The 288,358-nt window shown below is 45.9% G+C and overlaps 1 protein-coding gene across 6 annotated transcripts; it reads right to left on the bottom strand.

The window, feature by feature from the left end:
• Nucleotides 1–45,111: 45,111 nt before the first annotated feature.
• hivep2a (HIVEP zinc finger 2a) lies at nt 45,112–287,272 on the bottom strand. 6 transcript variants are annotated; one of them, XM_055639144.1, is made up of 10 exons: nt 263,184–263,361; nt 246,573–246,654; nt 197,497–197,589; nt 69,739–69,805; nt 63,111–68,055; nt 61,744–61,901; nt 53,070–53,245; nt 50,965–51,066; nt 48,383–49,317; nt 45,112–46,738 (listed from the first exon to the last, which is right to left on the bottom strand). In XM_055639144.1, the coding sequence occupies exons 5-10, from the start codon at nt 67,542–67,544 to the stop codon at nt 46,022–46,024; spliced, it is 6,522 nt and encodes a 2,173-aa protein (XP_055495119.1). In that variant the 5' UTR covers nt 67,545–68,055; nt 69,739–69,805; nt 197,497–197,589; nt 246,573–246,654; nt 263,184–263,361; the 3' UTR covers nt 45,112–46,021. The 6 variants fall into 6 exon arrangements, with proteins under 6 accessions (XP_055495119.1, XP_055495121.1, XP_055495124.1 ...); XM_055639146.1 differs by lacking the exons at nt 246,573–246,654; nt 263,184–263,361 and adding an exon at nt 287,025–287,272; XM_055639149.1 differs by lacking the exons at nt 246,573–246,654; nt 263,184–263,361 and adding an exon at nt 263,368–264,817.
• Nucleotides 287,273–288,358: the final 1,086 nt, after the last annotated feature.

Here is a 288,358-nt window from a genome sequence, read left to right as displayed (position 1 = left end):
TGCCAGTGGATATAGTGTATCTAGACTTTCAGAAAGCCTTTGCTAAGGTCCCGCACGGGAGACTGGTGACTAAAATTAGAGCACATGGTATTGGGGGTAGGGTGTTGACATGGATAGAAAATTGGTTGGCAGACCGGAAGCAAAGAGTAGGAGTGAACGGGTCCTTTTCAGAATCGCAGGCAGTGGCGAGTGGAGTGCCGCAAGGCTCGGTGTTGGGGCCGCAACCGTTTACCATATAAATGATTTTGAAGAGGGAATTAGGAGCAACACTAGCAAGTTTGCAGATGACATAAAGCTGGGTGGCAGTGTGAACTGTGAAGAGGATGTTAGGAAGTTGCAGGGTGACCTGGACAGGTTGAGTGAGTGGGCAGATGCGTGGCAGATGCAGTATAATATAGATAAATGCGAGGTTATCCACTTTGGTGGCAAAAACAAGGGGGCAGATTATTATCTCAATGGGGTTAGGTTAGGTAAGGGGGAGGTGCAGCGAGACCTGGGCATCCTTGTACACCGGTCACTGAAAGTTGGCTTACAGGTACAGCAGGCAGTGAAGAAAGCTAATGGAATATTGGCCTTCATAACAAGAGGATTTCAGTATTGGAGTAAAGAGGTTCTTCTGCAGTTGTATAGGGCTCTGATGAGACCACATCTGGAGAATTGTGTACAGTTTTGGTCTCCTAATTTGAGGAAGGACATCCTTGTGATTGAGGCAGTGCAGCGTAGTTTCACGAGATTGATCCCTGGGATGGCGGGACTGTCATATGAGGGAAGATTGAAAAGACTAGGCTTGTATTCACTGGAGTTTAGAAGGATAAGGGGGATCTTATAGAAACATATAAAATTATAAAAGGACTGGACAGGCTAGTTGCAGGAAAAATGTTCCCAATGTTGGGCGATTCCAGAACCAGGGGCCACAGTCTTGGAATAAAGGGGAGGTCATTTAAGACTGAGATGAGAAAAAACTTTTTCACCCAGAGAGTTGTGAATTTATGGAATTCCCTGCCACAGAGGGCAGTGGAGGCCAAGTCACTGGATGGATTTAAGAGAGAGTTAGATAGAGCTCTAGGGGCTAGTGGAGGCAAGGGATATGGGGCGAAGGCAGGCACGGGATATTGATAGGGGACGATCAACCTTGATCACTATGAATGCTGGCTCGAAGGGCCGAATGGCCTCCTCCTGCACCTATTTTCTATGTTTCTAACAATAGAGGATCGCATGATGGCGCAGTGGTAGAGTTACTGCCAGACAACGCCAGATACCCGGGTTCATTCCTAACTATGGATGCTGTATGTATGGAGTTTTCAATTTCTCCCTGCGACCACATGGGCTCCCCCCGGGTGCTCCGGTTTCCTCACACACTCAAAGTCGTGCAGGTTAAAGATTGAAAATTGTCCCTCGTGTGTAGGAAAGTGCTCGTGTATGGGATGACGCTGATCGGCGCAGACTCTATATAGACAACATACACTGCCTACCCTCATCAATCATCTTCGTCACCTCTTTAACTAGTGCCAAAATTTAAATCAATCAAATTTGTGTGAGGCAGAGCCTTGGAAGGACTTTAAATCTTCCTAAGTTAGATAAAAATGCTGGAGAAACTCAGCGGATGAGGCAGCATCTATGGAGCGAAGGAAATAGGCAATGTTTCGGGCCAAAACCCTTCTTCAGACTGATGTGAGGGGTGGGGTGGGGGGAGAAGAAAGGAAGTGGAGCCTGTGGCTCTTCCTAATAAGTCTGTGCTTTGTCAAATGAGAGTACATTTGTCCCTAAAAGTATTTGTAATGGCAAATTTCCGACTCTTCCAGTGTCCAACATTCCGTTGCCATAACACAGGTCGTAACTTCATATTTATTACCTATCTCCGTCTCCGTCTCCCTCCCTCTCTCCCTCTCTCTCTCTCCCTCTCCGTCTCCCTCCCACTCTCTCTCCCACTCTCTCTCCCACTCTCTCTCCCACTCCCTCTCCTTCTCCCACTCCCACCTTCGCTCTCTCTCTCCCCCTCTTCCCCTCTCTCCATCTACCTTCCCTCTCTAATACTCCCTCTCGCTCTGCCTATATATCTCTCTATTTCTCCTCTCCTCTCTCTCTCTCTCTCCTTTCCCTCCCTCTCCCCCTCTCTCTGTCACCATTCATCTCTGTCACCATCTGAGCACACTTCAGGAGAGAGGGATTGAGAAAGGCATTCACCAGACTCAACGTTAAATGGATGAAATAGTGAGGAGAAGATGCATTGGTTGTCATACATTCATGATTTTCCACGGTCAAGGGCTGGGGGAATTACTGACATACCTAAGGTGATTAAGGCATTGATTGGAACATTTAAGAAAAAAAATAGTTTCAGTAACGTGATAATCTTTGTCTCTATCCTTCTCTCTTTATAACCTTCCTCACCCGAATCTTGGCAGATAATACATTTGTAAAATGTTTGGTCTAAATGGCTGCAGTCTGTTGGCCATGAAGATAATGCCGGCGCTTTGATGGAAGGTGTTGACAACATGTGAGGTGATGACATATTCCAGCAAGTGCACGATGTAGGTGAAAGTTAATCTCACTTTCCCACCGAATGTCCTGAATACTTCCCCTGGCCGTTTGAAACATCCTTCTAATTATTGAATTATATTCAATAATTGAATATTGACATTGAACATTTTGAAGATATTTTTATAATTGGACATGAAAAATAAAATCATTAACCAAGAATACTTTGCTCCTTAATTTAAAACCAGTTCACTTATTTCATAATCGCAAGTAACTACTGCATCTGAATAGGAATTGATAGTAACACGTATTTCACGGGATATTGTTTAAATATATAACACTCCGTCAGTGAAATATTTTCTTTTTATTTATCCTTCCTTGTCGAGTCTGCTCCAACCTGCTTCTGTACAATGCAGTAAAACTACAATATTCCAGTTCAGTTCCACCACTGGGGCTCTGGTGGGACTGAGCTGATTTTATGGACAATCATAGAGAAACATAGAAACATAGAGATTAGGTGCAGGAATAGGCCATTCGGCCCTTCGAGCCTGCACCGCCATTCAATATGATCATGGCTGATCATCCAACTCAGTATCCCGTACCTGCCTTCTCTCCATACCCCCTGATCCCCTTAGCCACAAGGGCCACATCTAACTCCCTCTTAAATATAGCCAATGAACTGGCCTCAACTACCCTCTGTGGCAGAGAGTTCCAGAGATTCACCACTCTCTGCGTGAAAAATGTTTTTCTCATTTCGGTTCTAAAGGATTTCCTCTCTATTCTTAAGCTGTGACCCCTTGTCCTGGACTTCCCCAACATCGAGAACAATCTTCCTGCATCTAGCCTGTCCAACCCCTTAAGAATTTTGTAAGTTTCTATAAGATCCCCCCTCAATCTCCTAAATTCTAGAGAGTATAAACCAAGTCTATCCAGTCTTTCTTCATAAGACAGTCCTGACATCCCAGGAATCAGTCTGGTGAACCTTCTCTGCACTCCCTCTATGGCAATAATGTCCTTCCTCAGATTTGGAGACCAAAACTGTACGCAATTCTCCAGGTGTCGTCTCACCAAGACCCTGTACAACTGCAGTAGAACCTCCCTGCTACTATACTCAAATCCTTTTGCTATGAAAGCTAACATACCATTCGCTTTCTTCACTGCCTGCTCGAAAGTTATTTCTAGTGATACACCAACATAGATTTAAAGCACTTTTTTTCGACGTTGTGCATTATTTTAATAATATTTTCAGTGAACAAGGTGAAAGGTCCCGACCCGAAACGTCACCTATTCTTTTTCTCCAGAGATGCTGCCTGGCCTGCTGAGTTACTCCAGCATTTTGTGTCTATCTTCGGTGTAAACAGTTCCTTCCTACACCTCCAATTTTTCAAATATTTAGATATAAGATTTAGTTTAGTTTACCTTCATTTATTATTATTGTCACGTGTATGGAGATACCATGAAAAGCATTTTGTTGCGTGCTATCCAGTCAGCAAAAAGCACAATCGAAAGCTCCTTGAGTCAAGACATGGGACAGTATACCTACGACAGTGGCGTCTAAAGCTGAGCGAAGGCAAAACAGTGTCAACAGCATTCCATCTAAACAACAAGGAAGCTAAGCGAGAGTTAGCTGTTTTCGTTAACAACAGGCACTTGGGTTTCCAACAAACACCCAGTTACCTCAGTGTAAACATAGAAATTAGAAACATAGAAAATAGGTGCAGGAGTAGGCCATTCGGCCCTTCGAGCCTGCACCGCCATTCAATATGATCATAGCTGATCATCCAACTCAGTATCCTGTACCTGCTTTCTCTCCATAGCCCCTGATCCCTTTAACCACAAGAGCCACATCTAACTCCCTTTTAAATATAGCCAATGAACTGGCCTCAACTACCTTCTGTGGCAGAGAATTCCAGAGATTCACCACTCTCTGTGTGAAAAATGTTTTTCTCATCTCGGTCCTAAAGGATTTCCCCCTTATCCTTAAACTGGGACCCCTTGTTCTGGACGTCTCCAACATCGAGAACAATCTTCCTGCATCTAGCCTGTCCAACCCCATGACAGCTGGACAGGTCACTTAAATTTCGTCAACACCTGGCTGGCCTCAGCGACAAAGTCATGGCATGTAGCGGCCTCATCCGACGCCTGACAGGAACAAGTAGGGGAGCCAGTCCATCAACTCTTCACACCTCTGCCTTAGCTCTTGTGTATGCCCCAGCTGAGTACTGTGCACCCATATGGAGTAGTAGTAGACATACTAGCCTGGTAGACACGAGCCTGAACAGCACCTTGCGAACCATCACTGGGTGCCTTCAGTACTCCAGTCGAGCAGCTCCCTATACTTGCAGGCATTCCGCCTGCAGGGATCCGGAGGCAAGCAGCAACTCTGGCACTATTTCGTCGTGCCATGGACCCAGATCACCTCCTCCATCAGGCTATCAGCAGAGAGCAGAGGCCATCCCGACTGAAGTCCCGTCACCCCCTTGCTCCACATGGAAAACATCTCCTAGCATCCATCCAGCCAACTGAGACAAAAGCACCCTGGATAGTCCACCAAGTGGTCACAGGAGTGGAAGGCAACCTCATCTCCATTACACAGCTACATCTCTTCACCAGATAAAAGCTGTCCAGGATCTGACCTCCCCGGAGGAGCACGGGTGAAGCTCAACAGACTTGGTACTGGAGTTGGGCGTTTCAATGCAGCATGTGCAGATGGGGACTCTGCCAGAGCCCAGCCTGTGAATGCAGAACAGACAGTCAACCATGTCATCTCTGGGTGCCCGCTCTACCACCCACCAAATGGACCTAAGGGCCTGGCAGACATTGACGCAGAGACAACCACCTGGCTGCTCAACACCCAGCTTGAGATCTAACTATTCCTTTGGTTTATGTTTCATTTGCAAGAAGAAGAAGAAGAAGAAGAAGAAGAATATAGCTATATTTAAGAGGGAGATAGATGTGGTCCTTGTGGCTAAAGGGATCAGGGAGTATGGAGAGGCAGGTACAGGATATTGTGTTGGATGATCAGCCATGATCATATTGAATGGCGGTGCAGGCTCGAAGGGCCGAATGGCGTACTCCTGCACTTATTTTCTATGTTTCTATGTTTCTAAGAAGAAGAAGCAAAAAGACTATACATGATTACAATCCAGCCATCCACAGTGTACAGATACAGGATAAGTATAATGAGGGTATAAAGGGTATAAAGATGATGAGAGTTTTACTTTAATTTATTTGATTCATTGAATCTTCATTATTTTAGTGTTGTAATGCAATTGCTCTTCCATGAATAAAGCATTAAATAAACCATGAGATAAATGCAATAAATAAACCAGTTAGACTTGTCAATCTGATGGATTAATTCAGCCAGATGTAAATGAAGGATGGAATTTGTTTACGAGGAGTGCAGCCTGCTGATTATGGCTGTGTGTGAACTGATGGTGTGAGTCTGGAGCGTCATTATTAACTGCAGACTGAAGTGGAGTGTCTGCCTGTTAATAGCAGTGTGAGAATGAAACATTGTTGTGAAAAGAGTGAATAATTTGCTGAAAGGAAATAATTACGACTTCTGAGGCAGTTTGGGTGCTGTCCGAAAAATGGACCAAAGAGATTAGATTGGTGGGGTTGCAAAAAAGACTGCTTTTGACAGCAGATACAGATGTTGTCATCTATCTTGCAATACTTTCACCTCTGGATTACCTTGACAATAAGACCACCTATGTCGGGATGCTATTCATTGCTGACAGTTCAGCATTCAACATGATATTCCAAATACACTAATTCCTAAAGTCCTGGATCTTGGCATTGGGATCACTACCTGAAACTGGTTTCTGGACTTCCTGACCAGCAGTTCTTAGTCAGTGGGAATTGATCATATAATTTCCTCCACCCTGACCCCCAACACTGGGTTGTGTGCTCAGTCCTGTGCTTCTCCCTGTGTGGATGAATATGACACCAACTTGATCTTTAAGTTTCCTAGATACCATTATTCGATCAACAGCAATGATCTGGCAGAGTATAGGGAAGAGATTGGGTACCTAGTGTCATGGTGTCAAATCAACAACCTAGCTCTTAATGTCAGGAAGACGAAGAGTTGGTTGTTGACCGAAGGAATTGAGGGAATGAACAGAGCAGGTGAAGAGATTGTTGACAACTTCATGTTTCCAGGCATCCATATCATCAATAACTTAGCCTGGTCCCTTCACACTGATGTGAATCAATATAGCTATATATTCACACACTGATGTGATTCAATATGATCAATGTGGTGATCAATAAATGACAATAAACTAATCTAAGACTTTGCCTCCATCACAGTGAGGAAGTGCTTGGTGAACTCACTGTGGTGGATGTTTAATTTGTGTTTATTGTATGTTTTGTTATTATTGATTCTGTGTATGACTGCAGGCAACATAATTTCGTTCAGACCGAAAGGTCTGAATGACAATAAAGGATCTATCTATCTATCTATCTAATCTGAGTCTGAAAATACCTGTCCTGCTGATTAAGGTATTGTTGTGATTTTGCAAGGACTACTTTGTTATATCACAAGGGCTACTTTGTTTGCCCGTGTAGCAACATGTATATGTGGGAATGATGTAATATGGGCAGGGCACTCTGGTTCCAAATGGCCGTGAATAAACAAAGCCTTGCTTTATGCTCAGCTACAAACTCCTAAATACGTGTACTTGTGGTCATTCCAGAGTCATAACAATGGTATAACAGATACCGGACCGCGAAGTACAACAGGTATCACTGTAATTTTTGATAATCTTCTCCACTATTTTAGTATAATCTACAAACTTACAATGTGGCACAGAGGCGCAGGGATAGAGTTGCTGCCTCACAGCGCCAGAGACCCAGGTTCAATCCTGACCTTGGGTACTGTCTGTACAGAGTTTGCATATTCTCCCTGTGACCACATGGGCTTTCTTTGGTTGCTCTGGTTTCCTCCCACACTCCAAAGACGTGCAGATTTGTAGGTGGATTGGCCTCTGTAAATTGCCCTAGTGTGTAGGATAGAACTGGAGTAAGGGTGATTGTTGGTTGGCATGGACTCGGTGGGCCAAAGGGCCTGTTTTCCACGCTGCATCTCTATACTAATTTGTAATTTGAAAATCACAAATGGGAGGCTGTTGGAAATCTGAAGGGCAGCACGGTGGCACAGCGGAAGAGTTGCTGCCTTATAGTGCTTGCAGCGCCAGAGACCCAGGTTCGATCACGACTACAGATGGTGTCTGTATGGAGTTTGTGCATTCTCCCCTTCACCATGTGGGTTTTCTCCAAGGTCTTTGGTTTCCTCCCACATTCCAAAGACGTACAGGTTTGAAGGTACAATGGCTTGATATAAGTGTAAATTGTCCCTCGTGTGTGTAGGATAGTGTTAATGTGCTGGGATCGCTGGTTGGTGTGCTGAAGGGCCTGTTTCCATGCTATAGCTCTAAATTAAACTATAGAAGGGAAGGTGGGCTAAGGAATGTCTGATCAAATTTATCCTAGACTATTTTGCATTTTTGTTGGATTCTGATGTTAATGGTCTGTTGGCTCTGGAGTGGATTTGTATGGACTGGAGGTAATGCAGCATGAACCAGAGCTGGTGGAGTGAATGGACTGGAATTGATGGGGTGATGGGGTAATGGAGTGTGTAGACCGAAGCTGGAGGAGTGTGTGGATTGGAGTTAGAACTATTAGGTCATTAAGTAATATAGCAAGGGAACTAGCCCTTTAAACCAACTCATCCATGCCAGCCAAATACCCAACTAAACTAGTCCCATTTTCCCACATTGTCGATTAGTGTGTTGATACTAAATATATTTTACCACACAGATTATGCTTGCTGCACATTCTTTATGTCACTCATACTACTGGTCCACCCACGGGCTTATTAGTGAGATCTCTCTCTCTCCAGTTAGACTACCTGAATGCATGAAGCCGAAAGCACCTTGTGTTTCCTCCGCAGAGTTGCTAATAAAAGACTATGGATTCTAATCACTGTGTGTGAGTCTGATCATTTCCTACATGATGTCAGAAGTGGGATTTTAATGCTAAATTACCAGTCACACTGACTTGTGACGCCTCACAGTACGGTTTAGGAGCAGCTTGCCTCCGAGATGATGGTAACAGCAACAGGCCTGTTGCCTAAGCTTCGTGCACCATGGCAGACACAGAATAACGCTACGCCCAGATTGAAAAGGAGCTGCTAGCGGTCGTTTTTGCATGCAAGAAGTTTAATAACTTTATCTTTGGGAAAACGGACATGATTGAAACTGACCATCAACCCCTGATCAGCTTCTTGAACAAACCAATACACGCCTCTCCAGGATTCCTTCAACGGATGTTGCTACAGCTTCAGAAGTATGACATTTTTCTAACCTACAAACATGGCAAAGACATGCACCTGGCTGACACCCTCTCACGTGATCCTCGAAAGACCTGCGAGGGTTCATCCACAACAGATGACGTTTTGTGGTAATGACTGTTTCCTTTATTCCCTCGTCCTGCTTGGAGGACCTGGTAGCCCACACTGCTGCTGACAATACCTTACGATCGCTCTCCTCTGTCATTAAGCGTGGTTGACCTGACAAGCTACCACTTCCACAAATTCAATCTACCACTTCCAGTTCCAGTTCAGCCCTTCTTTGCCGTTCATAATGAACTAGTACCACAAAATGGCATTATTGTAAAGGGCCACATAGCTGTAGTTCCTGCCTCTCTACACAGCAAGTATTTTGATGCTGTCCATGCGGGACACCCAGGCGCCAAAGCAACTGTCCTGTGAGTAACAAAACATGTTTTACTGGCCTGGCATGATCGATTACATTCACGAGAAAGTGGAATCCTGTGCAGTGTGCAACAGTTTGGCACCATATCAACAAAAGCAACCACTTCTCTCACACCCGGTCCCTGCTCTCCCGTGACAACTGACATATTTGAGTGGCATGACAAACAATAACTGGTTCTTGTCGACTCGATTTGACATTGATCTTCTTAGTAGCTCCACTTCTCTTGGGACAGCTGGAATGCCATTTCTCTAACCTCGGAGCTCCTTGTCAACTACTATCTGATAATGGCAGTCAATTTACCAGCCAGTACTTCAAAGACTTCGCTACATGCTGGGGTTTTGGTCACATCACCAGCAGCCCTGAGTATCCTCAGTTGAATTGACTAGTTGAACGTGTGGTCAGGAGTGCCAATTAATGGAACGGCCCCACAGAGCACAATCAGATGTGTACCTGGACCTGCTTAACTTGCGCAACATCTCGCGCGACCCAATATTGGGTTCACCAGCTCAGCGTCTGATGTCAAGGTGGACCCGAACCACATTGCCTGTGGCGAAACAGGCATTGGTACCGCATGTGTTCCCACCATCAGAAGTCCAGTCCAGTCTACAACAAAAGCGCGACATTCAGAAAGGGTGGTATTACAAAACGAGCAGACCACTTCCTCCACTAGCCGAGGGACAGGTGGTGCGTCTGCAAACCGACAAAGGTCACGACCGCATCAGTCTAATTTCTGGAACAGCCTTCGAGCCACATTCATACTTGGTCAATGCCGATGGCGTCACCTACAGACGTAATAGGCAACATACCCTGCCTGTGAATGAGCCAGCACCACCTCCGTACTATCCTGACCCCACAAGTGTACTTCCATCCACATCCAGTGACATTGGCTCAACTGCACCAGCACGACAACCCGTTTCTGATCTGGTTACTTTGCCGATGGCCACACCGCCTCCACCTGTGCCAAAATCTCCTGTTTCGTTCCCAGGAATGCCGTTTTAATCTCCAACACCTATTTCACCACCGAGCGTGTCCCCGGTGACGGGAGGAGATGCAGGACTGTACCGTACGCGTGCTGGTCATGTTTGTAAGCTCACCATAAAGTACTCGGGCTATGTTTGAACTTCCTCCTATTTATTGCCACAAAGTATGTGTGCTTTATATAATCAGCAGTATACATTTGCATTTAATTCTTTGTAATACTCAGTAGTTTTGCATTTGCATTTAATTCTTTCAGAGGGAGGATGTAGATTAGTGTGTCGATACTACATATATGTTACCACACAGATTATGCTTGCTGCACATTCCTTATGTCACTCATACTACTGGTCCGCACTAAGGCTTATTAGTAATCTCTCTCTCTCCAGTTAGAATACCTGAATGCATGGAGATGAAAGCACCTTGTGTTTCTTCCGCAGAGTTGATAATAAAAGACTATGGATTCTAATCACTATGTGTGAGTCTGATCATTTCCTTGGCACATTAAGCTTACATTCATCCTATCCTTTCCTATCCGTCTTCCTATCCAACTCTCTTAAATGTATCTTTATTGTAATTGCTGCAATCACTTTCTCTGACAACTCAGTCTATAAATGCATCATCACCTAGATGAAAAAAAACAGCCCCTCACCTTCTTAATAAATCCTTCCCCTCTCACCTGAAATCTTTGCCCTCTAGTTCTTGATTCGCCTTCCCTGAGAAAAAGACTGTGTTCACTCACCCATATCTATTCTCCACGTGATATTACACAAATACGGACCACATCTATGCTCCTCGTGATATTATATTATATCTCTACAATATCACCCTTCATCCTCATGCGCGTTAAAGTTTAATGTCCTAGCCTGCCCAACATCTCACTGTAACTCAGGCCCTAGAGATCTGGCAACATTTTTGTTAATTATCTTTGCAGTCTTTCCATTAATTATATCTTTCCAATAGTAGAGTAACCAAATCTAAACACAATATTTGAAGTGCAGCCTCGCCAATATGTTGTATAACATAACATCCCAACTCCCAAACACAATGCCCTGACTGATGTAAACCAACATGCCAAATATTTTCTTCACACCTTTTCTACCTTAACTACACTTTTAGGGAATGTTGCACACACTCCTAGACTCCCCTGTTCTACAACATACTCTTCAGGATCACACATTCACTATGAATGTCCTCTCTTCCCAACAGACTTCCCAACATGTAAACCTTACACATATCTGAATTAAACTCCTTTTCCCATTCTTTGGCCCATTTGACCAGCCGATCAAGATAATGCTGTAATTTTTGATAACCTTCTTCACTATTTTAGCATCATCTAGAAACTTACTAATCATGCCTTGTATTTAAGAAGGAACTGCAGATGCTGGAAAATCGAAGGTACACAAAAATGCTGGAGAAACTCAGCGAGTGCAGCAGCATCAATGGAGCGAAGGAAATAGGCAACATTTCGGGCCGAAACCCTTCTTCAGACTGATCATGCCTTGTACATTGTCATCCAAATTGTTGACATAGATGACAAATTGCAATGGGCCCAGCACCGATCCCCGAGGCACCCAATTTATCACAGGCCTCCAGTCCGAAAACAACTTGCAACTATCATACTATGCTTTCTATCATTAAGCCAATTATGCATTTAATTGGCAAACTCTCCCTGATCCAATGTGATCTGGCCTTCCAGAGCAGCTTGCCATGTGGGACTGGTGAAAAGCCTTGCAACAGTCCAAAAAGACAATCTCCACCATCCTGCCCTCATTTGGCTTCTTGGTGACCTCTTCATGACTCATGAGACATGATTTCCCACGCCCAAACCAATGCTAGCCATCCCTAATGAGTCATTTTCTATCAAATGCTGGTAAATCCCATCCCACGAAACCCCACCGTATTAACTTGCTTATGACTGATATCAGGCGAGCTGGCCTGTCCTTTCTGCTATTACAACCTTCCTGCCTTCTGGCTAAAGATGAAGCAAGCATCTCTGCAAGGGCCTCCTCAATTAATGAGGAGTGGACTGGAGTTGATGACGTATTGTATGAAGCTGATGGTATGCAGATCAGATCTGATGGTAGATGGACTAGAGTTGAGGGCGTGTAGTAGAGCAAACTCTGCGAAGACTGAAGTTGGTGGAGAGTGATCTGGAGTTCATGAAGAGTTGCATGAAGCTGATGTATGTGGACTAGATCTAATGGTGTATGGACTGGAGTTAATGGTGTGAGGAGTAGAGCAAACAGTGCGCAGACTAAGAATGGTGGAGAGTGGACTGGAGCTAAGAGTGTGTGGACTGGAGCTAAGAGTCTGTGGACTGGAATTGATGGTGTGTGGGTAGGAGCTGGTGAAGAGTGGACTAGAGTTGGACTCGAGTAGTGGACAAGGAATGGATGTTGTGTGGTGTGGGATTTCGTTGTCTCAATGCATTTCGTTGTCTCTGTACTGTACACTGACAATGACAATTAAATTGAATCTGAATCTGAATCTGAAAAGCCTGAACCACTTAGGCAACTTTTTAGACAACTGCAGGTGACTCTGCATTTGCCACATAGTCGCCACATGTTTGTGCGTAGTTGCCGGGGAGTCGCCTTCATGGTCATGAGGAGTTCCCACATTCTGAGAACTAGTTGTGGCCCCATTATAGTCACCGCAAATTTTTAAACATGTTGAAAAATTAGCGGCGACCAAAATGAAGCCGCCGTGACAGAGTAGCGAGAATTCTCGTGCCGTAGGTGGGTCGCCAGGAGGTCCTAGTGGGTTGCCAAGAGGTCGAAGGTTCTTCTAGGTTGTAGCTGGTGCTGACCGGTGAATTTCATTGGTTCATTGGGGAAAAACCGTAAGCAGTAGTTTTCAGAACCAAGGACGACCGACCGGTAATGTTAAGGGCCTGTCCCACTTGGGCGACTTTTTAGGCGAGTGCAGGAGACTCTGCGCTTGCCACATGATCGCCACATGTTCGCTGGTGGTCTCTGGTGAGTCTCCTTCATGGTCGCGAGGAGTTCCCGCATTCTGGGAACGAGTCGCGGCCTCAGTATGGTCGCCACAAATTTTTCAACATGTTGAAAAACTTTCTGCGACCAAAACTTGGTCGCCATGGAGAAAATCGATATCTTTGTAATCGTAGGTGCAGTTGTAGTGGGGTCGCCATGTAGTTATAGGTAGTCGAGCTAGTCGTAGGTAGTTTTAGTTAATTGCCTTTGCTGACTGGGCATTTTCATTGGTTCATTGGGGGAAAAGAAAACGTAAGCACGAGTTTTCTGAACCAAGGAGAGGCGACCGGTAATGTTAAATGCCTGCCGAACTTCACAGCTGTGTATCTTTAGCTTCTTAAAAGTTGTCTGGCTTCAAAAGTTGTCCCAGTCTTCCCCCCTTCTCCCCCCTCTCCTCTCCCCCCCCCCCCCCCCCTCTTCCGCGACCCCCCCCTCTTTTAAAGGACTTATCGTACACTGTGCTTTAGCTGTCTCAATTACAGCGCCAACCTTCCTGTTCATTGTGGTGTGTGTCTGTATCACCTTGGCTTTGCACCGTGTGAATTTTACTCAGACAGCGCTCCCCGTGCTTGCCCTGTCACTGTGTGTGTGTGTGTGTGTGTGTGTGTGTGTGTGTGTGTGTGTGTGTGTGTGTGTGTGTGTGTGTGTGTGTGTGTGTGTGTGTGTGTGTGTGTGTGTGTGTGTCCCACTCTGATAGTTGCAGTTCCAGTTGCCGGCAGTCGCCTGAAAAATCGCCTAAGTGGGACAGACCAAGTGTTGGGTTTGTGGTTCTGGTGAAATTCCTTGTTGCATTACTGATGTCTGAGCTGCAGATGGTGCCCTGTGCACTTCTCATGGCTCATGGTACGGCACAGAAACACCAGAGAATAGCATAATTACTTGAATGTTTTTACACGTTAACAATATTTCCTCTGTATGAAGTACCATGGAAAGGGGAGAATGCATCATTGGATCATGAAGCTTTAGTCTTGTATTCTATTCATTGCCTGGTGAATATCAAATTTTGTTAACACAAATCCAGAACACCTTCCTTCCAGAATATGATTCAACTTGAGCAGATATTTATCTTCAGGTGCGTATCTCCTTCTGGAGAGCCACTCTGGTGATTAAGAAAATGGATTGCAGAACATTGTCTTAGTACTTAATAACAACTTAATGACAACAGGACATAGATCAGTTCGAGAAATGGGTGGAGCAATAGTAGACAGAGCTGAATCCAAATAAGTGTGAGGTGTTGCACCTGTGAGAGATCGAATGCAAGTGGAAAGTATACAGGAAATGCCAGGATACAGGACCACAAATGTACAGAGGGATCCTGAGGTACAAAAGACCACTATGTGTTGGAGTAACTCAGCACATCAGGCAGCATCTCTGGACAACATGGATAGGTGACGTTTCGGCTCAAGTAACTTTTTCAGGGTCTGAGGAACCACTTTGTGTCCTGTCGTGTAATATCCAGCATCTGCAATTCCTTGTTTCTACATTAGTTCCCGGGGTGCAAGTCCATACCTCCCTGAAAGTGGCAACAGAAATAGATAGGGTGGTAATGAAACATACTGCACATTTAGGATGATGTGAAATAAAACCGGGAAGTCAGCTTACAACTTCATAGAACCTCGCTTAGGCCACATTTGTAGTATTGCGTGCAGTTCTAATTACACAGCTACAGGAAGGACAAGACTAAATGGGACCTGTTGGGTCCCATGTTCACACCGGACTGAACATGGGACCCAACAGGTCTTTCATTAAGTCGAAGGGACTGCTTTCCAGAGGGCGAATATGGACATTGTGAGCCAAATGGATTATTGGGCTGGCAGCTCAGTCACTCAGGGCTGGTGGGCTGGCAGTTCACTCACTTGAAATTCCAAATTCAATTCTATAGCATTTCAAGCAGAGTGCAGGCCACCAAATTCAATTTCATAGCATTTAAAGCAGAGTGCAGGCCACCAAATTCAATTTCATAGCATTTCAAGCAGAGTGCAGGCCACCAAATTCAATTTCATAGCATTTCAAGCAGAGTGTCGGCCACCAAATTGACAAACAACTCATTGCATTGTCATTAAGGGCTAACAAATCATTTATTGCAAGTATATTGCAGACTCACAGTTCAGTTGATTCACAGCTTAGAATCACAGTCTTGGCCTCTCCCTCGCAATCTTCCAGAGTGACTGACTCAAGTCCAGACATCTGGGGTTTTATAGTCCTGCCCCCCCCCCCTCCCCCCCCCCCCGGAGAGCATCACCTTCATGGCGGTACTTTCATCGTGGTGATTGACAGGCGAGAAGACCAATCAGCTGATCTCAAGATTTTTTTAAACACTCATAACTGTTTTATTTTTCATCGATCAGAAAAATGCTCAGGACTGCCTCAGCCCTCAGCGGATGAGGACTGCGAGTAAGATGTCTAAAAATCACAGTGATATATGGTAGCGTTTTTTCTAAAATCAATATACAACGCAGACAAGAAGTGGTCAAGATGAGACTTTTAGTTATATAGATGTCATTAAGCTGGAAGGGGTACAGAAAAGACTCCTGAGGATATAAATGAGACTGGAGGGGCTGGGTTCTAAAGAATGGGTGGATAGGCTGGTACCTATTTCCCTAGACCATAGAAGGTTGAGGGGTGACCTTAAATCTTCAGTGCTGTGGATAAGGTGGATTGTCACAGTCATCATTCCAGGGTAGCAAAGTCTAAAACTAGAGGGACGATGGTTTGACAGACAATTGAATGGGGGCAACAGCTACAATGGGCCTTTGTCATCAGTTGAGGTTGGGACTGTGAAATGGCTCAAAAACCTGATGACTTGCAGCAGGTACTTTCGCAATGTTTAAGAAACACAGACAGGTACATGGATAATGTAGGTTTAATGGACTAAACGCAGTCAGGTGAGACTAGTGTGGATGGAGCATGTTGGTCTGCGTGGCAAGTTGGGCCAAATGGCCATTTCCATGCCGTATGACCCTATGACTATAACTCTAGAGGGCATAGGTTTAGTGTGAGAGGGGAAAGAATCAAAAATGATCCGAGGGGAACTTTTTCACACAGGATATAGTGGTTATGTGGAATGAGCTTCCAGAGGCAGTGACAGGGAAAATTATACCATTTAAAAGATATTGAGATAGGTACATGGATATGAAAACATTAGAAGAGTATGGGCCAAATGCAAGCAAATGGGATTAGCTCAGATAGACATCTTAGTTGGCATGGATGAGTTGGGCTGAAGGGGCTGTTACTATGCTATCCCACTCTATCGTTATGATGCTGGGAGTCTTAATGCTTCACATCTGAGACCCTTTGTCAAAGGCTATGGGAGCTGGCACAGAAGAAAAGATAAGAATTGGGGCAGATCAGCCATGATCATATTGAATGGTAGACACATTTGAGGGCTTCAGTGGCCTAGTCCTGGCCCTCTTTTTCAGATATTCATGGGGTTGACAACGGCCTGGTAAACTATTCAATTGAAAGGCAATTAGGGTAGTTGACTAACTTGTTGTCTTGCTAGAAAAAACAATACATTTTAAAAATCCTATTTGAGTGTACAGTCCCTCCCAGATCACCACGAGAATTAACACAATTGTGCAAATGTCTACACAAAGTAGTGCTCTGTTGTTTTGCACTGATCCTAGCACAAAACACAACCTGAAATTTGTAGATTTTGCTAATGCATGGTTGCCTTGCTTGCTGTTGCATTAGAACGCTTAACCTCTGCATGCATTTGCATTACAGAGCACCTTAGGGTGCCACGGAGTGAAGGAAAACCACAGGAGTGAAGAGCGTGCGTGCAGAGTTGCCCAGTCGGCCCTTCAACCCTGCCCCACCATTCAATATGTCCATGGCTCAGCTGCCCCAGGGGAACTGCCACTGAATAGGACTCTTCTTCTGTGCCAGATTCCCATAATCCTCAATACCTCAAACTCTCTTTTTTCTTTATGTCTCACATTCAAATATCAAATGATCTGACCACCGGCATCTTCAGAGGCAGAGAATTCCAGTGATTCAAGTGGAAGGAATTTTTACGTATTTCTAAATGACCGGCACCTTATCCTGCAATTACATCCTCTTGTTCACCAGTGAGAACATCTCAGCATCTACCCCAACAAGCACCTTAGGACCTTATAGGTTGGAATCAGGTCCCCATCTTTCTTCTCAGCTCCAAACAATACAAACTGGCTGGCCTCCCTTGATCGGACAACTCTCAACTCTGGAATTAGTCTGGACTTAATCTCCTCTGGACGGATGCTACTGCATCCATTTTTTGTGGGTAAGGAGATTATAACTGTGCAAACCTTGTGGGTCCGGACACCCCTTAATGATTGGTCCAACTTGTTCTACTCATCTGCCCTGTGTAGTCCTGAACCAACGTGAAATGCATGCTGACTGCGGACACAGAGGTCCCAATGTGCAACTGATCTGAAGAGAGAGGCTGCGATCAATGAGGGGAGCTCCAGTGAATCATTTTACACAAAAATGGTGGTAGCTGTGCGGAGGATAATGCTGACCCTTTAATTGTCTGACAAAACCTTCACCGAGTTCTCTTACTATCTCTGTGAATGAGGAGCAAAATTTGTAGGAGTCGGGCCAAGATTAATATCTTAGCACACTTTCCCAGTGGTTGAAACTCCCCACAGAAATGTGTAGGAAGGAACTGCAGAATCTGATTTAAATCGACGATAGACACTAAATATGCTGCAGTAACTCAGCGGGACAGGCAGCATCTCTGGAGAGAAGGAATGGGTGACGTTTCGGGTCAAAACCCTTCTTTAGTCTGAAGAAAGGTCTCAACCCAAAATGTTACCCATTCCCTCTCTCCAGAGATGCTACCTGTCTTGCTGAGATTCGAGCATTTTGATTCTATCTGTCTATCTCCTCACAAAAATGACTGTTCATGCGATCTAACCCATTGTTATGTGCAATTTATGCATTATCCTTAATATTTTTCCTGTCATTGGATCTGTCTAAACTTGTTCTCCAGATCCATTCTGAAACACAAAGGGAAAAGGGCTTAAGTATCATGGAAGATTTCAACCAGAAATATTGACAGTTCCTTTCCCCTCACAGAGGCTGATTGAACCACTGATTTCCTCCAGCAGTTTTTTTGTTTCAATACCATGGCAGTCCACCAAGCTACCTTTCAAAAATGATTGGGTTGGTTTAGTATTATTCTCATTTCAAATTGAGTCTTGTTTATTGTTATATGTACAAGTACGGTGAGGTACAGGTAATGTAAATCTTGCTTGCAGCAGCATCACGGACAGATAGACACAAACACATTACAAAATAAATTATACATAAATGTATATACTAAAAGTCTCAGTGTGTGTGTGTGTGTGTGTGTGTGTGTGTGTGTGTGTGTGTGTGTGTGTGTGTGTGTGTGTGTGTGTGTGTGTGTGTGTGTGTGTGTGTGTGTGTGTGTGTGTGTGTGTGTGTGTGTGTGTGTGTGTGTGTGTGTATTTTTTGTATCTTCTTCAAAATGCTACGTGCTAGCGCTTACATTTTTACATATGCGGTTGCATCTCCTAGACTGAGGAACAGCATCCCTCATCCCATCAGAACTGCCCCCTCCATCGACTCCTTTAAGTCGAGACTTAAAACTTATCTTTACTCTCAAGCTTTTCTTGACGTCCTCTGATGGAGGGCTATATGTATGTATTTATGTATGTACTTATTCTATGAACCAATGCTATATAACATTAGTACCTCACCAATTGTAAAGCACTTTGGCCAACGAACGCTGTTTTTTAAATGTGCTATATAAATAAACGTGACTTGACTTGACTTGAATTGTGCCTATCTTCAATGGTATTCATCTTTAGCCAGCTGATTTGCTGCAGTTCCTTCAGACTGCTTTTAACTAGTTGAATAATATTAAGACAATCTTCCCTACAGAGCATTACCCCTCTTCCAGCCTTCGCTTTCACTTAACCCAAATGCGCTCATCCATCAAGCTCAGGGGATGTAGATAGAACCCACTTCAACATCCATATGAAATGTTAAACCATTAGCTCTCTCAAGTGGACGCACAAGATCTGATTAACACCATTTGAAGAGTAGCAGGGGAGTTATCCCTGAGGTCCTGATGAATAATTACGCTCAACTACACAAACTAACTTTATTTCATTGTCGTCTGTGCAAGTTTGTTGTTGGAAATTGCTCTTGCCATTCCTGCGTTATATTAATTGCCCACAGATTGCGTTTGGGCATTCTGAGGTTATATACAGTAGTCATTACACGGGAACAGTCCTTTCAGTCCAACACATCCATGCCAATGAAGTTGCCTAACTAAGCTAATGTGACTTGTCTAAGTCAGGTCCACATCCCTCCAAACCTTTCCTGTCCATACAACAACATTTAAAATATATTTGAACAGGTATATAGATAGGAAAGGTTTAATGGGGTATGGGTCAAACTAGATATGCATCTTGATCGCCTATAGCCAAGATTGATCCTCTTATGAGTTGGTATATGGAACGAATTGCCAGGGGCAACAGAGAATGGATTCATTATGACATTTAAAAGTCACTTGCACAGGTACGTGGAATCATAAAGTTAAAGAGTCACAGAGCACAGAAACAGGCCCTTTAGCCCAGGGTAAAGGGCCTGTTTCTGTGTTCTGTGACTCTTTAACTTTATGATTCCACGTACCTGTGCAAGTGACTTTTAAATGTCATAATGAATCCATTCTCTGTTGCCCCTGGCAACTCGTTCCATATACCAACTCATAAGAGGATCAATCTTCCTTTCATAATCCCATATCACCTTACTGGGTAATACCTGCCCCGTGCTTCCATTAAACTGGGTTTAGGGTTCTGGCAACTTTTGGGGAACGTACGAAAAAACTGAAAGAACTCTCATTTACAAATTAACAACTCTCCAAATGGTCTCAACTTAGAGCAACTGGGAGTAATAGAGCTAGTCCATTCCTGTTCTTTGTGGTGTGGTTTCTAGCTGCTTGAAGCTTGAGGCCCTTTGGGGAAGAGAAATACTCGGATGCAAATAATTCTAGGAATGATAACAAGTAGCACTATTATATTTTATATTGATCAAACATGATAAAGTGCAAATATTCCTCCAGCTCTTTTTGGTTTGCAATAGGTAGACTGAAGGATAAGATACAGTGTGAAGAATATAGTTATTTTTTTGGAGATACAGCGACGATGGAGCCTTGGCGGCGGTGAAGCCTCGCGGCAGCGGCGATACCTCACGGGTTGACCCGTGGTTGATGGGGAATGAGAGCATGGAAGGTCACCGTGAGGGGGGAGGGGAAGAACAATGGACTGGAGTTTTACATGATCAAAGTGATAAAAATATTCGGGGTTTGCATAGGGGGGATAAGATACAGTGTGAAGAATATATAGGGAGAACACGACGATGGACAATGGCGGACCCGCGGCGCGGCGATACCTCACGGAGGAAGAACTGTTGGCGTGGGGGGGGGGGGGGGGGGGGGGACAATGGGGGGGGGGAGGAACTGTTAGATGGGGGGGGGCACAGAAGGTGGAGCCGGCGTGCTTTGTTACTTTGCCATTGCCTGTAGGTGGCTGCTATTGGTAAACATTGGGTATGCAGGCAAAGAATCTCACTGTGCCTAGTCACATGTCACAATGAAGTATTTCTACTCCTGTTCCTAAACAGGCTCTTCAGACCACAATTTTATAAACATTTATAAGATCAACTCTCAGCTGCCTACATTGAAGAGAGAATAAGCCAGCCATCCGTTCCGTATGTTCATGTCATAGGAGCAGAAGTAGGTCATTTGGCCCATCGAGTCTACACCGTCATTCAGTCATGGTGGTTCTATCTTTCCTTCTCAGCCCCATTCTCCTGCCTTCTCCCCATAACCCCTGACATCCTTACTAATCAAGAATCTATCAATCTCCGCCTTAAAAATACACAAAGACTTGGCCCCTACAGCCTCAATTCAATCCTGGTGAATCTCTTCTATTTTTCTTCCTCAGCATTCAATAATGTACTCATTGCTGTCTGGTGTTGCTGTAAAGTAGCTATAAAGGAAGCTGAGTAAACTACTTCTTTGCATTTCTTTCTGACTGGAGACAAACGTGGGTGAGGCCACACTTGCAGTATTGTGTGCAGTTCTGGTTGCCACAACATGGGAAGGTTGTGATTAAGTTAGAGGGTACAGAATAGATTTGCAAGGATGATGATGGGAATAGTGGGCTTGAGTAAATTAGTGATGCTGGCTCCTGGAACAAAGAAGTCTGATATCTGGCATGATAGAGATATATAAAATTACTAGACTAAGAGGGACCGGTTGGATCCCAGGTTCACACGGGAAGGCTGGTTCCCCAATGCAATATTCCACTTCTCCACCAATTCCAATATTGGTGGCCAGTGGGGGTTCTGGAGTGCTAGCATGGGTGTTGTGGGTCAAGTCAAGTCAAGCACAGTGAGTGCAGGGTCAACAATCCATTTCATGTCAAGTCAATCCATTTCAAGTCAAGTCAAGTCAAGCACAGGGCAGGCGGGGCCAGCCAAAAATACAATCCATTTGCTTTAATTTCAGGTGTGCTCAATCAAACCAAAGGCAAAGCAAAAGCAAAAGCACAGGGCAGGCCAAACAACTCATTTCATTTCATTAAGGGCTAACAAAGCATTTACTGCAAGCATATTAAGGGTTAACAAATCATCATTCATTGCAAGCACTTTGCTGGCTAACAAATCATTTATGCAAGCACATTAAGGGTTAACAAATCATCATTCATTGCAAGCACATTACTGGCTAACAAATCGTTTATTGCAAGCATGGTTAACCACATAAAGCGCATAAAGAGTAGACTCACAGTTCAGTAGACTCACAGCTGAATCACAGTTGTGGCCTCACCCTCATGATCTTTCAGAGTGACTGACTCACATCCAGGTATCTGGGGTTTTATAGTCCTGCCCTCCCCCCAGAAGAGGCATTACCTTCATCATGGTGATTGACAGGCGAGAGGACCAATCAGCTGATCTCAAGATTTTTTAAACACTCATAATTTTTTTATTTTTCAGCAATCGGAAAAATCCTCGGGGCTGCCTCCGCGGAGGAGGTCTGTGAGTAAGATGGCCAAAAATCATATCGATATAGGGTAGCGTTTTTTCTAAAATCAATATACAGCGCAGACAGGAAGTGGTCAAGATGAGACTTTTAATAATATAGATGAGTGACATAGTAGATATCCAGAGTTTCCCATATTAGGGCTGATTAAAAACTGGTTTAAAGACAATTTGAGGGATAAATTGTACATACAAAGAGTAGTTGAATTGAATTGAATTGAATTGAATTGAATCCTTTATTTGTCATTCAGACCTTTCGGTCTGAACGAAATGTCGTTGCCTGCAGCCAGACATGTAATAATAAACAACACACAATAAACACAAATTAACATCCACCACAGTGAGTTCACCAAGCACCTCCTCACTGTGATGGAGGCAAACGTCTTAGGGTTACTGTCTCTTCCCTCCTCGTCTCCCTCTGCGCTGAGGCGATACCCCACCGGGCGATGGTAAGTCAGTCCCGCAGTTCAAGCTCCGCGGCCCGGGGGTGGTCGAAGCTGCCGCCCTCCAGTCCAGCGGACGCAGCTGTTGCCACGGGAGCTCCGGAAAACAGGCATCAACCTGTGACCCGCGATCTCCCGATGATGTCATCCACTGGCCCGCGGCCGAGCCCCGGATTCAGGTCGCCGCCGCCTCAGCCACCGGAGCACCGTCTCCGCCCCGCATCGGGCTGCCCACACGGGAGCGCCTCAGCCCCGCACCGGGCCGCCCACATGGGAGTGCCTTCCAGCTGGGAGCCGGGCCGCCCACGCGGGAGCGCCTTCCAGCCCCGCACCGGGCCGCCCACACGGGACCGCCTTCCAGCCCCGCACCGGGCCGCCCACATGGAAGCGCCTTCCAGCCCCGCACGGGGCCGCCCACATGGGAGCGCCTTTCAGCCCCGCACCGGGCCGCCCACACGGGACCGCCTTCCAGCCCCGCACCGGGCCACCCACACGGGAGCACCTTCCAGCCGGGAGCTGGGCCACCCTCACAGGAGTGTCTCAGCCCCGCGCTGTCACCCTCAACACCTCACCAGAGCGTCGTGTCGTGCCGCTGCCCGAACGCCGCCGCAGCTTGAAGACGGCCAGCCTCGCGTTGGCAAGTCCTGGCTGCCTCTACCTCCGGATCCTCGAGGTTGGTCGCAGGTTGGAGTCCGCCAGCTCTGCCATTAGGCCTCAACTCAGACGGGGGGGGGGGGGGGAGAGAAGGGGGATATGACAAGAACGTCGCATTCCCCCGAAGGGAGAGACAGAAAGCCCTGTTTCACCCCCCCCCCCCCCCCACACATAACACAACCTAATAACCAAAAGTTTAACTGAACAAGACAAAAAAACAACACAAAAAATTAAAAACAGACAGACTGCAGGCAAGCCGCAGCCGTTTCACAGCGCCACCACTTCCGAATTGAATTCAATACTTTATTGTCACACGTGACAAGTCACAGGGAAATTCTTTGCTTGCATACATTTCCAAGGCAATTGGCATTAGAATACAATACAATAATTACTTTGTAATGCAAATAGACACCCCTAAAGGGCGCTTTCAAAATCAAGAATCCCCCACCTGTGCCAGTTCTCTCCTATGTTCTTCCCCCCTCCATCGTGGCGGTCCCGCCCACCCCGGGCCCTCCATTGTGCAATGTTCCGCCCCCCCCCCCCCATCACGGCGGTCCCCCACAAGTTGGGTCCTCCATTGTGCATTGTTCCCCCCCTCCCACTTTAAGGAGGTCCCCCCCATGCCAGGTCCTCCTTTGTTCCTTCCCTCTGCAGCGGCGTCCTCACTTCCACATGGTCCGTCCTCGTCCGTCGGTCAGCATAATCATCGGCCGCCGCACTGACCTCCCCACTGTTGCTGCCAGGTCAGTGTTGACATCTGGAATAAGCTGCCAGAGAAAGAGGTGGAGGCAGGAATAGTAACAACATTTGTCTGGGTAGGTAGGTGAATGAGCAGGACATAGGGGGATACGGAATTAATGCAGGTAAGAGGGCTTAGTGTAGATAGGCAAGATCGTCGGCCTAGTTGCAATGGGCTGAATGGCCTATTTTTATGCTGTGCTATATACCATAACTCATGCTCTGTGATTGGGAAGGAACGTGATGCCCTCCCTGGTCAAGTAGCTGCCCATGGCGAGATGTGGAGGGTGGCCCTTAGCCACAGGGGTCATGCTTGTGGCATCTATAGAACATTGTCCTCACACAGGTTACGCGTGTGGTGTGGGGATGGGGGGTTGTGTACCAGTTGGAACTTTTTCAAAGTTAAACAAGACTTGGAAACTCTCGCCATTCGAGTAAACTGACTTTGGATTCACTCGCAGGCCCAGTCATCTGATCTGCTTTATGATTTTTCCACTGAATTCCTTCCCCAGTTCTTGTAAAAACACTCTGAAGTAATTTATGCCTCAAGGGTAGGAATAATTAGCCCAGAATGTCCATTAAATGCTGCAGACATTAAAGTTTTCTTTTCTTGTTTTTAAATTCCCTGCAATAATCGTGAGAGGCGATTGTTTTAAAACATTCAATGCCACAGCCTTAATGAAGAGCAGGTTGGCATCACACAGAACGTTGCTTAATGGTGTCTCATCGGAGAAAACTTACATTGTCTGGAATCGGGATGAGGAATTATTCTGCATTTCTTCGTTTTTTTTATTAAGCCGAGGATTATTTATTTTTACAGTTTAAACTCTCTTTGTTTCCATGACGTTGATGCACATATGTTGCTGATTGTAGAAACAGACTTGTTGTAAATGTCTTTGGCATGAGATGTGGCCTAATCACTAGCAGGTCTTACATCCTCAGTCAGCACGCGCTCGGAAACCTGGATGATACTTTCTTCTGCTCTCGGCAGTGGAAACGTCCTAGATTAGACAGCAGAACATTCAGTTATACAACAGCCAGCACTCGCTGAGGCTAATACCACACAGGGCTACTCGACTGGCAACCCACCCATCCCTCAGGGCATCCTCTTACCCCCACCATCAGTGCACCAGAACCACCGTGTGTGTGTCATCTTTTCTTTGGATGTCGCCGATAAGGCCAGCATTTAATGCCCATCCTGAAAAGCAATTGAGAAGATGTTGTTGAGCCATCTTCTTGAACCACTGCTGTCCTTTGGATGAAGATGTTCCTCTTGGGAATGTAGTTCTGGGATTTAGGCCTGACAACGGAACAGCAATATATTTCCAACTCACACCAAGTTTATACTTGGAGGGGAGTCCCATTCACTCACTGCCCTTGCCCTTCCTGTTGGAGGAGATAATGAGTTTGCAGTATGCTGCTGGACTATCCAGGGCAGGTAACCACATTTTATTGTGTACACACTGCGGCCAATGTGCGCCAATGCATGAATATTTTATCATCACATGTGACAAGTCACGGTGAAATTCTTTGTTTGCATACCCAAGTTATGCAAATAGTCGCCCATAAAGGGCACTTACAAAGTTACAAAGTACCCCCGAGGCAGGTCCCCCTTTGTTCTCCCTTCCGCCCACTCACTCCTCATGGCAGTCCCTCCCCATGCCGGGTCCTCCATTGTTTTTCCTCCTCCATCACGGCGGTCCCCCCACAACGGGTCCTCCTTTGTTCCTTCCCCAGCAGCGGCATTCTCACTTCCACATGTCCCTCCTCATCCGTTGGTCAACCTCTCCTATCGCTGTTGGGTCCTCTCCAGACATCTCCGAGGCACCGACCTGGGCCCCAGCCGCGGGCTCCGCAGACCCAGACTCCGTCGACCGCAGGCTTCGTCGACTCGCAAGGTTCCACCTCTGACCCACGAGGCTCAGGCCCGCGAGGCTCCAACCTGCGAGATTCCAGCCTCGGCTTCTCCGTGGCCCTACGGAAGGCATCTGCCACAGTGGATCTCTGGAAGACGCCAATGGTAAAGGGAATGATTGTTTGGTGTGGTGGATGGTGTACTAATCGGGTAGATCGCAAGTGGAGAATATTCCATCACAAGAGACAGAGTTAACATGATAGAGGTTTATAAAATTATGAGAAACACAAATGGGATAGATAGCCAGTCTGTTTCTCATGTAGGGGTGTCTAAAACATAAGACGAGTGTGAGGAGGTTTAAAGGGGATTTCAACGGTAATTCTTTTCACACAAAGAGTAGTTGGTATTTGCAATGAGCTGCCAGAGGAGATGGTGGAGGCAGGAACATTAATGATATTTAAGAGGCATTGGTATTTGAATAAGGACATAGAGGGATATGGAATTGATGCGAGAAAATGGGGGTAAATACAGGAGGCAGGATGGTCAGCATAGGATCAATGGATGAAGGCTGAAGGGAATTGTACAGCATAGAATTGATGTACAATTCTATGACACTATGACTTCTGATTTGCATTTTGTAGATGGTTCTAGGAGGTCAGAAGGTGCATCACTTGTTGCATAATACCCATCCTCTGACCTCTGTAGCCCTAGTATTATACGTCTGGTCCAATTGAATGTCAAGTCAATGGTGACACCCAAAGTGTTAATGGTGGGAGTTGGGGATTGGGGTGGGGATATTTGGTAATAGCAATGCCATACAATATCATAGGTAATTGGTAGATTCTATGCTTTTGGAAATGGGCATTACCTGACATTTTTGTGTCATGAAAGTTGCTTGCAACCTAGCAGTCTCCGTCTGAATGTTGTTCAGGTTTTGCTGTGGGAGCTGCTGAGAAGTCGTGAACACAATTAGAGTCAAAGTTGTCATAGTGTGATACAGTGATATTGTGTGGAAACAGGCACTTTGGCCTAACTTGTCCACAACAGCCAACATGTCCCAGCCTACACAACCTCTGCCTATACTGTAGCTCAGACCCTCTAGCCCTGGCAACAGCCTTGTAAATTTTCTCGGTACCCTTTCCAGCTTGATAACATCTTTCCTATAACACAGTGTCCAGAATGGAACACAATACTCTAAACGTGGCCTCACCAACATCTTATACAACTGCAACATTACCTCCCAACTTCTAAACGATACTCTGGCTGATGAAGGCCAATGTGCCAAAAGCCTTTTTGAACACCCGATCTACCAGCAACTCCACCTTCTGGGAGCTATGCACCTGCACTCCTACATCCCTTCTGCTTTACAACACTCCCCAGAGCCCTACCATTCACTGTGTAGGCCCTGCCCATGTTAGACTTGAACATCGTGCAATCAATAGTCAATAGTCAATAGTCTATTTAATTGTCATTTGGACCCCTGGAGGTCCAAATAAAATGCTGTTTCTGCAGCCATACATTACACACAAATAGACCCCAGACACAACATAATTACATTTTACATAAACATCCATCACATAGTTGTGATGGAAGGCCAAAAAAACTTATCTCTCCACTCCACTCTCCCCCCCCCCCCCCGATATCAGAGTCAAAGTCAAAGCCCCCGGCTGGCGATGGCGATTGTCCCGCAGCCATTAAAGCCACGCCGGGTGGTGCGAGGTCGCACACCAGGTCTTGGTGTTGGAGCCCCCGGGGCAGTGGTGTTAGGCCCCGCTCCAGGAGCTCTTCAACCCCGCAACTCGGGCGGGAGAAGTCGCCGTTGCAGGAGCCCCGAAAAGCGGTCTCCCTCCAGGGATCCGCGGGCTCCCGGTGCCGCCGTCCGCAGACCCGCAGTAGCAGCCTGCCTTCGCATCAGCAGCAGCAGCAGCAGCAGCAGCGGCATCGGCAGCAGCAGCAGCAGCAGCAGCAGCAGCGGCAGCGGCAGCGCTCCTCCACCGCTCCACCCGCTCCGGTCTCGGCCAGCTCCGCGTCGGCACCAGAGTCCCCGGCTTCTTCCTGTTGGAGGCCGCTCCTCGTTGCGGCCCCAACGACAACTGAGACCCGACGAGAAAAGGTCGGGTCTCCAGTGCAGGGAGAGATTCAAAAGTTTCCCCCCCCCCTCCCACACACACACCCCAACATAAAATAACAAAAACTACATAAAAACACAGACAAAAAATAATAAAAACGCGGACAGGCTGCAGAGGCCGCTGCTGACCAGAGTCGCGCCGCCTACCGGATCATCCCCACTTCTGACTGTGTGGAGGATGGAAGCAGCTGAAGGGGGACACAGCGGTGCAGCTTTAGAGTTGCCACCTTACAATGCCAGGGACTTGGGTTTGAATGTCGGCGCACATGCATGGAAGCTAACCATTCAGGATGGTTCAGTAGTGTCATTGTTTGTGACCAGGCCCATCACTGTGGTGCCATCTGCAAAAATTATAGATGAAGTTAGAGCCAAAATGTGGCCGCAACACCGTGCGTGTATAGGGAGTGTAGTACATGACTAAGAACACATGCTAAAGCCACATACTGTAGTAGCTGGGGAACTTAAATTTGGGTAATTAAATAAACCTGGAGTTTCAAAGGAAAAGTTCTGGCGATAGTCAACATGAAACAACTAGGTTGTAGAAAAACCTAGATCACCAAGGTCCTCAGCAAAGGAAATCCACCATCTCAACCCAATCTGTCCTGTGTGCAACACCAGACCCACCAAGAGAGGCGACAGGCTTAACCGCTTCATGAGTCTGAAGGCAATTAGGGTTGGAAAATAAATGGCAGCATTGCCAGAGACATCCTGAGAATATATAAATCTGGAGACAGGAGATCCGCTTCCAGCATACCATCTGGAGTAATTGAATTCACCATGATTAGCAGTAATGACTGTGGAGCCATTTACAGTAACTGCTGGTACCACTGACTCCCTTTATTAATTATATCTGCTTTAATGTCTCCTTGTGTGGCACAGATTCAATGTTGTTTGTGTACTCGCACATGTGTGAAGCCATTGTTCACACACTATTCAGCTGTGTTCAAGGAAGAATTTGAGGCATTTGAAATAGAAATTAGAGCCTCGCTGAATGAGTCCTGAAACATTTGTGGGGTAGGTCATATCAAATCGAGAAGAAAATATGATTGTCATTGATGCATTGTAAGATAATTGAATTGAAGGTACAATGAATCGTTGTATTTATTGTATATATTATGTATAAAATATATTCCCTCGATGATATGGCTCCACTGGTTGTCCCGTTGTTCTGCAATGTATTATAAAATGAGAAATGCCTTATTCCTAAACAGTCCGATTCTTCTCTCCCCCATTACGGACATTGGACTTTGTCTCTGACCTGGAAGGACTGTCAACATATAATCCTCGAACATTTTCGCCAGCTCCACCAGGATCCCACCACTAGTCACATCTTCCCATCTCCACCACTTTCCGCTTTCTGCAGAGACTGTTCCCTCTGCAACTCCCTGGTTACCTCATCCCTTCCCAACCAAATCACCCTCTCTCCAAGTACCTTCCCCTGCAACCGCAGAAGATGCACACCTGTCTCTATATCTCCTCCCTCGACTGTCCAGGGACCCAGACAGTCCTTTCAGGTGAGGCAGAGGTTCACTTGCACCTCCTCCAACCTCATCTACTGTATCTGTTGCTCCAGGTGTGGACTTTTATACATCGGCGGGACCTAACATAGACTGGGAGATCATTTCGCTGAACGCCTTTGCTCAGTCTGCCTGGGTCTACATGTTCTCCCAGTTGCTAAACACTTTAACTCTCCCTCCCATTCCCATACTGACCTTTCTGTCCTGGGCCTCCTCCATTGTCAGTGAGGCCAAATGCAAATTGGAGGAACAGTACCTCATATTTTGCTTGGGCAGCTTACAACCCAGCAGTATGAATATTGATTTCTCTAACTTCAGCCTTTGCATCTGCTCTCTCTCCATCTTTCCCCCACCCTAGCCATTGTACTAGTTTCAAGGTCATCCTGCTGTGTTTTATTGTCTATCACTCGTGTTCATCTAGCCCACAGCTAACAATGGCCTGTTTCCTTTATCATCGTTACTATTTTGTACATCTTTCATTCATTTGTTCTATATCTCACCACTGTATATCACCGTCTATATCTTTCGTTTCACTTTCCCCTGACTCTCAGTCTGAAGAAGGGTCTCGACCCCAAAGGTCACCTATTTCTTTTCTCCAGAGATGCTGTCCGACCCACTGAGTTACTCCATCTTTTTGCGTCTATCACAGATGCAATATTAGCTTTAAAAAATTAGCTTAGATATAGCTTTGGAAAGACATGTAGTGAAGCAGGAGACCATTTGGCCCATTGTACCCATGCCTTCTCTTTGAAGGAATATTCCAATTAAATGTCCCACCTGTTAGCCAATGGAGCTACAAAAGTGTAGAGTTTTAAGGAGAGTAATTTTTAGTTCTGCTGAGTCGAAAGGACTGAGGAATTATAGGGCAATGCAGGCAAATAAATCTGCTTTGCGCAATCTGGGTCTTTATAATAAAGAATGGGAAGGCAAGGATAACCAGGGAACTCAGTTGGTAGATCAATTAGCCATTGGAAGTTGCCCTTGGTGTGTACTTGAGAGGTTGAATAGACAATAGGTGCAGGAGTAGGCCATTCAGCCCTTCAAGCCAGCACCACCATTCAATGTGATCATGGCTGATCGTCCACAATCAGTACCACGTTCCTGCTTATAGACAATAGACAATTCTCCCCGTTCCTGCCTTATAGACAATAGACATCAAGTATCCTTTATTGTCATTCAGACTTTTCATTCTGAACGAAATTTCGTACCTTGCAGTCATAACATAGAATAAAAACAACAAAACACCCAATAAACACAGATTAACATCCACCACAGTGAGTCCACCAGATCCTCCTCACTGTGATGGAAGGCAAAAGTTTTAAAGTCCTTGTCTCTTCCCTCCTTGTTCTCCCTCTGCGTTGAGGCGATCCAGGCTTCCGATGTTGTGACCCCGCCGGGTGATGGTAAGTAAGTCCCGCGGCTGAATCCGAGCTCCACGAACGGGCCAGTTCAAACTCCGCTCCAGTCCAGCGGATGAAGCTGTTGTTGCGGGAGCTCCGGAAAAACAGGCCACCATCCTGGGACCTGCGAGCTCCCAATGATGTCGTCCACTAGGCCTGCGGCCGAGCCTCCGAGGCTCCGAAGTCGGGTCGCCACCGCCTCAACTCCGCCACAGCCCCGAAGTCAGCCAACCTCGCGTTGGTAAGTCCTGACTGGCTCTGCCTCCGGAGCCTCGAGGTCGGTCCCAGTTGGAGGCTGCCAGCTCCGCGATTAGGCCTCAGCGCACACGGAGACGGAGACGGGGGATACGACAAGAAAATATCGCATCCCCCCCCCGAAGGAAGAGACTAGAACAAGTTTCTCACAATGGCGTCAAATTATAATGTCACTTCCCATGTTATTGACAAGGCATTATCTCACTTATGGAATGGTCTGGGTTTCAATTCCACCAATTCCTCTAAAAATCAGATCTGTTTTCTAACAGCCATCCAGCCCATGCCCTACACAATTTGGCCAGGAGGTGATAATCTAATCCATGTGAATCACAGGATCGCAGTGAATTTAAAACTAGATTTCTTTTTCACCTTTGTGTGCATATGCAAGTATGTACAATTCTGAAGCCTGACTACATTGGAAATGTTGACATTCATTTTGATGAGTGCTTCCAGTTAAGGCTCCCTTGAAATAGTGCCCTAGTGCACATTTGATTCGATTAGTCTTACAAAATGGCAAGCTGGACATGAAGGGAGAATGGCTTCCTATCTAGTTGTAAGATTCTGTATCCACTTGAGGGGACAGAGCTTGTCGATCAAGGAAAACTTGAATTACCAGCCCTATTAAGGTCATAAGGTCATGTGATAGGAGTAGAATTAGGCCATTCGGTACATCAAGTCTACTCCGCCATTCAATCAAGGCTGATCTATCTCTCCCTCCTAAACCCATTCTGCTGCCTCCCCATAATCTCTGACGCATGTACCAATCAAAAATCTATCTATCTCAGCCTTAAAAATATACACTGACGACCTCCACAGCCTTCTGTGGCAAAGACTTCCACAATTTCACCACACTCTGACTAAATAAATTTCTCCTCATCTCGTTCCTAAAATAACATCCTTTAATTCTGAGGCTATGATCTCGTCATAGAAACATTAGTGGAAATATCCTCTCCACATGCACTCTATCCAAGCCTTTCACAATTCTGTATGTTTCAATGAGGTCCCCCCTCATTATTCTAAACTTCAGTGAGTACAGGCCCAGTGCCGACAAACGCTCATCATAGGTTAACCTATTAATTCCTGGGATTATTCTTGTAATTAGGAGGTGAAGTTATATTATCATCAGTTTGTGGGTTCAAAACACCAGTAAAGAACCTAATATTCCACTTTGGTCGATGGTTCTGTTAGCTGCATGAGGGAGAGCTGAACACTGGATACTCAGTTTTTGTAGGAAGGAACTGCGGATGCTGGTTTAAACCATAGATGGACACAAAATGCTGCAGTAATTCAGCAGGCAAGCAGTATCTCTGGAGAAAAGGAATGGGTGACGTTTCTATTTGAGACCCTTTTTCAGAGAGTCAGGGGAAGGAGAAGATTCAGATATAAGGAAGTGTAAGGTGTAAGAACGAGACATCAAGGCATGGAGATCAAGCAAAATGTAGAATAGATCATTGTTAGCTAGGAGAAGGTAACAACAAAGCAGAGATAAATGTAATCAGGGACAGTCAGACTGGTTGGAGAACTGGGGAGGGATGGAGAGAGAGGGAAAGCAAGGGTTACTGGAAGTTAGAGAAGTCAATGTTCATACCACTGGGTTGTAAGATGCCCAAGCGAAACATGAGGTGCTGTTCCTCCAATTTGCACTGGGCCTCACTCTGACAATGGAGGAGGCCCAGGACATAAAGGTCAGTGTGGGGATGGGAAAGGGAGTTAAAGTGTTTAGCGAGATCGGGTAGGTTTAGGCCAACTGGGTGGTAGTGATCGCCAAGCCTGCACTTGGTCTCACCAATATGTAGGAGTCTACACCTGGAACAGTGGATAAAGTAGATGAGGTTGGAAGAGGTGTGAGTGAACCTATGCCTCACCTGAAAATACATAGAAACATAGAAACATACTGTTGGGGTCCTTGGACAGAGTAGAGGGAGGGGGAGAGTTTCCCCTGCAATCGCAGGAGATGCAACACCTGTCACTATACCTCATCTTCTCTTGCAGTCCAGAGGGTCTGAATCCTGAAATGCCAACTCCCTCCACAGATGCTGCCTGACTTGCTGAGCTCTTCCAGCAGTTTGTTTGTTTTATGCCCAGATTCCAGCATGTGCATTCTCTGTGTCATCATTAAAGGTTTGTTGCTCAAAACCTCAGACGGTTACTCTGAGCTGCAGTGGCGGGATTGGAACCCAGTCTTCTGTCATGCCAGTCCAGTACCTTAACCACTGTGCCACAACCAGCCGCTTATGTGAGCGTTTTGTTGCCGCCTCCGGAGAAATTGTTTGCAGACTCCGTCACTCTAGAGTGGTCCCAGCCTCTCTCCATGCCAATGAGCAAAAGTAAACTGAGACTGGAAGTTCTGTGCCTGCGACCGTGGCAGAGAACCAGAGCCCAGCCCCAAGCAGCCCAGCCCCAAGCAGCCCAGCCCCAAGCAGCCCAGCCCCGCACCAAGCAGCCCAGCCCAGCCCCAAGCATCCCAGCCCAGCCCCAAGCATCCCAGCCCCGCCCCAAGCAGCCCCCCAGCCCCACCCAACAGCCCACTACCCCTCTGGTCCCCCTCAAATGCCCTCTCCCCCACAGATGCCCCCCCTCTCCCCTGGCTCTTCCCCCGTTTTTTTGTCCGGGCCCACTCTCCCCCATGTGCCCTCCCCCCCCCCCACACACCCCTCTCTCCCCCACAAGCCCCCCCTGCCCACACAAAACACACCCCACCCACACATACCCACCCCATACCCCCCTGCCCCGGCAATCTCCCCCCATCAACCACAGCCCCCACAACCCTCCCCCCACAATACTCCTCCCCCTCCCCCACAGAAATTGTTTGCAGACCCCCAACCACCCACCCCCACAACAATCACCCCCACTGAGTCTAGTTAAGAGATAAATCTGGCCTGGAATATTTATGTCCATTCAGGAGGCAGCCCGGGCATCAGGTTAAAGTTTGCTACTTGCAGTGAGGCATCGGTCATCGGTTTCATAACAAGAGGAGTTGAGTATAGAAGCAAAGAGGTCCTTCTGCAGTTGTACAGTGCACTAGTGAGACCACACCTCGAGTATTGTGTGCAGTTTTGGTCCCCTAATTTGAGGAAGGCCAATCTTGCTATTGAGTGAGTGCAGCATAGGCTCACAAGGTTAATTCCCGGGATGGCGGGACTATCATATGCTGAGAGAATGGAGCGGCTGGGCTTGTACACTCTGGAATTTAGAAGGATGAGAGCGGATGTTATTGAAACATATAATATTATTGAGGGTTTGGACACGCTAGAGGCAGGAAACATGTTCCCGATGTTGGGGGAGTCCAGAACCAGGGGCCAGAGTTTAAGAATAAGGGGTAAGGCATTAAGAACGGAGATGAGGAAACACTTTTTCACACAGAGAGTGGTGAGTCTGTGGAATTCTCTGCCTCAGAGGGCAGTGAAGGCCGGTTCTCTCGATACTGTCAAGAGAGAGCTAGATAGGGCTCATAAAGATAGCGGAGTCAGGGGATGTGGGGAGAAGGCAGGAACGGGGTACTGATTAGGGACGATCAGCCATGATCACATTGAATGGCGGTGCTGGCTCAAAGGGCCAAATGGCCTACTCCTGCACCTATTGTCTATTGTCTATTCCACAGGCTGAGCTCCAGATCAAGATACAAGATACAAGATACATTTAATTGTCATTTGGACCCCTTGAGGTCCAAACGAAATGCCTTTTCTGCAGCCATACATTACAAACACATAGACCCAAGACACAACATAATTTACATAAACATCCATCACATTGCTGTGATGGAAGGCCAAAAAAACTTATCTCTCCACTGCACTCCCCCCCTCCCCAATGTCAGAGTCAAAGTCATAGCCCCTGGCTGGCGATGGCGATTGTCCCGCAGCCATTAAAGCCACGCCGGGTGGTGCGAGGTCGCACACCGGGTCTTGGTATTAGAGCCCCGGCGTGCGCTCGCAGAGTCCCGCGGCCATTCCAAGCCGCGCGGGGCAGTGATGTAGGCCCCGCTCCAGGAGCTCTTCAACCCCGCAACTCGGGCGGGGGAAGTCGCCGTTGCGAGAGCCCTGAAAAGCGGTCTCCCCTCCAGGGACCCGCGGGCTCCCGGTGCCGCCGTCCACAGACCTGCCGTTGAAGCCTCCGACTCTCCGGTCGGGCCGCAGCAGCAGCAGCAGCAGCAGCAGCAGCAGCGCTCCTCCACCGCTCCACCCGCTCCGGACTCGGCCAGCCCCGCGACGGTGACGGTGAGTCTTAGCACCAGAGTCCCCGGTCTCTTTCCTTTTGGCGGCCGCTCCTCGTTGCGGCCCCAACGACAACTAGAAAGGGCTCATGAAAGGTCGGGTCTCCCGTGCAGGGAGAGATTTAAAAAGTTCCCGCCCCCCCACACACACACCCCAGCAAAAAATAACAAAAACTACATAAAAACACAGACAGAAAATAATAAAACGCGGACAGACTGCAGAGGCCGCTGCTGACCAGAGTCGCGCTGCCCACCGCCGCCCACCATTACTATCTGTAATTTCTACTACAAACCCACTGACTGGCAATGACTAAAACAGCCGAATGGCCTACTACTGCACCTATTGTCTATTGTCTGCAACTGTGCTCCTGACTCTGGGATACATCTGTCAACTCCTGACTCAGGCAGCGGAACTACCCACAGGGTCACTGCCGATGAAGCCTGAGGCAGGAGTGTGGCTCTCCTGACATCACTTCTCTACGCCATTCCTTTGGTGCTGCCACACATTGACTTATTGTTCACTCGTTAGGCAGGGAATCGAGGGATGCGGAGATGGTGCTGTAAAATGCCCCTGGGGCAGATTAGCTAATGAATGACGTTACAGACATGCAGGGCTGCTCTTTTTTCTAACGCGCAGCCCGTTCCATTGCGTCATTCGTCTCGCAGGGATATTCAGTGACACTCCATTAAGCCAGAACCCGTGGGACCTCAGTGGTGCCAGACGAGCAGATTGTCCAAACTGTTGGATGTCACTACTATTAATAACCAAACACGCGTTTATTTCACTTTTGTAATGTTGCACTGAGGTGTAATACATTTTCCAATGAACCAACTGAGCTTAAAGGGAATGGGAAATGTACAAGCACTCTGGGTCCCATCTCCAGGACACTACATTGCCTGTCTTCCTGACATATGTTGTTTCGGATACCAACCTTGAGTCTAGCTGCACTCCTAGAGTGTTGGTATTGTGCACTCCTGGCTCCAGCTGTACACCCTGTTTTAGTCTGGACCCCCTGACTAATATACGGCTATAATGAGCGAGCCAGATGCAGACTGGTCAGGACTGCCAAGCAATCAGATGCCGCATTAGTGGAAATTTGTGTCTTTGAATCCTCCTGAGAATGGGAAAGTCATAGCATCATACAGCACAGAAATAGATCCTTGGTTCAACCCATCCATTGACCGAGATGCCCATCTTCTCTGACCCATGTCACTCTAAACCATGTAAAAACAAAGAAGAGCTGATGCTGGTTTGTACACAAAAGGACACAAATGTTGGAGTAACTCAACAGGTCAGGCAGCGTCTATGGAGCACATGGATATGTGATGTTTTGGGTCGAGACCCTACTTTTTCTTCAGAGCATGAAGAAGTTGTTGACCCAAAATACGACTCTGAAGAAGGAGGGTTTCGACTGGCAACATCACCTAACCATGTTTTCCAGAGATGCTGCCTGACCGGCTGAGTCACTCCAGCTCTTTGTGTCCCTTTTCACACTAAACTTTTCCTATCCATCTACCTGGTTAAATGTTATTATTTTACCTGCCTCAAACACTTCCTCTGGCTGCACATTTCATATAGTTACTATAAACAGATGGTTTGGTTAGTCTTTACAGACAAAAGATGTGTGAAATTGCTGGGTTAAGTACTGAGAGACTTCAGTAGTGGGATGGTGAGGAATCGAAGGAGTGGATTTGGGGCTCTTGGCATCAGAGCGAGAGAGGTTGAATGTCATAGTGCTACCTCATCTGTGTCCAGAGGGGCTTCCTCATTGGATTAAATAGTCAAAGATAGAAATTTGCACTCAAGATGCAGACACAGGTGCATCCAACTCCATTTATGCTGAAGTGCAACCCTGTGTAGGTCATACAACATTGGATTTTTACATTATCAGTTTGTTTTAAATTGAAAAATCTGGGAAGAAGAGTAATTGCAGGAAATTGTAACTTCAATGGGCACATGTTGGTCACTTGGCCCATTATATTTGAACCAGCATGATGTTTGTAGACACCAACCCCTTCCCGTGACAGATGGACTCTTCCTATGCTATTTTTATCAATTTTTACCAATTTCTCTTTTGAAAGCCACTGCTTCATTTTCCTTTAGAATCATTAAAAGTTTTCTCTGCTTCTGTTACCAAGTGCCTGAAATCTGTGCCATCAGTTCCTGACCCTCTTCCTTCTGCAAACAAGCTTTGAACATGTGGAATGTCAGAGGTTGAGGGGAGATCTGAAATTATGAGGATTGATTAAATTATGTGATTGGTTAGTATGGATGTTAGGGGTTAAATGGAGAAGGCAGGAAAATGGACCACATGGGCATAGCTTTAAGGTGAGATGGGCAAAGTTTAAAGGAAATATGTAGGCCAAGGTTTTTGCAAGATTGTGATATCTGGGATGCAATGCTAGGGGTGGTGGTTGAGTTAAATATGATAGTGGCATTTAAGAGGCTTTAGGTTAGGCATGTGGATATGCAGGGACTGGTGGGATGTGGATTACATGCAGGTAGAGGAGATTAGTTGTACCTGGCATAATGTTTGGAGTGGACATTGTGGGCTGAAGGGCCTGATCCTATGTTCTATGAACATCTCTACTCTGAAGAGACCAATCAAAGTTTCTACTGCCTTCAACATCCCTGAGACTATTTTGATTAATCTCCCCGCACCCTTTACAAGATGAAGGCAAGCTGCGAAAATTAGGTGCCTAAAGCTGGACACAATGCTCCAGCTAACCAAACATTTGACCTGATTTCACCTTGAGGATTCCTCATCAAGAAAATATGCAGAGCTTCAGCCTAATCGAATAGTGCAAGGCCTGGATAAAGTGAATGTGCAAAGGAAGTTTCGACAAGTGGGAGAGTCTAGGGCTCTCAGAATAAAAGGATGTATCTTTAGAAAGGAGATGAGAAATAATTTCTTTAGTCAGAAGGTAGTGAATCTGTGGAATTCATTGCAACAGACGGCTCTAGACGCCAAGTCAATGCATATTTTGAAGGTGGCGATTAACAGATTTTTGATTAGTAATGCCCCTGTCCCACCTAGGAAACCTGAACGGAAACCTCTGGAGACTTTGCGCCCCACCCAAGGTTTCCGTACGGTTCCCGGAGATTTTTGTCAGTCTCCCTACCTGCTTCCACTACGTGCAACCTCCGGCAACCACCTGCAACCTCCGGGAATCGCACGGAAACCTTGGGTGGGGCGCAAAGTCAACAGAGGTTTCCGTTCAGGTTTCCTAAGTGGGACAGGAGCATAAGTGTGTTAGGGGTTGTGGGGCAAAAGCAGGAGAATGGGATTGAGAGGGAAAGATAGATGGGAGCGCAGAGTAGACTTCATGGGCCGAATGGCCATATTCTGCTCCTAGAACTTATGAACATGAACTTATGACCTTGTCTGTAAACGCGTTTGGTGTGAATTATCTTCCCAATTATAGGATTCCACATACTGTTTTAACGTCCAGTTCCCTGCTTGCTAACGTCCTTTAAAGCTGAACAATTTGACCATGCTGAGAGATCCGATAGGTGTATGCAAAATGATCAGAGGGACAGATAGGGTGGATAGTCAGAACCTATTTCACAGGGTGTAAATGTCAAAGACTAGAAGGCATAACTTGAACACCAGAGGGGAAAAGTTTAAAAGAGATAAGCCAGCAAGTTTTTTTACAGAGCAGGTGCCTGGATGGCACTGCTGGTGGAATCAGATGCATCGTTTTATATAATTCTATCAGGTCTGTCAGGACACTCAATATAAACAAAATGACCCAGTTTTAAAGGATGTTCAGAAGTAGGAAACTGAATGTTAAAACAGCATGTGGAATTTAAGAAGTATCGACAATTAAGAAACTTTTGAATAGGAACATGGATATGCACGGAATGGAGAGATGTATAGGAGATATAGAGGACATATCGATATAGAGGAGTTTAGTTTAACTTGGCATCTTATTCAGAACAGACATTATAGGCTGAATGGTCTGACCCAATGCCATACTGTTCCATGCTCTCAATCCTTCCTCCGAAACACACATCATGCTTTCTCCCTGTTAAGAGTCATCAGCAATGTGTCTGCCCCTGTCCTTGTACTGATTATTGCTACTCAGAATTTGGTTTATATTTGCATTATGATCATGCAACATGGGAATAAGCCCTTCAGCCCATCTAGTCCACAGCAGTCATGCACCCATTTGCATTAATCCTTAACTAATCCAATTTTTTAGTCTTTCATATTCCCATTAACTCCTCCCAGATTCAGTATCTACACATTGGTGGTAATTTATGGTGGTCAATTAAACCCACCAACCCAAATGTCTTTGGAGCATCTCAGGGATTGGTGCTGGGTCTTTATTGTTTGTCATAAAGGCAAATAACTGGGATGGCAATGTCTGTCATCTGATAAGTTAGTTTGCTGAAGGCATGAAGATTGGTGGTGTTAGAGAGTGAGGATGGTTGCATAAGGACACAGGGGGACATAGATTAGCTGGAAAGTTAGGGATGACAGTGGCAGATGGTATCTCATACTGGCGGCAATTATACCGTGGACTGCAGGGACTGTACAAGTGTTGATGTACAGAGGGAGGTTGGTGTGCAGGTTTACATCTCTCTTCATTTGCTTGCCTTCATTAGCGAGGTATTGAATATGAGAGTTGAGGCATCATGCTGCATCTTTATGGGACGTTAATCAGGCCACAATAGGAATATTGTGCACAGTTCTGGTCACCGCACAATTGAAATAATGTAGCAGTGTGAGAAAAAGTACAGCAGAGATTCGCCAGGATGTTGCCTGGAATGGAGGGCTGTAGTATAAGGATTGTTTCCACTGGAGCACAGAAGGCTGAAGAAACCTTACTGACATATCTCAAATTTCGAGAGACGTGGTTAGTTGCCCTCTTTTTCCCAGGGCAGGTAAGTCTAAAATCAGGGGACATAGGTTTAAGGTGAGAAGGGTAATATTTAAAAGAGAATTGAAGGGAATGTTTTTCACATATAAAGTGATGTTATTATGGAACGATCTGCCAGAGGAGGTTGTAGAGGCAGGTACAATCATAGCATTTAAAAAACATTTGGATAAGTACATGGATAGGAATCAAGGGATATGCATCAAATTCAGGAAAATAGTATTATCATAGATAGTGGCTTGATGGGCCATAACATGGAGTAGCAACCGACAACCAGATTCATATCAAATCATATAAAGGCCAGAATGTGTACAGATTTATTTTCCAAAAATACATTATTGAACCAGATGTTTTTTTATAGCAATCTGGTAGTACCGTTTTTTATAATTTTATTACAGATTTCTTAAGCAAACTGAATTTAAATTCCAGAGCTGTACCAAAGAACACAAGAAATAGAGTGTAGACAAAAATACTGGAGAAACTCAGCGGGTGAGGCAGCATCTATGGAACGAAGGAACAGGTGACATTTCGGGTCGAGACCCTTCTTCAGACTGGGGTGGCGGGCGAGAAGAAGAAAGGAAGAGGCAGAGACAGTGGGCTGTGGGAGAGCTGGGAAGGGGAGGGGAAGAGGGAGAAAGCAGGGACTACCTGAAATTGGAGGTCAATGCTCATACCGCTGGGGTGTAAACTACCCAAGCAAAATATGAGGTGCCGCTCGTGCAATTTGCAGTGGGACTCACTCTGGCCATGGAGGAGGCCCAGGACAAAAAGGTCGGATTCGAAATGGGAGGGGGAGTTGAAGTGCTGAGCCACCGGGAGATCAGGTTGGTTAATGCGAACTGAGCGGAGGTGTTAGGCAAAGCGATCTCCAAGCCTGCGCTTGGTCTCACCGATGTAGAGCAGTTGACACCTAGGGCAGCGGATGCAATAGATGAGGTTGGAGGAGGTGCAGGTGAACCTCTTCCTCAACTGGAAAGACTGTTTGGGTCCTTGGATGGAGTCAAGGGGGGAGGTAAAGCGACAAGTATAGCATTTCCTGCGGTTGCAAGGGAAAGTACCAGGGGAGGGGGTGGCCTTCTTCTTGCGTATGATGTGCACAGCCTATAGTTGTAGGACAACTTGTTCTATTTGATCTTATTTGATTGTGCACACCGGGTTGATTGCATTCGTCGAAACAGGGTGGACCATGTGAAGGTTGCAATCTTCCACCCCGGAGGGGGTGGTTTCGGTGAGAATGGAAAAATTGACCAGGGAGTTATGGAGGGAGCAGTCTCTGCGGAAAGCCGAAAGGGGAGAAGGTGGGAAGATGTGGCCAATTGTGGGATCCCGTTGGAGATGGCGAAAATGTTTGAGGATTATCTGTTGTATGTGACGACTGGTAGGGTGGAAGGTGAGGACAAGGAGGACTCTGTCTTGTTACGAGTGAGGAGATGGGGTGTGAGAGCGGAGCTACGGGAAATAGAAGAGACCCTGGTGAGAGCCCCAACTATAGTCGAAGAGGTTCCTGTTCCCTAAAGAATGAGAACATCTCCGATGCCCTGGTTTGAACACCTTATCCTGGGTGCAGATGCAGCATAGACAGAGGAATTGGGAGTAGGGGATAAAGTCCTTGCAGGAAGCAGGGTGGGAAGAAGTGTAGTCCCGATAGCCATGGGTCAGTGGGTTTGTAATAGAAATTACAGAGTAATGGTGATCTGGAGCTCAGCCTGTGGAATAGACAATAGGTGCAGGAGCAGGCCATTTGGCCCTTCGAGCTAGCACCGCCATTCAATGTGATCATGGCTGATTGTCCCTAATCAGTACCCCATTCCTGCCTTCTTCCCATATCCCATGACTCCGCTATTTTTAAGTGCCCTATCTAGCTCTCTCTTGAAAGTATCCAGAGAACCTGCCTCCACCGCCCTCTGATTCAGAGAATTCCACAGACTCACCACTCTCTGTGAGAAAAAGAGTTTCCTCGTCTCTGTTCTAAATGGCTTACTCCTTATTCTTAAACTATGGCCCCTGGTTCTGGACTCCCCCAACATCGGGAACATGTTTCCTGCCTCTAGCATGTCCAAGCCCTTACCAATCTGATATGTTTCAATGAGAAAATCCCTCTCATCCTTCTAAACTCCAGAGGGTACAAGCCCAGCTGCTCCATTCTCTCAGCATATGACAATCCCGCCATCCCGGGAATTAACCTTGTAAACCTACGCTGCACTCCCTCAATAGCAAGAATGTCCTTCCTCAAATTAGGGGACCAAAACTGCACACAATACTCCAGGTGTGGTCTCACTAGGGCTCTGTACAACTGCAGAATGTTGAGCCATTTCAAGCCTTTCAAAGGGAACTGGATGGGTAGTCATCGAGGCAGCACGGAAAACTGGCCCAGTGAATCTACACTAACATTCACGCATCTCTGTTCACTGAACCTATGCAAATACTACTTTATTCAATTGGGAACTCAAATGTCACTGTACTTTAATTACATGTGACAATAAACTGACCTCGACCTTGAATTACCCCATCACACCTATTTTACCATTCACCTACACACAGCAAATGAATCTACCAATTTGTCAATCTGTGGGATGTGAGGGGAAACCGGAGCACCCAGAGAACCCCACATCGTCCCATAGAGAACGTGCAAATTCAATACTGACAGCAGCCGAACCTGATTCATTGGAGCTGTGATGCAGCAGCTCTACCAACGATGTCCCTTTATCCCCCTTAAAGTTATACTTCAAAGAGAATAGCTTGCAGTCGTTGGGAATTAGATGGGTGGGAGGTGATGAGGCTGGTGAGATTGCTCTGCTGGGAGTTGATATAGAATCGATGAGTCATGTAAAAGTTTAGTTTAGTTTATTGTCACGTGTACCAAGTTACAGTGAACAACTTTAGGTACAATGAAAAGCTCAGGTAAGTGGATAGGAAAGATTTGAAGAGATGACAGCAAATGGGACTAGCATAAATGGGCATCTAGTCAGCACAGATGAGTTGGGCCGAAGGGCATGTTCCATGGTGTATGACTCTTTAACACATTCTGTGCCATGCATCGATACCACAGGAAGATCGGATCGGTGATCATATCTTCTAGATTACACTTTGTTCCATATACTCTGAGGGCAGATCAATAATATGAGTCTTTTTCCTCTTCTTCCAGCCCTCATCACTTTGCTGCTGAAAAAGCCAAATATAGAAACAAGCAACCGCAGACACAGGTTTACAAAAAAGAGACGCAGAGTGCCAGAGAAACACAGCGGGGCAGGCAGCATCTCTGGAGAACATGGATAGGTGACGTTTTGGGTCGGGACTCTTTTCTTTCGATCAAAGGCCAAATTTAACCAGACACAAAACATGTTACCACTGCATATTTTATTTCCACTGAATGCCAAATACACACATTTTCCAAAAGGGTTCTCGCCCCACCCCCCACCCCAACCCCTCCCTCACAACCCCTTATATATTTCTTTTAAATGACAGTTCTGTGCTTTTATTCAAGCTTGTTGTTAAAGTCTCTACTGTACAGTAAAGTGTAATTACACAAAATGTGGCGACAGTGTCAGTTTATAAGTAATTACACAGAAATTGCACAGATATCTCACTTAAAATATACAATATGTACAAATGTTTGGAATGTATTCTTTTCTGTCTTTGCTAATATACCAAGCACATACACAAAAAAACATATTCACTTATGTTTAAAATATCTTTTAAAGTGATTTTTTTTGTCTTAAACCATTGTATTTAAAGCTCTAAAATGATGCACACAGCCCAGATACAATTTAATTAATGCTAAACAGTACTATATTTAAAAATCACTGATAATCTCATCATTTATAATGAATACAGCAACAGTCTGGATTAAAAATTTAATTCAAATGATTACATCATATGCAGTCATCAGTTTCAATATTTTTTAAGTGCATAATCACTATACGTCATTTTCTCGCAATATATATAAAAAATAGTAGGCATCACCATCTTTACCCCGACTTTAACAACTAAATTATGCCCTGGGAACACCAAACATTGTAAAAGGAACACATTTAATCATCTTGACATGTTCTAAGTAACATTGTTACAAAAAAAAAAAATCCTTGTAACTGTGCAAGGCAGGTAAACCAGGAGGGGGATATGACACATTAGGTGGGATCAGGGCTTTTAAGTCCTTCTTTATTCATTTTTAAGGATCTATTCATCAAGGCCAGCATTTTGTGCCCATCCCTAACTGCCCTTGGGAAGGTGGAGGGGAGGTGCCCTCTTGAGCCATTGTGGTCCTTCTGGTGAAGGTGCTCTCACAATGCTGTTGGGGAGAAAGTTCCTGGATTTAAATTGTAACAATGAATGTTTTTTCCAAGTCACTTTGAAATATAAAAGTCAGGATGGAATGTGACTTGGAACGTAATATATAGCTCCAGGATTTAGACCCAGCGAGGATAAAGGAGCAGCAATATATTCCCAAGGTTTGCTGCTTGGGAGTGGAAGCAGGGTGCTCTCATTACAGGCCAGGCACTTGCCAGTTTATTAACTGCCTTCCCGGGAGAGAAGGAGAGAGAGGGAGAGAGGGGGAGAGGGGGAGGGTGGGCACAGACCGGGGGGGGAGGGGGGAGGGGGGGGAGGGGGGGGGAGGAGAGAGAGGGGGAGGGAGGGAGGGGGGAGAGAGAGGGAGGGGGGGGGGGGGAGAGGGGGAGGGGGGGGGGGGGAGAGAGGGGGGAGGGGGGGGGGGGGGAGGGGGGGGGGGGGGGGGGGGAGGGGGAGGGGGGGGAGAGATATGAGAACACTGAATATAATTGTGTCCAGGTGCTACCCATCTGCTTCACATCTTCACAAGGATTAGATTCAGTTTTGGAGAGTTTTTTCCTCCCATTATCTCACCAGGTCTCAATATTTTAAAGGAAATTGGAAGGGTGTTTCAGACAACGTTTTGCAATGATTTAGACTGTCAAGTGATCGGGGCACTGATTTGATGGTAGTGCTCACATTTTAAGATCTCAGCAGCAAAATATTTACAGCGTACAAATCCCATGCTTCATGTAAGAGGTGCCTACACCAAAGGGGCAGGGGGAGCGGAAAATACATTTGCAATTTATAAAACAAAAATAATAAATATTAGTATCACAGAATCATTTGCTGTACACAAGAGTAGTTTCAATTGTATAAAAATACATTTTTAGTGCAACCTCACATGTGTAACGATATTCCAGCCCATTCACCTCCAACCCAGAAAAACAAACTTTTCAAATAAATCATTCACATCATTTAAGACAAAACCCCATCCACCCCAAACCCCACCAAGTGCTCTAAAGAGAAAAACAGTACAATTCTTAAGCAGGTACACAATGTTTAAAATATGTACAAATTCTCCCTTTCTGTCATTTTGCATACAGGAAAAGTACAAGCAGAAATAAAAGGCACAAAATATCTGCGACATTGAAGAAAAGTACGTAACAGGACGATAAAATTAAGCCTGCAAGTTAATTTTGGTCAGGGTTTTTTTTTTAAACAAACAAATAGAAAATATCTCCATATATTTGTGTACGTCGGATCCAGTCGTGGACGAAGTGAGGGACAGCTGGTGTGACCAACACCCCAGCCCCTGGCCTCACAGCTTCAACGTTGACCTTCAGATCATCTCCACATTGACAATGGTTCATGCAGTACACTTGGTGCTCTGGGTCATCGTGACCCATCACTGTTTCCGAGCCTTTCGTCCGCAGGTCCCTCTTCACTGGCATGCTGGCGAGGGAAGGAGGTCCCGCCATTGGCGCGGGCGGGGCGCGCTCCGCTGAAGTGCTCCGCGCCCGGCGGAAGGAGCGCACCTTTCTCTGGCTGGCAGAGCCGCTCGAAGGCCTTCGCCGCCTCGTCCGCCCGGGAACGGGCTGCAAACTCCCTGGCCGCGTCCACTCGGCTCTGGAGGGCATGGTCCTCGCACGCCTCGTCGCCCATCGCGCCTCCTTCCCTCGGCCTGAGGGACGACCCGGATCCCTCGAGGAAGTTGTGCCTCGGTGGCGAGACGGCCATAGGGGAAGGTACGGACACCTCCTCCGCCTTGGAGAAGATGTCCATCTCTTTGATGCTCTCTATGACGCAGTGGGTGGCTTCGTCGATGATGCTCTCCTCTCTCCGTCTACCCCGCAGAGGGAGTTGTGATGCTGGCAGGTTCCCGGGAAAGGCTGGGGGCCCCGACTGGACCATTTGGATGCCCCCGATGGGGATCATTTGGTAGGGGGCCCTCGCCTGCTGCTGGGAGTGCAGAGGCAAGTGTGTGAAAAGACAACCAGTCTGAGCCTCGGGCACGACTGAGTGGCTCGGATCTCCTTGGGCATTCTCACTGGGGTACCACGGCCAGGGTGTTGGCCTGCTGCTATCGTACGGGGTCAACCACGATTGTCTCTGCAGGTGAGGAAAAGATTAAAAATGGTACATTAAAAAAAACAAGCTCAGATACACTCAACCCCTAACAATTTGCTATTTGACCACTTGGAAATCTTGAAGATGGACCCAAAATGCTGGAGGGACCCCAGCGGGTCAGGCAGTATCTCTCAGGAAAAGGTGAAACCAGCATCTGCAGTTCCTCCCTACACACTTGACAGAAAAGATGTGCTTCCACCGGTGGGGTGCAGAGGATATTTGAGAAGATGTTGCTGGGACTAGAGTGTTGTGGCCTTGAGTCAAAAGTCAATGAGGTAGCTCTACTGTGTTTGGAGTGCAGGAGATTAAGGAGAGACATTATCGAGTGGGCGAATAGAAGGAACCTAGTTTGCTTAGCAGAATAGTCAGAAAACACGATATATAGAATTGAAGTAATTGGTGGAGGATTAAAGGGCAAATGGGGAAATCTGTAGTCTGTAAGATTATGAGAGGCACAGTTTCTTTCCCCATGGTCGGGCTATCTAATACAAGAGGACATAGGTTTAAGGTCAGTGTGAAGAGTTTTAAAAGGGCTTAAAGGTTTCATTTATTTTTACAGAGGGTGCCAGAGTAGGTGGTGGAATCGGATAAAGCCACTAAGTTTAAGATACATTTATATAGACACTTAAATAGACAAGGCATTGAAAGATACGGACCCAACGTGAGCAAATGGGATTAGTGTAGAGGGGCGTAAACGTCAGCGTGGACATGATGGGCCAAAGGTCCTGCTTCAACGCTGGACAGCTATATTCTACCGATTTGCAAGTCTTTGTGATGTGGGAAGAAACCAGAGCACATTGGAAACGCAGGCAGACATGATGAGGACATGCAAACTTCACAGAGGCAGAGCCAGACGTCAGGATTGAACCTAGGCTGCTGGAGCGCTGCCACTGAATTGTGTTTGAATTAACTGATAGACCAGGCACAGGCTCAGCGATGGTTCCGCTGAACACCTCCGCTCAGTCCGCCTGGGCCTAAGTGATCTCTCTGTTGCTAAACACTTTAACTACCCCTCCCATTTTCATACTGACCTTTCTGTACTGGGCCTCCTCCACTGTCAAGATGAGGCACAACGCAAATTGAAGGAACAGCATCTCATATTTTGTTTGGGCAACATACAACCCAGCGGTATGAATATTGTTTTCTCTAGCTTCAAGTAACCCTTGCTTTCCCTCTCTCTCCATCCCTCCCCCATCCTTGTTCTCCGACTAGTTTCACTGACCTCCTGATTACATTTTACTGACTATATGTCTCTGTGTCACCTTCCCCTCAGCTAACAATGATCCATTCTACATTTTCCTTGACCTTCATCCCCTTTGATCTCTCATTTTCACACCTTATCCTTCCATATCTTTACGTTTCCCTCTCCCCTGACTCTCAGTTTGTAGGGTCTAGACCCAAAATGTCACCCATTCCTTCTCTCCAGAGATGCTGCCTGTCCCGCCGAATTTTGCATTTTGTATCTAACTTTGATGTACACCAGCATCTGCAGTTCCTTCCTACACATTTCAACAAATGAAAGTTGCTTTTTCCACTATGTTACAAACATGAGGTCTTTCCATATAGATCATCCATCCTTACAAAGTGAATTTCTATTCAAGCAAAACCCATCATTGATTCACTCACCAGGTTCATTTCTGGATGCTGCATATACTGGCCCGTTACATATTCACTCTGGGATGAACCTCTCCGTGGCAATGTTGCTCTTATCATTGGCACGTGCCTCCTTTCTCTGTAATCCCTCCTGGGAGATAGTTCCCTTCTTGGGGAGTGGTCTTTAGCAGGGGAGACCTGCCTTGCTGAGGAAATCTCTCTCCTTGGAAGGAAGTGGCTGTGTGGGGAAGCATCTCTTTTTGGAGACCAATCACTCAGGTGGGTTTCCCTCTTTGGCGACCGGTGTCTTAAAGGCGATATCTCTCGTCTTGGAGACAGGTGGGGTCTGGGCGAGAGGTCTCGCCTGGGAGACAGGTACCTGCGAGAAGTTGGCGACGCATCCCTCCCTGGAGATCCCTCGTAGGCTGGTGAGGGTTGAGTACTTGAACCCGTATCTCCGGAGGGGGACATTTCTCTGGAACTATCCTCTCTCGAAGACCCGTCTTCAGTCTGCGAAGGCCACAAGCCAGCTGTGGCCGGTATATCCAGTCTATCTTTGTACTCCACTGATTCTATCAACCTATTGTGCAAATGCCTCTGATAATCTGTCAATGGAGACCCTGCATGAGTATAGCTGGGCGGGATGAGCTGAGTCACTTGAATCCTTGGTACCGTCACTAAGTAACTGATGAGGGAAGACTGGTTGCTTGAATGCGAAACATCATACGAAGAGGCTGAGGCAATACTAAAAGTGACAGAGTGTGGCTTCGAACTGTGGGCTAAGGGGCTGGTGCTTCGAGATCTCGTGGTCGGCGTACTGTCTCCTTGTCGGTCATCATCATCATCATCATCGTCGTCATCATCTTCGTCTCCCTCTTCCTCGGCCCCATCTGTGTCCTCGGGATCCGAGAACTGATGAAGGACCGGCACTTCATTCAGGGCATCTTTTTCCGTCTCATCCAGTATTCCTGAAAGGAAGAGGAGCAGAGTTTAATACCAATTACAACTTGCAAATTATTATAGAATCATGGAGTAATACAGCATGGAAACAGCCCTTCAGCCCACCGTCCACATCGACTCAAAGAGAAATAGGTTGGTGGGGGCGCTGTGAGACTGCTGCCCTGCCAGCAGCATGTTCGTCATTTCTACTTTTTTTGTTTTATTTAGTGTGTCTAAATGTGTGTTTTAATGTCTCTTGGTGTATCTTGTGTGCGGGGTGGTGAGGGGGGGGGGGGGGTTGAGAGTACTTGTAATTGTCTGAAGAAGCGTCTTGACCCGAAACGCCACCCACTCACTCCCCCAGAGCCGCTACCCATCCTGCTGAGCCACCCCAGCCCCCCGTGTCCACCTTCAACTCCAGAGCCAAACAAAAAACACAGAGTGCTGGAGGAACTCAGCAGGCCAGGTGGCACCTGTGGAGGGAATGGACCAGGAGCCTCCCCGGGCCAGGGCTCCCCCCCCCCATAGCAGGAAGGAACTGCAGATGCAGCCGTCCCCGCAAAACGCCAAATGGTTCCGGGAATGCCGAGGCGAGAGAGGTAGCGATAGTGCGAGAGAGAGTGAGCGAATGACAGAGAGACACAGCGAGAGAGGTAGCGAGAGTGCGAGAGAGAGTGAGAGAGAGAGAGAAGGGAGAGAGGGAGGGAGAGAGAGCGAGAGAGAGAAAGAATGAGACAGAGAGACCCCCAACCCAAGCACCGCGGCAGAGCAACGCCCACAAAAACAATCATCCAGATCTTGAAACCCAAAACACCAATAGATTTAATCTGTTACAATCCCCAGAGGTACAGCATGACCCCCCACATCCCTGCATTTTCCAAACAGCAAGATCCAAAGTCAACCCCACTGGGCCACCACCCCTCCATTGGCGAGTGGCATGGTAACGAAACCCGATCCCGGCCACTCCCACCTGCCCGCTGCACCTAGTTGTTACGATTATCTATGGTCGATATTGCATTGTTAAATACGGACTTTTAACAATGCAAAACCGTACATGCATATTCTTATCGCATTTCCATACAAAATACGGAGAATCTGTACTACTTGGCAGCTCTGCAAATGTATTTTAAATGTTATTATAGTTCTTGCCTCAACTACCTCCTCTGGCAGTTCATTCCATACAGCCACCACCCTTTGCATGAAAAAGATGCTCCTCTGGTTCTTGAGTCCCCTACTCTGGATAAAAGGCTCCATGTATTCAGTATCTTTTATCATCATGATCTCATACACCACAATGAGATCACCTCTCAACCTCCTGCGCTCTAAGGAATAAAGTCCAACCCTACCGAACCTCTCCCTGTAGCTCAGGCCCTCGTCCCGGCAACATCCTCATAAATCTTCTCTGCACTCTTTGCAGCTTAACAACATAATTCCTACAGCAGGGTGACCAAAACTGAACACAATATTCCTTATGCTGCCTAATCAACGTCTTGTACAACTGGAACATAACATCCCAACTTTTATATTCAGTATACTGACTGATGAAGGACAATGTACCAAAAGACTTCTTGACCACCCTATCTACCTATAACGCCACTTTCAGGGAATCATGTACTGGTACTACTAGATCCCTCAGTCAGGAGCAATGATGAAACGGGTTGCCACTCGTTACTTGCCTGTTTCCTCTGTGTCGGTGTTGTACATGCAGTTTATTGCAATTCCCAACTCCAAGCACTTCTTCGTGTGAGCCTTTGACTTCATATGCTTTGTCAGGTTTCCTAGACAGATGAATGAAAACCACAAAGGTAACTACCTTCAGATAATTAGTCTGTGAGAGCAGCGACGGTCAACAATCTGCCGGCTTCCTGCCATATCTGCAGCACTGTACATTTCGAGCTGATAAAAGGGTTGTGTACCCGTCATAAGTAAGAAACTTGGCAAAATCTTTATTCTTTTTATGGTAAACTCCCGTTTAATTGACTGATCCACAAATTTTTGTTTTGTTGATACTGTGGCCTGTTTTGTTTAAGAAAAGCCTTTTTGTAATAAAGCTGTCTGTGCAGACATTTCAGAGAAACTACGTGTACAATGAATTGCATTGAGGGAGCTGTCATTGCATTTTCCGTAGGCACGCAAGACAGCCTCTGCATCCATTTGGCACAAGGCAAAGTTCCACAAATAGCTATTTAAGGCTGGTTAAACTGTTCCTTTCCCCCTTTCTTGATAGTGCTCATTATGTGAAGGAATTTTGACTGTGTTTGTTGAAACAATAAAGGCTTCCCACTCATTTCTGAACTGTCCAACTCGATCATTAACATTCATCTAAATCAGCGAGGATGGAATTGGCTCAAAGGGAAGGCACTGTGGCAACCTCTCGGTGTTGCATTAGAGCGTACATATGAGACACTGGCCATTCCTGGGTTCTGAACACGCTACTTATGGACACACACAAAGATATGAGTGAGCTCCCTTAAAATTATTACATTCAAAGTCTGACATATGTACATTTGTGCTTCCTATTGATTGATTTTTACGTCTTTACTGACTGAGAAAATTGACCAGAACATCTACCCAAGAGCTGCTTGTATATAGGAGCAGGAATGATTAATATGGTCCATCCAAAATGGGTGACTTCAACTTGACCAGAGCTCTATATTTCTGCCTTTAATTGTTGACTCCTTACTGACCCAGTCTGTATCAGCCTGGAATAGATGGGCTGACTCCATTGGCCTGGCCCAGTCTATCCCAACCATTTAATGTGAATACTCTAGTCCAAAACCAAAGGGCGGCACAGTGGCAGATTTGCTGCTTTACAGCGCCAGAGACCAGTGTTCGATCCTGACTACGGGGATTGTCTGTAGAGTTTGTATGTTCTCCCCTTGACCGTGTGTGTTTTCTCTGGGTGCACCGGTTTCCTCTCACATTCCAAAGGTATGCAGGTTTATATGTTAATGGACTTTGGTAAAAATTGTAAAAATGTCCCGAGTATCTAGGATAATTCTAGTGTACGGGTGCCCCCGGTTGGCACGGACTCGATGGGCCGAAAGGCCTGTTTCCACACTGTATCTCTAAACTACACTAATTTAAACCAAACACACCAAAGTTTGGTCTCTCAAGTGAATTATATTGATACTGTGGCCTAAAAGGTGGAAATCTGAAATAAAATGAGAAAATGCTGAATATACCCAGCAGGTCAAGCTGCATATGTGGAGAGGGAAACAGAGGCTACAATGATTTTGCATCAAGATTCACTTCGGATAAATGGCCATCAAACATGGTCTGACAAAGGGTCCTGACACGAAGCGTCACCTATTTGTGTTCTCCAGATATGCTGCTTGACCCGCTTATTTACTCCAGCACTGTGCCCTTTTTTGTAAACCAGCATCCACATTTCCTTGTTGCTATATGTTCAATCTGCTTCTCCCCCAACAGATGCCTCTAGCCAGCTGAGCACTTGCAGTGTTTTCTGATCTTAGTCCATATCAGGTGGCCAATACATTGAAGATAAGCAGGACAATTTCTCCAAGCTCAAACTTCATTGATATATATTGTTTTATTATTGTTAGACTGCAGTTTGTGGGAGCTTGCTGTATGCATATTGCATCATTTCTCATGGCAGTGAATTCACTTCAAGAAATACCCCAACCACTTGGAATATGCTGAAAGGCATGCAAGAGGTTTTAGAAAGGCTAGCCTTTCTTTCAGCCTTTTATTTCTTTGTCTGTGACACAATACTCAACCATTGAACAATATCTTCACACACTCCGCATGCAAAGCTTACCTTTAGTTTTGAAAGCAAAGTTACAGAACTTGCACATGAAGGGTCGGAGATCTGTGTGTGTGCGAATATGCTTCTTCAGCATGCTTGGTTTCTTACACCGGATTCCACATTCCTCGCAGATATATTTCCCTCTTCCTCGCCCCCTCACATAAACATAATCTTCGTTGGATTTGTAGCTACAAAGACAAAAAGTTTTGCATGTGGAAATGACATTGCAAAAGTTGTACAGCTACACAAGAGTCTACTATTTATTATACATGCAATGTCAACAAGTCTTGTAACTGTGATTCACGTCACCATGGGGATCTATCAGTCCAGGTTCACCTCCAGCACGGAGGTGTGAACCACCTCAAAATACACTGCTGTTCCTCTCCGACAGCACCTCCAAACCCCAGCGGCCTCTACCACAAGGGATAAAGTTGGCAGGTGCTCAGAAATCCCATCACCAGCAGGTTTCACATCCAATTCACACAACATCCAGACTTTCATGCTTCGTCAGTGCTGGTTCTATCCTGGAATACTGCTTGCCAACACCACTATGGGAGCAACCACCAGCAGGACTGCAGCAATTCAAGAAACAGCTCGCCAGCACCTTCTCAAGGGCAATAAATCTAGATCAAGTCGGAAAGCGGGCAAAAGCATGGCAAATAGTATTTAACTCAGAAAATTATGAAATTATGCATTTTGGGAAGTTAAACCAGGGCAAGCCACATGCAATGAATGGCAGGCCCCGAGGGAGCATTAATGAACAGTGTGGCCTAATGGGACAAGTACATAGTTTCCCTGAGAATAACCACAAGGACAAAGAAGGCATATGGTATGGTTGCCTTCATTAGCTGTGACATTATGTATAGGAGTTGGGAAGTCATGTAACAGTTCAAGGTATTGTTGTTTAGGACAAATAGAGTATTGTGTGTAGTTCTGGACACCACGCTACAGGAAGGATATAATTAACTTGAGAAGGTGCAGAAAAGATTTGTAAAGATGTTGTGTAGATTGGTTTATGCATATATTTTGAATACTGATTAAAGATGATCTTGGATTTTAGATTGTATGACTCAGTTGTTTACATGGTGTCAGAAGTGGGATTCGAACCCATGCCTCCAATCGGAGACCAAACCATAACATCTTATGGAAAGTCTTGCAACTACTGCAAGAAAATGAACCAATTCTCTGCTGCCTGCAGGGCCCGTGGGAAGAGACTCTCTGGTTTAAAACCTAATCTACCATGTAAACAACTGAGTCATACAATCTAAAATCCAAGATCATCTTTAATCAGTATTCAAGCTATAGCTATACTGCAGATTGTTAGTTGTCAGAACATCATAACCGCTTCCAAGACTGAGCAATACAGGATAGATAGCTTGGTTGGCGAGGATGCAGTGGCCGAAGGGCTTGTTTCAGGGCTGTTTCAGATCTTCAACCCAAACCTGAGCCAGGAAATGGTTCCTGTGATGTTGAAGACATCCTGCCTGATTCCTGTACCTAAGAGGATGCGCCCCAGCTCCCCCAATGACTACAGACCAGTGGCTCAGACTTCACACATGAAGTCCCTGGAGAGGCTGGTGCTCACTGACCTGCGACCCTTGGTGAAACCTGACCAGGGCCCCCTGCAGTTTACCATCATCCACCTGCTGCATCGTTCCTATGCTCACCTGAATAAGCCGGAAAGCACTGTGATAGTCAGTGAGAGGAGGGAAGCTGAATACAGTCAATGACTTTGTTGAGTGGTGCGGGCTGAATAACTTGCAGCTCAACACGGTCAAGACTAAGGAGTTAATGGTGGACTTTAGGAGGCGATGAACACCCCTGACCCCCGTCTCCATATCACTGTACCTTAATTGGTGCATGTGACAATAAATGTAAATCTGAATCTGAATCTGATCAAGAAATTTTTAGGATTGTACACAGGGAAGCATTCCTCCAGCACTGTATGGGTTTCAGGATGACTCTCCTTCCCAGAAACTGCAACCACTAAGATTAGCCCCAACTGGGAATGAAACAGATTGGCTAAGTTCCTATCCTTTCTTGGCAAATGAAAACAGATACTCATCATTTCCATTTCAATTTAATTGTCAATAATATGTGAGCCCTTGGCAATGTTCAGTACCCACAGTAACCAAAACTATTTGTTACCTATAGCAACCAGTACCCTTCAATACCCAGTCTCCACTGCCAGCCATTGCACATTGCAAGCAGAGGCATTCTGTACCCTAAGCTACGTACCCGTCACAAGCCATAGCAACCAATGCCACTCCATACCCATAGCAACCCATCTTCTTCACTGCTCATAGAAACCAGTTCTCTTCACTGCCCCTAGCAACCATTTTCATTCAGTACCCATAGCAACCAGTGCCATTCAGTACCAATGGAATCACTATCATTTACTACCCATAGCAACCAGTGCCATTCAGTACCCATAGCAACCAGTGCCATTCAGTACCCGCAGCAATCAATGCCACTTAGTACCCCTGCAACCATTTTAATTCAATACCCATGGTAACCAATGCCATTCAACACGCATTGCAACTAGTCCCTTCACTGCCCATAGCAAACAGTACTACAGCAATCAATCTCTGCCACAGGCCATAGCAACCAGTGCCATCAAATACCCATGGTAACCAGATCAATACATAGCACCCAGTACCATTCCTTGCTCAGCTATGACTGCCAGCTGTTACACAGATAAACTACGGTCATTCATTACCCAGAGCAATTAGTCCCTTGCTGCCCACACCATCTAGTCCATGGCGCACGGATTTGAAAAGCCATTTCCTGCCACCATTTTGTAGAATCATTTGAATTTTTCACCTTTGTTAATGGTTAGAAAAATATTGATGATAGCTGTGGGGGAGAAAACATGATTGAATGACTGGCAAGAATCAATCAATCAAGTAAGAAAAAAGTCTGTCCACCTTGTGACTAGACAAGAGCAGGTAAGAAATGCTCATGCTTCACAACCAATGTCAAGTGTGGAGTGGGACAGTTAAACACTAATGGATTCATTGCTCAGGAATCCAGAAGAATAGCCTTAGCTATAGTTACAGTGAGCCCAGGTGTGGGGCAAGCTAAGTAGGTCATTATCCCAAGGGTGGCAAATTCTACTCTTTGCAACCTTGAGCAGAGCAGCTGATAATGCATACTCATCAAGCCTACTCTTGCTCATAGCAAGGAGTACTGTTCACAATTCTCAGTGTTTTCAGATTCCTATATGGTCTTCCCCTCTTAAGACCCCTGAGGTCTTCCAGTGCTGAATGAATGAATTAATACATTTATTGGCCAAGTATGTACACATACAAGGAATTTGCCTTGGTACTCCGCATATCCCTGAATATCAGCCCAAGTCCCTCCATAAACCCTTTGGGACTTGGGTTATAAACATAAACATTGTGACTTGGATAGGCTGGGTGAGTGGGCAAATGCATGGCAGATGCAGTATAATGTGGATAAATGTGAGGTTATCCACTTTGGGGGCAAAAACAGGAAAGCTGACTATTATCTAAATGGTGGCCGATTAGGAAAAGGGGAGATACAACGAGACCTGGGTATCATGGTACACCAGTCATTGAAAGTAGGCATGCAGGTGCAGCAGGCAGTAAAGAAAGCGAATGGTATGTTGGCATTCACAGCAAAAGGATTTGAGTATAGGAGCAGGGAGGTTCTGCTGCAGTTGTGCAGGGTCTTGGTGAGACCACACCTGGAGTATTGCGTACAGTTTCGGTCTCCAAATCTGAGGAAGGACATTATTGCCATAGAGGGAGTGCAGAGAAGGTTCACCAGACTGATTCCTGGGATGTCAGGACTTTCTTATGAAGAAAGACTGAATAGACTCGGATTGTACTCGCTAGAATTTAGGAGATTGAGGGGGGATCTTATAGAAGCGTACAAAATTCTTAAGGGATTGGACAGGCTAGATGCAAGAAGATTGTTCCCGATGTTGGGGAAGTCCAGGACAAGGGGTCACAGCTTAAGGATAGAGAGTAAATCCTTTAGAACCGAGATGAGAAAAACATTTTTCACGCCTGTAGTGGTGAATCTCTGGAACTCTCTGCCACAGAAGGTAGTTGAGGCCAGTTCATTGGCTATATTTGAGAGTGAGTTAGATGTGGCCCTTGTGGCTAGAGGGATCAGGGAGTATGGAGAGAAGGCAGGTACGGGATACTGAGTTGGATGATCAGCCATGATCATATTGAATGGCGGTGCAGGCTCGAAGGGCTGAATAGCCTACTCCTGCACCTATTTTCTATGTTTCTATGTAACCCCTCCACCTCCCACTACTGTTCCCATTTAAGAGAACCCACCTTTCTGATTAAACATTTAACTACTGGCCCAGTCTCCCATCGGGGTTTCTCCAATGTGTAGGAAGGAACTGCAGATGCTGGTTTACACTGAAGATAGACACAAAATGCTGGAGAAACTCAGCAGATCAAGCAGCATCTTCGGAGAAAAGGAAATTGTGATGTTTCGGATCAAGAGTTTGAAGAAGGGTCTCGACCCGAAACGTCACCTATTCCTTTTCTCCAGAGATGCTGCTTGACCTGCTGGGTATTCTCTAATATACCATTGAAATGCAGTGTGAAGTTTTAACTTTCGAAATGTAACTGTACATAGTTCCTCTGAAGCTATTGGGTCCATGTGCTGGATCTCAAAGCAATCCCACCAACCCCATTCTCCCACTTCATTCCGTCACCTATACTCACTCACAAGTACAATATCTCCCGCCAGATTCTACCACTCACCTACACATCAGAGGCAATTTACAACCAAACACCCAGCATACCTTTGCAATGTGGGAGCGAACCTGAGCACCCGGTGGAAAACTGCTGGGTCACAGGGAAGAACATCCAAACACCTTTAAGACCCCACTGGAGGAGAGGGTCGATCCCGGGTCTCTGGATCTCCAATGCTGCCGCTCTACATGCTGTATCTTTGACTTTTAAATTGACAATGTTTACTTCAAGAGAATAATATTCTGTGCTGTTTGAAAGTACCACCCAGCTTATCCCCATCCAGCACTTAGTCCTTAACCCCTCAAGTCTACACCCGTGAATTGTGTAAGTGTGGCCAGTATTTCTGTCTTGTCTACCTTCCAGGAAGTGAGCTCCAGATCCTCATTGGATGGTGAAAGCTTCCTCTTCTCTTCTTTCCCTTCAATCTCTTAACTTGCATCTCAACCCCATGTTGGTTTTTTCTTTCGCTTCTATGCTGGGAAGTAGATCTTTCCTATTTACTTGACCTCAGACCCTTAAAGTTTTATAAACCACCATTACATCTCACGGAACAGTGTGCAGATTTCACGGGGTGTGCAGGAGTCACAGAGTCACATCAGGGTGCAGGATTTAACTTGCTTGGTGCAAAGTCTCTGCTGAAGTCATTTACAGATTGGTCGTTAGTCATAGTGAAACAACTCTGTGTTCAGTAGTAAATAACAGTGCACTGTTTAACCTTCACTTGGTTATTCAGTTAAATCATCATTTCATGTCATAAAATGTGACTGAGATAACTGAGAATCTGTGGGCGTCAGAAGATCTTGTGCGCAAGCATACATACTATTTTGAGTCTGTATGCCTTTGTACATCTGTGTGTATCTACATGTCTCTGTGCACATGCACTGGTATGTAAGGTTCTGTAAGTCTGTGCATGTGTGTTAGTGTTTGATAGTGTGATCATACCAGTGTTTGCATTTTTGTGTTTGTGTTTGCACGTGTGTGTGCGCGCTTGTGTTTTTGCCCATGTTTGTGTGCATCTGTATGCATGTGTGCATATGTGCATGCATATACATATGTGCATTTCTGTGTGCGCATATATGCATTTGTATTTGTATACATGTGCATATGTATCTGTGAGCATGTGCCTGTGTGTGTGAGCATGTGCCTGTGTGTGTGAGCATGTGCCTGTGTGTGTGAGCATGTGCCTGTGTGTGTGAGCGTGTGCCTGTGTGTGTGAGCGTGTGCCTGTGTGTGTGTGAGCATGTGTGTGTGTGAGCGTGTGTGTGCGTGTGTGTGAGCGTGTGCCTGTGTGTGTATGTGTGTGTGTGTGCATGTGTGTGTGTGTGAGCATGTGCGTGTGTGTGTGAGCATGTGCGTGTGTGTGTGTGTGTGAGCATGTGCGTGTGTGTGTGAGCATGTGCATGTGTGTGTGTGAGCATGTGCGTGAGAGCATGTGCGTGTGTGAGCTTGTGCGTGTGTGAGCTTGTGCATGTGTGAGCATGTGCGTGTGAGCATGTGCGTGTGAGCATGTGCGTGTGTGAGCATGTGCGTGTGTGTGAACATGTGAACATGTGAGCGTGTGCGTGTGTGTGTGAACATGTGCGTGTGTGAGCATGTGCGTGTGTGTGTGAGCATGTGCATGTGTGTGTGAGCATGTGCGTGTGTGTGTGTGCATGTGTGAGCATGTGTGAGCATGTGCTTGCGTGTGTGAGCATGTGCGTGTGTGTGTGAGCATGTGCATGTGTGTGAGCATGTGCGTGTGAGCATGTGCAATTTTGTATATGGGGGTGAGTATGTGTGAAGGTATGTGTGAATATGTTTGTGTGCGTGTGTGTGTGAGCATGTGCGTGTGTGAGCATGTGCGTGTGTGTGTGAGCATGTGCGTGTGAGCATGTGCGTGTGAGCGTGTGCGCATGTGCGTGTGTGTGCGCATGTGCGTGTATGTGTGAGCATGTGCGTGTGAGCTTGTGCATGTGTGAGCATGTGCGTGTGTGTGTGAGCATGTGCGTGTGTGAGCATGTACGTGTGTGTGAGCTTGTGCATGTGTGAGCATGTGCGTGTGTGTGTGAGCATGTGCGTGTGTGTGTGAGCATGTGCGTGTGTGTGTGAGCATGTGCGTGTGTGTGAACATGTGCATGTGTGTGAGCATGTGCGTGTGTGTGTGAGCATGTGCGTGAGTGTGTGAGCATGTGCAATTTTGTGTATGGGGGTGAGTATGTGTGAAGGTATGTGTGAATATGTTTGAACGGCAAGATTGGAGCTCTGAAGCTGAGAAATGCAGTGAAACACGGCCCCAATCACACCACGTGAAGGAAATGATCAGTCTGCCTCACAGTGAAAGGAAAGCTAATTATAGCAACACATGTGGGCAGGCAAAATATCATGACCTAACATTTCACGTATGTCAACTGAAAGCCCAATGACTTCACGACTGCGTACATGATTTAACTGCTCGCCCCCAGTCAAAACCCTGCACCCAGCCAATCAACAATGCCTGCTATCCCGTCACTGCAGCCTCTGGAGAGGGCACACAATCTGCCACATCAGCTGAGGGAGCTCCATAGACAACAATGTGCAGACTTCACAGAGTGGATACTGAGGGGATAAAGGGATAAAGGAGAGATTCTCGTTAACCCCTCCGATACAGTAACACAGTGTGAAAAGGCGAGAAAGCAAATCATACCCAGTGTGGCATTAACACCTGACACTACAAACTACAGACTGTGACACTAAGTACTGACACACTACACATTGTGACACTGACCCCCTGACCATGTCACACCCTTCAATGCGACAGAGACTCCAGACCCTGGACACATCCCCAACTGTGACTCTGACCCCTCACACACCCCACACTATGTCACCCACACCTCTCCCACCCCACACTGTGACACTGACCTCCGATGTACCCCACACACCTACCCCTGTCCCCTCACACACTGCAACACCAAACCCATCACGTTTTTCCATGTGACACTGATTCTTTATCAATAACACATCTGCACCATGGCACTGACCCCTAAACATATTCGCACTGGGACAGACCCATGACACTGTGCAGAATGTGATATTGAGCCCTGACCCCGTCACACTCCAAACTGTGCCACTGACATTTGACCCTCCCCTCACTGTGTCATTGATCCCAGATAATCTCTCACCCTGACATTGACCCCTGATCACCATCACAACCTTCAATATAACCCTGTCTTGTTCCTAGTCTGTTCACCCAGGAATTCTCAGCCCGAGCATGACTCCTACTGTCAGCTGAAGCAACACAGGTTAGAGTATTAGTGATACAGCATGGAAAAAGGCCCTTCGGCCCAACTTGCCCTTACTGGCCAACATGTTCCAGCTACACTAGTCCTGCCTGCCCGTGCTTGGCCCATATCCCTCCAAACCTGTCCTATCAATGTACCTGCTTCACTGTTAAACACTGGGATAGTTCCTGCCTCAACTACCCCCTCTGGCAGCTTGTTCCATACCACCACCCTTTGTGTGAAAAAATTAGATTACCATTTAATCTTTTCCCCTTCACCTTAAACCTACGTCCTCGATTCACCTACTCTGGGCAAGAGGCTTTGTGCATCTACCCAATCTATTCCTCTCATGATTTTATGCACTGCTATAAGATCACCCCTCATCCTCATGCGCTCCAAGGAATAGAGTCCCAGCCTACTCTACTCAAGTTATTGAATCTTGGCTTGACAACATTGCTCTTCATCAAGAGCTGTAAACACCGGAAGATGGGGCATAGTTTTCTATAATGGTGCTGGGGCAGAGGAGACATGAGGGAATTTTGTTAGGCATTTATCAGGAGCTGGTTGCAATAGGGCCTCAATTCACACCAAAGCTGTAGTTTGTGACAGAAACATTGAATCTGAAAAGACGGTGCACAATTTAATAAAAAGCTTACAAGTTGTAAATATTTTCACATCCAAGACATTAGTTGCCTTGGGAAGGCTTACCCTCCATCGAAGATTTTAATCCTTGTGGGCTCAATCATTTTGGTTCCAAGGTCTTTTGTGACACTTGTATCCATCTTCTCCCTCTCCTTTTCCATACTTCCTGTTGTTTTTCTTCCAGTTCTGTCACTCTCTTGCTGGGAAGATTCGTACCATTTAATCTGCGGAAGACAGATGGTACTTTGTTATTTCTTTCTCTCAGCTGTGTTCAGATTTTAACCCTTCCCGGGTCAATGGGGCCCCCATTCTCTATGATTAGTCAGGATCAGAGTGAGGGATGAATTCTGCAGAGCCAGAGAACCTCTCAATGCAAGAGGCCAATCTGCCCTTTCTGCCTGTGCTTGCTCTTTCATCGAACTCACCATTACCTTTCCTACCACCCTCCATCACCTTCAGTTTCAGCCCTGGTAAACATACTAGAATTAAATTATCCAATTCCCTTGGAATATTCTTTTGTGAATCCGCTTTCACTGGTCTTTCAGGCAATATAATAAGACTTTGGCAACTCCCTACGTTAAAATTGTCCTCATTTCACTGTCACCTATCGCCACGATATGAGAGTAGATCGTCAATTCTGACTAGGCTACATTTGGAATATTATGTAAAGTTCTGGTTGCCTCAATGCAGGAAGGATGCAGAGGCTTTGGAGAGGGTACAGAAGCGATTTACCAGAATGTTGCCTAGATTCGAGGGCACTAGCTACGAGGAGAGGTTGGACAAATTTGAATTGTTTTCCGGGGTGTTGAACGCTGAGGGGAGACCTGGTAGAATTATGAGACATAAATGGGGTAGACAGTGAAAACCTTTCTCCCTGGGTGGAAATATCAGACAAGAGAGGGCATAGCTTTAAGATCAAAGGGGGAAACTTTAAAGATGTGCAGAGCGTTTTTTTTTACCCAGAGAGTGGTGGGTGTTGAAAAGGCACTGTCAAGGGTACTTGTGGAAACAGATATGATAGTGGCATTTGAGACAGGGTTTTGCAAGGAACTGAGGAATATGGATTGCATGCAGAGTAGATTAGTTTAACTTGGCATCGTGCTCAGCACAGACATTGTTGGCTCAAGGGCCTGTTCCTGTGCTGTTCTATCTATTAATGTACAGTTTGCTCCTGATCTCTGATGCAGCCTGTGTGGAGTTTGCACATACTACCCCAGGTGCTCATGTTTCCTCCCATATCCCAAAGACTTTTAGGTTGATAGATTATTTGGCTACTAGAAATTACCCTTAATATATTGGTTAGTGGCAGGACAACAAGGTTGCTGGGAGGGAAAGTGAAGGGGAAATTATGTGAGACAGTGAGATCGCAGCTCTGCCAAAACGAATGACCCCAACCCCTTTGTGCTGGTGAAAGGACGGTGCTTGCCGTTTACCTGGGCTAACCGTTGTTTCCACCCGCTGGAAGCCACCAGTTTGCCGGCGCTGGGCCAGCCGACAGCAGAGGTGATGTAGATCTCTCGGCACGTCTTCTGCCTGGACCGTAGAAGGGCCAAGGCCACCTTGGTTGGAGTGCCGGGCGGATTGGGGTTGTAGGAGCTGACACACCAGGCGGCGTAGATGGAGGAGGTGGGGGCTGTCTGCCGGGCAGGGCTGGGCTTGGTGTAGTTGAGGAAGCACCAGCTCACTGTCACGTTGCTGCGGAGGCTGGGGAACTGCAGGAACTGCTGGAGCTCGGTGGCGTCGGCCAACAGGAGGGTCCCCCCCACCGGCGGCCCGGCACCCGAGGGCACCTGGACCACCATGCTGATGGGGAAGCGGTGAGCAGGGGGGTCGGGTGAAGGGTCGGAGGGCAGCGGGCTCTCCCCGCCTCCGCTCTCCACGTCGCTGCACTGCTCGTCGGGGTGAGAGTGTCTGTGGTGGCGGGACCAGTGGTCCTGAGGGGAGGGAGGTGCACGGTTGTCCCTCAGCTCGGTGGTGCAGCGCTGCCGCACCAGCTGCGGCTTGGCCGGCTTGGTTGACTCCCGGAGGCTCAACTTCTCCATCATCTGCCCGCAGATCTTCTCCTCCTTCACCCGCTTCTGCCGCTGGCTCTCCAGCACCAGCTCCAGGCTGCTGGCCGGCGACAGCACCCGCTTGCTGCCGCCAGCCGCCGAGGAGGAGGAGGGACCCTCGGACGTGGGCGCCTCGGCCCGGCCCGGCGGCAGGGGAAGCTTCCAGGGCGGCAGAAGCAGCGAACCGCGCTGGGCCGCTAGCAACCGCGACAGCTCCCGCCCCACCCCGGCTCCACCTCGGGCCGGGAGAACCAAGGCGCCGGAGGCACGGCATGAAGCGGTTGCGTGGGAAACGCTGGTGTAGGTAACGCTGCCGTAGCTTGGGACGTACGCCTCGATCCTGACCGGCACCAACAGCGAGGTAGGGCCTTGAGCCAGGACGGTGGTGGCGAGTGCAGGTGTTCCCTGGCGGCTGGGGGAGTGCTGGGGGGAGGCTCGGGGAGACGAGACATGTTGACTCTCCGGGCGGGAGCGGAGCCTTCCTTCGTCCGGCCAGCCCTCGGGATCCGACGGCAAGGCCCGCCAGGGGCCGTAGGGGATGAGAGACGGCGGTTCGGGCCCCCCAGCCGGACCCGGTAGTCTGGCCGGCCCCGGGAAGAGGGGGATGGCTGGGGGCTGCGTGGAGACCTCGATGCCGGGCGATGGGGAGCGGAGCCACGGCGCCTGCAGCGGGTAGGCCTGGTTGAGCTGAATGGATTCCCCGGGCTCTGGGCACGGCTCGGTTTGGGGGCTCTCCGAGTACTGGCTGAGGGTGGCCTGGCGAACCAAGAAGCACTTTCTCCTCTCCATGGCCACGGGCGAGGAGGCGTGTATCGGCAGTCCCAGCAAGCCGGGCCCGGCCGACAGGCTCCCGTAGTCGAAGGACTTGCTGCGGGCCTCCGCCATCTCCACGCAGGGCTGGCACGGCGTCTGTTCCGAGGCCGAGCGCCTCATCTCCTTCTGCTGCGGCCCGCTGGCGCCGTAGGGCACAGTCAGGTACTCTGCCGGGGCCCGGCCCAAATCCGGAGCCTTAGGTCCTTCGTCCCGGTCCAAGGAGAGGGAGAGGCTGGAGCTGTGCGACCAGTTGCTCTCTTGGCTGGGGCTGCGGCTCAAGGTCCCCGACTCGAAGCTCGAGTCCCCGGACGAGTACTCCAGGTCGGCCAGGCGTAGCCTCTTCTTCTTGGGCGGCAGCTTCTCGGCGGGGAGCTGGGACAGGGTCTCACTCCTCTGCGGCCACTGAAACTCCTCCGTGATCTTCTCCGGCTCCTTTGCCGGTGGCTCCTGCTCCTTGTCGGGCTTGTCCGGCTCTTCGGTCACACGGATCTCCGGCACTTGGATGTTACGTTGGCGCACCAGCTTGGGCTGAGGGGAGGTGGCCAGTCCCGAGGGGGCCGACTCGGGCTGGGGGTCGGAGAGGGTTGGGTCGGCGGGCGTCACCTCCATCGACTCTGTCCGCTCGAAGGAGCTGGGCCTGCTCAGGGAGTTAGTGTGCTGGATCACGGAGATCTCGTTGCCGCCGGGCCTGCGGGAGGCCTGCGGCGAGGCGGGCCAGTGCTCGGAAACGCCCGCTCCCTCTTCCTCCCCCCGCTCCTCGGCGACTTTCGTAGCCCTGGCCACCGGCTCCTGCTCCAAGGACTCGGCTCTGGAGTCGCACAACGAGACGGGCGAGGTGCTGGAGCCACTGTAAGGACTCCCGTAGTCTCCAGCCAGTTCGTCCTCGTCCCCCACGCTCTTCTCTTTCCTCCTCTTGCGGAAGGGCAGGTTCTCCGGGCCGTGAGCGGGCTTGTGGTGCGGGGCCTGGGGGAGAGCCCCGTACTCGGCGCCGCTCTCGCCTCGCGGTCGGTGGGCGGCCGAGCTCGTCACCCTGGGCCCGTGGGCGGGCGAGCAGTAGAACTTGCGGTGGGCCTCGAAGTTATCCCAGATCTGGTACTTGACGCCGCAGGCCTCGCACTCGAAGGCGGTGCCTTGTCCCCTCTGCCCACCCTCGATGGGCTCCCCTTCCTCCACCTTGGGGACCACGCCGACTCTCTGGAGGCCGTGGCCCGCCTCTGGGTCGTCTGCCGGCGAGTGGGCGTCGGGGCCGTGGAGCAGCTCGATGGCCGTCTGCCTCTTCAACAGGCAGCGCTGCTGGGGCAATGCGGCAGAGCCGGAGTGGAAGACATCGTCGGGGCTGGCCATCCGCTCGTCGAAGGAGTGGCTGCCCCGCAGCACCTGCGGGACGCCCAGCCCGCTGCCCGGGGTTATGGGCATGGAGTTGCTCCGGATGAGCGGGGAGCTCTCAGCCGCGTCGGCTGGAAGACCCAGCAGCTCCTTGTCAACCTGGGATGCGAGGCGATAGACTTCGGCCTTGATGTCTGGGTACAGCGGCATCTCCGCGCTGTCCTCGCCGGGCAGGAAGAACCTCCGAGCTTTCGCCTGACCCGGCTCCATCAGCGCCTCGCCGTGTGTCATCACCTGAATGATGTGCTCCTCCAGGAGCTTCTCGATGTCCGGCTTGGAGCCGGAACGCGGCAGCGACTCGGCCTTCTCCTTCAGGCCCGCCAGCTGCGCCTCCTGGGCGGTCATGTTGGCCACCACAGTCCGGGGCGCCCGCCGGGCGAACTTCCCGAAGATGATTTCAGCGTAGGACTTGGCGTTGGTGTTGGGAGGGCTGGCCTGCTGCTCGGCACTTTCTGAGCGGGAGAAGTAGCCCGAGTCTGTGCTGCCCTTGCTGTGAGGGCTGAGCAGATTGAGGGACTGCTCGCTGTCCTGCCCCCGCTTCTCACTCAGCCTCAGCGCCAGCTTCTGCTTGATGGCGTGCTGTCCGCCGTAACTCTGGGCCAGGACGGGGCTCCGGCACGGTTCAGCTTTGATGAAGACCGGGGCTTCGGTCTGCGAGGACGTCACCCCTACCGAGGCCCTGGGAACGATGAGGATCGGCACCTTCATGTGCGGGTGGGTGTGAGACGGCTCCTCTCCTGGGGCGTCCAATGAGCCCCCAGAGGACTGGTGGAAATAGGCTTCACCATCTCCTTCTCTGCCCGCCTCCGTCTCCCCCCGGGGCGATGGTCTCCCTCTCAGCCGTACCTCCTCGTCCGTGTCCGTGCTCTCGTCTCCATCGGAGGGCAGCTCTGGGGCGGCGGTCCCTATCCACCCTCCCTCGCACCCCTGCTCTGCCGCCGGGGGCACAAGGCCAGCCTTGATGGCGTGGGCGTGCGACTTGCGGTGCTTGTACAGGTTGCTCTTGGTTTTGAAGGAGAAGCCGCAGGGGATGCAGGGGTAAGGACGCTCGCCCGTGTGTGAGCGAATGTGTTTCTTCAGCACGCTGGGCTTCGCACAGGCCCGGCCGCAGTAGTGGCAGATGTGCCGGCCCGGCTTCCTGACCTTGCGCTCCTTCACCAGCGCCTCCTCTCTTGGGACCGGCGGGTAATGCCTGAAGCCCGGCGCCTTCTTACCAGCGGGCTGCTGCTGGTGGTGGTGATGGTGTTGGGGCAGCCGGGCCTGGTAGGACTCCGGGGCCCTGGCGTTCTCAGACTGCCAGGACCTGCCCTCGGGAACGTAGGACGGGGTGGTCCCAGACCGGCTGGGGAAGGCTGGGAACGGGGGCTGGGGGTAGTGGTAGGGGCCGGGGAGAAGGTGCGGGTGGTGGGCAGGAGGAGGAGGGGGTGGGGGAGCCTCGATGGGGGCGGCCCGGTAGTATGGCTGCACGGCCTCCATGGTCCGCCCTGGGGCCGGCTTCTCGGCGAAGGCGTTGGGTTGCCCTCGTGGAAGGGGCGTCCACTCTCTGCTCCCCTGTGCTGAGCCGCCGGCCTCCTGTGCAGTCCGGCTTGAGGCCAGCGTACTACGCTTTGTTTCCATCGTGGTAAGAGTGGTTGCGAGTGCCAGATCGCCGGCAGTCCGCGGTGACACGAAGCCCGGCCTAAGGCAGCCCTCCCTCTGCCATCTGCTGGCACGGGCACTGGTTCTAGTTGGGTCTCTGCTGCCAGGGAAACGTGCCCAGCATCAAACTGCTCTCGGATAACGACGCCCTTCTACCTCGCAAAGTTCACTGTGTGGCCGAAAAGCCAAGGCGGGCGAGGGCAGGCTGTTTCTCTGACTGTAGCTGCAGTGAGTCTGGGGAATGATTATCACTCTCCGCTGTTCCGTCCTTCCCATATTATAGAATTACATTCCTTCATTCGGAGCAAGTCGGTGCCAGCCCTGCCTCTTCTTTCCTCCGATCCCGCAACATCATTGCGCCATGGAATGCAAGATGATTCGGTAAATGGCAATACAGTTTCTTCTGCCCACACTAGTCCGGGTAACGAGTACCACGTTATACTTCGTCTTCCTTCAGATTTCTCGAGAGTTGTATTATTTAAATTGATTCCTGCAAAGATGAACAAACACAAGGTGTAAACAAGGAATGTGTTGGAAAAAAACTGGTAGACACAAAATAAGGTAGACACAAAATGCTGGAATAACTCAACGGGACAGGCAGCATCTCTGGAGAGAAGGAATAGGTGACGTTTCCGGGTCTTCAGACATGAAACGTCATCCATTCCTTGTCTAGCTGAGCTACTCCAGCATTTTGTATAAAGAAGGAATTTAGGTGTGCAGAGATGCACAATAGCAAATTTGCAAACATTGACACTTTTCAGGAAAACCCATCATTGAGCTTTTTTTTTTGCAATTAAACAATTGGGTTAGATGCATTGCCTGTTGCACAACAGCAAATTTGCAAAAATGTACACTGTTCAGGAAAACCCATCATTAAGCTTTTTTTTTGCAATGGAACAATGTCGGGTTGGACGCATCCATGGGGATAGTGGAGTGCAGTGTGCAACTGGAAACAACATGGATTCCTAAACTAGATTCCTATAATATAACTAAAATAGATTCCTATTAGGAATAGATTCCTAGAATTCCAAAATTCCAATCCCATTCCTAGCACACGTGACTCAAGCACTTCATAAAATGAGGAAGGAGCTCACCATCTAACAAACTACTCAGCTGGCAGGCATCTCCTCAGCTCACGGTGCTTCATGCGTGATCAAGGACAATCTAGAGTAGACCGCAGTTGCAAATTGACGTTGGCTCATTAATCCAAGGGACTCACTCTTCCATCTTAGGCTCAATTTACACCACACTGCCCCACAAAAACAACCAGCGTAATCAAGGATCACTCGCTCTCTTTCCCCCTCTCATTCTCAAAGGCCATTTTCTTTTCCCCCCTCTCCCATTGGGCAGAAGATACAAATGTTTGAAGGCACATAACACCAGATTCAACAAGAGCTTCTTCCTTACTATTGAATTGACCTTTCACAAGCTACGGATGTGACCCCAATCTTCTAATCTACCTTGTTGTGGCTCTTGCACCCCTTTTACCTGCAGTTTTGCTGTAGGTGTATCACTACACACTGCACTTTGTTTATTTTCTCTCTACACTACATGTGGTACTTGTGAATGGTTTGATTGGACACAAGTATTATATGAAATGCCTTGATAGTAGGCAAACAAAGTATTTCACTCTATCTCGATATATGTGACAATAATAAATCAATACCAAGGCCATTAATTTAATGTTGACCGCCATTAGCTGAACTGATATCCATTTGACAGCCATTAGCTGAACTGATATCCACCTTCCTTCAATACCAGGTTGAATTTTTCTACTCCGAAATTGCATATCCTGAGCTATACTCTGCGATGTGTGCACTCGCACCAGAGATGCTGCCTGACCCGCTGAGTTCCTCCAACACTTTATGAGTTGCTTAAGATTCCAGCAGTTTAGTTTAAAGATACAGGGTGGAAACAGGCCCATCAACCCACCAAGTCCATGCCGTCCAGCGATCACCCGTACACTAGCGCTATCCTACGCATTGGAACAATTTACAGAAGTCAATTAAAGTGAGCTTTGGGCATATGTTCCATCCTTGGGATAAGAAAATGTAGGTTTTTAAACTGTATGAAATCATAATTCCCACAGAGAATGAAAAGGTTATTGTTCCCTATTAACATTCTGAAACTCACAAGATCAAAATTCACAAGAAAATATTTTGCGATCCATTACCTATTTATACTTCAAGTTTCACCCGGGTAAAGTAATCCCAACAATCCTTTGTCGAGGCACCAGTTATCTGTAAAGGATTAAATACAGAGTCGATAAGATAATGCTTTGCAATTGTTGTCAGTTTCAGTTGAATTAACACATTTAGACACACGAACATCAACATTCTTGATGAATGACAACTATTGGAAAAATGACCTTCCATCCATGCTGACTTGAACAATCTGCCCAACATGCGCCTGAAGTCCCGCAGACCCTTCTGGTCTTCCGTTATATCCCTGGAAGATTTTGACTCCAAGACCGTGGCACAGAGCCTGGAAAGATGCCAACATCAACAACGGAAAGTTCATCACAGAATCCACAGTAAAACCACAGGGATGACCAATGACTAACCCAGAACAGAATCCGCACCCTCCATGCAAGAACAGCCCAACACCTGCATGTGGGGATTGACAGACAGCCCTGCTTGCAACTGCGGACACCTAGACCAGGCCATCCTACATATCGTGAATGACTGCCCACTGAGGCCTGGGGGCATCAAAGCCATCCACCCAGTAACTGATGCTGTCCTGGCCTGGATGTCTACCCTTGATCTACAACTTTAGGCTGTGCACACCATACACAAGAAGATTGTAAAAAATAATAAAAAATGGAAAATGCTGGACACACATAGGCCAGCAGGTTAGGCAGCATCTGTGGAGAGAGAAACTGAGTTAATGTTTTAGATCCTTTGTTTTTATTTGCAGAAAGTGGGGGTGGTGTGGATGAAGAGAACAAAATGACTATCTGTGATAGGGTGAGACCAAATGAGTTACCATGGCAGGTAGAAGAAAATTAAGCTTATTTGTGTTATCTATGCTATTACTAAAACTCTCATCTTGACTACTTCCGGTCTGCGTTCTATTTAAATTTGCGTAAAAACGGTACCCTATATCGCTAGGATTATTTGCCAGCTTACTCACCATTCTCCTCTGCTCCAAGCCACTAAATTTTGTTCCGAATTGTGGAAGCTTACAAAGTTATGAAGGTTTAACAAATCGTGAGATCAGCAGATTGGCCTTCTCGCCTGTCAGTCACCATGATGGTAATGCCCCTTCCGGCACCCACTGGAGAATAAAGCCCCGGAGGCCAGACTGAGTCCATGAGCACATCCAGAAGCCGTCGAGAATAAAGCTGAAGCAGCAGAGTGTGCGTTGTCAATAGTCAATAGTCAATAGTCTATTTAATTGTCATTTGGACCCCTGGAGGTCCAAACGAAATGCCGTTTCTGCAGCCATACATTACACACAAATAGACCCCAGACACAACATAATTTACATTTTACATGAACATCCATCACATAGCTGTGATGGAAGGCCAAAAAAAAACTTATCTCTCCACTGCACTCTCCCCCCCACCCGATGTCAGAGTCAAAGTCAAAGTCAAAGCCCCCGGCTGGCGATGGCGATTGTCCCGCGGCCATTAAAGCCACGCCGGGTGGTGCGAGGTCGCACACCGGGTCTTGGTGTTAGAGACCACGGCGTGCGCTCGCAGAGTCCCGCGGCCATTCCAAGCCGCGCGGGGCAGTGATGTAGGCCCCGCTCCAGGAGCTCTTCAACCCCGCAACTCGGGCGGGAGAAGTCGCCGTTGCAGGAGCCCTGAAAAGCGGTCTCCCTCCAGGGACCCGCGGGCTCCCAGTGCCACCGTCCGCAGACCCGCAGTAGCAGCCTCCGCATCAGCAGCAGCAGCAGCAGCGCTCCTCCACCGCTCCACCCGCTCCGGACTCGGCCAGCCCCGCGACGGCGACGGTGAGTTGTAGCACCAGAGTCCCCGGCTTCTTCTGTTGGAGGCCGCTCCTCGTTGCAGCCCCAACGACAACTGAGACCCGACGAGAAAAGGTCGGGTCTCCAGTGCAGGGAGAGATTTAAAAGTTTCCCCCTCCCTCCCACCCCTCCACACACACACACCCCAACATAAACTAACAAAAACTATATATAAACATAGACAAAAAATAATAAAAACGCGGACAGGCTGCAGAGGCCGCTGCTGACCAGAGTCACGCCGCCTACCGGTTTGGTCTGCGGGCTGTGTTTTGGGGGGCTGTGAGGGCGACAGGTGCTGGGGACGGGAGCAGCTGAGTGAGTCCAGAGCCAGGTCCTGGAGCCAGGAATGCGGTCGGGGCCGGGAACAGGTGAGCCCACACACCCCCCTCTCCTTGCATTTATATCATTAATTACCTACTACCCTTGATATTTAGTGACTGTGCCATTGCCGAATACCCCAGCCTCAACACCTTGGGGACACTATTCAGCCAAAACCTCTCTGGACCAGCCTCACAAATACTGTGGCTAAGGAGCAGGTCAGAAACTGTATTCTGCAGCGATTGTCTCAGCATTGAAAAGCCTTCCTGCCATCTATAAGGCACAAGGTAGGAGAGTAATGGGACAGTTTCCACTTGCCAGAATGAGTGAACCTCCAATGGCTGCGTATAAGCTCTGCACAATTCGGCTCCTCTGAGTGACATCCAAACATCCACTCCCTCCACCACCAGCACACCGTGGCTGCATTGTGCCCCATCCACAAACCACACTGCTGTTTCTTACCCAAGCTACTGCGCCTGCACCTCCCAAACTTACACCTACCACCAAGAAAGACAAGAGTCACAGGCGCAGGAAACACCACGAGCTGCAAGTTCCCCTCCAAGTTAACACCATCCCGGAATTGTTGGAATTACATTTGCTGTGCCATTATCATCACTTGGCCCAAGTATTGAAACTCTCCCCAACAGCAGCAAAGGGACCGAACCCATTCAGGAAGGCATATCATCATCATCTTCTTAGAGATGGGTTTTAAATGCAGGCTTTGCCAGTGATACCCGGACCTTGAATGCATTTTAACGATCATTTCTCAGGTGTGCAGTACATACTAAAGAACTTTACAGCCAATGAATTATTTTTAAAGGTAGTCACTTCCCTAATAATCAAATTCAAAGTCTCTCTCTCTCTCTCTCCCCTAGGGACAGTAAATTCCATTTAATCTTACGTGATTTACGACTTGTTTCTGCTTGACCATCTCTTCTGTTCATTACAATTTCAAGCATTCGTTTCTTCAGACATTTCTGCCTTTGTTTATCTCTCCTTATCATTAAATTAACGGCAGAAAATAGGGCGTGAGAGAACCACCCAAGATAGACCTCACCTCCTGCAATCTCAGGTCAGAACTCTGCCCTCTCTGCTTAACACATTACTCTGCCTAACCTCTCCCAGTTCATTCTCTTCTGTCTTCTCCAAACATATTACTTACTAAATGCAATTTTTATCGGTTGCCTATTTGAATCTCTATATCCAGCCAGAAATATAAAATCTATCTCCACCTTTATTTCTCTGTCTTTACTAAATATTCTTCTCCAATCTCCAATCAGCCTTTGAGGGGCTGAATGGCCAAACTCTGCTCCTGACTTGTGGAGCTGTACTTTATCCGATTAAACACTGGCTTTAAAACCATGACAAATCCAATTAAAGTCTAACTTGGAATGATCCTCAATCTCTCACGACTCTGTTTCACTTTCCATGCACCAGTTGAATCTCTCGCTCCATAGATGCTGCCTCACCCGCTGAGTTTCTCCAGCATTTTTGTCTATCTGTTGAATACTTCCAGCGCTTTCTCTTAATGGCCCTCTGACTCCCTTCACTCTGCTGTGTTAATCCAGCATTGGCAGTTTGTTATTGAGGAGATTCAGTGTGTGCAGTGTTTTATCTCTCCGAGCAAGTGAGGGAAAATCACCAGACATTGAAAGGAACATTCAAGGAATCCAACAACAAATGAAGTTCTTAACAGGCGTTCATTGAAAATTTAGGAACTGCAACAAGGAAAGCATTTAGCTCAGATCAAAGTTAAAGAAGAAACCCTTCGGGGCAACAGCTTAATACGCTTGAACGCTGCGTTCACCTATCAACACAAGACGTCAAATTATTTCCAGTTATAAAGAAAGTGGAAACTTGCGTCAGTGAAAGAGTTTGCATTGTCACGAGACACCCTCAAGTCCTTGAAAGCTAACGTAAATCTCTGGGGAATGGCCATGCATATACTGGAGAAGTGGTAGCTTTTAATTTGCACAGCAAGCTCCCACAAAGAGTAATGTGATCATGTATTACGATTGTTGAGAATCAAACAAAACATCAGCGAGATTGCCCTTGCACATAAATTGATGTGTGAATTAGAAACATCTTAGCCCCTCAAATTTGCATTGCCATTTAATAAGATCATCGTTGATCTGATTGTAAGCTGAGCTTCACATTTCCACCTACCCCCTGGTAACCTCACATCCAACTGCTCATCAAGAATCGATTGAACGCTTCTTAAAAATATTCAAAGACTGTTTTCAATGGTCATCATGCCAAAGATTCACCAGCTCATCCAAGCCAGTGGGCCAGGCTCAGGTAGTCAGCATAGTTGAGTTGGGCCAAAGGGCCTGTTTCCATGCTGCATAGAGCTACGACTCTTGCTCTCCCACTGGAACACAGCAGGGAAGATTGGACAGGTTGTCTTTGCCATACCCAGCAGTGGGACCTGCCGGGATGCTCTGACTCTTGCGGTGGCTCACTGATGCCTATGGCAATGTGGAAATCTAACCCCCCACTCACTAGTGGGAGAGTCTTGGACCAGAGTGCACAGCCTTAGAATAAAAGTACGTACCTTTAGAAGGGGGACAACATGGAATTTATTTAGTGGGATGGTGGTGAATCTGTGGAAATCATTGACACCAAGTCAATGTATATTTTTAAGGCAAAGATTGATAGATTCTTGATTAGTTTAGGTGTCGGGAGTAATGGGGAGATACCAGGAGAATAAGGTTTCAGAGGGCAAGATAGATCAGCCATGATTGAATGGCGGACATGACAATGGGCCGAATGGCCTAATTCTGCTCCTATATCTTCTGAACTCCCATGCTCGGTGCCCTGAACACTCCTTAATCGGCTAGGCCCTTCCCAACCATCTACAGACCCCCTAACCTCGTGACCCCTGCCTTTTTGGCAGTGGCGAATCTAACTTCCTTTGCAAAGTCTTTTCTGATTATAACCCCACAACACTATCTTGAAGATTAGAGGAGACATCCTGATCCCCTAGCCAAATACATATTCCTCAACCAACATTACAACAGTAAAAAATTTAATCTGCATCCTGTTGTTGTTTGAGGGAGTGTCCTGCGGTCAAATTGGCTGCTTCCTATACCACAACAGTGACTACAAATCAAAAGTACTGCGTTGTCTATAAAGCAATTTGGATTTATGAAAAATGAAATATAAATACAAGTCTCTCACTGAAATGCAAATCAATTATTAACATTTACTGAATTATTAAATGGCAAATTGTAATATGAGAAATTCAAGAATTGCATTTATTTGATACAGTCTTTGAATATCAATGATAATGTCTTTAAGCACCCTTGGAATACCGTGCACAAATTTAGTCACCTCATTTAAGAAAGGATATTCTGGCCATGGAGACACTTTTGAGAAAGTTTACTAGATAATGGACACAGAAAGCGTGAAAGCCCTAGCAGGCTTAGGTTTAAAGTGAGGGGACAGATTTAATAGCAAGCTGAGGGGGCAACCTTTTCACACAGAGGATGTTACATATATAGAACATGCTACCCAAGGAACTGATTGAGGCAGGTAGATTAAATAACAGCATTTAAAAGGCGTATAGGGAAAAACTGCAGATGCTGGTTTAAATCTAATGTAGACACAAAATGCTGGAGTAACTCAGCGGGTCAGGCAACATCCCTGGAGAGAAGGAATGAGTGACGTTTCAGGTCTGAAGAAGGGTCTCGACCCGAAACGTCACCCATTCCTTCTCTCCAGAGATGCTGCCTGACCCGCTAAGTTACTCCATCATTTTGTGCCTACCAGCATTTAAAAGACATTTGGATTGGTACAAGAATAGGAAACAATGAAAGGAATAAGGGCCAAATGTCGGCATATGACGACTAGGTCGGGCATGCATGAGTTGGGCCGAAGGGCCTGCTTCCATGTTGTATGACACTATTGATTCCAGAATGAGATGTTTGTCTTATGAGGAGACAGTGAGGCTACACAAAATGAAGAATGAAAACTGATCTTGCTTACAACTATCAATAGGTGTGCCAGGATGTACATCAGGGTGGTACATTGGCACAGCTGGTAGAGCATCCACCTTGTGGCACCAGGGACCCAGATTCAATTCTAACCTCTGCTGCATTCTCCTTGTGAGCATGTGAAGCTCTTCCAGGTGCTCCAGATTCCTCTCACATAACACAGACGTGCGGATCAGTATGTTAATTGGCTGTTGTAAATTGTTCCTCAAGTGAAAGTGATTGGTATAATGTAGGGGGTAATGATGAGCACGTGAGGAGTGGAACAAAGTGAAATTAGTGTAGAATGGGTCAAAGGAGTGATTTATGGGTGGTGTGGAACTTAATGGGCTATTTTTGTGCTGCACCTCTATGGGGAAATCTAGAACAGGATCTCGTGCATCTAGAACATCTAGTGCACACTTCACACATAGTGATGCATTAATTAATCATAGTTCTGTTATTATCCATTTGTTTCACAATTTTATATTCTCCCTGAAAACAGCTGCCCCTTTCTAAGTGCAGCAATTTCCATGTTCTTCCCATAAAATTCCATAGGGGATCATATCTGCCTTGAGGCACTCAAATAGACTCATTTTCCATGTGATCACAAACTTAATAATACTATCTGATCACAAACTCCTCTCGACTGGTCAGCTGGTTCAGGGTTTCCTATATTAATCTCATTACTTGATTTAATTGACTAAAACTCTTTAGACGTTCTTGGTCCAATCTGTGAGAGTCATCGAGTCTTACAATGTGGAAACAGGCCCTTCTGCCCAACTTTCTCACACCAGCCAACATGTCCCATCTGCCTGTGTTTGGCTCTTTGCCCTCCAAACCTGTCCTATCCATGTACAGTACCTGTCTAAATGTTAAATGTTACGATAGTACTTGCCCCAACCATCTCCTCCAGCAACTCATTCCATACATCCATCATCCTTTGTTACCATTCAGTTCCTGTTAAAACATTCAGCCACACCTTAAACCAGTGTCCTCTGGGCTTCTCGATTTCCCTACTCTGGCAAGAGACTATGTGCGTTTACCCGATCTATTCCTCTCATGATTTTGTACATCTCTATAAGATTGGCTGCTTTCCTTCCCAGATCTCAGAACCCCAGTTCTGAACTTAAGCACATCCTTGAATTCACTGTCCCCACCACTGACGACCATTTCTTCAGATGACAAGGTCTTCAACTCTGGAATTCCCTCCTTATACTTCTCTCTTTGTTCAGATGTTCCTTAAATAATGTCCCACTGGTGTCACCCATCCTACCACCACCCGGTTGCCAGATATTCTCAGATATGCTTTTGTTGGATTTATTCAATAAGAAATCTTATGGAAACAAGTAAACAATCGATAGGGAGAGGGTCTGGGCAACATTCTGCAGGGACTTTAACTTGGGCTGCTCTAGACCATATAATAGTAAGATTAAATGAGAACTTACCAGTTTGAAGTTTGATCTGTATTTTATGAGGAGTTACGATGAGGGATTACGTGAAGAGCCCGCTCAGCAAGCAGCAGTGTGGAATCACAGATAGACACAGTTATTGAAGTAAACATAGTAAAGATAAGGAGACATCAGTTTATGAATTTGACCCATATTATTGAGGGTGGGAGCGGAGGGCACGTAATCCCTCATCGTAACTCCTCATAAAATACAGATCAAACTTCAAACTGGTAAGTTCTCGTTTAATCTTACTATTTTACTTCGGAGTCACGTGAGTGATTCCGTGAAGATTTCAAAGCTCTGTGATTTCAAACCGTGTAATTATTACTACATCACTGCCGAAGTCTTTGAGAAAGTGTGTTATCGTAATCAACCAATGAATCTGTTTGTAGAAAAACACAATGGTATTTTTTAACAATAACAACAAAGGAAATTAAATTGCTCCCCTGGGCTTAAATTAAATATTCGCAGTCTGTAAAATCTTTCCTGCAAATAAAACAGGTTTTGCCAACGGCTTATTATAAAATTTCTGAACGGTCTTTTTTCCCACCATCCTGCTGTAGCCAGGATGTGGTTTATAGGCACGTCCATTCTTTTAGCCGTCGACGTGGATGCTGCCCTGGTGGAATGAACTTTGTACATGTTAGTTTTTATCCCAGCAGCTTTTAGCACCTGCTTGAGCCATCTCGAAATGGCTCATCACCCGACCATAAGGTTTTTTTATGACTGACCCACAAGGCTTTTCATCTCCCTCGAATATTTTGGTTGTGTCTATGTAGAATAATAGGGTCATGGCACATAACCGTGTTTCTGGCGGGTAAGCCCGGAATTCCACGACTGGATTAGGTGTTCCTGGTCTGCTCTGTTTGATCATTCCCTGGATAACGACAGATATCTGGTCTGGAGCTGTGAGCATGGTGTCCAGTCGCAATAGGTGTAGTGACTGGACCCTCTGTGCAGCTACAAGTGCCATCAACATGAGTGTTTTGAGCATAGATGGTTTCAGGTTGAGGGATCTGGCTGGTGGGCATCCCCTGAGGTATGTCAGGACCACACTGACATCCCATATATGGGTGTACCTTGGTCTAGGGGTTAGAGTTGTAAATACTCTTCATTAGTTTGACCACCAGCTGGTGGGACCCCATGGCCTGTTGTCCTGGAGCTGGTTTTAAGTAGACAAGCAGGGCAATTCTAGCTGTGTTGATGGCTCTGTAGCTGAAGTCCTTCATCGTGGTGAGGGTTCGCCAGGAATTCCAGTACGTTGGTAACTGTAGCGGTTGAGTAGGTGGTCCCTGTATCCAAGCAGTACTTCTCCCATTTTTTGATGCTGGACAAGTGCTGTTTTTTAGTGGATGTTCAGAGGGATGCTGACATGGTGTCGACGGTTTGTTATGATAATCCCAGTCCCAGAAGTGGTTTGTGCAGCACTTGCAACCCAGGAGTTTGATTTTCTCATGGCACGGGTGGCTTGTGCCCAACACTGGGTGTTAATAACTCTGGGTCACTGGGGAATACCATCGGAGTTTCAACAACCATGTCATGGAGTATTGGGAACCATGGCTGTGTAGGCCAGTCGGGTACTATCAAAATACCTGAAGCAGAGTCCATTTGTACTGTGCGTAGCCCCCGACTGATGAGGCAGAACGGAGGAAATGAATAGAAGAAAAATATCCCCAAACCAGCGCGAACGCATCTACCGCTGCTACCTCAAGGTCTGGTTCCCAAGCGACATACATAGGTACCTGGTGATTTAGTCTAGATGCAAATAAATCGATATCTAGCGTGCCATATTGCTTGATAACTTTTGTGAAAAATATATATTTTTGGGGTTTTAACATCCATTTGATGTTGTCATTAAATTTACGTGATCTGGTGTCTGCCACTGTATTTAGCTTACCTGGTAGGTAAGTTACTGATAACCAAATATGTCTTTGGACACAACATTGCCAAATTGTATTGACCAACTTGTCGCATGATATCGATTTTCTGCTGCCCATATGGTTAATGTAGGCCACCACCGTAGTATTATCTATTTATAACCGTTCATGCAAGTGATGCATATTTATGCATATGCTTTTAAACCATAAAAAATCACCCAAACATCTCTAGATAATTAATGCCCGGTGTAAGTGGTAACGATGATTCTGGGTTAGTCCATCTACTACTTGTGCTGGATATAGAGTTAGGTGCTCCCCGGTCTTGAGCACTGGCATCTGTTTGGATAACTGACGTAGGGTTAGTGATGATAATAGGCTGAAACTATGTCAAACGTTTTTTTTGCCCACCACTGTAGTTCTGATATTACTTCAGTGGGTAACTTCATGAAACGATCATAATGACCTGTATGTCGTTTTTGGTACAAAGGTCCGAATTATGTAGCTGGAAATGCTGCTACCATTATCCCAATTACTCTGTTACGTGTCGAGTAGTTGGTAGTTTGTTGACCATTAAATTGTTGTACGATTGTGCCAATTCAACTATGTTGTCTCTTGGCAATGTTACAGTCACGTAGACTGAATTAATTGTGAAGCCCAAGTAGTCCATGATAGAGGATGGCTTCAACTTAGATTTATCTGGATGTAACACAACCCCAGGGTTTCGAATAACTGTTTGGTAGCTGAACAGCTAACATAGTCAAATTCATGGTCTTGCCTACCATTTAGGATATCATCAAGATATGCCATGACAATATGTTTTTGTCTTCTGAATATTGCCAGAGCTGGTTTTAGTGTCTGGGTGACACTCTTGGGCTGATGTGAGCCCATTGGGTAACGCTTTAAACTGCTATAGCTGCCCCATCCAGTTAAATTTCAGGTATCTGTGATGATCCTTATGAATGGTACTAAATGGTAAACATCTTTAAGATGAATGCTTGCCATGAAGTATCCTTTGGAATTTAGTTGTTTGGCAGTAACAACCGGTTCCATTTTGAAATGTATATACTTAACAAACATATTTAGTGAAGTTAAGCCAATGATGATGGGACATCTGCCATCTTTTTAGGGTTTAGTGAATATATTTGATACGAATTGCAAGGGTTCAGGTTTCCCCATGACACCCTTTGTAATTAATCTCACCAGTTCAGCTTGTCCCTCTTGTTTCTTTAACGGAGAGAGGAAAAATACCCTCTGGGGTGAATGTTGACCTGGTGGCAATTTTTCTAGTATGAATTGTATTCACTAATGCCAATGAGTATATACTGATCACTCGTGATAGACTCCCATGTGTTAGTATGCTCTATATACTGGTAGGAACCAGACCCACCTACCTCCATGGTTATGGGTATTCTTCTGTTTCCTGCCGGTCCAACGAGTGTTGCACGTCGTCTGACGTGGCGGTGACGTTGGGGGGTGGCACATTTTCCATGGGGTCCGCTCTGGGCCCTGGTCTAAAGAAGACTTTCGGTGATAGATGCGGACCCCGAGCTTTCATCAGTCCGATATGGTAGACGTTGACTGATGGATGCTATGGGGTGCTGCTGCGTAGGAATGACTGTTTTTGGTTACTTGTCCCGGCCCTGCCCTCATGAGCCGAAAGTTTTGTAAAACCTCTTGCACGTCCTTCATATGCTTTGTGAGGTTTTTGCCACAGAGCAGTGGGTCTGGCTCAGTGGCTGGGGTCTTATGACTTGTTTACGAAGGTTGTGGTCATCTCCGTATTTGTCCATGGAATGAGGAAAAAACGATGTGATGGCTGTCGTCAGGCTTTTAATTTCTCCTGCACGTGGGGTTTCCACATAGCTGTCCACCACACACCACACCTAGCAGCTCTTCCTGTTCCTGCACCCCTTGCATACTCCCGAGATCTTCAGCCATTGCCCCTGTTCTTGACCAGCCCAGTCTTGGTCACCAAAGCTATCCTCTGGAAAGGAGGAAGCAATGGACAGTGCACAAGGCACTGTGGAAGGAGAGCCTGACCCCCTCTGTGAGAGCGCCCCTCCTGGGATGCACATCGCTGGAGCTCCTGCTCCAAGAGCCGCTCCATGCGGCTCAGGCGGCTGTCTCTCCCCCGCCTGGGTGGAGAGACGTCCCCGTCCGATAAGTCAGAGCCACCGGCCGGAACGCCTCTTTCTTGGCTTTTACATCCAGCCCGCTGCTCAGGCGCTAGCGGGGCTGGGCTCAGTCGCGGTGTCGGGGTAGCGGACCGCCCGGTAAGCGGTCCTACCGCCTTGTTGCTGCCCCCGCGAGATGAAACACTCCTCCATGTAGTCGAGCGGGGGGGCAGGTCTGTGCAGGTGGCTGTCTTTCCTCCCGTGTGGGTGGAAAGACGTCCCGTCCGATAAGTCGGAGCCACCGGCCGGACTCCTCCGTGGCGTTACTTCCAGCCCGCTGCTGAGGCGCTAGCGGGGCTGGGCTCGGCGCCGTGTCGGGATAGCGGAGCGCCGGGTAAGCGATCCTACCACCTTGTTGCTGCCCCCGCGATGGAAACGCTCCTCCGTGGAGTCGAGCGGGGGACAGGTTTGTTGCAGAGCCTTTCTTCTCTGCCGGACAGCAGAAGGCTTCCTGTGAAGGAAACCAACATCAGCTTACCTGACGGTCCGTTCATTCACCTCCATAGTGGGAGAGCCCGACTCCCGCTGTGCCACTGTTGCTCTGCTGGACGTAAATGCCGCGCATGCGTGCTGAACGGGTTCTTCACGGAATCACTCACGTGACTCCGAAGTAAAATCAGCGAAAGAGAACTATATCCGATGTTGCTCCCTGAGAAATGGGGAAGGGGGAGACTAGTCTGCCCATTCTCTGTCATTTTTTTATATACAATATAATACAAAACAATAATATTTTATTAGTCAAGTATGTTTTGTAACTTTTGAGGAATTTTGTATATATGATTAATATCTCTGATATAAAATGTTCATACATGGTTATTCACCGAGCCAAATGGTTAAAAAGGAAGCCAATCAATTAATCACAGTGGGCTCGCTAACCAACCTGACAAATATTTTACCTTCATATTTATTTTATCGTCTATTTTTAAAGTCGGAGGGGGGCATCCTAGTTATCCGACCAGTCCGAATGTCCCCAATTATTTATTTTCTCCGTTTACTTTGTTGTCAACTTCTTCCAGTGAACTATGAACTTTCCTTGAGCGTCATCTCTTTTGATGTCTCATTTTTACACCTTACCCGTCCTTATATATGTGTCTCCCTCTCCTCTGACTATCAGTCTGAAGAAGGGTCTCAACACGAAACGTCACCCATTCCTTCTATCCAGAGATGCCGCCTGTCCCACTGTGTTACTCCAGCATTTTGTGTCTATCCTGGTATCATTGAGTCAGTCTCACAACTGCGCTAGAGACTATATCCTTTGCAAGGTTGTAGATTTATGGAGCATGTAAGTAAGCCATTCGGCCCACTCAGTCTGTGCTAATTACCAAGCACCCATTCCCCTAACTCTCAGTCTGAAGAAGGGTATCGACTTGAACCATCACCAATTCTTTTTCTCCAGAGATGCTGTCTGACCCGCTGAGTTACTCCAGCAGTTTGCTTGGTGCTTTATATTGATCCCATTTTAATTTCCCCACATTCCCAGGTTCTACCACCCATCTACTCATTAACTGTAATTCACAGTAGCCAAATTAATCTATCAACCAGCATGTCTTCAGGACGTGTGTGGAAACTGGAGCATCTGGAGGAAAACTACAGTCAACCAGTGAGTGTGTAAACTCCACACAGACAACACCCGAGTCATGATCAAACGAGCACTGTGCAGCAGCAGCTCTACCAGCTGTGCCTCCCAAAGTGGCATTCTAACTGGGACTAACAAGAGAGTAATGCCCTTGTCCCACTTAGGAAACCTGAACGGAAACCTCTGGAGACTTTGTGCCCCGCCCAAGGTTTCCGTGCGGTTCCCGGAGGTTTTTGTCAGTCTCCCTACCTGCTTCCACTACCTGCAACCTCCGGCAACCACCTGCAACCTCCGGGAAACGCACAGAAACCTTGGGTGGGGCGCAAAGTCTCCAGAGGTTTCCGTTCAGCTCTCCTAAGTGGGACAGGGGCATTACAATCTTTCTGGTTATAACCACTTGGGCCCTGTTAATGTTAATGTAACTAGTCGTAACTTGCTATGCACAATGGGCACCTCTGATTAACATCATCGCTAACCCAGTACAATACCGAAAGAGTGTTTGATTTATTGCAAATTTAGTTTACATCCTGTTAATGACTGACAATTATTTCTAATTCCACTAATGTTTCCTGCTGTGTTGCATCTGTGCATTACTTCATTCACAGAGCATCGCACAAGTGTGAAATGTTCTACTGAGGCCTGAAGATAAAATTAACTAGGTTAATGTTGTTTGTAGCCCAGTTCTGCTTACATTAAAAAATGCATTCAAAAGTAAGAAAATTTCTATCGTTATTGTGACTTGTAATGTGCAACCAACATCATTATGTATAGTCAGCTCTGGGGCCTGTTCTTGCTTCTAATATAGAAGGTCATAGGTAGAAGTTCCTCAACATAATCTTATGCACGCAATCTAAGTTGATGCTCCCAGTGCAGTATTGAAGGAGTGCTGCACTGTAGTTTTTCAGGGTAAGATGTGAACAGTTTTAGACCACGTATCTTTAGTTTAGTTTAGAGATACATTTTGGAAACAGGCCCTTCGGTCCACCAAGTCCATGCCGACCAGTGAACCCTGCACACCAACACTATCCTACACACACACTGGGGACAATTTCCAATTTTACCAAGCCAATTTGCCTACAAACCTGACTGCCTTTGAGGAAACCGGAGCACCTAGGGAAAACCGACGCAGGTCACAGGGAGAATGGACAGACTGGGTACAAACAACACCCAGTAGTCAGGATCAAACCCAGATCTCTGGCGCTGTAAGGCAGCAAGCCTACCGTTGCGCAAATGCCCATCTGAGGAAGGATGTGCTGGCATTGGAGAAGGTCCACATGAGATTCATGAGAATGATCCATTAGATGATTGGGTTAACATACGATTAGCGTTTTGCGGCTCTGAGCTCGCACTCGTTGGAGTTTAGAAGGATGAGGGGGAACTTCATTGAAACTTACTGAATAGTGAAAGGCTCGGATAGAGCGGATGTGGAGAGGATGTTTCCAATAGTGGGAGAGTCCAGGACCTGAGGGCACAGCCTCAAAATAAAAGGATGTACCTTTAGAAAGGAGATGAGGAGGAATTTCTGTAGTCAAAGGGTGGTGAATCTATGAAATTGCCACAGATGGCTTTGGAAGTCATGTCATTGAGTAATTTTTGGTGTGAAGTTTCTGCATCATTTCCAACATTACAATAGTCACAAACAAGAAAATGCTGGCAACAGTCAGCAGGTCAAGCAGCATCTATGGAAAGAGACGAGTTAACATTCCAGTTTGAAGACCTTCAACCAGAAACATTAACTGTTTCTCTTTCCACAGATGCTACCTGACCTCCTGACTGTTGTTTCAGTGTTCCAGTATCCGCAATTCTTTGCTTTTCATTTACAATCAATACAATACAATACAATCAGTTATATTCATCACATTGCACATAAAGTGCAAGTGAAATGAATTTGCCAGCAGCGGTACAATGAAAATAGAACACACAAAAACACAATAAAAATTTGACACAAACAGCCACCACAGCATTCATCACTGCGTCCAGATATGCAGACAAGGTAAAAAGTCCAGGTAAGTCCTGAAACGGTGCCTCCCCCACCGGAGACTGCGGCTTGATGTTGGTGTAGGCCCCAGACCGGCGGTCGAAGATTTAAAGTTTGCCCCGCAGCCAGAAGCCCCGCAGACCGCAGGGCCGGCAGTCGAAGCTCCCCTCCAGGGATCCGCGGCAAGGGACCCCGCTCCTGATGGTAAGTCCACGCCGTGCCTGCGGTAGTAGTTGGCCGCGGGCCGGCAGTCAGAGCTTCTTCACCCCATGAGGGATCCCAGACTGCGGATGCCGCGCCGGCTGGAGCTCTGCAGACCGCGGCCTCAGGTTGCCGCGGGCCAGCAAACAGAGAGCTCCCCTCCAGCGAGGGCTCGCCCGCTCCACGCCGAGAGTCCACGCTGCACCCGCTGCTGAAGCCCCGGGCACGTCACAGGGAAAGGCCGCACCAATCCTTGCTGTTAGGCCACTGGGGAGGCAACATGGAAAAAGTCGCCTCTCCGTGGAGGAGGCGACTAAAACGGTTTCCCCCTTACACTCCCCCACACCACCCCCCATACAAGACACACAAAGAAACATTAAAAACATACATTAAATCACACACAAAAAAAAAGTTGAAAAGACTAACATGCTGCATTCAGGATGATAAAGATGTAGCATGAAATAACGGTTGGTGGGGGCGCTGCGCTGAGTGAGCACAGTAGTGCAGCAATAGAGTTGCTGCCTTACAGTGCCAGTGACTTGGGCTCGATCCGGACTTCGGGTGCTGGCTGTAAGGAGTTTGTATGTTCTCCATGTGACCATGTGGGTTTTCTCTGGGTGCTCTTGGTTCCACCCAAATTCCAAAGATGTGCAGGTTTGTAGGTTGATTAGCTTCTGTTAAATTGTCCTTAATGTGTCGGATAGAACCAGTGCAAGGGTGATTGCTAGTCGGCACAGATTTGCTGTGGAGAGTGATCTTTAACTAACTACTTGATCACAAACTACCGCTTCATTGATTGGTTCTGAATTTACGCCTCTTTAAGGATGACTATGCTGTCTTCTTCAAGTGCTCTAGTTGAACAGAGAAGGGCATCCAAGGGGCAAAACCACAATGGTTATTAAGAGTTGAGGAGGATGAGGTAGATGAAAGACAGAGTGGTTGCTGAAAAGGCAAATAGACTCCTTGGCTTTCCTGCTCCAAATGCAGAGACCAAGATTCGACCTCGACCTCCGGTGCTGTCTGTGCAGTGTTTGGCATTCGCCCTGGGTCAACTCTGGGCGGGTTTCCTCTGAGTGCTCCAGTTTCCTCCCACATCCTGGAGACATGCCACTCGGTAGCTTAACTGGCTGCCCTAAATCACCTCTTATATAGGAGTCAAAAGAATCAAATGGAAAGTTGCTGAGCAGTTGACAAAGAATACGTTTCAGAAGTACAGGAAAAGAAAGAGAAGGAGGATGGGACTGATGGAATTGTTCTGTTGGAAGTATGCTTAGCCCCAGTGGATTGAATGCCACCCACCCCCTTCTTCTGAAGAAGAGTCTCGACACGAAACATCACCCACTCCTTCTCTGACGTCTGAGGTCATCCTTCTCGGTCCCTCGGACTCAATCAAAATGATAGCAGGCAGTCTTGGAAGCCTTACCCCACTACTCAAACCTCACGTCAAAAACCTCGGCGTGATATTTGACTCAGCACTGAAATTTGACAAACAAGTCAATGCCGTGGTAAAAGCTAGCTTCTTTCAGCTTCGGACAATAGCTAAAATAAAACAATTCCTCCACTTTGATGACCTCGAAAAGATCATCCACACATTTATCTCCTCCCGCCTAGATTACTGCAACTCTCTTTACACTGGCATCAGCCAATCTTCCCTGTCCCACCTGCAACTGGTCCAAAACGCCGCAGCGAGACTCCTGACGGGCACCCGAAAAAGGTACAACATCATCCCGATCCTGGCCTCTCTCCACTGGCTCCCTGTGTGGTTCCATATACATTTCAAGACCCTCCTCTATGTCTACAAAGCCCTCAATGGGCTTGCCCCCTCCTACATTAAAGGTCTTCTCACCCACCACTCCACCTTCAGGTCCCTCAGATCGGCCGACTTGGGGCTGCTGAATATCCCGCGGTCTAGGCATAAGCTTAGGGGCGACCGCACCTTTGCGGTTGTAGCTCCTAGACTGTGGAACAGTATCACATTTCCCATCCGGGCTGTCCCCTCCATCAACTCCTTTAAGTCAAGACTAAAATCTTATCTATACTCCCAAGCCTTTCCTGACGTCCAATGAGTGAGGGCTATATGTATATATGTATGTAGTTTGTTTGTTTATACTATTCTTATAACAAATGTAAAGCACTTTGGCCAACGAGAGTTGTTTTTTAAATGTGCTATATAAATAAATGTGACTTGACTTGACTTGTGACTTCTCTCCAGAGATGCTGCTTGTCCCAGAGTTACTCCAGCATTTTGTGTCCACTAGAGGGCATACGTTTGAGGTGATAGGGGAAAGATTTAGCAGGAACCTGAGGGACAACCTTTTCATACAGAGGGTGGTACGTATATAGAACAGCTGTCATAAAAAGTGGTTGAGGCAGATATAAAAACATTTAAAAATATTTGAACTGGTATGTGGATACGAAAGGTTTAGAAGGATGGAGACCAAAAGTGGGTAAATGGTACTAGCTTAGATGGGGAATCTAGATCCTGTTTCCGTGCTGTACTACACTATGATTCTGAGATAGGGTTTGAATGAGATGATGAGGGATGGGCAGTGGATTGCAGGGAACAATTGGACAGAGTGGCTCACAGTAATAGAGCCACTCTGTGACTGTGTGGCTCAGGAACAGGCCTTTCGGCCCACTTGGCCTGTGCTGATCATCAACCACCCATTTCGATTAATCCTATGCTTGTCAATTTTTTGTTATTGTCCCTGCATTCCCATCAATTCCCCCCAGATTCTACTTCCACTCACCTACACAATTGGAGCAATTAACTGTACTAACCTCTGTCTTTGCGGTGTAAGGAGAAACTGGAGCACCTCAAGGAGGTCTATGTGGTCAAAGGAAGTATGTGCAAACCCCACACAGACAACACAGAGATCAGGATAAAACCTCGGCCTCTGGAACTGTGAGGCAATAACTCTATTTGCAACACGATTGTGCTCCCCAAGGCCTTTTTAGCACAATATATTCCCTGTAAATTGAGGAGCCTTGCCCAAGAAGAAAAGTTTTCATTTACATCAATTTATTTCCATGATGTCTTTAGCATAGCAAAACGTGCCTCGAGAGCATTAAGAAACAACAGGCTAACTACCTTCCTAGCTTTAGTGTTCCATATTTCATGCTCTCTCTTGCTTCCATCAATAAACTATCGACTGGACAACTCTACCTACAACTTATCCCAGTGACAATCCTGGCTGCAACCTATCGGAGTTATACAGCACAGGAAGCGGCCATTCAGCCCACTATGACCATATGATATTCCCTCTATTTGTTTCTCCACCACACCCACTCACCAGCATAAGACCAGCTTGTTTTCTCCACCCGATTCTGATGAACGGTTTTCAACTTTGAACATTAAGTTTGTTTCTCTTTTCACAGATGCTGCCTGACCTGCAGAGTATTTTCAGCATTTTTAGTTTTTGTTTCCAACTTTCACTTTAGACCATGCACATGTGTCTGAGTCCAATAGATATGATACAATAGAACTTTATTTATCCCAGGAGGGAAATTGATCTGCCAAGTCATTAAAACACAAAATACATGAAATTAAAGTGATGAGTGGAAAGAATTGGGGATTTGCAAAGATTGGGCGTGGGGGGGGGGGGGGGGGGGGGGGGGGCCAGCCAGCCTCAGTCTACCCCACGACAGAAGGGGGAGGAGTTGTACAGTTTGATAGCCTCAGGGAAGAAGAATCTCCTGTGGTATTCTGTCCTCCATCTTGGTAGACCCAGTCTGTTGCTGAAGGTACTCCTCAGGTTGACCAGTGTGTCATGGAGGGGATGAGCTGTATTGTCCAAGATGCTCTGCAGTTTGAGGAGCATCCTCCCCTCCGCCTCCCAAGAATCCAATAGAAGTCTCAAACTGTAAGTTTAAATAAAAATCTACAATACTCACCACAGCCACGATCTCTGAATTATTTAACACAAAGACTTCCTCTACTCCGCACCTCAGAACAGGTGGCGAGGGTGTTACCGAGCGAGGTGTAACTGTGATAAAACAGTGTTACTGAGGCAGGGTGTGTGGCTCCCAGTCAAGGTAAATGTTAACCTTTCCACCAGGGCGGGGAATCCTTACATAACAATCCCTGATGTCATCTGGAAAACAGCACCTTTTGAGGTCAAACTGGTTATTATCAACCCAGGTGGCATTTCCCACACGCCACCACATTTGCAGGTGTTTAGTGAAAGCTCTGCGGATAAAGTGGTGATGACATCACAGGGTGGCAATCAAGAGGCCGCAGGTTCAAATCTCACCACTGCACCGTAAGGATTTTTAAATTCAGTATTTTTAATCATAGAAATTAGAAGCAAGAGTAGGCCTCTCAGCCCCAGGATTCTGCCCTGCTATTCATGCAGCCATGGAGTGACACAGCATGGAAACGGGCTCTTCGGCCCACCGGGTCCGTGTTCACCTTCAACCACTTATTTACACTGATCCTAGATTCAATTTTCATTCTCCCCGCATTCCCATCAACTCCTCCCAGATTCCATCCCTCACCTACACACTTGTGGCAATTTACAACAGCTAATTATCCTACTGACCCACGTATCTTTTTGGGATGTAGGAGGAAACTGGAGGACCCGAGGACACAAGTAGAACATGCAAACTGAGCACGAACAGCATCCGTGATCAGGATTGAACTCAGGACTCCTATGCTGTGAGGCAGCAGCTCTATTCACTGCACTGTCATGCCACCAATTCAATGAAATCATTTCTTAACCTTAACTCTGCAAACCTGCCTACATCCAGTAACCTTTCCCTCTTCTGCTTATCAAGAATTTACCTGCCTCTGCTACAAAAAATACTCAAAAACTCTTCCACCATCCCTTGGTGAAGGCGGTTCTAAGAGAAAGTCCTCCCTTCATCTGTTTTAAATGGATGACCCTTATTTTTAAACATTGAACCCAGTCTTCGTATCTTTCCCCTTTCATTGCTATTCTCTCTGCCTCCTCCGCATCTATATCCCCTTCCCCCCCATCTTCTTATTCCCCCTTATGCCCTCACTTTCTCTCTCTATATCTCTCTCCCCTTCTTCCTACCCACCCAGATCTCCCCCACCCCCACTCACCCTCTCTGTATCCCCTCTGCCTCCCTCCTCTCACTTGCTGCCCATCCTCTCGATGACAATTTTATCTTTGCATGTTGAATACTGATATCTGATTAATACCACAATTAAATCACAATGTCTTCTAATAATACACAAGACTAATTGTGATTAATTTTTTGATCACTTGACAGCCCTAATTACATTGAAAATGGGAGATAGGAGAAGGAATAGGCCATTTGGTTCTTCAAACCTCCTCAGCACTTAACAGGATCATGACTGATCAACCACCTCGACACTGTTCCTGCATTCACCCATCTCCCTTTCCCCTGGGTTTTCGCCGGGATCTCCGGTTTCCTCCCACACTCTAAAGACATACAGGTTTGTAGGTTAATTAGACAATAGACAATAGGTGCAGGAGTTGGCCATTCAGCCCTTCGAGCAAGCACCACCATTTAATGTGGTCATGGGTGATCATCCACAATCAGTACCCCGTTCCTGCCTTCTCCCCATATACCCTGACTACGCTATTTTTAAGAGCCCTATCTAGCTCTCTTTTGAAAGTATCCAAATATTTCAAAGCTAAACTAAACTAAACAGAATAACTTGATAAATGTAATTTTTTTTAAAGTAGGTATATTTTTCAATACTGCAGGGATGCTGCAGCATTGAAAAATATACCCGCTTTTAAAAAAAAATTACATTGATTGAGTTCTGTTTAGTTTTGAAATATTTGCACAGCACAGGCCCTTTCAGCCAGCGTTGACCAGCGATACCTGCACATTAACACCATCCCACACACCGTTAGGGACAAATTACAATTAACCAAGCCAATTAACCTACGAACCTGCATGTCTTTAGAGTGTGGGAGGAAAGCGCAGATCCAGGAGAAACCCCACACAGGTCACGGGGAGAACGTACAAACACTGTATAGACACGCACCCATAGTCGTGAAGTGTAAATGGAGGAGTAGATTAGTGGGTGGGGAGGCAGGTTTGTACGATGGGAAAGAAATTCACTTTGGGAAAGAGTTCGATTGGCCCACCTTTTTCTAGTTGAAGAAATGGCTCCTCATCCTGTTTCTGAATGATATACCCTACAACCTGAAGCTACAACCCTTGATTCTGGATAATCCACCAACCGGGAACATCTTCCCTCGCTGACGAAAGGTCCCGACCCAAAACGTCACCTATACATATTCTCCAGGGATGCTGCCTGACCCGCTGAGTTACCCTAGTATTTTGTGTCTTTCCTTGGTAAACCAGCATCTGCAGTTCTTTGTTTCGACATCTTCCCTACATCTGTGTAGGAAAGAACTGCAGATGCTGGTTTAAATCAAAGGTAGACACAAATAGCTGGAGTAACTCAGCGGGACAGGCAGCATCTCTGGAGAGAAGGAATGGGTGACGTGACGCTTCGGGTCAAGACCCTACTATATCTAATCTGACTAATCCTGTTCAAAAAAGGACTAACCGTGTCATCGCTGGTCGAACTTGTCCCTCACAACTACAGTGACCCAGGTTCGAAGCTGACTCCAGATGCTGTTGGTGTGGAGTTTACATGTGCTCCCTGTGACCATGTGGGTCTTCCTCAAATGCTCCACTTCCCTCCCACATGTCAGACATGCGGATTGATAGGTTAGTTGGATGCTGTAAATTGTCTTAAGGGGTTGGACAGGCTAGATGCAGGAAGATTGTTCCCGATGTTGGGGAAGTCCAGGACAAGGGGTCACAGCTTAAGGATAAGGGGGAAATCCTTTAAAAAACCGAGATGAGAAGAACTTTTTTTCACGCAGAGAGTGGTGAATCTCTGGAACTCTCTGCCACAGAGGGTAGTTGAGGCCAGTTCATTGGCTATATTTAAGAGGGAGTTAGATGTGGCCCTTCTGGCTAAGGGGATCAGGGGGTATGGAGAGAAGGCAGGTACGGGATACTGAGTTGGATGATCAGCCATGATCATATTGAATGGCGGTGCAGGCTCGAAGGGCCGAATGGCCTACACCTGCACCTAATTTCTATCTTTCTATGTCCCTTAGTGGTAGAATCTGAGAAGGGTTGGTGGAAAACAAGAATATAAGGTGTTGTAAGGAAGCTTAGTTACATTACACTGCAGTGCTTTAAATAGAAGCTTGCAAAAAGTGGTGGACACTGCTCGGTTTATTATGGGTACTGACCTGCCCACTATGGAAGGGATCTATAGGAATCCCTGCCTAAAGGCGACAGATAATATCATTAATGGGCCACCTTCTCATCTCGTTGCTACCATTAGGAATAAAAGTGCAAGTGCTTGAGAACTGGTACCTCTAAGTTCAAGAACAGCTTCTTCCCATCAACTATCATGCTCTTGAACCACACTGCACAGTCCTAACCACAACCCTACTTCAGTGCCAAACTACTATAAACCTTGCAGAAACAAGGAATGGGAGATGCTGGTTAATACACAAAAGGACACAACGTGTCAGAGTAACTCAGGCAAGGTCAGGCAACATCTCTGGAGAACATGAATAGGTGACATTTCAGGTCACCACGGACCCTGAAGAAGGGTCTTGACCCAAAACGTCACCTATCCATGTTCTCCAGAGTTGCTGCCTGGCCTGTTGAGTTACTCCAGCACTTTATGTCCTATTATGGACCTTGTTTAACGTTGCAGTATGTACTTTGGCATGCACTGCTATGGTCTGGTTACCCAACATAACTGATCATTTATTGTATTATTATTTATTGTATTTTTGGTTGTTGTGTTTGAGAAACTTAGAGTTCTCTGCAGCAAGTACGAATTTCATTGTTCCATTTCTGGTGCCTATGACAATACAAAATTCTTCACATGGTGACTTGGGTATTGTCATAAGTGACAGCAAAAGCAGGTTAGACTGAAAATATCAATTACAATTAAACTCTTGACTTGACTTGGCTTGAATCATTATTGAAACATGCAACAGGGGTGTGCTGCAATATTTTATTGCATTCATCAATTTTACAGTATGTTTACATATTTTCAAGCCCCAGCTGACTGTAGGGTGCTCTTGTTTATCTTAAACTAAAAAACAGATTAGCAGGAACAGAAAGAGAAAATCATAATAATAATTCACATTTGCGGTCCATCTGTAGAGCACTGGAATGTCTGCTTTTGGGCAGCTTCATCCAATAAACAATGTCATGTTGACCCATGATGAGGTAACAAGGCAGGTGACCAAAACATTTGGACAAAAACATGACGTGGAAGGAGACATACAGAAGAAACCAAGAATCTGAAGAGTTTAGGAAGAAGATTCCAGATCTTGGATCTCGAGAGGCTCGGTGGTGCTTTGGTAGAATTGCTGCCTTACAGCGCCAGAAACCCAGGTTCAATCCTGACTATGGATGCTGCCTGTATGGAGTTTGTACATTCTCCCCGTGACCTGCGTGGGATTTCTCTGGGAGCTCCGGGTTCCCTCCCACACTCCAAAGACGTATAGCAATGTAGGATAATTGGCTTGGTAAAATTGTAAATTGTCCCTAGTGTGTGTGAGATGGTGTTAAGGTGCGGGGATCGCTGGTCGGCACTGACCTGGTGGGACTGCAGGGCCTGTTTCCTGCACTAAACTAAAGGCTGCCCAATTTCTTTACAACACAGGAGCCCAAACCAACATGTCTATACCAGCTCACCAAGCTCTCTACTTTCCTCTAGTTTCCCCTAATATCTATTGTATGGTCCACATTCTCATCAATTCCCTCTAGATTCTTAATACTCACTAAGGGAAGATCAGCGTGCTCATTCAACCTGCCAATCCCCGTGTCTTTGGGATGTGGGATGGGGACGGTTCAAAGCACCCGAGGGAAACCCACGCAGTCCCAGGGAGAACGTGCAAACTCCACTGACAGCATTAGAAGTCAGGATCGATCCCGTAGTTGCTCTACTAGCTGTGCCACGGTGCTGTCTCTTGAACTATTAAAGTAACGCATTACTGAGGCCAGAATTATAGGGATGGAGGACATCAGTGAGGGTTATAGGGGCTGGAAGAGTTTCTACAGGGAGAGAGGGATTTTAAAACAATTTTAATATCGAGGTACACTTCAGTGTCGGGATGCTGTTTCATCTTCTACATTGCAAGCTCTCCCTCTATTATGTGTAAATTTGTTTAAAGTACACCTGCTGGTGACGTGAAGTAAGCAACAGCCAACTTAACAGATGGGTGATTGGGGGAAGGTTGCTTTCCAAAGGGAAATCAACGTTTTCTTCCTCACACACATAGACACATTCACACAATGGCACTTGTATACGCACGCACAGACACACACATAGCTATGCAAACATAAACACAGCATGTACACACAAAGGCACACACAGACACACACACAAGCGCATTCACACAAAAGTACATGTATATGCACACACCATCACACACATGGACACAAACACACGTGCACTTGCACACATACAGAGCACAAGCAGATCACAGACATGAACACACGTGACATACAAACAGCATGTATGCATAGACACACACAAGCAGATACACACTAAGACACTAACACGCACACACACACATGTTCATGGGCGCACGCAGATGACAGATACACACATGTACAAACACACATGAGCACACACACACACACACACACACAAACAAACAGAGACACATGGAGATCAGAGCACTTCATACTGCCACAGGCCAACAAGACTGTAGAGTCCAGTCAACTTTACACACATGGTCTTTACGGAACATCTATCAAGAAAAATTCTTACAATGCAAAACTACAAAACTAATGTCGGACAAAATATACTTCTAATGTGAGACACTCCAAATGCAATGCAAAGAAACAGGATTTCACCGATATGTGGGAGTGAAGGGATATGGATCATGAGCCGGCGGATGAAATTAAATTGGCATAACTGTATGTGCAGCGCATACATCGTGGATCGAAGGGCCTATTCCTGTCCCGTACTCTCCCATATGTAGGGAGGATCTGCAGATGCTGGTTTAAATCGAAGTTAGACACAAAAATCAGGAGCTAGACACTCAGCAGAACAGGCTTCTAGAGAGAAGGAACGGGTGACGTTTCGGGTCGGGACCCGTCTTCAGTACTGTTCCATATCTGAACTCACTGAGCGGAGGGGAGGAGGGGAGGGAAGGAATGTTGGTCGACTTGCTGAGGGGCGGCGCCGGTCAATTGTGATGATTTTACTTCTTAAGAATAGCAATGTGGGGATGAAGCATCGAATCAACCAGACAGATGACGGAGCGTGGGCAGAGGGTCACTGCGAACTGCAGAAAGGAGACGAGCTATTAACAGACTAAAGATGGACACGGTTGTGGGCAAGTTGGGCCGAAGGGCCTGTTTCCACACTATCACTCTATGACAAAACGCTGGAGTAACTCAGCAGGTCAGGCAAGCAGTATCGGTGGAGAAAATGAATGCGGGACGTTTTCGGGTCGGGAGCCTTTCCCCAGCTTTCTTTGATGGGCCAAATGGCCGAATTCTGCTCCTGGAACTTATGAATTTAGAAACCAGCATCTGCAGTTCCTTGATATTACCTATTAAAAGACGGAACTCGCTTGTCCCGTCACCATTCATGTCCCGGTGCTGCCAGAGTTGACGTCTGTAGTGGATTTGTGTAGGAAGGAACTGCAGATGCTGCTTTAAACCGAAGATAGACACAACAAGCTGGAGTAACAAAGCGGGGCAGGCGGCATCTCTGGAGAGAAGGAATGGGTGACGTTTCGGGTGGAGGAGAAGGTGTCATCGGGTCTGAAGAAGGGTCTCGACCCGAAACGTCACCCATTCCTTCTCTCCTGTCGCATTGAGTTACTCCAGCTTTTTGTGTCTACCTGTGGTAGATTTGTTCGTTCCTGTAATTAGATGCTTCTCAAAGCCCAGGGGTTGCCTCGGCTAACGAGCGGCGCCACACGATGTGAAGGAGGTTGACCCTCGCTGTGTATAAAAGCAGCAAACCTTAAGAAAACACTCCATGGTTCCAACACAAACCTCCTGCGGCTGGACTCACAGTGAGCCTGTTTCACGAGATCGGGAGCTTTGTAACGTGTGACACACAGAGTGGATTATCGCCAGTGGGTAGCACTCACACCTTGAGTCACAGGATGATGGGTTCAAGTTGCACTCCTGGGAAATGAGCGTGAATCCTATGCTTTTAAACGCCCCTGCAATACTGAAAGATTGCGTGCCGCATTATCGGGAGGTGACAAATCAAGCCACCATCGGCTCTGCAAAAGGGACTGATAAAGGTCTATGGCATATCTGTAAAATAATTATTAATAGTGCCCTGGATAATATAATGGTGAAGATCAACACAAAATTCTGGAGTAACTTTGCGAATCAGGCACCAATATTATGGTGTCCTGCACAATTCGGCACATGGCTTTTTCTTGCTGCAGAAGGTACAGCAACATGAAGCCCTGCATCACCAGGTTCCGGGACAGAGATACTTTAATCCTACCTTAACAACAGAAAACTGGACACCACCTCTTTCACTACCATAGACATTTCTAATTGTGTATTTTTGCACGTCTTGTTTTTTACACAGCTTTTTCTTTTCACTGCTTTGTAAAATTCATGTTTTTGTGTGCCTCTGTCTATTTAAATGCAATGTTGCTAAAAGCAAGATTTTCATTGTACATGCACTTCACCGTACTTGGGCATTTGACAATAAATTCAACATGAGTTATAATGTGTAATAGTTGAAAGTACAAACACTTCAGTTATTTTTTGTGCTTACCTACCTAACCTTTGGACTTTTAACCTGTGCTACTCTCTACAGTTTAAGGAATCGAGTGGTGCAGTGGTAGAATTGCTGCCTTACAGCAGCAGATACCCGGGTTCGATTCTGACCAGAGGTGCGGTCTGTACAGTGTTTGTACATTCTCCCTGTGACCGCGTGAGTTTTCTTTGGGTGCTCCGGTTTCTTCCCACACTCCAACTATGTACAGGTTTGTAGGTTAATTGGCTTCAGTAAAATTGTAATTTGTCCCTAGGTTCACAAAAAAGCTGGAGAAACTCAGTGGGTGCAGCAGCATCTATGGAGCGAAGGAAATAGGCAACATTTCAGGCCAAAACCCTTCTTCAGACCCTAGTGTGTAGGAGAGTGCTAGTACAGGGTGATCGTGGGTCAGCATGGACCCGGTGGGCCGAAGGGCCTAATCCCATGCTGTAACTCTAAAGTAAAGGATATGGAATACAACATCCGGAGATCCAAACTAGGGACTCAGTTTGACGCACCAGTTCGCATTATCAGAGAGGCTGGCCTATCTTTAGTCTAACTCCTTTCTCACATGTAACATCCAAGTGGAGTATTATCTAACGTCCTGGCCCATGTTTGTTCCTCAATAACAGACCAGTATTGTGGGTGTTTGCTTTCAAATGTTGCTGTGAAAGAATGCCTTCATACAGGAAAAAGAAGGACCATTGATCTTTATCCTAAAGAGAAACGTTGTATAAAATTAATGAATGAAAATGAAAAACAGCAGTTTCTGGAAATCTGAAACAAAATGCTGGAAATACTTTGCAGGTCAGGAAGTATTTGTGGGGAGAGAAATGGTTTCTCTAGTTTCCAGTTTGGATGGAAGGTCTTAAACTGGAAAGATTAACAGTTTCTCTTTTCACAGAATCTGCCTGAATGGCTGAGTGTTTCCATAGTGTGCTGTTTTCATTTAAAAATAGGAGCATTCTTGCTACAATTGCATAATAGATGAATAAGGACCCATTTCTCACTGCCTTTTTGACCACCTAATTGGGGTGATTTTATACATGTGTACAATAGCGTGAGAGGAATAGATCAGGTAAACACACTGCCCGGTCTCTTGCCCAGTGTAGGGGAATTGAGAACCCAGAGGGCATAGATTTAAGGTGAGGGAGGAAAAATTTAATAGGAACCTGAGGGGTGACCTTTTTACACAAATGGTGGTAGGTATCTGGAACTAGCTGCCAGAGGAAGTAGTTGAGGCAGGTACGATAACAACGTTTAAGAAACATTTAGACAGGTAAATGGATAGGATAGATTTAGAGGGTTATGGGCCAAACACAGGCTGGATGGGACATGATGGTCGATGCAGGCAAGTTGGGCCAATGGGCTTGTTTCCATGCTGCATGTATGGCTATGACTATAATTAAGCTGTTTGTTACATTTAAGGATATGTAGATGTATGCTCCGGTAGATGTCTGTTCCTCTCTGCGCTCCTTGATATTCTCCTGTTTACTCAACAGGCTGGCTCCGGGTTAGAAATGCTCGACTCATAGATACCTCTGCGCTCGTGAAATTAATACATTTAATTCTGGCGTACACATGTATCCCATGAACAGCAGAACTAGTTTCCTCTCTGTCTTCAATTTTTATTAAGTGTTTGTTCTTAGCAACGTCTGTGCTTTTGATGCTATTAATTACAGTACGATGGAGGTCTGGTTACCATATGAAGAGTACTTAGTTGTCATACATGAACCAGGAACGGAACAGTTAAAGTCTTACTTACTGCAGCTTCACAGGCATGGTGACACAACAACTAAATATGCAACAAACAATAAATTGTAGGTAGACAATGGATAACGTGCAAAACAAAGCTTTTCAATCAGAACAGATAATACTATACATACATACAATCATGTCAAATTCAAGTACAACAGGTAGAGCAAAGGGGAAGATCCAGAGAGAGGGCAGAGTATAGTTCTCAGCATCGTAGCGCACCAGTTCCATAGACAAAGTTCAATGCCTGCAATGGGTTAGAGGTGAAAGGAACAGTATCCCAGCCTATGGGAGGACCATTCAGAAGCCTGGTAACGGAAGCTGTTCCCGAGTCCGGTGGTGTACGATTAATCAACGGCTTCCAGGGCAAACCTTGCGTGTGACTTTGTTATTCCATCACCAGCTGTCCTGGCCTGGTAGACACTCCATAAACCACCGCCTTGTCACTAAGATGGACAAAAACAATCTCTGTCTGTCTGTCTGTCTGTCTGTCTGTCTGTCTGTCTGTCTGTCTGTCTGTCTGTCTGTCTGTCTGTCTCTCTCTCTCACACACAATCCAAGGAGACCCCCCTCCATCCGCCAACCTTAATCAATGAGGTCCAGCTCTCCCAACCCATCGCCACCACCCTGCCCAGCAAGGCTATTGTTTAATTGCTGCCATATCTGTGTATTAATGGTGTAGAAGCTGATCTATCAATGAGTGAACGTATTGCCGTGTGGTTAACACCACACCTGTAATCTCTCCCAACCCATCTCCACCACCCTGCCCAGCAAGGCTATTGTTTAATTGCTGCCATATCTGTGTATTAATGGTGTAGAAGCTGATCTGTCAATGAGTGAACGTATCTGCCTGGTGGTTAACACCACACCATTGCTCCCTTGAAATAACACCACTGTTTGTGCATAAGACGCAGAGGCGCCAGTACTTAACTTGTTCATCTGCATTGTATTTCAGTTTCAAGACTAATCCTTTATCTGTCAGAGATTTGCATTTTGTGGGTGGAGTGACGGACGCTATTACAGGTGGGCGGCAGTGGAGATGACTGGTGTCACGTTAGGTTACTCAGGTAGGCGGCAGAAAGCAAGACCTGTATTCCGGTAGCACCCATCGCCTCCTCAGGACACCTCACCACATTTCCCAGACAACCAAGTGTAACTGCGGAATGCGGCGGGAATTATTTCCACAATAGAGCACTAAAGCTAGGAGATAAAAGGAATTACTGATGCCGGTTTCCAACACGGATATACAAAATGCTGGAGTAACCCATAACCTGTAATGGTGATGATGGATGAGAACTCTGAAGCCAAACCTGGACTCTTCTGAGATTGACCCCCAAGTTCTAGATTGAGACCAGGATAGTGCTTCCAGTTCTACATGACAGTAACCCAATTCTAGACCACCCTGAAATAATGCTTCTAGTTCTAGACTCCCTCAACACTATCCATAATACTAGATGCCCCTGTGATTTAACCCACTTCTAGTTCTAGACTCCTCCCAAGTCTAAGACCCAATTCTAGACCCTCCCAAGGGGTTGCATCCAGTTCTAGATACCCCTGACACTGTCCCTCCAGTTCTGGACTGTCCTGAAATGATACATTCAGTTCCAGACCCTACAGAGACTGCCTGGCCTCCACTCTGCCCCAATCCTAGGCTCTCTTGAGATTGGGCTCCATTGTATTGGACACTTCTACCCAGATGAAGAGCCTCTCAAAATCTCCCCTGAGCACCCCACGCTGCTCTTGTACAGCCACAAAGGGCTTTCAAACCTGCAAAATTATCCCCTGCAAAAATGCATTGAGTAGAATTTAAATCACAGAAGCATTGGCGCAGGGCAATGTTTACACTCAGCACGAGGCGACTCTGCAGGCACCGGGCAGATTCTGGGATAAATCTTGAGCATCGAAGGCTGCCAACTGAACAGAGATGGGCAGGGGTTAGCAATGGGGTGGGTGGAGCTATTGGGGAGGCAGTGGTTGAAAATACTGAAGAGCCCTCCTGTAAAAGTAGATAGCCCGAGATGTGCAGTGTTTGAATATCAACCAGTCTCTGAGCGCGAGAGCTCATGTTCAAGGTGGTGAGTGGCTGGGCTAAGCGCTGGGTTGTCGGCAAAGTGTGCTGAGTGGATTTGTGCGTTGCCAGGGATCAGCGCGAGCAGATGCTCCACTCAACACGCTCCCTGCACCCGAGCCCGGCATATCCAGGGGGCCACGGCAAGAGCATCTGCTCCAGGATACACACTCATCGCACTGCCAGGAGATGCTTCTCGAGGGGGCGGGGGGGGGGGGGGGGCGAGAATGAGCCGGGGGAATGAGATGGAGTGGGGGGTGAGGGGGCAGCGAAAGGTAGATAGAGAGAGAGAGAGAGAGAGAGAGAGAGAGAGAGAGAGAGAGAGAGAGAGAGAGAGAGAGAGAGAGAGAGAGAGAGAGAGAGAGAGAGAGAGAGAGCGAGAGAGAGAGAGAGAGAGAGAGAGAGAGCAAGAGAGAGAGAGAGAAGAGAGAGAGAGAGAGAGAGAGAGAGAGCAGAGAGAGGAGAGTGAGGGGTTTGAGAAGAGAGAGGCAAAAAGAAAATGAGGGATGAGAGAAGGGACAAGGGGGGCGGTCAGAAAGGAGGAGAGTAAGCGAGAAAGGAATGGGGGGAGTGGGGGAGATGGTGGAGAGAGCTGGGGAGAGGATTGAGAGGTATAAAAAGAAAGAGAGAAAAGCAGAGAGACAGTGGGGAAGGAGAGAGACAGTGTGGGGGAGAGAGAGAGAGAGAGAGCGTGGGACAGAGAAAGATACAGTGGGAGAGAGAGGCAGAAATAGAGATAGGAAAAGGAGAGAGAGATGGAGGGAGGAGAGAGAGAGAGAGAAAAGAGGGTGAAGAGGGGAGGAAAGAGAGTGGGGCAGGGAGGAGAGAAGCATTAAGAAAGGGCAGACAATTTGGGTGGAGAGAGAGAAAGTAAGAAAAAGAAAGGCAAGAGAGGAAAACAGAGAGGGTGAGAGCAAGAGAGCAAGAGAAAGGAAGACAGAGAGTCAGAGTGAGGGCGAGGGAGAGAAAGACAAGGATAAAAGAGAGATAGTCATGGGGCAATAAAGGAGTGTTACAGAAAACAAGGAACAAAGAAAAATAATAAATCTGTTGGGAAGACCAAGGGAAAGGGAGAATGAGAATAGTGGAGAGAGGGAGAAGGATCAAGGGAAGGGCGAGCAAGGGAAAATAAGAGATGGCTGGGAAAGCAAAAGAGATAGAAAGTGGGAGAGGATGTTAGGAGGTTGCAGGGTGACCTGGACAGGTTAAGTGAGTGGGCAGATGCGTGGCAGATGCAGTATAATATAGATAAATGTGATGTTATCCACTTCGGTGGCAAAAACAAGGGGGCAGATTATTATCTCACTGGGGTTAGGTTAGGTAAGGGGGAGGTACACCGAGACCTGGGCATCCTTGTGCACCGATCACTGAAAATTGGCGTGCAGGTACAGCAGGCAGTGAAGGAAGCTAATTGAATGGTGGCCTTCATAACAAGAGTATTTCAGTATAGGAGTAGAGAGGTTCTTCTGCAGTTATATAGGGCTCTGGTAAGACCACATCTGGAGTATTGCATACCGTTTTGGTCTCCTAATTTGAGGAAAGACATCCTTGTGATTGAGGCAGTGCAACGTAGGTTCACGAGTTTGATCCCTGGGATGGCAGGACTGTCATATGAGGAAAGATTGAAAAGACTAGGCTTGTATTCACTGGAGTTTAGAAGGATGAGGGGGTATCTCATAGAAATATATATAATTATAAAAGGACTGGACAAGCTAGATGCAGGAAAAATGTTCCCAATGTTGGGCGAGTCCAGAACTAGGGGCCACAGTCTTAGAATAAAAGGGAGGCCATTTAAGACTGAGGTGAGAAAAAACTTTTTCACCCATTGAGTTGTGAATTTGTGGAATTCCCTGCCACAGAGGGCAATGGAGGCCAAATCACTGGATGGATTTAAGAGAGAGTTAGATAGAGTTCTAGGGGCTAGTGAAGTCAAGGGATATGGGGAGAAGGCAGGCACGGGTTATTGATTGGGGACGATCAGCCATGATCACAATGAATGGCGATGCTGGCTCGAAGGGCCGAATGGTCTCCTCCTGCACCTATTTTCCATGTTTCTAATGTATGGGGAAACAGAGAATGGATACATAGAGAGAGGGGGAGAGAAATTTAGTAGTGAGAGAGATGGAGGGTAAGAGGGTCCTCATGTCATCAACTCCCCCCCTGACACACGCTTACACACTGGGCACAATTTACCGTGGCCAATTAACCAAACCAACCTGCCTGTCTTTTCAATGTAGGAGGAAACCAGAACATCCGGAGGAAACCAATACAAACGCCATACACACTGCCCATGAGCAGTGGCTCCACCAGCTGTGCCAATGTGCCTCCCACAATGCTGGGTAGATCCTGGATGAGCTGGGAGGGGGCGGGGGGGCTGAAAGTTCCAACAGGTAAGCAGGAAAATAGAAATTAGGTTACAATTGGATCAGCCAGGACCTTAATAAATACAGAATAGGTTTAATCTGCTCCGTCCTTGTACAGAGCATAGAATAGTACAGCACAGGAATAGTTACTTCAGCCCACAATTTCATTGCCGAACATGATGCCAAATTTAACTAATCCCTTCCACCAGCACATGGACCATATCCCTCCATTCACTGCATATTCATGTGCCCATGACAAAAACCTCTCGAACACCACTATTGTATCCGCCTCAACCACAAGATGTGGCAGCATATTCCAGACACCCACCACTCTTCTGTGTAAAACTTGCCCCACATATCTCCTTTAAACTTTCTCCCTCTGACCTTAAAGCTATGCCCCCTATTATTTGATATTTCTGCCCCAGGGGACTGTCTAGACTATCTATGCCTTGCATCATTTTATAAACATCCATAAGGTCTCCCCCTCAGCCTCCATATTAACTTCAGGTCCTCTCAACCTCCTGTAGCTTGAGCAATTACCCATTAGTGAAGGATAATGGCAAAAAGATTCAAAGCTGAGTTGATAAACATGTGTGTGACAGACACAAAGTGCTGGAGTTACTCAGCCGGTCAAGCAGCATCTCTGAAGAAGATGGAAAGGTGACGTGTCAGGTTGGGACCCTTCTTTCGACCCAAAACATCACTGACTCATGTTCTCCAAATATGTCCTGCTGAGTTACTACAGCATTTTGTGTCCCTTTGTGTAACCAGGTCTGCAGTTCCTTGTTTCTACGATGTGTGAGAGCGACAGAGTTCAGGGGTACAGGGAAATAAGGAGAGGAGAATGGGGCTGATATGATTTGAAGCAGGTATCAAAATGATGGGCTGAATGGCCTTTTGTGCTGTAACATGTAAATGAATGCTCTTTGCACACCATCAATACAAGCACAAACTAGTACTCAGTCAAGTGCGAGTGCCAACAATCTGCACGGCCATCTGAAAACCAGCAAAAAGTGCTGAAAAAAGCTACTTCATGCCCAGTGCTAGAGCCATTAACTTCAGCAACTGAACCAATTCCATTCCATTGTAATCATACAGGATTCGAGAGTTTGGACCGGTGCTTTGGGAACCATATCAATTTAGTTCGTTACATTTTTGACTCGGTGGGGAGCACTCTCACCTCTGAGTCATGAAAGTTTTGAGCACAGCCTCACTACGGGGATTCTGGCATCCAGAACTGAGAAAGTCAAGAGATTTTCAGTCTTAGTGACTTCTCGCTGGGTAGCGAGTTCTTCCATCCGGAGAAATTGAGAGATCTGGGACAATATTCCTCTACAATTTTTGGTGATTCTGTTAAATTGTTAAATGGTATTAAATGGTATAAATGTTAATTTAATGTTAATATAAATGTTAAATGGTATTGCTGAGAGTATCATTCCCCGAAGGAATAGGGCATAGGTTCTGAGGATAATTTAGTTTAGTTTAATTTATTATCACCAGGTCAGAGGGAGAAAGTTTAAAGGAGATATGTGGGGCAAGTTTTACACAGAGAGTGGTGGGTGTCTGGAATATGCTGCCACTTCTTGTGGTCGAGGTGGATACGATAGTGGTGTTCAAAACGCTCTCTCATGGGCACATGAATATGCAGTGAAAGGAGGGATATGGACCGTGTGCTGGTGAAAGGGATTAGCTTACTTTGGTATTATGTTCGGCATTGAAATTGTGGGCTGAAAAAAACTTCCTGTGCTGTACTATTCTATGTTCTATACAAGTTAGGAGCAGATTGAACCTATTCAGTATTTATTAAGATCGTGGCTGATCCAATTGTAACCTAATTTCTATTTCCCCGCTTACCTGTCAGCCCCCAGCTCATCCAGGATCTACCCAGCATTGTGGGCGGCACCTAGGTACAGTAAAAAGCTTTTGTTGCGCGCTAACCAGTCGGCAAAAAGACAATACATGATGACAATCGAGCCATCCACAGTGTACAATTACATGATAAAGGGAATAACGTGAATAACATTTACAATGCAATTAAAAGCAGAGGTATTTCTTTGGAGATGCAAGTGATTGCAATAGGCAATAGACAATAGGTGCAGGAATAGGCCATTCGGCCCTTCGAGCCAGCACTGCCATTCAATGTGATCACAGACCATTCTCAAATAAAATATTATTGAGAGACCCATTGAGAGCCCTGAATGCACTGGGTGATGTGGTGTACTACAGGAGCTTGCTATTCTGCGATAAGCTTGGTAAAAGACTGTCTACAAATCTGCCCGAGATGATTATTTCACTGGCACACAAGTAGAACTGATAACAGATGGAAACAAAGATTAGAAATAGCCATGTTCTACCCCCATGGACCAACACCTGTTCCCAGTCAACCCACAACTATTCTCTGCATTAAAATATCTTCATGATCATTTCCCCATTTTACAACTAAAAATAATTTTGCTCTGCTGATTGAGAGATATGATGGCCTTCAATTCGCCGCTTGTATTTTCAAGGGGAATAAAACTTAAGAGAATTCAAAGCAGTACTGACATTTTAAGGTCATTGGGCAGCACAGGGGCGTAGTGGTAGAGTTGCTGCCTTACAGCGCTTGCAGCGCCGGAGACCCGCGTTCTATCCCGACTACGGGTGTCGTCTGTACGTAGTTTGTACGTTCTCCCCATGACCATATGGGTCTTTTCTTCGAGATTTTTGGTTTCCTCCCACACTCCAAAGATGTACAGGTTTGTAAGTTAATTGACTAAGTATAAGTGTAAATTGTCCCTAGTGTGTGTAGGGCAGTGTTAGTGTTTGGACTCGGTGGGCCGAAAGGCCTGTTTCCGCGCTGTATCTCTAATCTAAATTAAATTCAAAGGTTTTGTCCTGTGCAGGGTTTAGGATTTAAATTTGAAACCCCAAAAACGATTAACCTTAAGCATATTGCGATCTTCCAACTTTCAATAAATCATGGAGAGAGGCCACAGATGATGGGAAAATATATCTCTGCTTAAGAGACGAGAATGACCAAAAGCATAAAACAGGGTCAGTCTGAAATTTTGAGAAATTGTTGGAATCAAAATATAATTGTAGGATATTCAGACCATCATAAGACAATCCAGCAGAGCCAATAATGGTTTTGTAAAAGGGAAATCACAGTTGACAAAACAATTAGAGTACTTTGAGGAAGTATAAAGGTGACCCAGTGGGTGCAGTGCATTTGGTAAGGTGTGATGTAAAAGGTTACTGTTCAAGGTACATACATTCACAGGGCCTTGGGATTAATGTGTCATCTTGGGTAGACAATAAGGATAATAACCGGGTCATTTTGAAGTTGGCAAGATATAATAAATGGATTCTCACTGGGATCTACGCTGGGGTTACATCTATTTACCATCAATAGTAATGACATCGGTTTATTATTGTCATGAGTACCGGGATACAGTGAAAAGCTTTATTTTGAGTGCTATCCAGGAAAAAAAAGTGCAGAATATATTTTTACAGCATTACAGCTTGTTAGAGAAAAGGCAGATTGGAAGATCAGGGCTGCACCCTAGCTTATGGGAGGACAGCAGGAAAGAAGCTATACCTGAATCCGGTGGTACGTGCTTTCAATCTTTTATACTTTCTGCCCGATGAGAGTGGGAGAATGGGAATGACTGGGGTGAAAATAGTTCTTGATTATGTTGGTTGCTTTCCCGAGGCAGCGTGAAGTGTAGATGGAGTCAATGGTGGGGTGTCTAGTCTGTAGGTTGGACTGGGCTACATTCACAAACCTCTGCAATTTCTTGCGGTCTTGGGCACAACTGTTGTCAAAATATGGACCAGCATTGAATGCCAGGGCAGGTTTGAAAAGCCGAGTGGCTTAATCCTGCTCCTGTTTTAGACAATAGACAATAGACATTCGGCCTTTCTAGCCAGCACCGCCATTCAATGTGATCATGGCTGATCATCCCCAATCAGTACCCCTTTCCCTGCCTTCTCCCCATATCCCTTGACTCTGCTATCTTTAAGAGCCCTATCTAGCTCTCTCTTGAAAGTATCCAGAGAACTGGCCTCCACTGCTCTCTGAGGCAGAGAATTCCACACTCTCACAACTCTCTGTGAGAAAAAGTGTTTCCTCGTCTCCGTTCTAAATTGCTTACCCCTTATTCTTAAACTGTGGCCCCTGGTTCTGGACTCCCCGAACATCAGGAACATGTTTCCTGCCTCTAGCGTGTCCAAACCCTTAATAATAATATGTCTCAATACCATTCCCTCTCATCCTTCTAAACTCCAGAGTATACAAGCCCAGCCGCTCCATTCTCTCGGCATATGAAAGTCCCGCCATCCCGGGAATTAACCTTGTAAACCTACGCTGCACTTCCTCAAAAGCAAGAATGTCCTTCCACAAATTAGGGGACCAAAATTGGTGTGTCTCACTAGGGCCCTATACAACTGCAGAAGGATCTCTTTGCTCCTATACTCAACTCCTCTTGTTATAAAGGCCAAAATGCCATTTGCTTTCTTCACTGCCTGCTGTACCTGCATGTTTACTTTCCTTGACTGATGACCAGGGACCCCCCAGATCCCGTTGTACTTCCCCTTTTCCCAACTTGACACCATTTAGATTGTAATTTGCCTTCCTGTTTTTGCTACCAAAGTGGATAAACTCGCATTGCATCTGCCATGCATCAGCCCACTCACCCAACCTGCCCAATACCTGCCATTGTTGTTCCACTGTCATCCTTGCTAGGGTATCTTTCCAGTCAACTTTGGCCAGCTCCTCCCTCATGGCTCCATAGTCCCCTTTATGCAACTGTAACACTGACACCTCGGATTTGCCCTTCTCCCTCTCCAATTGTAGATTAAACTTGACCATATTATGGTCACTATCTCCTAATGGTTCCTTAACCTCAAGTTCCTTTATCAAATCCGGTTCATTACATAACACTAAATCCAGAATTGTCTTCTCCCTGGTAGGCTCCAATACAAGCTGCTCTAAGAATCCATCACGGAGGCACTCCACAAACTCCCTTTCTTGGGGTCCAGTACCAACCTGATTTTCCCAGTCTACCTACATGTTGAAATCTCCCATAACAACCATAGCATTACCTTTATGACATGCCAATTTTAACTCCTGATTCAACTTGCACCCTATATCCAGACAACTATTTGGGGGCCTGTAGATAAGTCAGTTAGGATATTTTACCCTTACAATTCCTTAGTTCTATCCATACTGACTCACAACTCCTGATTCAATTTCACCCCTTGCAAGGGACTGAATTTCATTTCTCACCAACAGAGCTACCCCACCCCCTCTGCCCACCTGTCTGTCTTTTCGATAGGATGTATATCCTTGAATATTCAGTTCTTGTAGTTGTTTGACGTAACTGTGTCATCACAGGGATGTAATGTTGAGGCTTTATACGGTGCTGATAAGCCTGCATTTGTAATATTGTGACCCGTTTTGGACACCATATCTGATGATGTGCTGGCTCAGGAGAGTGTCCAGAGGAGGTTCAAAGGAATGACCCCAGGAATGATTAGGTTAACCTACGATGAGCGTTTGTTGGTACTGGGCCTGTACTCGTTGGAGTTTAGAAGAATGAGGGGTGAACTCGTTGAAACACCGAATAGTGAAAGGCTGGGATAGAATGGATGTGGGGAGGATGTTTCCACTAATGGGAGAGTCTAGGACTAGAGGTCATAGCCTCAGAATTAAAGGACGTTCTTTGAGGAAGGAGATGAGGAGACATTTCTTTCGTCAGAGGACGTTGATTCTGTGGAATTCTTTGCCTCAGATAACTGTGGAGGCCAAGTCAGTGGATATTTTTAAGGCAGAGATAGATAGATTCTTGATTAGTAGAGGTGTCAGAAGTTATGGGAAGAAGGCAGGAGAATGGGGTCAGGAGGGACAGATAGATCAGCCATGATTGAATGGCGGAGTAGACTTGATGGGCTGAATGGCCTAATTCTATAATCACATGGCCTTATGATCAGACACACACATGCTAACATGCTTGTAATTGAACCGCACAGCCAGATTGGGGGGGGGGGGGGGGGGGGGGGGGGGGGGGGGGGGGGGGGACTGAGAGGAGGGTAACATCAAATACCCACTCAGAAATCTTGATTCACTACTTCCTGAGACACAACCAAGCTGATTACCACTTCCCCTACAGCTGCAATGCGATGCGAAGCCCACACTCGGCAGTGCCGGTGGAAAATCTGTCATCGTTTCCACCGGATCCAACTCCGCTGAAGGGCTTCCGCAGCCGTCGTGCCGTAAAAATAATCTGTGGCGGCTGACACCTGGGGAAAGTGCTGAGTCAGCGGAAGTGATGGGGTCTCTACGGGGTGAGGGGCAACGGCACCCTCCGCTGCGTGCATTAGCAGAGCAGCCTCCACACCTGCCACCGAGTCATACAGCACAGAAACAGGCCCTGCAGCCCAACCCGTCCATGCTGGGAAAGCAGTGTCCTTGAGCTGCGGCCCATACTGTTCTTAGCCTTTCCTGTCCATGTACCTGTCTAAATGCCTTTGAAACATTCCAATTGCACCCACCTCTACCACTTCCTCTGGCAACTCATTCCATATACCCACCACCTGCTGTGTGAAAAAAATGTCACTCTTAATTCCTTTCCTTCTCATCTTAAACCTCCACCCTTTAGTTTCAGACACCAACTTTCCCTGGGAGAAAGACTGTGAACATCCGTCTTATCTATTCCCTTCTTGATTTTATTCCTTTCTCTCAGATCACCCCTTACTCTCCTATGCTCCAGGGACAAATGTCCCACCCTATCCAGCCGCTTCTTGTAACTCAAGCTGCCATAGAAACATAGAAACATAGAAATTAGGTGCAGGAGTAGGCCATTCGGCCCTTCGAGCCTGCACCGCCATTCAATATGATCATGGCTGATCATCCAACTCAGTATCCCGTACCTGCCTTCTCTCCATACCCCCTGATCCCCTTAGCCACAAGGGCCACATCTAACTCCCTCTTAAATATAGCTGTCCAGTCTCAGTAACTCAAGCTGACCACCCCGGCCACACACTCATTTCAACCCTGCCATTGGGAAGAAGGTACAGGAGCCTGAAAACTGTAGTCCAGGAACATCATCTTCCCTACAGCCAGCAGGCTATAAAACACTGCAACCTCCAAATAAGCTCTGAACTACATAGACTTGGGGGCATTGTTTTTTTCTTTTTGCATTATTATTATTGCATTATTATTGTTGATTGTTTTTGTGTATGTGTGTATAATATACATACACTGAACTTTTTTTTCTCATTTACTTTATTGTTTACAGCGTACTATGTTTACCTATTCGGTTGTGCTGTTGCAAGTAAGAATTTCATTGTTCTATTTGGGACATATGACAATAAAACACTCTCAACTCTTGAAGGGTAAAATACTTAATGGATCTTTCAAAATTAATTCAGGAAATAATGACTTCATTCTTTCGGATACAGATCTCTGAGACACTCTGAAGCAGTGGAAAGCCCTGAATAAATGCAAGACTGTACCAGCCTCACCTGCTCTGCCTAAAAGCATGCTTCAATCAAGTATTTAATACTCTTTCAATACAAATGAAACATAGAAAATAGGTGCAGGAGTAGGCCATTCAATAAAGCCCTACGAGCTTGCACTGCCATTCAATATGATCATGGATGTGAATATGATATGAATATGACACAATATGAAGGATGTCTTCCTGAATAATCAACAGTTTATTCCCATCCACAGACGCTGCCTCGCCTGCCGAGCTCCTCGTAGGTCAATATGGGATGGGAAGGGGACAAAGTGTTGGGCCTCCTCCATTGTCAAAGTGAGGCCAAACGCAAATTGGACCATCAGCACCTCATCTTTTGCTTGGGCAGTTTACAACAGCGTATGAATTTTGATTTAGCTAATTTCACGTAATCTTTGCATTCCCTCTCTCTCCGTCCCTCCCACACCACTAGTTTCATTGTCATCCTGTTGAGTTTCATTGTCTGTGTAACTCATTATCACCTGGTCTACAGCCAACAATAGACCCTTGTGGACTCCACCTTTCCTTGATCGTCGTTACATGTTTGCCTATCTTTAATTCATTTGTTGTAGATCTCTCTAATTCCCCACCTATATCTCGTTTCCCTTTCCCCTGACTCTCAGCCTGAAGAAGAGTCTCGACCCGAAACGTCACCGATTCATTTCTCCAGAGATGCTGCTTGACCCGCTGAGTTGCGCCAGCATTTTGTGTCTTTCTGCTGAGTTCCTCCATCGTGTTTAAGAGGGAACTGCAGATGCTGGAGAATCGAAGGTTACACAAAAAAGCTGGAGAAACTCAGCGGGTGCAGCAGCATCTATGGAGCGAAGGAAATAGGCAACGTTTCGGGCCGAAACCCTTCTTCCGTCTGAAGAAGGGTTTCGGCCCGAAACGTTGCCTATTTCCTTCGCTCCATAGATGCTGCTGCACCCGCTGAGTTTCTCCAGCTTTTTTGTGTAACCTACGAGTTCCTCCATCGGTTTGTTTGTTTTTTTTGCTCCATATCCCAGCATCTGCAGTCTCTTGTCTTTGTATTTGTTGGTTTATCATTGTCACGTGTGCCAATGTAGATACCTTTTATAACTTATTTTTATACCAAAAGATACCTTTTATAACTTTTATAAAACTCTAACAATTTTAATGATAGATATGGGCTATCCTGTTTTTTATTTAAATAGGGTCTCTGCCTATACCAATCTTTCTAACATTGAGTTCTAGACTCAGGGTGAGTAGGAGTGGCTTAGTGGCACTGCAAGTGAAGCTGCAACCTCATACTGCCTCACTTGTGTGGTGTTTGCACATTCGACCTGTGAATGTGTGGGCTTTCTCCAGGTGTTCTGGTTTCTTCCCACATCCCAACGACTTGCAGGTTAGTAGGTTAATTGATCAGTAAATTGCCCCTTTTGTGTAGGTGAGTACTAGAATCTGAGAGGAGATGATGGGAATATGGGATTAACGCAGGATTAATGTAAATGGGTGTTTGATGGTCAGCATGGAGTCGAAGGACCTCTTTCTGTGCTGTACGTCTCTGTGACAATCAACATTTATCCAGATCTCCAATGGAACAAAATACCCCACAGTCGCATCATTAAACAAACCCAACCGGACTGCTTAAAGAGATCTTTGGACACCAGAAAAGGACGTAAAATGCTAGAGTAACTCAGCGGGTTAGGCAGCATCTCTGGAGAACGCTTCTGGTTGGAATCCTTCTTTGGACTACATACACTAGACCTGGTCCAGGAGGTAAGGTTGAAGAGTGCTCAAAGGAAGATAAAGTGGTGGAGAAATTAGGGGGTGTTCTGGAGCTGAGAGCCCAGGCAGTCAGTGGTGGAGCAATGAAAACTGCGGACGGACAAGACCGCAGAGTAAGAGATGTACTGCAACCTTTGAGGGCTGAAGGTGCCACATTAACATGCGTTCCGAAGGGCAATGAGAGTTGTACTGGAAAAGGACACGTTTGGCAAGTGCTTGAAGAACAGAGAATGGGACAAATTGTAACCTTACGAGCTAGCATGGAAGACCAAATGGCCCACTTGGTGCCAAGTAGTTCTATATCAAATAAGCTGCCCTCCGTTCTTTCTTCAGGAATCACTCCTAAAGGAGAGATCTCAGTCTTCCTGTCGCACTTTGTTTTACCTACTCCCATAATTTCCAAGCTGATCCACAGCTAACAACACATTCATTTTGTTAATTGAACACCAGCATCGCAAGCTGTCAGCTCTGAGTTTTTAATGGTTTGATTTAATATGTGAGATTTCATCAAATAGTATGATGCCTGACTGTAATTAACCTCAATAACGTTTGCATCTCATCCAATTGTTCTTTAACATTGAAGACCAATTGTAGGCTTCCAACACACGGATAATGAGTAAACAATATCCTTAATGTGTCTCCACTGGTTGCGAGGGAACAGAAAGAGCACTGAGCCCTTTCGTCTGCTAGTTGTAAACGAGACACAATTCGTTTGACCTTTAATAACTGTCAATTTTTTTTAGAGTTTGGCTTTTAAGCAAAACAAATGAGGTCATAACCATTTGCTATAATTTGATCTGCTTTGCTAAGAGCGGGGAACTTAGCAACAATTCCATGCCATAGTTGAATAGGATGGGGGGGGGGGGGGGTTGCTGCTCGATGCACCATTATTAATTTTGGACCGGAGCATTACAATGGTCTGCACAATCTCCTGGCCCCAGGATGCTCCCCTCGGCCCCTTTGTCCAATGGGAAGCTCTGTTGAGATTCCATCAGGAATTGACTGGGTAGATTCAGATGACGGTCCCTCTGACATCAGGGACTCGTGATAAGGTTAGATTATTTTCTTTTTCACATAGAGGACCATGACCCTGGGACGAGGGCATTTTACCATTGAGCATATTCAAGGGCAAGGTAGAGAACACTTTGGACACATAGAATCAGAGGAAAGAAGACCAGGTGAAAAAATGGGCGAGACCTAAATCAGGAGACACAGAAGACTGCAGATGATGAAATCTTGAGCAAAAAACAAATTGGTGGAGGAATTCAACAGGTCAGACAGCGGACAAGGAACGGACATAGTTTTGAATCAGTCCTGGTCTGCAGAGCAGCTCAAGGAGCGGTGTAGGCCATTCCTACCTTTCCTACATTCCACATGTTAGATCTTTTTTCATCATTACCAATCAATACGTTTATTTTGGAAGGATCTGCGGAAAGGGAAACAAAGGTAACATTTCAGGTCATCGCCTTGAAATGTTGACTCTGTTTCTCTCCCCACAGGTGCTGCCTGACCTGTGAGTGTTATCGGAATTTTATGTTTTTATATTAGAATTCCAGCATCTGAAGTTTTTTGACTCTCAATTCCTTCTAGGGAAAGCTTCATTTACAGTGGGACGGTTTTGGTTTGGTTGCGCTTTGACTGGACTTCAAGTCATAGTCATACAACCTGAAAAGGCCCCTTCTGCCCACCATTTCCATGCTGAACATCAAGTACCCATCTTTACTAATCAGATTTATCAGGATGTGGTCCATCGCTTCCCAAGCGTTTGAGATTGAAGTTTTCTTTCATATCTTTCTCAGATATTATGGGAGTATCAAACCACACAATCAAACCAAGAAGCTAACCTTGAATAGAATTATTGCTAAGTTAGAACACTATACCCTCTGGTGCAATGAGTGGCAGCAACACCAACATCTTTCATTTATATCTGCTTCCATCTCCTCCTAATATATTCCCTTAGGACCAAAGTTGACTGGCTTCCAGTTCAGAGCAGTGCCAGTTCTTTCAGAGTGGGCTTTGCATGGCAGCCCAGTCACCGCACAGGGTTTGATAGAATGAGATTTGGGTCTGGTGGGGAGGGAGTCCAAGATGGCTGGAGACCAGGATTGATTGCACGGATAAATGTGGTGCACATATACAGATGTTTACACTCACTTTGAGCGACACCATACAACCATAAGACATAGGAGCCAAATTAGGCCATCAGGCCCATTGAGCCTGCATTCGATCATGGCTGATCTGAACGCTGATACATTCTGTTCACTCACACACTCTGTGGATACACACGTACCTGCTCTTGCCCATTGCTTCGTCCTTAACCCCCTCTCTCATCCCATTCCCGGTTTCCGAGCTCCTTTTACACTTGCTGGGGCGATTGGGAAATTTATTACAGTGCAATGTCACATGTAAAAACAACTGAATTGAAAGAATTGTTGGGGTATCAATAACATCCAATGGTCTGGAAAATCTGCCAACTCAGTAGCTACTGTGTTGGATGATCAGAGTTTTACAATGGGGAGGGGGGCTCTCAAACTAACTCCTTTTTGGAAAATAGAGGAGTTGAATCTGAGGAGGGTACTGTTTTGAGGGGCTGAATGGACTGCTCTTGTTACTGACCTTTTGCTTGCCACGTATGTGCTCATCCCACAACCCCGTGTCTCCACTTGTCAATGCAAGGGATTCCCTCAGGGGCACAGGATCGAAACGATCCTCATCAATCTCACTCTAGCCACGGCTGTTACGTATCTCCTTCTGAGCCTGGTGGAATGTCTAGAACCTGGGGGCTCAGCATTTGACACGATGCACTGTTTTAGACTGGTTGTGCTGAGAGACTTTGACAGCGCAGAAATTCTGCGAGAGCAAGTTATATAACAACAACTGCGTGGGGAAATTACTCTGTTGGATGAGGTTCAAAGAAATCTGTTTCTGCAGGGAAAGGGAAGCATGGGTGTGAACGGAAGGGAAAGAGAGAAAACCTGCTTGTCGACAAAGCACTCGATCCAATCTTCGTAGATTCACATTTTTTTTTCAATGTGTGTTAGACATTCATTCACAATAAATGTCAGGCTGTAAAGCAGGTGTTAGTTTTAAATGTGACCGAACAGATCACAAGGGACTTCATCAGAATATAGGCGTGGGTGACCACAAAAACGTCACTGCTGCGTTGGTGATCGTATCTGTTAGACAGCCTTTGTTGCCAGATTAAGAATGAAGAGGTTGCGTTTTTATAATGAGCCCACTCGTTGAGTGCAGAGGGCGATTGTTGATGAGACCTGGCTTGATGATAACTTGCTCTCGCAGAATTTCACCGCTATCAAAGTCTCTCAGCACAACCTGGAATATCATGCGCAGTTTTGACCTCCTCACTTCAGCTGGGCGGCACTCCAGCGACCCGGGTTTAATCCTGACCTCGGGTGCTGTCTGTGTCTAGCTCGCACGTTCTGCCTGATCACACGTGGGTCTCCTCCAGGTGTTCGGGTTTTCTCGAACGTGTAGGTTGGGAGGTTCATTAGCTGCTGTAAATTGCCCCCAATGTGCAGATGGGTGGCAAAATAGAATAACAGCAATGCAAATGGGTGCTTGATGGTCAGTGTGGACTCAACAGGTCAAATGAGCTCTTTCTCTGTTGTATGGCTTCAAGCCACATTTATTTTTCAAGATTCAACAGTGTTTAATTTTTATACATAGAAACATAGAAAATAGGTGCAGGAGTGGGCCATTCGGCCCTTCGAGCATGCACCGCCATTCAATATGATCATGGCTGATCATCCAACCTGTCCAACCTGATCATCCAATTATCCTGTACCTGCCTTCTCTCCATGCCCCCTGATCCCTTTAGCCACAAGGGCCACATCTAACTCCCTTTTAAATATAGCCAATGAACTGGCCTCAACTACATTCTGTGGCAGAGAATTCCAGAGATTCACCACTCTGTGTGAAAAATGTTTTTCCCATCTCGGTCCTAAAAGATTTTCCCCTTATCCTTAAACTGTGACCCCTTGTTCCGGACTTCACCAACATCGGGAACAATCTTCCTGCATCTAGCCTATCCAACCCCTTTAAGAATTTTTTTTTTTTTTTAATTTAAATTTTTTTATACGTACCAACAACGGATGCTTTAAATTCAGCGACAGCTTAACAGGCCCGTAAATGCAATACACACAGATAAATAAAAAAATAAAACAGAATAAATTAATAACTGTAATACCAGTGCAAACCAAACAAAGTCTGCAGTGCAACCGAAGGGACTGTCTATAGAGGTCCGCAGTTGCTGAGTGCTGAGATCACAAAAAATCAAAAATAATTATTCAAATATTAAAATAGTATTTACAGCACAATAAAACAAAACAGAACCCACCACCATAGTACAAGACTAAACAAATAAACTAGTAAACAACGATATTACCATCCTTATCCAGGATACATTCCACCTCCCTCGGTGCCCAATGGTCCTGGAAATCCCCCAGGGTGCCCGTGGACAGCGCGTAGTCCCTTTCTAGTACCACCCGGGCACGGACGTAACCCCGGAAAAGGGGCAGGTAGCTGACTCGGGCAGAGCCCTCTTCCGCCTGCCGCAGTGACTCGCGGAAGGCAACTTGGCCAGGCCCAGGAGCAACTAAACCAGGACATCTTCAGCCCTACCCTCTCCAAAGATGAGGATGGTGGGTGAAAAATGCAGCTAGAAGGCAAGGAGCAGCCCCTTTAGGTAATGGAACAGTGGCTGCAGCCTCACACACTCCATATACACGTGATACACACTTCCACCCCGCAAAAGTGGCAGGCGGCTGGCGAGTCTGTGAACCGCGAGATAAACAGGTTGCATGGAACACCTCGGTGCAATACTCTCCACCCCACATCCCCAATGTAGAGGGGGAGAATCCCTGCGTAGAGGGACCTCCACCGGGGGCCCCGCTCGTGACTGGATGGCAACACCGACTGCCGGATAGTGGACCAGGGCGAGGAAGAGCAGGGTGTTGAGGAGGAACCCGCTGCAATCACTTAGGTGTGGTGTGGTGTTCAAAAGCATGATGATTACTGGGGAGAACCTGGTGGCCATGGTTTTCAGGCTCCTGTGCCTTCTTCCCGAAGGAAGGAGGGAAATGAAACCATGTCCTAATATGGTGAGTTATAGGCTACTATGAAAATCTTGCTTGCAGCAGCATCACAGGTGCAAGATTTTCGTCATACCTTTATGACTATAAGCTTGTGGGTGGAGCACATTGGAGATTGTAAAGTGTTATCTGGGCGAGGTGAATGGACGATGAGAAGAGATGATTAGACTGGGCCTTTAGACATTCGAGGGATGAAAGCCCGGGTTCACAGATATATTCCACAGGAAATAGAGAGGACAGCCACCGAGGAGATTGGTTATTCTGAGAATGAGATGAGGTGAAATTTTCATCATTCAGTTTTTGGAAAAGGTCTGTGGGCATATCCAAAACTCAGAGCGGCAGACCTTCTTTTGGACAGAGTGTATGGGGATAGGGTGAGAAAATAGACAAGATGTGGGTTTGGAGTATTCCGTGTGGTTCTGGCCCCCACACAACAAGAAGAATTGATTGCACTGCAGGAGGTGCAGAGTATTGCTGGGGATGGAACTTTTTATTATTAGGAGAACCTGGGCAAGCTAGGTTTGTTTTACTTGGAAGGAAGGAGGCTGAGGAGGGGCCAGATTAAAGTACACAAAATTAAGAAGGGCATATCTCTACTATTAGTACTTAGCCTTCTCTCAGAGCAGAGGTATCTTAAATAGAAGGCATTGGTTTATTGTAAGGGGCCAGCGATTTAGACGCGATCTGCGATGGAATTTTGATCCAGGGAGTTTTTGGAATCTCTCATAATATCTAGGAGCACTTGAATCATCAATGATCTGTGAACACTTGAATCACTAAGGCAAGGGCAGCTACGGACCAAGTGGATTAATACGGAGTGAAGCTTGATGGTTGACATGGTACATGGTGGGCTGAAAGGCCTGTTGCACTGTTGTCTGACTCCATAAGTCCATCTTTTTGAATAGCATAACAGTTCAAGAAGAAAAATAGCCTCCCCGTACTCCTATTTCTTACATTCAACAAACAGAAGCAAAAGGCCTCTGGCACCTGATCTGCCATTCAATAAGCACCACATTGCATTGCCCCCCAGTAGCTCTAGATTACCTTCATATCAAGAAATATCAGCGGGCTCATCTGCTCATTGAGACAAAGTTGATTCTCTGAAAGAGCTAACCGATTAATCCCACTGTCCTGTTCTCTCTCCCTCACCTAAATAAATTCATCTTGACCAACTAGCTCCTGCAGGATAATAAATATTCACTCTCTACATGCATCCTCTCACCAACTCATGGGAAGACCTCTCCTGGACTGACCTTACATTGCATTACCTAGAGCTTAGCACCATTGATGGAAGGAGTTTGACTGCCTACAAACACCTTTTGATATTCCAATCTCTCTTCTTCCAAAGGTACCACAGACCTTCTCCAGCATTTTGACAAGTTTTATCCAGTAATGTGCCCACAATTGGGCAAAACTGGCCACTTTAATTTGTCCCTTACCTGTAGAGAAATGGTAGAATTTATGGGAGAGATCAGGAAGGTTGTGAAATTAAGTATAATTTGTGTAAAACGATGGTTGATTGTTGGCATTGACTCAGTAGGCTGTGAGGCCTGTATCTGTGCTGTATTACTCCAATATTTGATCATGATTCCTTTACATGATTCCTTTACAAGCCATTTATAATTCCTCAATATTCATACCTCTCTATAAAGGTAGCATGAAAAAACAGACTCCCATTTAACAAGACATTGTTGGACCACCCATAACTCTTGTCGGTACCACCATTAGTTTATAGTTATTTTCTAATTCAGCCTGTTCTACTACCCCTGGGGTGGCAGCTAAAGAATATCATAGAACCTCCTGCCAAGTGAGGTCCTTGGGCCCATCATCTTCCATGCTAGCCAAAGTAAGGACTCTACATTAGTCCCAATTCTTTGTACTCAATCCACAGCCCTGCAGGTTACAGCTCTTCAGGTATTAATCCAGTTCCATTTTAAACATGGAGAGAAAAACAGAATCGACATTTAGCTTCCAGGTCAATGATCCTTCATCAGATGAAAGTTCATTTACCTCATTAGGTCATAAGTGAGCAGAATTAGGCCAATAGGCCCATCGAGTCCACTCTGCCATTCAAACATGGCTGAACTATCTCTCCCACCTAACCCCATTCTCCTACCTTCTCCCCATAACTTCTTGACACCTGTACTAATCAAAATCATACCTGACATGTTAGCTCTCTCTCCACGGGTGCTGCCTGACCTGCCAAGTGTTTGCAGCAGCATCTGTTCTTGTTTTCTTGTATTTTGTTTTTCAGTATTCTGTAAATGTGCTGAAAGGTGCTGAAGAGTTTCAAGCCTCTAAATCTTTCAATTCACGTGGCTATCCAAATGAAATTTCCAGTTTACCATGTCTGGGGCCCACATGATTTTTTAACCAACCAGCATCCTCCCCCCCCCCTGCGCCCCACACCCTCCCTCCTTCCCTAATGTACTCCATTTACCCTTCATGCTGCATCAGTAAAGCAGCAAACATAATCAAGGGGCACTTACCAGATCAAGAACCAATTCTAGCCCAGTCATTCCCTCTTCTCCTCTCTCATAACAGGCTTAAGATAAAAAGCTTGAATGCAAATTACAATGAGATTCAAGAATAGCTTCTTCCCCACTGACTACTGAATGGACCTCCCAATCTACTCATTGTGCCCCTCACACTTTTTTGCACTGCGCTTTCTCTGTGGCTGTAACACTATATCTGCACTCTGTTTATTTTTCTTTCTGCACTACCTGTTGTACACATACATGGTATGCTTGCAGTCATGGGGATCTGCCAACATCTCATATGATCCCAAACACTGTTAAACCAAATGTCTAAATACCATCTTGTACCAACTCTCCTTGGATCCCAGAGCAACTCCGTGACGCTTGCATTCTCCCTTTGACTACTGAATTTAACCTCCTTGAACTCTCAAAATATCCCTTGGCCCAGGTACTTAAGGCCCAGGGTCTGAAGAAGGGTCCAAACCTGAAACGTCACCTATCCATGTTCTCCAGAGATACTGCCTCCTGACCTGCTGAGTTACTCTAGCACTTTGTGTCCTTTCTTTAACCAAACCCTTGGTCATGTTGTCGACCACCCCGTGGTGAGCCCTGTCAACTGACCTCAGTCAAGCGAATGACAACAAACAGAGACGGCAGCAGAAATAACAACGAACAAACAACCAACAACTTTCAGCCCTAATGCAACCTCAGTCGCCGCAGCTTGGCGCCAACCCGGAGCATGTCCCCTTTTTGGGGCGGGCACCTATGGATGTCGAAGTGAAGGCATCACCCTGCTGTAGCTGAATGCAGAAAGCCTCACCAAGGCCAAGAACTGGCTACAGCGCCCGGAGGGTGTTTCATAACTTCTGCGGCCTCAAACGCAAGAACAAGAATCAAACCCTTATCAACCTTTTTGAACCCTGAGCCATCCCCTTGACCTCTGCCCCTCTTCATCCTTTCCTCACCCTTGAATCTGACATTCAGCACGCCGGTTTCAGACCTTAGGAGGCAGCGATGTTTTGCCAATAGCGCTCCGCACAGGAACTCGTGCTAGAGGAGGCCTGGTTTCCCTTCTCTAGCAGACGTGCAGCTACTGGTGATGGGAATGGAGGGAATCAAACCCAAGCAGCACATTGGTATGTGCACATCTGTATGTGTAATGTTTCTATGGTGACTGTGTTATGTATCATGTTAGAAAACACTACAACTCCAGCCCATTGGGATCAGAAAACCCTTACGAATGACTGAATGTTTTCCTTTTGCATTGTGCCAGTGGAAAAATCTGCCATGTCTTCTGCTGAGTTTCCATTCAGGAGTATTCTGCAAGCCATTCCAAAATAAGGCCTTTGAAACACAATGACCCAAATGGGTGTGTGTCCAAATCTCTATTGCCTAGATTCCTTGTGCTGTACAGGTTGGGAAACACTATTCCTGCAGCCTACATGTCCTCGCCTGGATCCTTTGTTGGAAAATACACTTGGCAGACTGAGCCGTGGGCTTTCCACACCCAGCATCACACACGCAGGCATTGCTATCCCTTCCAAACACCATTTCCCTACCCTTAACCTGGTGTTGTGTCAATTTTGATGAAGTAAGCAACATCAGGCTTGGCCAGCCAGAACACAATGGCGACCAAAGGCCAAACTTCTTAGCTGCAAGCAACAAGCCTCTGGTTTAAATCCACCTCAGTCACTATGGGGCAGGGTGGCATGAGGGTGCAACGGGTAGTGCTGCTATCTCACAGCTTAGAAACCTAAGAACGTACGGATTTGGGAGTTTGCATGTTCTCCTTGTGGCCACGTGGGTTTTCCCTAGGTGCTCCGGTTTTCTCCCACATTGTTAAGTTTATTGAACACTGGAAATTGACCTAAACGTGGTTAGTAAGGGGAAAACAAATGGCCTCCAGTCGAATGAAACTAGAGAAATATAGTGACCAGCTATCTTAGGGCAGTTCAGGTAACCAAAATTCACCCTTATGGAAATCATAAACCACTACCAACAAGTTTAAGATACGGAATAAAAGTTACAAAATTTATGTGAGAAAAAATAACTATATAAACACAGAATATGGTAGTAGCATCAAAGTTTGTAAATTTTTGGCAAGGGCTGCATTATAGAAAATTTAAATTTGGAACTTAAAGTAGGGCAGATATTAAAGTAGGGCAGATATTACAATAGACAATAGGTGCAGGAATAGGCCATTTGGCCCTTCAAGCCAGCACCGCCATTCAATGTGAGCATGGCTGATCACCCCCATGAGTACCCCGTTCCTGCCTTCTCCCCATATCCCCTGACTCTGCTATTTTTAAGAGCCCTATCTAGCTCTCTCTTGCAAGCATCCAGAGAACCTGCCTCCACCACCCTCTGAGGCAGAGAATTCCACAGACTCACCACTCTCTGTGAGAAAAAGTGTTTCCTCGTCTCCATTCTAAATGGCTTACTCCTTATTCTTAAACTGTGGCCCCTGGTTCTGGACTCCCCCAACATGTTTGTTCGGGAACATGTTTGCGTGTCCAAATCCTTACCAATCTGATATGTTTCAATGAGATTCCCTCTCATCCTTCTAAACTCCAGAGTGTACAAACCCAGCTGCTCCATTTTCTCAGCATATGACAGTAGCAAGAATGTCCTTCCTCAAATTAGGGGACCAAAACTGCACACAATACTCAAGGTGCGGTCTCACTAGGGTTCAGTACAACTGCAGAAGGACCTCTTTGCTCCTCCCATTTACACAGTAAATGGGAGGAAAAGTTGTAGAACCAAGACACTGAGGAATACAGGTACACAGTACAGGGTACCCTGAAAGTGGCGACTCAGGAAGACAGTTTGGTTAAGAAGACATTTGGAGCACTTGCCTTCGTCAGTCAGGACAGTGAGTACAGAAGTTTTGTTTAGTTAAATACAGCGTGGAAACTGGCCCTTCAGCCGACCGAGTCTGTGCCGACCAACGATCACTAGTACTCCGGCTCTATCCAACACACTGGGGACAATTTACAGAAGCCATTTAACCTATAAACCTATGCATCTTTGGATTGTGGGAGGAAACCAGAGTACCTGGAGGAAACCCATGCAGTCACAGGGAGGATGTACAAACTCCATACAGACAGCACCCGTAGTCAGGGTCGAACCTTGGTCTCTGAGCTGTAAGGCAGCAACTCTACCACTGCGTCACCGTGCCTCCAAACATCATCAGTCATTGAGTCAGAGTTGTACGACATAGAAACATGACATCGATACCAACGATTGTGCCTATCTCAAATAATGCACTTGCCTACATTAATTCCATGACCTTCTAAACTTTGTTCATTTAAGTACCTGTACTGATGCATCTAAAATGCTGTTACTGTTCCTCCTCCAGCAACTCACTCAGATACCAACCACACTTGGTGTGAAAAATGTATCCCTCAGTTATTTGGTAAACTTTCTCCCTCTCTCTTTAAACCTGTGAGTCAGTGTACAGGAGAGATGCAGAACACCTGGTTGAGTGCTGCTGCAACAACAACCTCTCATTCAACGGGGAAATCAGGAGACTACTACATGTCAATTATCATTTTTGGATCAACAGTGGAGGGAGTAACTTCAAATTCCTAAGTCTTGAATCTTGTTCTGGTCAAGGTATATACGTAGATGTAGTCATGAAATAGACCTGCCAGCACCTCTACTTACTTAGAGACTCGGCATGTTATTGAATATTGCAACAAACCTAGAGTCAGAAGTGTTTAACTGCCATATGTACTGACAACAGAGTGATATTCTTCGCAGGCTCGTAAAAAGCAATAGCACATAGATAATATAACAATCAAAAATATAATGTGAATAACCATGATAGTGCAAACTATGCAAACTAAAGTCTATAGCGCAACTGAAGACACAGTACATAAAGATTACAGTTGCTGAGATTACTGTGGTGTCGTGTTGAAGAGCCTGATGGTTGCTGAAGAGGAGCTGTTCTTGAATGTGGTTGTCATGGGTTTCAAGCACCTGTATCTTCTTCCTGATGGTTGTAGTGAAATGAGAGTGTGGCCAGGTTGGTGTTGTTTGATGCTCTTAACTGACATTATGTTAAGCAGCAACTCCTATAGATCCCTTCAATGGTGGGAAGGCTGGTACCAGTGATGGACCAGGCACTGTCTATCATTCTCTGTAGTTCCTGGGTGGTCAAATTGCTGAACCAAGCCAAGCTGCTCTCTACTGTAAACCTATACAAGTTTGATACAGTATTTGTCGTCATTGTGAATCTCTTCAATCTTCTACGTAAGCTGAGGCATTGATGAGCTTTTTTCCGATTGCATCAATGCGCTGGGCAAAGGGCAAATCGTCAGTGATATGCAGAGCGACTTGAAGCTGTTGATTCTCTCCACAGATGTCCCATCGATAAGGACAGCAAACATCTTGCTGAATGTCGATAAAACCAAGGAACTATTCATTGACCTTCAAAAGCGGGATCTCGGGAGACCACGTGCCAGTTTTCATTGATGGGTCGGCAGATGAGAGTGTTAGCAGCTTCAAATTCTTGGGCGTTAACATCTCGGATGACCTTTCCTGGGCTCAGCCCAAAAATGTAATCATGAAGAAGGCAGACAAGCACTTCTACTTTCTTAGATGTTTCAAGTGATTCGTCACGTCACAGAATATAACAAACTTCTACAGATGCACTGTAGAAAGTATTCTGGCTGCTCAGAACCATTTGATGTGCTTTAGATTTAGACTGTATACCTAAATAGAATTTTGTGGAGTATTTGTCGACATTCTGAATCTCCTTAATCCTCTAAGGAATTAGAGGCATTGATGTGCAGGTGCTCTGGACAGAACCACAGATATATGCACACCCAAGGACTTGAAGCTCTTGATTCTCTCCACCACAGTCCATTGATGAAGACAGGTTTGTTGATACCCAGCTTTCCTTTCCTGAAGTCAACAATCAACCTCATGTTCTTGTGAAAGTTAAGAGCAAGATTGTAGTTCTGGCACCATTCAATCTTGAGTTTCACTGTCTGTATTACTCGTTATCATTTACCCCACAGCCAACAATGGACCATGGTGGACTCCACCGTTCCTTGATCATCATTGCCTTTTGCATATCTTTCATTAATTCTTTCTGTGCATCTATATCTCTCGTTTCCCTTTCTCCTGATGCTCAGTCTGAAAGGGAGTCCCGACCCAAAATCTATATTACTAAAAGTAAGATCTTGACCGCTTTTGACTCACTGCGATGTGATTTCCGAGAGAACGCTGCCACTTACGGCCGTCATTTTTGGCCACCTCGCTCAGAGCCCCCCTCCGCTGGACTGGAGGATTTTTCCCATCGATGAAAAATCAGAGAGATATTAATGTTTAATTGGCTTGGCTTTAAAAGGGCTTGCTTGCAACAGTTTTCGGATGGATAAAGCGTGAATAAACATTTTATTAGATGAGGATTGTTTAATTTCAAAATTGGCGCTCATTCTGTGATTTTCGCTTAGTTGCAAGATGGTGCAGATGACGTCATTTCCGGTTAGCGGCATCTGGCGCTGAGTGTGTCATTTCCGGTTCGTGGCAAGAAGCGAGAGGGTGACGTCAAGATGGCACTGAGTGCAGGCGCCGTTGAATAATTCAAGAGAGCTGACTGCTCTGTCTATGGTGAGTGTGTTTGTTGGATGTTATTTAAAGCACGTTTTTGCTTCAGCACCAGCAGCCTCTACATGAGGCTTTAAACATTTGTTTTACTCACTATATATTCAACACGCTCTGAAGTTACTTGGCATTTTAGTATTGGGTGAGTGTGTGTGAGTGAATGAGTGTGTGTGTATGTGTGTGTGTGTGAGTGAATGAGTCTGCGTGTGTGTGTGAATGAGTCTGTGTGTGTGTGTGAATGTGTCTGTGTGTGTGTGTGTCTGTGTGTGAATGAGTCTGTGTGTGTGTGTGTGTGTGTCTGTGTGTGAATGAGTCTGTGTGTGTGTGTGTGAATGAGTCTGTGTGTGTGAGTGAATGAGTCTGTGTGTGTGTGAATGAGTCTGTGTGTGTGTGTGTGTGTGAGAATGTGTGTGTGTGAATGAGTCTGTGTGTGTGTGTGTGTGTGAATGAGTGTGTGTGTGTGTCTGTGTGTGAATGAGTCTGTGTGTGTGTGAATGAGTGTGTGTGTGTGTGAGTGTGTGTGTGTGTGAGTGTCTGTGTGAGGTGGAGGGTGTGTGTGATCAACAAATAACAAATAGTACGAACTAGCGCAACAGAACCCTCCCCCCCCACTGGCCAGCAATATTGGAATTGGTGGAGAGGTGGAATATTGCGTTGGGTGACCAGCCCTCCCATGTGATGCTGGGACCTAACGTATCGCCTATTCCTTTTCTTCAGAGAGGCTGCCTGACCCGCTGAATTTATCCAGGTTTTGGTGTTTATCTTTGGTTTAAACCAGCATCTGCAATTCCTTCCTATACAATCAGATTTTCAATCTCCCTCTTGTACTCTGATTCATCATTACCCTTTATTCGACCAACAATGGTGGTATCATCAGTGAATTTAAAGATGCAGTGGATCTGTGTCTGGCTGTACTTTCATGGGTATAGAATAGCAATGTTACAAAACTTACCTTCAGCAGCGCTGCAGTTCTGCCACTGGCCGTGTGTGCGACTTTGGCGCCTTTGAGGGGGGGATTAAAATACCATTTTCTCCTGCCTGTCCCAGGGATTTACTCGGCCTGCCAGCTGATGCAGTAAAATCATTCCGACTTCCGTTCTCGGAAGTTTAAAAAAAAAATCGTGGGACAATTTAATCGCTGGAGTAAAATAAAAAAGTAACTTCTAAAGCCCTCAACGCCTACAATGGGGCGGATCTCACGTAGGGAACAAAATACGGGGTAAGTCGTGTATTTTACATATAAACTTGCTTCTTAGGATGACTTTAATCAAAATTTCCTTGGCCGAAATGTGATTATGGCCCCATACGAAACGGCAGTGTTGTTCCTGCTGATATGGGGTTCAAATTCACCGCAATCGCAACGTTCCAATCAATCGCGTTCCACAAAAACCCAATCGCAAGATGATTTAAATGCCCATTAATTTATGGGAATTAATCATTAAATTCCTTCCATTACGCCTATAAATTCATGACAATTAGATTTAAAAATCATGTTATATTGTGAATTATTGTGTGAATATTATTTGGTCACTTAGGCTATTTAAAAATGTTAACCTTTTCTTAAGAAATGGATAGATGTTTAGATCTAGTAATTGAATTTTGTAATTAGCTACAATTTTAAAAATTACAATTACAATTTATTTGTTGTCATTTGAACCCAGAGGTTCAAACGAAATTTGGTTTCTGCAGTCATACAAACAAGAAGAAGAACCAAGACACAACACAATTTACACGAACATCCATCACAGTGAATCTCCTCCTCACTGTGATGGAAGGCAAAGTCTTATCTCTCCCCTGCACTCCTCGTTCTCCTCCCGATGTCAGAGTCAAAGCCCCCGGCGGGCGATGGTAATTGTCCCGCGGCAATTATAAAGCCACGCCGGATGATGCAAGGCCGCACTCCATGTCTTCCTGTTGGAGCCCCCGGCGTGCCCTAACAAATCCCGCAGCCATTTAAAGCCGTGCCGGGTGATGTAAGGCCCCGCTCCAGGTTATCCTCAACCCCGTAACTCGGGCGGGAGAAGTCGCCGTTGCGGAAGCCCGGAAAAGCGGTCTCCCAGCAGGGACCTGTGGGCTCCCGGTGTCACCATCGGCGGCTGGTGCCTCCGAATCTCCTGGGTCGGGCCGCAGCAGCGCGCTACCACTGCTCCTCCTGCTCTGAACTCGGCCAGCTCCACGATGGTGGGTAAGTCCGCAGCTCCGCGACTGGTGCCCCAGGGCGTTCCGGTTGGAGGCCGCTCCACGGTGCTCGGCCCAACGACAACGGAGACCCAACAGAGAAAAGGGCGGGTTCTCCGTGCAGGGGAAAGATTTTAAAAAGTTTCCCCCACCCCCCCCCCCCCCCCCCCCCCACACACATACCCAGTTTGTGTGTAAAAAAAAAAAAATTAAAACTACATACATACGAGACTCAATTTGGTAACTAACTAATTATATGCTTTCATTTCAGGTCATCCAAGTAAGATTGTTTCATATTTGTTTCAGAATGCTTTAATCTACAATAACTGAAAATTTCATTCAGTTCGCTTAATTTTTAAGAAAGTTATGGGCTTTTGACTGTCCTCGATCACAGCTGTGTTAAGTCAATGGAAAAGCAATAGGGAACAAGATGCTAATTTCCGAGTATGAAAATGGCCATAACATTTTTAATACTGAAGATATGAAAGTGAATTAGGTGTCAAATCAAACTTCTTTTTATGCTTTATCTGATGGGATAAATTGCAGACTTGATTTTTAAAATCTCAAAATTTTGTAACATTGCTATTTGCAGAGCAGGGGAATCAGTGCATAGCCTTGAAGTGCTTCTGTGATGATGGTCATCAATGAGGATGCACTGTGCTAATTCGTATTGATTATGGTCTGGCAATGAGGAAGTCAAGAATCCAATTGCACATGGATAAGCTGAATCCCAGTTCTCTGTGTTTGATGATAAGTTTGGAGGGTACAATGGTGTTGAATGCCAAAATGTGGTCAATTAACTGATGTATACGTATGCTCTAATTGTCCAAGAGATACACTGCAGAATGGAGAGCCAGTGAGATCATATTTGCCGTTGATCTATTGTGGGGCTAGGCATGTTGTTGTGTGCCCAGGTCAGTAGCACGGCAGGAGTTGATAAACATTATAACATACCTCTCAAATCACTTCATCATCGTGGACGTCAGTGCCACTGGTTGGTAGTCATTTAGGCATGTCACATTCTTCTTGGGCACTACTATTATTGATGTCCCTTTGAACCAGTTGGAAACCTCAGACCTTAGTAATTAGAGGTTGATGCGGTCCGTAAAATCTCTAGCCAGTTGATTGGTGCAGGTCTGAAGAACGTTGTCATGTACACCATGGAGGCCGGATGCTTTCCAAGAGTTCACCTTCATAAAGGACTTCTACAGATGAACTGTGGAAAGTATCTTGACTGCTTGAATCATGGCCTGGTCCAGCAATTCCAACACACGGGAACACAAGAGGCTACAGTGGAGAGGAATTACCACCTATTGCACAACCAATAGGCATGTGTTTTTTTTCTAATTGCTCTTTGCACTGGTGTCTTGTTTTTTGGAGTCGTTTATTTCTGCTTTGCAGAGTTCATGTATAATTAATGTATAATTTATGTTTATTTTATGTTTTTGTGCATTAGTCTGCAAGTGGTGTTGCTGCAAGCAAGATTGTCATTACATTTCACCGTACCTGTGCATATGATGATAAACTAGATTCGGGTTGACTTGACCTGACATGCTCTCTAATTTTAAACTCCTCTACCACGGGAACTAGACTCTGGCTATCTACCTGATCTATATCTTTCCTAATTTTAGAAAATACAGCGGCCAGCATTGGCTGCCAAGCAGAAAGTACCATAGGAACAGAGAATGTGGAGGGAGAGACGATAAAGGTTTGCATTGAAATAGCAACATTCAAGGCATCAGCATGTCCAAGCTCATGAAATACTTTTGAAGTATGGTCACTGTGGGGGAAAATAGAGAAGGGGCAAAGAATGGAGAGGAATAAAGAGATATAGGAAAATAAATAAATTAAGGGTCTTTCTACCCATGGATAGCGACTTTTTGAATGAACTGCAGAAGGGGCGTAATACTCACATCACAACACAGCTGCCGGGACACATCTGTATCAGAAACTCCCGGTGCACAGCAGCAGGGTGACAGGAAAGCGGAGGGCAAGGGGCTGGTTTATTTACTGAAGTGACAAGAGGAGCAGGTGTCTGTCGTGGACCCACACTGCGACTAACTCCAGGCTGCTGCAAACACACAGTGAATGGGCGCAAGATTACAGAAGCTGCTCTCTCATCACACTTCAGCTGAGGGGGGCCAGGGGAGGACTCCTCATCCCTTGGGGAGGGGGGCTGCAGCAGTGGGGAGGAGAGGGGGAGGAAGAACAGAGGAGGAGAAAGAGGAGGAAATGAAGAGAGAGGGTAGTGGAGAGTGTGGTGAAGGGAGGAAAGATGGGGGAGTGGGTGAAGAGCGGAAAGATGGAGCGGAGAAGAGGCCGGTGGAGGCAAAGAGGACATAAAAAGGTGGGGGGCTGAGTGAGGCAGGGAGGGGGAGGGGGGTGAGGCAGACTGGGTGTGAAGTTCGAGTGAAGGGGAGTGTATGAGGGAGAGGGGTGAAGAGGGAGAGAGAGACAGGGGAGTCTGGCGAAAGTGTGAATGTGGGGAGGGTGAAGAGGGAGGAAGCGATGGTGAGAGTGAGGGGTGGGCGAAAAAGAGAGGGGGTGAAAGGTTGAAGAGGGTAGGGGAAGTATGGAGGGGGGAAATGGAGGGCAAGACAGGGAGAAGGTGGTTGTTGAGTGGTATTTGAAGAAAGCATTGCGGATGTACTGTCACAGGATCTAAATTACCAGACTCGTCTCGGGAGACTGGAGTTCAAATTCTACTGTGGCAGGGGACAATTGATGATCAAGGAATTGAACAAATGAAATAAACTGCTAATATCAGTAATGGTTACCAGAAAATGATTGGATTATGATTGAAAAGTAAATTTGCTTCATTACCTTTCAGAGAGAGAAAAAACCTGTCCTCAACACCATAAAGTTGTAGAGCACAGAAATGGACCCTTCAGCCCAGCATGTCCACGTTGTCCATTTTTGCCCATCACTGATCCAATTTACCCGCGATACATCCATAATCTTCGATATGGCTTCAGCCAAACTACACTGAAAATGTGGGAACAGGTTTCCTGGACCCACAATCCCTCTTGAAATGGACACTTCTTCAGAAATATCCATGACACGGTAGCGCAGCGGTAGAGTTGCTGCCTTACAGCGCTTGCAGCGCCGGAGACCTGGGTTCTATCCCGACTACAGGTGCTCTCTGTACAGAGTTTGTATGCTCTTCCCGTGCCCACGTGGGTTTTCTCCGAGATCTTCAGTTTCCTCCCAGACTCCAAAGACGTACAGGTGTGTAGGTTAATTGGCTATGTGCATGTGTAAATTGTCCCGAGTGTGTGTAGAATAATGTTAATGTGCGGGGAACACTGGTCGGCGCAGACTCGGTGTGACGAAGGGCCTGTTTCCGCGCTGTATCTCTAAATTAAACTAAACCAAGCATATTTATCCACTGACTGCCTTCTCATTACACCCACTAGTAATAAATCCTTTACAAAGACATATGCCAAGCTTCCCTCTCCATTTATGAGAAGAAAGAGCCACATCTACTCGATTTGTCAATCTTTCCTGATTGTTACAACAGCTCTGTTATGGAGTTGTAGAAAGCATCCAGGGAACCTGCCTCCACCGCCCTCTGAGGCAGAGAATTCCACTCTCTGTGAGAAAAAGTGTTTCCTCGTCTACGTTCTAAATGGCTTACTCCTTATTCTTAAACTGTGGCCCCTGGTTCTGGCCTCCCCCAACATCGGGAACATGTTTCCTGCCTCTAGTGTGTCCAAGCCCTTAACAATTACAGTAGGTGCTGCATCAAAGAAGGCAGCTAATATCACCAAAGACCTACATAACATAGAAACATTAAAAAAAGGTGCCATTTGGCCCTTCGAGCCAACACCGCCATTCAATATGATCATGGCTGATCGTCTTAAGCCAGTACCCTGCTTTTTCCCCCATATCCCTTGATTCCTTTAGCCCTTAGAGCTAAATTACCCTTCTCTTGAAAACATCCAGTGAATTGTCCACCACTACCTTGTGTGGCAAAGAATTCCACAGATTCACAACTCTCTGGGTGAAGAAGCTTTTCCTCATCTCAGTCCTAAATGGCCTAACTCTTATTCTAAAACTGTGACCTCTGGTTCTGGAATCTCCCAATATTGGGAACATTTTTCCTCAATAGCAATGATGTCCTTCCTCAAATTAGGAGACCAGAATTGCACACAATACTCCAGGCGTGGTCTCACCGGGGCACTGTACAACTGCAGTAGGACCTTGTTGCTCCTAAACTCAAATCCTCTTGCAATAAAGGCTAACATGCCATTAGATTTCTTCTCCGCCTGCTGCACCTGCATGCTTACTTTCAGTGACTGATGTACAAGCACACCAGGTCGCGTTGCACCTCCCCTTTTCCTAATCTGACACCATTTAGATAATAATCTGCCTTCCTGATCTTGCCACCAAAGTGGACAACCTCACATTTATCCGCATTATACTGCATCTGCCATGCATCTGCCCACTCACCCAACCTATCCAAGTCACCTTGTAGCCTCATAGCATCCTCATCACAGCTCACACTGCCACCCAGTTTAGTGTCATCCGCAAACTTGGAGATGTCACATTTAACTCCCTCGTCTAAATCGTTTATATTGTAAATAACTGGGGTCCCAGCATCGAGCCTTGCGGCACCCCACTAGTCACTGCCTGCCATTCTGAAAAGGTCACGTTAATTCCTACTCTTTGCTCCTTGTCTTCCAACCAGTTATCTATCCATGTCAATGCCCTGTGCTCTAAATTTGCACACTAATCTCTTGTGTGGGACCTTGTCAAAGGCTTTTTGAAAGTCCAGGTACATCACATCCATGGCTCTCCCTTGTCCATTCTAGCTGCAAACTCGCTGCTACCATCGGGAAGGTGCAGGAGCCTGAGAACCATTACATCCAGTTCAAGAGCACCTTCCGATCAACCATCAGGCTCCTGTACCACCCTGCACAACACCAACCACAACCTTAGCTCAGCAACGATCTACTATAGACTTTGTTTAGGTTGCACTATGCACTTGGTTTGCATAATACTGTCTTATTACCGATAATTTATTGTATTGTTGATTATTGTATATTTATGTGTTGTATTGATCTTTAACATGCCTGTAAAGATGCAGCAAGTAAGAATTGCCTTGTTCTGTTCTGCATTTGACAATTAAACACTCTTGACTCCAGTCTCTCTTAACCAAACCCTGCGCTCACATCCTCTCCAGAGTTCTGCATGAGGATGGCCTCCAGTCCCACTATAACAGGGCACAGTGCTTTGGAGCTACATCTAGGCAGCACCTTACTCATCCTCAGGGGTTTTCTCCAATGGGGAGGAATACAACCTCGCAATGCATCTGTTGGGAGGCTGGCACCTCACTCACCTCACCTCCGCCACAAGGTGCAAATTAACCCATTTTAATTCTGAAGAATGATTCTCTGACCTGAAACATTAACTCATTTTCTAATTTCACAGAAACTGCCTGACCTGGTGAATATTTCAGCATTTTCTGCATCTTACTTAACTTACAAAACAAATGCTACGGATTGGATAACCCCTTTCTGGAGCATTTCTGTCTTTAGTCCACAAGGTTGACCCCAGTTCCAATTGTTTGTCGCTATAGTTCTCTATTCTAATCCCACTCTGCCTACTGTCTTTGACCTCCCACACTGTTCCACCAAAGCCCATTGTAAGTTTGAGGGACAGCACCTCATCCACTGACTAAGCCCTCTGGAATTAGTGATGATTTCAACAATTTATGATAAATTTGTCATTTATTTCAGCTTTGCACCTGACATCTTGATTAGTACAGGTTTAGTTTAGTTGAGAGATACAGCGCGGAAACAGGCCCTTCGGCCCACCGAGTACGCACCGACCAGCGATCCCCGCACATTAACACTATCCTACACACACTAGGAACAATTTTAACACACACCAAGTCAATTAACCTACCTGTACGTCTTTGGTGTGTGAGAAGATCTCGGAGAAAACCCATGCGGTCACGGGGAGAATGTACAAACTCCACACAGACAGCACCCGTAGTCAGGATCGAACCGGGTCTCTGGCGCTGCAAGCACTGTAAGGCAGCAACTCTACCACTGCACCACCGCGGTGTCAGAGATTATGGGGAGAAGGTAGGAAAATGGGATTAGAGGGATAGATCACGAAACATGAACTTAAAGTGACGAGTGGAAAGGATTGGGGATGTGCAAAAGATTGGTGATGGGGGGGGGGGGGGGGGGGGGGGGGGGGGGGGGGGGGGCAGAATCTGGGTATCCAACAGTGTTTGACATCCCGAGGCCTTTCTACCCTCTAAATTCCTCATCAAGGGTGTGATGAAACATTCTCCACTTGCCTGGTCAAGTGCACCTCCAACAATTTTACAGGACGATGGAAGCACCTTCACAAGGAAGACTGCAGAGCTTCAGGAAGGTGGCTCACCACCACATTATCTGGGGATAGAGTGGAATTGGAGAGGATGTTTCCACTAGTAGGGGAGTCTAGGACAAGAGGTCATAGCCTCAGAATTAAAGGACGTTCTTTTTGGCAGGAGATAAGGACAACTTGATTTAGTCAGAGGGTGGTGAATCTGTGGAATTCTTTGCCACAGAAGTCTGTGGAGGTCAAGTCAGTAGATATTTTTAAGGCAGAAATAGATAGATTCTTGATGAGTACGGGTGTCAGGGGTTATAGGGAGAAGACAGGAGAATGGGGTTAGGAGAGAGAGATAGATCAGCAGGATTGAATGGCAGAGCAGACTTGATGGGCCTAATTCTACTCCTATACCTTATAGACCTATGGGCCTGTGATGCTGCTGTAGTCAAGATTTCCATTGTACCTTCACCTCACTTTACGTGTGCAAATGACAATAAACTCGACGACTTTACTTGTATGGGAAGGAGATGCAGAGCTTTGTTGCATGGTATCAAGCCAACAACCTCTCCCTCAGTATCAGCAAGATGAAGGAGCTAGTCAGCATTTTCAGGAAGTGTGTCTGCATCAGTAGTGCTGTAAAGGAGATGGTTGGGAACTTCTAGTACCTCAGTGTAAATTTGTTTTGTTTAGTTAGAGAAACAGCATGGAAACAGGCTCTGCAGCCCACCGAGTCCGTGCTGACCAGATATCCCATACACTAGCACTATCCTGCACGCTAGGAACAATTTGCAATTTTGCCCAAGCCAATTAACCAACAAATCTGGACATCTTTCGAGTGCATGCAGAAACCAGTGCACCCGGAGAAAACCCGCGCGGCCACAGGTAGAATGTCCGAACTCCGTACAGACAGCACCCGTAATCAGGATCGAACCTGGCACCGTAAGGCAGAACCCCCCCCCTCACTCCTCCATTGACTGATTATACACCACGTTACTTCAGGAAAATCAGACAACATAATCAAGGACTATTTGCACTCTGGACAATTTGCACCACAGTCATATTAGACCTACATTAATCCAGTCACTTTTATGGTCAGCTAGAATCACATAATAGTCATAGTACAAGGTTCATTTAACGAGTCGGCACTAGCACCCAGTACATCAATGCAATCCGTCCCATTGCACTGCAAAATATTCCCTTCAAACAAAATCCTGTCAGAAGCCCAAGTGAATCTGCATTTACAACACTTTCTGGTAGAGCATTCCATATCACATTCGCTCACCACGTAAATGGGTTTTTTCTCAGGGAACTCATGCGTTCTTTGTCGATGCCTTGAGAATTCTGCCCCTGAATCCATGATTATTTTTTGCATTCACGCCATTAACCCCGACATGGTTCAATATATAATGTGGAGTGATTTTTGTGACTCTGGAGTCTCCTCATCTCTTGTGCACCTTACCATTTTACCTCTTCTTTACGATTCCTTTCAAAGTACCTGCTTTGATTTTCTATTTTAATATGTGGCTTGGTATCAAAAGATCATTATTCTATTGCGAGACATTTTTGGATATCCTAAGAGTGCAATATATCGCAGGGTATTTGTCATTATACTCTGCAAATTAATCAGAGTATTAAACATTAGCACATCTCCAAAATGACAAGTAAAGCATCTGAAACATCATTCCCCACTCTTATGCTGCTATTCTTGTGAGCTGACTCTGGTGCTGAATTTACAACTGATTTCCTATTACACTAACATCACAATTTAAATTACAATTCCAATTACAATTGTACATTGAATTACAATTCAAAGCCACAAGAGATTCAGCAGAAATGGAAGACTGCCTTTGTTTGGACCTGTGGTCTCCGAGTGTTTCATATGGAAATGGACAATTGTGTTGCTCTATCGCTATCAGTCAGCATCAGAAAAGTGGTAACTAATTAGACTCAGTGCAGCAGAGTAAAGTAGTTTGCAAGCCACAAAGACTCAATCCTGGCTGCTTCCATCCACAAGCAGCCTCAAGCAGCGTGAAGGACACAGGGCCAAGAACACAGGCTCGAACCTGACTCTGTCCCTCCTGGGGAGTGTGGATTGCACAATGCACTGGTCTGACCACAGAGATGGAAACTTTCTCCTGAATCACCCACTGGGGCAGTCCCCCCTGTGGGCCATCAGCTAAGTGGGCAGACCATCAGCTCTGAGTCAGAAGGTGTCGTTCCCTCCACTCATGAGAACTGAGCTCAGCATCGAGAGTAATTACTTGAAAGTAGAGTTGCAGCCTTACAGTGCCAGGGACCCGGGTTCAATCCTGACTACAGGCGCTGTTTGTACGGAGTTTGTACGTGCTCCCCGTGACATGCGTGGGTTTCTTCCGGGTATTCCGGTTTCCTCCCACACTCTAAAGACGTACGGACTTGTAGATTAATTGGCTTGATAAAATTATAAATTGGGTTAGTGTGTGGGGATTGCTGGTCGGCATGGACTCGGTGGGCACAAGGGCATGTTTCTGCGCTGTAGCTCTAAACTAAACTAAACTAAATAAGAATAAAGTGGCCATTCAGCCCCTCTAGCTTGCTCTGACATTCAATAGGACCTTGACTGAGCTGATCTTGTCCTCAGCTCAATTTTTCTGCCTGTAACCCATGCTACTTGACTCTCATTATAGACCAAATATCTGCCTCCCCAGTCTTTAAATGTAGCTGATGGTTTTGACTTCACAGCCCTCTAAAGTTCCAAAGATTCACCATTTTCTGGGAGAAGAAATTCTTCCACATTAAATGGGTGCTGAAGAAGGGTCTCAACCCGAATCGTCATCGATTCCTTCTCTCCAGAGATGCTGCTTGTCCCGCTGAATTACAGTACTCCAGCATTTTGTGTCTACCTTCGATTTAAACCAGCATCTGCAGTTCTTTCCTAGACACGATTAACTTTCCATTTAGTATAAGATAGATGACAAAATGAAGCCACCGTCTACTCTCTAATGGGGATTGAAAAGATTTCATTGTACATCTGTAAGAGAATTATTCAAAGTGTGCCACACAATACTATGGTGTCTTGAATAGTCCTGGCTGTTTCCTTTTCGGGCACATATCATATATGGTAGCATCTTAATAAGTATTGAGCAACAGAGGGATCTTGGAGTACAAGTCCATGAATCCTTGATGATGGCAGAGCAGGTACATAATGTGGTCAATAAGACATATGTGGTTGATAAGACATATGGAATATTGACCGTCATTAGTCAGGGCACTGAATACAAGAGAAGGGGTGTTAAGGGTCTGTCCCACTTACGTGTCCTTGGCTCGCAAATTACGCGACCTCGTGGTCGCTAGAGGCATACGGGCACCATATGGCCGCGCGGGGCCAGTCCCACTTAAGTCCTTTAGGCTCCAACTTTACAAAACATTGCTAGAGTACTGTGTGCAATTCAGGTCATCACACTGTGTATGTATAAGATCTTGAGGGGAATAGATAAGGTAAATGCACAGAGTCTTTTACCCAGAGTAGGGGAATCAAGAACCAGAGGTTTAAGATTTAACGTGAGATGGGCAAGGTTTAATAGGAACCTGAGGGGCACCATTTTCACACAGAGGGTAGTGGGTACATTGAAGTTAGTTGAGGCAACATTTAACAGTCATTTGTGTGGGTACATGGACAAGAAAGGTTTAGGGGGATATGGGACAAACGCAACAGGTGGGATTATGGTAGATGAGGCATCTTGGTCAGCATAGGCAAGTTGGGACGAAGGGCCTGTATCCATTCTGTGTGACTGGGGCTATAGCAAGGATGTGCTAGTTCTGTAGAGCTGGCAGGGGAGATTCTCCAGGACATTACCTGGGAGTGAGGAGCAGGAAACCTATCCTCATATCGGAGGAAGATAAAACGAGAGGACGTGGATTTTAGAGATTTTGTGGGGACCTTTTCATCCGGAAGAGTAAAAGCCTATCAGAGCTCATATCGAAGGAAGATAACACTTGAAATGCCTGAGGTTGAGGACGTGGATTTTAGAGATTTTGTGGGGACCTTTTCATCCGGAGAGCAGCGAGTAGCTGGAAAGCACTCTGGAGAGAGTGATGGGAGCAGAGCCGCTGGTAGCATTTAAGAAGTGACTAGACGACCACTTGAAATGCCTGAGTGTTGAAGGCTGTGTGTCAAGTTCTAGAAGATGGGATGAACATAGACGATCGGCCAAATGATGCATGACGACATGACTCTTTCTTCCCTTTTCCTGACTCCCTAGTAATTTTGGTCTTCATAAAAGGAATTCACGGTATCTGCATCTTCGCAGAACCACGAGCCATGAGAGGCCTCACACATTCTGAATCATGAGCTTTTGCCCAGGAAGCAGAGCAACGTCTTTACCGAGATCCGTGCACCAGAACAGTAGTAAAGGCACAAGGGGAAGTGACGATGGGTAGAGGACACAGTCAAAGTGAAAGCTAAAAAGGACACAGAGTGCTGGAGTTATTCAGAGAGTGAAGAGTCAGGCAGCATTTCAGAACATTGATAGGTGACATTTCAGGTCGGGTCCCTTCTTCATGTTGGAACCTATCATGTCCTCCCTGACTGGCCCGCTGAGTCACTTCAGCACGTTGTATCCTTTTGTGGTAAAGCAGCATATGCAGTTCCTTGTTTCCACAAAATGAGAGCAACTGTGCTGCACTTGGCCCCTCTCTTCAGCTCAGACATGGAATCACAGAAGCCGTTTGGTTCATGGGGTCTACACTGATGATTTACAATCTATAATCTCTTGCTCGGCAGTCAGTTCATCTTGTTATTGGCATCACTTGATCATTCTGATTTTTAATGAATCGAGTTTCTTTCAGATATCAATCTCCACCTAATCTGTAGAGCTGGCAGGGGAGATTCTCCAGGACATTACCTGGGAGAGAGGAGCAGGAAACCTATCCTCGTATCGGAGGAAGATAAAACTAGGGGGCGTGGATTTTAAAGATTTAGTGGGGACCTAATCTGTTTTAGTCGGCAAACATTTTTTTCCCGAAGATATAGACACAAAATGTTGAGTAACTCAGCACGTCAGCCAGCACCTCTGGAGACAAGGAATAGGTGATGTATCGGGTCGAAACCCTTCTTCAGCCCGGTGAATGGTAGTATTTTGGGGGAAATTGGTGGGAGAGTGAGGAGAACATAAAAGTATGGAAAGAAGGTTTAGTAAATAATTTATGTACAATTTATATGCTGCATGTTGTTTGTGTACCTGCGATGTTACTGCAAGCAAGACTTTCATTGTACCTGGACCTCACAGTACTCGACAATAAACTCGACAAGACTTGACAGTGTAAATGGGTGTTTGATGGGCAGCACAGACTCAGTGGGCCGAAAGGCCCGTTTCCATGATGTTGTGTCTTTCTATAATCCCCTCCCTGACACTGAGGACGAGGGGATTATAGAACCCGTCCAGTTCGTGCCAATCACCAAAAGAGCAACTCATCAATCTTGGAGTCAGAGTCATAAAGCAATGCATGACAGCAACATGCCCTTCAGCCCAACTTGCCCATGCCAACCAACATGCCCCTCCATGCTAGTCCCATTTGCCCATGTTTGACCCATCTCCATCTGAACTTTCCTATCTATGTACCTGTCCAAATGTATTTTAATTACTTTAATTGTCTCATTTACTTCTCCGTATTTCCCCAGCTTACAGTGTTTCTCATTTTCCCATCAATTCCTCATTGACATCTTTAATCACTTATCTATAATTTACAATATCCAGTTAACCTACCAGACACAACCGGAGGTCAGGGTTGAACCTGGGTCAATGAAGGGGTGACACGGCATCATTAACTGGACACATCAGGCCGCATAATAGCATGGATGGAAGGCAAAGTGCAACAAGGTCGTTTTGCCTTTTGACCTCAAGCGATTCTGTATCTGCAACCCGTCAGACGCTCTCTCCTCCCCTCACCGATGCCTTGGAAAAAGGGAGTTTAAAACCAGTGATCATTCATTTTACATCACTACGGAAAAATGTCACAGCTCCTGCCGGGTAATATCTATGAGGGCTAAGCTCCTGGTACTGCGCCGTCACAAACAGTGAGAGAGAAGGCACTGGCTCCTGCTTTTTAAACCCCAACGCTTGTTTCAGAAAAGCACAGAGTGAACAGTGTTTACTGATAACCAGCAAACAGTGCAACACACACTCTGTGACCAGCAAATATAAGCCAAGGCTCAAATATACACCGCCTCCGCTCTCACCCCCCCGTACGCTCTCTCCCATTAATTTTCCCAGCAAAGATGAGATCTTTTAGGTCCAAACTGGCTTTCAATTCATCAATGCCAACCCCTGTCTCCGTTTGGTTCCCTCTGTGCTTCCTCACTAACATGAGACCACAAGGTATTATTTTTCCGCTTGTTACTTTTTTTTATGAGAGTACTCTAAGATTAGCAGTGCTATTAATAGCCAACTATTCGTTCAATACCCACATCCTCCAAATGGCTAAAGTTGCACAGATCAGGGATATTCTCCTCCAGTTTAACTTTCACCAGCTTCAGTTTCCTTTCCCAGCCCCCCGCTAGTTTATTTTCAATCATTTTCCAGTATCTGGGCATTGCTGGCAGGCCAGTATTTATTGCTTATCCCTAAATGCCTTTGAGCCGATGGTGAACAGTCCTCTTGAACTGCTGCAATCTTTCTGATGGAGGTGTTCCTGCAGTACTGTTGTGGAGGACGTTCCAAGATGGCTGGTGATCAGCGCATCTCGATGGCCTGAGACTTGATCCTGCATCTCTCTATGACATTATTCAGATCCCGTGACAACGATGGACTGGCAGCTGATTTCCAAGTCAGGATGGTATCTGATTTGGAGGGGAACCTGCAGGTGGTGATGTTGTTGAGACTAATCTGGATGAATGACTGCAGTGGACGGTTCCAACTGCTGTAACTGTGAACCAGTAGTTTAGTTTAGTTTAGAGATACAGCGCGAAAACAGGCCCTTCGGCCCACCAGGTCCAAGCCGACCAGCGATCCCCGCAGTACTATCCTACACACACTAGGGACAATTTTTACATTTACAAAGCCAATTTACCTACATACCTGTATATCTTTGGAGTGCGGGAGGAAACCGAAGGTCTCGGAGAAAACCCACGCGGTCACGGGGAAAACGTACAAACTCCGTACAGGCAGCGCACGTAGTCCGGATCGAGCCAGGGTCTCCGGCAATGTAAGTGGTGTAAGGCAGCAACTTTACCGCTGCGCCACCATGTCGCCCAACCAGTAGTTGGGGTTGGTTGCATCATGGCCTGGTGCAGCAATTCCAACGCACAGGAACGCAAGAGGCTGCCAAGAGTGGTGGACAGCCCAGTCCATCATGGGCACAGCCTTCCCCACCATCAAAAGCATCTACATGAGGTGCTGCCTCAAGAAGGCAGCATCTATCATCAAGATCCTCACCATTCGGGTAAGGCCCTCAGCTTGTTGCTACAGTTGGTCAGGAGGTACAGGAGGCTGAAAATCAACATCACAGCTACTTTCCAACAATTATCAGGCCTTTGAATCAACCTGCATAACTTGAATCATAGCTCAGCAACACAACATTATAGACCGTGTTTTTATTCGTAAAAGTATTTTTATCTTCACTGTCTAATATAATTGATGTATAATTTATGTTGTTGGGTGTTGGTTTATAATTGTCATGTGTACTGTAATACAGTGAAAAGCTTTGTTTTGTGTGCTATCCAGTCATATTATACTAGACATGAGGACAATCAAGCTATACGCAAGTACAACAGTTAGTGCCAAGAGAAAGAGAAAAATACAAGAATGTAGAATTGCAGCATTATAGTGTGTATGTACCTGAGGCTGCAGCAAACAAGATTTTCATTGTGCCTGTACCTCATTGTACTTGTGCACATGACAATCAACCCAACTTGGGGCTTGACTAGTGGAGGTAATGAAGGTGTAGGGTGTTCGATGGGGTGCCAATTAGCCAGGGTGGTTTGTCCAGGATGGTGTCAAGATTCATGAGAGTTGTAGGAGCTGTGGTTGTCCAGGGACGAGGAACGTGTTCCATCACCTTCCTGTCTTGAGCCTTGTACATGGTGGAAAGGGCTCAGGTTCAGGAGACGGGTAACTCAATGCAGAATATCCAGCTTCTGACCTGCTCATATAGTCAAGGTATTTATGACTAATAAATACCATGACTACAAGAACTGGTCTAAATGTGTAGGAAGGAACTGCAGATGCTCATTTACACCGGAAATATAAACAAAATGCTGGAGAAACTCAGCGGGACAGGCAGAGTATTTGGAAAGAAGGTAGATACCTGCTGTACAGAGATGCTGCCTGACCCGCTGAGTTACTCCAGCATTTTTTGTCTATCTTCGGTCTAAATGAGTACCTGGTTGGTGGTGACCCCCAGGATATTGATGGTGGGGGACTTGGCAATAGTGATGCCATTGAATGTTAAGGGTAAGTTAGAATTGATTTAGTTCAGTTTAGTTTAGCTTATTGTCATGTGTACAGTGTACCGAGGTACAGTGTAAAGCTTTTGTCACATGCTATCCAGTTCCGATGGTCATTGCCTGGGAGTTTAGTGTCCTGAAAATGATTTGTCATTTGTCAGCCTACACCTGAATGTTGTCATGGTCTTGCTACATGCTGGCATTTGCTGAACATCATACAATCATCAGCAAATCCCCATGTCTGTCGCTGCGATGGAAGAAAGGTTGTTGCTGAAATAGCCAATGACAGCTAAACCAAGGATACTGCTCTGAAGTCCTCCAGCAGTGACTCCTGGGACTCCAAATTCCACCGCCATCCTCTTTATGCAATTGTTTCACGTTCATACTGATGAAATAATTTGCCTTTAAGTGTTGTCACTCCGTTGGCTTTGGGGATCTCCCATTGACAAATTAGTTTGCACAAAGAGTCATGCACAGACCTGTCTCTTACACGATGGTCATACTCTGGCTTGCTTGACTTCTTGGGTGTGAAACCATCGCCCATTGTTAACAATACTACAAATGAAAAAGCTGAAACTCAAGTCTCCTACACATTATTTTTCACTTTTGATTACTCATTATGGAACACACTGCTGGAAACGCGATATGGATTCTATCGAAATCAGGGCCACCCACAATTTACTGAGCAAAGTCTACTTCCAACCATTCTCAACTCATTGCATTGCCAGCTGTGAATTCTAGTCCAATTCTGGAAAATTTGGTACAAAATCCAGACTAGCCCTACGGTACACCCCTGAGGGAGTTCTGCAAACTCACAGTGTCACAGAAGGCTGCAGAGGCCAAGTCAGTGGATATTTTTAAGGCAGAGATAGATAAATTTTTGATTAGTACAGGTGTCAGAGGTTATGGGGAGAAGGCAGGAGAATGGGGTTAGGAGGGAGAGACAGATTGAATGGCGAAGTAGTCTTGATGGGCTGAATGGCCTAATTTTACTCCTATCACTTACCATGTTATGACCTTAGTTCATGTCTTTGGGATGTGGTGTTAAATCGTGCACTCCCTCAGACAAACCTGAACGATTCCAGCAAAAGCAAAGCAATTATTCGAGCATCCGCATCAATGTTAATCTCTTAACCATTATCAGAATCGTTATTTATGTCTGTGTGAGTGCTTGCTGTGCATTAAAGACTGCCGTGGTTTCCACACTACCACAGTACCATGCTTCAATAAGTGGCACGGTGGCGCAGCGGGTAGAGTTGCGGCCTTGTAGCGTCAGAGACCCGGCCTCGATCCTGACTACGGATACTGTCTGAGCTGAGTTTGTACATTCTCCCCATGACATGTGTGGATTTTCTCCGTGAACTCTGGTTTCCACCCACATTCAAAAGACATGCCGGTTTGTAGGCTAATTGGCTTAGTAAAATTGTAAAGTGTCCCTACTGTGTGTCGGATAGTGTTCGTGTGCGGGGATTGCTGGTCGGCACGGACTCGGTGGGTCAAAGGGCCTGTTACCACACTGTATGTCTAAACTCTATACTCTAAAGCACTTCCTCAGCTGTAAAGGGCTTTGACGATAAGGAACAGGGGCACGAGAAGGCGATTTAGCCTCTCAAGTATGCTCCATTATTCAACCCGTTTACAGCTGATCCTCGACCTCAGCTCATTTTCCCAATGTCCCTTAGTTTCCTTAATATACAGAATCCCATCATTGAATAAACTCAATGCCTGAGTCTCCACAGGCCTCCAAAAAATTCCAAAGATTCACCATCCCCTGAGTGAAGCAGTTTCTTCTCATCTCAATCTAAAAAAAATCCTAACCCTTGATTTTAACCTTAAGGACATGATAGGGTTGTGCATGGTGCTGTTTACTGTAAATCTTTAATTACTAGAGTGATACAGTCCTGCAACACAGAAACAAGCCCTTCATAGAAATGCTAGCAAATCTCCCTCCCAACACCACCTCATGCCCTGTGAAGAAGTCCAACCAACACTACGCAGTCAGATTTTCCGGGTTGAGTTTCGTGATTTGACCTGAACATCGCTGCTAGAGTGTTCACTTCAAAAACAACTAGATGCACCGTGGAAAGCACTCTATTGTGATGCATCGCAGCTTGGTTTAGTAACAGCTCTGCTCAAGACTGCAAGAAACCGCAGAGAGGTATGGATGTAGCCCAGTCCATCACGCAAACAAACCTCACCAACATCGACTCCGTCCACATTGCCTCAGGAAAGCACCCAATATGATCATGGACTATTTACACCCGAGTCATTACTTCTCCTCCCCTCTCCCATCAAGCAGAAGATATGAAAACGAAAACACATACCACCAGATTCAGGAAAAGATTCTTCCCCACTGTTATCTGACTATTGAATGGACCCCTCATAAAATTCCAATCTCCCAACCTACTCAGTGCAACACTTGCAAATTAAAAAATGTCCAATTATCCATAACCGTAACACTATAATGTTGTAACACTATATTCTGCACTCTGGGATTTTTCTCTGTGCATTACCTGTTATAGTTACGTAAGGCTTGATTGTACTCGTGTAAAGAATAATTTGACTGGATATCACACAAGAACAAAACTTTTCACTGTATTACCATACGCATGATAATAATAAACCAATATCAAAACCAACACCCAAAGACATAAAGTATACAAAAATTATTTTAGGTGAAAAACAAAATTACTATGCAAAAAAACAAACAAGGTTCATTTTAGTTTAGTTTAGTTTAGTTTAGAGATAGATACAGAGCGGAAATAGCGGCTTCGGCCCACCAAGTCCATGCGGACCAGCGATCCCTGCACTGTAACATTACCCTGCACACACGAGGGACAATTTCCAATGATACCAATCCAATTAGCCAACAAACTTGTACGTCTATGGAGTGTGGGGGAAAACTGGAACATCCGGAGAATACCCATGCTGGTCATTGGGAGAATGTACAAATTCAATACAGACAGCACTCGTAGACAGGATCTAACCCGGGTCTCTGGCTATGTAAGGCAGCAACTCTATCGCTGTGCCACCGTGCTGCCGGATCCATAATATTCTGTTGCCGAGCTAGGATTAGAGTTACATAGGGTTTTCACTGTATCTCGGTACACGCGACAAAAAGAAACCAATACCAATACCAATATATAATTTTCAGTTTTTTTACAATGTGTGATTACAAAAATGGATTGACATAATTACCAAATCAACGTGTCAAGTAAAATGGGCACTTTCTCCATCACCAAACCCTTATCAATGATTTAATCTGACAATATTTAATCAATACAATGCTAGAATCATTCTAGCACAGAAAAGAAAACGATAAATGGCCCGAAGACAGACACAAAATGCTGGAGTAACTCAGCGGGGCAGGCTGTCTTCAGACATTGGCCCGTCAGGTCCAACTGGATCTGGAGAACAATAGAGCAGAGAACTCTGCACATAGCCCTCAGATGTGTGACCAGCACAACACCATATCTTTGCATAGCCTAATGTCAATGACAAATTATAATATCTCGTGCTATGACACATGCTGTGCACTTTTACATGAATTTTGTTTGGGAACAGGGAAATCCTGTAACCAAGTGCAACTCTTTCATCAGTATTAACTAAAGGGCCTGTCCCACTTGGGCGACCTAATCCCCGAGTTCTGGCGAGTTTGCCCTCGACTCATACTCGCAGCATGGTCGACGCGAGGTCATAGGAGGTCTTCGTAACTCTCCTTCATGCTCGTGAGTGGTCTCCGCCATACTCGAGGCCTCAGCCAGGTCGCGGCGGTTTTTTCAATATGTTAAAAAATGCGTGAAGGTTTGAGGAAGGATACCACACACCCAGTCCATTATGTCTATTCTGCCCATAAAAAAAGCCATGTTAATAATGATTACCCCCACCCAGCTATCAGTCTGCTGCCCCTGTGGGTCCCTGTGAATGAACTGATTGTCCAATTCCATGTTAAATATACTGTAGGGTTTTTCTCCTTCCTCCACTGAGGTAAGTTCCCGAGCCCCACAACCCTCTACAGCTCCAGCTAAACTCAATAGCTCCTGGTTTTTGAGCTGAGGGCAAAAGGTCCTTACTATGCTTAATATCCACTCTACTCTGTCCTTTCAAAACTTAATGCACCAATTGAGACTCCACGCAGTCTTTATATTCTTGAGAAAAGAACCGCCGCACAGGCAGTCTTTCCTCATAGATCTTAATCTTCTGCTGGATCCATTTTAGCAAAGTTTCTCGAATGCCATCAGTTCCTTCCATGAGTTCATGGTCATAAGTGAGAAGAGCACAATTTGGACATTCGGCCCATCAAGTCTACACCGCCATTCAATCACAGCTGACCAATCTTTCCCTCTTACGATACGATACGATACGAAATAACTTTATTTATCCCAGAAGGGAAATTAATCTGCCAACAGTCATAAAAAAACACAAAATACATGAAACATGAAGTTAAAGTGATGAGTGGAAAGGCTTTGGGGATGTGCACAATCCCACTCTCCTGCCTTCTCCCCATAACCCCTGACACCTGGACTAATCAAGAATCTAACTACTTCTGCCTTAAAAATATTCACTGACTCGGCCTCCACAGCCTTCCTGTACTCCAGTGACCAGAACAACTTGCAGTTAATCCAGACCTTCCACACCATCACCTCATTCCTATCAGAAACCCAGCCATCCCTTCCCAAACCTATTGGTTCAACGTCCGACTCTGGCTCATAATTTATTCACACATCGGCCTGCGTAATAGAATTCAAACCCACATGGGTCCCTACTCTGCCCTTCCATAGTTGAGCCCCGCCGGGATTTGAACCACTTTGACATAGTGAAGAGTTTGTTCTGGATCTGTGCTACAAGCCTCCTTCCTAATTCTGAAAAACAGGGCTGCAGCCAAATCAAACTTCCTCCATTCCAAAGAAAGCAACAGAGTCAGCGGGAGCATTTCCTCTTAACATCAACTCACAGCTGCCTTGTTACTCAACTTCCACCCTCCTCAGACCCAATAGAGCTGTTCATTTGAGTGTCTGACCAGAGCAACGCATGGGTCAGTTCCGACACGGACCAACAACAACCTCCAGATGAACTCTGATTACTTTTAATTTCATTTTACAGGATCTGGACCAGGAATTACTGCCCGTCACTAGCTGCCTCTTAGAAGGTGGTGGTGGGGTACCTTCTTGACCAGCTGTGGTCCTTTTAGTGAAGGTGCTTGTTCAATGCTATTGACGAGGGACATTTAGGATAAGGAAGCAGTTATAATGAAGGACCGATTATATATTTTCCAGCCAGGATGGTGTGTTCCTTGCAGGTGTGGTGTTCCTATATATTCCTGTCGCCTTTGTCCTTCCATAACTCATACAGCCATAAGGTTGTACAGCACAGACACATCCGTGCTGATCTTTTTGCTCATCTACACTAATCCCATTTGCCCATATTTGGTCCATATCCTTTGCCTAGCCTATTCAAGTGCTTGCCTAAATACCTCTCAAACATAGTGTGCATCTAATTATAGCGCCTCCTCTGGCAGCATGTTCCAGATATCAACCACACCCTGAGTAAAAAACGTACCTCTCTTGTTCCCTTTAAAACTCATTTTTCTAGGGCGCACGGTGGCACAGCGGTAGAGTTGCTGCCTAAAGCCCCTGTCCCACTTTCACGACCTAATTGGCGACCTCTGCCGAGTTTGCCCTTGACTCATACTCGCAGCATGGTTGCCACGAGGTCGTAGGAGGTCTTCGTAACTCTTCCTCATGCTCGTGAGTGGTCGCCGCATACTCGTGGCCTCAAGTAGGTCGCAAAGTTTTTTCCAGCCTGATAAAAAATTTATACTTTTTACTCGTAGGTAGGTCGTGATGTCGTAGGGTGTCGTAGATAGTCGTGGGTCGGTAACTGGCCCGAGAAAAAAAATGCAAACATGACATCATTTTATCATGTGATCATTTCCACTCGTAGCTAGTCGTAGTTGGTCTTAGGTGTGGAAGACTGAGATCGAGGGGGGTCGTAGGAGGTCGTAGACATTGTAGACATAGTCGTAGGAGGTAGTAGGAGATCTTTAACTTTGGCGAGTCAACACGTCCTTGATTTTTTTTTCAACTCGTCTATGGTCTTCTAAACTCGTGGATTAGGTCGTCCAAGTGGGACAGGCCCTTTACAGCGCTTGCAGCGCCGGAGACACCGGGTTCGATTGCGACTACGGGCACTGTCGGTGCAGAGTTTGTACATTCTCCCTGTGTCTTGTGTGGGTTTTCTCTGCGATCCTCAGTTTCCTCCCACACGCCAAAGACGTGCAGGTATGCAGATTAATTAGCTTGGTGCATGTGTAAACTGTTCCTAGTGTGTGTAAGATAGTGTTAATGTGCGGGGAATGTTGGTCTGCGTGGACTCGGTAGACCGAAGGACCTGTTTCCGCGCAGTATCTCTGAATTAAACTAAACTAAACTAAACTAACCATAAAGCTATCCCATCTTGCTTTTAATATCCCGATCATGGAAAAAAGATTCAGACTATCTACTCTACAAATGCTTTATAATTTTATATACATTGAGTGGTAGTTGTCAGGACTGTGAGAAGTTCTATTGGAGTAGCCCAATGCACCTTCAACAATGTATCCTCCTATGACTATGACTTTTTTATATCTCAAAGCAATCTTATTAAAAAAAAGACCGCCTTATTGACAAACTAACTATTTGTCGGTTTGACTTTGCTGCAGTATTGCATTATCTGCCCATTGCTTCGAAAAGGAGCATCTCAGGAGGAGGCAGTGAGAATGGTTATTGCTTTATTATTGATACAGAAATACAGAAAAACTTTTTTTTGCATGCTATTCAGGGAAATCATACCATACACGAGTACAATAAAACGATACATGAGTACAACAGGCAGTGCAAAGGGAGCTAGGAAATAGTGCAAAATACAGTGCTACAGCTACAGAGAAAGTGGAGATTTTTTTTAAAGTGCAAGAGCATCAAGGTGGTAGATTGGAAGATCGTGAATTCATCCTTAGGAAATGAGATACATACAAAATTCTGGAGTAACTCAGCAGGACAGGCAGAATCTCTGGAGACTATGTGTTTAAGAAGGAATTGCAGATGCTGGAAAATCGAAGGTACAAAAAAATGCTGGAGAAACTCAGCGAGTGCAGCAGCATCTATGGAGCGAAGATTCCTTTGCTCCATAGATGCTGCTGCACCCGCTGAGTTTCTCCAGCATTTTTGTGTGCCTCTGGAGACAATGGGTCTGAAGAAGGGTCTCGACCAGAAAGGTCACCCATTCCTTCTCTTCAGAGATGATGCCTCTCCTGCTGAATTACTCCAGCATGTTGTGTCTATCTTCGGTTTAAACCAGCATCTGCAGTTCCTTCCTACACACTGAAATAAGTGGTACGTTCAAGAGTCTGATAACTATCGGGAAGAAGGTGTTCTTCTGGTGATACGTGTTTTCAAACCTTTTTATATTCTGCCCAACAGAAAAGGGGAGGAGGGAATGACTATGGAGTGAATGGTCCTCGATTATGATGGCTGCTTTCTTGAGGCTGAAGGGAGTCAAAGGGAGGGTTGGTTGCTTATTCTGCCGTAAGTCTCACCCTGAGTGAGTTGCCTACATCACTCTCCCTCTGATCAGATAGAGATTTAACAACTCCCATAAGATCTTCAGGAAATTATGTGAAATCGCAGTATTATTGGTTTTGGCACCCAGCCTGCCGAATCTAACCCAACCAGACAAAAAATAAATAAACAGATGGAAGAAAACCAAAAGTTCGGACTGCATCTAGCAGAAAGCAAAGCTGGAAGGGCAGCGAGGGCAAACTCCAAAATGTAATTTGAAGGCGGAAGCTCAGTGGAGTTAGAGGCGTTTAGACCTTCTTGACCATGGAGATACTATTGGTGATCCTGCCGGAATAGGCAGGCTCGGCCTGAATTATCTTCAACCATTAAGCGGACTAGAAAAATGGTTAGAAACAATGAAAGCAATTCCATTGAAACATGCAAACGTCATGCAGGGCTTGACAGGGGAGATGTAGGGATGATATTTCCCTTGGCTGGGTTGTCTCTGGAACACAACCTTAACATAAGCATCCTGATGCAGGGTCTCGATCTGAAATGTTCAAAATGCCGCTTACATTTTGATCTTCCATCAAGGGTTGAAGTCTCCATACACAGCATTTACTTGCCCATCCCTAACAGCCCCATGAGTTGGTGATGAGATGCCTTCTTGAATTGCTGCAGTCCTTGAGGTGTGAAGATTTTCGAGGATGTTGCCAGGACCCCAGAAGACAAAGGTTTAAGGTGAAGGAGGGAAAGATTTCATAGAACCTGAGTGGTAACCTTTTCACACAAAGGGTGGTGGATGTATGGAACAAGCTGTTGGAAGAGGTGGTTGAGACAGGTACGATTGCAATGTTAAAGAAACACGCTCTATAACTATGACTTTATGGATATACCCACAAAGATCTTAGGGAGGTTCCGGGACTTTGATCCAGCAACGGTGAATGAACAGTGCTATTTTTCCAAGTCAAGATGATGGGTGGCTTGGAGAGCAACTTCCTTCTGCTGGTGTCCACATGATTTTAGCTGCCCGTGTCCTTCTAGCTGGTAGAGGTCGTGGGTCTGGAGGCTGCTGCAAGTGAGTCCAGTTTATAAAGCAGACAGACAACGCAGGAAGAAACTCTGCTACCATTAGCAAAAGAATTAGCTGGGTTCCTCTGCAAGGTCCTTGGTAAGTAAACTTCTGACACAACTCCAATTCACCCATTTCCGGCAGTTAAGGCTCAGTCTCGGACTGCTGAAATGTGCTGTGGATTAGTCCAATCAATATGAACCACAGTAATGGAACCGACAGGCAGGAAAAAAAATACTGGAATATTTGCTGTGCAAAGCAAGTTTGAAAAAGATATAGTCGGATCGAACAGGGAAAAATTTCCATTCTTATAATTGACAGTTGCACCGAACAGCAGGTCACTGTATCACAAATGCCAGACTTTAATCCGTATGGATTGGCAACAACACTTCCTATATACTGACCATCAGAACAGGAGCACCTCAGGGATGTAGGATCAGTCCCCTGGTCATCTCGAAGATAGACACAAAAAGCTGGAGTAACTCAGCGGGGCAGGTAGCATCCCTGGAGAGAAGGAATAGGTGACGTTTCGGGTCATAGAAACATAGAAACATAGAAATTAGGTGCAGGAGTAGGCCATTCGGCCCTTCGAGCCTGCACTGCCATTCAATATGATCATGGCTGATCATCCAACTCAGTATCCCGTACCTGCCTTCTCTCCATACCCCCTGATCCCTTTAGCCACAAGGGCACATCTAACTCCCTCTTAAATATAGCCAATGAACTGGCCTCAACTACCCTCTGTGGCAGAGAGTTCCAGAGATTCACCACTCTCTGTGTGAAAAAAGTTCTTCTCATCTCGGTTTTAAAGGATTTCCCCCCCTTATCCTTAAGCTGTGACCCCTTGTCCTGGACTTCCCCAACATCGGGAACAATCTTCCTGCATCTAGCCTGTCCAACCCCTTAAGAATTTTGTAAGTTTCTATAAGATCCCCTCTCAATCTCCTAAATTCTAGAGAGTATAAACCAAGTCTATCCAGTCTTTCTTCATAAGACAGTCCTGACATCCCAGGAATCAGTCTGGTGAACCTTCTCTGCACTCCCTCTATGGCAATAATGTCCTTCCTCAGATTTGGAGACCAAAACTGTATGCAATACTCCAGGTGTGGTCTCACCAAGACCCTGTACAACTGCAGCAGAACCTCCCTGCTCCTATACTCAAATCCTTTTGCAATGAAAGCTAACATACCATTCGCTTTCTTTACTGCCTGCTGCACCTGCATGCCTACCTTCAATGACTGGTGTACCATGACACCCAGGTCTCGCTGCATCTCCCCCTTTCCCAATCTGCCACCATTTAGATAATAGTCTGCTTTCTCGTTTTTGCCACCTTCGAGACCCTTCTTCCTTTTTTTGTGTCTATCTTCGGTTTAAACCAGCATCTGCAGTTCCTTCCTAGACCCCTGATCATCTCTCTCCATACCCGTGATTATGTAGCCAGAAATATCTCCAACATTGTCATTAAATTTGGCAACAATACCACTGTCAGGGGATGAATAATGGGGAAACGGCGAGCCAGAATGCAGGAGATACATTGATAGTCTGGTTGAGTGGTGCCAGGGAAACAATCTTGCTCTCAACACCAGCAAAATCAAGGAGTTGATCGGAGACACGAGCAACTGCAGAGGCTGGTTTACAACAAAAACAAAAGGTATGCAGGTTTGTAACTCAGCGTGTCAATCAGCATCCCTGGGGAACATGGATAGGTAACATTTCAGGGTTTCGGGTCAGGAGAGACATTCCTACCAGTTTGAAGAAGGTCTCTGACCAGAAACATCATCTATCCATGTTCTCCAGGGATGCTGCCCGACCCACTGTGTTACTCCAGAACATAGTGTCTTTTTTTTTTTTTAAAGATGATTATTGACTTCAGGAGGGGAAAGCCAAGGGACCACGCAGCCATCTTCAATGACGGGATGGTGATGGAGAGAGTCAAAGATCCAGGCTCCTGGGCACACATATCTGATAATCCATCCTGGGCCCTGCACATTGATGCAATCACAAGGAAAGCTCGTCAATGCCACAGCGATTTGAGAAGATTTGGCATGTCACTAAAAACTCTGCTGCTCAATCACAGACTTGTTGCAGAGAGCATACTGACTGGTTGCATCATGGCCTGGTTTACAATTCAAATGCTCAAGAATGAATGAGGCTGCAGAAAGAGTTGGACACTGCCCAGTCAATCACCGGTACCGACCTCCTTACCATGGAAGGGATCCACAGGAAGGCAGCTAAGATCAGCAAAGACCCACGCCACCCTGGCAAACACTCTCTGCTACACTGGGAAGAAACCTGCTGTACAGAGATGCTGCCTGACCCGCTGAGTTACTCCAGCATTTTTTGTCTATCTTCGGTCTAAATGAGTACCTGGTTGGTGGTGACCCCCAGGATATTGATGGTGGGGGACTTGGCAATAGTGATGCCATTGAATGTCAAGGGTAAGTTAGAATTGATTTAGTTCAGTTTAGTTTAGCTTATTGTCATGTGTACAGTGTACCGAGGTACAGTGTAAAGCTTTTGTCACATGCTATCCAGTTCCGATGGTCATTGCCTGGGAGTTTAGTGTCCTGAAAATGATTTGTCATTTGTCAGCCTACACCTGAATGTTGTCATGGTCTTGCTGCATGCAGGCATTTGCTGAACATCATACAATCATCAGCAAATCCCCATGTCTGTCGCTGCGATGGAAGAAAGGTTGTTGTTGAAATAGCCAATGACAGCTAAACCAAGGATACTGCTCTGAAGTCCTCCAGCAGTGACTCCTGGGACTCCAAATTCCACCGCCATCCTCTTTATGCAATTGTTTCACGTTCTTACTGATGAAATAATTTGCCTTTAAGTGTTGTCACTCCGTTGGCTTTGGGGATCTCCCATTGACAAATTAGTTTGCACAAAGAGTCATGCACAGACCTGTCTCTTGCACAATGGTCATACTCTGGCTTGCTTGACTTCTTGGGTGTGAAACCATCGCCCATTGTTAACAATACTACAAATGAAAAAGCTGAAACTCAAGTCTCCTACACATTATTTTTCACTTTTGATTACTCATTATGGAACACACTGCTGGAAATGCGATATGGATTCTATCGAAATCAGGGCCACCCACAATTTACTGAGCAAAGTCTACTTCCAACCATTCTCAACTCATTGCATTGTCAGCTGTGAATTCTAGTCCAATTCTGGAAAACTGGGTACAAAATCCAGACTAGCCCTACGGTACACCTCTGAGGGAGTTCTGCAAACTCACAGTGTCACAGAAGGCTGCAGAGGCCAAGTCAGTGGATATTTTTAAGGCAGAGATAGATAGATTTTTGATTAGTACAGGTGCCAGAGGTTATGGGGAGAAGGCAGGAGAATGGGGTTAGGAGGGAGAGACAGAGCTTATTCCTTTTTTCGTGTCTATCTTCGGTTTAAACCAGCATCTGCAGTTCCTTCCTACACCCCTGATCATCTCTCTCCATACCCGTGATTATGTAGCCAGAAATAAGCATCCCTGGGGAACATGGATAGGTAACATTTTAGGGTTTCGGGTCAGGAGAGACATTCCTACCAGTTTGAAGAAGTTCTCTGACCAGAAACATCATCTATCCATGTTCTCCAGGGATGCTGCCCGACCCACTGTGTTACTCCAGAACATAGTGTCTTTTTTTTTAAAGATGATTATTGACTTCAGGAGGGGAAAGCCAAGGGACCACGCAGCCATCTTCAATGACGGGATGGTGATTGTGAGAGTCAAAGATCCAGGCTCCTGGGCACACATATCTGATAATCTATCCTGGGCCCTGCACATTGGTGCAATCACAAGGAAAGCTCATCAATGCCACAGCGATTTGAGAAGATTTGGCATGTCTCTAAAAACTCTGCTGCTCAATCACAGACTTGTTGCAGACAGCATACTGACTGGTTGTATCATGGCCTGGTTTACAATTCAAATGCTCAAGAATGAATGAGGCTGCAGAAAGAGTTGGACACTGCCCAGTCAATCACCGGTACCGACCTCCTTACCATGGAAGGGATCCACAGGAAGGCAGCTAAGATCAGCAAAGACCCACGCCACCCTGGCAAACACTCTCTGCTACACTGGGAAGAAAATACAGGAGTCAGAGAACCAATACCTCCAGGTTTAAGAGCAGCCTCTTCCCGTCAGTCGCCAGGTTCTTAAACCACCTTACAAACCCTAACCATAACTCTACCTCTCCACCGAACCACTATGGACTTTGCACTGCTACGATTGTACCACTATATTCTACATTCTGTCTCCTTACTTGCTTTGCACTACCATTGTAGTTCTTTAGTAACTTGTCAGTTTCTTTGTTGATCTAAATTAAGGTGCATGTTGCAATCAAAAGCGCTTGAACAATTGGTTGGGAAGAAAGCCAAACTGTACTCATGTACTCATGCACGGTATGATTTACCTGGACAGTGTGCAAAACAAGTTTTTATTTGCACCTTGGAGCATGTAATAATAATAATAAACCAAAATATTGCTGTACATTTTCTCAATCAGGGCAGCATCAAAAACCAAAATGCCAGGTTAGAACATATTTCATTGGTTATGATTTGGAATGCACTGCTTGAGGGGGTTTGGAGAGAAGGCTCGTCTTCTCACAGCATTTAAAAAGTATCTGGATGATCACAGATCACCAAGGCATAGAAGACTGTGGAAAAATGCTGGTAAAAGGCTAGACGAGTATTTGATGGTCAGCATAGACAGGATGGACCAAAACACATGTTTCTGTGCTGTCAGCTTCTGCATTACCAATGAGAGTGCAGGGGCACAACTGGTCGAACCACAGCCTCACAGTACCAGAGACCAGGGTTCAAACATAATCCCCAGTACTGTCCGTTTGGAGTTCGCACATTCTCCCTCTGACTATATGGGTTTCCCCCGGGTGCCCCATTTTCCTTCTACATCGCAAAGACAGGCAAGTTGGCCACTATAAATTAGACACCTTAAATTGTACGTGGCGTGCAGATGTGCAGTGCAATCTGAGGGGGCAGAGTGATGAGAATATGAGGAGAATAAGAATTGGGATTAATGTAGGATGTGCGTAAATGAGTGATTGATGGTCAGTGTAGATTTAGAGTCATAGTCATGGAGTCATAGAGTCATATAGCATCAAAACGGATCCTTTGACCTAACATGTCACAGGAAAGGCCCCTCACAGCAAACCAAGATGCCCATATATGCTCATCCCATTTGCCAGTCTTTTCCCATATCCCTCTAAAGCTTTCCTATCCATGTAGGTGGGCCCAAAGGGCTTGTGTCCCTGCTGTATCTCTCCATGAATACGACTCTTGGTTTGACAGAGAGAGACACCAGAGGCTGCAGGTACTGGAATCTGGAGGAAAAACCGCTAGAGGAATTCAGTATGTCAAGCAGCATCTGTGGAGGTGGAGGGATGGTAATAAGAATGTAATGGGGAGATAGCCAATATTTAGAGGTGTGTTCTGCCACAATTTGCAGGGTTCTGGGTGAAGATGTTCTTGCTTATCTCAGCAATAAATAGCCAACCCCTTTTGCTGAGACAGGGGCCCTACCCTCTCCAGCCTGGGGAACAGGTCCCCGGCATTAACTCTGCCCGACCCTCTTAGAATCCTTTACATTTGAATGAGAGCACGAGTCAGTTCTCTTAATTGAAAGTAATGTGAGCTCATTCCATTGAAGCCTTTTGGTGAATTATCAAAATTCCCCACTTTGGCAATGTCACCATTGTTGCAATGTAGAAAACACAGCAGGTGATAAGCTCCCACAATAGCAACAAAGCCTTTAGTTTAGGTTAGTTTAGTTTAGAGATACAGCGCTGTAACAGGTACTTCGGCCCACCAAGTCCACGCCGAACAACGATCCCCGCACACCAACATTATCCTACACATATTAGGGTCAATTTACATTTATATCAAGCCAATTAACTTACAAACAATGCAGGCCATGGGGAGAACGTACAAACTCCATACAGACAGCACCCATAGTTGGGGTCGAACCCGGGTCTCTGCCGCTGTAAGGCAGTAACTCTACCGCTACTTCACCGTGCTGCCCATTTAGAGTGATGATGTGCTAGAAAAAACTTGTCAGGATATTGGGGAGTACTCCTCTACTTTGCTTCTTTCAATCCTTCCCACCTAGGCCAGGCCTCCACCTTCCCACCCCCTTCAGAAAGAAGCCCCCTTCGATTGCCCTATAAACTCTAGGTCTACACTGAGGGCATCAGCCCATCCCTTCTGCTAAAGCCTCCAGAAAAGGACTTAAATCTTCAATCTCATGACGGAGGAGATACAACCAACCCTACTATCTATGTAAGTTGGAATTAGGAAGTTGACTCAGCAATAAGCCAATGAGAACTTCCACCGGGGGCCGGCTATGGCATTGCCCTCTCATCCACTTTCACTAAACTGGTCCACCGAGTGGGGCAACAAAATATGGAAGGACATCTTGGCAGAAAGTTGACATTAACTTCTGATTCACCAAACTAGACCAACATTGTTCTCACCAGCCACTGATGGAAAAGGACGGTGTCTTCCACCCTTGATTAACAGCACAGAGGCAACTTCTTCAATACAACCAAACCATAGTCTCATTTTCTGAGCTATCTCACCTGGTACTGTGTAGAAACTGGACATAAAAACCTGTGCCTCAACAATAATGTGAGCTTTGAAACATTTCATTCAGATTTTGTAAGCAAATCTTCTCTGGATATACTGTACATGCCAGGGTTCACTTGGAATTTTAAAATGAAATGTTTTTCATTGAAAATTTGTTTGCTAATTCTCTTAATGTGCATAATTCTACTGTGATATTCACCACGTAAAGCCAAACCCTAAAGTGAACTTGGATGGACCTATCTAACCTCACACCTCCACAGCACAAATCGATTCTCAGTAGATACCTCTTGAGTGAGAGAGTGGTTGGAATGTGGAACTAATTCCCGCAAGGAAGGGGTTGATGCTTAATGATGAGATTAGATTTTCTGGGGGATGGTAGCATTATGATACTGTTACGATAATACTGACCCAGTCAACCACAAGAGGAATTCTCTGCCCTCTCATGAGAGTGGTTTACTGTTCGGGAAACCACTCATAGGCAACATGAGTTCAGTAAACACCATGCTCCTGTGGTTAATTATTCCCCGTTGAATCGACACAGATGCTGCCAGGGCCAATGCTAATGGAGTGCTATGTTGTCAGAAGAGCCAGGTTTTTCACAAGGCATGTAACCATTGGGGTTACCCATTGCCGGCTGGTATGAAAGATAAAATTTAGTTTAGTTTCAAGGTACTGCGCGGAAGCTGACCCTTCGGCCCACCAAATCCACGCCGACTAGCGATCCCCGTACACTAACACTATCCTACACACTAGGGACAATTTACAATTTTTACCGATGCCAATTAACCTACAACTTGTACGTCTTTGGAATGTGGTAGGAATTCGAAGCACCCGGGGAAAACCCATGGGGTCATGGGGAGAATGTACAAACTCCGCACAGACAGCACCCGTAGTCAGGATCGAATCCTGGTCTCTATCGTTGTAAGGCTGCAACTCTACAACTGTGCACCACTGTGCCACCACCTATGTCACCATTTCAACCAGCCTTTTGCCCCCTATGACCTGGACAATATTTACCACATAACCAAGATTTAAAGTATTTATTTGATTTTTCAACTTGGGGTAAGTGATATTAACAGTCACCTCTATCTTGCCGTAAATGTTAATTGCGTTATTCCCTTTAACATGTATCGTAATCATGTTTCGTCTTGACTGGTCAGCACACAACAAATGTATTTTCGCTGTATCTCTGTACACGTGACAAATAAACTAATAAACAGAAACTAAACTTTAATGTTCCCATTCACTCTCGTTCACATTATTCAAATTTAAGTTCCTCAAATGCAATTTGAACATGAGACCACAAACATGCTTCTGGAATTACGAGTCTGATAATTTAACCACTCTGCCACTATTGTCATAACACCGTCAGTGAAATGCATATAATTGTTTTCCATAGATTCCTCGTTTCCAAATTCGACACATAATCAGCAACTTTTAAGTATCAGCTCTTTATTTCCTCTTGTGACAGGTAATAGGTTTCGGATTGGTGATACTGAACGAGGGGTTGAAAAGGCCATAAAAGGCAATGAATCAGATCAGGAGAACCACAGTCTTGGGACACAATGAGTAAGAGACAATGTGGTAAGTTTTGATCTCAGCACAATGAGTGTCCAGGAGGTCGGATGAGCACTCAGGCCTTGGCCTAGTGGGTAGCACTGCTGCCTCTGAGTCAGAAGCTTGTGGGTTCAAATCCCACTTGTCACCGTCGAGCATGTGAGCGAGGCTGACGTGCACTGTGGCTCGGAGTGCAGTGTCATCTTTCAGCTGAAATGTTGAATTGAAACCTAGGTGAATGACAATAGCGTCATGCATTATCTACAAGGCTTCCCCTGTTATCCTAGCTGGTGCCTATCACTGATACCATATCGCTTCCTGTACATGTTACACCAATGATACAGAACAAAATGTCTTTCAGCGGCTGCAAGGCAGTCACATTTGAAACAGGTTTCTCCCTCCACAGATGACGCTTGACTGGCTAAGCTTGGCCAGCATTTCTGTTTTCGTTTCATATTCCAGCATCTGCAGTTTAATTTGTTTTCGCTTGGATAACATTTGAATCGCCAACACTCTTCAGAGAAAGGAATCAATCATCCTTACCTGCTCTGGCTTAGATGTGACTCCAAATCGCTATTACATTTTCTTACAGCATAGAAGGAGGCCTTTCTGCCCATCAGAGCACTCCTGGCAGCTCCATTTCCTCACTTACTTCCCTGCAACAGGCTCCGTCCTGGGGGCGGAGTTGGTTTCAGGGGAGGTGGTTTTGGAGAGGAGGATGTTCCTGAAACTGCAGAGCATCCTGGACAATACAGCTCACCCCCTCCATGTCACACCTGGTCAACCTGAGAAGTTTCTTCAGCAACAGACTGGTTCCACCAAAATACAGATCTTTCTTCCCTGTGGCTATCAAACTTTACAACTCCCACATATCTTTGGGATGTGGGAAGAAATCGGAGCACCCGGGGAAACCCGCGAGGTCACAGGAAGACAGCACTGGAGGTCAGGATGGACACTGGGTCTCTGAAGCTGTGTGTAGAGAGTTAACCAACAGCATTTGGGCCACCAAATCCGTGCCGACCACCAATGACCCCATACCCTAATACTATCCTACACACTAGAAACAATTTTACATATTTTACTGAAGCCAATTAACCTACAATCCTACATGTCTTTAACGTGTAGGAGGAAACCAGAGCACCCGAAGAAAACCCATGTGGTCACAGGAGAACGTACAAACTCCATACAAACACAACCCACAGTAAGGATCGAACCTGGGTCTCTGGTACTCGAAGGCAGCAACTCTACTGCTGCTCCACTGTGCTGTCCAATTCATTTGACTCCATACTGCTATTTGGCCTTGTAAGGTCATAGAAATGTGGGTTGTTTGCTATTAACATCGCAAGTCGGTGTGGGATTTATTGCAACCAGTGGGAGGTTATGCTTCAGTGTGTACAAGCCATTGGTGAGACCACATCTGTAATATCATGTGTAGCATTGGCTTCATGATTTAAGGAAGGAAGTAAATGTTTTGGAAGAAAATTCAGAGAAGGTTTACGAGATTATTAACTGGAATGGGTGGGTTTTATGACGATTAGCTGCAGCCTCATCCTGGTATAAGGACAGGGGCAGAAAAAGCATGGGAGCACCATTTCTTCGAAGTTGCCCTCTAAGCCACACTCCACCCTGACTTGCCATTCCTTTACTATTACTTAGTTATGGTCCTTGAACTAACGTATTTAATTGCATGGTGGGTATACTCACAAATCAATGACTGCAGAGGTTCAAGGCACAGCTCACCAGCACCTTCTCAAGGGCAATTAGGGATGGGCCATTAAGTACTGGCTCAGCATACATTCCATCAATTAATATAGAGCTGAAGACGTGAACCTGATCGAAACACAAAACTCTTTTTGTAGGGTGGAAGCGATGAAGAGGGATAGCTCTAATAGGTTGCAGGAAAGAGTAGGTTAGCGGGAGGGAAGACAAACAAGGAAGGGAGTGAGGGACCAATAGAGTGATTGGGGGAAGGATTACAGGAAGAGGAACGGGAGAATGAAGATCCTAAAATGTCCTGGGGGGGGTGGATGTTGAGGAAATTTCTTCACGTGGGAGAATCTCGAACTAGGGGTCATATCCGTAGTTAAAAAAAAGGGGGTACCCATTTAAGACAGAATGGAGGTACACTCTGAGTGCTACAAATCTGTGGATCCCTCCTTATCGAGGCACGGCAGAAGCAGTCTTTGAATAGTTTGATGGATAAATGTTTGATAAGCAAACTGGTAACATGTTAACAAGGGTAGATGAGTCAATAGAAAGGCAGTGTTGACATTAAAAATCAGATCAGCAGAACTAACGTGAGGGAGTCTAATCCGTAGCCTAATCCTGCTTCTAGTTTGTGTGCTTTTACATAGAAAATAGCCCTAAACTCAAAGAGGTGGTGGTTGCTGGGTGAGAAATCATTTTAGGATATCTGGGAGTTCTAATAAGTTCTATATAGATGCAAGTCTTCTTCCTTTAGGGAATGCCAGGAACAGGAATATAGGAAATTCCTTGAATAACATCACTGAGTCAGGAACAGATTTGTCTTCAATTGCAAATCTTGTCAATTTCCACTGTGTCATTGGCAAACAAGATGGGTGTACTTTTGAGGAACATTCAGTAGAATTACTTTGGACTGCATTGTGCAGGGCCACCAACGATTTTGTGGCATCTTTGATTCAAGAGCCTTTCTGGATTATCCGTGTTGCCAGACCAACCGAGTTGATGGCCTCCAAGAGGAATCCAACAGTATCTGAACGGTCCGCTTTGTCCGCTGGGGCCAGATACCATCAGCATCAGAAGTCAGCTCTGGGAATGGGCTGGAGTTCCAGAACCCCAGCCGCAATGGGAAAACTCGATCAGCAGAAGTCCCGATGAGGTAGAGATCCCGCCTCGGCCCCACATTTTCGGGGGGACTTCCGTGGGGGATTTCATGATGCACTTTTGTCATTTTGTCCGGATTAAAGGAAGTACTAGACCACCAATTGCTGGAAAATCGGGGTTGGACCAGTAATTGAATTAATACTTGAAATAGGTCGAGGGAGAGGAAAGAGGAAAAGTGAGAAGGGAAAGAAAACAAGGGAAACCGTAAGAAATAAGAGCATGGGAGAATTCAAGGGTGACGGGGTGAGTGAATGAGAGAGCACGTGGGTACGAAAGCAAGGAAATAGTGAGAGCACGGGTGTGAGGTTATGTGAATGTGTTAATGCGGGCGAAAGAAAGGTGGTGAGCAAGAGAGCAAGCAAGAGAACAAGAGGAAAAGCGACATCAACAGAGTGTGAGAAAGAGTGAGTGGATTTGAAAGAAAGCCCGAGAGTACAAAAGGTAGAGATAGCAAGTGAGAAAAAGAGAAAAAGAGCCCAGCAACTTCACTGTTAAATGTAACTATTGCCATATTTGCATCTCCTGACTTTTACTCAAAGCAGAATTCAAATCCTGACACTTCCCATGCTGTAATTTGCTCCCATGAAATTAGAAACCCAAGGCTCTGGACCACTAATCTAGTGATGCTGGCACCAAACACCTAGAGTAACAGAATCATGCTGCTCGGAAACAGGCCCTTCGGTCCAACACGCCCATGCCAACCAACATGGCCCATCTACAGTTGTCTCACCTGCCTGGGTTTGGCCCATATCCCTCCAAACGTGTCCTACCCATTTACCTATCTAAATGTTTTTTTAGAGTACCTGCCTCAACTACCGCCTCTGACAGCTCGTTCCAGACACCCACCAGACTTTGTGTAAAACAGTTGCCCCTCAGGTTCCTATTAGTTACTGTTTCACTCAGCATTTCATCCTGTGGCATAACCACTTTGAACCTGAAAATTGAAAGAATCAAAGATGCCCTTTACTTTAAGATGCTGAACAGTTTAATGAAAATGTAAAGAGAGCTCGCTGCTCTACTCCACAATGGTCTCATTTACAATGGTGTGTTACCGAATACTCTATCAAACTTCTACAGGGTAGAGAGCATATGGACCAGTTGCATCATGCCTGTTTTGGTAACTTGGACACTCAAGAATGAAGCAGGCTGCAGAAGGTGGTGAACATTGCCCGGTCCATTGCAGGTATTGACCTCCCCACCATCAAAGGGATCAACTGGGAGTGGTGCCTCAAAAAGCCAGTTAATGCGCGCTGTCCATGGACACCCAGGGGGATTTCCAGGACCACTGGGCACCGCGGGGGGTGGAATGCATCCTTGACAAGGAGTTTAATATAGTTGTATAATACTGTATTTCGTTATAAGTATATCGGAATAGTATATAAGAATATTTGTTTAGATAATTGGGTGATTTTGTATTACAGTGTGGATTTGTTTGTAATTGTTTTGTATTGTATATTGCAATAATTGATTATAGTTATTTCTGTTTAAAAAAAAAGCAGTTAATACCATCAAATACCAACACCACCCTGTCCATGCTCATACTTGCTGTTACATCAGAAGGGAGGTACAGGAGCCAGAGAACTGTGACCACCATGTTGAAGAAGAATCTCCCACCTGCCAACCACCAGGCTCCTAAACCACCCTGTAGAACTGCAAACCTACCTTATTTAGCACAGAACCACAATGGACTATGTATAGGTTGCACTATTTCGTTTTGCACTGTTAAGGGCCTGTCCCACCAGCATGCGACTCCATGCGGCAAGCGCGACCTAACGTGGTCGCTTGAGCCGTATGGTCTCGCGGGGCCGGTCCCACTTCGATCGCCAGAGCCGTATGGAGTTGTGCGGGTCGGGTCCCGACATCGCGTAGGGCTCCGAAAAACTGACACTGTCCAAAAATTCCACGCGGCAACGGCCTGTTGGCCCGCAGCCGCATTGAGGCCGTACGCAGCGCCTCGATGGGCGTTAACACTATCCTACACACACTAGGAGCAATTTTACATTTACACCAAGCCAATTAACGTACAAACCTGTGCGTCTTTGCAGTGTGGAAGGAAACCGAAGATCTCAGAGAACACCCACATAGGTCACGGGGAGAAAGTACAACTCTGTACAGGCAACACCCATAGTCAAGATTGAACCCGGGTCTCTAATACTGTGAGGCAGCAACTCTACCGCTGTGCCACAGTGCTGCCTGTTGATTTTAAGAACACTGTAATAGTCAGAGTTGCTGATGGATTTGGATTCCAACTAATGAATCCTACCTTAAATCGAAGGGAGATGAACAATAGGAAGGAAGACCTCACTATTTCTTAGAACTGGTCAAGATTTGGCAACAGTTTCAGAACCCAGCCCTGAGGTTTCCCTTGTCCTCTGGGTCACTTTCTCGCTATGGTCTGGTTTGTACAGCCTAGGAAAGCTGAGAGGAAGGCCAAGCTACAATCTGGGCATTTCCGCAATGCCCATCAACTCCTGTGCCCATCGACCACACCAAGACTGAGTGTGAAAGCTCTCCTGATCTTCGTCCTTCCCATTTAGTTTAGTTTAGTTTAGTTTAGTTTAGTTTAGAGGTACAGCGCGGAAACAGGCCCTTCGGCCCACCTTGTCCGCCCTGACCAGTGATTCCAGCACTTTAACACTATCCTACACACACAAGGGAAATTTACATTTATACCAAGCCAATTAACCTACACACCTGTACGTCTTTGGAGTATGGGAGGAAACAGAAGATCTCAGAGAAAACACATGCAGTCATGGGAAGAATGTACAAACTCCATACAGACAGCAACCGTAGTCTGGATCGAAACCAGGTCTCTGGCACTGTAAGGCTGCAACTCTACTGCTGCGCCACAGTGCCACTTCTCTCTTTCCATCCCAGTTCAGTAGCAATGAACATCTAGCTGAGATGTTGGCGGAGACGGATGGTTTGATAGATGTTTTCCTTGCAACAGGCCATCCGCACTGTGCTTCTATGAGCCAATAGATTCATGTTTGGGTGTATAGAGCCCTCGAGAGTAGAGATGCTGCCACACAGCTCCTGCGACAGATTCAATCCTCACCTCTGGTGCTGGCTCTGTGGAGATTGCATGTTCATAATTTCAAAGTTAAAGGAGCAGAATTAGGCCATTTGGCCCATCGTCTACTCCGTCATTCAATCATGGTTGATCTATCTTGACCTCTCAAAATTTTCCTGCCTTCTCCCCATAACCCCTGACACCTGTACTAATCAACAATCTATCAATCTCCACCTTGGCCCATATAGACGCGTCTATATGGACCAAGGTGCCTATTACCATGCTGTACCTCTAAGCTAAACTAAACCAAAAACCTGCAGGTGCTGAAAATCTGAAAGAAACACAAAAAAAGCCTGCGCTGAGAAAACAAGTTAATATTTTGAGTTGAAGATCTTTCGTCAGATCTATCTTGAGTAAAGAGTGTTATTGATAAAAGATCTTTGACCTGAAATACCTTGGGTATGCAATCAAAGAGTTTCACTGACTTGCCACATGTGACAATAAAATATTCAATTCAATTTAATTCAACTATTTCCTTCCACAGATGCTGCCTAACCGAAGTTTCCCACTCCCCTGACTCTCAGTCTGAAGAAGGATCTCGACCCAAAACGTTACATATTCCTTTTCTGCAGAGATGCTGCTTGGCCCGCTGAGTTACACCAGCATGTTGTGCTTATCTTCTATACACAAGTACACCAGGTAGTGCTGAGAGTAAAATACCAGGGTGCAGAATATAGTGTAAACCAGCATCTGCAGTTCCTTCCGACACTAGTGTTTCTGTAGTCTGATTATATTCTGGACTCCAGGTGAGAAAAGAGGGCCATTCGTGAGCCCATCAAAACAATTCTTCAGACCAAGTCTTCCACGACCAGAACTCTGGATTAATTATTTCTTACGCAGGTAAACAAAGATTAGAAATATCCCACATGTCTCTCACTTGCAAGGAACACTACAGCACATTTCACAAATCAAGATGTCAAGGCGCTGCTACTGATTGTAGCTACAATTACAACACAGGAAATACGGCAAACAATATGTGCACAGACAGTTTTCACAGGCAGGAATGTGATAAGGACCAGATAATCTGCTTCAATAGGGAGGTTGCACGGCAGTCAATGTCACTGTTACCACGCAATGCCTTATGGAGTACAAGCTGCAAACGTCACGGAGATTGGGTTGGGTTCGGTGGTGGGTGAATCACCCCGTGTGGTGGTGGGGGTCCGGGGATCGGGTTAATTGGGGGGGGGGGGATTCACCAAGAGGGGACTTGCCCTCAATCCGCCGGCACACTGCTCTTTCGCAAGCCAGTGAGCATCAGTGATTTTGCCAGTTTTCTCTCCCAGTTACTCCTATTCCCACATTATTGTACAGTGCAGAAATTGACCATTTTGGCAGTTTCTAACTGATAAGAATGTACGTGTTACGTGTGTTACTAGTGTATGCCGGAGGCCTTGTACTCCAGAAGGATTGAGCAACTCCGAGTGTCACAATCTTTGACCTGATGACCTTACGTGCAACCTCCCTATAATCCTGTTCGGGAATTAAACAAGGCAGTTTTCAACCCTCAATTTCTTTCAAAGCAAACAACTTCCGAAGGGTTATTGGTAACTCAGTCAGCAAAGGTAACGACAGTTGTAATAATCTAGGAGAGGAAAAAAAATTCCTACTGAATGCCTGAAGGCTGTTGAACGTGGTGAGTTTTGCACTTGCTGAATGCAAATCTATTCCATATGTTGCTTAACAGTTTCCAGAGCTGACATTTGAAGTGGCACACACTATGGAAAGAACAATTCTTTACATTAAAATCCATGCAGGTTTTTAAGGTCAATGAGTAACATTTGGTTGGTCTGTAAGTGCCAAACCATAGCTAGAGTGAGAGAGAGAAACCAAGAGAGATGGAAAGAGAGAGAGAGAATGTAAAGAGAGGAGTAAAAAATAACTGAGGTGTGAGGGAGAGGGGGAGGGAGAGGGAGGGGGGGGGGGGAGGGGGGGAGGGAGGGGGGAGAGGGAGAGGGAGAGAGGGGAGGAGGGGAGAGGAGGGAGAGAGAGAGAGGGTGGTAGGAGAGGGAGAGAGAGAGAGAGAGAACAACAAAAGGAAATCAGGGGGAAAAAAAGTGAGGGGGAAGACAGAGAGAAAGAGAAAAAGAGAACTTCAGAGTGACAACGAGAAAGTAATGGAAAGAAAATGATGGGAAGATTAAAACGGGAAAGTCCGAAACAAAGAAGGTAAAAAGAACATTGTGACAGTGAGAAAGTGACACAGAGAGAGGAGATATAAAAGAGATAAAAGAAAGGGGAGAGAGGGGAGAGGAGAAACTAAGTGAAAGTGGGAGTGAAAGTGAAAGTGAAAGTGAAAGTGAGGATTCTTTAGCCCTCTGACTTGAATGCAGTTGGTTGACAGTGGGCAGAGGCTGCAACTGTGCCAGGTGCCCTGTGCAACAAGTGCTGCCATCCTGTAACCTTGACCATGAATATCCAGGGCCGCGCAGATGTACTGTTCAAGGCATTGGGTCAGTACACCGAGGTCCTCCAAGGTGGATATGCTGCCTCATGGGGGGACTTCTCCTTGGTGCCCTGGCAAAATCACTCACAAATCTTGTCTGGCCATTATCAGATTGCCATTTGTGGGATCTTGGAGTGCACATATTGGCTGCTGCAGTATGGCAGTGCATGCGCTGAAGAAGTAACTCATGGCCTTTGCATCCTGATGTTATGCGAGCCGTGTGAAGAGATTTGCATTAATTATTTAACCTGGTCGCACAGAGCATCCACACATGAGCAACTCACTGCTTTCAATGAGCAATAGTTTGGGATATGCTGGATGAGTAATTTGGAACATGATACCCATTAAGTGTTGCAACACTTGACAGGAACAGCTGGACTTCTCGCCTAACACTCTCTGAGCTCTCCACTAATTGCCACATGTCTGGGACTGCTGCCGGCCAATTGGTAGAAGTTCACTGCTGCGATTAATCAATACCTCCATTATTGTGGGTTGGGTGGTGATTTGGCTGGTCTGAGGTGAATTCAAAGGCCTGTGTCTCCCAATCTAATTGCTCCGCTGTCTTCAGCCACTGAGGCTCGAAATTCCATGATCCCAATCCCGTCTGACTCCGCTTCTCTCCTTTCTTATACCTTCTCACGGTTATAACAGCATAGAAGATCATATGATGCATTCTCATCTGTCCTAATTCCCCTCTCCTCAATTCCCTTGGCCCCTTCAAAATTCTCTCTAACATAAACCTGTCAACTCTCCTTTGATTCAATTTGCTATTAGCCCACACAAAGGGGAATTTTTCAGTGGCCAATTAACCTACACACAGCTCTGGCAAACTCCTGATATCTGGTGCTGTGTGTGTGGAGTTTGCATGGTCTCCCTATGACCTCCGGTTTCCTCCCACATCCCAAAGACAAGCGAGTCAGTGGGTTAACCATACCTTGTTGGTAGGTGAGTGATGGGATTATTAAAGGGAGTGTTGATTGGCATGAGTTAGAAAATAGGTCACAAGGAGATTAGTGGAACAAAGGGATTGAAAGACTGCTCTGAGAGCTGCCGTAGACATCATGGGCTGAATGGCGTTCTCCCATTTCACAAGGAAATTGAAGAAATGTTCATAGGTTCATAGGTTACAAGAGCAGATAGACCATTCGGCCCATCAAGTGCATTCGATCATGGCTGATCTATCGTTCCCTCTCAACCCCATTCTCCTGCCTTCACCCCATAAACCCTGATACCCTTACTAATCTGTCAACCTGCACTTTAAAACAACCCAATGATGGCCTGCACAGCCATTTGTGGCTATGAATTCAACATTCATCATCCCCTGACTAAAGAAATTCCTCCACTTCTCCTTTCTAAAGGTACATCCTTTTATTCTGAAGCTATGGCATCTGGTCTTTGACTCTCCCACCAGTGAAAACATCCTCTCCACATCCACTCTGTCCAGGCCTTTCACTATTTGGTAAGTTTCAATGAGGTTCTCCCCCCATTGTTCTATTCCAATGAGTAGAGGCCCAGCGCAGTTAAATGCTCATCATATTTTGACCCAATCATTCCTGGGATCATTCCCATAAGCCTCCCTTGGACCCTCTCCAATGCCAGCACAGCCTTCCTCAGATATGGGGCCCAAACCTGCTCACAATACTCCAAATGTGGCCTGACCAGCGTCTTATAAAGCCTCGGCATGTTCAGAGCTTTCCCCTCACCCCAAGAGGATCAAATCATTCCCTAATCCTTGAAACTGAATGAAAGCCAAGCCAAATTCATGCAATTTAATGTTGTAATCTTATGCGTTAAACCCTGGATTACCAATGCCATGTTAACATTAAAATATATAAACAAAATTCAAATTTTGCATAATATGTGACAAGAGTTCAAATCCCAATAAGGGAATTCAAAGAATTTCATTCACTTTCTCAAAATCTGTAAGTTAAATGGCTGGCATAAATTAAGACCATTGAGTGGTCCAAATGCTTCAACTCATGGCACAGCAACATGGGCGGCACGGTGGTACAGCGGTTGAGTTGCTGCCTTAGAGCGCTTGCACCTGGGTTTGATTCCGACTAAGGTTGCTGCCTGTACGGAGTTTATACATTCTCCCCTTGACCGCTTGGGTTTTCTCCGAGATGTTTGGTTTCCTTCCACACATCAACAGCGTACAGGTATGTAGGTTAATTGGCTTGGTGTATGTGTAAATTGTCCCTTATGGGTGTAGGATAGTGTTAGTGTGCAGGGATTGCTGGTCAGTGTGGACTCGGTGGGCCGAAGGGCCTGTTTCCGCTCTGTATCTCTAAAACTAAAACTAAAAAGCTAAAAACCATTGCCTCACAGTGCCAGAGACCTAGGTTCAATCCTGACTTCCCATTTTGCCCATGTGGAATTTGCAAGCTCTGCCTGTAACCACGTTTGTTTCTCCCAAATCCCCCGATTTCCACCCACACTCTAGAGGTGTGTGGATTGGTAGAGTCATAGTCATACAGCATGGAAACAGACCCTTCGGCCCAACTTGCCCATGTTAACCAAGATGCCCCACCTACACTAGTTCCACCTGCCCGCATTTGGCCCAAGTCCCTCTAACCCGTCCATATCCATGTACCTGTCCAAATGTGTTTTACTTTAGTTTAGTTTCGAGATGCAGCGTGAAAACAGGGACTTCAGCCCACCAAATCTAGGCTAGATGCTGGAAGATTGTTCCCGATGTTGGGGAAGTCCAGAACATGGGGTCACAGTTTATGGATAAGGGGGAAATCTTTTAGGACCGAGATGAGGAAAACATTTTTCACACAGAGAGTGGTGAATCTCTGGAATTCTCTGCCACAGAAGGTAGTTGAGGCCAGTTCATTGGCTATATTTAAGAGGGAGTTAGATGTGGCCCTTGTGGCTAAAGGGATCAGGGGGTATGGAGAGAAAGCAGGTCCAGGATACTGAGTTGGATGATCAGCCATGATCATATTGAATGGCGGTGCAAGCTCGAAGGGCCGAATGGCCTACTCCTGCACCTATTTTCTATGTTTCTATGTTTCTATGTAAATCGGCACCGACCAGCGATCCCTGCACATTAACACTATCCTACACACTATTGGGAAAATTTTACATTTACACCAAGCCAATTAACCTACCAACCTGAAGTGTGAGAGTAACCTACCAACTCTTTGAAGCGTGAGAGGATATCGAAGATCTCAGAGAAAACCCATGCAGGTCAAGGGGAGAACTTACAAACTCTGTACAGATAGCACCCGTAGTCAGGATCGAACTTGGGTCTCTAGCGCCATAAGGCAGTAACTACTGCTACGCCACCAAGCTGCCCAAGCTGTCTTTTAAATGTTGTTATAGTGCCTGCCTCAACTAGCAGCTCGTTGTATATTCCCATCACCCTCTGTGTGAAGGCTAATTGGCCACTATAAATTGGTCAAGTGAATTGTCAAATCTTATGAGAGTTGATGAGAGGGTCGGAAGAATAATAAAATGGAATTAGTGTTTAATGGTTGGCACTGACTAATGGGCCGAAGAGCTCATTGTCGTGCTGTATCTCGTGCTGTATAATTCTAGTTCACCCATGTCCTTTAGGGAAAGAACCTGTTGTTCATAATGCACATAGTCTGTCACAGAAGAGGAGTTAGAGCCAGTACTGGTCCGACATGGCCATATTGAATGGCAGGGTATGTTTCAAGGGCCTACTCCTATTCCTACATTTTTCTGCTCTGGTCTTCGGCCAACATGTGAAACCTTCACATTGCTGTAGAAAGGGTTGAAAACAGCCCTCTCAGATGCACAGCTTAGCTGTTTGACCCACACCCAATGGGTCTAAACTAGCACTCCCTGACAGTGGTCTCTTTTCAACAACCAGCTGTAGATGGGATAAGAAAGCTGCCCTCAGGAAATTAACTCATCTTGACTCCCTGGTACTTGTGGTGAGACTTGAAGCCCTGTGGACCTGGGGTTGGTTAGCACAGTGGTGAAGTCTTTGGACCAATAGCCCATGTTGACCCCACTGATTCAGCGACAAGAGTTCAAATCCCACCACAGCAGCTATGGAATTAAATTGAGTTAATTAAATAAATCTGGAACTAAAAGGTTGGAACCAGTAAAGCTACCTTATTATTACTATTATTATAAATAAAACCTCATCAGTTCAATACTGCCAATTTTTGGACATGGAGAAAGTTGCTCTTACTGACCTCAAACCAAGAACAGTGTGGCTTACACTTAACTATCCTCTGATTTGGCCTGGGGCAAATAATGCCACATTCAATAGCAAATTTTAAATAAAGATCACTCCGTCCACGCTCCTGGCTGTTCAAGCTGAACAAACAGCACCATGCAACATGAATATGTAAATCAGATTACACCAGAACCAATCAGACAAACTAAAATAGCAAAGCTAAAAAAAACTAAAATGTGGATACATATTTTACACAGGGCTTTCTAACAGGAATGGTTTAGGCATGCTTTATACAGACCCTCATTTAAAAGAAAATCTCACCTTTCTATATTTTTTTCTGGTATTATTCCACAAAAAATCAGTTCAATCAGGAAATCAAAAAAAAAAATCCGCCTTGCTTTTTAACAGCACACATGAATCCATCTCACAGTCAACCTGCACATGCTCAGTGAGTTTGCTGTGCCTCCTACCTAACTGACACGATGCTGAACGTGAAACAACACTTACCTCAAACTTCTATAAATAACTATGATTTGTACAGCCAAGAGCTAAGTACCACTATCGAGGAGAGGTCATCGACCTCCGTACTTTAACTATTTCCCCCCCCACAGATGCTTTCTGACCTGCCAATTGCTTACAGCATTTTATTTTATCCTTAATAGGTTTATTCCTGTGCCATTATATAGTAACGCCTCTCTGTAATTTGTTGTGCAGCTTGATGGTTCATCCCATGACATAGTCATAGTCACAGAGCACGGAAATAGGCCCTTCGGTCTGCTTAGTCTGTACTGACCGTAAATAATATATGTACGTGTAGGAAGGAACTTCAGATGCTGGTTAACACTGAAGATAGACACAAAATGCTGGAGTAATTCAGCGGGGCAGGCAGCTTCTCTGGGGAGAAGGAATGGATGATGTTTTAGGGCTGAGACCCTTCTTAGTGAGTCTGAAGAAAGGTCTCAACCTGAAACATTACCCATTCCTTTTACCCAGAGATGCTGCCTGTCCCACTGAGTTACTCCAGCATTTTGTGCCTATCTAAGAATATATTTACATTGATCTAATTTTATTTTCTCCACATTGCTTCAACCACCTCTCTTCCACCCAACTACTACCACCACCATAGATTCTATCACTCACCTGCAGTCTAGGAACAATTTACAGCAGCCAATTAACCTACTAACCCGCACGTTCGTACGGATGTGGGAGGAAAACAGAGCACCCAGAGGAAACCTCAGTGGGCGGTGGAGGCAGGTTCTCTGGATGCTTTCAAGAGAGAGCTAGATAGGACTTAAAAATAGCGGAGTCAGGGGATATGGGGAGAAGGCAGGAACGGGGTACTGATTGGGGATGATTAGCCATGATCACATTGAATGGCCGTGCTGGCTTGAAGGGCCGAATGGCCTACTCCTGCACCTATTGTCTATTGAAACCCACTCAGTGGGAAAATGTGCAAACTCTACTCAGACCGCGCTGACGGTCAGAATTGAACCTGGGTCTCTGGCACTGTGAGACAGTGTCGCTATCCACTGAACTACTGTGCAGCCCCATCTATTTCTCAGTCCTATCAATCCTCGGGCCATTAGAGGTCAATCATCCTAGCTCCCAGAACTTCTCTGTGGGAGTTCCCCAAGAGAGTCACTTCGACCCAGCCATCTTCACCTGCTTCATCAATCAAATTCCAACTCTCATGAGGAGTTTCAATTCCTTTTGCAACTCCCCCATTCTAAGTCACTCACATCCTAACTTGGAATATACCATCATTCTTTCATTGTTCCTGCACTGATCTGCAAAGAGCCAGCGTAGATTAATGGGTTGACTGGCCTCCTTCTGTGCCACAATAATTCTACGGTTACCATGGACAATAAACATTAGTTTTCCCAAAGAAGCAAACAACCCACATGCAAATACAACGCTCTGACCTCCTTGTTCCAGATTTTAGTTTAGTTTAGTTTAGCGAAACAGCGCAGAAACAGGCCCTTCGAACCACCAACACCGTGCCAACCAGTGATCTCTGCACTCCAACACTATCCTGCACACTATGGACAATTTACAATGATTGCAGACCTATACGTCTTTGGAGTGTGGGAGGAAACCAGAGCACCTAGAGAAATCCCACGCAGGTCATGGGGAGAACGTACAAACTCTGTAAAGATAGCACCCGTAGTCAGGATCGAACCTAGTATCTGGCACTGTGAGGTAGCACTCTACCGCTGCGCCTCTATTGCACCATCACCTGCTAAAGAGACTCTGACCAAAATCACCCTTCCCTTATCAGGTGACCTCTGAACTACAAGAAAGATCCATCCTCACTATCCACGTGGAACATCTAACATGGATGAAAGTACATTCCTGCCAATCTGAGACCATGTAAAATCTTGGTTATCTAATGGGATCGTTCAGTTATGTTTAAAAAAAAAACACAGAAAGAGGCCATTCAGCCCATCTGGTCCAAGTCAGTGCTTTATAAAGCAGAACAATCAGTTTCAGTCTGTCCCAGTGATCCTGATGTATATTTCCCTCAAATGTCTAAGAGAGTGTTATTGAACAGAGTGAGAGAGATAGGCGTACATAGTGTAGTTCCTGAAAGCAGTGACACCAGTGGACAAGGTGGTGAAGAATATATATGGTGCACTTGCCTTTATAGGATGGGGCAATGAACACAAGAGTTGCAATGTTATGTTACAACTGTACCAGTTGTTGGTGAGAGCACACTTGTAATATTGTGTGAAATTCTGTTTGCCATACAATAGGAGGGTGATTAAGCTAGAGAGGGTGCAGAAAAGGGTCACAAGGATGTTACTGGAACTGGAGGGCTTGAGTTACAAGGAGAAACTGGAATAGCTGGACAGTTTACCCCAGACCAAAGGAGGCCAGGTGGTGACCTTACAGATGTTTATAAAACAGTGAAAGGGCCTTGAGTAGATAGGTCATCACAGTCTTTTCCCAGCGGAGGAGAGTCTAAAACTAGAGAACATCGGTTTATGGTGAAAGAGGAATGAGACTTGAGGGCTAAGGTTCCAGGTATGTGGAATGAGCTACCTGAGGAAGTGATAGAGGCAGGTACAAAAGACATTTGGACATGTACATGAATAGAAGATTATTAAAAGACATTTGGACATGTACATGAATAGAAGATTAAAAAGAAAAGGGATATGGACCAAATGCAGGAACATAGTCTAACTCAAAATAAACTTGGTCAGGTCAGCATGGACGAGTTGGGCCAAAGGGCATGTTTCCATGCTGTAAAACAATATTATGACTCAGTGTCAACTAACTTCATTTTGAACTCACTTCCTACCTTACCTTCACTTCTTCTACCCACAGAGGCAGCCATTGCCATATGGAATGGTGGGGCAGGTAAGAGGGGCCAGGTGACCACTTCCTTCCGTTATTTTTCTGAGTGTTCTTTCTACTTTTCTAATTGTCTACAGCCGATAAAGAAAATGCTTCCCCACATCCTCTCTTCCTCACATCCCAAACCTTAAACCTGTCTCCCCAGGCCCTGAGCCCATCCACTAATGGGAAAAGCTTCTCTCTATTGCCCTTGTCTGAATTAGTCACAATTTTGTGCATTCCTTCAAAGCTCCCATCAACCTAGTTTGCTGCAAGGAGAACTCAACACTGGCTTTTCCAATCTAACTCCGGAGCTAAAATCTCCCAGTGCTCGAAACTTAAACTCTTTCCTAACCTACAATGCAATGTTAAAGGGCTTTCTCACGGTGCGACCTGACGCAAGACTTAACAAGAGTTTAACATCGTGGGAACCTCCTGCGATAACAGTACGGCATTCGTGGACCACCGAGGACCTCCGTGGCGCTAACGGCAGGTAGTCGTGTAACTTTGTAAGGTCGGGAGAAAATTCAAACATTTTTGAAATTCTCCAAGAGTGACTTGAGCACTTTGTGGTGAGCGTTGCAACATTGTATGAACGCAGATGCCAGTGCGATATCCGTGCGATATCCGTAATGACTCTTGCGGGTACCGTGGGAACTCCAGCGAACGGTAAACCCGGAAGCTTGACAGAGGGGACATAAGGTGAGTAAAAAAGGTGGTCTCAATATCGCCAATGGACCATGTGTCCATCGAGGACGTCCCACGTAATTGTCATTGTTTGAGAATCTTTTTCACAGTAAGACTTGCAGAGATGCCTCTCAGAAAAGCGCAAAGAAAGGGGTCAAAGAAAGTCAGAAAGTTTTTAGCCATGCAGGTAAATGAGGAGGAGACTCAGCAAGAGAGACAGATGGAGAGGCAAGAGGAGATGCCAGAGATACCACTGCCTGTGGGCTCCTTGGAGCAGGGAGAGGGTGATCAAGGTGGATTTGAGATTGCCTCCCCAGTAGCTGTTGCCTCCCCAATTGCCTCAGCAGACGATAACATAAAGGGAAGATGGCAGAAGGTAAGGCCATATAACTTCAACAGGGAACAAGAGGGGGAACTGGTGGAGTGGTACCAATGCAATGAGATTCTCTATGACAAATCCAGAGAGGACTATAGAAATAGGGAGAGAATGCGCAACCTGCTGGAGACGAAGGCTGCGGAGTATCCCGGGTGCTCATGTGAGTATCTATAACAATATATTAGTTTATGTACAGGAGAACAATTTAATGTTATCCATGATTTAAAAACATACAATGCTACAAATGTAAAAGTGCTGTTTTTGCAGTTACCTTTAATTTATCTTATATTACAGTGTCAGTCTTCTTCAGCAGAGGTCCCAAATTATTCTTTAACTCATTAAAGAGCTCGGGTGAAATTCTGACAAAGTTTTTGAATGCACTTTTATCCTCTTCGCACAGCACATTAAGCAGTTGCTCATATTGTCCAAATTGAGGTCTCCGTTGAAACATGGGCTTAACCCAGTGAGACTTCCTCTTAATTCTCTTTTTAATTAATCTCACCCTTCTGCCTTCACGCAAGCGTTTTCGATGCACATGTTGCGCTAATGCATACAGCGCGTCAATGAAAATAACAACCAGCCTGTACTCGAACCAACTTTGTATAAGCATGTCTGCAAATGAGCCAATTCTACGAATGGAGGATATTTATATAGTGTGTGAAAAAAAGTGACATCATTTGTGGCACGTGATTAACTACACTACAGTCCACGATGTTCATTCACGAGTAACGGGAAAGATCGGGAGACAGACAAGTCACTCGCACAAATGACAGAATTGCCGAGTACCGTGGGAACTCTTTATCTACCTCCCGTTATATCGTGCGGAACTCGTGCTGGACCACAACCACTTCACTCTGGTGACATCTTGCGTCAGGTTGCACCGTGAGAACCAGCCATTATGCTACAACTGCACCAGATATTGGTGAGAGCACACTTGAAATATTGTGTGAAGTTCTGGTCACCATGCAATAAGAGGAGTTTGTACGTTCTCCCTGTGACCGCGTGGGTTTTCTCAGGGTGGTCCGGTTTTCTCCCACGCTCCAAGAGACATGCAGGTTTGTAGGTTGATTTCACTTTGATAAAAATTTGTAAATTGTCCCTAGTGTGTAGGATAGTGGAAGTCTACAGAGATCATTTGTCGGCGTGGACTCATTGGGCCAAAGGGCCCGTCTCCGTGCTGTATCTCTAAACTAAATTAAACTACAATGCACATTATAATTAATCAGCCAGAACAAGGGGTCACAGTTTAAGGATAAGGGGGAAATCTTTTAGGACTGAGATGAGAACATTTTTTTTCACACATAGAGTGGTGAATCTCTGGAATTCTCTGCCACAGAAGGTAGTTGAGGCCAGTTCATTGGCTATATTTAAGAGGGAGTTAGATGTGGCCCTTGTGGCTAAAGGGATCAGGGGGTATGGAGCGAAGGCTACTGAGTTGGATGATCAGCTATGATCATATTGAATGGCGGTGCAGGCTCGAAGAGCCGAATGGCCTACTCCTGCACCTAATTTCTATGTTTCTATGTAAGCAGCCAAAGAAAATAAGGTAGACACGCAAGGTTTGAGTGCCTTGGGAGTTAACCTTTAATCCCTGGAGACCAGAGGCAATCCCAGAGGCATAGCAACTTGACTGTAATCAATGGCCTGTTATAGATCTATAGAAGCATTCTCCTTCTCATATTGTGGGCACTGGGACACACAGACTGATGTATGTTTGGGACTGAGGGATTCCTGCCGTCAGATTTGGCCCATTCCTCCTATTTGGACTCTATCAAAGCTCAATCTTGTTAACTTTGTAACCCTTCTCCTTAACCCACAGCCCACAAGTTTCCCCCTCAGTTACCCTGTATATAACCATGCAATCCCTCTGCGTGGTTACAACTCTGATGGTTCTCCTGCACCTGCTCTCCAGGCCTCAGCATCACAAGTAGCAAGGAAAACACACTCATTATCTTTTGCTTGTGTAATGTATGATCTCGAGTCATGAGGGGACACTTAGCTTTGTGAGTTAAGAGTGAATACATTGTGCAGCCCATATATGTTCTGATATTTCTGGTAAAGCACGTTAAGTTAGCTAAATCCCCAGGACTTGATCAAGTGTATCCTAGGACATTCTGGGAAGCTAGAGAAGAAACTGGACATTGTCTACCTGGACATTAGCAAAGCCTTTGACAAGGTATGACATAGTAGGCTGGTCTGGAAGGTTAGATTGCATGGGATCCAGGGAGAACGATTAAATTGAATACAGAATTGGCTTGAAGGTAGGAAATAGGGGGAGGTGGTAAAAGGTTGTTTTTCAGACTGCAGGCATGTGACGAGTGGTGCTACAGGGACTGGTGCTGGGAACACTGTTATTTGATATTTATATTATCAATATGGATGTGAATGTTAGCGACATGGTTAGTAAGTTTGCGGAGGACACAAAACATTGGAGGGATAATGGGCAGTGAAAAAGGTCATCTATGATTACAGCTGGAAACGTGATCAACTGGGCCAAAGGGCTGAGTTATGGCCTATGGAATTCAATTCAGATAAATGTGCAGCGTTACATTTTGGTAAGATTAATCAGGACAGGACTTGCACAGTAAACGATAGGACTCTGTAGAGTCTTCGTAGAACATAGAACATAGGTTGTGATACAGGTAGACAGGGTGGTGAAGAATGTGTTTGGTATTCTTCACCACCTTATGAAGGGGGGGGGGGAGGGAGAGAGGCAGGCAGGGGGGGAAAGGGGAGAGTTGAAGGGGGGTGGGCAGACAGGAAAGATTTGGAGAGCTATGGACCGAGCATAAGCAATTAGGATCAGCTTTGTTAATCAACTTGGTCAGCATGGATGAATTGGGCTGAAGGGCCCCATTCTGAACTCAATAACTCTGACTCTATAGCTAACTGTAATAAGGTTCTTTAGTTTTGTAACTACCAGAGAAGATGCTGCAGAACAGAGACGTGGTGTAATTATCCCTGTGTTAAAATACCTCTATGTAGTAACTCTTATTTAGAAAGATTGTCAACCACGGTGAGCCGAATGTAGCGGTATAGTCATTAATCTGACAGAGACAAGGCACAGCAGTAATTACTCCTAAGAATGGAGGTCTACAGGAGTAATGTGATGGTGACGGGCAGTGACTATGGTCTTTGAAGAATAGAACAAACAGACCTATATCTGGAGATTATAGCGTAAAGTAACTGCAGGTGGTCAAGCAAATTCTATACCAGCACAGATAGGCAACTGAACAGATTTCAACCCAGTTCACATCTTCAAAGCCATGGGGGAAAATAGAGCATAGTCAAGAGGGCCGCATGGTGGTGCAGTGGTAGATTTGCTGCCTTACAGAGTTTGCAGCACCAGAGACCCGGGTTCAATCCTGGCTACGGGCACTGTCTTGTTTGTACGTTCTCCCCGTGACTGCGTGGGTTTTCTCTCAGATCTTCCGTTTCCTCCCACACTCCAAAGACGTACGGGTTCGCAGGTTAATTGGCTTGTATATAAGTGTAAATTGTTCCGAGTGTGTGTAGGATCATGTTAATGTGTGGGGATCGCTGGTCGGTGCAGACTCGGTGGGCCTGGATCTCTAAACTAAACTAAGAAAGAACATAGCAAGAGTGAACAGAAGAGGTATCCTTAGTATCTTCTGAGTAAAGCTGAATATAACCTGGAGCCACAGATTATATTCCCTCTATGCTTTATAGGAGCTTAATGAGCCTCTGCTAAATGTGAAACCTGTCTGCACCAGTAAAGGTTGAAGATGGCAAGAGCCGATGTGCGTATTCTTGAAACACTGAGGACTTTCTTCCTGAAAGCAATTAATCCTCAAGAAAATGTTCATGCTTCATTATTGTATTTTTGATATTTGCCGTTTTGTGCTTCGAGCCACAACTTAATGTAATCAGCCTGCGAGCCCAGGTTTGCATTGGCATTGTGTATGTAACGCATTAAGTAATGCCTAATAAGCAAGTGTGACCATTAGTCAACCCATGACCGCATCCCAAGGCTGCCACTAGTTTTGGCTGCTAGTTTGCAAGGGTTGCTTTCAAGGAACTGCCACTCTGCTGCTTAATCATGGTAAATTAACAACTGATTTAAATTTGATGGAAGTACATATCAAAGCCTCATAACTCTCTCGCTTTCTTCCTTTTCCGAGTGTAAGCATGTACTCAAATGCAAAGTTGCGGATGTGGAAAGGAAGAGCAGACATGCATTGATGATAGAATGTCGAAACAAGGAACTGCAGATGCTGGTTTGCAAAATAGGACACAAAGCACAAGAGTAACTCAGTGGATCAGGCAGCATCTCTGGAGAACATAGAGTGGCAGAACCCTTGTAAGCAACCCGTGTGACATTCCATGGAAAAGTCCCTTGCTGTCCTTTAAGGAAGTGCCTGCCACCCTTCACATTTATCTGAGAGGTCAGATCGTGCCTTGATTTAAGGTCTCACCTGAAAGTTCGCAGTGCTTCCTTCGTCCCGCATAAGTGCTTGGGCCCTGGGGTGGGATTACGCCTTCCAGTGGCAAGAACTGATATTATATCTACCTTTGAAGAGTAGGTGCTATGGAATAGCAACAAAACATTTCATCTCAACTAAATAAAATCCACTAGTGCGAATCGAGGTGAATTCTTTTCAGGCAGGATTAACTCGAGGTCAGAGAAAGTTGGGAAAAAACCATAACACTTGTGTTGAAATAAGTTCTTCCACTGCAACTTCAACCTGGTGGTTGCAGGTCGCAATAATATACAAAGAATATAGTTTTGATGCAACACTTAGGTGGTGTCTGTGCATTGTATCTGCATGCGTCTGAATGTGCATCACTAACTGTATAAACCCATGCGTGCATGCAGTATGTCTGCTGCCATGTTACATTCCCTATGTAGGATACTGAAGGAAAGATTCTTGCATAGAATGAGGCTGAGCAGGATCACAAAGTTCTACTTGTCTCAGCTTGTACTGCTGGCCATGCTCTTGATGTCTGAATCAGTGGGGACACCAAATTGCCTGGTCTGAACTGGTTTCACCAACGATGATATAAGAGGCTGGATAAAAGAGGGGCATGCGCTGTTAGGAGGAAACAGCAATTTGTCACATTTCTACCAGTCCTATGCAACCAGAGTGATCTATATCGAAGATGATTCGTCCTGTGAAATGCATTGAGGGGTTTTAGTGCACTCACATGTTCCTGAATAAAACAACACATTACAGCTGCTTTGGTTTTCCCTTCATGCCCTCCGAAGGCAGAGATGATGCAGAGGTAAGAGTTCCCGGATGATGGGCCCTCGTCTGGTTGGATAGTCCCTGTAGTTCTGGACTGCACTATCCTGAGAAGATGACGGTGACCATTCACCTCATCTATGTCTCTCATGATTTTCTATACCTTTATAAGATCACGCCTCAGCCTCCAATGTTCCAAGGAAAAGAAAATCCAGTCATCCATACAACTCAAGCTCTCAAGACTTGGTAACATCCTGGTGCATCTTTTTCTGCATCCTTTCTAGTTGCACACATTACTCAAAATATCTCACCAACGTCTTCTACAGCTGGAGTATGACACCTCAGCTCACGTACTCAGTATCCTTGCCAATGAAGATAAGCATACCAAATGCCCCCTTTATCACCTTTTCGACTTGTGTTACCACTTTCAGGGAACAGTGTACACGTATCCCCAGGCCTCACTGCTCGACAGCACTCTGCAGGGCCCAACCATTTACATTGTAAGTCCTGACCTGGTTGACTTATGAAAATGCCACACCTCTCACTTGCCAGACTTAAATTCCATCTGCCATTCCTTGGCCCATGTCCCGAGGTGACCAGATCCATTTGTAAACTTAGATAGCCTTCTTCACTGTCCACTATACTACCAACTTCAGTCATAGGTCTTAAGGATGTAAGTGATAGGAGCAGAATTAGGCCATTTGGCCCATCAAGTCTACTCCGCTATTCAATCATGGCTGATCTATCTCTCCCTCGTAACCCCATTCTCCTGCCTTCTCCCCATAACCCTTGACACCTATACTAATCGATAATCTATCTATCTTTGCCTTAATAATTTCCATTGATGGCCTCTAAATCCTACTGTGGCAAAGAATTCTACAGATTCACCACCCTCTGACTAAAGAAATTCCTCCTCATTTCTTTCTTAAAGAAACGTCCTTTAATTCTGAGGCTATGACCTCTAGTCCGAGACTCTCCCACTAGTGGAAACATCCTCTCCACATCCACTCTATCCAAGCCTTTCACTATTTGGTAAATTTCAATGAGGTCCCCCCTCATTCTTCTAAACTTCAGCGAGTATAGGCCCAATGCAGTCAAACGCTCATCATATGTTAACCCATTCATTCCTAGGATCAATCCACTAATTCCTGGGATCATTCTTGTAAACCTCCTCTAGATCATCTCCAGAGCCAGCACATCCTTCCTCAGGTATGTTGTGCAAATTGCTCACAAAACTCCAAATGCAGCCTGACCAGTGCCTTATAGAGCCTCATCTGCAAATTTACTAGCTACATTAACTGCTTTTGTAGTCATCCAAATTGTTAACACTAATAACAAACAACGGTGGACCCAACACAGATGACTGTGACACACCACTGGTCAATGTCCTCCAATCTGAAAAACAACCGTCCATGCCCACCATCTGACTCCTACCGCTAAATAATTTTGAATCCAGTTGCCTTGTTCACCCTGGATTCCATGTGATCTCTCCCACTAACCTACTATCCTGGACCATGAGAAAGACCTTGATGAACTCCATGTAGACAATGTCCATTGTCAATGTGTAAAAAGGAACTGCAGATGCGAGTTTACACCAAAGATACACACAAAATGCTGGAGTAACTCAGTGGGTCAGGCAGCATCTCCGGAGAAAAGGAATAGGTGATGTTTCGGGTCGAGACCCTTCATCACCCGCCAGATGAAGGGTCTCGACCCGAAACATCACCTATTCCTTTTCTCCGGAGATGCTGCCTGACCCACTGAATTACTCCAGCATTTTGTGTCTATGTCCTGTCCTCATTGCTCCTCTTGATGAATTCTTCCAAATTTGAGAGGTATGCTTTCCCATGTTGACCAACCTTTGTCAGCCCTTGTTGTCTACATGCTGGTAGATCCTGTCCTTCAGAATCCACTCCAGTAATTTAGCAATCACAGACTCGTCAGGCTCACCAATCTGATGTTCCCTGGCTTGTCCTTGCAGCCCTACTTATAAAAGGTAGAACATTTGACACATTCCAGACTTCCGGTACCTTTCGTATGGCTAAAGATTTAGTTTTAGTTTAGTTTAGAGATACAGCATGAAAACAGTCAAGTCCGCGCCGACCAGCAAACCCTGCATATTAACACTATCCTACACACACTAGGACCAATTTACAGATACACCAAACCAATTTACCTACATACCTGTACATCTTTGGAATGGGGAAGGAAAACGAAGATCTCGGAGAAAACCTATACGGTCACCCGTAGTCCGGATCAAACCCAGATCTCCAGTACTGCAAGCCTTGTATGGCAGCAACTCTACTGCTGCGCCACCTTGCTGCCCAGATGACGCAAATACCTCTGACAGAACTCCAGCAAATTTCTTCCCGAACTTCCCTCAATGCCCAAGGATTTGCTTGGTCAGACCCTGGGGATTTATCCCCCTTAATATTCTTTAAGACTGTTCGCACCACCCCTTTTGTAATTCAGATATGGTCTGACACATCACCACTCATTTCCCTCAATTCCTTGATGCAGACTTAAATCAATGAGTCATTGAGGGCTACACAGTAAATGCTGATAAATGGGATTAGTATAGAAGTGTCTTTTTACAATACTGGAGAGATTTTGAGGAACATGATTATTATTCAGCTTTTTTACACCAATACACTGTTGTTACCAAAAATCTACCCATCATGTAAAACATTATAAATAACAGATAAAAGCTAGGCAATTTCCAAGACCGAAAGTCAAAAACCTTTTTCATGACAGACAAATCTTCATTGTTTTACCACCAATTTGGATACCAAAAATGTGACATTAAAAACGCTGCCACATTTAGTCATGAATATTTAATTCATAAATATACTTCATTTGGTCCCTCATGCATATACGTTTTGATAATGATATCGGGAAATATCTTCATCAATACCAAGAGAAAAATACAGTAACATAAAGATAATACAGTACAGTAAAGATCCTGTAACGGTCGCTGTGCTTGGTGTCCATTGTCACAATGACCGTTATCGGGTCAGTACCTCCATAAGTTAAATCACGGAGACTCCAAACCTCTAATGCTTTATCAAAAACACAATGAGGTTTCCTATGGTTGTAGTGATTTTTGAGCGAGTTAATTATTTTTTCTTATTTTCCAATTTAATATATCAAAAACATCGTGGTGTCAAAAACGCAACGACCGTTTATGATATATTTTCCGACTTTTTAAAATCAATTACAAATATTTTTTGGACATAAATTGGTCATCAAAACTAAGAAACTGAGCCAATCTTCAATTTGGCAACGCACTGTCTCTTATTTACCTTTTGTATGGACCAAGTCGCTAACTTCATTCCTTCATGTCAACTTAGGGAAACTCCGCAACAACCGTTACGGAAACATTTTACTTACTAAAAAAAAATCAGTCCAAATCAAACGTTCTGACAAATCATCGGCCATCGGTAGCTCAAATCCATAAGGTAATGTGCCGTTTAGATCACATTAGTGAAAATGTTTGGTTTTCGCTAATAATGTAACGTTCGTTTTCTGGGACACCAAACCTTTTAGTGTCCACCACAACGTACGTTTGTGTGTATGATGTGTAACATGCGTTGCGGTGTCCACTCAGATGGATACAATATTCTACTACATGATCAGGTGAATGAAGTGGAAATGGTGTTTGCAATTTTATTGTTCCATGTGGTATTCGTAAACATAAAAAGGAATAAGAAATACATGCACTTACTGTGCCAACCAGGTCACTGGTGGACACCATGCGACAACCGTTACACAAAATGTATTTGTGTATGCCATTTTCAGAAACTTGCCATCAATGTGCTATCTTTTCATATTTTTTGTTGATACTATATTAGTCATGAACCCAATAAAGTGCTTGTCAACTTTTTTGAAGGAATTTGAAATTTGAACCCCTTTGTCACATTTTTGTGTGCAGTATTGTAAAAAGACACATAATAATAATAATAATACATAATACATTTTATTTGTGGGCGCCTTTTAAAAGTCTCAAGGACACCTTACATAAATTACCAAGAGTAAAAAAACATATAATCGGAATAAAATAAATAATAAAGACATCACCAATACACAAATTAAAGACAGAATTCGATCCAAAGACAAAAAATCAAAAACACAATGTGAAGAGAGAGCAGCGGCAGCCAAACCGCGCCAGCGTACACTCTCCCTTCCAACAGCCATCTTGATCGGCATGGGTTGAAAGTCCTGTTCCTGTGCTGTATGACTTATGACTCAGAAAACAACTCACTGGCTGCAAGTACACTAGGGGTTCCTCAAACTCTGAAAATGTCTGACATAAAAGGCCATTCATTCTCTCCCTCAGGACAGGGAAGTGAAATTGATTGAAGACTAGTAAACTCATTCCACACCCTTACTGGGCAGAGCTGATGACTTAATAAACACGTTATTTATTGAGTCATCAGCTGGCTGTATATACATGACCTGTTCCTGTGCTGTACTGTTCTAGCTTCTATGTTAAAGCTCTCACAATTTTACTACTCACCTGTACATGAGGGGCAATTAATTGAGTATAGAAGCTGGGAGGTCATGTTGAATGAATGAATAAATAATGAATACTAAGTCACAGTGAAGTTTTTTGTTTCGCATACCAAAAGTATGCAAAAAGTCGCCACATAAAGCGCACCAACAAAGTTATAAAGTATTCCACGCCAGGTCCTCCTTTGTTCTATCTTCTCCTCCTTCCCCCCTCCCTCCATTTTGCAAGGTGCAGTTATACAAGACATTAGTGAGGTCACCTTTAGAGTATTGTGTTCAGTTCTGGGCACCATGTTACAAGAAAGATAATGTCAAAGGTAGACAAAAGTGCTGGAGAAATTCAACGGGTGCGGCAACATCTATGGAGCGAAGGAAATAGGTAACCTTTCGGGCCGAACCCCTTCTTCAGACTGATGTGGGGGGGGGGGGGGGGGGGCGGGTAGAAGAAAAGGGAGGGAGAGGAGGAGCCAGAGGGCTGAGAAGGGGAGGAGACAGCAAGGGCTACCGGAAATTGGAGAAATCAATGTTCATGCCGGTGGGATATTGTCAAGTTGGAAAAGGTACAGAGAAGATTTACGAGTATGTTGTCAGAACTCGAGGGTCTGAACTTTAGGGAGAGGTTGAGCAGGACTCCATTCCTTGCAGTGCAGGAGAATGAGGGAGGCTTATAGAGGTATATAAATTCATGAAAGGAATAGATTGGGTGGAAGCAGAGAGTCTCTTGCCCACAGTAGGGGAATCAAGCACCAGAGACATAGGTTTAAAGGGGAAAGATTTGTTAGGAATCTTAGAGGTAACTTTTTCACGCAAAGTGTGGTGGGTGTATGGAATGAGATGCCAGAGGAGGTAGTTGAGGCAGGGCCTATCGCAACGTTTAATAAACAAACAGACGGGTACAGGGATAGGATAGGTTTGAACGGATATGGGCCAAATGCTGGAAGATGGGACTAATAATAATAATAATAATAATTTGATTTATAGAGCACTTTAAAAACAAACATAGCTGCAACAAAGTGCTGTACATCACTAATCATTGATAAAAAAGTTAATACACACCAAAAATAACAATCAAAAGAAATAGTAGGAAAAGACATGTAAAATAAAGAAACATCAAAAACACCACAAACAGAAGCAAAGCCTCAGGCATGGTCAAAAGCCAGGGAGTACAAATGTGTTTTAACACTGGATTTGAAGATGGACAGTGAGGGGGCCTGTCTGATGTGCAACGGCAGGGTGTTCCAGAGTGCCGGAGCAGCAACAGAGAAGGCTCTATCCCCTCTGAGCCTCCGACTAGACCTCGGTACCTCCAGGAGCAGCTGACCAGCTGACCTGAGGGACCGGGCAGGAGCGTATGGGTGGAGCAGCTCAGAGAGGTAAGGCGGGGCGAGCCCATTCAGAGATTTAAAAACAAATAACAGTATCTTAAAATGAACTCGAAAGTGCACCAGGAGCCAGTGTAGGGAGACCAGAATTGGCGATATGTGCTCCCTCTTTCGAGTCCCTGTTAAAAGGCGAGCAGCAGCATTCTGAACCAACTGGAGACGAGCCAGTGAAGAACGAGCAACACCAAAATAGAGCGCGTTACAGTAATCCAGCCTAGATGTAATAAAGGCATGGATTACTGTCTCAAAATGCTGCTGCTCGAGAATGGGCTTCACCTTCGCCAGCTTCCTTAGGTGAAAGAAGCTGGACTTAACCACTGCGCATATTTGGCGATCTAATTTAAAGTCACTGTCCATCCTAAAACCCAGGTTCACAACTGTTGGCTTCACGTACCTTGACAATGGACCTAAATCAACAAATGGAGGTTCACGGCAGCCATTGGGATCAAATAAAATCACCTCTGTCTTCTTTTCATTAAATCCAAGAAAGTTTAGGGCCAACCAGGACTTAATGTCATCAAGACAAGACAGAAGCGATTTTACAGAAAAGGTGTCTTCCCCCTTCAAGTGTAGTGTAGACTAGTGTAGATGAGACATGTTGGTCGGTGTAGACATGTTGAGCTGAAGGGCCTGCTGTGTGATTTTATGACTCTATGAACACACCAATCTAGATGTCTGATGTGGGAGGGAACCGGAGCACCTGGATGTAACTCACGTGGTCAAAGGGAGAGAGGGCAAACTCCACACAGCCAGCGCCGGGGGTCAGGATTGAACCTGGGTAGCTGGAGCTGTGAGGCAGCAGTTCTACCAATGTGTCAATGTGCCACCCATTCTTAAGCTGTCATGACTAATGATTCCACCCATTGTTATTTGGGCCAAGCCCCTGTTTGCTACGTGCAATGAGATATTGGAAAATTCTTAAATTCCAATTGGGCACCAGGAATGAGGAAATATTAAGAAAATTGGACCTGTGCACATTGGAATTTAAAATAATTAGTGATCTAACTGAAGCACAAGAAGGCTTGATGGTGGATATGCTATTAGTATGGTTTCCCCTCATAGAGGGAGCTCAAACTCAGCAACTTTCAGTGAAAATACGTGGTTGGCTTGAAGATGAGGAGGAATAATTTATTTTCGAAAAGTTGGATTCCAATACAGTGGACGCTGATCATTGTCAAAACAAAAAACAGGAAAGTGATTAGTTTAATTCAGAGATACAGTGCGGCTCACCGAATCCACACCGACCATCGATCCCCGCACACTAACACCATCCTACAAACATTAGGGACAATTTACAATTTACAATTATAACAAGCCAATTAACCTACAAACCTGTACGTCTTCAAGTGTGCGGGGAAACCGGAGATCCCAGAGAAAACCCACGCAGATCACGGGGAGAATGTACAAACTCCATACAGTCAAGCACCCGTAGTCAGGGTCGAACCCGGGACTCTGGCACTGTAAGGCAGAAACTCTACCACTGCGCCACCGTGCCGCACATTGACGACCCATGATTGGGTCAGCCTTATTTACTGGCGAACAGATTCATGTGGCTCTCAGTCTCATTCCTGCTCTCGTTTCATACCTTGCCACGTTACTCTCTTTTTACAAAATGCCTGTGCCTTCACCATTAGCAGAAATTGAATTGTACAACTTCAGATGGCAAGTTCTGATATAACTTGACCCTTGCCCTGCCCCGTCCCATCTCAACACCCCACCCACACTCCAACACACTAGCCTGTGCAACTACCCTATTTCATCATCGGGCTTGAGGTCATGACCCTTCGCCATTCAAGGCAAGAAAACCCAATTTGCCAGAAACCTGCAGCATGCACAGTACTGTGTGAAGAAGGTATCCTCTCATCCATCTCAGAAACTCTTCAACGAGCTGTGGATCAAATGAATCCCATTAGGGATTGAAGGTTCCAAGTTTTTACATGAAAAAACAAAGTGGTGCAGCGGGTAGAACTGCTGCCTCGCAGACCCAGAGACCCAGCTTCAATACTGTAGGCTGTAGAGGCCAAGTCAGTGGATATTTTTAAGTCCGAGATTGATAGATTTTTGATTAGACAATAGACAATAGGTGCAGGAGTAGCCCTTCGAGCCAGCACCGCCATTCAATGTGATCATGGCTGATCATCCCCAATCAGTACCCCGATCCTGCCTTCTCCCCATATTCCCTGACTCCGCTATCTTTAAGAACCCTATCTAGCTCTCTCTTGAAAGCATCCAGAGAATCTGCCTCCAATGCCCTCTGAGGCAGAGAATTCCCCAGACTCACCACTCTCTGTGAGAAAAAGTGTTTCCTCATCTCCGTTCTAAATGGCTTACTCCTTATTCTTAAACTGTGGCCCCTGACTCTGGAATCCCCCAACATCGGGAACATGTTTCCTGCCTCTAGTGTGTCCAAGCCCTTAACAGTCTTTTATGTTTCAATGAGATACCCTCTCATCCTTCTAAGCTCCAAAGTGTACAAGCCCAGCTGCTCTATTCTCTCAGCATATGACAGTCCCGCCATCCCCGGAATTATCCTTGTAAACCTACGCTGCACTCCCTCAATAGCAAGAATGTCCTTCCTCAAATTAGGGGACCAAAACTGCACACAATACTCCAGGTGTGGTCTCACCAGGGCTCTGTACATCTGCAGAAGGATCTCTTTGCTCCTATATTTGATTCCTCTTATTAGAAAGGCCAACATGCCATTCGCTTTCTTCAGTGCCTGCTGTACCTGCATGCTTACTTTCATAGACTGATGTACAAGGACCCCCAGATTCCGTTGTACTTCCCCTTTTCCCAACTAGACACCATTTAGATAGTAATCTGCCTTCCTGTTTTTGCCACCAAAGTGAATAACCTCACATTTATCCGCTATAACTTCATCTGCCATGCATCTGCCCACTCCCCCAACCTGTCCAAGTCACCCTGCATTCTCATAGCATCCTCCTCACAGTTCACACTGCCACCCAGCTTTGTGTCATTTGCAAATTTGCTAATGTTACTTTGAATCCCTTCATCCAAATCATTGATGTATATTGTAAATAGCTGCGGTCCCAGCACCGAGCCTTGCGGTACCCCACTAGTCACTGCCTGCCATTCTGAAAGGGACCCGTTAATCCCTACTCTTTGTAGTCCAGGTATCAGAGGGTATGGAGAGAAGGCAGGAGAATGGGGTTAAATGGGAGAGATAGATCAGTCATGATTCAATGGGGGAGTACACTTGATGGGCCAAATGGCCTAATTCTACTCCTGCCCCTTATGGATTCCCTCCGGGTACTCCGGTTTCCTCCCACATCCCAAAGAGGTGTACTTTGGTCGGTTACTTAGTGACATACAGCAGTAGAACTGGGGGAGGGGGAAAGAGTTGGTGAGAATATGCAGAGAATCAAATGTGCATAGATGGGTGATGGCAGCATGTATTCCGTGGGTTGAAGTGGCTGTTTCCGTGCTGTAGCATGTACACATTGATAGTAGAAGGAAAAATTGCAGCAAGATTACACTGTAAACAGATCTAGATTCATTCTAAAGACCAACCTCATACGTGACACTGCACAGAAATAGCTCTGTCGTGACACAGGCAGACAGATTGTGGGTGGAACTCTTTGGTTTTTGACACATAGATTATGCCACTTCTATCTGAACTACAAATCTTCATTCGTACTGAAAGTGGCCACCTGTACCTTTGTTGGGACTGTCATACCATCTCGGGACGTCCTGGCCAAAGTGGAAGTCTGCGATGTGTATTTCCTGCTGCAGTGTGGAAAATCCAAGGGACGCCGTCGTACACAGCAAGATCCCACAAATTAGCAATGGGAGATAATCCGATCACAAACTACGGGCAGGGCAGCATGGAAAACAACATTTTCCTAAACTGATACAGTGTGGAAACAGACCCTTCAGCCCAACTTGCCCACCCCGGCCAACAATGTCCCAGCTATACTAGTCCCACCCACCTGCGCTTGATCCATATCCTTCCAAACCTGTGCTATCCATGTACCTGTCCAACTGTTTCTTAAACGTTGGGAGAGTCCCAGCCTAAACAACCTCATCTGGCAGTTTGTTCCATACACCCACCACCCTTTGTATGAAAAAGTTACCCCTCAGATTCCTATTAAATCTTTTCGCCTTCACCTTGAACCTCCTTCCACTGTCTGAAGCAGCTGCACCAAAGTTCCTATAGCTATAGAATCTTTGAGCTTCACCGCTCGGCCATGCACCTTGCTGTTGGCTGGTGAAGGAGGGGAGACGGTGGCGAGGAGATCCCAACCGCCTCCCCCTTTGGCGGCGGCACTTGGCGGTGGACAGGGATGGCCAAGGCAGCCGCCATGTTGTCCGAGGAGCTTCTGACCTTCCTTCCTCACCACCTCCCCTCTCTCTCTCTCTCTCTTGTACGCCCCCCTCCACCCCCCCCCCCCCCTATCCTGAGACCCCTCCTCTCCATCCCACACTGATCCCTATTCCCGACTCTATTCAGTCATCACTGACATCCCCTGTGCTCCCCGCCCCATTCCCCATCTATTCATCCTGCGCTGATCACCCCATCCACCTCGCATTGATTATCCTGCCACTCCCCATTCATCCTACACTGGTCCCCCAATTCATCCTGTACTTCACCCCCTTCACATCCATCCTGCACTTCTCCTCCATTCATCATGCACTGGTCCTCCCATTCATCCTGTACTGACCCACCCTCCATTTACCCTGCACCGATCTCCCCATCCATCCTGTAGTGCTCACCATTCATCTTTTACTGATCCCCCCATTCATCCTGTACCGATCCCCTCATTCATCCTGTACCAATTCCCCATTCATTCGTCCTGTACCAATTCCCCATTCATTCTATACTGATCTCCCATTCATCCTATACCGATCCCGCATTCATCTTTTACTAATCCCAACCATTCATCCTGTACTGATCCCCACCATTCATCCTGTAATGATCCCCTCATTTATCCTGTAATGATCTCCCATTCATCCTGCACAGACCGTCAGATCCACACTGTACTGACCCCCCACCCCCCATTCATCCTGTACAGATCCCCCCATTCATCCTGCGCTGATCCACCCCCCATCCATCCTGTACTGATCCCCCCATTCGAGAAGAATGGGGGAACAGTCTGAAGAAGGGTCTGACCTGAAACATTGCCTATTTCCTTCGCTCCATAGATGCTGCCTCACCCGCTGAGTTTCGCCAGCACTTTTGTCTACTCCCATTCATACTGTACTGATCCGCCCATTCATCCTGTACTGATCCCTCACATTCATCCTGTACTGATCCCCCCCCCATTTAACACCACTGGCATCCCCCGTGCTTTCCCATCACAATTTTACATACTCCAACCAACACGTACTAATTCACCTGCCTCAATCCATCCATTCCGCTCCGATTGCCTTCTGTTTAGTTTGTGACTTTATTTGAAGCAGAAATAATATGTGAATGCTTCATTGAGCATAATTCCGACGGGTAACTGCGCACTTCGTCCGAGCACATTATCGCACGTGTCATGCAAACGGTCTTAAATGACCACCTAAACTGTCGTTTGGCAACGTAAAAAGCTGCCACGGTTGCCCGGCTGGCAACAGGGGAAACAAAGTTAAGTGAGAACCCTGTTACGTAGGATCTATCCCGAGAGAAGAAGCCACAATTTACCAGCAAAATGCAGCACTCTCGACAGTGCAGTGGAATTTTCAACAAGTACAAAATGCATCTCAAGATGATGGCACTTAATGTCACACTGCGGAAGGATGAACTGTTCAGCTCAAGGGCCTGACTCACTCACACACAGCTGCAACATTACCAGCTTGTTAAATCGTTCAGATCACAGGGGGCAGGGGCTTTGGTGGGCATCAGTTCAGTTGCCCACGTTCACTTATCACTGGTGCGCACACACTCATTGCCAGTCTTTCAGCCACTTTTTCTCAATGATGCCTCTCAGGGCAATATAATGACCACAGCCAAGGTGAATTGATGAATTAGCTCCTCTCCCAACTTCCTTCTCCACCCCTCCTCAAACCTACCAGCCACCATCATTTATATAACCACCTCCAACTGCTGAATCTCTCCCTGTCTCCCTGCCCCCTGCACCATACTTCCACTGCAACCCCCATAATCTAGCCCCTGGACCTCTCCATATCTCTGTAACCCTATTCCACTCTCTATACTCTTCCCTCTCACTTTTAGCCTCCTCCCCCCCCCCCACCCTGTCCCCCCCCCCCCCACCCCCCCCCCCACCCTGCCCCCCTATGAGCACTAAACTACTCCCTATAAAACTCTGGCCTCTGGACCTTCCCCCAATCTCGGAATTCCCTCTAACCTCCTTTAGCTCTCCATTTCCCTATAAACCTCTCCAGCCTCTATATTTTTCCTCTTCTCTATAAACCTCCGCCCAGCTCCCCTCCTGAACTTTGTAACCCCCAACCGGTCCTCACCCTCCTCCCTATCTCTATCAACCTTCTCCAGCCCCTGCAGCCCCCATCTCTGTATTCTTTTCCAATCCCTACTATCTCACTATCTCTGTAATCCCGTCAGCTACGACACCGTCCCCACCTTTCTAACCTCTTCCAGCCCTTAGACCCCTCACTATTTCTGCAACCTCCTTGTCCTTGCACCATCCCCTTGCTCTGTAATCTCCACTCTCGCCTGCACCTCTCTTCTGGACAATCTCTTCCAGCATTGACATTTACACTGGTACTTATATCTCAAACTCATGGACCACATCTCAATAACCTCTTCCATCTGTGACACCGGTCTCTGTAAACTTCAGATGACACCACTCCCTATCATTTTCATCCACCGATTATAGCCATGTGCCATTCCTGAATTTATTCCAATAAGTGGTGACATTTGATTATGCTTCTGTGAAACCCTTCAGTTCCTTTCCCTCATCAAGGAGCTTTCTGACTGCCAGCTATTGCTGACAAAATTCAACGGTTGCTGAGTGCCCCCTTCACTCTGTGAATGCAAGAGTGCGTGGGGAGTTGGAGAGGGGATTGAGGATAACTCATAGCCACAGGTCACGGCAGATGGTGGCACTTGAGCAACAGAAACCAACCTACAACCAGTAACACTGCCTTGTATACTGAAGCCAAGGCTCCATGGTTGGTGAAGGCACCTTGGTAAAGAAGAACCTATGCAATAATTGCTGGGCCTCCTCCATCAAGGTCGCACGCAAATTGGAGGAACTCCACCTCATATTTCATTTGAACAGCTTACAACCCAACGGTATCAACGTTGATTTCTCTCATTTCCAGTAACTCTTACATTTCTTCCCCTGCCCCACCCCCTTTCTCTCTCCCCCTCCCCTCCCACAACCTAGTTGTCTTACTAGTTCTACTGTTCACATCCTTGTATCCCTGTTGTTGGCACATCTTCCCCAACTAACAATGAGCCATTATGAACTCCACCCTTCCTGAGGTCATCTGTTACTGGCCCCGTTTTGTTCTGGCCTCTCTATCTATCAGTCTGAAGAAGATTTCCGACCCGAAACGTCACCTATTCTTTTTCTCCAGAGATGATGCCTGACTCGCTGAGTTACTCCAGCACTTTGGGTCCATCTTTGCAATAATTATTGATATTTCTATTGGTTTATTATTGTTCTGTACTGACATATAGGGAAGAGTTTCGCATGCATGCTAATCAGTCGAATCATACCACACACGACTACAATCTACCGATACATATGTACAGCAGATAGCGCAAAGAGAAAAATCCCAGAGTGCAGAATATAGAAACATAGAAAATAGGTGCAGGAGTAGGCCATTCGGCCCTTCGAGCCTGCACCGCCATTCAATATGATCATGGCTGATCATCCAACTCAGTATCCTGTTCCTGCCTTCTCTCCATAACCCCTGATCCCTTTAGCCACAAGGGCCACATCTAACTCCCTCTTAAATATAGCCAATGAACAGGCCTCAACTACCTTCTGCGGCAGAGAATTCCAGAGATTCACCACTCTCTGTGTGAAAAAAAAGTTTTCTTCATCTCGGTCCTAAAAGATTTCCCCCTTATCCTTAAACTGTGACCCCTTGTTCTGGAGGGTCTTACAATGTTATGGTGTTATAGTTACAGAGTAAGATCAGATTAAAAAGTGCATGGCTCCCAATGAGGTAGTTAGGGACATTGGGACTACACCCTGTCTTATGGGAGGACTGTTTCGTAATCTGACAACTTTAAGGAAGAAGCTGTTCCTGAATCTGAGAGAGATGTGATATGTGCTTTCACACGTTTGTATCATCTGCCAGATGGGAGAGGGGAGAATAGGGAGTGACTGGGGTAAAAATGGGCCACGATTATATTGGCATAATGGATTATTGATGACATGGGCAAATAGGTAATGTAAAACAAATGGAATGCAAAATGGTATTGGTAACGTTGGTATCTCATCCATCACTCCACCCATTCACTTCCTTCGAACCATGGATGCACAGAGACCCTCCTATGTACCATCTGTAAAATGCACTGCAGTTGCTCGACCAAGCTAATTCACCAGCACCTCCCAAACTTGGGATGCTGGGATCTCTGGAACAAAGCCAGCGACTGCACAGGAACACCACCGCTCACAGCTTCCCCTCCAAGTCACACACCGTCCTAAAATGGAAATATGTCACCAGTCCTTCATGTCACAGGGTCTAAATCCGGAAACCCCTTCACAGATAGCATTGTGGAAGCACCTTCACCAGAGTTGATAAATGCTGCATGTCAATAACTCCATCACATAACGAACCCCAAACCTGGGGATCATCGGACACTGACCCCGAGGTTCAGACTGGCCCTGGGGATCATTGGAGACTGATCCTGAGGTTCAGACTGATCCTGGGGTTCTTCGGAAACTGACCCTGGGAATGACCCAACAGTGACCATGGGGATGATTAGACCCAGATGCTGAGGGTAGCCAGTCTGACCCAGGGGACCATTAGACCCAGACCCTGGGGATCATTGGACACCAGGGAGTAACCAAACTGACTTTGGGGTTCATTAGACACTGAGCTTGGGAATGCCCAGGCTGACCTTGGAGATCAATGGACACTGACCCTTAGAATAGCCAGACTGACCATGTGTGTCTCTGGGCGCTGAACCTGGCGTTGACCAGGCACTTACCCTGAGGATGACTGGACGCTGATCATAGGGATGATCAGACACTGACCCAAATGTGACTGGACACTGATCCCGTGGATCACTGATCCCGCAATGACCAAACTGACCCTGGGATCACTGGACACAGACCTTTGCGATGTCTAGATTAACCCTGGGGATGACTGCACACAGACCCTGAGGACAGCTGGACAAGACAGAACCAGGCTGTAGCAGAAACCTTCTCCTCATCGGGACATATTGATGAACCATTATCGGCCTGGATGACTGGAAATAGCCAGTGAGGGATCAGAGCCAGTGACGGAACATAAAAAAACACAAGTAACAGAAGCAGGAGGCCATTCAGCCCTTCACTCCAGCTCTACCATTCAGCACCACTTCCCTGCCCTATCATGGCGATGTACTGAATTACTGTACTGATTAAAACTCCATCTACCTCAAGCTTTGAACATATTCAAGCATTCGGTCCACACTGCTTTGTGGGAGAAGGCATTTCAAAGACTCACAGCCCATTTAAGAGAATAAATCCTTCCTCATTTCAGCTTTAATTTGATGCCCCATTATCATGAGACTGTGCCCTCTGGTCCCACAAGGGGCAACATCCACCCAACATTTACCCTGTTAAACTCCCTCAGAATCTAATGCATTGACGTGCCAGCAAGGGGTGTTTTATCGCAACTGAGTATAGCAAGTGACAGTGACTACATGATGCACGAGTTGTAAAGGGCATGCAATGCAATGTGAAGTCTGCTTCAGACCACCAACCAAGTCTTGTAGTTGTATCAAAGATGAGCGTCACTGAATTTCAACACCTCTGACAAAATATATATTCGACAAATGTTTTCACCAACTCTAGTGCAGTTAACAAGAGCACAGGAAACATAGCACATTGCATATCCTTTTTGCCTTAGTAGCACAAAACAGCGTGTACCATGCAGCTTACGAAAGTGAGCACTGGGTTCAATGGAATCAGACCAGCATGTGTAAAAATACACCGACATTTACAGACACAATTTACAATCCTGCTTTTATCTACTCAGAGCCGACAAAACACGCAGTGAGCTCGGGAATACAGGTTGGCAAAATATATTAGTTTGAAGGTTACACATTTGTTTTAAATGATACATTTTAAACTAACACAAGTGGAACTGCCAATGCACAAAGGTATATAGGTCTCACACAAAAAAATAACATGAAAATCAATCCATTCTGTTACCTTCAAGGGTCCATAAAGTGGCGGTTTCTACAGTCCAGTGGAATAGCAGCACTTTCTGAGACTCCTGTTATAAACCCACGGCTTGGACGTTTTCTGTGGAGCGGCAAAATGACAACCTCTGTGTTACAGGCTCAGCGGCCACTTTAATCTTTAATCATTCAACAACATCCTGGAAACTTTCATTGTCCGATCTCTGAGGTCACTTATTTGAAGGTGCACTGCTCTGGGCTGGCTACCGTCAATCAAGGGCCAAGCACTAACTGGGGAATGTTCTGCGAGGAGAGTCTACTGATGCAAGTTTATCAGCAGAGAAAATACCCACTGATGATGCACATCCATGCACAGAAATAGCTGCGGGGCCCCTCCGAGGGATTATCCGACAATCGACCGGTTCGCCAGCATTGCCCGCGCACAGCACTGAGATTCAGCAGGGCAGCAAAACGTCAACATTGGGGCTGTCATCGGAGGGGTTGTAAAGAATGATGTGTTTACAGTTAAATCGGTCAGTAATTACGCATACTGTCTGGGGATGCTGCACTGGCACAACCTCAACTAAAGGGCACCATTCACAGCATTTAAAAACAGTATTTATTCTACAATATTCCATGAATGAAATACTGTATTAGGAGAATTTAGACCCACGAGCACAAACTCTGGGTGAAAAGGAACATATCTGCATGAATTGCCTGTGCTCTTTCCCCATTCCACCTTTGGCTTTCCGTTCCACTCCCTTTCTGCCCCTTCATTTCCTTTTTTATCCCTATCACTCTCTCCATCCCTCTTTCCATTCGCTTATCATCATGACTCTCTCTCTCTCTCTCACACACACACTCATTTCTTTGCTTTCTCATTTTCTCCTTTTCACCTTTCCCTCTTCCCTGTGTCCCTCTCTTCTCTCCCTCTCCCTTATCTCAGTCTCTCCACTTTAATGCTTTTCCTTTCTTCTCTGTATCATTCCCTCCCTCCGCCCTTACTATCTCTCCAGAACTCTCTCTTTCCCCCCGTCCCCTCTCTTGCCCCTTTCCTGTCACTTCCCCTTTCCTACCCTCCCTCTGTTCCTTGCCTTACCCCCTCTAATATTCCTTTGCCCCTCTTCCTTAAACCCTCTTGTAATTCCCTCTTTTGTACCTCCTTTCCTATCCCTTCTATCTCCCCTTCTTCCTCATCTCCCGCTGTCCATCCACCCTGCTCTTTCCTCCCCTCTTTCCCTACTCTGCCCTCTCTCTTTATATACCCTTTTGTTTCATTCCATCTCTCTTTTCTACTCACTCATCTTCTATCCCTCTATTTCCCCCATCCTCCACTCTTGCCATCTCTCTCTCTCTTCCTTCCTCCCTCCCATCCTCCCTCCCTCCCTCTCCCCCTCTCCTTCCCTCTCTCTCTCCCTCTCCCAGTGATTCAGCTGCCTCCTTCCCGGTTCTACCTGCACAGTCCACCTGCTGCCTGACATTGCCGGTGCAGGTGGGTGTTGTGCAACCCATGGTTGGCATGGCTCTGCCACAGGGAGGTCAGGAAGTGAAGTGAAGTGCGGTGACTCAGCAGAGTTGGAGGATATGGTGCACCCGTCCAAAACACAAGGGCCCTCAAACCCTTTCCTCTGCCCCAGTCAGCTGCAGGGGTGGATACCATGGGAGCTGACGTAGGAAGTTAAAACTCTTTAATTTCCATATGACTCAGTCACTGCCACCACGGCGCTGCAGACTCACAATTCAGCTTCAGTTCAATTAAATCCCTGACATTTCCTTGCTTTATATCTGTGCTCGATCTAAGAAAACACTTGATCAGGTGTACAATGCATACAAATTAGTAGCAGGAACAAACCATTCAGCCATTCAAACCTGATGCCCAATTCATCAAGATCACAGCTGATGTTACAGAGTCACACAGCGTAGAAACGGGCCCCACAGCTCATCACGTCTGTGCCGTCCATCAAGCTCCCATTTATACTAAACCTCTGCTGCTCCCATTTTTCTTCTCCCCACATTCCTTCACATCAACTCCCCCCAGATTTTACCCCAACATTAGGGACAACTTACAGCAGTCAATTCAACACACACTTCTTTGGGATGTGAGAGGAAACCAGCGCACCTGGAGGAAACCCACGCTGTCACAGAGGGAATCTGCAAACTCCGCACAGACGGAACCGGAGATCGGGATCAGACCCACATCTCTGGAGCTGGTGCAACCATTTACACCACCCCTGCCGTCTCCCTCGGTGCCAGCTTCCTGCACTCATTCCAAGTCCTTTAATTCCATTAATATCCACCAATCTATCAATGTTTTGAATGAACTCAGTGACTGAGGTTGTGAACGACAGACGAGGAATGCAGGATCTCAGTGGAATCCTTGTCCAAACCTCAGTGTTTGCAAGAGGCCAAGCAAGGGCCAGCCAGCTCATGAGGAATAACTGCGCGGAGGGCGAGCAATATGGGGCAGCAGTGGCGAGATCCTAGTGACTAGCAAATAAAAACTGGGCCAAGGTTTTAGGAGGTCCATTCGGGCACTCTGACGCGCTCGCACACACACGCATGCCCGCACATACGTGCACACAAACATATACAAAAACAATTACACAGAAGGTAACAGAGAGATGGACTACCCTGCCAGGACAATTACTCATTTTAATTTTAGATTCAAAACAGTTTTGTTAATCAAAACAAATCAAGAGAACCAGAAAAGGCACACACAAGGAATTAAATCAAACCTTAGTGTTCTCTCTCTCGCGTGCTCTCTCACTCACTTTCTCTCTGTCTCTCTTTCTCTCTGTCAGTCTGTCTTTCTCTATGTCTCTCTATTTCTGTCTCTCTCCATCTCTTTATTTCTCTCACTCTCTGCATCTGTCTCTCTCTCTCTCTCACAGACTTACACAATCACCACACCTGATGCACATTGATAATTTTTTCCACTGCAGCTTTGCGGGATCGTGCGGTGTATACAATGACCATGTTCAGCTACTTTGCAATATGGCCTTTAACAGACAGCCAGATATAAGACCATAAGTGATAGAGGCAGGGGGAGGTTGAGTGACCTTCACAAATTACTCCCCATGTCTATGTGAGTGGTGGAATCTGGGAGAGTAAAATCAGCGTGGGATTGGTGTGATGTGTGCTGGGTGGTTAGTGGAAAAGATGGGCTGAAGGATCTCTTTCCCCATGATATGATTGTATGACCCCTTGAATGGTGGAAAGGCGCGAAGGACTGATTTTAGTTTAGAGATACAGCGTTGAAACAGGCCCTTCGGCCCACCAGACCACTGATCACCCATTTACATCAGTTCGATATTATCCCACTTTCCCATTCACTCCCTACACACTGGGGACAATTTATAGAGGCCAATTGATCGAAAAACCCGCACGTCTTTGGGATGTGGAAGGGAAGCGGAGCACCCAGAGTGAACCCACAGGGAGAACATGCGCAGACAGCACCCGAGGTCAGGATCGAACCCATCGAGTGGCAGCAGCTCTACCAGCTGCATCACGGGCTCTTCATGTTTCACAGATATAGAGGATGAGTAACAGAGAGAGAGGAGAGCAGGGAGAGAGAAGAGAGAGGAGAGAGAGGGAGAGAGGAGGAGGAGACAAAGGAGGGGGAGGGGGAGAGGGGGAGGGAGGGAGGGGACAGGGGGTAGAATGAGAGGAGGGGGGAGAGAGGGGGAGAGAGGGAGAGAGAGGGGGAGAGAGAGAGAGACGGGGAGAGGGAGGGAAGGTGAGAGAGGGGGAGGGGGGAGAGGGGGAGAGGGAGAGAGGGGGGGAGCAGGATAGGGAAGAGAGAGGTCCACTGCCAGACTTCTTCGCCTGTGCAGCTGTAATCCAACCATCCTCATACAGGCAATGCCACCACAGACCAATATTCCCATTTCCTGCTTTAATCCGTGATTCCCACAACAGAGTATCTGGCTATCTGTTCCGGACTGCATCTAGCTCCGCGGGAATGATTATGTAAGCTCCCACTGGGAGAGTGACCAGTAGTGAGCAGATGGTGTCTGTAACACTGCATCCTTAACAGGATATGTTAGGGTGTGAGGCGGCAGGGGAGATGAGCAAATCTGCAGGAAAGGGTGGGAACTTGGATTCCATCTTATTTTACAGCCACGGTGGTTTATTAGTTACATGCAGCCCTGAATGAAGCTCGGTCCCCTGCTCATAAAATTCACACCAACCAGAGAGAGGGACACAGGGCTAATGCTAAATATAGATGAGCTGTTCTACAATGGACAGGGAAAATGACACACACACACGCACCACATACATATGTATGCACACATTCCCACACATCCACACACATAGACATACCGACAAACACAAACTGATACACACAGACTCATGGACTGACAGGCATAAACACACGCAAACTGATACATACACATAGGCACAAATACAGCCTAACAGACACAGAAACAGATATACACCACACGTACAGACATACAGAGAGACATGCACACACACACACACACAAAAAGACATTCACACGCACACAGATTCACACACAGAAACACACACACAATGACCGACACACACACACAGCCACTCTCACAGACACAAACACACATAAAGTCTCAGGCCGACAACGTCCACACACATAAACCCACAGCCACCATCACACCACACCTATCGATGCACACTAGACACACATACATTCACACAGATACAAACGCACACACACAGACAGAGACACACCTAAGCGCAGACTGAGTGGCAAAGACCCTCATACAGATACAAAGATAGACCCTGTGCACACACACATGCACTCACTCACTCGCACACATATAGACAGACACATGTGTAGGAAAGAACTGCAGATGCTGGTTTCAATTGAAGGTAGACACAAAATGCTGGAGTAAGTCAACGGGACAGGCAGCATCTCTGGAGACCCGAAACGTCACCCATTCCTTCTCTCCAGAGATGCCGCCTGTCCCGCTGAGTTACTCCAGCATTTTGTGTCTACCTTAGACAGACACAGACTGATTGACACACACACAGAAACACACAGCCACTATCACAGTTATCACAGTTACACATAGGCGCAGACACAGATACATTCACACACACAGACACAAATATACAACCATATTTTTCATACACACACAGCCCGTCCCACAGCTACAAGTACACATTCAATCGCATATGCACACACAGGCACAAACAGATAAGACAAACACATATAAACATGTGCAGACATACACACAATAGAGCTACACACACAATCGACACTGACTTGCAGACACAGGCAATCTTAAATATGTGCACACACGCAAGCATTCTTGCGCAGATGGGTATGCCTGCTTGCATGCATGCATGCATACGTAATGCAAGCATTAAGCAGGAAGCTGGAGCAGAGTGATCACAGAGAGGAACCCTGGTTATTATTGCCCTACCTCAGATCAGGAATGCATCAGGAGGTCCTCTTAGGCATTAGAACATGCCTCTCCCTAGAGGTTCCCTCTCACCCCTAAGGCAATCCCCAATATTAACTGTGATTGCCTTTGCATTAAAGGCTCAGGGGACAGAATTTCTGAGTGTGGCCAGGGCAGCTTTCTGACGCAGATTCTAGATAGAAGAACGTGAAGCAGCATTACTGGACCTTCTCTTTGGGTGGTGGGTGCTGAATGTGCCTGATCCAGTGGAAGGAGTGTCAGTGAGGGAGCATTTTGGAAATAGTGAGAATAACGGCATATAACTCAGTTCATGGAAAAAGATGGGGATGCAGCAGCATTTATGGCCTTAAATAGGGCAAGAACCAATTTCACTAATGTGGGATGGCATGGTGGCGCAGCGGTTGAGTTGCTGCTTAACAGCGCCAGAGACCCGGGTTCGATCCTGACTATGGGTGCTGTCTATATGGAGTCTATATCTTCTCCCCATGACCTGCGTTGGTTTTATCCGGGTGCTCTGGTTTCCTCCCACACTCCAAAGACGTACAAGTTTGTAGATTAATTGGCTTGGTAAAATGGTAAATTGTCCCAGGTGTGTAGGATAGTGTTAGTGTGCGGGGATCGCTGGTCAGCACAGACTTGGTGGTCCGAAGGGCGTGCTTCCGCCCTGTATCTCGAAACTAAACTAAGCTAAAATGTGCAAGCCATTGACGGGACCACACTTGGTATTGTGGATGTTTCTGGTTGCCCAATTATTGGAAGGATATGATTAAGGAAGAGAGCATGCAAAATGATTCACAAAAATATTTCTGAGACAGGAGGGCTTGAGGGGTGACCATTGAGCTTTATGAAAATTATGAGGGGCGGAGATAAGGTGGAATGTTGCAGTCTAATTTCCAGGGTAGGGGCGTCTAAAATCATGGGGAAATGGGTTTATGGTGAGAGGGAAAAGATTTAAATGGCACTAGAAGGGTACGTGGTTGTGTATGGAACGAGCTGCCAGAGGAAGTGGCAGAGGTGGCTACATTACAATGTTTTAAAGAAAGTTAGACAGGTACATGGACATGAAAGATTTATAGTTATTAGTCCAAATGCAGGAAATAAGGACTAGTTCAGACAAGTATCTTCATCTCACACCCTCCCTCTGCCTCATACACCTCCCGGTCCACCTCACACCTACCCACACACCCTCTTCCCTCCTCACACACCCTCCCTCTACCTCTCTCCCTCACTCTCTCTTTCTATCTCACCCTCTCCCCCTCCTCACACATCCTTCCCCTATCTCATACACTCTACATTTTCCTTATCATACATCCTCCCTCTCCCCTCACACACCGTCCCTCTCACACCTTCCCTCTCCCCACATACCATCTCTCTCTTCCCATCGTCACCCCCCCTCTCCCCTCGCACGCCCTCTGTCTGCCACACCCTCCCTGGTAACTATTGACACTGTGAGCCTAACACCGGTGGTAGAGAAGATACTGGGAGGATTAATGGTCACTTGCAAAGGCACGGACTAATCAAAGACAGACAACATGGCTTCGTCAAGGGCAGATCCTGCCTGAACAGTGATTGAATTCTTTGAAGATGTAACAAAGTGTATCAATGGGAGCAGGGCAGTGGATGTGATTACAAGGTATTTTGCTTTTGACAAGGTCCCACATAAGAGACTGATTGCAAAAGGTCAGGGTTATGGGATACAGGACAAGTTGGCAAACTGGATCTAACATTGGCTTGGCAATGGAAGACAGAGTTCGATGGTAGAGGATTGTTTTGTGATTCGATGTCTGTGACTAACGATGCCCCATAAGAATTAGCGTAGGACGTTCAGAAACTTACAAAATTCTAAAGGGGTTGGACAGGCTAGATGCAGGAAGATTGTTCCCGATGGTGGGGAAGTCCAGAACAAGGGGTCACAGTTTAAGGATAAGGGGGAAATCTTTTAGGACCGAGATGAGAAAAATATTTTTCACAGAGAGTGGTGAATCTGTGTAATTCTCTGCCACAGAAGGTAGTTGAGGCCAGTTCATTGGCTATATTTAAGAAGGAGTTAGATGTGGCCCTTATGGCTAAAGGGATCAAGGGGTATGGAGAGCAGGCAGGTACAGGATACTGAGTTGGATGATCAGCCATGATCATATTGAATGGCGGTGCAGGCTCGAAGGGCCGAATGGCCTACTCCTACACCTATTTTCTATGTTTCTATGAATGGTAGATTCTTAGGGACTACTGATAAACAAGGGGACCTTTGAGTACAGGTCCATAGATCCTTGAAGATGGCATGTAGTTAGATAACATGGTTGGCAAGCAAATGGAATACTGGCCTTTTTTAAGACCTTTGAACTTGAAGAACACAGTATTGAGTATAGAGGTTGGGAGGTCATGCTGCAATCATATAAGACGTTGGTAAGGCCACATTTAGAGTATTGCGGTCACCATGATTTTGGGCATCATGTTATACGAAAGATGTTGTCAAGTTGGGAAGGAAGCAGGGAAGATTCACAAGGATGTTCCCAGGACTCAAGGGGCTGAGCTATAGGGAGGGGTTGCGCAGGCTAGGACTCTATTCCTGGAAGTGCCGGAGGATGAGGGATGATCTTATAGAGATGTACAAAATCAGGAGAGAAATATAAATGTGCAGCGTCTGAAATTCATTGAGAACAGAAGACATAAGTTTAAGGTGAGGGGGAAGACGGGAAAGATTTAATAGGAACTTGAGGGGTAATTTTTTTTACACAAAGGGTGGTTGGTGGGTATATGGACGAGCTGCCAGAAGAGGTAGATGGATGCTTTAAGAAACATTTAGACAGATACATAGATAGGATAGGTTTAGAGGTACATGGGCCAAACACAGACAGATGGGATTAGTGCAGGTGGAACATGGTGGTCAGAGTGGACAACTGCATCTGCCGTTACTTGTGGCTCCAGGTTCAATGGGGATGGAAGGCATTTGGCCCATTGACTTTATTCCGGCTCAAAGAAAAATCTCATTCTACCATTCATTTACCCTGTATATTTGCATCCCACTGCCCTGTGATCGCTTCTTAGATTCTACCGCTCACCTGCACACTAGAGGAAATTTGGGGATTTAAGGTCTAGCTGGGACACGAGAGGAAACTGGAGCACATGGGTGAAATGTGTAGGAAAGAACTGCAAATGCTGGTTTAAATCCAAGGTAGACACAAAATGCTGGAGTAATTCAGCGGGTCAAGCAGCATCTCTGGAGAGAAGAAACGGGTGACGTTTCGGGTCGAGACACTTTTTCAGACTGAAACATCACCCATTCCTTCTCTCCAGAGATGCTGCCTGACCCCCCGAGTAACCCCAGCATTTTGTAAGCAACTGGGGGAATCCTGCGTGGTCACAGGGTGAACGTACAGATGTCACACAGGCAGCACCCGAGGAGGTCAGGATCAGACCCGGGTCTCTGGCACTGAGAGGCAGTGGCTTGATCAGCTGCACCACTGCAGGAAGCACACTGTGGAGGAGGGAAGGGGGGGGGGGGGGGGAATTAAAACCTCAAAAACCTTCTGCTCAAATAGTTTTTTTTTTATATTTGGATTGGAATGCGATGAGTTATATTTGACTCAGAGGTTAGGAGGATTTCAAAATATATTTGGGGGGGGGGGGGGGGGGATATGAAATGATCACTATGTTCTAAGATTTCCTAGAAGCAGCCTCAGCGCTGTCTAAACACGCCTGTTCAAAGTGTACTTTATCCTGACAGGGATCCTTAAAGTGGTGTTCTCAAATTCCCAAAGGCACTTGTGCACAACAGCAGTCAGTCTAGAAATTGTGTGATTATAAAAGCCCTTCCACTTGTTCACCCCCACTGATTTATTGTGCCACAAAATATCAGTCCATACTGACTCCAAGCAGAACATGTCTACGTGCACCATTTTCCTGTCACTTATTAACTGGCAGAGAAGAAGAGTTGAGGCCTGGGGCAGATCAACAATGATTCTACTGAGAGGCAGGACAGGTTTGAGGGGCTGAGTGGCCAGCTTCTTTCCCCATTTTGGGACTTACAGCGTAACAAAACAGGCCCTTCAGCCCAACTTGCCCACTTACGACCAACATGTCCCATCTAGGCTAGTCACACCTGCCTGCTTTTGGCTCATATCCCTCTAAAACTATCCTATCCATGTACCTGTCTAAGTGTTTCTTAAATGTTGTGATAGTACCTGCCTCAACTACCACCGCCGGCAGCCCATTCCATGCTCCCACCACGCATTGTGTAAAAAAGGTACCTCAGGTTCCTATTAAATAATTCCCCCCTCACCTTAACCCAATGTCCGCTAGTTCTCGATTCCCCTACTCTGGGCAAGAGAATCTGTGCGCTTATCCAATCCATGCCACTCATGATTTTGTACACAAGACAAGATACAAGATACATTTCTTTGTCACGTGTACTAATTGGTCCAGTGAAATGTGTGGTCACCATACAGCCATACAAATAATAAAGAGCACAGAACACGATAGGTTTTAAACACAGACATCCAGACACAGCGGGATCAAAGTTTCACACTGTGAGGGAAGGCTCCAGAATTCAGTCATCCTCCTCTGTTGTACTCCCGTGGTCGGGGGCTCCCGAACCCCCCGCTGTCGCCGCTACGGGCGGCCCGATGTACAGGTCGGCTCACCGGGGTGATGGAAGTCCGACGTCGGGACTGGAGGGCGTCTTCCACGGCTTGGACATCCGAGTCGGCCACCTCCTTCGCACCGGGTCCACAGGCCGCGCTGGGCGGAGATTCAAACACTGGCGGCCCTCGGCAAAGGGCCCAGGACTCCGTGATGAAGAAGTCAGCGCCGCCCGCGCTGGGAGCTCTCCAAACCCCAGCTCCGACGTTGAAGCAGCGGCCCAACACCCCGGAGCTCCAAACGGCGATCCCAGGTAAGTTCTTTAGTAACTTGTCAGTTTCTTTGTTGAACTAATTTAAGGCGCATGCTGCCGCGCGGTGAATCCAGCGCTGCGCCGCCGCTGCTGAAGCTCTGGTCCGGGTCCCCGGCAGGAAAGGCCACTCCAATCCAGGTGGTGGGCCGCGAGGAAGGGGGCGAGGACGCGACTCGGAAAGTAGTCGCGTCCCCGCCAGGAAGTAACAGGGAAACGGTTTCCCCCTTACCCTACATACCCCTCTCCCCCACATAGAAAAACTAAAGAACTAAAGAAACATACTTTAAACCTAACTAAAAATAAAAAAAGATAGAAAAACAAACCAGCTGTATGCAGAGGCTGCCTTTAATGTGGCGCCCCCAGTGGCTCCTTGCCACTCATAATTTTGTACACTCCAATAAGATCATCCGTCCACCTCCTGTACTTCAAGGAATAGAGCCCTAGCCCGCTCAACCTCTCCCTATAGCCCAGGCCGTCACATTCTGGCAACATCCTTATAAAAAGTTAAGTATAGGAGCAAAGAGGTACTTCTGCAGTTGTACAGGGCCCTAGTGAGACCACACCTGAAGGATTGTGTGCACTTTTGGTCCCCGAATTGGAGGAAGGATATTCTTGCTAGTGAGGGAGTGCAGTGTAGTTTTAGACGGTTAATTCCCGGGATGGCGGGACTGTCATATGCTGAGAGAATGGAGCAGCTAGGCTTGTACACTGTGGAATTTAGACGGATGAGAAGGGATCTTATTGAAACATATAAGATTATTAAGGGTTTGGACACGCTGGGGCAGGAAACATGTTCCCGATGTTGGGGGGAGTCCATAACCAGGAGCCACAGTTTAAGAATAAGGGGTAAGTTAGTAATTTAGAACGGAGATGAAGAACACTTTTTCACACGGAGAGTTGTGAGTCTGTGGAATTCTCTGCCTCAGAGGGCAGTGGAGGCCGGTTCTCTGGATACTTTCAAGAGAGAGCTAGATAGGGCTCTTAAAGATAGCGGAGTCAGGGGATATGGGAAGAAGGCAGGAACGGGGTACTGATTGGGGATGATCAGCCATGAACACATTGAATTGTGGTGCTGGCTCGAAGGGCCGAATGGCCTACTCCTGCACCTTTTGTCTATTGTCTATTGCTCTCATATGTCCATTAAATCCATTTATTTTTTATTCCTCTACCATTCATCTGACCAAGATGCCTACCTGGGCTAATTACCAATATGCCTGCAAAAGACAAACTGCTGGAGGATTGCAGCAGATCAGACAACATCTGTAGAGGAAAATAGAGAAATTATGTTTTGTGTCACACCGAAGAAGGCTCCTAAACTCAAATTTGCTTCCCTCCACAGATGCTGGCTGACCAGTTGATTACTTCCAGTAGTTTGTTTTTCCCCCAAGATTCCAGCATCTACAGTCTTGTGCCTCCATTTCCCTATCCATCTTCCTGATAGGTTAGTACACCTCTATTATATGTCAAGCCTCCTCTGCTCCACAGTAAACAAGCCCATCTCACCCACCCTCTCCTGATAACTGAACTATTCCAACTCAAGCAATAATCTGGTGAATCTCCTCTGCACCTTCTCCAACACAACCACATGCGTCCGACAGCATGGTGATCAGTTGAGCACAATACTCCACGATGGCCAAACTAATGTTTTATAAAGTTGTTATGTGACATTGCTTTCTTCCAATATCCCAAAGATTTATAGGTTAACTGGTGTTGGGGCGAGTCTGGGGGAGGGGAAGTGGGTGGGTGGAACTCAGGAGCTTAGTTTAGAGATACAGTGTGAGAACAGGCCCTTCGGTCCACTGAGTCCGAGCCGACTAACAATCACCCCTACACTAGTTCCATCCAACACACTAGGGACAATTTATAGAAGCCAATTAACTTACAAAGCTACACGTCCTACATGGAATGCGGGAGGAAACCAGTGCACCCGGGGAAAACCCACACGGTCAAAGAGAGAATGTACAAACTCCATACAGACAGCAGTCATAGACAGGATCAAACCGGCTCCTCTGTCGTTGTAAGGCAGCAACTCTACCGCTTCACCACTGTGACGGAGTTGATGGGAACGCTGGGAGAATGAAATAGGATAAGTATAGGATGGGTGTAAGTGGGCAGTTGATGGTTGACAATGGACTTGGTGGGTGGAAGGACCCGTTTACATGCCTTATCTCTCTGATTCTAAGTTACTTCAGTATGAATGAAGAATGGTGTGAAAGCTACAAAATCCATGAGTAATCACTTTGCCGGGGTTGTGAGGGGAGGGCACAAAACAAATCTTGGTGGCACTTTCTTATGCTTTAGCTCAGGGTTCCCAGAGATTTACTCAGTGTGCCTTGGCTCCATGCCTTTGGGCAGTGCACTGAACGGAGTCTCCGCCTTCTGCCCCTCCGGCAGAACGAGGGGCATGAAACAACATCAAATATGTTCAGACGTGAATAAGACAAACCTGTTCCGACCAACCCCTCCGCAGGTTACAAATCTGGGCTTGTTCTTGCTGTGGGTTGCTTCCAGGAATAGCCTTTGCCTGTGGGCTTTCACAAAATGCCCGCGCTCGACAAGATAAAATATTTGGAACTCCCGCAATGGGGCCAAGCTAAGTCATTGCAACAATCCAGGCCTTGCAGTTTACTCACAATTAATTCTCGGCAGCATGTATTGCCCATTTTCATTGCCCAACCTCTGCTGTAGGGTGTCCCCAGCAACCTCCCTCATTCTCCACAGCTTGTTCCAAACTCATGTGGAAAAACAACCACCCCACGAACCAAGATGCGGAAACGAAGAACTGCAGATGCTGGAGTGTGAAAGTTGGGATGTTGCAATTGTGCAGAATGTTGGTGAGGCCACACTCGGAGTATTGCGTTCAGTTTTGGTTACCCTATATGGGATAAATGCTATTAAGTTGGGAAGAGTGAAGAAAAGATTTACGAGGATGGTGTCAAGTTCAAGTTCAAGTTACATTTATTGTCACATGCACCAATTGGTGCAGTTTTGGTGAGTCGAGACAGTCAGGTACAACAAAGTTCTTTTTAAACGAAATAAAGTGATTACCCGAGTCGATATTGACAGCCAAAATAAACAATGCTCACTCAAACCGCGGAGTAGCTCGAATGAATGGTTTTACAGAAAGCCTGCGAAAAAATGCTCTCCCACTCACGTGACCACGCCAGCCAATAACCGAGGGTTCGACATTACCAGGGCCCCACTAGGTGCGGCTACAGGACCCCACCCCCCAGAACCCGAGGTACGGAACCGAACGGATCAGCCATGATCATATTGAATGGCGGTGCAGGCTCGAAGGGCCGAATGGCCTACTCCTGCACCTATTTTCTATGTTTCTATGTTTCTATGTTTCTATGAGCGGGAGACTGGACACGGCGACCGCAACGCCTGGTAACAACGGACGGGGCGGGCGATACAGGTGGGGCTGGCAGAACAGAGCCAGGGAACCGTAACAGTTCGGGAGGAACAGGCACAACAGGTGCGACCAGACCGACCAGTGGACAGCCCCTGAGCCGAGGCTGCGCCACCACCACCGGGCTGTCGACATCCAGGCGGACCGGCTTAAGTCGAGCGACGGAGACGATCTCCTCTCTGCCCCCGATGTCCAACAGGAAAGTCACGACGCCGGGGCGCAACACCCGGAACGGACCCTCGTAGACTCGCTGCATTGGGGTCCGATGCGAATCCCTGCGGATAAACACAAATAGGCAGTTCTTAAGGTCCGGCAGCACGTGCACTGGGGCAGTCCCATGCCGTGAGGTAGGAATAGAGGCCAGGCCGCCCACTCTCTCGCAGAGACTCGCCGAAACCGCCAGGGTAGACTCCGGCTGCCCTCGAACCGCAGGGAGGAAATCCTCAGGTACCCACAAAGTCGAGCCATATACCAACTCAGCGGACGATATGTCCAAGTCCCCTTTAGGGGATGTGCGGATGCTTAACAGCACGCAAGGCTCGGACCCGTGAGACGTGCCTTCAGTGTCCATTTCAGGTGGCGGTGGAATCGTTCCACTCACCTGTTGGCCTGGGGGGGGTGATAGGCGGTGGTGTGGTGCAACTGCGCCCCGTATAGTTTCGCCAGCGAAGCCCACAATAAGGACGTAAACTGAGCGCCCCCGGTTGGCGGAAATGTCTGCCAGAACCCCGAACCTAACAATCCAATGGGCCGCAACAGCCCGGGAACAAGACGCGGCGGAGGTGTCCGACAGCGGAATAGCCACAGGCCACCTCGTATACGGTAGGCGGAGCGACTCTGGTCAGCAGCGGCCTCTGCAGCCTGTCCGCGTTTTTATTATTTTTTGTCTATGTTTATATGTAGTTTTTGTTATTTTATGTTGGGGTGTGTGTGTGGGGGGGGTGGGGGTGGGGTGGGAGGGAGGGGGGGAAACTTTTAAATCTCTCCCTGCACTGGAGACCCGACCTTTTCTCGTCGGGTCTCAGTTGTCGTTGGGGCCGCAACGAGGAGCGGCCTCCAACAGAAGAAGCCGGGGACTCTGGTGCCGACTCACCTCACCGTCGCGGAGCTGGCCGAGACCGGAGCGGGTGGAGCGGTGGAGGAGCGCTGCCGCTGCCGCTGCTGCTGCTGCTGCTGCTGCTGATGCTGCTACTGCGGGTCTGCGGACGGCGGCACCGGGAGCCCGCGGATCCCTGGAGGGAGACCGCTTTTCAGGGCTCCTGCAACGGCGACTTCTCCCGCCCGAGTTGTGGGGTCGAAGAGCTCCTGGAGCGGGGCCTACATCACTGCCCCGCGCGGCTTGGAATGGCCGCGGGACTCTGCGAGCGCACGCCGGGGTCTCTAACACCAAGACCCGGTGTGCGACCTCGCACCACCCGGCGTGGCTTTAATGGCCGCGGGACAATCGCCATCGCCAGCCGGGGGCTTTGACTTTGACTCTGACATCGGGGGGGGGGGGGGGAGAGTGCAGTGGAGAGATAAGTTTTTTTTGGCCTTCCATCACAGCTATGTGATGGATGTTTATGTAAATTGTAAATTATGTTGTGTCTGGGGTCTATTTGTGTGTAATGTATGGCTGCAGAAACGGCATTTCATTTGGACCTCCAGGGGTCCAAATGGCGCTGTGGGACGGCGGTAACGGATCCACTAAATCCACATGGATGTGTTGGAAACGGCCTGAGGGAACCACAAAGTCTTGCACTGGGGCCTGTACATGACACTGAACCTTGGATGTCTGGCACAGGATGCAGGCTCTAGCCCAAGATGCGACCTGCTTACGGAGGCCTTGCCAGACAAATTTGTCCGCCACCAGCGCGGAAGTCGCCCAGATTGAAGGATGAGCCAGGCCATGGATGGCATCGAAAATCCGGCAGCACCAACCCGCGGGAACAATGGGGCGTGGGCGCCTGGTGGAAACATCGCACAGTACCAACACTCCCATGGGACCAAACGGAAAGTCGGACAACCACAACCCTGAAGCGACCGTCCTGTAGCCATCCATCCCATCGTCCGAGCGCTGTGCTGCAGCAAACTCCACGTAATCCACACCGTGGTCCACAGCCGCCACAGTCGGGAGGGCCGGGCGGGACAGGGCATCGGCGACCGTGTTGAACTTCCCGGCCACGTGCTGTATGTCCGTCATGAACTCTGACACAAATGCCAGGTGGCGCTGCTGTCGAGCGGACCAGGGGTCTCTCACCTTGGCCAAGGCGAACGTTAAGGGCTTGTGGTCAGTAAAGGCTGTGAACGGCCTGCCCTCCAGGAAGTATCTAAAGTGACGGATGGCCAGGTACAGGGCGAGGAGCTCCCGGTCGAACGTGCTGTAGCTGCACTCGGGGGGCTTCAGCTGACGGCCGAAAAAGGCTAGTGGCTGCCAGCGGCCGTCAATGAGCTGTAGTCGTAACGGCGTTCAGGCGCCTATAATCCCCGCATGATCTCCATCCCCCAGATGTTTTAGGGACCATGTGTAATGGGGATGCCCATGGAGTGTCCGAGCGGCATTCGATCCCCATGTCCTCCATCAGTTTGAACACTTCCTTGGCGATGCGCAATATCGGGTGGCGTTGGCAATGATATTTCGAAGGTGTAACTGTGCCTCTATGTGGGCGAACAACACTAAAGGCTGCTCTGCCCAGAAAACGTGCAGTTTCAGGCCCACGGCGTTTTACTAGGGAAGCTGGGTGTTGGGGATGGCGGCGGCTTGCATGCTGAGAGTCCGAGTACCGATCGGACTAACGGGGTCACCAGTTTGGCGAGTCGAGACAGTCGGGTACAACAAAGTTCTTCATTTATTAAACGAAAATAAAGTGATTACCTGAGTCGATATTGACAGTCAAAATAAACGATGCTCACTCAAACCGCGTGGAGCTCGAATGAAACCGCGAAAAAATGCTCTCCCGCTCACGTGACCGTGCCAGCCAATAGCGAGGGTTCGACATTACCAGGGCCACCACTACGTGCCGCTACACAATGGAATTTGAGTTACAGCCATACGAATAAAAAGAACACGATACACGATAGAATCTAACATGAACATCCCCACACAGCGGAATCAAGGTTTCACACTGTGAGGGAAACCAATAAGGTTTAGTCATCATCCTCTTTGAGCCTTCCACAGTCGCCTGATGTTCAGGTCCTCTCGTCGGGATGATCGGAACTCCGATGTCGGAACGGAAGAACACTCTCAGTGGCTTGGAGTTTCCGAATCGGCCACTTCATACCGGAGACCGCGGCTCCCGAAGTTCCCAGGCCGAGCTGGGCGGAGCTCCAACACTGGCGACCCTCGGCAAAGGATCCCAGGACTCCACGATGTTAAAGTCAGCGCCGCCCATGGCTAGAAGCTCCGCAAACCACAGCTCCACAGTGTTAATCAGCAGGCCCAACACTCCGGAGCTCCAACACAGCGATCCCCGGTAGGGCATTGCCCGCTCCGCGATGGTAATTCAGTGCTGCACCGCTGTTGAAGCTCTGGTCGATCTCCGGCAGGAAAGGCCTCACCAATCCAGATGGTATTGGTTCTTAAGGGGTTGGACAGGCTAGATGCAGGAAGACTGTTCCCGATGTTGGGGAAGTCCAGGACAAGGGGTCACAATTTAAGGATAAGGGGGAAGTCTTTTAGGACCGAGATGAGAAAAACATTTTTGACACAGAGAGTGGTGAATCTCTGGAAATCTTTGCCACAGAAGGTAGTTGAGGCCAGTTCATTGGCTATATTTAAGAAGGAGTTAGATGTGGCCCTTGTGGCTAAAGGGATCAAAGGGGTATAGAGAGAAGGCAGGTACGGGATACTGAGTTGGATGATCAGCCATGATCATATTGAATGGCGGTGCAGGCTTGAAGGGCCGAATGGCCTTCTCCTGCACCTATTTTCTATGTTTCTATGTTTCTATATATGGAATGAGTTGTCAGATGAAATGGTTGAGGCACATATTATAGCAAGATTTAAAAGACATTTGGACAGGTACATGAGCAGGAACGGTTGAAAGGGATATGGGTCAAATACAAGCAAATGAGATGAGTTTAGATGGACGTTTTTGGTTGGCATGGATGTGTTGGACCAAATGGCCTAATTCTGTGCTCTTACAATTCTATGGCCATGAAATTCATACCGATCAAATTCCTCCAATTTGACGAATCACCATGAATTTTCATAGAACAGATTCTTGAAGATCGAGATCAGTTTGTTATTCGTAAACATGTCACATCACTGGTAACTGCATCTTTTGCAGATTAAATGAACCCAAGATGTCATGTCAAAAACCAAATGCTGTGTGTGACTAACTTTAACAACTTCAAAAGGCTTTACGACCGTGAATGAACTCAAAGAGTGTGCTCAGATTTGCCAGCAACTGGATTAGACATTAGAGGACACTCTCTTTGCTAGAGATTCTGCGGAGAAACAAGCCCTTCGGCCCACCTGAGTCCATGCTATCAACCAACCATTTTTTCACATAGTACCCGACCGTTTTTCTTCTCTGTACATTCCCAGTAGCTCCACCCCAGATCCCACCGCTCACCTACACACCGAGGGAGATTCTCAGCATCCAATTAACCCATCAACCCGCAATTCTTTGGGATGTGGAAAGAAACCAGAGCAAACAGGGCGTTACAGGGCGAACGTGCAAACTCCGCACAACAGCACAAACCAACATGTGCGACACTTGTGTACTGTCCTAGGTTGTGTGCAAAACAAAGCATTTCACTGCACCTACAGTAGGTACTATAGGTACATGAGACAATAAAGTATGATTCATTCATTCATTCATTCATGGAAGTTACGATTGATCCTGGGTCTATGGAGAAGTGAAGCCACAGATCCTCCAACTCATTACCATGCTGCCCCATCTGTACAGTAAGTTGCACTACACTATATTTACAATTCTTGTGCTCCCAGATTTTAGGTCTAGATTAAACATTTAAATAGGGTAACTAAGGTATAACATAAGTGTGCAATCAGACAAAATCTGCCTCTCCAGGAGATATTAGGGCACATCATTAAAGTGGCATCACAGAAAGACAAGGTGGTGAAGAAGACCTTTGGTATGCTTGCCTTTATGAGTCGGGACACTGAATACAGAAGTTGGAATGTCATGTTACAGCTGAGCAGGATATTGGTGAGACCACACCTGTAATATTGTGTGAAATGCTGGTCACCATGCTGGAAGAAGAATGTCATTAAACTACAGTAGGTGTGAAAAAGTTTCACAATTATATTCCAGGGACTTGAGTTTTAAGGAGAGACTGGATAAGGTGGGACTGTTTCTATGGAGTGCAATAAGCTGAGGGAAGACACTATAGAAGTTTATAAAATCATGAGGAGCAGAGATAAGATGGATTAACATAGTATTTTCCCAATGGTAGGAAGTCTAATACCAGAGAGGTGTTGTGAGAGGAGAAATATTTAAAGGGGATCCGAGGGGCCGGCTTCTCACACAGAGTTTGATGGGTCCATGGAACGAGCTGCCACAGAAGCCGGTCGTGGTAGGTACAATTACACTGCTTAAAGAACTTTTGTACCAGTTTAGCGATCTGGGGCCAAATGTGGACAAGTGGGATAAGCTCAGGAAGATACTTAGGTCGGTATGAATGAGTTGGGCCAAAGGCTTGTTTTTCAAAAAGGCAGCCAAAATCACCAAAGACCCACATCACCCTGGCCATGCTCTCATTTCACTCCTACCATCAGGATAAAGGTGCAACCATGACCACCTGTTTCAAGATAGCTTCATCCCAACAATCATCAAGCTCTTCAACACTACACAACACCAACCTCAAATATGAAATTCTACGGAGTGTCCTTGGTTGCACTAAGGTCTATGGGAATTGCGGTTATTAATTTATTGAATTTGTATTAATTTATTTTATATTATCTGCGTGTATTACGTTTGCAGGCCTGTAATGCCACAGCAAGTAAGAATTTCATTGTTCCGTTGTCAGCACACATATAAATAAAAAATGTGTAGGAAGGAACTGCAGATACTGGTTTAAACCGTAGATAGATCCAAAAAGCTGGAGTAAATCAACGGGACGGGCAGCATCTCTGAAGAGAATGAATGGGTGACGTTTCATGTCGAGACCCTTCTTCAGACTGGTTAGGGATAAGGGAAATGAGAGATACAGACGGTGATGTGGAGAGATAAAGAACAAGATAAAGAATGAATGAAAGATATGCAAAAAAGTAATGATGATAAAGGAAACAGGCCATTGTAAGCTGTTTGTAGGGACCACTGGGCTGTGCAGGAACTGGGGAATCAAGAGTTTGTGAAGATAAAAAGGTGGCGGTGGTTACAAAACAAAAAGGCCATCGACCAACTGAATAAGAGAGGGATGGGAGCATTGGGCAGACGTGAACAAGACCTAGGTATATAATACTGGGAATGCTCAACAGGTCTGACAGCTAATACCTCCTCTCTTCAAATGAGATGCCAATGGATCCGAAACATTAACTGTTTCCCTCCCAACAGTTGCTGCTGACCCACTGTAGTTGCAACCTCCTGCCGGTGGAGGCATTGTGGTGCCCCTCACAGTTGTCCAGCATGCAAGCGAGAGAACATCTACTCATATTGAGAGAAGTAAGGAAAGAATGCATAGCTTCAAAGCAAGTGCTTGGATTTGTTCCAATTATCCACTGGCCTCCAAAGCAAGGACCTCCAGCTCTTATATTCCATGCCACATCTGAGGAAGGGAAGCATCAAATATACATTTTCACCATCCTGCCCAAATGGTGGGCCAAAGGCCTGTTTCTGTACATTATGGCTCTAGGACTCTATGATTTGGTTCAGTGGAAAGAATGTCATCAGAAGCGAACAGAAAACGGCCACACAAAATAAAATTCTGCCAAGGAGCAGGGAAAGAGTTGAAGACATGGGATCATGAGGAGTGGACATTGACTCTACAGACCAATGGCATCCTTCCCTGCTGTGTCTATTTATGGGAGCAAATCAGAGTTTAAATTTTCTACATTAAGTGACAACACTTCACTGCCCACAATTTGGCACAGCTAATAGAGCCGCTGTCCCACGTCATCGGAGACCCAGGTTCGATCCCAACCACCGATACTGTCTGAGCGAAGTTTGCACGTTCTCCGTGCGACTGTGCGGATTTCCCCCAATGTCTCTGTTTCTTCCCATATTCCAAAGACGAACCGGATGGTAGACCATTTGGTCACTGTAAACCGCCCCTTGTGTAGGTGGGTGGCAGGAGAGTTAATGGACATGTGAGAGGGAGAAATTGGATTAGACTAAATGGATACTTGCTGGTCAATGCGGACGTGGTGGGCCGAAGGGCCTGTTTCAAAGCTGAACGTCTCAAAGACTATCAATTACACTTCCTCCACAGTTGCTGCCTGATCCTCTCGGCATTTCCCACATTCCCACTTTGACGTCAATAATAGCTCTAGTCTGCATTTCACAACATTTACATCTCCCTGTATTTGTTTTCTTTCTCTATAATTGCTATCATTAATCTATCAACCATATGGCTTCATAAACAGTGAATCACAAGGTAATCCTAACCTCACCCCATCAGAACTATGCACTGGCCATATATATCTTGCTCAGCCAACCTTTAGCTTTAAAAAAAAACACATTTATTTTTCTCTTTCCCAGCTCTGATGACAGGTCTTTAATCTTAAACATTAACTCTTTCCGCAGATTATGCCAAATCTGCTGCTTGTAGCAGTTTCTGTTTTAATCACAGATTTTTGGCATCTGCAGTTTTTGTTTAGATTTTCAATTCATATTTTTATTTTATGTAAAATAAATATCCCAAAGAGTACTATTGATCAAAAACAATTCCACGCCAGATTAAGAGGCATTTGGGGAATTGCCCTAAAGTTCAGTCAAAGAGCTGGACGTAGAAGCGCAAATTGGAGTCCATTCAGCCCATCAAGACTGTGCTAGCTCATTCCCAATCCCTATCCATTTCCCTTAGAGCCTATACTCCCCACATTTCCAGATGGGCTCCAATTCAGAGCAACGACGGGAGGGCAAACAGCATTGGAGGGAGGAAATTCCAGCTATATGGAAAAGAAGTGGGCTGGTTGAGGATGACGAGTTACTCAACACAGCATCTCTCTTGATTCACCAATACATGGTCATAGGCACTGGTATTCATGTTTTCATGTTTGCATGGAGTACAACCAAAGAGATCACAATAGACAATAGGTGCAGGAGTAGGCCATTCGGCCCTTCGAGCCAGCACCGCCATTCAATGTGATCATGGCTGATCATCCACAATCAGTACCCCGATCCTGCCTTCTCCCCATATCCCCTGACTCCACTATCTTTAAGAGCCCTATCCAGCTCTCTTGAATGTATCCAGAGAACCGGCCTCCACCGCCCTCTGAGGCAGAGAATTCCACAGACTCACAACTCTCTGTGTGAAAAAGTGTTCCTCATCTCCGTTCTAAATGGCTTACCCCTTATTCTTAAACTGTGGCTCCTGGTTCTGGACTCCCCCAACATCGGGAACATGCTTCCTGCCTCTAGTGTGTCCAAATCCTTAACAATCTTATATGTTTCAATGAGACACCCTCTCATCCTTCTAAACTCCAGAGTGTACAAGCCCAGCTGCTCCATTCTCTCAGCATATGACAGTCCCGCCATTCCGGGAATTAACCTTGTAAACCCACGCTGCACTCCCTCAATAGCAAGAATGTCCTTCCTCAAATTAGGAGGAATAGTGTTTGATTGCGAAGACTGAAGTGTTGGCCCACTTCAGTAAATAAAACTTTGATTTGTAGTTTAGTGTGCAGTTCTGATCGCTCCATTACAGGAAGGATGTGGAGGCTTTGCAGAAGGTGCAGAAAAGCTCTACCAGAATAGCTGGGATTATAGGTTATTCCCTACAAGGAGAAGTTGGACAGTTTGTTTGTTTGTTTTCGGGGATTATTTTTTCCGGAGTGCCGGAGGTTGAGGAGAAACCTGATAGAAGTGTAGAAAGTTATGACAAGGATAAATAGGGTACACAGTCAGAATCATTTACCCAGGGTGGAAATATAAAGACCAGAGGGCTTTGCTTCAAGAGGAGAGAGGGACGGTTTAAGGAAGATATGCAGGGTAGATATTTCTTTCCCCATGGAGTGGTGAAGCCTGGAATGCGCAGTCAGGGGTTACAGTGGAGGCAGTTATAAAAGCAATGTTTAAGAGGATTTTAGATAGGCACATGGATACATAGGGGATATAAATCATGGAAATCACATGCAGGCAGAGCAGATTAGTTTAACCTAGTATCATGTTTGGCAAAGACACGTTAGGCCGTAAGTCCTGTTCCTGTGCTGTACTCTTCTAGTTTCAATGCCTAGCTGAACAATAGTCTCTACACTCTGAAGCCAAGTTTGGAAAGGCAAAATCCAATGGTGCCAGTGTGTACTGGTGGCATTGGGCATTTCCATTACCAGGTAATGACCTCTGAATACCTACAGCATTTTTCTATCTATAAGGTGACATCTCAGAAATGCACCAATCATGTCTAACATAGAAGGGATAGGAAACAGGTTCTTCGGGTGATCAAATCCATATCACTCATGTACATTGTCCTAAACGAAATTCCCATTAATTCCCCTGAGATTCGAGTTTAGAGGTACAGCATGGAAACTTCCAGACCAATGAGGAGTCCACCGAACTATCGATCACCCGTACATTAGTTCTATATTCTCTCTCTTTCACATCTTACACATTAGGGGTCATTTACAGAAGCCAATTAACCTACAAACCTGCACGTCTTTGGGAGGGGGAAGGAAACCAGAGCACCCAGAGAAAACCCACTCACAGTCACAGGGAGAATGTGCAAATTTCACACAGATAGCAACCGTAGTCAGGATCAATTCCGGGTCTCTGGCGCTGAGTGCCTGCAGCTCTCAGTGATTTCCCCTCATCTACATACTAGTACCTGTAGTAACTACAACGGGCAATTACTAACCCGCACATTTTTGTGATGTGGGAGAAAACCAGAGCACCCGGGGAAGCCCACACGGTGACAGTGAATACATGCAAACCCCACATGGGCAGCGCCCGAGGTCAGGATCAAACCCGGCTCACCGGAGCCGGGAGGCAGTACCTCTACCAGAGGTGCTGCGGTGCATAGCAAGCACACGCAAATCCCACTGATAACGAAGAGTTTTATTTTCACCCAAATGTCAGGCTGGATCTTCTGCAAGCAGATGTCATGTGATGCTTCACATCTGCCTGAGACGGCTTAAAGCCTCGGTCAGACTTTACATTTGACTGGATCACCGGCGATAACAAGGTGAGTTGGGAATGAGCTGAGTGAACCAGACAGGATTGGCGGTGACTGCTGCTGGAAGCTATGTTCCACCAGGGTAGGGCTCCTGCTCTGACGTCACTGTCAAAACAAATGACTCAAGTGAAGTAATATGTGACTGGATTGCTAAATCCGGCAAAGGCAGGGAGAGTTCCCAGATAGGCAGCCGGGGGCTTTGCACTGAGTAGGAGGGAAAAACAAATCACATACTAGCCTCTGGTCCTCTGTATCAAATGGTTAAAAAAATATCATGCTGACAGTCCGATGCTGCACCGAGGGAGGTACTTTCAGAGAGCGAAATTGGTGAAAGATTGATGAACTCAACCCACATCTTTATGGGGCGGGAAAATGACTTAATAACCATGTTATTAATTGAGGCATCCACTGGCTGGATATGAAATAGAGCCTTTCGGGCTGTTTGTTTTAGTCATATAGTACAGAAACAGGTTCTTCAGCCCACTGAGTCTACGCTGACCATCAAACACCCATTCGCACTAACCCTACCCTCATTCTATTTTACTCTCCCCAGGTTTCCATCCCCTCCCAGACTCATTTAGTTTAGTGAAAGAGTCAAACCCTTTAGCCCACTAAGTCCACGCCAACCAATAATAAATGGCACACTCGCACTTTCCCACACACTTGGGAACAATGTACAATTTACAAAAGCCAATTAACCTACAAACCTGAACGCCTTTGGTGTGTGGGAGGAAACCGGGGCACCTGGGGAAAACCCACGTGGTCACAGGGAAAACGTACCAAGTCCCGACCGTCAGCACCCATAGTCAGGATGGAACCCGGGTCTCTGGTGCTCTGCCGCTGCTCCACTGTGCCGCCCTACAGTTTACAGCAGCCAATTAACCACATGCCTTTAGGATGTGGGAGGAAAGAGAGGAGTGTGCACAAATTCCGTACAGGCAGCACCAGAGGTGGGGATTGAACCTGAGTCACTGAAGCTGTGAGGCAGCAGTACTACCTGCTGTGCCACCGCGTCGCTCAATGTGCAGAGATCCAGCTTGCAAAGACATTTCTTGACTGGTGGGGTCACATCTGTCATTTGGGCCGTGAGGGGAATCGGCGTGATAATATATTTAGTTTGTGCTGCACTTAAAGACGTTACGGTTAGTCATTGTGGGTGTTCGGGGCTAGACCAGAGATGGGAGCTGCCCATTTGCACTGTTGCTGAAGACTTTCTGTATTGGGGGAAAATCTCATCGTCTACAGAGGCACTGACAAGACCATCACACCTGTGTGTATTCCAAATGTCACTCACCACCCACCATCCCCCACGGCACCACAAGAGGTTTCTTTCGAATTAAATCACTCACCAACACAGGGCTACACAGCAATCAGCAGACGTGTAGGATCTTGGAAAAATTCTGATTGAAGGTCTAATGAATCTGCCTCGATGAAGGAACTGCCCGTGAGCACACCAATTTCAGGTTGTTTTAGCATGAACTCATTTGGGCTCCACATCCATACGGATGAGACATCCAACGATAACAATAAACATAGAAAATAGGTGCAGGAGGAGGCTATTCGGCCCTTCGAGCCAGCACCGCCATTGTGATCATGGCTGATCGTCCCAATCAATAACCCGTGCCTGCCATCTCCCCATATCCCTTGATTCCACTAGCCCCTAGAGCGCTATCTAACTCTCACTTAAATCCATCCAGAGAATTGACCTCCACTGCCCTCTGTGAACAAATGAGATACGTTCTGTTGTATGCTTCCATTCAAGTTATTTAAGCTTGGCACCTATATTCATAATTATACAGAAAGATGAGTTCGGGAGCGGTTGGATAGACTTGATTGTTTTCTATGGAACGTCGGAAGTTCAGGAGAGACGTAATGGAAGTACATCAAATGATGAGAGGCACAGATAGGATAACCTTTTTCTCCAGGGTGGAAATGCCCAACACTAGAGGGCATAGCTATAAGGTGAGAGGGGGAAAGTTTAATGGAGATATGCAGGGCAATTTTTTTTATTATACAGAGAGTGGTGGGAGCCTGGAAGGCATTGCCAAGTGTGGTGGTGGAAGCAGATACGATAGTGGCGTTTAAGAGGCTTTAAATGCCCACTCGGGCCGCACCATATTTGCTTGGGAAACCGATCATCCTCTCCAAACCATCCTGCCGATCACCTCTACTGACCTGTGCCTCAGATCTATCCACTCACTTCCTTCCACAACACCAAACATTTCTGCCCAGCAGTTAACTTCTGATGTTAACTCCCACGTCCTCATCAAAGTCATTCACATTTATTAGGAAAAGAGTTCTGGGAATCTCTGATTCAAGTGGGTAAATGTGTTCAAAATAACACAGAGAATCTCCAGGCCTCACACAGGGTGTGCATGGGTCTTCCTCCCTTCCTCAGTGAGTGGGAATTGTGGGAACATCGGTTTAAGGTGAAGGGGAAAAGATTTAATAGGAAGTTCAGGGGTACCTTTCTCACACAAAGGGTGGTGGGTGTATAGAGCGAGCTGCCAGAGGAGGTAGTTGAGGCTGGGACTATCCCAATGTTTAAGAAGCACTTTGACAGGTACATGGATAGGACAGGTTTGGAAGGATATGGTCCAAACGCAGGCAGGTGGGACTAGTGTAGCTGGGACATGTTGGCAAGTTGTGCCGAGGGGCCTGTTTCCACACAGTAACATTGTTACCCAGCAGTTAACTTCTGGTCTCAATTTCCATTCCAAAACTTTGTGTTGAACCCAAGCCTGGACAGTAGTTTTGTTTGGCAGCATCAAGCACTCCAACCTTTCTGGAAGGACTTCTGCCTAAGATTGTCCCTGTTTGCATGTCTTCCATTTTACGGGCACCGATTTCTTAAAAATTATAGGTTTATTCGCCGTATTAAATCTATGCCAACCCTAAGAGAGCTCCCATCATTTCCCCTCCCCCCCGCGGTTATTTCCCTGAAGCTTATTCTCTCTCTCATAGATCCATCAACTCTCCCCCAATTCTCCTACCACCCACCTACACTGGGGCCAATGTACAGCAGTCAATTAACCTACCAAGCTGCACAGCACCGAGTTGTGAGAGGAAACTGGAGAATCCATGGAAAGGACATCAAAGGAAGGGCGTGCAAACTCCACACAGTACTTGTGAAGCCTGGTCACTGAAGTTGTGTGGTGGCAGCACTTAACTATTGTAGCACAGACTCCACAGCCCTCCCAATTCCACCTCCTTTCCTCCCCTGCTTCTGGAGCCTCTCATCATTGTATTATGTGAATGTGAATTTCCAAGAATAAAATGTTCCACTCTATTCCCAGATTTCTTTGCCTAAGGAATGGCGCATGGGGAAGAGTTAGGAAGTAAAAGGTGCAGCTGGTAGGGCTGCTGCCTCACAGATCCAGACCCTGGTTGGATCCTAACCTCTGATGCCATCTGTGCGAAGTTTACACATTCTTCCTGTGGCCAAGTCGGTTACCTCAAGGTGCTCCAGTTTCCCCACACATCCCAATGATGTGCAGGTTGATAGGTTATAGAATCATAGACTCATACAGCATAGGGACAGGCCCTTTGGCCCATCGCATCTATGCCAGTCATCATAGAAACATAGAAAATAGGTGCCACTTGCCTATCCAACCATCCTAATAACTCAAGCCTGTAATCCAGTTCATTTACCACTGAAATTGCTCCTGGTGTGTAGGTGATGGATAGAGTCTGGGATGTTGTTTGTGGAAATTGGGGAGAATAGGTTACCAGAAAAAAATAATGGAGGGAACGGGATAGCAAGGATAGCCAGCACAGCCTCAATGGGCCAAATGGTAGCATTCGTTGTATAAGAAAATATGGATAGCTCAGAATCATACAGCTATATAACATGGAAACAAGCCCAACGGCCCAGTTGTCCATACCAACCGAGTTGGCATTCAGTCCTAGTCCTATTTGCCTGCATTTGGCCCATATCCCTAGACGACATGGGTGGAGGGAGCAGAAGACCTCCTTGATGCTGTGTGGTCAAGGTACTTCACAGTGCTGTCAACCAAGGAGTTCCAGTATCCAGAAGGAGCAATTTAAGGAGATAGCAATGCAGGGAAATAGCGAAGGAGAGCTAAGAAGAACATAAACTATTCTTCCAAGACAAAAGTAGTATTGCAAAGTCTAATTGCCATTACATTTAAATCCAGAATGCTGAGAAATAAAATCTTCAGAAGTTTAAAAAAATGCTGAAAGTTTTAAATCCTTGAACAGAATGTCTGAACAAGAAGCCCAGAACTGAAACGTTGACTATTTTTCTCTCCACAGATGTTGCCTGCACTACTGAGTCTTTCCAACAAAATGTTGCTTTCTTTCAGATTGCCATCAATTGCAGATTTTGTTGGCGTTGTTAATTTTCTTTCACTGAAGGCTTCAGAAGTGATGACTTCAAAAACATTCTGTGCAAAGCTGGCCATGATTTTCAGTGTGTGTTTTCCAGTTAGCAGAACTTTATAGATTACCTGATTGCTTCATTTCAAAACCGAGAGAGGAGAGGAGAAATGAGTCAGAAGCAAGCGGAGCCCTTTCATCTCCCTCTGGTGATGGATCGCCCAGTGTTTGGGAAGCTGCACTCCTCATTACTTATGTATCCATTGCAGTTTCACCACAGCTGCTTGAAACATCTGCAGATTCCGCCTCCAACTCCTGGAGTGAATTTCCCATCAGAAGGTGCCTGTGTGATCTTCTCCCTGCCCCAAACTGCAGCTTTCAGGGAACCTACACCACAGGGCGAGTTCATTCAGCCCCACCTACACTGCCCGTCACATTTCATGCAGGCACCCCTCAATTTCAGCTGAGTGGTATTCTGTTCCTTTCTCATCATTTACTGCCGCCGACGTTCTGACTTGGAGGAATTTATTCACAATCCCATGGATGGTATAGTCACAATTCCATGGTTGTCCCCCCATACATAAAGCCCAAAGTTGCAGCTTCTCTCTGACTAGCCCCACACTTTCTCTAAGGAGTGGGGAAGGGGCTTGGATAGCCCAATTTTTAAGGCACTGAAGCATTGTCCATATTGCCCCAAGCCTAAATCCATCCCTTGATCAACACCAGCAAAAACAAATGTAGTCATAAAACACATCACTGACTCATATAGTCATAGAATCGGAGAGAATCAGCCAGCATGGACACAGGCCATTCAGCCCAACTTGTCCATGCTCACCGGTATCCACCCTTCTGTATAAATCCCTAGCTCAGAACTTGGTTCATAGCCCTCTACGCTTAGTGTTCATCTTGACACTTCTTAGATGCTGTCATTGACCCTGCTACAGCCACCCCCCTTAAGCAGTGCATTCTCTGTTCTTACATGTAAAAGTCATCCTTCTCTAAATTTCCTCCTCTTAATTTTAACCAATGTCCTCTAGTTTTATTCACATCAGATACGGGGAAAGGCCTCCTGCAATCTTCCCTATCTATAGCCCTCATAAATTTAAATACTTCAATCATGTCCCGTTTTATCCTGCTTGGCAGGAAGAAGACTAGTTTTCCAGTCTCTCCTCATAATTGCACTGCTGCAACCAAGGCGACATCCTGGTGAATCCCTTCAGTACTCACTTCAACAGTATCTCATTCTTCCCGGGACCATGGTGATCAGAACTGCACCAATCCAAGGAAGGTTTAATAAAGTTGGAACATAATCTCCGTACTTCCATGTCCCAACTAACGATGGCCAGTATCTAATTTGCCATATTATTAGTCCACCTATAGGGATCTGTGAAATTATACACCGAGCTCACTCTGTTCCTCGGTACTTGCTAAGACCCTACCATTCACGGTGTATGTCCCCCTCATTAGTCCTTCCCATAATACATCATCTAATAATTGTCTCAATTAAACTCCCATCTGCCACTTTTCAGCACATTTCACCAAGAGATATCTCTCTGCAACCCTAAGTCTACCCTCCACATTAACAACCACGACAAAAATCTTTGTGTCATCCACAAACCTACTGATCTCAACTCTCACGTCCACATCAAGCTCATTCACATTTTTTAGGAAAAGAGTCCTGGGAATCTGACCCATCACTGTGCCACATGGAGGTGATGCATTCGGAATGGCACAGAGATCGTTCAGGCCTCACACCAGATGTGCAAATGTCTTCCTCCCCTCCTCATTGTGTGGGAACTGTGGGAACGCATAGATGTTAAGGTGAAGGGGAAAAGATTTTATAGGAATCTGAGGAGTAAATTTCCACAATGGGTGATGGATGTATGGAACAAGCTGTCAGAGGAGGTAGTTGAGGCTGGGACTATCCTCATGTTTAAGAAGCAGTTAGACAGATGCATGGGTAGGACAAGTTTGGAGGGAGATGGACCAAACGCAGGCAGGTGGAGCCAGTGTAGCTGGGGCATATTTGCCAGTGTGGGCAAGTTGGGCCGAAAGGGCTGTTTCCACACTGTATCACTCTATGACTCTGTAACTGCCCCAGTCCAGTGAGCACAGCTTGTCCTACACCAACACAAACTGAGTGACCGAAAGCCCAGCTGACTAATAACAGCCAATTTCCTTCATGAAAGGACAGTCAGTGAAACATGTCATTTTTTAAAGAATAGTTTAGAATTCTTTGGTCAACGTTACCAATTCCTGCTTTTTAATCACAATTATCAAGTTAATTAAAAGTTCTCAATGGGAAATGAAATCATTTCGTGGATTATAGATACAAAGTGCTGGAGTAGCTCAGTGGCTCAGGCAGCATCTCTGGAGAAAAACCTGACGTTTGATGTTTCGGGACAGAACCATTCTTCAAATCATACTTCAGCACTTTGTGTCTACCTTTGGTATAAACCAGCATCTGCAATTCCTTCCTACTCATTTCCAAGATTATTGGTCTAGGCCAAATGGAATTAGCAGGTTACTGAGAGTCCCATGCAGGCATCTTGTCCTAGAATTGTCTTAACAATGGAATCCGCTACTCTTATTACTGCCCTTATCACATTACAATATTATCTCAGTACTGCTCCTACCAAAGAACAGCATTCCTTCAGTAACATAGAAACATAGAAATTAGGTGCAGGAGTAGGCCATTCGGCCCTTCGAGCCTGCACCGCCATTCAATATGATCATGGCTGATCATCCAACTCAGTATCCCGTACCTGCCTTCTCTCCATACCCTCTGATCCCCTTAGCCACAAGGGCCACATCTAACTCCCTCTTACATATATAGCCAATGAACTGGCCTCAACTACCCTCTGTGGCAGAGAGTTCCAGAGATTCACCACTCTCTGTGCGAAAAAGGTTTTTCTCATCTCGGTTTTAAAGGATTTCCGCCTTATCCTTAAGCTGTGACCCCTTGTCCTGGACTTCCCCAACATCGGGAACAATCTTCTTGCATCTAGCCTGTCCAACCCCTTAAGAATTTTGTAAGTTTTTATAAGATCCCCTCTCAATCTCCTAAATTCTAGAGAGTATAAACCAAGTCTATCCAGTCTTTCTTCATAAGACAGTCCTGACATCCCAGGAATCAATCTGGTGAACCTTCTCTGCACTCCCTCTATGGCAATAATGTCCTTCCTCAGATTTGAAGACCAAAACTGTACACAATACTCCAGGTGTGGTCTCACCAAGACCCTGTACAACTGCAGTAGAACCTCCCTGCTCCTATACTCAAATCCTTTTGCTATGAAAGCTAACATACCATTTGCTTTCTTCACTGCCTGCTGCACCTGCATGCCTACTTTCAATGACTGGTGTACCATGCCACCCAGGTCTCGCTGCATCTCCCCTTTTCCTAATCGGCCACCATTTAGATAATAGTCTGCTTTCCTGTTTTTGCCACAAAAATGGATAACCTCACATTTATCCACATTATACTGCATCTGCCAAACATTTGCCCACTCACCCAGCCTATCCAAGTCACCTTGCAGTCTCCTAGCATCCTTCTCACAGCTAACACTGCCCCCCAGCTTAGTGTCATCCGCAAACTTGGAGATATTGCCTTCAATTCCCTCATCCAGATCATTAATATATATTGTAAATAACTGGGGTCCCAGCACTGAGCCTTGCGGTACCCCACTAGTCACTGCCCGCCATTGTGAAAAGGACCCGTTTACTCCTACTGTTTGCTTCCTGTTTGCCAGCCAGTTCTCTATCCACATCAATACTGAACCCCCAATGCTGTGTGCTTTAAGTTTGTATACTAATCTCTTATGTGGGACCTTGTCGAAAGCCTTCTGGAAGTCCAGATACACCACATCCACTGGTTCTCCCCTATCCACGCTACTAGTTACATCCTCAGTACTGCCTTTCTTTCAGTGCAGAACTACATTGGAAGTATAATTTTGAACATTTACACTCAGATGCAAGTGGCAAAAAACAAACTGTTGGGGGAATTTAGCAAGTCTAGCAGCATTTGTGGAGGGAAATGAACAGATGCCATTTCGATCAGGACTGTTCTTCAGACTGATGGTGTAGAGGGGAGATAGCTGGTAAAGAGAGTGAGAGCAAGGTTAGGGCGAGAATTGGCAAGTGAATGGTGAATTCAGGTTTGGGGGAGGGGAGAAGAGCATCATTGTAGGATGGGTGGAGATGGTAACCAAGCCTGGAGGTAATAAGTGGAGAAGACAAATGGTTGCAGATGTGGAATTGGGATAAGGAAGGAAGATGGGGAGTGAAATGTGGAATTCGACGGAAGGAATCGGGGATGGAATGTGGGGGGAGTGGGTGCCTGTGGGGGGAGGGGGCGAGGAACCCCTTAGTGGCAACTCCTTCTGCAGGCAGAATATTGGTTTATAATGGCTTCCATTGCAAACCACTATAATCTTTGATCAGCATGCGTCTATTTAAGAAATTGTAAAATAACTAATTCCCGTGAAATATGCTTGTGGGTACAATTTAATTCACCTTTGTTTTGTTTGAGTTGCCGTGGGAAAGGTTGGCATCCATTGGCTAAGAGGTTAAATCTAGAACTTCCCACAGTACAAGAAGTCAGCATTCAGTGCCACTCTGAAAGATCTCTCCAACTACTGGCATATCCCTGCGATTTACCCACAGAAAAGACAGTTAGACTTAAGAGACACAGTGTGGAGCCAGGACCTTTGGCCCACCGAGTCCATGCCGACCATCCCCGTACACTAGCACTATCCTATGCACTAAGGACAATTTACAATTTGTACCAAAGCCAATTAACCTACAAACCTGCACATCTTTGGAATGTGGGAGGAAACTGGAGCATCCGGAGGAAACCCACCGGGTAGGGAGAATGTACAGACTCCGTACAGAGAGCACCCATAGCCAGAACCATAGATCGAACCCAGGTCTCTGGCGCTGTAAGGCAGCAACTCTAGCACTGCTCCACTGTGCCACCCGTTATCACCCATAAAACTAGTTCTCTTAATTAGTTACCAACATAAACATTTTTGGTCACTGTTTCAAGTCACGCATTTCAGATGCGTGTGCAGAATTTTTCCTCCTCTCACCCCTCCCTCTTGTACCAATCTGTCCATCAGTTACAAACCCATGGATGGAGTCTCCTTCAAAGCTCCCAATAATTGCCAATCCCTCCACTAAATCATCCACACTGTCTGGCCCAAGATGGCAACTCCTCCAGTCTGGCCGGTAACACTAGATTAATTACATCACTGCAGGCATTGAAGATTGTTTCTGTGTGCCCCAGTCACATCCAAACACAAGGTCTTTTAGCCTAATGGCCTGTTGGAGTGCTTACACTGACTGGATTGCACCAGGATCAATATCACCATTAGCTGCTGCTGTGCAAACTCTACAACGGCTGCCTTGGTAACAGTCGAGAGCTTGCCATCATGGAATAATTACCAAATATGACACTCACAGAGTCCACCAACCCTAAATCACGGCAGATTGCTGTCCACTGTCTCTTTTTTTAGAAGATAGTCTGAACTGAAAGTGATGGCATAAACCCCACAACTAGTGAGTAATTTTGGCTATTTCCCCAGCTATCACATTGGCTCTCAACTGCATCTGGATAACAGGAGCACATATATCAGGCTGCTATTAATTGACTATAGCTCAGCATTCGACACTCTCATCACCTCCAAGCTCATATCCAAGGTCCAAGACTTGGGCCTTTGGGTCAATGGTGGAGATGGTTAGCAGTTTCACATTCGCGTGTGCTGATGACAGAACATGGATGCATTCATGAAGAACGCTAGCTGTAGCCTCTATTTCCTTAGAAGGTTAAAGAGATTCAATATGTCTCCGAACACTCCAACAAGATTTTACAGATACACTGGAGACAGTATTCTGGCTGGTTGCATCATGACCTGCCATGGCAATTCCAATGCACAGGAAAAACCCAAGTAGCTACAGAAGGTGGTGAAGTTAGCCTGTTCCATCACGGGCACAGCCCTCACCTCCATCAAAACCATCTAATTGAGGCGTTTGCGGGTCGAAAAAAAAGCTTCTTCAGGACTGATCGGGGGTGGGGGGGGGGGGGGAAAAGAAAGGGAAAAGGGGGGAGGAGCCCGAAGGCTGGGGGATGGGAGGAGACAGCAGGGGGACTGAGGAAGGGGAGGAGACAGCAAGGACTAACAAAATTGGGAGAATTCGATGTTCATGCATGCACCAAGGATGCAGACTCCCCAAGCGGAATATGAGGTGCTGTTCCTCCAATTTACGGTGCTACTCGCTGTGGCCATGGAGGAGATCCAGGACAGAGAGGTCGGAGATGGAGTGGGAGGGGGAGTTGAAGTGCTGAGCCACCGGGAGGTCAGTTTGGTTATTGCGGACCGAGCGGAGGTGTTCGGCGAAACGATCGCCCAACCTCCGCTTGGTCTCACCGATATAGATCTGTTGACATCTAGAGCAGCGGATGCAATAGATGAGGTTGGAGGAGATGCAGGTAAACCTCTGTCGCACCTGGAACGACTGCTTGGGTCCTTGAACGGAGTCGAGGGGGGAGGTAAAGGGATAAGTGTTGCATCTCTTGCGGTTGCAAGGGAACGTGCCCGGGGAGGGGGTGGTACGAGAGGGAAGGGAAGAATTGACAAGGGAGTTATGGAGGGAACGGTCTTTGCGGAAGGCAGATATGAGGGGAGATGGGAAGATGTGGCGAGTGGTGGGGTTACGTTGGAGGTGGCGAAACTGACGGAAGATTACTTTTTGTATGTGACGGCTGGTGGGGTGAAAGTTGAGGACTAGGGGGACTCTGCCCTTGTTGCGAGTGGAGGGATGGGGAGAGAGAGCAGTGTTGCGGGGTATGGAAGAGTCCCTGGTGCGAGCCTCATCTATGGTGGAGGAGGGGAACCCCTGTTCCCTGAATAATGAGGACATTTCAGATGTCCTGGTGTGGAACGCCTCATCCGTGGAGCAGATGCGGCGTAGACGGAGGAATTGGGAGTAGGGGATGGAGTCCTTACAGGAAGCAGGGTAGGAAGAAGTGTAGTTCAGATATCTAATTGATGCGCTGCCTCAAGAAGGTGGCATCATCAAGGATCCCCACCATTCATTCCAAGTCATCTTCTCACTGCTAACATGAGGCAGGAGATACAGAAGCCTAAAGTCCAATATCACTGGGACAGCTACATTCCTACATTTACAGGTCATTGAATCAACTTGCATAACATAAATCCTACCTCGACAACAGAACACCATATCCCACCTCTTTCACTACTATGAAATTATCTTTTACTTTCTTGTCTAATTATGTTTTTGCATTAACGTGTTGGGGGTTTTTTTTTCTTTCTTTGGGAATTTTATGTGTGTTTGGTGTATATTTGATGTATAATTTGTTTTCAATCTGTTTGAGTCTATGTGCCTGTGAGGCTGGTGCAAGAAAAATGCTTCATTGTGCCTGCACCTCACCATACCCGTGCACAGGACAGTAAATTTGAAACTTCAAAACTTGACCTATTTTTTTATGGGGACACAAAGAATTACACCATTCTACATTACATTTCAGTCCATTTCTTGAATTCAGGCAATTCCCCGAGCAGTTGGAATCAACCCTGATGAACCTCTTTCGCACCCTTTTTCAAAGCATCCACATCCTTCCTACTGTGATCAAAACTGTATAAAACATTCCATATGAAACCAAACCAAAGTTTTATACAGATGCAATGTGACTCCCTGACTGTCATACTCAGTGCCCCAACCAAAGATGGCAAGCATGCCATAAGCCTTCTTTGCCACCCTGTCTATAATTAGGGATGGGCAATAAATGCTTGCCTTGTATCTACAGCCTACATCCCGTAAATCAAATTGAAATGCACAGAATACCGAAAGGCTTGGATAGAGTGGATGTGGAGAGGATGTTTCCACTAGTGGGAGAGTTCAGAACTAGAGGTTATGGTCTCAGAATTAAAGGACGTTCATTTAGAAAGGAGCTGAGAAGGAATCCAGTCACATGTTCACAGAAGGTAGACAAAAATGCTAGAGAAACTCAGTGGGTGGGGCAGCCTCATGCAAACCTAGCTTGTCTCACTCGCTGAGTTTCTCCATTATTTTTGTCGGCCTTCGATTTTTGCAGCATCTGCAGTTCTTTCTTAAACGTGTTCACAGAAGGTGCAGCCAGAGCTCGGACGCTGCTCGGGGCACTACTGCTCGGGACAATCGGCCACTGTTCGGGTCGCTCGGATGATTAAGTGGAAAAAAATTCGCCCGTGGGCGGATGATTTCGAGTTACGGGCCCCATTCAGGCCATAGGTTGCCGACCCCTGGTCTAACAGCTGTGTGAGTCTTAACACTATCCTTCAAGAATGATGCGGTCAGTCCACACATCTGTACCTTGAACCGTCTGATCAGAATGCAGACAAGAGGGAATAAAGCCATTTCAGAAAGGAATTTACAGGACATGCGTCACACCTTGACTGTCACTACACGCTGTTCATTCATTTCCAGCAGACCTGGTGGCACAGTGGTAGAGTTGCTGTCTTACAGCGCCAGAGACCCGGGTTTAATCCTGACTACTGGTGCTGTCTGTACGGAAATTGTACATTTTCCCCATGAATGCATGCTCTGGTTTCCCACCCCCCACTCCAAACACATTCAGGTTTACAGGTTAATTGGCTTTGGTAAAGATTGTAAAATTGTCCCTAATGTGTGTAGGATAGTGTTGGTGTTCGGGGATTGCTGGTTGGCGTGGACTCAGTGGGCCAGGGGTCAGTTTCTGTGGTGTATCTCTAAACTAAACTAAACCTCACTGCACAGTCAGGAGCGCAGCTGGATATGAAAGGTAAAATACATTTTACCCACTGAACCAATGGTTCCGCCCAAGGTTGATTACAAGGGTGTAAGTGTGGGACAGGAGAGGACTGACCACTATGCTCCAGTCCAGGATTTGTGAGAACAACATTTTCTCTGCACTATCAGCCATCAGCACTGACATCGCACCCCCAAAGCTACAGGTGACTCAGGCAGAGTGCTCACGCGCCACTGACATTAAACAAATACTAATTCTGCTCCTCTTTCATGCTTGACTGCCAGACCTCGAAAGGTTAAACACCCACACTAACGGCCCAAAGTGCCCCAGAGGACAATGTAAGTTGGGGATGTAAGTCATGCTCTACTCTATGGCCTGGAACCGCTTACACATTTTTTTGTCAGAAAGACAGAACAGGTTGCAATAAAATGGCTTTGAAATTCCAAATCTAACAGTGATGCGACTAAGTAAAACTTTGTACCTCTCTCTGATTTCCTCATGTATAGTCTAATGATATAGAGTCACAGAATTATAGTGTTTTTGAGCACAGAAGTAGACCCTTCGACTGAACTCATCCATGCCAATAGAGGTACCCATCGAAGCCGGTTCCAATTGTTCACATTTGGCATCCCTCTGGACCTTTCCTATCCATTTTATATGTCCAAATGTCTTTTAAATGTTGTTATTGTCACTGCTTCAACCATTTCCCCAAGAAGTTTGTTCCATTTACAAACCACTCTCTGTGTGACAAAAGTTGATTCTCAAGTTCCTATTAGATATTTCCTGTCTCACTTTAAACCAATGCCCTCTAGTTCGTGGTTCCCCAACCTTGGGAAAAAGACTGTATTCACCCTATCTTTGCCCTTCATAAGTTCATAAGATTTGGGAGCAGAATTAGGCCATTCGGCACTTCACTCATTCTCTTGCCTTCTCTCCATAACCCCTGGCACCCGTATTAATCAAGAATCTAACAATCGCCACCTTAAAAACATCAATCGACTTGGCATCCACAGTCTTCTGTGGCAATGAATTCCACAATTCACTAGCCTCTGACTAGAGTTATTCCTCCTTCCCAAATAAACAATTATTTTTAGTAGTAGTGTGGCATATCTAATAATATTTCACACTTGGAACATTGTCTGTTCTACACATACGATAGGCTCATAAATTCAGCCTTGCACAGTGGCACCAAATTTTATTCATTGGCATTGTTGATATCGCACTTTGTAGTTTGCCTCTAGAATTTTGTTCCATTACAATTAATGTAACTGAGTCAAGAGGCATAATCCATTGAGTTATTCCTACTGTAAGTTTCAAGATGACCACCCGAACTACTATTTACCTCATTGGTAACCCTCGGACGATCTTTGATCAGACTTTACTGGCTTTACCTTGAACTAAACATCATTCCCTTATGTATCTGCACACTGTAAATGGCTCGATTGTAATAATGTATATTGTCTTTCCGCTGACTGGCTAGCATGCAACAAAAGCTTTTCACTGTACCTCAGGACACGTAACAATAAACTAAACTGAACTGGACCATGGCCACCACAGACCATTTTGTGTTGCAGGGATTCCAATTTGTCATGCTTTTCCTTTTGTCTAAATGACCAACTGTTATTTGACCTCGCCTTGACTCAGCTGATAAAAACTCTTGCCTCCAAAACACAAGGTTGTGGGTTCAAATTCCACCTCAAAGTTAAAACACACTTTCCACGTTCAGCGCCGTGGGAGTGAAACATTGTTACCAAAGTCTCAGCTCTGGAATGTCTCGGATACGTGAAAGGCTTGTTCTTCTTCTGAAATGCCTGAGATTAGCAAAGAGTGAGGAAGTGGCCAGTTTCTGTAGTCGATCACCTGTACCATTTTAGACGTTGCAAAAATCTGCATTGCTATTGTAATGCTCATGACCTTTGGGCAACTCAAAGTGCTCAATGGCAAGGGAGGAACTATTTCTGAACTGTGGTTAATGTTGTAATGCAGGAAACATAGCAGCACTGAGTTCCCCAAAGAAGCCCTATGATCGTAACCAAGTCATCTGGCTTTGGTAATGACAGATGAAGTCACTGGGGAGGCTCGACCAGGTTTCTCCGAATTGGTGACCTCTTACTTCCACCCAACGGCGGAGGCAAGGCCTCAGAATGAGGTCTTATTCTAAACATGGGTACCTCCAACAGAAGAGCACTCCTGCAGTACTGGATGGGGAGTCTGTCTAGATACTTGGACTGAAGAATCTGGTTTGGAGAAAGACACTAAAACCTAGTGACTTTGAGGCAACTCACTGGATATATTCAACAGAGAGTTAGATACAGCTCTTATGGCTAACGGAATCAAGGGATATGGGGAGAAAGCAGGAACGGGGTACTGACTTTGGATGATCAGCCATGATCACAATTGAATGGCGGTGCTGGCTCGAAGGGTCGAATGGCCTACTCATGTACCTATTTTCTATGTTTTGATGTTACTCTGCTACCCAGCTTGTTCACAACGGATACAGGGAAAATAATTTAGAACTGAGATAAGGAGACATTTCTTCACTCAGAATTCTCCAAGGTTATAGAAGCCAAGTCACTGATATATTTACGAAAGTGTTGGACAGATTTCTGAATTCAAAAGGCCTCAAAGTGTCTGGGAGAGTGGGGAGCTGCTATTCAGACAGAGGATCAGTTGATTATATTGAATAGTAAAGCAGGCTTGATGGGCTGAATGGCCTACTCTGTTTCACCCCACCCCACGCCCTCTCCAGCACTCTCCCTCGCACTCACACAGATATTTACGCATGAACCTGCACACCACACGCACATGTCTGTACACATACACACCACATATTCAGGCCAATATACATACATACAGGCACAAATGGTTACATACCCACACACACTTAACATATTGTTACACATACATGAAAACACAGGCATATACAAAACACTGTACAGACATGCATTCTTGCACACGTGCATGCACACACATACAACGCATAATTATGTACATATCCATATCCAACACACACACACACACATATTTGCAAGAGATCTTTAAACCTCAGCTCTAGAAAATCTTTACTTCCGTTACGTTGGTCTGGGTCAGTGGGTCATGCCTTCAATATTCTTAAATATCTGCATAAAAGCAAAACAGCCCAAAGCAAGCTGCAAGCTGATCTGCATTCCTTGCTGACAATAACCATTTGTTGGCAGGTAACAGGAGAGGCCAGTGCCAGCTCCTTCCCTCTCAACTCTCAATCGTTGCATTTAAGTCTGCAAAGTGCACTCACTGACATCTCATTGGCAAGTTGGTTGAAGTTAGCAAAGATTGAGCCGCTTTAACAAGGATGCCAAATTAGTTAACAGCCACCAATGTAAGGGCTAACTTTGAACAAGCAGGACATGGATTACAGACTGAGGGAAGATGAGGTGATCTTTTCTCCAAGTACAGTGTGTTGTGCTCTGAAATGTACAGCTTCAAATGTGCTGGAAGCAGATTCAAACACTTCCAAAATAGAATGGAATAAACTGGGGAACAAACTGTGAAGGGGAACAAACTGACAGTGAGGGGTGGTACAAATATGGAGCAAGGGAGGTGAGACAAACTAGAAGTTGTGAAATAAGTCAAGTTCAAGAGTGTTTACTTGCCATATCACCAAGATATGAACCAGGACAATGAAAGGATTGGTAGAAACAAGGAACTGCAGATGCTAGTTTACCAAGGAAAGACTCAAAATTCTGGAGTAACTGTGTGGGTCAGGCAACATCCTCGGATAACATAGATGGGGTCGGGATCCAAAATGCCACCTAGCCATGTTCTCCAGGGATGCAGCCCGATCCGCTGAGTTACTCCAGCATTTTGTGTCCTACAATGAAAGGATTACTTGCTGCAACCTTATTGGACATGTCGAACAATTAAATATGCAATAAAAGATCAGTGTCTTTAAGCAAACCATGGCACTGCTACCATGCACTGGGCTGCATTGTTCGATTTCAATGAAGCATCTAGTGGGGAGGAGGGAGGGGTTGTAAACAGAGCAATTCAGGATTGATGGAGTCATAGAATCGTACAGCAAACTAATAAGCTCTAAGGCCCACCATGTCCATGCCGACCTATTTGTGTATCTGCACGCTTCCTATTTGTTCGCATTAGGACCATATTCTACTATGTTTCCCTAAACAGGTGCCTATCTAAATGCCTCTGAAACAGTGAATGTGATTCCCCACTTCCTCACTGTAAGCTCTAGATATTAGATTGACAGATTCTTGATTAGTAAGGGTGCCATTGGGTTATTGGGAGAAGTAGGGAGAATGGGCTTGGGAGGGAAAGATGGATCAGCCATGACTGAATGGTGGAGTAGAGTTGATTGGCTGAATGGCCTAATTCTGCTCCTATAACCCATGAACTTACGTCAACCACTCTGGGTAAAAATAAAACCTCACGTCCCCTTCGAAACTCACCCCTCTTGCCTTAAACTTATATCCTTTCTTGTTTTAGATACCACTATGCTGGGAAAAAGATGTTGAATCCATGTAAAAAATTGTGAACTACACAAAATTATGAGTCACAGATTGGGTAGACTGCCAGAATCTTTTTCCCATGATGGAAACATCAAATACTAGAGGACTGCTTTAAGGTGAGAGGGGCAAAGTTTAAATGAGATGCACGGAGCAAGTTTCTTTACGCAGAGGGTGTTGAGTGCCTAGATCACGCTGCCTGGGGTGGTGGTTGAAGTAAATATGTTTGTTCCTTCTTAATATCTCTTTGCCAAGCCACCAGTAAATGATAACCATTTGGTTCCTGAAAACGTGGCATGGCGTTTAAAAGACTTTTCAATAGACAAATGGATATGCAGGGAATGGAGGGATACGGGTTATGTCAGGGTAGTTAAGTGATGTTCTTGGCATCATGTTTGGCACAAGCATTGCGGGGCGAAGGGTATTTTATTTTTGGCTGTACTATTCTTTGTTCGATGTTCTATGCCTCTCGTTATTTTATATCAGGTCATCCCTGAGCCTCCTTCATAAGTTCATGAGTGAAAGGATCAGAATTAGGCCAATTGGCCCATCAAGTCTATTCTGCCATTCACTCATGGCTGAGAGCTAGATAGGGCTCTTAAAGTTAGCGGAATCAGGTGATATGGGGAGAAGGCAGGGACGGGGTACTATTTGGGGATGATCAGCCATGATCACGTTGAATGGTGGTGCTGGCTCGAAGGGCCGAATGGCCTACTCCTGCATCTATTGATCTATCTCTCCCTCCTAACCCCATTCTCCTGCCTTCTCCCCATAACCCCTGATGCCTGTACTAATCACCAATCTATCTATCTCTGCCTTAAAAATATATATTGACTTGGTCTCCACAGCCCTCTGTGGAAATCAATTCCACAGATTCACCATCCTTCATTCCAGGGAAAACACGGACGGACTATCCAATTGCTCCCCCTAACTAAAGTCCACAATCCAGGCAATAACCCGGTGAATCTCCTCTGCACTCTCCGCAGCAGAAGGTTGCTTTCTCCATCTGGGGATCATGTTTTTGAAATTGAGTTTGCTTCTTTGGGAGAATGTCCTGATTTACCACGATCCTCATAATAAACCAAGACTTGAACCTTTCAGTCTTGCCTGGTAAAAACGGGGAAAAAAATACAACACCCCAAAAGCCTGCTTGAAAAAATAATGTTTCTTCTTAATTTCTCTTTGCCAAGCCATTAATAAATGATAAAAAACATTTGCTTCCAGAGCACTTGACATGGCTTCCCAATCAGCTGTGATCCCATCATATTGGGGGAAATTATAGTCAGTGACAAAGGAAAGCAAGGAAAGTGCGGACAAGGATAGGCACAAAATGTTGGCGTAACTCAGCGGGTCAGGCAGCATCTCTGGCGAAAAGGAATAGGTGACGTTTCGCGTCAAGACCCTTCTTCAGACTGGGGAAGGGTCTCGAACCAAAAGGTCACCTATTTCTCTTCTCCAGAGATGTTGCCTGACCCGCTGAGTTACTCCAGAATTTTGTGCCTATCTTCGGTGTAAACCGGCATCTGCAATTCCTTCCTACACAATGTGCAGAGGGAAATGTTGTGGAAAACAAATGGACTGCAAGGGCGTGGTGAAGGAAGGTGACGATTCCGTCCGAGTTGTTTGGGTTGAGGGATCTTCCCTCTAGAGGCCGTCTCGCCCGCTACAAATTGCACAGTCTCCAGTGTTTGCCCAAGTGGCTGCATCCTCGAGACTGCTGCTGAACCCAGATCCGAAGGGACCTTACTTCAGTCCCAGAGTATGGTGGAATAAATTGCTGGCACAGACAGTGAACCTTCTCACTCAATGAAAGAAGTAGAATTGAGACGGCCTTAAGCACCCTGTCCCAACATTTCACAAAGATCACTCAGGGCTATCCCTCCGGAATCAACAAACTAGGGAAAGCAAATTCCAAACCAGGTTAAGCAGATTCCAAACTATAGGGCCACCACCATAGACCACACAATTAGCACTCAGAAGTAATACATCTGCACATAACTGTGGTGCAGCACGGTGGCGCAGTGGTAGAGTTGCTGTCTTAAGCCCCTGTCCCACTTAGGAAACCTGAACGGAAACCTCTGGTGACCTTGCGCCCCACCCAAGGTTTCCGTGAGGTTCCCGGAGGTTTTGGTCACTCTCCCTGATGGTCGAAAGTGGTTTCCGCGTAGTCGAGGCTTCTTCTATGTTCCTGCGATTATTTCAACAAATTCAAAACCGGCCTCGCCTAAAAATAGGTTGTCGTTTGGTCGAAGCCAGTGGAGTGGGGTTGATATTTGCTCACAGGCAGTCGAAGGCAATCTCCTTCGCTGACCGACCATTTTGATTGGCTCATTGGAGTTTTCAGCAAAGGATCTTTGGTTTTCAGGACCTAGAAGATCCGCCGGAAGGTAAAATGCCCGCTAACTTTATTAAACTTCTTAAAACTGTCTCCACTCCTTCTCCACCCCTCTCCCCCCCCTTCTCTCTTTCCTCTTCTCTCTCCCCTTCTCTCCCTCCCTCCCGAGCACTCTAAAGGACTTATCATGTTCTATGGCAGCCGTTTACCTTCCTCTTCATCGCGCAGACAGCGTTCCTCCCCTGTCCCTGGCCCCCACCTTCGCGATGTGTGTGTGTGTGCGGTCGGTAGCAAAGATCCTGTAGGATCTTTGGTCAGTAGATGCAGTTCACGCTTTGGTGGAGGCTTGCCAGGCGAGTGACCAAAACCTCTGGCGACTCACGGAAACATTGGGTGGGGCGCAAGGTCACCAGAGGTTTCCGTTCAGGTTTCCTAAGTGGGACAGGGGCATTACAGTGCTAGAAACTCGGGTTCAATCCTGACTACGGGTGCTGTCTGTATGGAGTTTGTAGTTCCGCCTGTGACTGCGTGGGTATTCTCAGGGTGCTCCGGTTTCCTCCCACACTCCAAAGACGTATAGGTTTGTAGGTGAATTGGCTTCTGTAAATTGTAAATTGTCCCGAGAGTGTAGGATAGTGCTCGTGTATGGGATGATTGTTGGTCAGCATGGACTTGGTGGGCCGAAGTGACTGTTTCCATGCTGTATGTCTAAAATCTAGTGTGAAGACTCAGTTGGGGCCATTCAAAAAAGGTGTACAAAATTATGGCGCTGGTATGGAGCAGGGCACTAGAGAACCGAGGACCTCAGATACTGTCTGGTTGGAGTTTGCAGATTCTCTTTGTGAGCACATGAGTTCTGTCCCAAAGACATGTGGTTTTGTCGATGAATTGGCCTCTGCAAATTGTGACTAGTGTAGAGAAAGTAGTGGCAAAAGTGGGAAAATAGAGATCTAGTTTGTACCGGTGATCGATGGCGGCCAGGACTCGAAGAGCGGAAAGAACTGTTTACAAGCTGTACCTTTCAATTTAAATGTTTGTCCTTTGGGCGCAGTGACTAGCACTAGAACTAGAAAGAGACACAGGAAACTGCGTTTGTAGGAATTTTGAATAGTAGACAAGTGTAGACTTAATGGGTTAGGCAGAATCTGTGGAAGGAATGGACACGTGACATTTCAGGATTGATGAGGGGGTAGTCGCAAGCCAAATTAGAGGGTATAAATTTAGGAAATGGCTAAGAGCTATGAAGAGCATCCGAGGGCAATGGTTGAGAGCTGCATCGGACCGCCTGAAGAATATCAAGATTAGCGCAAAGACATTGAGAGACTGGGAGAAAGGGGGAAAAAAGAGGGCGAGAGGGAGAGAGAAGGAGAGTTGGAGAGTGGGAGAGTGGGAGAGTGGGAGAGTGAGGGAGTGAGGGAGGGAAGAGGGAGGGAGAGGGAGGGAAGAGGGAGGGATGAGGGGGAGAGAGAAAGAGAGGATATTGGAATGTTTCAGACAAGAGGTAAGATTAGATACATAACTTGTTTTCCTTGCAAGGAGGAGGCTGAGAGGTGACGATAGAAGTATACAAAACACTGAGGATCATAGGTAGGAAACTTTTCTCCTCAGAAGAAATGTCCAAAAAAGAGGGTGTAGGTTTAAGGTAAGTGGTTTCAGGTAGAGATCTGAGGAGGAATTTATTACATCCTGAGGGTGAAACACACTGCCTGAGGGGGATGGAGGCAGAGACTCACACCATTCCTGATGAGCCCTGGAAGGCACAGACTGGTGCTGGTAAAGGGGGCATATTTAGAGGACTCGTTGAAGGTCGGCATGGACGTGGTGGGCCAAAGGACCTGATTATATTGCTACATCACTGTATGAATCTCGTCTACCTTGTCTAAAATTATGATTTGGACAGGTGCGTGTACAGGAAAGGTTCAGAGGATATGGGTCAACACGGGCCAGCTTGGATAGGACATCTTGGTCAGCATGGACAAATTGGCCCGAAGGACCTGTTTCCGTACTCTGTGACTATCTCTTTTCCCCTCTCTATGAATTAGATGTGTTTTTCAAGACCAAAAGCTGACAAAGCTCAATAAATGAAGGTAACCGAAACTAACTGTTTTACCGAAGACTCACAGAACTCAACACACCCAGCCCTGATAAGGCCAGGAGAAAAAACCAAAGTTCAAGCCTGAAGAACACCATGTGTCTCACTCCCCACCCCCACCAACCAGTCCTTCACTGGATAGGTTACCAGGCCAACTAATGCATTCCTTGCAAGGACATTTCATCTCCCTTGCATCTGGTTTCACCGTGTCACTGGCCCGTACACCAGGGAGAAGAAAACACAAGGTTCCATCTGTTCGTTTTCTGTCAGCACCCTTTAAAATTAGATCAGATAATTCCCTCATTGATTGCAAAATTTGCAGGTTGTAGTGTCAATTGCTCTGATGTGACCATTAATCAGAGGGAAAGAAAACTGTCAAACATCAGCCCATTCAACACTGCAAATTCCACAAACTATCCTGATCTTTGAGAGGTGTATAAAATTATCAGAAGAATAGATCGGGTAGATCCACAGTCTCTTGCCCAGAATCGAGGAATCAAAAACCAGAGGATGTAAGTTTAAGGTGAAGGGGAAATGATTTAATAGGAACCTGAGGGGCATCTTTTTCATGCAAAGGGTGGTGGGTGTATGGTACGAGCTGCCAGAGGAGGTAGTGGAGGCAGGGACTATCGCAATGTTTAAGAAATAATTAGACAGGTACATGGATTGGACAGGTTTAGAGGGATATGGGCCAAACGCAGGCAGGTAGGACTAGCAAAGAAGGGTCATATTGGTCGGTGTTGGGCAATTTGGTTTGAAGGGCCTATTTCCATGCTATAAGGCTCTATGACTCCATCCCCACAACACATGAATCTACTGTCTTTCCAAAAATCAAAAGCAGTTAATAACTACTTTAGACACCGGGTAGAGTTAATGAGTCATAGTATTATACAGCGCAGTAACAGGCCTGTTGGCCCTACACTTTCATGCTAACCAGGTTTTTTATCCAAGCTAATCCTATTTGCCTGCATTCAGCCCACATCTCTCTGAGGCTTCCCTATTCATGGCTTTTATATGTTATTATTGAAACTGCCTCTAACTTCCTCTGACAGTTTGTTCCTTATACCAAACACCTTTTCTGTGAAAATAATTTGCCACCCAGATCCCCTTATATCTTTCCTCACTCACCTTTAACCTGTCCCCTCAAGTCATTTTACACTCCTGACCTGGAAAAGGACGTTCATGGTTTTATAAACTCTGGTCACAGTCATAGAGTCGTACAACATGGAAACAGGCCCTTTGGCCCAACTTGTCCCATCTACACTAGTCCTACTTGCCTGCTTTTGGCCCATATCAAGTCAAGTCAAGTCATATCCCTCCATAAACCTATTCTATCCATCCAGCTGTCTAAATGTTCCTTAAATGTGGCTATCGTACCCGAGTCAACTACCTCCTCCAGCAGCTTGTTCCATACACCCACCACCATTTATGTTAAAAAGTTAACCCTCGGGTTCCCATTAAATCTTTCTCCCCTCACCTTAAATCTATATCCTCTGGTTCTCGATTCTCCTAGTCTATGCAAAAGACTGTGCGTTTACCGTTTACCCAATCTTTTTTATCTCGTGATTTCGTACACCTCTATAAGATCACTCCCCATCCTCCTCCGATCCAAGGTGTAAAGCCTTAAAGCCCTTCCCCACGGTACGAGTTCATTCCAAGAGCTCTCCCGAGTTAAAACTAAACTCGTGGTAAGCACGAAGAATGAACGTAGCGGGTACGTCGGAGCTCGGGGACGTCTCTTAGCGGCTCACAACGCGAACGGCAGGTACTTGGGACGACTCGCTAATGGCAGTTAAGCACGGGAAGACTCTTGAAGATTTTTCAACATGTTGAAAAATGTCCATGAGAGCCCCGAGTACCGACTTATGGCCATTACTGTAAATCTCCGAGTTGGAATCAGGGCAAACTCGGGAGAGCTCTTGGAATGAACTCGTACCGTGGGACAGGGCTTTTAGCATGCTCAATCCCTCCCTACAGCTTCGTCCCCCGAGTCCTGGAAACATCCAGCTAAATGTTCTCTGAACCCTTTCTTGCTTGACAACATCTTTCCTATAACTCTAGTCCTGGTACCATCCTTTGTGAATGTTTTCTACACCTTCTCCAGCTTGATAACATCCTTCCCATATCGCAGTGACCAGAAGTGCACACAATTCTGAATCGGGTGCAACACCCAAGTTAAATACAGTGCTAGTTCCCACAAACAACGCTGAAATATATGATTAGATAATGTGTTGGATGTTGTCGAATCATAGAATTATACCGCAACAGCCCTTTGGCCCGTCATGCCAACCATTGTGTCAATATACACTAATCCCATTTACCTGCATTGGACCGTATGCTGCTTGAGGGATAAATACTGAACTTAACTCTCCTTTATATATTTACACACCTTCACATACCTCCCTCGTATACTAGCACTCTCTCAGTCCTGCACCAGAGAGACACCCTGGAGTTTGTGCCAACAACAATTGGACTCAAAAAACAAGTTGCTACCTGCTGAACTCTTGGACTTAACTCAAAGGCTTCAGTGAGATTAGAATCCACAAAGCCACTGTAGCAACCATTTCTGCCCAAGACCCAAGTCTGAGCCTGCCAGTGAATTATACTTGTGGGCGAGTTTGGGCAATAAATGTCACAGTGTCAAAGGGAACACCTGCATGAAGCCAACACCTATCACTTATGATCTTATGATCTTATGTTCTTATGATCTTATGACCCAGACATCACCCCGAAGTCCTCGACTCTCAGCAAATGCCATTTATTAAAAATCTTTCTTCTTCATGAACAGCCTTTGGGGATTGAGGATGACTCATTTCCGCTCCAGTTCCATGGGCTCTGAAATGGTTGACAAGGCCAATGTGGGAACTGCAGACACTTCCACAGAGGTGGGCAGGTTGTGAGGTGGTGCACTCATCCCACCGCTTTGTACGGGCCTCTGTGTGTCATCAACGTGTGTATTTCAAGTTCTCAACACCATTCCTGACTGTTCCATTCCCCACTTGGAGCAGTCATCGTCTAGGGATTTACTGGAGTCAATGGGTGTGTTGCATTTTTTAAATTCCGTCTGCCTACCTGGTAACTCTTTCCATGACCGAGTTCGGAAGAGAGCATCTGCTCCGGGAGCCTGGTGCTAGGCATGCAAACAATGTGGTCTCTGCAAACGGAAACGACCGAGTGTAATTAGTGCCTCTTTGTCGGCCTACGCGAGAACAATGACGTGGGTTTGATTACTCCATATAGCCAATGGATTTGGAGGATTTTTGCAGAGGCAGGTATCTCTCCAGTACTTTGCGGTGCCTAGGCAAGGCAAGGCAACTTTATTTATATATAATAAAATGAAATAAAATAGAAGAATTAAAAAGAAAATAAAAGCTAAATTAAAAATGCATTATAAAAAGTGCAAAAGTTAAAAGTGCAATGTAGTTAAGATTTAGCTGAAAGCTAAAGTAAACATAAAAGTTTTCAGTCTTGTTTTAAAAGTGGTCAAAGTTGAGGCAAGTCTTAAATCTTCAGGAAGTTTATTCCAGCTATTTGTTGCATAGTAACTAAATCCTGCTTTCCCGTGTTTTGTATTTACTCTGGGAATCACTAACAGATTGGTTTCAGAAGATCTTAGCGGTCTAGAAGGCTTATATAGTGGAAGCATGTCAGTGATATACTTTGGTCCTAAACCATGTAGTGATTTATAGGTGAGCAGCAGGATTTTGAAATCAATTCTCTGACATACAGGGAGCCAATGTAAGGATTTAAGAATTGGTGCAATGTGTTCAAATTTTTTGGTCTTTGTTAGAACTCTAGCAACAGCGTTCTGAACAAGCTGTAGCTGCCTGACAGTTTTTTTCGGAAGACCTGCAAGGAGACCGTTACAATAATCTAGCCTACTAGTAATAAAGGCATGTACAAGTTTTTCTAAGTCTTGAGCTGACATGAGTCCTCTTAATTTTGCTACGTTTTTGAGGTGATAGTAGGCCGATTTTGTTACTGATTTGATGTGACTGTCGAAATGTAAATCTGAATCCATAATAACCCCAAGATTTCTGGCTTTGTTTGAAGTTTTCAGGGACAGAGAGTGAAGGTGTTGGGTTACTTTAAGCCTTTCTCTTTTAGCACCAAAAACAATTATCTCCGTTTTGTCCTTATTTAGTTGGAGGAAATTTTGGCACATCCAGTCTTTGACTTGCTCAATGCACTGGCACAGCAGATCTATGGGGCGATAGTCATTTGGTGATAGCGCTACATAGATTTGAATGTCATCGGCATAGCAGTGGTGGTCATTATTATTTTGCATGATTTGCCCTAGTGGGAGCATGTAGATGTTGAATAAAGAGGGCCCTAAGATCAAACCTTGCGGGACTCCACATGCCTACTGGAAGTAGTCCAGGCCTCAGAAGCATACAGGATGGCAGCAATCACTGCTGCTTGATACAGCTTTAGGGTTGCGGTCTGGATTTGGCAAATATTATTCCTCATATGATTCAAATCTGTCCTAGCACACAATGAGGCCAAGTACTCAGGTGTCCTTCCGCTTCCCAAGGCATGCACAGGATGTGGGCAATGCCGGTAAAGCACCTGTCCCTGACTGCCCCTGAATTGAGGGCTTAGTTCAGAGCCAAGACAATTGTTGAGGCTGGTGTCAAATATAGTACAGACTGACAGGGATGAGGCAGTTGCACACAGAAGTGTAAGAGTCAATTGGAGAGGGTTTATGACAATCAAATAGTTTCAATCTCACCCCAAGTCCTGGATTTATCTAATTGCTTTGCTTGGTAGGTTAACTGCCTAGTATATTGCTCCCTTGTGTAAAGATGAGATGCAGAATTTGGGGGGTTTATCAAAACTTGAGGAGCATAATATTGGATAAATGGACATTTGGCATGTGGTTGATTGATGGGCCGCATGGACTTGATGGGGCGAAGAGCCTGTTCCTATGCTGTATCTCTCTATGACTCTTCATTAAATTTAAATTCCCCAGTTGCCTTGCTGGGATTCATACGCTTGTTTATTAGATCATTGGTCCAGAGCTCTGACAAATTGACTGGTAACTTTACGACTGCACTACCCGAGTCACATGGCACTCTCAGATTATGGGGTCCAACCCAGAGACTGCAGAGACTCTTCTTGATTATTACGGGTGTCAGGGGTTAAGGGGAGAAGGCAGGAGAATGGGGTTAGGAGGGAGAGATATCTCAGCCATGATTGAATTGCGGAGTAGACATGATGGGCCGAATGGCCTAATTCTATTCCTATCACTTATGTGATATTATGATCTTTTATGATCACAATTATGATCTTATGACCTAGACATCACCCTGAAGTCCTGGACCCTCAGCAAATGCCATTTATTAAACAGATACTGGAATCACACTTAGCACCGGTTGGGCAGGAAGGGCAGGTTTGCTTTGCATCAATTTGATATCATCAAGACTCGGCTGCTCTGCCTTGCCATCATGTGATCTAATCTCCAACACTCGGGATGACGAGTTCGGTGACCACACACCCTAGCCAAAGGCAACAGAGCGTGGAAGGCACTGCTTCAGAAACACATCCCAGACACCAGTTGGCCTCTTGCTGTATTGTGGCCATCTGTGCATGTGTGCATAGACACACACATAGGCACACATGCACCCAGACATGCACAAACACATGCACACCGACACACAACCACAGAGACTTGCACACACAAACACAGGCATGTGCGCACACACGGACATGTGTGGCACGGATATCATACATGGCTACGTCGACACACACAAACAAATGCACACTTCGCATACAGACACAAACACTCAAACATACACATACAAACACAGCCACACGTGCACACACAGTCACATAGACCCAGACATACACACACACACACACATTAGGAGAGAGGCAGCGCCAGTATAACAGTGTTAAAAGAGTAAAATATTATGGGCTACCATTATCCAGATTTGATAAGAAGGTAGACTAAGGGTGCGCACTTTAAAGGATGTTGGGGGGGGTGTGGGGGGGGGGGGGGGGGGGGGGGGGGGGGGGGGGGGGGGGATTAAAATGGGTGTTCCCTTGCAGGAAACAGTAGAGATAGAGAGTTTGCAACAATTGCAAATCAGAGGTTTCTATCAATGTGGTTTTGGGAGGAGCAGCACTTGATTTGAGATGCTAAGCACCAAAACACAAGAGAACTAAATACAGTTACACCCTTGTGTGTGATGAAAACAGATGGTTCTATGCTGTCGAGGTCTAAATCCTACAGTATTATTTACATTTATTTATCCTCTGTATTCATGACTTAGGAGTCAAGTGCTGCACTGCGGATGAGGGTGGAGATTATGGGAATTGGGAGTGGGAGGTTGACCACAAGTCATTCTGTTGCAATGCTGCAATGTTGAACTTGTGACCTCAAACTGATGCCCCCTCTCTCTGTGCCGCATTTGCCAAAACCGGTAAAATACCAATAACCACAAGCCCCACCCTCCTCTCAGTGAGTGCAAAATACTCTCAGTAGACACACCCCAAAGGCTCGGCAGATGGAAATATGTCATTCTATGAACATACTTGGAAAGGGAAGCAAATCAGCCAAGCTCGTTGTGGTCTAGGAGTTTTACTCATCCAGGGTCACACTGAGACACAGCCACACCTTCCTTTAATCGCTCTTGTTCTCCCCAAATAGTGCACAGAACAGTCCCAGCATTTGTTAAAACAACTCAAATCTGCAGCGAGCAACCTTCCCACAACTTGCCTTTAAGTAGTGTCCTTATCGTTGTAAAATGCCTTCAAGGCATCCATGAGAGTGACTGTTCAACAAAATTTAAAACCAAACTATGCAAAGGGCGACTAAGCCGGGTGTACATGGTTTGGTTGAAGTGCCAGGTTCAAAGGAGTGTTTGCAGGGAGGATTGAGAAGGTCATGTAAAAGGGTGGCTTAGAGGTGGGATGTGGATAAACCATGAGAAGGGAATTATGCAAGGTTATTTCGCTCCATGAGTGGTGGCTCTGGAACTCAAGGATGGAGGAACTGAAAGCTTTCATCATGTTTGAACAGTACTTAAAGATCAGGGTTATTGGCAATGGCTCACTCTAGTCTCATGTACCAAGATACAGTAATAACCTTTGCTTTGAATGCGATTCAGATCAAAACATAGAAACATAGAAAATAGGTGCAGGAGGAGGACATTCGGCCCTTTGAGCCAGCACCGCCATTCATTGTGATCATGGCTGATCGTCCCCTATCAATAACCCGTCTCCCCATATCCCTTGACTCCACTAGCCCCTTGAGCTCTATCTAACTCTCTCTTAAATCCATCCAGTGACTTGGCCTCCACTGCCCTCTGTGGCAGGGAATTCCACAAATTCACAACTCTCTGGGTGGAAAGGTTTTTTTTTTACCTCAGTCTTAAATGACCTCCCCTTTATTCTAAGACTGTGGCCCCTGGTTCTGGACTCGCCCAACATTGGGAATATTTTTAATGCATCTAGCTTGTCCAGTCCTTTTATGATTTTATATGTTTCTATAAGATCCCCCTCATCCTTCTAAACTCCAGTGAATACAAGCCTAGTCTTTTCAATCTTTCCTCATACGACAGTCCTATACATGAGTGCATTAGGTGGTGCAATAGAGAAAATAAACAGAGTGCAGAATTTTGTGTTACAACTACAAAGAATGTATATATTTTTTCAAAAGTGCAAGGGAGACAACTAAGAGGATTAGAAGATCGGGAACTCAATCCTGGCATATAAGAGGTTCATTCCAGAATCAGATCCAGAGCTCAATAGTGCGACTAACCCAAGGTCGACTGCTAGCTAGGATAGGTTTAATGGGCCACATGGCCTCTTTCATTTGTTTCTACATCTCTTCTTCATTCTCCTCGCTGACGTCCAAGGAACAAGAACCAGTGGATAAATACCGGGCCATTCCTGCTCCTTTTCTATACTCGATAGATCAGCGCTTCCAATGAACACGATTTAGTCAGAGTACAAGTCCTTCAGCCCACCGAGTCTGTACTTCCCACCAACCAATAGGTTTGCACTAATCTTCATTAATTCTCAAATTCTGACCCTCACCCATACACTGTGAGCAATTTACAGCGACTAATTGATCTACCAACCTGAACGTCTTTGGGATAAGGAAGGAATCAGGTGGGCCCAGAGGGAACCAATGTTGTAGACAAAGAGGGAGATAGAGCACAGAAACAGGCTTTCTGCCCTCTAAGATCATGCTGACCATCATGATCTTAGGATCATTAGGACCACCCGTTTACAATGATCTTACATTAATCCCATTCTTCCCACATCCCCACCATCCCTTGCAGATTCAACCACCTACCTACACACTAGGGGGAATAATAGTGGCCAATTCATCCCCCAACCTGCACACCCGCACGTCTTTGGGATGTCAGAGGAAGCCAGGGTACCCAGACGAAACTTGCATGGTCACAGGGAGAACATGCACACAGAGCACCCAAGGTCAAGATTTAACCCCGAGTTCCAAATGCTGTGAAAAGGCAGGAGAATGGGGTTGAGATGGAAAGATAGATCAGCAATGATTGAATGGCGGAGTAGACTTGATGGGCCGAATGACCAATTTCTGCTCCTATAACATGTGAACGTGAATTTATGACTCTACTAGTTGTGCCACTGTGCCACCGAGGGAGGCAGAAGGAGAATATACAAACTCCACAGAGACAGCATTGGAGGTCAGGATCAAACCTGGCTGCCATATCATTTATGCTACCGTGCAAATCTATTTTCATCTGACTACCTCCTTCTTATTTAGTAAGCTGGACCAGGCCAGATTCCTTACAACTTTCTGTCAGAGGAGAGGCAGGAGGAGATGAGACCAACAGGGGGTCAAATTGCAATTTTTCTATTTTTGGGCAGGTTTGCAATTGTTCGCACACTGGCATCTCATGCCAGCTGCCTGGAGCTGGGACAGGTTGGCATTTCTTCAATTAACCTCCGCAGCTAGTTAAAGTCAGTGCACATACTGTACTGTCATGTGGATAACAGAGAGTGGGAAAGGAGAGGCAGGGAGGAGTTTAAAAGGTGCTGAACTTTTTTTCCTGACACTAAAATGAATACTAAATTAAAGTGAAAGAGCTATAAAGTTAAGTTAAATTAAACTTTCAAAATACATTAGCCTGCCACTTTGCAGCACTGAACCTCATCACCAAATGATTTGGTTTAACAGGCAGTAGTGATCTCTCCATCTGAAAGTCTTTGGAGACCTAGATAACTCACAGCATGCACTTGAGGAGGTTTGCGAGAATGATCCCAGGAATGATTGGGTTAACGTATAATGCGCGTTTGACGGAACTGGGCCTGTACTCGCTGCAGTGCAGATTTGTGAGGGAAAACTTCATTGAAACTTATCGAATAGTGAAAGGCCTGGATAGAATGGATGTGGAGAAGAGGTTTCCACTAGTGGGTCTAGGACCAGAGGGCGCAGCCTCAGAATAAAAGGACGTACTTTTAGAAAGATGAGGAGGAATTTCTTTAGTCAGAGTGTGGTAAATCTATGGAATATAATTAAGGGCCTGTCCCACGAGCATGCGACTCCATGCGACAAGCACAACCTAAAGGGCCTGTCCCACGAGCATGCGATTCCATGCGGCAAGCGCAACCTAACGTGGTCTCTTGAGCCGTACGGCCTCACGGGGTCGGTCCCACTTCAATCGCCGGAGCTGTATGGAGTTGTGCGGAGCTGGTCTTGACATCGCGCGGGGCTCCGAAAAACTGACCGTGTTCAAAAATTCCGCGCGGCTACGGCCTACCGGCCCGCAGCCGCCTCGACGCCGTACGCACCGCCTCGACGCCGTACGTCACCCGCAAACTACGCTCAAGCTTCATGTCACTCACTCGACCTCCGCGTGGCCCCCGCTTCTGGTTTGGTCGCGCTTGCCGCATGCAGTCGCATGCTCATGGGACAGGCCCTTTAGGTCGCGCTTGCTGCATGGAGTTGCATGCTCGTGGGACAGGCCCTTAAAGGTGCCAAGGGCTATGCGGAGAAGGCAGGAGAATGGGGTTGACAGGTGAAGATAGTTCAGCCATGATTGAATAGCGGTGGAAACTTGATGGGCCGAATGGTCTAATACTGCTCCTATAACTTATGAACAAGACATTGGAGGAATACTACCACCGTTAGCTCTGTAAAATCATCACTGGAAAGCTTAGCAAAACGAAGTGTCATATCCAATTCCTAGCTATAAGTATCACCAATAATTTGACCTGGTCCAACCATAATAACGCCACAGCCAAGAAAATATACCAGCCTTTACTACATCAGAAGGCTAAGGAAGTTCGGCATCTCTCTAACAACTCTTAATAATTTCTACAAATGCACCATCAAAAGCATCCTAGCCAGATGCATCACAACGTGGCATGGCAGCTGGTCTGCCAAGGAATGCAAATTATTGAAGAGAGTTGTGGACACAACCCAGTCCATCTCGTCATCGCCCCATCAACTTAATCTACACTTCACGATGCCTTGGGAAAACAGCCATCATAATCAAGGATCACTTACACCCCTGTCATTCCATTCCCCCCCCCCCCCCTGTCAGGCAGAAGATACAAAAATGAGCAGGTTCCACCAGATTCTTGGACAGATTATTTTCCATTGTTATCAAATTCATGAACAAACCTCTGATATTGTAAGGATTAATTGCCAATCTTCCAATCTACCTCACTGCAGCCACTGCACTTTTTTATCTGCACTTTCTCCATAGCTGCAACACTATATACTGCAATTTGATTATTTTTTCTTATTAAACTGTTTGACATACTTACGTTTGGTACGATTTGCCTGGAAAGCAAGCAAAACAAGGTTTTCACTGTATCTTGGTCCATGTGACAATAATATATCAATACTAACACCAATGCCAACTTCCAGCATCAAAGCTCCAGTTATTCTCAGTTGGCCACATTGAAAGAGTCTCGTTGTTTACATGTCCGACTCCAGACTCCTGACATTGTATTCCAAGCTCTGTCACAGAACAAATTACCAAGTGGACGGAGGAAGAGATTCAAAGATGTGCTCAAAGATTCCTTGAAGAAATGCAACATGCGCACTAACTCTGAGGAATCTCTGTCTATTGACCACTGTAGGTGGAGGAGGATGGTATAGAGTCCCTCGAGTTCATACATCAGGAATACACAGAAGCCAGGTGTAAGTGGCAGCAGGACCACACCAGCCCGACAAACTACCCATCCCAACCTGTCCCATCGAGAAAAATATCTGAAATTCCCACTTTGGCTTCATCAGCCACCTCAGAACCCCCCAAAATTGAGGAGGTAATTTAGCCCTGAGGGGCTACCTAGGAAAGGAAGCAAGCTTCCTTAAACACCACAGAAATTAATAACCAGAAAACCTTGCATGTTTGTGCTGTTAGTACACATGGATCCTCAGTTATCCTCAGTTTCACAAACCATCTGAACAGCCAAACTTCTGACACTGCAGCACTCCCTCCGTACTGCAGCAAGAATGCTAACCAAAATGTTTCTGCCCAGGTTGCCTGGCTGCCCCCATTGAAGATATTCAAACTGACAGGCCAATTGCTCTTTCTCAACATGAGACAAGGTACCACTCAAACTTAAGGTGATTAACTCTTGGACTAAAGGTTTTGAGAAAAAATAGGATAGATGCATTGCTTAGTGACACGGGTTTAAAATCACCAATCAACAGAAGCGTTAAAATGTCTTGAAACTACCACTACCTCCCCCTCTGCAATTAATAGTGCAGCAGTTGCAGGGAACGGAAACAAAAATCAATTAAGACTCAATATCAATTTTTTCAACTTTCGGTAACTTTTTCTGTTTCAGTCTATATCAGAACTGGCCGTTTCTACGTGCCATCATTTTGGCTCCGTTTTTTCAGGTCTGCTGGGCACATCACCCAATTTTACTAGTAACAACGTGACACAGAGAAAGAAGCTCTCTCTGATATTAACTTCCATATTAACTCATTCGGTCTTACCCTATTAGAGATATACCCTCTGTTCTAACCATCCCACTCCCACCTTCGCTGCCACTCAGAACTAACTTGTTTCCCTCACTCTCTCCGTTCTGATAATGGATACCACATCAAAAACTTTCTTTCCACAGATGCTGCCTGACCTGCTGAGTATTTCCAGCATTTTCGTTTTTTACTCAGCAGGGAAGGAATAGGTTAAAAATGAAAAGCCATTGACAGCACCATGGACGTTTAACAGAGAAAATAAGATGGGCCACAGACAGTTCCTTTCCATCAGATGGTGTAATCATACTCTGCAATAACAGAGCATCAGCATGGGAGTCTGGATTCTACCGACAGGAACCAGGCAAACCCACCCTCAGTAAACTCTGCAGCTGGGGTCATGCTCCAAAAGCAAGTCACTGCCATTTAGTATTAAACATTACTTCACCCCCACCACTGGTCCATTAAACAGTAAACAATTCACTTGGATGCACAGGGCATATTAAGAACCTGTCCCTTCCACAGCCATCCCCCTAGAAGTCTGGAGTGAGAACATCAACAGGTCATCCATCCGTAAGAGAGTCTGTATATTCACAGCTTGCACAGGAGAGCTACATCACCGAAGAAGCATTTTGTTTGCATTAAGTAGGGTGGAACTGTACTGCACTGGTGTGGAACGCCTGGGTTTGATGTTTCTATTAACTGCTCTGCTTGGTCATGGAGTCATAGAGTCATACAGCATTGAAACAGGCCCTGTGGCACAACTCAGAAATTATGACCCCATCCAACCTAGTCCTATTTGCCTCCACCTGATCCATATCTCACCTGGTCCATATCTCTCTAAAACTTTCCTATTATTATGCCAGTCCAAATGTATTTTAAATATTGTTATCATACTGGCTTCGACTACTTCAACTGGCAGCTCATTCCGTATACCTAGCCTATCCTGCTCTGCGCTATAATTTGATCCTCTCCCAACTCCAGCACTGTTGGGACTCTTCATGTCAGGGAACTGTGTACCTGTATCCCGAGATCGCTCTGTTCTACAACAGTCCGCAGGCCCTACCCTTCACTGTGAAAGTCCTGCCCTGCTTTGACTCCTCAAAATACAACACCTCATGCATCTGAATTAAACTCCACTTGCCATTCCTCGGCCTACTTGCCCAGCTGAGCAAGATCCTGCCGTAATCCGTGATGATCATCTTTATTATCATACACCACCTATTTTAGCATCAACTGCAAATTTATTTATCATGCCTTGTACATTTTCATCCAAATCTTGGATATAGATGACAAGCAGCAATGGGCTCAGCAATGATCTCTGAGGCACACCACCAGTCACAGGCCTCCAATCTGAAAAACAACTTTCCACCACCATACACTTCTTCCTTCCATGAAGCCAAGTCAGTATCCAGTTAATTAATTCTCCCTGGATCCCATGCGATCTAATGTTCTAGAGCAGCTTATAATTCAAAACTTTATCAAAGGCCTTCCTGTAATCCATGTAAACAGTGCCTAAGCCCTTGGCACAAGAGACATAGTTAGACAGCATGAAAACAGGCCCTTCGACCTAACTCGTCCATACCAACCAAGACACCTCATCCAAGCCATTTGCCAGTGCTAGACCAATATCCCTCTTTCCAATCCATGTATCTATACGTGTCTTTTAAATGCCTCAATGACTTCCTCTGGCAGATCGTTCCATATACCCACCACCCTCCAACTGATAAGGTTGCCCCTCAAGTTTCTATTAAACATTCCCCTCCCACCTTAAACGTCTGTCCGCTGGTTCTTGATTTCTCTAATTTGAGTAAAAGACTGTGCATTCACCTATCTATTCCCCTCATAACTTTATACCTCCTTAAGATCTCCCCTCAGCATCCTGTGCTCCAAGGTTTGCTACCCAAACTCTCTCTATAGCTCAGGTTTTTGAGTCCTGGCATCATCCTCGTAAAAATCTTCTCTGTACTCTTTCCAGCTTAATCTCATCTTTCGTACAGCAAAATTCTTCTTTACCGACCCATCAACGTGTGACACGTATTCTTATGACAGTCCCAGTCTATTTTGGTTAATAGCCCCTATTATGATAACGCTAATAATCTTGCAGCTGTCTGCAATCTCCCAGTATGTTTGCTCCGCTAATTCCCAATTACCATTTGGGGCCCATTGCACAATCCCGACAAGGTGATCATTCCCTTTTTATTTCTCAGCTCCACACATATCGCCTCATTCGATGTTCCTTCAGTACAGGAAACCCTCGTAACAACGAACAACGGACCACTGGGGGATGGTGTGTTATTGCAGATTGTCCACTATAACCGAGTAAGGGGGGGAGGGGAATTTAACCAGAGGCCGAGAGAGAAGAGACGCACTATTGAGGCTGAGGGGTGGGGAGTTAAACAAGTAGGAATTCACAGGCCGGGGAGCCCACAGCTCCAGACGCGGTGTGGCAAACACGGGTCCGGTACCGACGCCACCTTCACGAATGGATATGTTGATATGTATAACCGAAATCCGATATGTGGACATCCATTATTGCGACGGTTTACTGTAATGTCTTTTAGGACCACTGCCGTGACGTTCTCCTTAATCAATAAAGTAAGTCCCCCTTCTCTTTCATCCCATCTCTGTCTCACCTATACCGTATGTGCCCCGGGACATTAACCCATCAGTCCTCTCCCTCCCTTAGTCAGGTTTCAGTAATGGCTATAACATCCCAGACGAACATAACTATCCACCTTCCGAGTTCTCCGCCTTACCTGTCAAACCTCTATTATTGAATTAAATGTAATTTTATCTAACCGTCTTTCTCCACTCCCTGCCATGCTCTGGCCTTTACTGAACTTGCTGTCATTGACATCCGTAGCAACGTCCAGTCTCCATGCTGCCTCACTGCTGCACTGGATCCTATTTAGTTTAGGTCCTCCTGATTAGCAGTAGCAAACCTTCCCGCTAAGATACTGGTTCTCCCCTCCAAGTCAAATGCAACACGCCCCTCTTGCACAATTCATCTCTGCCCAAGAAGAGATACGAATGGTCCAAAACTCAAAATCCCTGTCCAGGGCTGGATTAACCATTGAGCAAAATAAGCACATCAAGGGAAGGGGGGCACCACAGAAATGGTAAATGGTTTACGGAACAAAATAAATCACTTGCTAAAATAATATTCAAAGTGGTTTATATGATTGGAAGTATACAAAAATAAACATTATTTTCCATCTTACTGTTAGTTTTGTTTCATTTTGAAAAATAAAAAATTATTTTATGGTTTATTATTGTTTATATTTTGAATTACACATATATGGGGGCACCAAAATCTTTTAAGTACTAAGGGCCTCTATGGGTCTTAATCCGGCCCTGCCTGTCCCCTACATCAACTCCTCAACTACGCATTCACCTGTCCTATCTTCCTTTTCTCCCCTCACATACACTCTTTCTGTTCCTACTCTCACTGACATTCTTGTCAGAGATTAGAAGAATGAGAGAAGATTTCATGAGTAGGAAGAAACTGCAGATGTAGGTTAAAATCAAAGGTAGACACAAAAATCTGGAGCAACTCAGCGGGTCAAACAGCATCTCTGGAGAAAAGGAATAGGTGACGTTTTGGGTCGAGACCCTTCTTCTTACATTTTATACAATTCTTAGAACGTTTCACCCGACCACTTCAGAAAGGAGACAGAGACAGAGAAAACTACTGACCTGTTATTGAATATCAATGACAAGAAAAATGCTTAAATCTATAAATTAAAGATGTAATGGTAAAACTGCAAGAAAACAATAATAGAATTGAGCAGTCAGCATGGAATGTTCAAAGGGAAATCATTTTCGACTAATCTATTGGAGTTGTTTAAGAATGTGACTATTAAAATAGATAAGGTAGAACTAATAGATGTAGTGATTTGGGATTTTCAGAAGGTTTTCAATAAGGTCCCACACAAGACAATGGTCATCAAGGTTAGAAAACATGGAGTCAGGGGTAATGTACTGACATGGACTGAGAATTGGTGAGAGCAGAATGGTAAATGTGGGAATGAACAGGTCCCTATTAGGTGGTGCAGGAAACAGTACTTGGATTCTAGCACTGCACAATCAATTTTCCTGAGGGGACCAAATGTCATATTTTTAAGTACGCTGATGGGGCAGGATTACAAACAGACAGTAGGATGCAAAGAGGCTTCAGAGAGATATAGACAAGCTAAGAATGTGTGGCCACAGGAAGCTATAGAAATGGATACAATTATCACTTTTACGAGACATATTGACAAATATATGGAAGGAAAGAGTTTGGGGAGATATGGGTCAAATGCAGGCAAATGGGACTCGCCCAGAATGGATACAAATAAAAAATGCTTGGTATTTTTGTGCTGAGTGATTTAGCATTGATGGTCAAAGGGACCTGGTGTGTGCAGGGCTGCACAGATTGGGGATAGTAAATGGCATAATGGCTCTCATTGTGAACAGAGCACAGAAATAAAGAGATCACTGCAATTACACAGGACCTTGGCAAGGCCTGACCTGGAGTATTGTACAGTATTCCGCCACTCACTTCACCCTCGCCTTTCTCCTCATATAGTCTACCGCTCTAGTCCCACCCTGCCTAGCACAGCTGCCCCTGAAATCCTCAACCATACATCTGTTTACCTCAGAGAGCTACAGTATCTTCATTACTTTGGACCTGTATCACCTCTTGTCACAACTTAATATCAATCTTTTCTCGTTCAGTTTTTCCTGCCCTCCACAGATCCTCCCTTTCACTCTCCGCTGCCCTCCCCACTTTTCCTACCTCTCACGACCTGTTTCACACAAACCCTTGCCAGGTTCTGATCAAAGGTCATTGAACTGAAGGCCAACTCTTATCGCCTCTCCAGAAATGCTGCCTGACCCACTGAGTACTTCCAGCGTTTCTGATTTTTATTTGAATGCTCTCCTGACCAAGCACCCACATTCAACATATTTTTTTGTTAACCTGCATCAGTTTGAGTTCATCCACATTTCTGTTGCTGCGCATCCCAGATCATATGCTTTAAATCCTGTGCTGCCTCTTGGATACCAGGGCCCCAGTACCACTCCTCAATGTCTCAAAGAAGTCTCGAGCAGAAACATCATCTATTTCTTTTATCCAGAGATGCTGCCTGGCCCACAAAGTTATTCCAGCATTTTGTGTCTATCCTCAGTGTAAACCTTCTGAATCTACAAGCCAAGGCAAAAAAAGGAGATAAAAAAAACATAGAAACATAGAAAATAGGTGCAGGAGTAGGCCATTCGGCCCTTCGAGCCTGCACCGCCTTTCAACATGATCATGGCTGATCATCCAACTCAGTATCCCGTGCCTGCCTTCTCTCCATACCCCCTGATACCTTTAGCCACAAGGGCCACATCTAACTCAATCTTAAATATAGCCAATGAACTGGCCTCAAATACCGAACACGTATTCTCCCCTAGTCCCATACACCTGCGTTCAGACCATAACCCTCCATACCTTTCCCGTCCATATAACTATCCAATTTATTTTTTAAATGATAAAAACGAACCTGCCTCCACCACCTTCACTGGAAGCTCATTCCACACACAGCCACCACTCTCTGAGTAAAGAAGTTCCCCCTCATGTTAGCCCTAAACTTCTGTCCCTTAATTCTCAAGTCATGTCCCCTTGTTTGAATCTTCCCTACTCTCAGTGGGAAAAGCTTATCCACGTCATCTCTGTCTATCCCTCTCGTCATTTTAAAGACCTCTATCAAGTCCCCCCTTTACCTTCTGGGCTCCAAAGAATAAAGCCCTAACTTGTTCAACCTTTCTCTGTAACTTAGTTGCTGAAACCCAGGCAACATTCTAGTAAATCTCCTCTGTACTCTCTCTATTTTGTTGACATCCTTCCTATAACTAGGCGACCAAAATTGTACACCATACTCCAAAATTGGCCTCACCGTCTTAAAGGCTCCTTAAAACCGAGCTCCTTGACATGCCTTCTGGTTATTTTGCCCCAATATCTCCCTGCAATACCCAGTGTCAAATTTCACCTGATGAACTCACTTGTGGAACTGATTATTAATTTAACAATTTGACACTTAACTAGCACATGTTATTCACGTGTATACATCCATACATGCAAAAGAATTCATATATATATATATATATATATATATATATATACATATATATATATAACTATACAAGACCTGGATTTCTAATTCATTCTTCCCTATCTCAAGTCTTTGCAAAGTATTTTTGAAGAATAGCAACAATGGTAATTTATAATTATAATACATGTCCATATCTGTAGGCATTGTGGGTTAGTCAGTTAAATGCCCATTGTCGGATGGAGATGGGTGGCAGAATCTGTTGATAGGATTGTGGAGAGAATAAAAAATGGAATCAGTGTAGCAACTAATGGGTTGGCATAGTTGACACGGAACTGGTGGGCCAAAGGTAATGTCTCCATGCTGCTTGACCCTGTGTCATGCACACATGCAGACATTTAAGTAGCCCAGATATTAATGTCAAACAAGATGGGCATAGCTTTAAAGTCAGAGAGGGAAAGTTTAAACGAGATATGGGGAACAAGATTTTTTAATACAGAGAGAGATGATGGCCTGTAATACACTGCTGGAGGTGATGGTGGAAGCAGATATAATAGTGTTATATAAGATTTTTTAGAAGAGGCTTTTAGATAGACACATGGATATGGAGGATATGGATCATGTGCAGGAGGACAAGATTAGTTTAATTTGGCATCATGTTTGGCACAGACATGGTGGGCTGAAAGGCCTGTACCTGTGCTGTACTATTCCATGTTCTACTGTTCCATGTGACCCCTGTCATTTCCTATCCAGTCTAACGTCAGCTTTCATCGGGATCCCTCTGTAGAGTTGACCTCAGTATGAGTCAGCACCTTTGAAAATACCTGGGGGCTGGAACAGGGCACACATAGGCGAAAGGAAACTGGATGGGGACGAGATATCCCCTTCCATACTCTGGCATGTACAGACATCATTTAATACCATGGAGACACTCAACTGAGGGGCTCTCCTCGGTGCCAGCAATAATATGAGGGTCTTGAGATGTGTAAAAAGAAAGAGCTGGCAGCGCTGGAGAAATGCAATGCTTTCCCTGATGCCAAGTTAAACCGTCATAACCATCTGGCTCCTTACAGTACTCCCTCCACCCCTCCCGCAACCTACAGGAAGCAAATCCCGCACAAGGTTAAATTCTACAGACACCAGAACCTAGACTGACAGCAAGAAGAAGAAAATAAAACAGCCAAGTTTCCATCGGACATGGTGGGAGAGGAGAGGGGGGGGGGGGGGGGGAGAGAGAAAATCGAGAGCCAGCCTTCAGCTGTGAACTTGTCACTCTAATTATAGGTATCTGCAGCAGCTCTTTTGTAACCTCTGGTTAACTGCACTCCACCAATGCGCTTTTGGAAGTACCTGCCCCCAAGAGCAGGAAGAATGTATGTGGTGGCTACGGCGGGGTGGTGGGAGGGGGGTGGGTGGTGCTGTGGAAAGTCAGCCGATCAAACAGACAGCCGCATGGTTTGAGGGTGAGATCGGCGCACTGACACGTCCTATTCAATCATGCATTTATTTATTTTTTAAACGCCAAAGGGTTCCCTTCAAGCGCCGGCAAAGGGAAAGAGGAGGAAATAATATATTAACCATCTTAAAATTAAAATAAAACACAGGGCCCTCTATCACAATTAAATAATAAACGGATCAGGTCTAGAGACACACAGAAAATGCAAGCTGTTGGCCCACCTGACACTCTGTCCTCCACACATAGTGTAACTGGTGGACTCTCCCTAGGGTCATTAGGCACCTTTTATCCTGGTTCTCTCAAAGACGCCTGTGCATGCACATGCTCCGTCAACTAAAGCCATTGCAACATAAAACTGTATTCCCCCTCTGTCACTTCTTCACAGCAGATGATTAGGTTTCTTACATCAGCGTCTCGGGAAGCACCACCTGCCGGATCATTGGCTGCCTTGCGGAATTGGGGCCGTCATTCAGGAGGCGGGCAGCCACACTGGCTGGGTGCAGAGTGCGGACATGAAAGTGAGTACGGCTCAGCTGGCTGCCTGCAGTCAGAGGTGTGTGTGTGTGTTTTTTCCCCTTGCGAAGCAGGAAGAGGGGAGGCCGTGAGAGCGTTTCCTGTTGTGCAGCTCAAACAACTCGAGACGTCACTGCATTCAACTGAACTCAGCAGATACGGGGCAAAGTTCAGCCATTGCCAACATGCTCCAGGGAGAAGGCGCCGTGTGAGCGAGAGAGAGTGGCAGTGGGAGAGGGAGGGAAAGAGAGGGGAACGGAGGGACAGAGAGGGAGGGTATAAAGAGAGGGAGGTTAAGAAAGAGGGAGGTAAAGAGAGGAAGGGAGGTAAAGATAAAAGGGGAGGGAGGTGAAGGAGGGATGGGAAGAGAGGGAGGGAGAGCGAGTGAGAGCAGGAAGGTGAGAGAGAGCGAATGTCAGCAGAATAAATAAGGATACGAGAGAGAGTGCAAAAGGCAGGATGAGAAATGGGAGAGCGGAGAAGTCAGGGAGGGAGTGGAATTAAAATTAAATAAGCAGGTTTAAAAGCAAAAGGAGAAGAGAAGGAGGGTGAAAGGGAGAAAACGGAAGTGTCAGAGTGGGAGTCACCATTAAATGCATCAATATTTTTATGAGAAACTTATTGACATGCCCATCGCAACATGCTAAAGAAGATAAGATAAAATAAATGTAATCGGTCGTGGTCCCATTTTTAAATGGTATTTTCTATACATCAGTTCTGGAACTGCCCTCTAAGAATGCATAGAAAGAATGCAAAACTATCAACCAAGATCCATGGGGTTACTTTTTTTTAAAGCAAATAAAATGAAAGTAAAGAAATGCTGCACCAAATACCCTATTGGACTTGTCCTGAGATCATTCAGCTCGCACGATATAAGCTGGGAGCTGCATCGCCACAGAGTTGTGGCAGTGAAATGGTTAAGTTCCCAGACTAATTTCCACAGCCCCAGACTATTGATCCAGAGACATAAGTTGGAATCCCATCACAGCAGCTGGGAATTTAAATTCAAACAGTGAAAAGAATTTGGAATAAGCGGCTCCTTTCAGTAATACTGGCTGAGAATCGAAGGGATTTGCTGTAAAATCCATCTGGTTCACGGACTTCCTTCAGGGAAGGAACCTGCGCCCATGCACAGACTGTTTGGGTGTAAAATTAAACCCTGATCTGAACCATTGTATATTTTACAGTGTCTGATTTGGAGATATTTACTGAACATTGTGCCAGGAGATAGACCCTTACTTGGTATCCATGCCCAGTGAATGCCCTTTACCCACCTCACCATCTTCTTTGAGAGGAAGCCACCTGCAGCAATGAGAACCACTTAACATTGTTATGTGGGAAAGTGCTCATTGATCCTGGAAAATGCTCCCTGTTCTCTCCCTTGCCAATTGCAATTGAGTCAAAGTGCATCAGTGCCCAAGGAAGGGTCCCTGTATACTCCCTTGTCTGTTGGCACAGCTTGCCATAAGCTCCAATTCAAATTTAAAACCGATTCCTGGTCAAGACCCTCATCCCTTCCCTGACCAAGTGTGCATCCAATCCTGGCACCCGACACTGACTTGGATCAAACCAATCCTGAAGTTGCTTCTGCACCAGGCTAGTCATTCCAGCAAGTTCTGACCCCTGGAGAGATAGTAATATGATCTTTGTAATACTGAGTCTGTATAAGTCACTGGTCAGATTGCATTTGGAGTATAGTGAGCAGTTTGTTGCCCCATATCTGAGGAAGTATGTGCTGGTGCTGGAGGGGGTCCAGAGAAGGTTTACGAGAATGGTCCCAGGAGTGATTGGGTTAACATATGATGTACTTTGCCTGTACTTGCTGGAGATTCTCATTGAAACTTACCAAATAGTGAAAAGCCAGTTTAGAGTGAATGTAGAGAGGATGTTTCCACTTTTGGTCGTAGAGCCAAGGACAACATCCTGGGATGAGAAACTCATTTTCAGGACGTACCTTTAGAAAGGAGATGAGGAGGAATTTATTTAGTCAGAGGGTGGCGACACTGTGAAATTCATGTCACCGAAGGCTGTGCAGACCAAGTCAATTGATGTTTTTAAGGTGGAGATTGATAGATTCTTAATTAGTAAGGGTGTCAGGGGTTATGGGGAAAAGGCAGGAGAATGGGATTGAAAGGGAAAGATAGATCAGCCAAGATTGAATGGCGAAGTCGATTCGATGGGCCAAATGGCTTAATTCTGCTCCGAGAAGTTATGAACTTATAATGGTCTGGTTTGCGCTTTCATGCTATGGTTAAATACTCATGCTAATAATTTATTATTACTTATTATAAATTTATTTGTTGCGTGTTTTTGTTGTCAATGTGCCTGTAAAGTTGAAGCAAATAAGAATTTCATTGTTCTGCACCAGGTGCATATGATGATTAAACACTCTAGACTCTTGAGGCCGGACTCAAGCCAACATTTACATTTGGGTCTCTGGGAGGCTTGGGTCAAATTCAAGTTCTCCAGTCTGGTGCTTAGAACTTCAGGCAAGTCACTCCACCATATGTCAGTGATACTCATATCCTGTCAATGAATATACATAGCAAAGAGTCTAGGGGAATTTACTGTAAGAAACACCAGCCCAAAAACATTAACGCTCCAACTCTGTAGAACCACCTGTCAGTCATTTGTTACATCCGGAAAAATAAAAATTCTTGTATCGTGACCAAAGGAACTTTGCTCTGTTGTTGTGCTCCTTTGAATGGAAATACAATTCCACTACTCACTGCATGGATTGGAGGCTGTATTTTTCTTTCAAAAGCAATACCCTGCAGACGTTTCACAAATGTTGCCTGATCTGCTGTGTTTTTACTTTATATTTATCTCTCACCTGCTGCTTTCTTTGTTCATTGACATTAGTTAACAGAAGATGATGCACCCCAAGCATGCCCCTGCATTTGCTTTTCTTGAAATTAAGTCAAAAGCCTGGTGACAGCTTTCCACCCCCCACCAACCCCTTGATGCCACCAACCCCACCTACCTCCCCCTCCATGGACCCATCACAAAGTTTCAGGTGCACTGTGTGGTTCCATTTTACATAAAAATAGACACAAAGTACTCTCCTGAGTTCCTTCTGAAGTATACTCCAGCAACACTTATATTCTTCCAGATATTCTTATGATCCCAGCTAAATGTACATGACACAGGCCACTTCTTTTTACTGACCAGAGCATCAATATCTCTTGTTATCCACAGTTCTTGACTCCTACCTATGTTTCCCTTCACACTACCAGGAAGATTCAGATACTTTGTACTTTGGTACTTTGTATCCGTACTTTGGATCCGTCTTCACTAAGGAGGGCACAAACAATCTCCCTCATGCACTTATGAACTGAAGGAAATGCACATTAGGTAGGAAATGGTGTGGGGACTGAAAACTGATAAATCCCCAGGGTCTGATGGTCTGCATCCCAGGGTACTTAAGGAGGTGGCTCTGGAAATCGTGGACGCATTGGTGATCATTTTCCAATGTTCTATAGATTCAGGATCAGTTCCTGTGGATTGGAGGATGGCTAATGTTACCCCACTTTTTAAGAAAAGAGGGAGCGAAAACAGAGAATTATAGACCAGTTAGCCTGACATCGGTGGTGGGGAAGATGCTGGAGTCATTTATAAAAGATGAAATAGCGACACATTTGGATAGCAGTAACAGGATCAGTCCGTCAGCATGGATTTACGAAGGGGAAATCATGCTTGATTAATCGTCTGGAATTTTTTGAGGATGTAACCAGGAAAATGCACAAGGGAGAGCCAGTGGATGTAGTGTACCTGGACTTTCAGAAAACATTTGATAAGGTCCCACATAGGAGATTAGTGGGCAAAATTAGGGCACATGGTATTGGGGATAGGGTGCTGACATGGATAGAAAATTGGTTGGCAGACAAGAAACAAAGACTAGGGATTAACAGGTCCCTTTCAGAATGGCAGGCAATGACTAGTGGGGTACCGCAAGGCTCGGTGCTGGGACCACAGCTATTTCTAATATGCATTAATAATCTAGATGAAGGAATTAAAAGTAACATTAGCAAATTTACAGATGACACAAAGCTGGGTGGCAGTGTGAACTGTGAGGAGGATGCTATGAGGATGCAGGGTGAATTGGACAGGTTGGGTGAGTGGGCAGATGCATGGCAGATGCAGTTTAATGTGGATAAACATGCGGTTATCCACTTTGGTGGCAAAAGCAGGAAGGCAGATTATTATCTAAATGGTGTCAAGTTGGGAAAAGGAGAAGTACAACAGGATCTGGGGGTCCTTGTTCATCAGTCAACAGGATCTGGGGGTCCTTGTTCATCAGTCAACAGGATCTGGGGGTCCTTGTTCATCAGTCACCAAGAATGCAGATACAGCAGGCAATGAAGAAAGCGAATGGCATGTTGGCCTTCATAACAAGAGGAGTTGAGTATAGCAGCCATGATCATATTGAATGGTGGTGCTATAAGAATGGCCTACTCCTTCACCTATTGTCCATTGTCTACTGTCTATTATCGGACCTTGAATCATCCTACCACAACCAGAGAGCAATGCTGAACTACTTTCTATCTCTTTGATGGCCCTCGGACTATCCTTGATCAGACTTTGCTGGCTTTACCTTGCACTAAACGTTATTCCCTTATCAAGTATCTATACACTGTAAATGGATCGATTGTAATCAGGTATTGCCTTTCTGCTGACTGGTTAGCACGCAACCAAAAGCTTTTCACTGTCCCTCGGTACATGTGACAATCAACTAAACTGCAACTGAACTCTCGATATCTCAGCTGTCATGGCCTCTCACTTGCCAGGCATTTCTTTGCCAGTAAACTACCTATTCCAAGTCAACTTCCACAAGCCGCTGTCTAATACCAGTGTGGTTGACTCTTAACTGCCTCCTCACTCCAGGGTAACTAAGGATAGACAATAAATCCTGGCATACCACAAACATATAAATAAATTAAAAACAAATAGTCACTGCATTTGGAAACTGAAAGTCAGAGACATACAGAACAGACACATGCACTTCTGCCTCCTATGTTTATGCTGACTAGCAGATATCGATTTATCAGCACTTGGTGAATAGCCTTCTAATCCTTAAGGATTCAGATGTTCATTTAAATATTTCTTAAGTGTTGTGAGTGTCTTTGCCTCCACCATCTCCTCAGGCAGTGAGTTTGTGATTCCAACCACACAAGGTCAGTTTGTACCCAAGGTCAGGATTGAAGCTGAGTCTCTCCTGCTCTGTGAGGTAGTGGCTCCATCTACTACGCCACTCTACTACATCAGGAAATTCAGCCAAATCGGTTGGGCACCATATTCTCCCACCAAGTCCATGCTGGCTTCCCTGATTGATCTGAACGTTTTGAAATGAAGTCCCCATGTACTGAAAGCACATATAGAACCTGCTTAAGGTTTTACTGTTTGTATGCCTTGCTGTCACTTTCTCCTTAGCCAGCAATGAGCTATTCATTGTACATTTTTAGTTTAGTTTAGTTTAGAGATACAGTACAGAAACAGGCCCATCAGCCCACCAGGTCAGCGGCGATCAGCGATCCCCGCACATTAACACTATTCTACACACACTATGGACAACTTACACATACTGTACAACAATTATCCTACAAACCTGTAGATCTTTGAAGTGTGGGAGGAAACCGAAGATATTGGAGAAAACCAACGTGACCATGGGGAGAATGTACAAACTCCGTACCGACAGCACCCGTAGTTGGTATCGAACCCATGTCTCCGGCACTGCAAGCGCTGTAAGGTAGCAACTCTACTGCTGCTCCATCATGCCGTGCAGTTTCCTTGATCAGCATCTGCTTTGATCAGTCCTTTTCACATCTTACATTCTCTTTGTACCCTTCCATATGTCTAGTTTCCCTCTCCCCTGACTCTCAGTCTGAAACGTCACCCATTCCTTCTCTCCAGCGATGCTGCTTGTCCCATGGATTTACTCCAGCATTTTGTATCTACTTTGAAATGCCACTCTGGTTATTTTGCCCCATGGCAAATCACTTAACTGAATACCTGTTCTCTTCTTTCATTGGAAATTTCTTGCCCCATCTGTGGAAGAATCTGCAATACCCATATTTATCTCATCAACCATAAGTGTGGGAGCAAGTATACCCATGCCCCAAGAGACTGCCTGAGGTGAAGACACTGTCTTTTTGAAAAGATAAGAATAATTTGCTCACCACTGATGTAACTGAGTGATTGCAAGCCAATTCATTTAACAACCCTTCCTTCCAACTTAAACAGCAGTGCAGCATTGGTAGCTCTCTAGTCCCACGGCACTGCTCGCATTTCCAGCAGAACTTGCAGTGTGCAGTGCAGGCGCTTTGCAAGGGATGTAGTCGGGGGTGAAAGGGGCAGATCACTAATGGTTATCCTAACTACATTAAAGGTGAACACACCATTAGGAGGTTGCAGTGCAGACAATAAAAGCGGACACAGTTATTGTGGTAAAGTATTTGCTAATACTTGGTCCCACAAACCCCTCCACGCACGCCCATCCCTTTGCCCTGCTGTTCTGTCATTTGTTTGCCCCAATGTTTCCACAGCATCACTATTTCCTGATAAATCTCCAATATATCTTGGGGTGTTTTGCTATTCTTAATAGAAATGCTTTGTAAGGGCAAGTTGTTGTTTTCTCAGTCTTGCACAGCCTAAGAACTTGAATTAGTTCCTGTTTTCCACCGAATGACTGGGTTCTTTTACTCCATTCTTCATCGACACCCTTGTGATCATATCTGACGCTCTGTGTTTTTTCCATTCTCAACCCCACAAGTTGTTATTGAAAATAGGGCAATCAGCGAGTCAGGAGGAAAGCATAGAGGGAGAACATAGTTTTTTCAGATCAACGACCCTATCTCTGAACTTTTTGTGAATCCAGTTGAACAGTAGGCTCCCCAACATCTGGGGAGTGGCCTGTGGCTGAAACATAGGTGTCTGTCCCTTCCCACGTACTGGTGGTACATACTTCTGATGAAACAAAAACAGACAATGCTGGAAAATTCAGGTGACGTTATCCCTTTATCTTTACGGTTAATTCCCGGGATGGCAGGACTGGCATATGATGAAAGAATGGATCTACTGGGCTTATATTCACTGGAATTTAGAAGGATGAGAGAGGATCTTATAGAAACATATAAAATTCTTAAGAGATTGGACAGGCTAGATGATGGATGTTTCTGATGTTGGGGGAATCCAGAACCATTTAGGACAGAGATGAGGTAGAACTTTTTCACCCAGAGAGTTGTGAATCTGTGGAATTCTCTGCCACAGAAGGCAGTGGAGGCCAATTCACTCTATATATTCAAGAGATAGATATAGCTAACAGAATCAAGGGATATGAGGAGAAAGCAGGAACGAGGTACTGATTATGATCAACCATAATCATATTGAATGCCGGTGCTGGCTCGAAAGTCCGAATGACCTACTCCTGCACCTATTTTCTATTTTCCTATCAGGCGGCATCTGTGGAAAGAGCAACAGTCAATGTTTCTGGACTGCGATCCTTTGTGAAATCATCCTGATATCTTTGTGTTTCTTTTGTTGTGAGGGATATGTCAGTGGGAAGTTGTACTGAAGAGTTATGTTCCACATCTGTAATAGTGAAGGACCAAAGGTTTACATTTACATAGTACTTTTCACCAACTCGGGATGTTTCAAGATGCTCAATATCTGAATGAATACACTTTCCTGGCCGCCACTTTAAGAAGGATGTGATTGCACTGGAAAGGGTGCAGAGAAGATTTTTCAAGATATTGCCCAGGAAGGAGCATTTCAGTCATAAGAGACTGCATAGGTTGGGTTTCTTTCCGTTAGGGTATTGGAAGGTGAGGGGGAACCTGACTGACATATATGATAATTTATGAAAAGTATAAATAAGTTGGATAGTGGAAAGCTTTTTTTCTGAGCAGGCATCTAAAGCGGTCGGGCACAGTTATAAGATTTAGAGGAGATGTTTTCTTCCAGAGGGTGGCTTCAGCAGAGTTGTGCAGGCAGCACTTGGGGAAGGGTCTGACAGAACAATGTTTCAGCCACAGGCCTCTCCCCATATGTTGAGGAGCCTACAGATCAACTGGATGTTCACAAAAGGTTCAGAGATCAGGTCATTGACCTGAAAAACTGTTTCTCTCTCTATGCTTTCCTCCTGACTCGCTGATTGCCCTATTTTCAATAACAAGATGTGGGGTTGGGAATGGAAAAATCACAGAGTGTCAGAGATAATCACAAGCATGTCGATGAAGAATGGAGTAAAAGAACCCAGTCATTCGGTGGAAAACAGGAACTCATTCAAGTTCTTTGACTGTGCAAGACTGAGAAAACAACAACAACGTGCCCTTACAAAGCTTTTTTTTTAAATAGCAAAATACCAAGATGTGTTGGAGATTTATCAGGAAATAGTGATGCTGAGGAAACATTGGGGCAAACAATTGACTGAAAGGCAGGGCAAAGGGATGGGCGTGGAGGGGGTTTTGGGACCAAGTATTTGTAAATACTTTACCACAATAACCGTGTCTGCATGTTATTGTCTGCGCTGCAGCCTCCTAAAGGTGTGTTCATCTTTAATGCATTGAACCTCCAGCCATCTGCCCCTTGAAACCCCTGACTACATCCCTTGCAAAGCTCCTGCACTTCTCACTACAAGTTTGGCTGCAAATGTGAGTTGTGCTGCAGGAGTGAAAAGTTACTAAAGCTGTGGTGTTGCTTAAATAGGAAGTGATTAACCGAGTGATTGCAGGTCAATTAGTTTAACTTTAGAGGTGGGCAAATTATTGGTATTTATTCCAAGGGATTGTATCTTCTCCTCAGGCAGTCCCTCATGACAGAGGGGTACTTGCTCCTACTTTTCAGGCTGATGAGACCAATGTGCAAATTGTGGATTCTTCCACGGATGGGCTAGAACAAGCAACTAACTGAACATTTACTTCAGAAGCAGTTTCAGGAAAAAGCAACAACCCACTTTCACTTCTTCCAGAAAAAGCCCTGTAGTCCCGACTTACTGCAACACAATAGCACCAAGTTTCTATTTTTAAACAGCACTGTCCTCTTTGAGAAAACACCCGAAGAAAATCCAAGCAACCCAATCAGTCGAGAAGAATTGGCAATGTTTTGAAACTTTGTACACCTGAGGGTTTGTTGTATAAAAGTAAATTCAACCTGTTTATCTCTGTGAAACACTGCAGTAATTTAGCACTCAGCATTGCAATGGGAGGCCAACGTTTAGGACAATTTGCTGCAATCTACTAGCTGTCTAGCTGACAAGGTCTGTGCTAATAAGCTCTTATGTGTTGCCAAAAGATAATTGCACTCCAACTTCAGACATTTCTGCCTGAGGGCAGTTGGGGGATAGAAGAAAAGAGGTTTGGCTTTGGATAAATATGTTAACCTTGATAATTCAACATAAATAACTTGCTGTAATTTTTTTTAAAGTACAAATTAAATGGCTAAACACAATTCAAGTTAATCCCTACACTCTTCATAAAATTTGTGGTTTCGTTCACGCCCAACATTGGTTGTGGACATCAACAACTCTCTCTGCCTCAAATCTTCCACAGCTCTTGAAGAATGGTACTTGTGATACCCAGTAATCCAGAGCCCTAGACTGATGGCCAAGGAATAAATGTTCAAATTGTGGTTCAATGGTGGTCCTATGACTTCAATCAACTTCTCGTCACCAGTAATTGCGATTGAAAATGCTACGGGTGCACTAATATTCTCCACAGAAAAAATTTTCTGGCCTTAACGATTCTACATATAACTGACTCTTAACTGCCCCACAAAAAAAAATCCAGCTATTAAAAAGGCAATCAGGGATGCCCAATTGGTCTTTCCAGTGATGTCAATATCTTATGAATGAATACCTAACAAAGTACAAACGTTCCTGGTCTTGATATCCAAACCTCAAAGTACATTTCACATCCTGGGCCAGAGGCAAGGTGTCCTACCCAAGCTATTATCAGTTATAGAAGATATGTACAAAATGCTGGAGTAACTCAGCGGATCAGGCAGCATCTTTGGAGAAAAAGGATGGGTGACGTTCTGAGTCGGGACCTTTCTTCAGGCTCAGTTGCAGCCTGGTTCACCATATGCAGTATATTTAGGTTTTGATAACATAGAGAAAATGTAAAGCCAAATTTGGCAGTTAATTTTGAAATCACATTTCCATTGGTCTTTTCAAGATTTCTTATATACTCAAAGCCCTTTAAAAGGCAAGAACCATTGAGGGATCGTAGATGCAGACACCACATGAAATAAGCATGTCAGTCCACACCAATCAATACGCACATCAACACTAATCCCATTTTATTCACCCCACATTCCCATCAATACCCCCAGATTCTAGCAGTTACGTTTTGCAAGAGGCAATGTACAGCAGCCAACTAACCTCCCAACCTACACATCATTTGCAAGTGGAAGGAAACACGCACTTAGAAAAAGCCCACATGGTCGCAAGAGGAATGGACAAGCTCCACATGGATCATCATCATCATCGGCCGTCACTCAAAACGATTATGACTGTCCTCTCCTCTCCATAGGGTCGTCTACTTGTGGGTCTGCAGATGTCTGTAGAGATGTCTGTCCACACAGATAGCACCAGAGGTCAGGATTGAATCCGAGTTTATGGTGCTGTAAGGCTCTCCTGTTTGTACAATAGTGTTGGTGTATGGTGTGACTGCTGGACGGCGTGGACTTGGGAGGTCGAAAAGCCTGTTTCCATGCTATATCTCACAAATATCGCTAAAGTAAAGTCTAAAAATATACAGCAGACAGCAGTAAACTTTCCACATAGCAGAGGTATCTGTGACCAGATCATATATTTAAGGTGGGAATAAGAGGTTGGAAGGGAATACAGTATGAGGAAGAGTTTTTTCACCCTGGGGTTGGTTGGAATCTGGAGTGCACTACCCGAGAGGAGGGTGGTGGAGCCAGGGTGTCTCGTGGCATTTAAGAAAAACCAAGATCAGCACTTGAATCCAAGGTATAGAAGGTTCAAGAGTTAAGAGTGTTCCATTGTCATATGTACCGAAAACAGAACAATGATATTCTTACTTGCAACAGCAAAGCAGGTCTGTAAACACAGTACTCGTAGATAACATAATAAACAAAAAAAGTTCCATAAATTAAAAAAAAACAATGTTAGTGCAAAAAAAAGCCCAAAGTCCCCAGTGCAACCAGACAGTTTATAGTTTAGTTGGTGTTTGTAATGTTCAAGAGCCTGAGAGTTGTTGAGGAGAAGCTACTTCTGAACCTGGTAGTCACCATTTTCAGACTCCCATACCTTCTTCTCGATGGCAGGAGTAAAATGAGAGAGTGGCCAGGGAGGTGTGGATCCTTGATGATGCTAGCTGCCTTTTTGAGGCAGCACCTCCTTTAGATCTCTTCGATGTTGGGGGGGACAGCACCTATGATGGACTGGGCAGTCAGTGTTCACCACTTTTTGTAATCTCCTTTGTTCCTGGGCATTTCAGTTACCGAACTATGCCTTGATGCAACCAGTCAATACGCTCTCCACTGTAGATGTTCAAGAGAGCATTCATTGACGCACAGAGTCTTCTCAATCTTTTAAGGAAGCGTTAATGAGCCTTCTTTATGATTGCATTAATGTGCTGGGCCCAGGACAGATCTTCAGAGAAATGCTCACCCAGGAACTTCAAGTTGACTCTCTCCTCCACCAACCCATCGATGAAGACAGGTTTGTGGATCCCTGGCCTTCCTCTTCTAAAGTCAACAATCACTTCCTTGGTCTTACTGACGTTGAGAGCAAGGTTATGATTTTGACACCATTCAATCAGACAATCGATCTCCCTCCTACACTCTGACTCATTTTTACCCATAATTTGCCCAACAACGGCAGTGTCATCACTGAATTTAAAGATAGATTAGGAACCGTGAACGGTCACACAGTCATGGGTGTAAAGTAGAGTAGAGCAGGGGACTGAGCACTCAGCCTTGAGGTGCCCCTGTGCTGATGGAAATCGAGGATGGAGCGTTGTTGCCAATTCATATTGATTGAGATCTGTCAATGACAAAGTCAAGGATCCACTTGCAAAGGGATGCTCAGAGACCCAGTTCCATGATTTGGTAGCTGGTTTGGAAGGAATGATGGTATTGAATGCCGAGCTGTAGCTGATGAATAACAGGGAGAGGTTGAGTTGGGTGGGTCTCCAGTCCTTGGAGTGCAGGAGGATGAGGGGTGATCTTATAGAGGTGTAATGTAAAAAAATCGTGAGAGGAATAGATCGGGTAGATGCACAGAGTCTCTTGCCCAGAGTATGGGAATCGAGGACCAGGGGTCATAGGTTCAAAGTGCACAAAAATGCTGGAGAAACCCAGCGGGTGCAGCAGCATCTATGGAGGGAAGGAAATAGGCAATGTTTCGGGCCGAAAACCTTCTTCAGACTTCTTCTTCCTTCGCTCCATAGATGCTGCTGCTGCACCCGCTGAGTTTCTCCAGCATTTTTGTGTACCTTCGATTTTCCAACATCTGCCGTTCCTTCTTAAAGACATAGGTTCAAGGTGAAGGGGAAAAGATTTAATAGGAATCTGAGGGGAAACTTTTTCACACAAACAGTGCTGGGTGTTTGGAACAAGCTGCCAGGTGAGGTAGTTGAGGCTGGGACTATCCCAACATTTAAGACAGTTAGATAGGTACATGGATAGGACAGGGTTGGAGGGATATGGACCAAGCACAGGCAGGTGGGACTAGTGTAGCTGGGACATGTTTGCCGGTGTGGGCAAGTTGAGCCGAAGGGCCTGTTTCCACACTATATCACTCCATGACTATAACAGTCTGACATATGTATTCTTATTTTCCAAGTGGTCCAGTTCAGAGTGGATAGCCAGCAAAATCGTGTTCTTTATTGATCTATGGTGGCAGCAGGCGATTTGTAGTAGGCCCAAATAATTGCTACGGTAAGTGTTGATATGTGCCATAAGCAAATCTCTCGGAGCACTTCATCATTATGGATATTAGTGCCATAGATCGGTAGTCATTGAGGCATATTATGCTACTCTTCTTGGGTGATGGTATTATTGATGCCCTTTCAAAGCAGCTGGGTACCTCAGATCTCAGTCTGCAAAAACTCCAGCCAGTTAGTTGGTCAGCGCAGATTTTGAGAACAGTATCAAATCAGATCCAGAGGATTCACCCTCATGAAGCATCTCTCTGACTTTCCGACTGAGATTCACCCTCATCGAAGCATCTTCTGACATTGTGCTCAGTGACTGAGATTACAGCGGTATCATCGAGCGCTGCATTCCTGAGGGTCCTCAGAGAAGGCTTCCTCTGCCCTTTCAAAGCCTGCTGCGTAGCATGCATTGAGCTCACCATGGCGGGAGAGGCTGAGGGTAACCAGCTTCATTGCTGCCCTCCCCCCTCCCTGATGGATCTGCCCTCCCCGCTGCCTTAGCAGGGCAAAGAAGATGATGGCATGCAATCCTGCGTTTGGACTGTTCCCTGCCGCAGCTATAGGTGCTGAATATAGTTGCTTTCAGAATCTCTTACCATAAATTCAATTCACACATGCACTGAGAGCAAATGATATATGTATCCCCCCCCCCCCCATCTCCCTTCTGCTTTTTGCCTTTTTTTTTCTGTTTCTTGTTGGCCTCATTGTAGGTATGCGTATACGGCACTTCCTATATGAATCTGCATTGCCCGATGAATGCTGAGATGCAGTCCTCAGAAGATTGCAAACCTGGTTCATCCAAGGCTTCTGGTTGAATATGGTTTTAGTGGGAACACATCATGGTTTGGACCAAGTGCTGGTAAATGAGTTTTGATGGTCAGCATGGACAGTATTGGTATTGGTATATTATTGTGTACATGTACCGAAATACAATGAAATACTGGTATATTTCTATGCCAGATGATTCGGAGTCTATCACTCCCTTATATAAATTAGGTAAGACATCCCTTCACTTATGCTCCAATCCCTTTGCAATAAAACACTGCAAACCATTTGCCTTCCTAATTGAATGCACTACAGGGCTCAAAATTAACGGTTGACCAGGTGCCATTGACCACCCAAAGTGCCGCCAGGCAACCTAAACGCCGAGTCATTTTGCCCGGCATGGCACTGCAGATACTGGTTTATACCAATAGACACAAAAAACTGAAGTCACTCAGCAGGCCAGGCAGTATCCCTGGAGAAAAGGAACGTGGCGTTTTGTGTCGGCGGTGGCTGTATTGCGGAGCAAAGATAAAAGGTGCGTGGTGACAAAGGGTCGGAGTGAATGACGGGCCCTGAACAGCGGCAGCAGCGGCCGCGACAGCGGCTCCATCTCCTCCACCTCCCGCACCCTGCCCGCCCTGATAGCATCCGCTGCGTACCACTCTGCCACGGCGCTTTCAAAACAAACCCTCCTGCACGCCAAGGCCGTGAGGAGGGAGGGGGAGGCCTCCTTCAGCCGTCGGAAGCAGCTGCACCAAAGATCCTCTACATCCACAAAAACTCATTCATACCCATTGCCATAAACAGCTTAAATAAAAAATGAACAATGGACAAATTAACCCTGACACATTGTCACTTTACACGTATCCACAATTTTTATCTTGTCTATTTTTAGTTTTTAATCTTTATATTTGCTTTTAAGATCGATACACACTGTGTGTGCTCGCAGAAATCTGTGTTGTATGACTGCTTATCAGTACATTGTCCTGTCTGTATGTTGAGCCACGTCAAAGAAGATTTTCTGTTACGACAGACAATAACGTTTTCTGAATCTGAATCTAGCTATAGGATCTTTGAGCTCCATTGTAATATTGATGTTTTTTCAAGAATACCGCACCTCTGTAGTGTGAGGGTGGACTGCATTGTGAGAGAACCTGCCTCTTACAAACATGATTCTTATCACCTTTTATGTGAAAAGATTATTATAATATCACAATGGGACCACAACCCTTAATCCCAGGCTATGCTACTATTCAAGATATGTCTCACAACATTTAAGACGTATCTAGACAAACAGTCGATTTGCCAAGGCATAGAAGGTCAAGTGATGGTAGATGGGATTGGTATACATGGGTACATAGATATGCTCTACAGCCCTGTGACCCTATGACCTCAACGCTCTTTAGATACTTCTGTATCTATCCATCTACATGCCTGACCTCCATTGATTCATAGCCTCAGAATAAAAGAATGTACCTTTAGAAAGAGATAAGGAGGAATTTCTCTAGTCAAAGTGTAGTGAATCTGTGGAATTCATTGCCACAGAAGACTGTGGCGGCCAAGTCGATTGATGTTTTTGAGGTGGTGATTGTTAGATTCTTGATTAGTATGGGTGCCAGGGGTTATGGAGAGAAGGCAGGAGAATGAGTGAAGCGCCGAATGGCCTAATTCTGCTCCCAAATCTGATGAACACATGAAGGGCAAAGATAGGGTGAATACAGTCTTTTTCCCAAGGTGGGGAATCAAGAACTGGAGGGCATTGGTTTAAAGTGAGACAGGAAATATCTAATAGGAACTTGAGAATCAACTTTTGTCACACAGAGAGTGGTTTGTAAATGGAACAAACTGCTTGGAGAAATGGTTGAGGCAGTGACAATAACAACATTTAAAAGACATTTGGACATATACATGGATAGGAAAGGTCCAGAGGGATGTCAAATGTGAACAATTGGAACCAGCTTAGATGGGTACCTCTATTGGCATGGATGAGTTCAGTCGAAGGGTCTACTTCTGTGCTCTATAACACTACGATTCTGTGACTCTATATCATTAGACTATACATGAGGAAATCAGAGAGAGGTACAGTTTTACTTAGTCGCATCACTGTTAGATTTGGAATTTCAAAGCCATTTTATTGCAACCTGCTCTGTCTTTCTGAAAAAAAAAAATTGCTAAGCAGTTCCAGGCCACAGAGTAGAGCATGACTTACATCCCCAACTTACATTGTCCTCTGGGGCACTTTGGGCCGTTAGTGTGGGTGTTTAACCTGTTGAGGTCTGGCAGTCAAGCATGAAAGCGGAGCAGAATTTGTATTTGTTTAATGTCAACTAGCCGCATCTTAATTCTCAGCGATTTGTGTGCGAGAACACCCAGGCGCATTAACACTAACTCCTCTCGATCATTCACATTTAAAAAAAACACCTTTTGTCAAAATGGGTGTCCTTAGTTTTATCATGAAAACATACACTGTTCACATCCACCTAACAACTCAATGCATCTTTTGTGCATTTAAAATTGTTTTATTTGCAGTATTTTGATGAAAGAATGGTCAATAATAAAAGACAGTTGCAGTTTTGGTCAATGAAACTAAAGATGATTTCAACGTGAACTTCACTCCTTATTTCCAACGTGCAGATTTATTGCTTGAAATCAGTACAATAATTTGTAGTGTTCATAACACCTGCAACTAATTTGGCAGAATGTGACAATATTTGACACTGGTTCCTGAGAATATGTTAGTATCTGACAGACACTCTTACAGAAATGCGTCACTATCAGACAAAGCTGTCCAAAAGTGTGCTGGTGTCTGCCGGTTTGGGGTTTGTCCCAGGACTGTGCTGTTATCTCCCAATGATGTCCAGCAATGGAAAGATAGACCACAAAATGCCGGAGTAACTCAGCAGGTCGGGCAGCATATCTGGAGAAAAGGAACAGGCGACGTTTCGGGTCGAACCCCTCCTTCAGACGGAGAGTCAGGGGAAACGGGAACTAGAGGTATGCATACGTCGAAGATAGACACAAAAAGTAGCAGGTCTGACAGCATCTCTGGAGAAAAGGAACAGGTGACGTTTCGAGTCGAGACCCTTCATCAGACTGAGTCTAGTTTCCCTTAGGAAATCAGGAAAGATACCTGCCATTGATTTGACAGAACTGGCTGACAACTGACAGACATTCCCAGGAACTTGACAACATCTGACAGTGATTCCTGGGAATACCTTGCCCTTTGCCAGAGATTCCCAGGAATGTGCCACTATCTACCAGTGTTTCCCTGGAATGTTTTTATATATTAGGTCATCCAACAAAGGAACTTGAAAGACTTCCAAAGTTGTGGACATTGTTGTGTCTATTATTTTATAAAAGTACTTTACTGTGCAACAACAGGGCAGGCTGGATGAACAGGCCTTCGTTTCACACACAACAAAGGCAGATCCTTTGTTTTGTAGAGAAAACAAAGTGACGGATAACTCTCTGAATACATGACCATAATCAACTGTCTACCATCTGATGTAGGAGTGGAAAAGGAAACATTTGCAATGTGATGAAGCTGGACCACTGAATCTGTTGAAGTAAATAAGGTTCAATGTGGGCCATGATATGCCCTTCACTTAACAAGTGAACCCTTGTAGGAATGGGGAGAATGTTGGGGCCATGCTGGCAATGATTGAATGGGGGTGCTCAGACTGCCTATGTTTCAAATTTTAGGCTGAGGCTTCCTGATAGGGGAACGTAGGAGACGGAGAATTCCTTCCTAAGCACGATGGGCTGAATGGTTTCTTTCTGCTACATCCAATTCTCCAACCAGACGAACTGCAGCTCTTTCCGCGAACCATGTGGTCAGGCCATCCCATCGGCAGCTTCCAGGAGCCCAGACCTGGTTCCCTAGAAAGCCTCAGCATAACGTGTTATGCACAGGCAGTCAGACTGTTCACAATCAATCACTGTGGACTACTCCCAATGTGGCCCCAACACTCTCCATTCTGACAAGGGGTCGCTTGTTAAGAGAAGAGCACAAAGTGGACTCGGGCACGGTTCTCCCAGTAGTCTCGACAGAGAACCTTACTTACTTCAGCATAGCCTTATTACAGTCACAGCTCGTAACATGATTGCTCCAATTTGGCCTGCTGGTGTACTATAAGGTAGCATTTGTGCAATTTTATGGTGGAAAGGCAAAATGTGTTTTTTTTCTTAAATGCTTCCTATTTTTTACGAAAAACATTTTTCTGGTGAGGCACGGCCAATGGGATAATAAAACGTGCATGTATGTCACGTTCTTCCAAAGAACATCAGAAAAATCCCCATGGCCAATATTGAAGGGGAATGGCAGAGGTTCGGAGATGGCACCTAACAATGTGTATTTACAAAGCTCTCTTCTCCGCTCCCTACTAAAGCAGTTTCATATGACTGTAATCAAAATATGTACAGTGCGAGAGCCAGGGGCAATGGGTTCAAAAGAGAATCTCTCAAGACTCGTATCATGCTGATTTCTCACTTCAGGGCACCGAGACGCACATTCCAGTGAATTTTTGAAGTAAAGAAATTGTTACAAGTTAGGGAATCTAATGGCTACATTATGCACAGCAAGATTCCACTAACAGTGATATAAAGGAGTTTTAAGGGACTTAATGGGGGGAGAGTCAACTGTTTCAAGTTCCTGAATGTGCATATATCTGATCTGTCCTGGGCCCGGCACATTGATACAAACGCTAAGAAAGCTCATCACTGCCTCCACTGCCTCAAAAGATTGAGGTGATTCGATATGTTGCTGAATGCTCTGTCACAATTTTATAGGTGTGTAGGAGGCAGCAAACTGACTGGTTGTATCAATTCCTATTTCAGTGATTTGAATGTCCAAGAATAAAGGAGGATGCAGAGAGTAGTGAACATTGCCCAGTCCATTAGAGGTAACATCAAAAGGCAGTAAGAAAGAGCTCACCACCTATATCCCTCCCTCTGGCTCTACAATTCATACCTCTTTACTCCGTACTACACACATCTGCTAATCAAACTCTAGTCATCTGTATCCACCGATCGCTAGCCAGACTTTGTCCTACCTCCACCTCTTTTCCAGCTTGCTCCGCCCTACTACAACCACTGAAGAAAGGTCTCAACACAAAACATCAACTATCCATCCCCTCCACAAAAATATTTAAAGAGGACCAGAGGGGCATTTGTTTTTTCCATGCAGTGGGTATGTGGAAGGAGCTGCGAAAGTAAGTTGTATAGGTGGGTACAATTACGTTGTTTAAAAACCACGTAGACAGGTACATGGATGGTATACGGGCCAGACGCAGGCTGTCTCAGCTGGGAAAGTTAGTCGGCATAGACAAGTTGTACTGAAAGACCTGTTTTCGTGCTGTGTAGCTCTTTGACTCGGAGGGCATTGGTTTAAGATGGAGGGAGGAGCTTTAGAAGGAATCTAAGGGGGTTTTACCACCCGGATGGACAAGTCTCTAGAATGCAGTACCTGAGGAAGTGGTTGATCCAGGTACTTTCACAACATGTAAATCACCAAGACACAGAAGGCTATGAAGCTAATGTTTAGATTAGTTTAGTTTACTTTAGCGTCATGTGTGCTGAGGTACAATGAAAAGCTTTTTTAAAATGCGTGATATTCAGTCAACGGAAAGACTATGCATGATTACAATAAGTCGCCCTCAATGTTGATTTTGTTACAGATGGGTTGGCATGGCCGCGGTGGGCCGAAGGGCCAGTTTCTGTGCCGGACAATTCCCTGGCTCTGAGAAGGCCCTGCTCAGTGCTGCACTGAAGGAGGCAATTCCATTTTTGTGCACTCTCGTCTCCGGAGTGGGGATTTGAAGCTCCCACCTGCTGACTCAGTGCCACAGGAAAGTGAACTACCAAGCCACAGCTGTCCAGAGCAAGGGGGAGGAAGCCAAGAGGCAGGGGAGCGGAGAAAAGGGATTTCACATTTCCTGCAATGATTTTCCTGTCAAGCACATAATCCCTGAACACTGAGATGCATAATCAAGAATTCCATGTAATAAAAATGGAACGCCGCTCTCTCAGTTGACACGGCCTACTGCTTTTATTCATCATCATTGCAGCTGTTCAGATGGCAGACCTGACCTCTGAGAGACATTGGAGAATGCTGGAAACACTCAGGGGGTCAGGCATGCCTGACCTACCAAGCGTTTCCTGTATTTATTTTTAGTTTTTATTTCAGATTTCCAGCATCGGCAATTAAAAAAAAAAAAATCGATGTTTCCACATATTGAGAGTTCACTTATTGAGAAGGCCAGTTAACAAAATCCATTTATTTGATTCAAGTGCGGGTAAGTATATAAAATGAAATCCAAGATGCATTGTCTAAAGCTTATGGTGTCTGTGCCTGTGTGTGGGGGATAGAGGGTTGGGAGTTGTTGCGGGTGGGGTAAAGGGAGAAGGAGAGGAAGGGGAAAACTTCCTTTCCTGAAAGTCTAACTTCAGCTGCCTGTATGAAGGGGAGTTTCAAGTTCAAGGGGAGTTATCGATGGGCAATAAAATCCACATCCACAGAGAGAGTGAGAGCGTCCCTCTCCCACATACAAGAATGTGTGTTTAAAGAACCACAAACTGCCATGACATCAACCAAGAACTGGGAAATCAGCTCATTTTGGCTAGCACTGTCAGAATGGAACAAATGGCCTCCTGTCAGAAAAAAACGTATGAAATATTATTTTCAGTGGGAAGGAACAACCATCAGAATTGGTGTCAAGATGAGGATATTCAAGCCAATTTTTTTTTTGCCAGCTCTTTGCCAGCAATACAAACTTTCCTCGCCATTACCAAATGCACAGTCTTCCCACTCTGCAACCGTGTGCCATTACTCTCCAAGACTGCAACAAAATTGCAGAGAATTGTGAACATAGTCCAGACCATCACACAGATCAACCTCCCTCCATTTACTCTATTTACACCTCACGCTGCCTCAGCAAGACCAGCAGCATAACCAAGCACGTCGCAACCCAGCCATTCACTCTTCTCCCCTCTCCCATAGGCAACGGGTATAGAAGTGTGAAAACGCACACCTCCAGATTCAGGGAGTTTCTTCCCAACCCAATCAGGCAACTGAACTACCCTACCAACAACTAGAGAGCAGTCCTGAACTACTATCAATCTCAATGGTAGACAAAAATGCTGGAGAAACTCAGCGGGTGAGGCAGCATCGATGGAGCGAAGGAAATAGGCAACGTTTTGGGTCGAGACCCTTCTTCAGACTGTTTCCATCTCCAGCATTTCTGTCTACCATCGATTTTCCAGCATCTGCAGTTCCTTCTTAAACATCAATCTGAATGGAGACATTCGGACTATCTTTGATCGGACTTTATTTACTGGCTTTATCTTGCACATCATGTATCTGTCGAGCCGATGGCTCGATTGTAATCATGTATGGTCTTTCCGCAGACTGATTCGCAGGCAACCAAAGCTTTTCACTGTACCTCGGCACACGTGACAATTAACTAAACTCAATTGAAATTCAACTTTGGTTTGTCGCTGAAACGCGGATGGAGCAGCACTAAGTCGGGCCAAACGGCCGGCTTCAACTGAATGAGTATGATTAATAAACAAGTCTACACATCCAAACAACACACACACACACGTAATTACAAGCGTAAAATAGAGCAACATATTTCCTGTCCCTAACGGGGAATCTCCTAACTCCCATATTGATCTTTTAACCCTGGGGAAATCCCCGCGTTAAGGAGTCACACCCAGCTGCTGGTCCTGGTTTTAACTGTTTACGAGCGAATTGTGTTTGTGCATTGCACCAGCTGGCGGAGAATGCGGGACGGGGTTTCTTGGTGGGAAAATAAACTCAGCGAAGCTCCTCGGAGCAGGCAGTCGGGGTCGGGGTCGGGGTCGGGTGGCCGGTGCCTCGCCGGGGAACCGGTCTGGTAGGGGTAGGGGTGCGGGGCTGGGGCGCAGGGAGGACTCGCACAGACGAGCTGGGATTGCGGTTAGCATTGGTGGAGAGTGTCGCTTGGCCGGCCGCAGCCCCCCCGGATAACCCTCCTTCGCCGAGCACGTCATGGAACATTCCCGGAACGCTCCAGATCCACCCACAAGCTTTTCCGAAACGACGGCAGCCGCGCTGGAACCAGGTACACGACCTGGAGACTGGCCGGCAAATAGGCTGGGCTTGCGGCACCAGTAGCCGAGAGGAATCACAGGGGCCACGGTTCCGGGCTGGAGCAATAACCGGGTTAGGATCCCGGCGGAACCGGAGTAATAACCGGGCCAGGATCCCGGGTTGAAGCGAAATAATAACCGGGCCAGGATTTCGGACAGGAACCTGAGCAATAACCAAGCAATGATCCCGGTGGTACACAAAAATGCTGGAGAATGGAACCGGAGTAACAATCGGGATAGGATACTGGGTAGAGCGAGAGTAATAATCGGGCCAGAACCGGAGTAATAACCGGGGTAGGATTCCGGGTGGAACCGGCATAATAACTGAGCTAGAATCCCTGGATAGAACCGAAACAACAACAGAGGTCAGGATCCCGCACTCCGGTGTAATAACCAAGGTCAAGATCTGAGACTCGACCCAGAGTAACAAACAGGGCCAAGATCCCGGGATAGAACCATAGTAATAACTAGGGCCGATATCCCGGAATAAAACAGGAGCATTATCCAATGCAGAATCCGATCTAAAACCAGATTAGTGACCAGGGCCAGGTGCTGGGTTAAAACCTGAGCAATAATCAGAGTTACAATCGGGTCTAAAACTAAAATAGACAGGCAGGATCGAGACCAGACGCGAGCCAATAAGCAGATGCAGGAACCGGGCAAAAAACAGAGCATCACCCAAGGCCAAGAATCTCGTTGAAACCGGAGCAATAACTAGAATCAGGAACAGGAGTAATAATAACTGGAGCCAGGACCGGGACTAGAACCGTTTTAATAACCAGGGTCAGGGCCGATCGTTGAACCGTAGTAATAACCGGGTCAAGATCGAGCATAGCTGGGAATGGGATCAGGAGCCGGGTTGAAACGGGAGTGGTGCCCACGGTTTCCCCACGTTTGCTGTTCTGATGAACGATCCAGAGTTGAACCGAAGCAATAGCCGGGTCAAGATCGAGACTAGACCAATAACTGGGACCAGGTGATAGAAGAAACTGCAGACGCTGGGATCTTCAGCAAAAACGTAGAGCGTGGACAGGCGGCGTTTCGGGTCGGGATCTTTCTTCAGACTCTTGAATCAAGAGCGGGTCTAAAGTCGTAGTGGTAAGCGCGGTCAGGCACTGGTGTGGAGCCAGACAGCGACAGCGACGCTCAGCCAGTAATACACAACTCAACCGATTCTGTTTGATTTACTCCAAGCAACGTCTCCTCCGTGATCGTTTTTATGTAGTGTCTAACCTACGGAATCGATCTTAAACCCCATTCACCGACTAACACCATCGCACAGATATCCTCCCGGCTGAAGGTGTTCCCCGCGTTCCCCGCGTTCCCTCCCCCTTCCCGGTTAACCCGGGGATTCTGTTGCATAAAAAAAAATCCTCTCCATCACAATTATCCAGCATCAAATAAATTAACCTGCCAGAACGGACATCAGTGCAATTGCATTGTTGCAGCGTGAAGCCATTGCCTGGTCACTTAATTCCCATTTCTAAAACAAACACATTATATATATTTCTCCAGCTTTTTTGTGTACATTATATATATATGTGACATATAACAATCTTACCCCAAGAAACATATCTTCGCTCCTCCAACCAAAAGTTACTCTGAAAACAAACAAATCCCCAACCCGTAGCACAAAAATAAAGTGTGTGTGTGTGTGGTGTGGAGTGGTGGGGTGGGGGGGTATATAAACCGCGCTCTGTTGACCCTGTGGGTGTTTTCCATGTTTTATATATATATATATATTATTTAGTTCACCTGTGAGGGGTATTCTCGCTCTCGCCTCTCCTCTCTCCTCTCCCGTTCCTGTCCCTCGATGCGTGAGTTGCTTTCTGTTTGACGCTGCTCTGTGTGTGTGTGTGTGTGTGTGTGTGTGTGTGTTGTCGACTGACAGGCTATTCCTGGCACCGATTCCCAGAATAGAAATTGTTTGAAAAAATCTTGGAGACTCGGTTCCGTGACGTTGTCGGATCCCCCATCGCGGCACGCAGAGTGACTGAACGCCACTACAAGTCCCTTAGAGAGAAAGAGAAGGAGGGAGAGAGAGGGAGGGGAGGAGGGGAGGGGGGGGGGGGGGGGGGGGGGGGGGTGGTATTCACATCTAAAACAGACGGCTATCTCAAAGTTTTATAACCATTAAACAAATCTTATCAGGAAATGCATTGCATTGTCAATAGTGGATTGGAAGGATTGCATGTTTGACCTTATCTGGGGATCTGATGTTAAATAGAGCTGGGGATTGGGAGTTACTTGTGTGTGTGTATGTGGAAATACCGTCAGGATCGCCTCTCTGCTTTCGACCTTCAATAATTCCCATGAGCCAGGGTTGAATGTCATTGTAGCAGGAATTCCGTCACCAGCCAGCGAAGGAACAACACAGCGGCGTGTGCTAGGTTAACCCCTGAGGTGCCGGCAGGAGTTAGGCAGTAAAACCCCATGCAAACACTGCACCCTTCCCCATCCCACCCACACTTGCAGCGTGTGCTGAAGGGAGAAAAGGGCCATCAGCATAGGAACGGCTGTTGACTGTTCAGCTGTTTCTCAGGTTGGTGAAGCCTATGGTGAATAACAGTTGGCACCTGTACTTGATTCTAGGCCCATTCACTGGTTGAATTTCCCATCCTTTTATTAATATGCTCTTATTTAAAAGGGAATTAGTATGTGAGTTAGGTCAACTGGGTGCATCACAGTGAATTATTGACATCTAATTCTGCTTTATAATCAAATACAGAATGGAAACTAGCCCATTTAGTTCTCACTGAGCATCACGCACCCATTCATTTACCCTGATCCTACACGAATCCCATTTTATTTTCCCACATTCTCTTCAACTCTGCCAAGGTTCACCCAATCATCTCAACACGAGAGACAATTTACAGCAGCCAATTAACTGACCAAACTTTGTGTCTTTGGGACGAGGAAGGGAACTGGAGCACCAGTGGAAACTCCTGAGGTCATAGGAAGAACGTGCAAACTCCACACAGACAGTACCCGAGGTCAGGATTGATCCTGGGTCTCTGTGGGCGTGTTGAAACAGCTCCAGAAGCTGTGCCATTACGCTGCCCTTGTCTTGGATTCTTACACACTGCCTG

This window comes from Leucoraja erinacea, chromosome 8 (assembly GCF_028641065.1).
Source record: "Leucoraja erinacea ecotype New England chromosome 8, Leri_hhj_1, whole genome shotgun sequence".
Taxonomy (NCBI): domain Eukaryota; kingdom Metazoa; phylum Chordata; class Chondrichthyes; order Rajiformes; family Rajidae; genus Leucoraja; species Leucoraja erinaceus.
Note: the sequence above shows the minus strand (reverse complement) of the source record. Positions and strands in the feature narration are given on the sequence as shown.

Excerpts from the sequence above, each read along its gene's own strand:
- hivep2a (XM_055639146.1), bottom strand. The coding sequence starts at position 67,544 with ATGGAAACAAAGCGTAGTACGCTGGCCTCAAGCCGGACTGCACAGGAG. Across the intron at positions 61,902-63,110 it reads GGAAACAACGGTTAGCCCAG|ATTAAATGGTACGAATCTTC; the intron begins GTAAACGGCAAG and ends TGTCTTCCGCAG. Across the intron at positions 53,246-61,743 it reads ATTAAAATCTTCGATGGAGG|CTACAAATCCAACGAAGATT; the intron begins GTAAGCCTTCCC and ends TTGTCTTTGTAG.